The 243,793-nt window shown below is 40.0% G+C and overlaps 1 protein-coding gene across 1 annotated transcript; it reads right to left on the bottom strand.

Moving 5' to 3' along the window:
- Window positions 1–456: 456 nt before the first annotated feature.
- chrm2a (cholinergic receptor, muscarinic 2a) lies at window positions 457–139,315 on the bottom strand. Its single transcript, XM_041781252.1, has 3 exons — window positions 139,243–139,315; window positions 83,787–83,936; window positions 457–10,707 (listed from the first exon to the last, which is right to left on the bottom strand). The coding sequence occupies exon 3, from the start codon at window positions 10,663–10,665 to the stop codon at window positions 9,157–9,159; it is 1,509 nt and encodes a 502-aa protein (XP_041637186.1). The 5' UTR covers window positions 10,666–10,707; window positions 83,787–83,936; window positions 139,243–139,315; the 3' UTR covers window positions 457–9,156.
- Window positions 139,316–243,793: the final 104,478 nt, after the last annotated feature.

The raw sequence follows: 243,793 nt of genomic DNA, 5'->3' as shown, positions 1-243,793 counted from the left end.
TTGTAAATGAGATTGTTATTCTTAGTGAGGTTTTCCTGGTTGAAGAAAATTAAATAAAATGCCCCAAAGTGGTAAAAATGGGAAAATAGTGTTTTACAAAGTGACAAAAAATGGGTTCAAATTGGATTACAAAGTGGAAAAAATGGTCAAAAGCTTAAAAGATGGGTTCATAGTGGCAAAAAAGGTGAAAAACTGCAGGGATGGGCTATGAATGTCCAAAAAGTGGTAAAAATGGGTGAAAGTGGTCCCAAAAAAGTGACAAAAATGGGTAAACATTAGCAAAGATGTGTCAAAAATTTGTTTAAAGTTGCAAAAAAAAAAAAGAGGCAAAAATGGGTTAAAAGTGGAAAATGGAGAGGTAGAAATGGTGCAAAAGCTGCAAAAATGGGTAAAAATGAGCAAAGATGTGCGAAAAATGTGTTTGGAGTGGCAAAAATTGGGTGAAGTGAAGAAAAAGGGAAACAAAGGGTGAAAACATGAGTTAAAAGTGGCAATAAAGGAAGGAAAGTGGCCAAATGGGCGAAAAAAAGCAGAAAATTTCTACATCAGAACCCATCAATACTTTGATAAACCTTTCAGCTCCAAAATGACGTAACTGTTAGCCAGGATGTTAGCACCAATGCTACTGACCCTACACACATGCATTGACATAAATAAATCCCAGCTGAAGAGGGCCCACTCTCTGGGGTTTTCAGGGAACCTGCCAACTCTGTGGGCAGTCCTGATTTCCTGCACCAAAGTCAAACCCGGTTTGGATTAAAAATAAATGCCGACTATGTTGATGATTTGACCCGCGATGTTTTTGAGGGCTGTTGTGGATTTGTGTTTCCAGAGGCTTTAACAAAACATTTTTAAAGACAGAACAATGTGCATCACATTGATGCACCTTCAGTTCATCACAGTCACACTAACAGGGATTTAAGGATAAAAAGAAGAGCAATTTATTTATGTCACTCTGGATAAGGCACTTTGAAATTGCTCTGTACAATCTGGCGATATAGATTTCTTTCCTTAAAACCTCTCACAGCAAACGGCTGCAGCCTCAAGTGTGAAGCCAGAGAAACCCTCAAATATCAAAGTCATCTCTGATCAACGTCACGTGTTCTCCATAAAAGGAGCTTTAGCCCTTTGACATTAGCCGTATGAAAGAGGAGCCCAGCTAGCTCTGACGGCACATTATGATCTGTTCACTACAATGGAGACGATGTTTATGTTAGAGAATAGGTCCAACACGTGAGAATAGACGGCATACATCAGGGATAAAACACATGAAGGACGTTAGAGTTTGATTTTGTCAGGGATTCTCAAATTCCCGCAGTGAAACCTTTGGCTGACCTGCCAAGAACGTCTGCAACTTCTCCAAACATGGTCGACACGCAGCCAGATCCACAAGCTTTGGATTTTGTCACTGACAACCCCCCTCCTTACTTCCTTTCTCTTTCTCAATCCCCCTTCCCGGTAGCCATGACTACAAAGGCAAGCTTATCTGTTTCATATGTAGTGAGTGCACACCTCAGGGGCTATCAGGCGCCTTTCTCCCGTACATGCATGACAGCCGCTCTCTTTCAATGTCACCCGACGATGCTTTCCCGTTCTATCATAAGCCCACATGTTCACACATCATTCCCCGCTGTTTCTCTCTCCAACACAAAAGCTAACGCCTGATACAAGAGCCTTGTTTTGTTCTCATGTGTTCGACAACATGGCAACGGGAGACGGGGGGGCGCTTCACGGGAACTTTGCTCCTGATGTTTTAAGCGCACATTGTGAAGATAACAAGCAAGCACTTTTGTTTTTTTTCTAGATGCATCGCGCCCTCTTTTCCCCCGCTTCCAGGAGGTGATAAACTGCCATCACCTCCCATCAAATACCCAAACAGCTGCTCAAACCGGGACCCCTGGACCTCCGCTTGAGCTGTGAGCCACTTACTCTCCTGCTGGTATCAATCAACCCACAGCTTAGCAAAGATTAATCAGATATTCTGGAAGGCTCTTTACCCACTACTGAGATGTGTGACGGATGTTAGACAGACACGGCTCGACTTATCACCGTGACGGATGGATGGATGTGGAACTTGGATGGATGCCTCGGTTTTTGCCGAAGCAGGCCGGGTAGATAAACACGGGCCATTCATGCTTGTGCATCAGTGGTAGATGCTATGTTAACTCAAATATTTAACTGTAAATTCTATATTTAAATATAGTACTGGGAAAATTACACATGTATTGACAGTTTCAGTTGGAAGTAATTTACTTTTTTCACTCAATTTGACAGTTTTAATAACATCCAGGAAGGAAATTGAATCAATAAATTTGTCACCCTTTGGCATTTTGAATATTCTTTTGAATAACTGTTCTGTCAGTTTTCAAATTCGTTTTATACTTTAAGAATACTCTGCTAAGTGTAACCCTGCAGGGGTTTCAAGAGCAGATTAATAAAAGAGACTTTATAATTCTAATAAAGGAGACCAAAAAATACACTGGCACTAGAAATAAGCAGTCTGCTAAAATTACTTTAAAAATGCAGCAAAGTATCGCTGATAGCACTGAAACATATTCAGTTAAAGCTCTTCTAAAGCCCTGATAAGTTTTTTCGGTTCAAAATAATTCTAAGCAGTCTGGTCCAACTTGGACAGGATGCACAAAAAGTTAGACTTTATTTTCAAATTTGATGAGAAACTTTTCAATAACTGCAGTTGGGCATTTATGTTAAAAAATATAAGTAAGGTAGGGCTAGGGTGGGTAGAGGTCAGGTTTAGGGTTAGGGCTAGGGTGAGTTAGGGCTTGGGGTAGGGCTAAGGCAAGTTAAGGTTACATTTAGGTGTAGGGTAAGGTTGGGTTAGGTTTAGGGTGGGTATTGGTCAGGTTTAGGGTAGGCTTAGGCTGGGTTAAGTTTAGGACTATGGCTAGAACATGGGTGGGTTAGGTTTAGGGCTACGCTACATTAGGTTTAGGGTGGGTACTAGTCATGTTAAAGGGCAGGGCTAGGGTGGGTAAAGGTTAGATTTAGGGTTAGTAAAACTACAACTTGCAAGACTTTTGTGAACCAATTGTATTCAAGAACACTGAACTAATGTCTCTCAGTCAGCCTGGTCTGACTTGAACACAAAATTGTCTGCAAAATTCAGGATTTCATCAACAAAAGCTGATAATTTTTGAGAGTTTGAGTATTATCAGTGCATTTTTAACTGGTGTAAGTGGAAAGGGCTGGGTATGTAGAAATGTTTGGGCCAGTCAACACTGAATCAGACTCTTTCAGTCTGCAATATTCTTTAATCAACCTGGTTTGGATTCAACACAAACATTTCTGGCAAACTTAGAATTTCATGTAGTGCCTTTAAAACTGGTTCCAAATGCAAAATGCTGTGTTTTACAAAAAATGTGTTGACCAGTACATTAAGTAATATTTGAATAACATTTTGATGAATTTGCATTTAACTATGATCAGTCTGGTTGGATGTAAACACAAAAAAAGATTTTGTTTGAAATTAAGTAGTGCAATTATGACTGATTATGTGGTCATTAAAATCAGTTTTCATCCACGTTTTTTCCTGAACAACTTGGTGCAACATAAATCAAAATTTCAGGAAAGACTTTCAGAGAATTAGTGTTTTAGTGTTTGGAGCTAACTTTTCATAGGCATAACATACATAGACACCTCACTGACTGTGTTTGCCCGCTGCCGCTATACGTCAACATGTCCGCCATATGTAAGTTTTGCAGAAAAATGTGGACCAATCCGAATTAAGGAACTTTTGAATCATAGATGTTCAGTTCCGCTACTAACCATGACGAAGCTGGTCTTTCAAAAGAACAAATGTTCCACCAAATCTTTATCTTTTTTCAATTCTAGGAGGGATTTCTTGAAAATCTTTTTTTTTAATTAGCAATGTATAACTGGTTCCAACTGTGCAGGGCTACTTTCTAAAAAAAAAAAAAAAAAAGAAAAAGATCAATCTGATTTCAGCAATATTTGCATGAAATGATATTTAGTTTAAGGTGATTTACTTGTGTTGCAAAACAAATAACAATAAAGTTGGCAAGAATTGAATAAACACAGCTGTAAAAAAAGAGATTTCAGATAAATTGAGTGTTATTTTTGTCTTAAAAAGCCACAAATTTGAAATAAATGTTACAGTGTCACCTTAAATTTTAAATTTGATTCTCAAATGACTTGAGAAAGATTCTCCGGATGCAAACTGAATATTTGGAATAAAGTGTGTTGAAATTGGAGATGTACCCTAGATTTGTGAATGGGGTGAGAATACGTCCACCACTGATGTACAGCTACATCCTGAGCTTGTGAATTTCCAGTATTTAAATGTAGCATTTACCGTTTGGCTCTAGGTTGCCAGCTAAGAGAAAGTAAATGTCAGTGTGCTTCAGTGGCTTCATGAAGAATTATGCAAAGATGTAGCTCCAGCGCTGGCTGGGCACATATGTAACAGCTTTACAGTTTAATATAGCATAAAGGAGCAGGAGGAAAAAGAGAATTAATAATAACTCATGCTAATGAATTCACATGTGATATTTACATTACATTCATGACCTCATATATCTGAGGTAGAGACTATAACAGGATCAGGGCTGAGTGGAGCACTAAGTGGGGCATGGGCGTGGAGCAAGCAGGCACAAGCTGAGCGTGTAATGGGCAATCTTTAATCTCAAATGTAGGTGTTCCACATCGTCCCATAATCTGATCAGCCTCATGGTGAGTTTTCATTATAGGATCTGTCCCAGATCTCTCTTTAAAAACAGGAGACGAGCCTCGAGGAGCTGTTTGGTGCGGGCGTAATTCTACGCAAAGCCCCCCTACCAGCCGCTGCGGCAACCTCCTGATGGCAAACGCTCATGAATATTCATCGCTCCGACTGGTGAGCATACATTAATGTAAGTGAGAATTGTCTAATAGGCTGAAATGATGAATGACATGCATGAACACACAGAACATGTCTTAAAGTAAACTGAAATTTTCTAATTTCTTCCACATTAACATAAACACACCCATTTATTACTGTAATCTCATGATTTAGAGATGAAATAATTTCCAAATGAAACATGTAAAGACAAGGAAGTAGCCCTTATTTAAATCACAAGGTTTTATCCTGTGATCAGAAGTAAACTCCACTCTTGGAGCAAGCACACGTCAGCATTTATACGACCCACACAAGCCTCACACGGGGACAACCCCACACACGCATACATACAAATCCTTACAATCATCATCAGTACAGTAGAGTACAGGACACGCTGAGACATCAATCCGCTAATCAGCAGGATCAAATGAAGTCTCCCACTCAGCAAAACACACCAAAAAAACAACAAAAAGAACCACACAGCGCCTTCCCACATACAGTAATAAGCCTCAGCTCTGAGCTCCAGCCACCTGTTTCACCGCGAGTAGGAAGAATTGGTGAGTAACTCGGCAGCAAACACAAAAAAACATAAAATATACATCAAACAATCCTGTCAGCAGCTGTAAAAGCTGACGTGGTGTAATGTAACAAGCTGGCAAATCAAAGAGTGCGACTGAACAATCTCATGCCACATTTTTTTTCCTCTTTAGTCATAACTTGTTTGTTATCACTTTGTTGTTCTTACAGCTGTTGTGTTACCTCTACTGTGATACAAGGCAGGGTGTAGGGAGGGAGTTTTCTTTTTTAAAATTCACAAAATGACAAGCTGTGGTTTTAAGTCTGCTATGTAGTAGACTATTTCTTAGGTGGATGCAACGACTTTCTTATGCTTCAGGAAGCTTTTGGAAAGAAAAATAGTCCCACATTCTACCTTGCTGCCTTTATATGTCTTCATATTAGTTTTGCACACTCTATTTGAAGTAGTGGCTCAATGAAAGAAGCTGTGGGTACACACCAGCTTCATTTGTGCATATGTTTCCCTGTCTTTTTTTATTTAGTTTGACATTAGCTGTGTCCCAATTCAGAGGCTGCATCCTTTGGAGGGTGCATTTAAGGTTCAGTTGTGACGCAGTGGCATTCAAAGGAAGTCCCTTTATGAAACCCTCTTTAGACATAGCCTACGAATGCATCCTACTTCCCCTCAACCAATGAAGAATCCATTTAATGCATACATTGAGGCCAAGCATATACCAGAATTCATTGTGTGCCTTTTATATCAAGATCAGCTTGCTTAGTGGCTCAATGAAGAAGCTGTCGGTAAACTACTAGCTTTAATAAAAGATACGCTTCCCTAACCTATATTTTGATGTTTTAAGACATTGGCTGTGTCCGAATTCATGTTTTGCAATTTAAGGATCAGTTGTGTCACAACTGCATTTAAAAGAGGTCCCTATATGTAGTCTCCTTCAGATGCAGCCTACAAATGTCCCAGGAATTTTTGTGGACCAGTTAAAACAAGGTCAACTTGCTCAGTAAACAAAGATGTAGTTTTACTGCTAGCATAATTTGTGGATGCCCTCTCTTATCTTATTGTTTCTGATGTATTTAGACATTAGCTGTGTCCCAATCCATGAGCTGCATCCTTCAGAGGCTGCATTTAAGCTTCAGTTGTATCATAATGGTATTCAAGCTGTCTCTTTATGACAGCCCCTTTACATGAAGCCTAAAAATGCATGTTTCTTTCCTTAGCCAAGGAAAGAAGGCCACATATAATCCCAGAATTTCTTGCATACCTGTAAAAACAAGATCAGCTTGCTCACTGGCTCAATAAACAAGCTGTAGAACCATTTATAGCTTGTATGGATATGAACTCCTTTCCTATTGTTTATTATGTATTAATATGCAGGTTGGGTCCCAATTCAGGGGCTTCATCCTTCAGAGGCTGCATAAAGATCAGGTGTATTATAGTGGCACTTTAAAGGCTGTCTCTTTACAAAGGCTCCTCCAAATGTAGCCTCAATTTATGTACATTTTCCCCTTTCTTATTGTTTTTGATTTATTGAGAGACAAACTATGTCACAATTCAGGGGTGCATTTTTTGAGGGTGCATTTAAAGATCAATTGCATTACAGTGAACTTCAAAGGTTGTTCACAAGAATAAATCCCAAAATCTGCCGCTTGTCAGTTAAAACAAAATCAGCTTGTTCAATAAACATCGCTTAATTTATGTATATGTCCCCTTTCTTTTTGTTTGTGATTTATTTAAACATTATCTGTGTTCCAATTCAGGGGCTGCATTCTTCAAAGGCTAAATTTAAAGATCAACTGTATCATAACAGCCCTTTGAATGTGGCGTCTTATTAAAGGCTCCTTTGAATGCAGCCTGCAAATGCTCGAAACAAAGCTGTATGTACACCCTTAGCTGGGATAACCTAAATTCTTATTTTGATAGGGCACTGAAGTTAGACATCAGGTTTGTTAATGTATTTGTTCCCCCATCTTTTTGTATAATTATGATGTATTTAGACAATGACTGTGTCCCAATTCAGGGACTCTATTCTTTAGAGGCCCTTAGCTGGGTTGCCTTAGCTTCTCATTTTGATGGGGCATTGAAGTTAGACATCAGCTTTGTTAATGGATGTGTTCCCCTATCTTATTGTATATGATGTATTCAAAGATTCGCTGTGTCCCAAATCAGGGACTGCATTCTTTAGAGGCAGTTAAAGACCAATTGCATCATAGCAGCACTTTAAAGCTCGCCCTTTTTCAAAGGCTTCTTCAATGCATCCACTATTCCTCAGCATACCAGCAATCTATGTTACATCCTATATGATGCAATGGCACTTCAAAGGCTGCACTGTACAAAGGATCCTTCAAAGGCTACTTCAAATGCAGCTACAAATGCTCAGTGGCTCACAAAACAAAGCTGTACGTACACATGTAGCTGAATTTATAGAAACCCTAGCTTTTTATTTTGATAAGGGATTGCAATTCAAGGACTGCATTCTTTAGGCTGCATCTCAACAGCAGAGCCCTGCACATGCCCAGTGACATGAGTGGTACCTATATTGTCATATTTTGAAGGCTAGAGCCACAAACCAAGCTTCTTGTTTGACTAGTTTGGACTGAAATCTGATTGATTTGGTGCTGGATATGTTATCAGCTTCTTAAGAATATTTTGGTGGCACCAGAGGGATCTAACATGTGAAATTCATGGATGAGTACCTCACATAATGTCAACTTTAATTCCTTAATTACGAAGTAAATCAACACAAAAGACATTTCAAATAATAGGTTGACCATGTAACCAGGATATTGCTTTTTGAAAGACATGCTGCTGCCAAATTTTCCTATTTTGATTCTTAATGTGGTGAGCACCGCATTTATCTCCATTATCACTGGTGGAGGCCACTTTGGGGAAAATAAACTTGCATGTTGGAAGAAATTTAGAAACAGATGTCATGTAGTTTGGCTGAAGAGCTTCTGAGTAGCAAATCATTCCTCAGCACCGTGTCAGCCCTCCATAGTGCAACGTCAATAAATGCAGTGTTAATATATTCATACAGTTATCTATTATGTATTAATGGCAACTCATTCCCTCAGAGGCTCGATGGGAAAGCTTCCAGCCCTGATATGACCATATCAGAGACGATCTACACAAGCTGCCCCACTTTTTCCTACATGTTGCTGGTTGGAAGTGCCATGATGAAGATCACAGACAGATAGAAGGAAGGAAGGCAGGCAGCGGGGCACACGTGGGTGTTCACGGATACTCTGAACCAGCACACGCCCACATGTGCACCCTCATAAATATTGATTTTACACTGATATGTACAGTTATCTACAGGTTTCTTCTCTGAACTTCAAACTTGTGAGGTTTGTAAATTCAGTCAGCCCTATTTTCCCATTTTGAAGTGTGTTTTCGTACAGCGCAGATCTCCCTCTACATTTTTTATCAGCTCGCAGTCACTCCAAAGTGTTCCCTGCTTTACACACCCTCATTTTTTGAGCTAACAACTCTGACTACGAGTGAATATTTCACGACCTTCATTATCTACGCTGCTTCTGCACGACACATCTCAACACAACTGGCATCAGTTGAATTTGTGTAAAGTGCTACAACCGGTTGTTGAGAGAAACTTGAGGAAAAAAAGATCAAATGGTGAAACAAAAATTTAAAATGTGCACAAGCAGACTCAACATGCTCACCAGTATTTTGCAGTCACACCCAGAAATATACAGAGATGGCACACATACACAGTCAACTCATACTTCAACTCTTTCTCCCAGGTGGCCCATGTTTATCTGGCTGATCTAATATTTTTGTACTGGCAGAGGAGAAGATGTTTGAATGTCTTTTTGAATGTGACATTGCACAGAGCGTAGCAGGCCGGGTTGATGGTGCTGTTGATGTAGCACAGCCAGTAGCCAATAGTCCACACTGTGTTGGGGATGCAGCTGGAGCAGAAGGTGTTAATAAGCACCATCACATTATAAGGAGTCCAGGTGGCTACGAAAGCTACCAGGATGGCCATGATGGTCCGGGTCACTTTTTTCTCCCGAGACGGCGCCGCTTTCTTCTTCTTGTTCGGCGCTTGCTTTGTCATCTTTACGATCTTCCGTGCCACGTGGTTCTGCCGCTCCGTGGCTGGGACAATCTCAACGGTAGCGTTGGATGGTGTGTAGCAGTCACCCTTGGGGGATTTTGTCTTGATCTTGATGCAGGTAAGCTTTGAGCCCCCTGCCTTGGCTCGCTGACGTGGGGGCGGCTGGCTCGTCTCTGCGTTGGAGTTTGCAGTAGACGGCGCTACCTCATCATCCTTCGTATTGGATGCAGCCACGCTACCAGATGTTGAATCATTGGAGCTCTCTTTCTCCTCTCCGGGAGCGCACGTCTCTCTTGTGGCATCCTCACCTTCAGTTTCTCCATCAGCAGTCGTGGAGGAAGGTCCTTTGCCATTTTGCAGCTTTCCATCATTATGATTAGCTCCATCCTCGGCATGCTGGCTCGGGGAACGCCCCGCGTCCTCCCCCTGTACGTTGTTGTTGTTGGGTTTGGGTGTGTTATTCCTCCTTTGGCCAGGTGACACCGGCTCTGGATTGGCTCCTGAAGGCTTGCGGTTATCCTTCTTCACACGACTCTTGCTCGCTCTGGAGATCTGCCAGTAGAGCTGAATCATGATGATGACAGGCAGGTAAAAAGCGGCGATGGCAGTGCCAAAAGTGACTGCGGCATTAGAGAAGAACTGGATGTAGCACTCCTTCTCAGGCACTGTCCGCCCACCCACAATGAACTGCCAGAAGAGGATGGCTGGTGCCCAGAGGATAAAAGACAGAACCCAGGCCGCAGCAATCATCATCCCTGCCATCTTGGTGGTCCTTTTGACAGGGTAGCTGAGGGGCTTGGTGACACAGAAATATCTGTCAAAGCTGATGATGAGAAGATTCATGACAGACGCATTACTGACGACATAGTCCAAGGCTAACCACAAGTCACACACCACCGGCCCCAGGGGCCAGTACCCTATTACTATGTAGACTGTGTACAAGTTCATCGAGCACAGTCCGATAATCAGGTCAGCACATGCAAGGCTGAATAAAAAATAGTTGTTGACAGTCTGTAAGTTCCTGTTAACTTTGATGGAAAGCATGACCAGGATATTTCCAATGACCGTGACCAGGCTAAGGGAACCAGCCACCAACACGATGAACACCACCTCCACAGTCTTGTAGGCGCTCTCACTCTCTTCCACAACTTCTGTGTCATTGCCTTCAGAGGCATTCCAGTAGGTGAAATTGAATACATCCATGGCATTTGGTCTTTTTGTTGCCACCTCCTACTCAGATGGGACCTACAAAAGAGGACAGAGAGAAAAGAAAAGATTGTAAAGAGGTGGAAGGATTCAGCTTTCACACATATACAATGGAGTCATCTGCATAAAGCAGCTGTGCCGTTTTACTTATTCAGGAATATGTCAGTTTTTTTCAACTCTTAATGAGCTGTTACCCTTCTCAGTCTGAATAAGCATGGAAAATAGAATGATCTGAATAGAAATACCAAATGACTGTGGGTTATGAGCAGCACTTTGACATGCATTAGCTCCATCAACATTCAGTGCAAATTATTAAATCTGCTACAAAAGATCCTGAGTATATAATAGTGAGCCATGATATCAATTATGACCCAGAGGTACATTAAACATATAAATACAAGCATCTCTAAGCCACCCATGTGAGCAATGTGACCTTCTCTCCGTTACATCAGCTTTTAAGCTGGTCCAAAAGCAATTCATCAAATAACAGTGACAATTTTAGGCTGTATGCCAATTAGATTGGTAATTACAAGCACAGATATCTGGCACAGATATTTTTCATAATCACTGAGTAAATAACATCTCCCCCCATTAGACACCTGCTTCATTATGGAAGAATGAAAAGAGGGTGAATAATCCTAATGCTCATGAATGACTGATGAAAAAAGATACGTGTGTAAATTAGGCAACATGTCAAATGAGGATATGACAATGATAGTCTCGGCATGGGGGAACAAAGTGTGCACAACTTCAGTCGAATCATAAACAGGGTGTTATTTTGTCAATTGTTTAACATGTTTTGTGGAAAAAGTTGTTTATGATGCCTTACTGGGATTATCTTCATAAGCCTTTGTAAAAAAAAAATATATATATATATATATAAGAGCCCTTGTTCATCCTTTTAAGATGAGACACTCTTATTCATGTGCAAACCAAAGGCTGTATATAAACATGGACAGAGTCTCAGTGATGTCACCCATTGGTAATTGCAGGAGAGTTTTGAAGCCCTTCAGTTGTGGTTGCCATATTGGACATTCTGTTTCCACTTGGGTGGTAGCTGTGACACATGGGGTCATCAATCCTTCCTTTTGTATGTGTTTTGTTTGTTTCTGTTCTTTTGACTGTAATCAATGGCATTACTTTGCATAAGACACTCTAATAAGACACTCTAATTGCCTGGCTTTTAAAAGGTTTCACTCAATATTACATAATCATAGCAGGTGGGCTTCTTGTGTGAAGAGTTGGTCTTGATGAGGTATTGTCATCGTTGGAAACAAGCAGCTGCAGAATAATTGTTAAAATGATGGCGTAAGATGCTTAATATTTAACATGAAATTCTACTCCTCAAATCATGCATTTATGTGTAAATGGACACCTTTCTCAAGCATAAATATTGATTGTATAAGAGGGATCTGACTGCAGATCGCAGATCTTGAATGTTCCTTCTTACAAACCAATACTGTGAAATGTTGCCTCTGTCAGGACAAAGTGACATAAATAAATCTGACAGCTACTTTCTTGAAATAACCACACTGCAAACATTACAGACTAAGCAACATTTCATAAATGAAATACAAAAAGGTCTGATGTCTAGCCCAGGATTGAATTATGTATAGACCTGCTACACGAGCGGTGGCTTATTGGCTACGCAGTAGTAGTTAATGTTACAACTTAAGATAATATAGCTATGTTAGCTACGCTTAAGCTAACGGTGCTATAGCGAGCTACAATTCATAACTTCTTCTAAAATGGGTCTAGCTTTAATGTAGTATAATCTAACAGAGCAAGAAGAGCTTGCATTAGCTTTAGTTATGCAGCTATGTTAGCTACCTCATAGCTAATGTAGCTTCATTAGCTTTAGATTTGTCTGATCCAGGATTAAATCATGTATAGACCCATTTTAGAAGTAGAAGTAGTACATGAACAGTGGCTCACTTTTCCTTTGTTAGATTAAGCTAAAGCTATCAGAGCTACACTAGCTACATAGTTTCATTACTACATAAGACACTGTAAGTATGTTAGCTTTAGCTACTTGACCTTTAGCAAATGTATTTAAACCTAACAAAGCTTCATTAACATAGCTCTCTTAACGCTAGCAACATTAGCTACACTGCTACATTACTTACGTAGCTTTGTTAGCTTAAGCCTTAGCTGCTTAAGCTGTGTGGGTGTTTTCATACAAGTTAAGTTTTTTCCTGTGAGCTGACTGTTAAAAGTGGCTCATTTTAGCTTCTTAAGCTTTGGTAAAGCTAAGATAGCTTTGCTAGCTAAGTAGTTAACATTACTATTTAAGCCAATGCAAAGCTAAAATGAAACAGACTTTCAACAGCTACTTCTTAAACAGGTTTGCTTTGGCGAACGTATCATAATCTAATGAAGCTAACATAGCTTTATCTGCATTAGCTTTAGCTATGTAAATTATGTAGCTATATTACCTACATTACCATGTAACTTAGTGTGGCTTGGTTGGCTTTTTATTTTGCTACATTTAGCTACATATCAGAGAATTTTCATTCATAGAGGACAAAAAGTTTTCCTTTAAGCAGACTGTTTACTGAGCTTTATCAAACTTTAGTAATCAGGTTATACAGGTCAGCTTTTTAACTTTTTACTTTTGGTATCCAAACCCTTACCCTTACCCATACCCTAACCCTAAACAGAAGGTTAATCAGATTTCGAAAGTTTTCATGTGTGTTTCCATCCTGACCGAGGCGGTGTCTCACAGTCTGCAAGAGAGACAGTCTAAAGCCTGATTTTCTTGGATTATACATGAATTTTTAATAAAGGAATAGAAAACATACTAGAGTGGATGTAAATATACCTGGGTGGCCCACCCAAGTATAATCCACATCTTGTTGGTGCTTCAGTCTACTGAGTTTTGTCTAACCTGTATTTGTGAATGATGGGCCGTTTTAAAAATAAAGCTTTCTACTCCCATGAGAGTAATTTTCAAACTTTGAAATATAAGCACGTACATTTGAAAAAGAGTGGGAAAAGAGTAATTTTACCTTCTACACACAGCCCACTTTAACATGACTTCAATAAAAACTTTAAAAGGAATTATTGACCAAATTGGTGCTGACAGTTTATCTTCAAAGGTCCATTTCCAACTCACACTTAAGAATTCTCTTCATACAGCGCTATGAAATTCTTTTGATCCCCAGGTGACCCACTGCTTCTCGCTTTTAACCTTAAATATTCTCCCGTGTTGTAGACCTTGCTTTGATTTATACACTGCTCACTTCTACGTTTCTCAGGCCTTTGATAGTGTGAGTAATGTGACTTGTCTGCTCTGTGTCAGCCACAAAATATTGAAGCACTTTCAGGAGCTGTAGGTCAGATTTTATGGCACATTTGGTGGCTTTGCACTTATCAGTTTGACATAAATATCATCGGCTTTCAAGTGCCATGGCTTTTTTTTCCCTCTCATTTTGGTAAGAGGATAAATCCAACCTCATTCAGCCTGAGGAATTTGGTCTTTAAATCACAAGCTGTGTCACTTTGTAACTGAAAAGAAAGAGTAAACGGATTTCTGCTGTGCCAAGATTCTTGACATTGGAGCTCAGTGTTATTCCATTACCGCTATCAGCATAAAAAAGGCCACTGAACACTGCCCAAACTCTGTATTGTGTAAAAGTGAATGCATGTGTCCAAACATTTCTCAGTGAGGGCACCAAAGATAAAAACTGCCAACATCACAGTTTTCCATTGATGGCTGAAAAGGTAAACAACCACTCATTGTTAAGGATTTTGGGGTGGCTAAGACAAAGCAAAAGCAAACTGTATAAACTGCCGAACTTAAAAGAGTGTTAGTGCTTGACGATGATTAGCATGACATATTTTGTGAATTGGACCTTGTAGGTAGCTGAGCAATTAAGCATGATTTATGCTTCTATTCCTGTTACACTTAGGCTGTCATTCTTTGGGTTTATGGATGAAAAAAGCATGTCAATGAATTCTTGTCAAAATGTTTGTTTACAGAATCAGTCCAACATCCATCCGTCCATTTTTTTCTGCTTATCCAGGGTTGGGTTGTGGTGGCAGCAGTCTAAGCAACCCAGTCCAGACTCTCTCCCTGAGAGGCGACATTTTCCAACTCTTCCTGGGGGATTTCAAGGTGTTCTCTGGTCAAATGGGACAAATAACCCATCCTGGGAGTCCTTAGTCTACCCTGGCATCTCCTCCCAGTTGGATGTGCCCAGAAGATCCAAAGCTAATGACCATGGGTTAAGGGTTGGAACATAGATTGACCGATAAATTGAGAGCTTTGCCTTACGGCTCAGTTCCCTTTACACGGCCAAAGTAGATCTACTGTTTTCCGGCAGAGAACCACGTCCTAGGACTTTGAGGTGACCCCCTATCTTTTCACGCTCAGCTTCAAACCTCCCCAGCACATTTTAGAGGCCCCTGGTTAAAGAGGCCAACAGATCCACATCATCTGCAAAAAGCAGAGATTAAATTCTGAGGTCTGTGATGTGTTAAGCTTCTACTCCTGAAAACACCACATTTCCTGACATGGCAGTTTAAAAATAAAGGGCTATCAAGAACATAATCACAGGGTACTTTTATTTTGATAAACTTCTCAGAAAAAAAGTGTCTATTACTGAATTAAATGAGCTTTAGTCGAGCTACAATTAATGGTCATTTTCAATAACACAGGAGTTTCGATGTTTACCCTCTCCTTTGACCACTACCTGCAGCTACAGCATGCTTCTTTGAATCATCTCGGATGTCAGAAAGAAAGACATCAGTTAAAATACACCGTCTGTAGCTAAATGGATTGTTATGGAGGTATTAGTCCCTGAAATGTAGGGCCCAAGTCACACACACATTTGGTGGGTGGTTCATTTCAAAGATGGCTGTGGATACTGCCATGTTTTATCACCTTTTTTCTCCAATTAGATAAATTTGTTGTACAACCGCATGCACTGAACTATCACGGTTCAGATGCAATGGCTCAGGATGGAAATTTCAATTACAGGGCCACAAGCAAAACATACGCATTCATAATAAAAGCAATATCTTATGAATAGTCATGTAAAATAGTGTCAAATTTTAAACCCGATGTAGGGATGAATGCTACGTGCCGTGGCATATTGCAAAAAAATGTTGCAAAAGAATTCAACTTTATGCTCCCTCCTATAAAAAAAATGGTTGATTCTGCTAAGAATTAGGCCATATTTCTTCATATGACTCCATCGGAACTTAATGGTGTCAAAATATTCATCACCAACCATCTGACTCAACAGAACAATGTGAAGCTGATGCATCATTGTGTAGCCGAGGTTACTAAAAGTGTTATGGATGACACACCACAATGGCTCAAGAGCTGCCTTGTCTAAGACTTTGCCATTTCAGCTTAAAGTCTTTAACAGTTGAGTGCAGTTGCTGAGTAACTAGTGAACATTCACTTATCTGCCGTGCCAGAAATCCCTAATCATTGCATTAGCCATGGAGCTAAGCTGTGCTAATCCCCATAAAATGTTTAAGACCAGTGATTTATATTCAAAAAAAAAACAAAAAAAAAACAACAATACAAATGGGACACACTTGTGGCTTCGTTGAGACAAGTGGATTAGTGAAGGAAAGTGGATCAGTAGAGATGGTCATAGCACAGCAGGGGCAGTCAACTCCCAGAGCTGCTCTTTGTCCACCGCCAGCTGCCATAAGCCTCGTCTTCTACCTGAAATCTCTGGCATGACACTGGAGAGGCTCTGCCCCGGGAAGAGCCAACTAAACATGCTCAAATCCTTCTGTGTTCATTGCAGAAAGGTCTCAGAGGAGCTTGGACTTGGTTGTAAAGCTTTAAATTAGAGCTGTTAGCATTCAGTCAACTGTGATGCATCTAAGATTTCCCCTATGGATGCTCCATAGGTAAGCAGCTATATTATTCCCTATTTTTAGTTCAAAATAAAAACCACATTTTAATTAAACAGGAAGTAGAGTACCTTAGCCTATGCTAATGTGAACAAATTACAAAGTAAAAGCACTTAGATTCAACACTACATAGACTGTTTCTTAATATTTTCAATGGGATTTATCATTGGTCGGTGAGGTCCTTACAATTCTAGGAGCTGCCCTGAGCTGTCAGTATTTTTGCTTTAATTGAGATGTGATTAAGGTCAGAAATACACATTACATCTTTTAAATTACATTAATTGAGCACTCTTTTGTCCCTTTGGGAGCAGTGAAGCTGCAGTAGTGGGGCTGGAGCTGGAAGGGGCCATACAGTATTTCTCTTCCCACACTGATGGAAAATAACACCACCACTGCCCCTTTGATAGGCCCATTTCATTAAAAAACCTCACAGACAGCTCAGTGGAAAAAGTCAAAACTAATTACATAACACTGTGGTAACTTTAAATGTATCTGAGTGTCATTTTCTTTCAAAGAAGTAGTACTTTAACTAAACAGGAAGGCGCGTACCCTTAGTCCAAGACTGTAGGACATTTGAAGTAAAGTCGTAACAAGTGACAGTGCCCACTTATAAACTTTAACTGGGTTACTTAAACAGAACAAGCAACTAAACTGGAGCTCCTGAAAAGTGTAAACGCTGTCACATCAACCAGGAATCATTGGACTTCAGTGAGTCATTTTGTACATGCACTCCTGCATACTCTTTTTATGTATAGCAAAGTTGAACACTGTAGAATTAGAGCTTTGAAGCAGTGGCGGACCCAAGAAGTTTGAAATGCAAGGGCAAAAACACTTCCCCTTTTCCTCTATAAGCCATGTGCCAAAGAGAACACTGTCAAATTTGGTCCTATATCTGAGAACCAAAGGCGGTACTTTGTCAAGTTTTGTCCACTACTAGCAAACCAAAAAGGACAGTTCATCGAATTTTGTCCATGTAGAGGTGCCATAGAGGGCACTTTGTCAATTTTGTCTTTTTACAGTGCACTTAAAAGAGCACTTTGTCAAATTTTGTCCATTACCAGGAATCAAAAAGGGCACTTTGTTGAATTTTTCTTTTTAGAGGGCACCCAAAAGGGTACCTAATCATTTTTATAGACCTACAAGGCATCCAAAAGGGCACTTTCATTGCATTTGTAAACATTTGGGCATCAAGGGGGCCAATTACCTTCTTTGTCCCCCCCTTCTGAGCCCACCAGAACTCTGAAGCTGACTCCTACCTCTAAGTAAGGGATGTCCAAACTTTTTCGACTGAGGGCCACATACAAAAATATATAAGGATGGTGGGGCCCACCAATAAACCCAATCCAATGTAGGATAAGATATGCAAAGTTACTGAGTATGTCTAAATGGCTAATTAACAGCTGACAAGGAAAATAGACAATCATTTTCAGGATTTTGGGGAGGCAAATCAGATTTTGTTCAGCCCTGGCTACCAATGGCTCCGCCCCTAAAACATTACTGGTGCTGTTATTTGCTACTGGAAACCATCAGAAAGTTCTATTTTGATTGAGAATATGTTAAATATGCACAGGGTTGTCCCAATTTCGTACCAAAGAAAGCTAAAATAATTTTTGTCAAAATGTTTATTTACAGAATTAACATGGCAGCACCAGCTTGTGCTGAAACTACACAGTTCAATACAGTCAAGCACAATGTTCATGTTCAAATGTGGGCCATGTTTCAGTTTATATCAAGAATTTGCTGAGGGCCATTCAAAAGTGGACCGAGGGATGGATTTGGTCCCCGGGCCATAGTTTGGACACCCCTGCTCTAAGTCATATTTCAGACCACACTCATTTAAAACACACTTAGTGCAAACAATACTAAATAGTTACGAGCTGAGATGCCACTCAGCTCACCAATCTCAGCAGTTTACTTCTTGTCTTAATTGAGGCCTCGTTTGATAGAAACAGCCCTTCATACAATGTATTTACTAAACAGTGAAGTAACATTTGGGTTTAATTGAGGAATTCCACATAATGAGGGAGAAAAGCTGTTAAAAGTAGCCTTCCCAGTTTGCTCTGAGGCAATTGCAAACATTCATTGATCACTTGCAGTGTGAACCAGGCAAGGCACTTTTAACAGCTTTTCAAGAAGTAAACAACTGGAGTTTGTGCAGGATGCCTGGTCTATACTAAACCTTTAAATGCCAAAATAAATTAATGATTTGCCTTATTTTGCTGATCAATCTGCAGTTTAAGGATCCAGTAATAGATTTCCTTATCTCATCTCCCAAAGTCACAGCAAGTGTTTGTAGAGAAGTTGCTCTGAACTGAAGGAATACATCTTAGCAGCAGAGTTGACTGATAGGAGGCTGGCATCCCAGCCCGCTGAGCCGGAGTGCAGTTGCCATCGCCTGGGGAGAGCAGCGGTGCCACTCTTGACGTAGCTATCAATCATAGCAGACTCCCAGTACTACTGCAGTTAGCATCAAGGGCATCAGACAGAGCCCAATCACAGGATGAGTGGCACATCCTTATCCTAAGTGATTAATATTCAGATTTGTAAGATTGTCTTATCAGTCTTCTTAATGCATTAGCATACTTACACAACTTGATGTAAATTATCAGAGAGACAGCCTCCTTTACCATCCTGCGACTTCTGACTGGAGCTGAATCCAGACCCCTTTTGTTTTGTGCATTAGACAAAAACAATGACAAGTCAGCGGCTGCCATCGGGAGGATGTGAATAAATGAGCTCTGGTATTGTTCTGTGTTCAGACTTAGGTATTCCAGGAGCTGGATCACTAGAGCTGAAAATTGCTTATGCCCTTTGGGAAGCAGAAACCTCGCCCTTTCTCTGCAACTTGTGTCTACAGTGTCTGTGTCCGGACCTCAGGATGGACAGATCGCTGCTCTGAGTGAACCCCAAAAAGTTCTTGAACTGAGAGAAAGAATGCATTGTTTGTATAAATGATAATAGATGCTGTCATCTTTTTATTCAAGGGTAAATAAGCACTTACATGGGTCAGCAGTTCGGTCAGGGACAGATAACAGCTGCTGTCAGCTTTCTGCTTCCAGCAAAACAATCACAAATATTGTTTTCATATGTGGCAGCTGTAGTTGCACTTAGACCAATACATTTGGCTGCGTCCCTAGTGTCCAGATTCCCATTCCCTGCCTCTGAGCAATGATCCAAGGTAAAGCCCTGGGCACTTGCCCCCTGCTTTCCATGATTACATGCATTTTCATTGCTGGCTCTCTCCACGGGAGCATGCGGTGTTAGGCCTTCGTTTACTTGCTGTTTGCAAGGAGGCATGACTGGAATGCAAAACCTATCATTGCTGCAGCAGAACTGCTCCACAGGGGGTTCAGATCCATTCTGCACTCCTCCCACTGGTATAACAGTTAATGGATATAAGTAAGTTTAACAAACTCTGCTGCTCTTGCTCATCCAAAGCTTCCATTGCCAATAAAAAGAAACGTACAAGAAGCTTTTTAAGATGTTTTAAGGGTTATTTTTGACAGCTGACAAACAAAAAGGAAATATTTTTCTTCATTCTGCATCTTTTTGGACTGTCAGTTTGCCTTTCATATGCCAGAAAACTTTCAAAAAACTTTAAAAGACTTTTAAAGACACTCTCCCACATCAAAAGACAGTGTGCCAGCAATTTTTGACAATATTCTGCAAAGACTGGCGATCTTACAGGGTCATTCACAGCAAGACTAAAAAAGATTCAATGCATTCAAGGATGCCAATTTTCCTTCATGTCTTCCTGTCTCCTTGTTGTAAGGCTTCTGCTTGTTACCTTTGTTATTACCCTCATTGTTTTTGCTACTATCAGTGTCATTGCCATGTATGTCATTCATGCTCTGAGACAGTTAGTTCCTGTTTACATTGTGTAAGTGTAGTGGAAGAATGGGAACAATGTGTGGGTGGTCTGGTGCACTGCAACACTAACTTTTATGTATGCTGAATGCATTTGTGTCATATGTAGTAATTGTATGTCATACATGTATCTCATAAATGATTTGCGTCATTACAGCAGGCTACTCATTGATAAATTTTGTGATTTGTACCACAATAAAGGGGAGAAGGAGAAAAGCTGTCAGACTTTGCTGTAGCCATTGATATCCGCATAGACTGTGTCTTCACTAACTAGCAAGCCATTAAGCTAACTTTCATCCTACAGGAGCTTACATTACTGTATACTATCAGCCCACTTATTAGCTGTACATTTATGTAAAGATTACCATGCAATATGAATCCAAAAACATCCATGAATGAGCACAAAGGAAAGGCTTAAAAGATGCACTGCAGCTTCTCTAAGCACCTAGCCATGCAGTCTCCATTTGCAAACATTTATGCCAGAAAAAAAGGGTTGTTCTGAAGAATTCAGTGCGGTACTGTGTAGGATCAAACTTTTCAATAAGATGGTTTGTGAAATGACATCCTAACTCAGCCCCGAAGCGGAAGATCATGTAAAATCACACAGCAATGTCAACAACTGCCAACGCTCTGCTGACTCCATAGCTGAAGAGTTCTGAACTTCCACTGGCATTAATGTTAGCACAAAAACTGCGTGGTGGAAGCTTCACAAAATAGGTTTCCATGGCCAAGCAACTGCAAGCAATCCTCACATCACCAAGTCTAACGCCAGGAATCAGATGAAGTGGTGTAAAGCACTCCAACACTGGACTTTAGAGCAGTGGAAAACTGCTCTGTGGAGTGATGAATAATGCTTCTCTGTTTGGCAGTCAAATGGTCAAGTCTGAGTTCAGCAGGTGTTGGAGAACGTTTCCTGCCTGACAGTATTGTGCCAGCTATGAAGTTTGGTGGAGGAGGGACAATGGCATGGGGCTGTATTTCAGTGTTTAGGCCAGGCCCCTTATCTCCAGTGAAGGAGATCTTAATGCTTCAGCATACCAAGAAATTTTGGACAATGTTATGGTTCCAACTTTGTGGCAACAGTTTGGGGAAGGCCTTTTTCTATTCCAACATGACTGTGCTCCAGTGCACAAAGCAAGGACTAGAAAGACTGAGCCCTGACCTCAACCCCATCTAGCACCTTTGGGATGAACTGGAATGCAGATTGCGAGCCAGGCCTTCTTGTCCAGTATCAGTGTCTGACCTCATAAATTCTCTATAGAATGAATGGACACACATTCCCACGGTTACATTATTCAGCAACAGAACTGCATGAGACAAGACTAAAGACCTATGATAATATCAAACATTTGATTACATAAAAATATCAAGACTGCCTTTAAACAACTCTGATTGAGTTGTAAGACAACTAAGATTATAGTAGTATGCCTAACTCTAGCAAAACTCCTTAATGACATTTTTTCTGTGATTTTAATGGTTATATAAAAGGTCAGTATGGAGGTTACTATTGGCCCAGTTTATCTCAAGTCTGTAAGCCGGTCATTCACTGACAAATTGTAGACACATGTACACAAAAACTTGAAAAACTGTTTCACAGGAAATGAAAAAGGTGCCGATAACCATCAGACCAACACACCGTCTCAGAGCTCTGATAAAACATGGCAACAAAATGATCTGAATCTTCAGCTAGTGAAGAATAATTACAAATTTGCATTCATTTCCTCCAGGTCTCGTCACTGTCTCAGGGGTATCAGACTGGTAAGGAAAAAGCTTGACAGGTGCCTGTAGAGATTCAGTGTTAATATTTATACTGAGCTATTTCTACACAGCAACTTATTAGGAGACTATCGTTGTAGCAGTGGGTTAAACAAAGTAGGCCAGGGATCCTCTTCCGTATCCACAACCCTCAGCTCCACCTGGGTAATTCTTGGGGGGTTTTCTGTCCAGAAGAGTTATGCAATTCTCTCCGGCATAGTCTATAAAGGTACACCCCTGGATATCAAGCTGGGCAGTGACCCAAGGGGATACCACCATGGGGAATATCAACTGGGATGGGTTCAGGTGTGGAGAACTTGATCTTTTCAACCTAAAAGGGGGTAAAGTTCTACTGTAAGCTCCCCTTGGGGGCCTAAACCTTTCAAATTGTCCCTGGCTGAAAGCTATAAAAAAGCTCCTCTGTCTCAACTCTACTTTAAAGCCAGGACAACTGATCACCAAGTAAATTAAGAGCTGAACTCTTGACCACAACAGTCCATTAAAAGGTCTGTAATTGACCGTCAATAACATACCCTTGGTGACCCTAGGGCCCAGGCTTTGAAGAAGAGAACAGTAAGATATTGTCTCAAAACAGCCTTTTTTAGACAGTTTTAATTGGTGTTATTAGGATATACAAAACTGTGAAAGGAAAATTAAAAGCAAGAAAAAGTATTCCAGATAAAAGGAAGCCTACTTTGTCAAATTTTGATCAATGCATGGAACTATAACATACAAGTAGATGTGGTCAGATGTCTTGAAGGTATCCAGGGAGTTTATCTCTAACGTTGACCATCTGATTAGGCCTCCTCACCCGACATGATCCCAACATATTTGAAAAGCTTTCCACGAAACACAACTTCAAATAGACAGGCCAGTATTATCTTACTGAAAAGCTTGGTACACCAGCCCCTTACCTCCACAAATTCCCACTAGTCTCTTGAAAAGAGAAAAGTATCATCAGCATAGAGCAGAAGTAAAGGCTGGTTCACAGTTTACGTCCAACACGCATACGGAAATGCTTTTGCTGCCAGTGCTTTGCGAGCATTTTATCCATATTTGGGAACAGTACTGAGTAGATTAGCAAACAGTTCAAGCCACATCAGCGAAACCCAACTGAGCAGAACACTTCAGGAAACTGTGGAACTTTTTTAGGACATATTGTGTGTGTATGTAACCTTGCTCAGGCACTGGGATGGACAACTACAAAAGAATAGCTGGGCAGAGAGAGTGGAACTGAATATCAATTGGATGACAGTAAAGGGGAAGTAAAGGTCTGTGCAAGACCACACCTTCAATAGGTGCATTTTTAAAACCACCATTTTCAAGCTACCAATGCACATGTAGTGATGGTTGAATTGTAAGTATCTGTTCAACTACTTAAAGGATGCATGCCAAGCCTTAGAGCGTGTCCTCACAGTATGCAAGCAATTTGCCACATTGGTGCCTTGCAGTCAACACTGCATCAGTTAAACATTTACTTCTCTGCTCTGAAAATTTCATCCTCCCATTGTTACCAGCATGACAGCTAATGCTTTTATTTTGAAAGGGAAATGACAAAATTGTGCTTTTGTATCAGCGAGCCTTATAAGGTGGAGGGCTAAAGAGTTTTGCCTCCATGTTAGAGCACTGGATTTAAAACATGGATAAAGATACTGTTAATGCACTGCTATCTCCACTTTATAAGACACATTAACACACTCCGGTGAGTGGGAAAAGCGAAAAAAAATCAGGGAAATATTCCTAATTTATGGTCAGTATCGACACCAGTGACTGACAGAAAATAAGGAGTTTGGATGAAATTCTTTTGGCACACTACTTTGTACTAATTTGCATTAATTTAAAATATGTCATGCTACTTTGCTCAACATCCAACTACTTTGTGCTACTTTCAGCTACTTTGCAATATTTCCTGTTACTTTCTGTTGCTTCCTGCTGCTGTGCTCTTCTTTCTGATACTTTGTGCTACTTTGCACAACATTGGTGCTATTTCATGCTTATCTGTGCTACTTGGGAGTACTCTCTACTACTTTGTGCTACTTTGCAGTACTTCCTGCAACTTTGTGCTACTCCCTACCATTTGCTCCTCTTCTTTTCACTTTGTGTTTTTGTGCTATTTAGTGCTACATCTGGTGAATTTGCACTTCTTCCATCTACCTTTTGCTACTTTGCACTTTCCTTCTACCTTGTGCTACTTTGCATTACTACCTGTTACTTCCTGCTACTGTGCTCTATTTTCCTGACACCTTGTGCTACTTTGCCCTGCTGTGTGCTACTTTGTACCAATTTCTTGCTAGTTTGGATATCTGCTTTTTGCTACTTTGACTACTGCCTGCTACTTTGTGATACTTTGCAATACTTTCTGCTTCTTTGTGCTACTTTTTGCTAAGTTGTGCTACCTGGGAGTACTCTCTGCTACTTTGTGCTACTTTGCAATACTTCCTGCTACTTTGTGCTGCTTCCTACTACTTTGCTCTACTTCCTACCACTTTTTGCTTTTTTTTGCGCTACTTAGTGCTACATCTTGCTATTTTGCACTCTGTCCTTCTACCTTTTGCTGCTTTGCACTACTTCCTGCTACTTTGTACTACCTTCTTGCTACTCTGCACTCCTTCCTGCTACCTTGTGCTACTTCACACTACTTCCAGCACATTGCTCTTCTTCCTGCAAATCTGTGCTTCTTCTTGCTACTTTGTGCTACAATGCACTACCTCCAGCACATTGCTCTACTTCCTGCAAATTTGTGCTACTTCTTGCTTCTTTGTGCTACAATGCACTACTTCTTGCTACCTTGTGCTTCCTTGGACAAATTTTTGCTTCTTTGTAGTACTTCACACTCATTTTTGCCACTTTTTGCAAATTTATTTTACTGCACACTACTTACTTTTACTTGGTAATACTTGGAATTATTCACTTGGAGGCTGTTAGGAAACTAAAATAGCAAAAGTCACACTGGTTTGAAACATTACATGCTGTAAGGACACAAAGATTATTAAACTGGGCACTTAATACACTGGTACAGTGCTTTCAAATCTTACCCATGAAATCTATAAAAAATCAGCCAATTGCTCCAAAATCCCAAAGAATATGTTCATCTTTTAACAAAGTCATAATGGATAGACACAATTAAAATGAAACTCAAGACATGGTCCACAATCCATGCTTTGTGCCCCAAAATGGTGGACCTCTTCTATTCTGTTTTCAGCATTTCCACTCTTCTCTGGTGCCTCTCATCATTATAAAGTACAGCATTATTGAGGTATGGTTTCCAGATGGTGTGCTGTTCCTGTTTAGGCATCCAACTATACCCAGTCTGTGCCATGTGATCATTCAATGGAGCACCCACCCATGTTTCTCTTTTTTGCCATACCCTAACTCTTTCATTGAATCTGATTCAAGTGGCTTTGAAGCATCCCTAATCTTGCCCCTCATTTGGAGCTTATTTCCTTGTGGGACTTTTGCTTTTTGAACAGTGTGACGTTGGCACACAAACACTCCAACATGATAACTCTGCGATTACCATGTGGATTACAACCCCACTTTTGAAACCTGACAATGGCTTCTCATTAAAAGTTAGACAAAAGGCATTATGCACAAGAGGATATAATTACTGGAAAACCACTTCTTTGCAGGTGTGACAGAGCCTCTCATATCCCAGACCTCTCTGACAGTGCTTGTGTTAAGTGGACACGAAGCAAGAGACATTAATGGAGAATTAACGAGCAGGAAATGGCATTCAGGCGGGTGGAAAAACAAGCTGTGATAATCTGCAAACAGTGAACTACCCAGAGATTCCCCCGAGGAACTGTAGGTGGCCATGTGTCAGTGTGCGCCAAGTGAGGGGAATGAGATCAAAATGTACGCTGGAGAATTTGCCTGTCTTTGTGTGTGCACATATTTTGATTGAAACACAGCAAGGAAGGGTATAAATACAGACTCTATTCCATCTTGTAATTCAGTTCTAATGCACTCAGCCAAATCAAGAGCGACTGCTGCACTCCTTCACTTCAGCGGCTGTATTGTCTTCGGGGTTGTTTAGGCAATATATTATTGGGAATTAAAGGTCTGTTTTGGGCATTTGGATACCAAGTGACTGCACTTTAGTATGTGATCCATACTTAGCATTAAATATACGTCTCCTGTGATGCCCTGATATCACCTCTCCTCTTTAACAGCAGCCCATCACAGCCCAGCAGTTCTGTAGCTCTCTTACAGTGACTTTGTATCCTGCATTTTCTGTGCAGTGAAGAATGAATAAAGGCGCTCGCTAAGAGGCCAACAGTGCCTCTTAAACTGCTTTTCTGCCTTTATTTTGTCATAAATGGGCTTTAAAGCATTGGTTCCCAACTGGTCTAGCATCAGGACCACCACCAACTTAACAGCAAATCATGACCAAAATTTCTTACATTTTTCAATTAGAACCATACAATATTGATGAAAAATTGGGCAGTGTTGGTCTATGTTAATTTCAAGTTGGTCAGGGCTGGTCTATGTTAGTTTAAGGTTGGCCAGTGCTGGTCTATGTTAGTTTTAGGTATGTCAGAGCTGGTCTATGTTGGTTTTAGGTTGGTCAGTGCTGGTCTATGTTAGTTTTAGGTTGGTCAGTGCTTGTCTATGTTAGTTTTAGGATGGTCAGTGCTGGTCTTTGTTAATTTTAGGATGGTCAATGCTGGTCCATGTTAATTCTAGGTTGGTCAGTGCTGGTCTATGTTTGTTTTAGGATGGTAATTTCTGGTCTATGTTAGTTTGATGTTGATCAGTGCTGGTCTATGTTAGTTTGATGTTGGTCAGTGTTGGGCTATGTTAGTTTTATGTTGATCAGTGCTGGTATATGACGGTTTCAGGTCGGCCAGAACTGGTCTTTGATCATTTTTAGGATGGTAATTGCTGGTCTATGTTAGTTTTATGTTGGCCAGTGCTGGTTTATGTTACTTTTAGGTTGGTCAGTGCTAGTCCGTTGATTTTAGGTTGATCAGTGCTAGTCCATTTTATTTTTATCTTGGTCAGTGTTGGCCTATGTTAGTTTTAGGTTGGTCAGTGCTGGTCTTTGTTGGTTTTAGGTTGGTCAGAGCTGGTCTATGACAGTATTTAGGATGGTCATTGCTGGTCTATGTTGATTTCAGGTTGGTCAGTGCTGGTCTATGTTAGTTTTAGTTTGGTCAGTGCTGGTCTGTGTTGCTCAGTGCTGGTCTATGTTAGTTTTAGGTTGGCCAGTGCTGGTCTAAGTTGGTTTTAGGTTTGTCAGTACTGATCAATGTAAGTAATTGGTTGTTCAGTGCTGATCTATGTTAGTTTTAGGTTGGTTGGTGCTGGTCTTTGTTAGTTTTAGGTTGGTTGGTGCTAGTCTATGTCGGTTTTAGGTTGGTCAGTGCTGGTCTTTGTTAGTTTTAGGTTGGTTGGTGCTAGTCTATGTTGGTTTTGGGTTGGTCAGTGCTGGTCTATGTTAGTTTTAGTTTGGTCAGTGCTGGTCTATGTTAGTCTTAGGATGGTTGGTGCTGGTCTATGTTGGTTTTATGTTGGTCATTGCTGGTTTGACCAGCATGGTTATGATGCTAGTTTTGTGGCAGATTGTGTACTTATTAAAGGATAACACAGGCCTTATAGAGCAACTTGAGTTAATAAAAAATGATTTTTTTATTGAAATGATTAGATATATGAAGTAAATAAGTATAAAACAGGCTAAACATGTTGATGAAAACTTAGACCATAAGCTTCTCCATTGTATACAACAGCAGGTAGCCAATCTTGCCCACTAGGATGCAGTTCCAGGAGTGTGTGACCTCAGGTAAAAGCTATGAATACTGCAGATTTTGTAGGTTGAAAGGGTGGGTTTGCATTCGGGCCAGATTCCATCAACACAACCAATCCAATCTTGATGAAGGCATCCCAGGCCGACCTGTTTTCAGAACTCATCAAGGTGCGTTCACCTAAAGCATCAAGGATTACCCCTTGATATCTGAATGCCATGTACATGCATTGTCTAAACAGGGTCTTTGAGCCTTGACAGGTGTATTTCTTTTGCAGTGACCTTTAGATGCCCCTTCACTGAAATGATATTCATCCTGATTTACTGCAAATTATCTTCAACATTGCGGGAATGTCATTTTAAGATGCCCTCTATGATGCTACCCCCACTCCTAACCCCTTCGAAGAATCCTCAAACACCACCCTATTGATATTCAAGCTTCTTTGCTATGACAGCCTCCACACCATCTGTGAAAAATGGCAGTGTCACGTACGACCTCTGCCATTCTGCCAACCAGCCCAACTCTGATTCACCTAAATCTGCTAGATTCAACTGTAGAATCTGTCTTCTAACTATTTTGAAGATGAAATTACAAGAGGCAGATTTTAGCCTCCCACTGTGCGAGGACTGAAATGGATGCAAGAGCCAATTTGACATATTTTGAGCAGATGCAAGTCAATGGAAAGATCAGTTACAGTTCTAACTGTGGTCGACAGTTCAGAGGCTACACTGTCTAGAAATATCACAAGCCTTCTGGGATGCAAGAAAATACTGGAGCCGAGCCAGTAACAGATGAAAAAAAGTCCTCGAGTGAGCTGGGAAGGTAAGGAAGACGAGTCAATTTTCTTCTGTCATACCGAGAGACCCCGCAGCGACTACGACTTGACAAACACCGTCACGCTTCCTACTCGCTATCTCGCCTCTCACTTCACACTAAACGTTTCATTTCGAACAAATAATTTAGCCACGAATGAAAAAGACTGCTCTGTGTATCCTCTGTTGATTTGGCTTTAATTAGCAGATTTCCATTTTTCTAATCATAATTGCTTCTCAAGAGTGGAAACAGCGCAGAAAGCTGCTACCCTGACTTGTACATTTTCATTAGTGTGAGTCTCGACGGACAGTTTGTGTCTTGTTATGGTTTAACATTAACTCTAAGAGTGATTTCTGCACAAATATCTGCAACCTTGACTTCAAAGTAACATCTCCGTTAAGCATCATAACAATGCCTGGATGTGGAAACATGCTGCAGCGTGTAAGACATGCTCTCTTTTCATGTTCTCCTCATGGAAATCATCCCAGGTGAGTGCAGATACATGACAAATATTTTTCACCGTGCAGCAAGGACGTTTGCTGCAGCCGCTCTGAAACAAGCAAACAGACGGACATATTAAGCAACAGCTGGCAGGCCAGTCATTTCTCAGGTGGAATGCTGCAGGACGTTGCCAGCAACCGACAGCCTGCATATTTGTGCGAGGCTAAATGCTGCGTATGCAGCAACATAAACATGTGCACCGCTTCAGCACTGTGCATGCAGAGATCCTTTGAGCTTGTGTAAGTGTATTGACATTTCCATTTCTTCTTCCATAAAAATACACCCATTTTTGATTATCTAATCCGCGTCTCATGTGGGCAGAAATAGAACATCGATGATTGTTGTTACACTGAATGCCTCTCTCTCTGCAGCTCATCCTCAACCGACCTGCTACATTTCAAGCAGATAAATCCAAGGAAATGGAGCCACTGAAGCTTTGCTTGACCAAGGAAGGCTATCATGTCCCTCCTGACATGCAGCAATAATATGTTGTTTTACCCTATTGTTGCTATCAGTTAAGAGCATCTCCCATGTTGTCTACACTGCCATTAGAATGACAATATAGCCTGTTTCCTTCTCTATATCGCCTCTGGGACTCCCCCCGCTGTCCCTGCATCTTCATACTATGCATGGCAATGAGCTGGCCTGCGACTCTCTCCTGGCACTTGCCGCCTCATTACTGATTTCACATAGAGCATCGACATGCATGCACCCTCCGTCAAGCCTGTGCATTTATGTAGCGGCTCAGTAATCGCCTCACGCAGGTGAAGCAGAGCCCTGCTGGTGCTGCTCTGGGGCACCCTCTCCCAGGCTTTGTTCGTTTAAACCCTGCTCTCAGCTGCCACCGCAGAACAAGTGTGCAGCGTCACACTATGGAAATGTAGAGGAGGGATGAGTGCATACTTCACTTCTGATTCGCTGAAGAGTCGGGAGATGGCACCGCTAAGAGGAGGGGAAGTAAAATACGAGGCAAACAAACGGAAAGGTCACCTTCTATTAATGCGCTGCAGTTGAATAATGAGATTGTGTTATGCAAGTGAGCTCTCAGACTTTGTACAGTGAGTGTTCCTGATCGCGCCACTCAGTGTGGACTGACTTTACGACCAGACGTTTCAACTCTGGCCGGTGAGCAATTAGAAGTCACCCTTGGACTAGAGTGTGCTTAGTGTGAGGAACTTAAGCCTGTTAATGTCACTCTCGATGTGACGCTCCCAAAGGTTCAACTGCTTCTCAAAAAGGTGTCGAGCACATAGTTGGTATTCAGTGGATGAGGATCTGTCAAGAAAAGTCATGATATTACAGACACCCGGTCTGTAGTACTTGAGACTCATTAGAGTTGCTAGTCTGGTCTCAAGAGTGAATTTATGAATCATCCACTGCTGAGAGTTAACTTAAGTTTTTCCTTCCTGTCATAAAATGTTAAAATTAGAAGATTTTATTCACCGCTCAGACATTTCCTGAAGTATTACCGTTTGAATGCACTTTAACATTTACACATCAGCTATATCTGATGACACAAGATTTAAAATCAAGTCTGAACACCTCCTTATGAAAAATACACACTACATGGACAAAAGCACCTGTTAGTTATTGAATCCAGGTGTTTAAATCAGACCCGTTGCCACAAGTGTATAAAATCAAGCACCTAGCCATGCAAGAAAATGGAGAAAGAAAAAAAGCTGTCCAACTTTACTGTAGCCATTGATATCCCCACAGCTTGTGCCTTAGATAATTAGCTAGCAAATAATGAATGAACTGGGACAGAGATTGCGAGCCAGGTCTCCTCATCCAGCATCGGTGCCTGACCTCATAAATGCTCTACAGAAGAAATGGACAAAAATTCTCATAAAAATATCTTGTGGAAAGCCTTTCAAGAAGAGTGGAGGCTGTTAAAGCTGCAATAAGGGGCCAACTCCATATTAAAGTGTATTATACTACACTGTCATTGCAGTCCATGTTGGTGTAAGAGTCAGGTGGCCAAATATTTTTTTCCATACAGTTTAGTTATTCCTTAAGTGAAAGCAGGGGCGGAGCTAGATTTTTTAATGCCTTGCCAATCATGGGCAAGATGGATGGTCAAGCAACAAAACAAGTGCATGAATGACCTGACTGACGATGATATAAAAGAAATGTCTATTAATACGGTCATGGTTGTTTACATAACGGCAATTGATGTCTGCTGCTGATGTATCAGGGTCTTAAAGGGCCTGTTTTATAAAGGTTAATGTCACCACAACCCCATGGAATTTCCAAGTTCCAACGGGGAATGGGGGCCTCGAGAAAGAAGGGTAGGGGTCAAACTTAGAAAGCAGTGATCCTTAGACAGGAGAGCCCAAAGTGTGAAGTATTTATTAAATAATCACATTAAGGTATCAAACACACATATGGCTGTGTACATTTTTTTACAGAAGAAGAAACAAAACAGTGTGGCTTTTCTCTATGGACTCAAAAGGATGCTGTCCAAAATCTGGGTTCCTTTATTAAAATTACAATTAAGAATCAAAACTTGGAAAATGAAAAAGGATTTATAATATCATTTTTTTAATTAAACAAACAAACAAAAAATGTTCATTTTTCTGCTAGAATAACAAAAAGGGAAATGAAAAATGAGCCAAATTTATTTCAATATTTGATTTGTTGTTTTGTGTGACTTGATGCCAGTTTTATGCCAAGAAAAGTACATGTGCAAAATGCCAAGTGTTTGAGGGCAGGGGCACAAATAATAAAAATAGGACACCTGCTGTATGTGGTGGCACACTCGCACACAAAAGCTGTATTACAATTGATTGATATGGTACTTATTTTCTTTATTAGACATTTGTCACAGAGGGCAGTTCATCAGACTTTGTCTATTTAGAAGTCACCAGAAAGGCAATTTGTCAAATTTTGTACACTTTAAGGGCATTTAAAAAGGCCATTCGTCAAATTTTATTCATGTAGAGGGCACCCATGAGAGCAATTTCTAAAATTTTATTCATCTAGAGGTCACAAAAAGGTAGAAAACTTTGAAATGTATTATTTAGACGGCATCAAAGAGGGCAATTTGTCAAATTGTGTCCATTTAGAAGTCACCTAAGTGGCTAATTTGTCAAACTGTCCATTTAGAGGGCATCCAAAAAGGGCAATTCACAAACTTAAGAGGTCACCAAGAAGGGCAAATTGTCAAATTTGGAACACTTTAAAGAATATAAAAAAGGGCAAAATGTCAAATTTGATCCATGTAGAAGGCATCCATGGGGGTAATTTGTCAAATCTTATCCATTTAGATGGCACAAAAAGGGATCTGTGTGTTGAGACAGCATCAAAAGGGGCAAATTACCAAGAAGGGCAATTTGTCAAACATTTAGAGAGAATCCAAGAGAGCAATACGTTTAACTTTTTTTCCATTTAGAGGTTGCCAAGAGTGCATTTCTGTCTATTTAGAGAGCCCAAAATGGGATAAAACTTTGGATTTGTGCATTTAGACGGCATCAAAGAGGGAAAAATTGCCAAATTTGGTTTATTTAGAGGGTACCAAAGACTTAAATCGCCAAATGGATTCCTTTCAGAGGGCATCAAAGAAGTCAAATAATCAAATTTTGTCAATTTAGACAGCCCAAAACTGGAGAAAACTGTGGATTTTTGCATTTAGAGTGCTAAATGAAGGCAAATTGTTAAATTTGGTGCATTCAGAGGACAGCAAAGAAAGCACTTGTCCATTTTTTAACTTTTAAAAGGCAGCAAAAAGCCACCAAAAGGGGCAGTTTCTTGCATCTTTTCAAACATCACTTTATCTGGAGGGCTGATTGCCCCTCTTGCCCCCCTCTGAGTCCATAAGTGACATAGCATTCACTGAAGGATCCTTAAAAAGCTTGTAGCAGCAGGCTGCATTTAAAGGATCCTTTAGAAAGGGACAGCCTCTGACTCAGTTGTAATGGCCTTCAAATACACACTCCGAAGGATGCAGCCCTGGAAATGGGACACGTCCACAGACCCTACAATTGTGTGCATGTTTAACTGAATAAAGACAGTTAATAGTTAACAGAAATCTATTCAAAACCTTTTTATATGCATAATTTTAATGACTGGTTCATAGCAGCCCTTTTATCCCTAGGCTAGAGTAGGTATGAGGGTAGAAGCATAAACTGGCATCATTTTAATTGATATTTATTTTAATTTTCAGAGAATTAATATATAATTAAACCTTTATTTAACCAGGCGTAACACCCTTTCATCGAGGGAGCCCTGGCCATGACAGACAGCAGCATTAGTCTGCTTCAAAGCAAAACACAAAGACAAAATTAAAAAGAAACAATAAAACAACAAAAATAAATGGCATCTCTTGGAATCAGAAGTCTAAAAATGCCAACAAATGGGAAGGATGTAGCCAGGGACATAATTAGAAGTTCTGATTAAATTTGCCTCCAAACCCTTTATTACATTTTTAGATTGCCTTATCCCAGTCTGACTGCAAATGTGTCTGCATGGTTCCAGAAGAGCAAGAAAAGGTGACTGTGAAGCATAATTAGGACTTCAGAGTGAGCTCTACCTGGTGAAGTTCTTTACATTTTCATTTTAAGGACATGACAAATGCATCTGCCATTTCCCCGAGCATGATGGTGCTCTTTTGCTCACGCTCTGAATCAGCATGCCTGCCTAAGCACTCTTAATCGCTCTGCCAGCGTCGGCGTCACCCTGAGACTGTCCTGTCCTCGTTCCCCCTGCATGTGTCCTGCCTGTGATGTATCACACTGGCACCGTCCCTCGATAGAAAGCTGTGCTGCTCATTAAGATAGACAAAGATAGCAAAAATGGAAAAAAAGGCGAGGCAAGGCGAAGGGAATGAGATAAAGCGGGTGCCTGTTGGATTCGTTCCACTTCATTGTTTCTGTATTTCGCCGCCCATCCCCCCTCCTGCTGAACACTGCGTCTCCTGTGATTCAGAGTTTAGTGATAAAAAGCAGAGCCATGTTGCCCTTGGACAGGTTACTATATTTACAGTACCTGCTCTAGATTTCCTCATATATAACAGTAAGCCAGACAATCATTTCCATCACAATACACATTGATTTAGGGAGGTTATTGTGAGGCTTTGATTGGATTTAAATGCTGTCATCTCTCATCGAGGAATTTGTTTCTCTGAGGTGTTTTCAAAGAAATAATGAAAGACAAAGCCAGGACACTTGTCTTCCTCTCAGGTGGTGCCTGAAATACATACAAGTGAGTTTCTAGTGGGGAAAATTCACAGAGGATAAATGGAGTTGAGCTTTTGCAGACATATGAAGAATGTGACAGAAGTCATCAGCAGAAGTACTCTGGGTTTCAGTTGATTATTATGTTCTAGGTGTACTTATGTAGGGTACTTGTGTTTTGTTGCTTTCTGTCTTCTTTATGCCTCCCTATATGACCCAGAGGGATCTGTCTGTAGACCACAGCACTCAGAAAGGCTGTCCATAAGGAAGGAAAAAGGGGAGAGCTTTCTGAGGCCCAGCCAAATGGGGGGCCATGGAGATAAGGGAAATCACGGTCCACTGGTCCAAAAAAAACAGGTTATATCCTTTATCCAAATGTAAACCCCTTTTCTTAAAACACAATTAGCTTTATTTAAGAAATATTTACAATTTGAATAGACATATTGACTAAACCATTTAGAAAGTAATATCAGACTTCATTGCCAAGCCAAAATGTGCAAAACATCAGGATAGCACAGAATAAAGTAGAGGGAACTAAAATAAGGGAAACATAATTAAGTACTGTAAATTAGCCCATGGCTAGTTCCTGTTTACATTACATCAGCCCCACAGTAATTAAATGCATCAATGCCCATGTATTGTCCCTTACAATTACGCTTACAATTGAATAAATAATGGCACAAGAAACAAAGAAAGAGGTGAAAACCAGTAAAAATGGGTTAAAAGTGTCAAAAATTGGCAGAAAACAATGTTGGAAAGTGGGTCCAGAATCGCAAAAACGGTTTCAAAGAAGCAAGATTAGGATAAAAGTAGCAAAAATGGGTTAATAAAGGAAAAAAGGGTCAAACATCGGTTGGAAATGGTGAAAAGCGGTTAAAAAGTGGTAAAAATATGATTAGACTTGTCAAAAACTGACAAAAAGTTGTAAGAAAGTGGCAAAAAGGGCAGCTAAAGTAGTGAAAAGGAGTTCAAAAGTAGAATAAAACAGGTTGAAAGTAGCAAAAATGGGTGACAAATGGCAAATATTGGTTAAAGGAGGAAAAAACAGTCAAATAGGGAAAAAATGGGTGGAAACAGTACAGGGGTAAAAAGTTCATGTCCAAAATCATAAAGTTGTTGTCCAGGACGCTAACAGCAATGCTACCGGTACCATTACTCGCGTAAGCTATGTAGATAACGTAGCTACATAGCTAATGTAGCTAAAGCTAAAGCTCACAAAGCTCATGGATATTTATACTAATGAAGATATGGAGTTAACATTAGCTACATTGCTATGTTAGTTATGGAGCTATGTTAGCAAACATGGCTACATTAGCTTTAGCTTTGTTTGCTAAAGCTCATGTTGTTAAAACAAATTTAGCTAAATCAGATTACTTAGTAACATTGACTAAGTAGCTGTGGTAGCTATGTTGGCTTTAACGAAGCTAAAGCAAGCCACTGTTTATGCGTCTCCCTCTAAAACAGGTGTATACATAATACATCTCCATACAGACCTCTTATCTTTTTCTCTGTTTTATTCATGAAATTTTTCTTAGTCTGTAATGTTTGCGATGTAATTATTTCATGAATGTAACAATCTTTGTTTATGAATAAAGTCAAATCTGAAACTGGAAATGCCTTGTACCAGCAAATTATGGCAATCCATTGATGCGTATTAATTTGTTGATCAGAAATCCAAGTTGATTGAAAGACAACATGTCAGTCTACACCATCTTCTTTAAGCTGCGCCTTTATTTTGAAACTACTTCGACACATCTGTTTGACAAGCTGCACATCGTCTTGCACTTTCAAATAAGCCAGTGGTAAAAAGGAAATAGTAATCCTGCCGTCAACACCAATTCTGTACTGATAGGAATTACTGCTCTTTTGGAGCACTGAATTATTGGATCTGGACCTGAACTTTGAGTTATCATTTCAGTTTAACCATTACCACAGTTAGTGAGTAAGTGGGTTCTGATAATATGTTGTCAGACATGTTGTTAATGCATATGGACATGCTGAAGTGCTGTCACTTGGTGGAATGGAGTGTCAGTAAACTGTCTAAAAACACTCCTTTTGTAGATGAAAAAGTTTTGCCTATTGGTCGTTCAATGCTGTGTTCAACAACTGGCTTCACTAGAATATGCAAAATCAATATCCATGGGCATGAACCACCCTGGAGTACATTTGCTAGCTCTATTCACAGATGCTCTAGTCCTTGTCTGGGTTTGATGGCTTCTTTCTGGCTGGCCATTGCTCACTTCCTCCTCACCAATCCTGACTCTGGCCACTGTCCTGTTTCCCTAATAAAGGCATACAAAATCATAATTAACCATAATAATAGTAAAAGAAGAAAAAGAATCCTTTTTCCAGAGGCATTTATCAGCTTCCAGGCAGACATGAATGACGAACCAATAGTGGTTGTCCAGTAAGTATTATGTTTGTTTATTGAAGCTTGTGAATGCTGCAAAGTTGGTAAAACAACTTCCACACTCTTTAAAATGGACAGTTTTAGTAGCACATGAATGCAGCTTTTGCCAAAGTGTCTATTCCAGTGGAGCATTATGGGACTCGCGGTCTAAGAAGCACTCATGTACTCTGTGGTGGCTCACTCACAGAGCCACTTCTAAAGAGGCAACTTCAGCTAAGTCCGATAAGACTGAGAACACAATGTGCCACAGCCGGTCACGAGTGGCCATCAGGATCCTCGGCAGTAATCTGAAGCCAAGTGGTGTCGCTGTAAATAAAGCTGACAGATGCTAATGCATGAGAGTCAACCTTGATCCGAATACCAGATGTGCCATGACTGAAACTTAAAGCGTTCAAACCTGACGGGCCTGTCGAGCTTTGGTGTCAGTTTTGACAGGGCCTACTTATACGGCTTTCTGCGTTTGATTACCTTGTCATTGCTTTTGGTTTATCCGCTGATGAAGAGATTAGAAGTGTACCTTTTATTTCACCTCAGTGCCATTTTAAGCAGGGATTTACAATGCTTTTGACAGCTTTTGCATAACTTCTAATCCTGGGATTTTAAAGCGTGAATTTTAGCTGAAACCCTCGCAAGAGTCCCACTATAACAGGCTTCCAAACCCTTGAATCCATAAAATATTTCAAAGGCGTCATCAATTATACATGTTGTATATTAAATACTCAGGCACTGCCTTGAGAGGCTTCCCCGTCATCCGTAATGGTTACCACTTAGTTAAGGATGTTTGTGAAGTTATAGAAGATAAATAGTGATCACAGGGTGTCATTTCTGAGAGGCAGGACCACACAGGAGGAAGCGCCGCTGCCTCGCTGCTGGAGAATGCATTCTGAAAGACAAGAGATGTGCTCCTGCATTGAATTTGATTTATTTCAGCCATCTGTTTTCTTTGTAGGTCTTGACACATGGGGTTGATAGCTCGGACATGCACTGTTTCTTCAATGGGAATAACAAACTGCCAATATAGTGGTTTGCTCAATGCACAGTTCCTATCATTTCTGTCCATCTAATAAAAGCCAAAAATAACAGACAAAAACACACAGCAATGCACACCCAAACAAAGCCGTCTGTCAATGTGAAATCACCGTGGAGAGTTGGAAAAAAATGCTTTGCAAAAGGATGTTCGAAGGCAAAAGGTGTCAGCTATGTAATTAGCCTTTCTTCCTCTGTCCTCCCCTTGCTTTCACTATCTTATTCCCTTGTGCTCTGACTGACAGCTTTATATTACAGGGGGAGGCAAGCCACCGGACTCCTGTGCTCCAAAGCCACTCTCCAATCGTTGGCTAATTGGCGTTTCCCATTTTGCTGGAGCATCAGAAGTGCGCCTAACCCTTAACATCTCATCACAACACTTTGCCCACAGCCAATCATATCCTTCAAAGCACGCTTTCATTAGCAGGCCTGACACTGATGACGGATACTTTGTTGACATTAGAGCATGCAAAGGACAATCAGCCCGGGGAAACACGCTGTCATTTCTGATTCTGTTAACTGGTCATTTTTGACATGGCGCCTGTAGCCACAGTATATTGTAAAAGGCTGACACATTTTCCCCAGTAAGAATATATTTCGTTGACTGTTTTGTTTCCATCGTCTAATAACTTAAAAACTCTGGAATTCATGAGAAGATTGCATTTAAAGTGGACGAGCCATTTGACCAAACATCGCTGAAATAATGAGTACGACCATTGTCCATTCAAGCTTTGAAATTCCCAAGTATTTGATTGATGTTTTCTAAAATACCTTGAGGCATCCTTCCAGCAATGATTCTATTTACAATTCATGTTACTGATATGATTTCCTGCTTAATTTGCCTTTTATTTTGTATTTTAAATGTCTTTTACGTATAAATAATGTGCTCAGCTAATTAGGTAAACATTAACGTTTTAACTTGACTTGTCATATTCAATGAGTACCACTTCCATGTCTGTGATTTGATGAGTATTGTCCTTTAAAAATCATCAAACCTCTCCCGGACAGTGCAATATCTGATCAAATATGATACTAGTTCATCCCAAATAATCAAATATATCCAGGTAAGCACCTGACACAAAGAGCTGACTGATAACTGGCTAAAATGAACAAAAAACACACAATAACAGGAGCTGTTTGATGGAATTTGACCTGTTTTGAAGATATGTCATTGTTGCAGGTGCCACTTAGATCTGACAACAGACCGAGGAAAACACTTGTAAGGGGTACCTTAAGGCAGTGGTTCTCAGCGTTGGGGTCAGGACCCCTTGGGGGTCACGAGACACAGAGAGGGTCTGCAGAATATTTTATAAATAACACTGATGCTACTTTACAACAATTTTGCCAAATTTTGAACCCTTTTCATCACTTTTCCCAACGCTTTTGCCAATTTTAACACATTTGTGGCACTTAAAAGTCATTTTTAATCAATGTTAAACCCTTTCCACCACTTTTTTTTGCCACTTCCAAACCAATCCTTGCCACTTTCTGCCTTTTGTTGCCTCTGTAGATACATTATTGCCACTATTAACCATTTTTTTTTACCAATTGTTATGCCCATTTTTGCACATTTTAATCACGTTTCACAATTTGATATGCCCATTTTTGCCAGCTTAACCTATTTCTGCCAATTTCTGCCTGTTAAAAAACAAACAAACAAACAAAAAAAAGATTAAAAAACAGTTTTGTTCTAACCTTGCAAAGCAGATGGATATGCCCATTTCCTTGTTTCACACTGGCAAATCCACCTTGCAAAGCTCCCGTCTGAACCATTTGGGCCCAGTTAGAAAGTGACAGGACCAATCAGCGTCAAGGGGCAGTACTTTCTGGGACGGCGGAGTCGTGACGTAAGCAAGCAGCAACAAGAGGCCGGTGCCGTTACGGCGGAAAACATTAGCGTAGATGCTGCTTAAGCGCCAGTTTTATCAGAGCTTGACCTTTCTTTGTTTAAAGAAGAACAAAGGACAGCATTGAGTGGTTTTCTTTTCAAAAACGACAGAAGTCATGTACTGACATGTCCACAGTCACCATGGTTCGTGTTATGCAGTTCTATATGGAGTTTATTCCTCAGTAGCGGCGACGACATCATGTGTTTTGTTGCTTTGATGGCCGGTAAAGATGTGGCATACAGAATGTTCATCCAATCCCCCTCCAAGTTTTTTTTTTTTCAAAGGCTCTGCCCTTTCCCAAATGCTGTATACCAAATGTTTTCCAGATGGATGTGTGAAACAAATCCATCTGGCGTGTCAGGTTAGTTTTGTTCCATATCAAAGTTAAAACACTTGGCAATACAGGCTATAAAAACCTTTGGGTGTCACCTTTGTAAATGTATACATTACATTTGTGATACAAAATGAGTCGATCTGAAGAGCTCAGTGTCTTCAAGCGTGGTACTGTGATGGATGCCATCTTGCAGTAAGACAGTTCCTAAACCTTTCAGGGTTTGAGTTAGGCAATCTTTATGCTTCAGCATACCAAGACATTGTGGACAACGCTATGCTTCCAACTTTGTGGGAACAGTTCAGGGAAGGCTATTTTCTATTCCAACATGACTGTGTCCAATTGCACAAAGCAAGGACTTGAAAGATTTGACTGGCCCATACCGAACTCTAACCTCAACCCCATCGAGCACCTTCAGGAAGAACGGGGACGGAGATTGCAAACCAGGTCTTCTTGTCCAACATCAGTGCCAGGGAGAATTGGCACAAATTCCCACAAAAATACTCCAAAATCTTGCAGCTGTTTCCTCCAAATTCCATTCAGATCCAACAATATTCTATGTCTAATATGACTGTCTGCTTTTCCTCTTTAGTTGGATTAGTTCCAGTCCCTGGATTTAACTGCTGCCGACGAGAGTAAACTAGTGGACCAAATTAAGACATGACATGTTACAACAGTTGTGATCCACATTACTCATTTGGAGAATTATGCCCTTATTCACCCAAATTATGTTAATAGGCCAAGCTAATGTGTCACTGAGTATCTCAGTGCCTTTCAGCTCTCAGTAAATTAATTTTTTGGCAATAGTGCTCCCGACGAGATTACGGCACATTAGGAGACACGCTACAGCCAGCCCTGCATTCAAATGTCTCTGGTGTGCAGGGGTCGACTCAATCAGTGATTCCAGCTTGATGAGTTATTATGTGACATGAGAGCTTTATGCAAAAGTCCTGCCTTGCGCTCGTCACTCATCTTGATGTGCTGTCTACCTCCAACACATGCATTCACACATTATCCTGGCTGTGGCTGACATGACGTCATCCGCACCACAGGGGGTGAACAAGCACACTGGGAAATCAGCCCGTTTGGTATAAAAAAAAAAAAATGGGATGGTGATGTTCAGAGTCACTGCTGCCAGATTTGGATTTACTGCTCTGATTTCCATCATTGCTTTTACGCCCACATCCATCCATAACAGCCATAACAAATGGCATGCAACCCTCAATTTCTCCTTCATGCACATGGAGAATTGGGCATCTGAGAAGTCACACAAACTGATGATGATAGTTCATTTATTTTTAGTAATGAAATACACCACATTCCTTCTTTTCCTCCCAAACTTCACTGATGCCTAAGCCTCTCACAGTCATACAAACTTAATTGGTATATGACGAGTTTACACACTGATAAATGAATTGCAGAAACACAGGCTTTGTTTGCAGTGCTCCTCTGTTTTGTTTGTATTGTGTCTTTCCCTCAGCGTAATTCCCCCCTTATCTCGATTGGAAATGCTGAAGTTAATGAAGATAGTTTGGATTTATTGAAGGGATTATTTGCCTATAAGCCAGAGAAATAAACACTGCTGTAATCAACCAACAGGTAACAATCATTCAGGTAGACACAATGAGAGCAACAGCAAAAACACAATGACTGCACATACGCTGAGCTTTTCAATAAGACGCTCATTCTACAACGAGTAACAGCTGGCTCATGACACTTAAAGTATAAAGACTGCCTTAACTGCAGCTGTTATACGTAAATGTCCAAGGTCCTGTGTTTTTTTCACTTACGGCATGACTAAGAATGGAACTTAATTGGCCATTACAGTTAAATCATGTAGCATGATATAGTATGGTACGGTAATGTCTGGTATAGTATGGTATGGTATGGCAAGGTATGGCATGGCATGGCATGGAAGGGCATTGCATGGTATGGTATGGCATGACATGGCATGGTATGGTATGGTTTGACATGGTATGGCATGGTATGGTATTGTCTGGTATTGTATGGTATGGTATGGTATAGCATGGCATGGTATTGTATGGTATGGTATTGTCTGGTATGACATGGTATGGCATGGTATGGTATGATATTGTATGGTATGGCATGGTATAGCATGATATGGTATGGTATGGTATGGTTTGGTATGGTATGTATTGAAGGGTATGGTATTGTCAGGATATGGCATGGCATGGCATGGTATTGTATGGTATGGTATTGTCTGGTATGACATGGCATGGTATGGTATGGTATGGTATGGCATGGTATAGCATAGTATTGTATGGTATGGTTTGGTATGGTATGTATTGAAGGGTATGGTATTGTCTGGTATGACATGGCATGGTACGGCATGGCATGGCATGGCTTGATATTGCATGGCATGGCATGGCATGGTATGGTAGGGCATGGCATGATATGATATTGCACACCATGGTATGGTATGGCATGGCATGGACTGCCTTTACTGCAGCTGTTATAAGTTATCCTGTGTCTTTTTTAACTTATAACATGCCGATGAATGGAACTCAATTGGCCATTAAAGCTAAATCATATAGTATGGTATGGTATGGTATGGCATGACATGGAGTAGTACGGTAAGATATGGAATGGCATGGTGTGGTATGGTAGGATATGGTATCGCATCGCATGGTTTGGCATTGCACCCTAATGTATGATTGAGCACGGTATAGTATTGTGTCATATGGTATGGTATGGTATCCTGTATTACCCATTTATCCCCACCCTTTTTGATTTACTGCTAATGGATGCCAAATAAACACTAAATAGGATTTGTTTTATTAATCTATTAGGACATGTTACAGGGGGGCTCCTGAATGTATGTGCAGACAACTGTAGCTGTAAAGAAAAAACTTGTAGGCAAAGTATTTTAAAACAGGAGGGGTTACTCCATGGAAAATTGGGATCAGAAACCTCTGCATTAATAATATATGGTAAAAAAGGTTTTTGTTCTAAGTGATTCTTTTAACAAATGGGATAAAGCTTCTTCTTTCGGTTCTCAGCCTAATGGGCTAAATTTGACCTCAATAAATCCAAAGGGAGCCTCTTCAAACGTAGCTTCTTGCAAAGATTGAGCACAGCTTTTTGAGCGTTAAAGAGTGCCTACGCAAATGTGACAGCGACGATGACAGATTCAGATTAATTCCAATGAATTCATCCCACATTTCTGCTTCCAACTTTGTCTTGGTCTATAATTTACTGGGAGAAAGGCTGATTTTGATCCCCTTTGTTGTACTATGATTCAGATGACTACCGGTTACACAAAAAGGGATAATTGACCCGAGTGAAAAGGGGCGAGAACATCCTTGTCTCTGGGGAATAGATTCAAATCTGCCTCGGCTGCAATCACAGTGCCAGTCAAAGAGAAAAAAGGTGAAAGTAGACAGAGAGAGCAGACAGCCACAGTATAATGGTGAAAAAAGAGGGATGAGTGTGCAATGCACTGCACAGCTACCGAAAATCCTGTTTTATGCACTTGTTTACAAAAACGTGGCATTTCCTCCCTATTAATCAGAATGAAAATCTCCCATTTCAGAATGACTCGCCATTTTAATCTTGTTTCGTTTTCATTTACTGCATGTTCACACATACGTCCTGTCATTAAATGGCATCATCTGCATATAGACGACCAATAAGCAATAAGAAAGCGAGGGATTCAGACGGCACGTTGCAGTGTAATAATGTCAGCATGCCAGGCATTTTCATTCAGAGGCTATTAGCAATCATTTCTTTGTTTGGTTTAAAAGGAATAAAGTTGTTTTTGCAGAAAAGAAGTGATGAAACTGCTGGAAATGGGGGGTTGCATCACGCTGAGTTGGTCAGCCAATTATTGGCCCCATTGTATCTCTAAAAGGACTGGATTGTAATGATTTCTTCCAAAATTTTAATCCCTTCCATCACATGAAGTCATTAAATGGACTTGGATTAAATGAACTCTGTTTAATCAAACTAAATTATAAAGCTAAAAGGTGTCATACAGATGTTTTTATCTATTAAATGCCAACTGTTAGGGGGGTTCAGATTTGGTACCAACTAAGGGTCATGCCAGCTAAGTTCAAGCATAGTCCAGTTAGGGCCTGAGCACTGACCAAATCATTAGGGATCATTATTATGATTTGCTGTCACATGATGGACTTTTGAGGGTTTTAACATGTTCAAAATTTACAAAACTTTGCAGATTCATTCAGACTCGCAAAAAATTACATGTCCTCAATATGCCCAGTCCAGATTGCCTCAATAGTACCCCCTTGCAGTTTTCAGAGTTAATGCCCCCTACTTTGACTTTGTCATAGACTTCTGAAATTTGGTGGGCTGAGGCAGCATGGCAAGATCTACAAAAAAGCCTCTTGGGACTAGGATCAAGGATATCTTTATTATCCCCGAGGGGCAATTTGCTTCACAGTCAGCAGTACCATACAAGCAATTTCACTCACAATAGGAATAAAATAAAAGTTCATACACATAGGAAACATTCAAAGACACAGAAAACAGTGGCAACGGCATGAAAATAAATAAGTCATGGGCAAATTTCACCTTGAACTCTTTAAAAGGCTAATGGCAGTCGGGATAAAAGAATTCTTCAGTCTGTTTGTCTTGCATGATGGAAGGACATATCTGCGTCCAGAAGGGAGCAGTGTGAACTCCTTAAAGAGTGGATGGTCTGGTTCACCAAGGATGGACTGGGCTTTTTTAAGAGATCTGAGTTTGAATATTTCAGTCAGATCACTCAGAGTAGTGCCTGCAATTTTGCAGCAGGTTTTAACTATAATCTAACTCCAATAGGAAACCCATTTTCAATAAATTAGCATAACCTGGAGTATTTTGGGTCATTTTCAGGGGCCCAATACAGTCCTAAATTATAACTTAAATCCTACATCAACCTCCTTGTAGGTGTAAATTCTTTCGTAAATATGGTGGTCTTGGTGAGGGCGTAGAAAGGTGGGATAATCTGCTCTAGCCTTGTTTCTCTCTGCTGCTCCAGGGAGCAAGCCACTTTCTGCAACCTTCCTCCACCCCAGCTCCTCTTTTATTGTGCATCTAACTTATTCAGTGTCATTTTGTTGTTATTGATGCCTTCTCTGCTGTGTTTTTTGCTGCTTCTTCCTGCCTCGGGCTTTCAGGAAGCACAGGAAGCACTGCAGTGTCACGTCACGTCACGTCACAACTAAATTGCCAACCCTAGCACATGCCAGCAGTTCACCAATGGTCAAACACCCCTCAAGCAACTGTTAGGCCAGGTGCTTGATACTAGAGTCAAGAGCCTGGTTTGGGTAAGCCTCCCCACCTCACCAGGTAAGTGAAAAAACACAATATGAGCAAAATCCATGGCCCCCCACTTATGAATAGCAGATGGCGCTAACTTTCTTCTTCTGTCTTGTCAAACAGAGCTGCTAATCAGAACAATGTGCAAAACTGCTGTTCTCTCTGGAAAACACTTCAATTGTCATGTCGGGAATAGAACAGTGGCCTAAATTGCCTTGCTGAAGCAATCTGAAGCCCACTGCCAGCGTGGGTTTGGACATGGAAAAAAAATGGGTTCCATCGTCTGAACGTGTGTTGGATGGTGCCAGTGTGTTTCGGGATTAACATCAAAATTAATGACAGAACCAAGGCATAGCCTGTGGTACTATGAACATTGGGCCCGGATTTGAGAGTGCTTGACCCCAAAGCCTGGTTCATTTGATCAGTGTCAGCACTAGACTAGACTAGACTAGACTAGGGCACTGAAACCTTGTCTGATTCATGGGTTGAACTAATGTCACCCTGTTAATGACTCAAGTGTTTGCCATTGCTGCTTCTTCTTCTTTCTTCTTCTTGGTGGATTTTCACCCAAATTTCTGCATCCCACCACCTACTGTATCAAAATGTGTATATACCTAAGCATGCCCTGACAAGAAAGGATATTAGTAATGTAAAAGCACACCAGTAGAGGCATGGGGTGGGGTGGGGGGAGGCAATCCTTCTCAGGTACAGTACAAAACACTTCTGCCTTGTAGAAATGCCCTTAATGACCTTAGCATCTAGTTTCATAGTACCTATTGGTTTTATAGTTCGTATTATCTCCTTTAAACATCCTATTCTCAAGTTCTATTCGCCATACAGGAGCATTGAGGGCTCTTGCCTATTTTTAGACTGTAACCTTCACCATTTCTATAGCCGTCTTCTTTCCATTCAACTCAAATGTCAACCTGGAACATTGTATCTACAGTATTTGCAGTCAAAGAGATCTCGTGATTGAGCTCTAAAATGCACAAGAAAGGTAAACTACACGTTTTACAGCTTCTGTGGGATGCATATAATGCAAAACAGCAGAATCAAACAGCTGAAAAAAAGAGCTACCAAGCTAAAACAATGTCGTTGTGATTGGTTTCAGTCTCATTCACTGAACTAAACAACTGAAGAAGAAATGCTCCACAGTGCCCAAACAGTCCTACATTGTTCTAACACTATTATAAGCAAAGCCTAGAGGTTTCTTCAGTGTGCAGAGTATCAACTCTGACCCCACCCAGCACCGACACGCTCATTCATTAAATGAGCTCATTAGATTATACAAGCTACAGAGTTCAGAGGCATCAATCATCGAGTTATTCAAACAAAGACAAACAGTATATATACACTTACAGAACATAATTTAGATTGATTTAGACTCTTTAGCATGAGAAGTAAACCCAGTGAAAGGACACTTATATCTATCCCCAGATAACCTCCATGCAAGACACTCAATAAAATATTTACAAATGATCCCATTAAACAGATATAATGGATGTTTTCTTATATCTCATTCACTTTTGCAAGGGTTTAAGTTTTCCAGCATGACTCATTTAAACACTGAAAAGGTCAGATATTATTGCAAAGCTGGCTATTTCAGGTAAGAGAAACAGTTCTCTATGAGTTACTCTCCTGTCTGGAGCTCATTCGAGTAAAAACGAGCTTTTAGATATCTTTCTAGTGTAGCACAATATCACAGGCTCAATCACAAATTGAGTTAAAATGTATGATTATATATCAGGGAGAGTGTTTGAATAGTTTAAGTATTGATTACAAGCTACAAAAGCCTTTTAAGCCACAAGGCCTTGTAGCTGCTTATTTTTTATCATTTTAGACGTTTCATTTAACAGATCATCTTCGTAAGATTAATAACAGTTCTGAGTAGCAGCTAGCTTCGGACAAAGCAGTATTTTGTGAATAATTTTGTGGCTACTTATCTCAGCAGAAACTGTTTTCCACTATACCTATGTGGAAGTAACTCAACAAACACTATCTGTAAGAAAAAAGTGAGCTGTAGCTAACTTTAGCTTCTTTAGATTAAGCTAAAGCCAACATGTCTTCTCTAGATACATAGGTAATGATACTGAGTGAGCCAATGTAGCTATATTAACTTTAGCTAAAGCTAATAAAGCTTAAATGAGCCACCATTCACCTAACTATCTCTAAAACTGGTCTGGCTTTAGCAAACAGCATAATCTAACAAAGTTTCGTCTACTTAATGTAGCTATATTAGATGTGTAGCTACATTACCCACGTGCCTAATGTAGCTTTGCTAGCTTTAGATTTAGAAATGTAGCTACAAAATCTACATGACATAGGTAACCTACGTAGATATCATAGATAACAGCTTGGTTAGCTTCAGACTTAGTGAGTTAGCATTTTCATGGAGGACAGCCTTTTTTCCTGTATACAGAAAATTTACTAAGCTTTATAAAAAGTCATGTAATCAGGTGTTGCAGGTCAGGTTTTTGACTCTCTTTAGGTGGTCTAAACTTCACCTTAACCTTCACCTTAAACCTAACCAGAAGTTTAATCTGACATTATTTTGAAATGTTTATGTGGGTTTGCAGCCAGAATGTCTCGATTTAGTTAGCCAAGTAGCAACCAGCCTTTTTAGCCACTGGTCACATCATTTTATAGTTTCAGGCTTGACCGTTTGGTAACAGATTTCAAAACGTATCTAAAGATGAGGCCTGTTGCCTGACTCAGTTGCTAGCTTGAATGCTATCGAGTAAGCATAGAAAAAGACAAATGGAAAGTGTAAAGCTTTGAATCAAAGCTAACTATTCTTTTGAGATTGTCTTCTGTACAGTAAAAGGCACAAGCAAAATTCCCAAAGTAAATGGGAATGCTTTGCTAAAAGAAAGAAAAACTTTGCCTTTAGGAAGTACCAGTTTGAGGGGACAACTTCATTTCATTTGTTTTTAAATGGCATAAAACAAATGGCTCAGTAGATTTTTGGTAATCTTAGGATCTAATGGTTGGCAGACTTGATCAAATGCTGTCAGAAACCATGAACTACTTCATTGTTTTTGTGGTAAGCTAGGCTAAAAGTCTGCAAGGAACTATTTATCAAATTAGCATGAGACTAAGGCCCCGTCCACACGGAGATGAAAACAATATATTGCCGTTTCGTTTTGAAAAAGTTTTCTGTAAAGACGGAATCGTTTCAGGAAATATCCTCGTAAATACGGAACCACTGAAACGACTGAAAACGCTGTAGTGCATATGCCAAGCCTGTACATGGCGCTGCAACCCTGCCACAGAAATGCACCAAAGGAGAAGAAGAAGATGACAGAAAACTGACACAAACTTTCTTCTAGTTGCCCTTTTGGTTGTTCTCCGCATTGGATTGTAGAACATATGGTGTATGTGTTTCAGGGTGGTGGTAAAGGAGCATCAGATTTTGCTGTAAAAGCCATAATAGGCTCAGTAGCTTCTGTAGCACAAACACAACCCTGTACTCCGCCATTATTGTTTTGGCCGGAAGGGAGCTGTGTGACGTAATCGTTTCAAGAAAGATGCAGATAGCCGTCCACACGGACACGAAACAGTCATTTATAGATTTATGCACTCTGGGACCCGTTTTAAAAATGTATCGTTTACAGTCAACCGAAACGCCGTTTCCGTGTGGATGAAACGCCGATATGACAAAAAAAATTTGCGCATAAACCTGAATTCGTTTCCACATGGATGGAGCTTAAGATCAATCTATCTCCCTACAAACAGGCACATCACAAAATGTAAACTATTCCATCAAACCAAGTCTCCAAGCCAACTGTTCTTCTTAAAAAGGCAGGCCTTTATTTGTCTGCAGTTGAATTTATAAAATATGTTGTAGATAGATAGTTGTTTATTGTCATTCCATTGTATTTTTACGTTCTTTCTCTCAAAGCTGTCCTGGACTATGTTGTCAACTTAATTGTGAAATAACACTACAATTCAAAGGTATAACTCAAGAGTGCATCTTTCATCTGGTTGCCCGGCAACCAGTTGTGCATTTACAGTCAGTTAAACTGACATTTAATAGCCTTTAATGAATGAAATGTGCTGCTTATAGCATAGTAAATCCTGTAGGTCTGCACCTCCTCCGAGCTCTGTAGGTAGCTTTTATAATCTTATTGGATCATCTAAAGACTGAGTGCCTGCAGCTGTAAGATGGTGGGTGGGGTCATACAAATATAGACGGCACAGATGCATTTATACACTGAAGATGGTTTGAAGTGGGAACATTTGTGCTCTATTTACTCTTTTTGGGAATAAAAATGTCGGAGGTATTTGCATTGCAAACACAAAGGAGCTTCTATTTTCAGGGATTGACGACAACACTCTTTTCTCGATATAAAAACGAAAAGAAGAAGTGTGATGAGATAAGATTACGGTTAATATCCTCTTTATCTGGTTTAAGCCACCGCTATTGGCAGCCAGTTTGTTTATCCTTTTCTGCAACCTGTGCTTACCACGTTTGTACCTCCCCACAGAATGAAAGGAGTCTACCAAAGAAGACATTTAATTTGGGGTGGATAATGGAGGTTTTAACAGTCCTTAAAAAAAAGCCTCCTATGTTGTGTTTGCTTGGTTTAATGCTTTTGATTTGTTTGTTTATTCTATCCCTGTGTCTGCGTGTGATTTCCCCTGGCTCCCCTGTGGAGCAGTGCTAAATGAAGTGTAGTCTACACACACAGACACTCATACAAAGTGGCTCTCCTGTCTCACAGCGAGCTGGGGGGTGGTATCCATCACTGTAGGTTTCATCCCCGAAGAAATGATTGATTTTAGGTTGGCCTGGATCACATGATGAATATCCCTGCTGAGGTACATTATCCTGTCTCTCAGATTTTTAAAGAGCCAGAAAACACGACATCTTTTTGGATAGCGAAGCAATTCATAATCTGAATGAACCATGCTAGTCTTTCACTTAATATAACACTCTTGACTGTGGTCCAGAGTTTGTCTCAACTCAACTATAACTGGAACTACAGCCTTGTCAAACAGTCTAAAAAAAGAAGGGTCAAAAAGAAGGGCTGGGATGGTTTCTGTGGCAATATCATTTCTAGACGTGTTATCTCAAGCAAGGGATGAGCATAAGGCCCAATGATCCTGGCCATTGACCTCCATCTGGTTCATCCTTAAATGTGAGTGGACATCTGTGCAAGATATAAAGACAATACCTCAAAGAGTTCTTGAGATATTGCAGCTAGAAGCACAAGATGAACATGAGGGCCATAACCTGGAACCTTGACATATGACCTCTAAAATTTAATGTATCCATCCAAAAAACAGAGCTAGCATTAAGACAAAGTTCGATGAAAATACCCAAAAGTTTTTGACTTGCCCCGTCACAAGCAAGAAATGAAAATGAGGCCTATTGACCTTGACCTTTGGTCTAAAAAGAAGACTTTAGATGGATGAAAAGATAGAAGCACAGTTGGACGGGAAACCCAAGCTTAAATAATGCTCCTAGCCTGTGCTCTACTCAGCACAGAGCAGCGGTTTTCAACCTTTTTGTTGCCAAAAGCACACCTAAGATCAGGCCAAAATTTCAAGGCACACCTTATCCAGACATCCACACAAAGTAGCCCTTTTAAACCATGTTACAATAGCTTAAGTTTTTGTATAGTTTTACAGCTGCAAAACCTCCATAACATACCAAGACACACCCGTGTGCATTGCCACACCTCTTAAGAGACGCTGGCATAGAGGAATAAAAAGGGTCTTGTATCTGGTTAGCTCTGGACTCTAGTTTGTTAATGACCTAATGTAAATAAATGAGCACCAACTACCTCACAACATGAGCAGAAACCACAGGTGTTGACAAATTAAAACAATGCAGAAATGAACTAAAAAGAACAGGAAAAAAAAACAATAATAAAAAGAATCACTTTTTTTTTTAAATGTAAAAATGCAGTTCTTCAAGTGTCCACTTGGGGTTGGCTCCAAAAGCCCTTAGAGCTCCATTAACAACCATATTAAAACACCTGTTTTGACTGCAGAATTACACATGTTCTCCTCCTGTTAGAGAACACTTTTTTGTTTTAAATGCTCATGTCTTTATTGGTGCACACTACAGGAAAGATAAACTTTCTAGAACCAATCAATTTTGAAAATATTCAAGTACACAATTTGGGGTGTGGCTTATCTAACTGATAGGAGGTTATGATGTAGTTGTTTGACAGGAGGCTAAAACACCTGTTTGCCTATTTCTTGATGGATTAAAAGCTTGTGTGAGAAAGCAATTCCAATATGCTGACTGTCATTAATTGATTTCAAAACTCTGCAAAAACAAATGACACTGAGACAACATCCATATTTTCTACAGTCTATTATTGAACAGACAGAAAAGTAATTGTTAGCGTTCGTGTAGTTAATTCAGTATGGAAAAAGACAAAAAAGCTTGGCTTAACACTTCCCATAATGCAACGTAAGCTTCTGATCCAGGCTCTCTTTAAAGCCCCTTTTCTGAACTTTTTGTTTGTGCTGATTTTGGCGCCCCCTGTGGACAAAGTAGAAATTTGTATTTCTTTGATGACTTTGCAGAAGAGTTTTGTGTTTTTTCCCTACAATTTATACGTACAACTTCAAGCTTTTTTTTTTTTTTTTGCTAGGGAAAATGTAAACTATGTTTGTTTCTGAAACCTAGTCTGATGCCTACCCTACTGCAGCATTTTAAGGCATTAACAATAACAATATAGGAACAATTAGCTGTCTTCCTGAGGGTTTTATTTGCTTTCGTATGTCATATAGAGGCATCTGTGTTAATTCAGAAAATTCCATAACCACACAAAAAGTCCTTACTGGAGATTTAAAGATTGTACAAACCCAAATTTCAAAAAAGTTGGGACACAGAATGTGGAAAAAAAAACCCCAGAGAGGGGTTAAGGCATTCATGTTCACATAAAAAAGGTAATAAAAAAATACGCTCACATTCTCAATGTGATGCATGCAGCATGTTCCAAAAAAGTTGGGATGAGGAAAGTTGTTGTCCCAACTTTTTTGGAAGAGGGATTTGTGTTTTCTTATATGATCTTGCTGACATCACTAGAGATCCCCCACCACAAAGATGCCTCCTTTAAAGAAATTGTGTATTAGCATTGTGGGTGTTGTTTACCTTTAAATAACTGGATTGACCTCCAGAATTAAAGGTATCCTGCACAGTTTGTCCAGTATATTTTGAATGAGTCCTTGTTTTTTTTTGTGTTGTGCATGCAGAACACAACCCATGCAACCTGTGCTGCATGCATTTGACTGTGTGGGTCCAAGCAGTCACCCACAAAGATCAGTGATGTAACAGTTTAGAAGAAGCTGCAAGCATGCAAATAAGCATGTAAACAATGCATTTTATAAAATATGCAAATGTACTTCCTGGAAGGAAATGTTAGACCTCAAGGATGCATTTGATGCATATGATGAGGGAGTGAAGGTAAAACAAATCCGCGGGGCATCTCTTAAAGGTCTAAGCTAATTTGAGCTTCAAAAAAGAAGAAGTTGCTGTCACAGTGACCTAAATTTGGAAACATTTCAATCCACAAAGCCTCGAGGGATCTGGCTACAGCTAGTTCTCCTATCAGTTGCAAACAGTTCCTTGTCAGTCTCAGAAGTGCATTTTGAAGTGGCTTAATTTTCAAGAACACTTCACATGACAATAAACCTCTTACACATGACATTTTAGCATACATCAACATGAGCACACAGACAGTTCTTTGTGAGTTAGCCTCTCGACTCATGAACAATAGAGAGCCGTCTTTATTAATCTGCTCCCTCATGGTCTATTCTGTCCCTCTTGTGCTCAGCTGCGTCCATCTCATAATCAGATTAGGGCATTATATTTCAGGTTGTTGGTCTAATCAGTGTAATAAAGGGTTTCAGAGAGCATTGCTGCCCATTAGCGTCATTAGGCCATGGCTGAAAGAGAGAGGCTTTGTGGAGACTGCTTGATCACTGCTGCTTGGAGGAGGTGAGCATCCATCTCTCAGGTGGGCCTATTGATCTGTTTACTCCCATGTGAGCCGGCAGGACTCGTAGGAGTTAGCCACCACACAGGAGCTAAAAGAGCTGCTTGTATGTTGCGTAACGACTTCATTTCTTCTGCTGCCTCCTGATTTTAGGAAGTAATGTGCTGCTGAGAGATTGCACTTGTTTAAATGTAGTCTTTGTTACAAAGGACGCTATGCTGTTGCAGAAATATCTTAGAGGCTGTTTATATTTTGCATATACATCCGTTTCTTGGCATCAACAGTACATCTTCTTTGACCACTAACCATCAGAATTCCCATTTATCTGAATCTTTTGCCCCTAAGTAACCCTGCATGCTATGTGCAGAGAAGCTGCAGGCAATCCAAATGAATAAGGGTGTGTAAGCCATGAGTTAAAAGACTAATACTGCCTCTTTAACCGCTTTTCTCCCTCATTTGGCCTTTAACATGTTTTTCAGTGGAATTCTGACATACTATTTTGCAAAAACGTGTTGTGGGGTGATTGCTAGTTTAAAAATCAAAATTCAGGGCCACAAAGTTCAAAGTGGGTAATGACGTGTCGTTTGCAAACAACCTGGTTTAAAGAGCTTCCAGTTTTATATCAACTCTGTTGCAATCTAGTTTCCTTTGGGGATGTTTCTTGTTGTCTATAGACGCATTGAAAGCCAACACAGTACCAGTTGAGAGTCAAAAGTCTAGCTCTTACTGCTGGTCAGAAGTAAGTAAACTACACTTCCTGTTTACTGGCGAACTACCTCAGATAACATGAGTTCACAGGGTTGGTAAACTAACAGGGTGGCATGCGAATATGCATAGCATCTAGACTACCCAACCAATCAGGAATTAGGCAATTCAGACCACAAAATGCACGGAGGTGCATCCACACCTTGCATTTATGATTACCCTGTAGTATAACAGCCCAAAAAAGTTGTTTTATGGACACATAAAAGCAAAAATGGAACAAACTGGGAGCCAAAAGGCCAGCTCTAATGGCTGAGCTAAGCCAAATGATAAAGATTTTCCAAGAAGAGTTGATTTCCCATCGATATGAGTGATGCTGGACAGAAGTACACTCAACTTCTTGCTCACTGGCGTACTACCACAGATAACATTAGTTCACAGGGTGGTCTCTAGTTTGTAAATACATATAGCGTCTATACTACCAAACCAAACATGAATAAGGCATCCCAGACCCCAGTATGCATCGAAGTACATCCACACCGAGTGCTTTTCTAGTTTCTTTTGTGACCTCCTGGATGAGTCGTCGATTTGCTCTTGGAGTCATTTTTGTAGGCCAGCAACTCCTGGGAAGGTTCACCACTGTTATAAGTTTTCCCCATTTTTGGATAATGGTTCTCACTGAGGTCCTCTGAAGTCCCAAAGCTGTAGAAATGGTTTGCAGAGTAATTTGTAAGGCTTTGGGACGCCAGAGAACCATGGTGAGAGCCATTGTACACAAATGGGAAAACTTATCATATTAAAATGTGTTAATTTTAATGTTAATAAAAGAAAAAGGAAGGGGGCAAATACTTTTTCCATGTATATAAACCTATGGCATGGCTTCAATGCAGAAGCAAAAATCAAGCTTAAGTAGAAGGTTCTTGCTAGTGGGTCTCTGTTTGGATCATATTGTGATGTTTACCTGATGCCTGGTCTTTAGCATAAAGCTTTGATTTCTTTGCCTGCCTTCTTGTATAGAAGAGGGGATTTGTGCTTTTGATTGAATGCTTTTGTTTGAAATGTTCACCAAGAGGAGAACATGATGAATACTGCCTCATTTTTCTCTTTTCAGAAGTGTCTTACACTTTCCTCCTGCATTCAGAGAAGTTAATTACATTTTCCCTGTGCTATACATAGAAGTAAATGCATGCATAGCACTGTCTACACCACGCTTCTTTTGCCAGCGGATCATTGTTTAAACAGGGACTGCAGGATCAAACAGCCGGGACCAAACTCAGCAAATTTGGATGAGCCATCAGAGTTTGGGGAGCGAAAAATGAAAAAGAAACAAAAATTCCATCTGGCTATGACCCAGAGCTATGACTCTTGTCAAATCTATTGTTATAGAGTGTTGTGCCTTCTGTCTTGCGATGTGTGGTTTTAATCTACAGGCCTCACGCTGTCGTACTTTCATGGCACAGTAGATTTGATAAACCACTGCTAAGCGCCGTGCGCCTGCGAAGGCAGGAAGCGAGCAGCACTGCCAGGCAGCGGTCCAGCTGGACGGCCACGGCTCGACTCCGGGGGCTGGCATCAGTATGCTACACTCAGCTACGACCGCCTTTATGTGGCCCAGGCAGAGAGGGAGGGGCATTGCCAATTTGATTTATAGCTCCAGATTAGCAGCTGCATCGGAGGCTGATGTTGTCATCCTCTTGAGGGAGGAAACTTCCACGTTAGAATTTCAACTAACACCCAGAGCGTGTGTAAAAACAACCCAAATCCATTCAACGTGCGTGTTGAAATGTGCATAGAAATGAACAACCGCATGGTTCAGGGGCAGCTCACAGAAACAGTCATGAAAGGAGCATTATCAATGACCCCTGCAGTAATAAAAACCGCAGGTTTGTTCATGAGAGACTGGGGAGGCTGCAGCGAGCAGTCAGAGAGGCCAGACGTGAGTAATGGGTCACCGCACGCTCTTAGCTGAGAGCTGCTTGAAGCTTTTTCCTCCCTTGCCAGCTTCCGTCATTGGAGGACGGCTTTTTTTCCTCACTATAGATTTCACTGAAGTAATTGCCGGAAGTTCAGAAGTGCATTTTTGGAAGTTGCTGAGTATTGAGGCAAAATTGGTATTGCAGTTATGTGTGTTTGATGATTCTGCTGATGGTTGGAGATAAAGTTGGAGGAAATGAGTTTATTGAAGCCATTAAAATTCTTAGAGACAGCAGTATGATACTTTTAGAAAGCTGAACGGACATTAGATCAAACTGAGGCCATGTGTGCCGCAGTGATGAAGGTTAACTTTTCAACCTGGATTCACCAGTCAGACTGCATTATACACACACAACACCTATCTCAAATAAGCTGTCATGGCGGGCTATTGTTCACTTTATGCTTTTATTTTCTGAATCTCATTCCCGTTTATGCCTCCATGCTCATGATAGCCAAGCCCAGAGGCATTATATTGACGGGTTGTCCGTCCTTAAGGCTTGTGAGAACCATAACTCAAGAACGCTCAGACAAATTTCCATCAAACTTTTCACAAATGTTCACCCTGATCCAGGGATGACATGTATCAATTTTGAAGGTCATGAGTCAAAAGGCCAAGGTAACTGGGCCTCTTTTTCATCCCTTGCTTTCCAGGCCATTCTTGTGACTTGTGGGATTTTCTTCAAACTTTTAAAAAATGGCCAACAAGACTAAAAGATTAACTGATTTGATTTTAGTATTCAAAGGTCAAAGATGAAGGCCATTCGTCTCATGCTCATCCCTTGCCTTTGAAGGAAATATCTTTAGTCCACTTAAAGAGACTTTATACAAAGTTTGTACATGGGTTCACTCACTTAAGAATTAACTGGTAAGATTTTGGAATTTAAAGGTCAAAGGTAAAGGGCATTGCTAATAGCATTTGCACTACAGCCCTTCCTATCCCAACTTCCTGTTTTCTTGAATCAGTGCTATTGCTTGTCCTGTCTTTTGTTTTTGTAAATTTAGCAGTGTTTATGATCCCGCTTGCCAAAATTTACACTGATTTCCAACTTTCTTATGAGATTGAGAGTGTTCATATGTGTTTCCACTTTGTGGGCCCTCTGCTGGGCCCTCCAGCAAACTTCAGCATTACTTTTGTCAGTCTGCAATACGCTGTCTCAATGGCAAGTCGATTTACAACAAGCTTAGAAAAAATACTAACAGTGTTTTTTGTCTTGGTAAATTTACTCCATCCATAATTCCCCCCAAAATTTGGTTCGTGTTCTTAAATGTAAATAAAAAATAATGCAGTGACTGTAGAAAGCAGGGACCCCAGGTTTAGCAGAGTGCAGAGAACACACTAACATGACTTTTTATGGAATAAAACTAGACTAAAATGTCTTGAGTTTTTGTCAACTAAAACTAAAAGGGTAGAAATGACTAAAATGGGACTAAAACTAAAAGACATTTTGTCTAAAGACTAAGACTAAAATTAAAAATAGCTGCCAAAATTAACACTGGAAAAGAGGGGACAGGGAAAATTTTAGAGAGGTAGAGTCTGTAAGAGGTAAGGATGGACAGAGGCTCGCCAGTCAGCAAAAACTGTGTCTGAAATTGAGGAACAATTTCAGAAAAATATTCCTCAACATAAAATTATGAAGACTACATACAAAGAAGAAGCCATACCTGAACACGATCCAGAAATGTCACCGTCTCCTCTAAGATGAGGCTCATTTAAAATGATCTGGGGCAATATGTAAAACTGTTCTGTGGTCAGAAGAACCATCCAGATTGTTATCAGCACACAGTTCAAAAGCCTGCATTTCTGATAATACTTTGTAATTAAGTAATTTTGGCAAACTGCGTTGTTATGCTTTTCTAGCTTTGTCATGACTTCCATGCTGTAGCTTGTTAGCCAACTGTTAGCTAATTTATTTGTCACTTTGTTTAAGCACCTTCAGAGCCCTAACAACAAAAGTGGCTGTAAAAGATTTTATGCTTCTGTTGTCAGAATAAATGGCATACTGACTCTGGAAGAGTAGTTTAAGCCTGGTTCATTAGCAAGACTATACAACCGCTACATTATGTCCACTTCAAGCTTCTTATGGGGTTAAGGGTAGTTTCAATGCAAACAAAAAAAAAACAAAAAAAACCCTGTTAGGATCCCAAGGAGGAAAGAAGGAACTAGAGAATTATGGGAATGAGAAGGCTTGGATTCAGAGGATGTCAGAAGAGGCAGTGTTGAGGTGCTAAAACTTAACTTCATTTCTTTAAGAGACCAAAAAAAGCACATTTTATCCTTCACAATCTCAAAAATGTGGCCTAAATGATTAATTGCACATAATTTAATTTTATTCCATTTGGCACCACATTTTTGTAGACAGAAGGTAATTTCACGGTCCCATTTACAACTATAATTCACAATTATGTGGCAGTTATGATACTAAGAGTCTGTCTGTGGCTTCTGAATCTCATTTGACATCCAAAGAATGATTAAAGTCACCAATCAGCCTGCCAATGAATTATTCACAGCAGAGACTGCTACAGTACATAAAATGTTAAACATCTATATTAGAACATTATAGTCTGCTGACAGCAAACTATTCAGTGTCTCAGCATAAACTGATGCTTGGCCTGCTGTCAAGAGTACAACCAATCTATGAGTCTGAATTTATAGTGGGTGTTCTGGCTTGGAGGAAAGTTTAAAGAGTAAATAAAAGCAGCGCTCATTATTGAATACTTTCAAAATAAATGTCCCAATCTTTAATAAAATAAAAAAACAGAACAATTAATTCTGAGGTAAACATTAATTGCTATTCAAAGTAACAGTAAAGCGCAAAGGGTTGTGTGTCTGACTTGTATATTTGGCTGTACTTCATGACCTCCTCAGGATATTGATCAGGTACAGGATTTTCCTCTCGGTTGGCCCTCGTATTGGCCGAGATGAATGGGGCTGTGGGGTAATGGGTAGTGAAACCCAGCGATTTTCCATTATACTGGAGTCAAAGTGAAAGGAAGGGAGCCTTTGAGAAATGGCCAAAGAGGGCAATGTTGATTACAACTCATTAATTCAGGGTGCTTGGGGCTCCAGGCCTACCCAGGTTGTGTTGGACAAACCCCAAAATTCCTCTCAGCATACAATCATCCATGACTAAAAGACACTACAGAGAGCTCTTAACGCTACAGTGTTTTTGTGTGATCTAGAGGAGTGAGGAGAAACTTCTTAGGTGCAATTCAGCTCCAAGGGACGGTTCATTACCAAGTGGGGTTATATAAGGTACTTGAGGTCGATTGTTAAGTGTATTAGCCACAAGAGATGCTGGTCAGCCCAGCCCCTTTATTGAGACACCACTTGGAGTGCTGGCATGGGAGCTAGGCTAGACATCCCTAAAGACATGGCCTTTTGTACCATGTGATTCATCTAGTGCTGGTATAAGCCAATTAGATGCTGGTCAGTGTTGATATGGACCACAGGAGATGCTGGTCACTTTGACCCCTTTATTTAGTCACTGCTCAGTGTGCCGGCACAAAAGCTCGACTTCAATTTCCCACATACATGATTGTACTACATGATTTAGCAAGTTTGCATGGCCAGCATGGGAGCTAGGCTAACTTTGCTTAAGACATAGCTTTGTTTACAACATGATTTAGCTTGTATTAGTATTAGCCACAGAAGATGTTGTGAGCTTGTCCCATTTATTGAGACTGTACACAGAAGTAAGACTATGCTTTGCAACAGACAGCCTTTGGACCACAACATTTATTGGTGCAAGTCACAGGAGATTACAGTTAGCAGGGCAGGTCTAAACTGTACTCTCAGTTGTGACCTGTTATAATAATGACTACTGTTAATAACCATGAGCACAGTATACATATTTAGCGCCGTTAAAGTGCCAGCCAAAACCTTCCCTATTGCTGTTGCAGAGGGCTGACTCACAAAGCTTGGAGAGGGCTAGGAGGAAGGGCAGCATGAGAAAAGCAGGGAGAGGGACAAGAGAAATAACAAAACAAATGAAAGACATATTTATGCCAGTTGTGGCCACAAAGGTATCTCCCATTTTGTAGGAAGTTGCTATAACTTGATTGATGATAGTAGCAATATGCAAAAAAATACATTACATAAGCCCGAGCTAAAGCTAACGTAGATAAGGCAAACCACCGTTTGCATGAGTAATTCTAAAATGGGTGTAGCTTTCGTAAATGTTGCATAATCCAATCCAGCTACATTTGACTTAGCTATTTTAGCTACTACATAGCTTAAACAGCTAAAGTAGCTGATGTTTCATTAGCTTTAGATCTGGCTACATAGTTAAGTTACCTATATAGCTTACATAGCTAACAAACCTAACAGTTTCATTAGCTTTAGATTTTTCTATTTAACTACTTTACCCAGGTAGCTTACATAGTTAATGTAGCTACATTTGCTTTAGCTATGCTATTTATGTAGGTCTGGAACCTATGTAGCAAATGTAGCTATGTTAGCTACATTAGCTTAAGATTTTTTCTATGTAGCTATGTTTGCTACATAGTATAAATAGCTAACAAAGCTGATGTAGTTTCATTAGCTTTAGATCCGTTACATAGCTAAGATATCTACATGGCTTACATAGCTAACAAAGCTAACACAGTTTCATTAGCTATAGATTCACCTATGTAGCTACTTTACCTAGGTAGCTTACATAGTTAATGCAGCAACAGCTGCTCTAGCTATGCTAATTATGTAGCTACATTATCTATCTGCTGTAGCTTATGTTGCTACATTAGCTTCAGATTTTTCAATGTAGCTATGATTCCTACATAGCTTAAATAGCTAACATAGCTGATGTAGTTTAATTAGCTTTAGATTCTGCTACATAGCTAAGATACATGGCTAACGCAGCTAAAATGGTTTCATTAGCTTTAGATTTAGCTATGTAGTTACTTTACCTAGGTATCTTACATGGATTATGTAGCTAATGTAGCCTTGTTAGCCTTAGCCTCAACTATACTTGCTGCGTAAGAGTGTCCTAATTGTTTGTATTTTGGTGGCCTAACCCCTGCCTGTAGTTTAATCTTCTTTTATTCTGAAAGTTTTATGTATTTCGAAATAACAGAGGCAGCACCGGGATCTGCAGCCAGACTTTCTTGACTGAGACCGGCAGAAAGTAACACCAACAGACAAATGAGGTTTTTTCATGAACTGAAGCAGTGACAAAAGTGGATTTCTTTCTTTTGTAGCACCAACTGGGAATTGTGATTGAAGGCAGTGAAGAAATATGTTCAATAAACTTCCACTTGTTTTTGGTTAATGGTCAACTTAATCCATCTGTTTGCAACAATTAAGTTTAAAGCTTCATTAGTTCCCATGAGACTCATCAACCGTGACTGCATGGAGAGACCAGCTGGTGATTCAATTGCAGCTTCTGGTACAATGGAAGATAGTTAAGGTTATAAGGACTTCTGAGGACAAGTTCGGGTGTCAGCCACATCTGCAGTGTATTGGAAATACTGTTGACTGTATACAATATGGATGTAGAGTGCAGTCTGAAAGGACAGCCTGGCCTGTGATTTCCAACATGTCGCATAAGACTGAGGAATAAATTAGTCTATTTATTCTGTTCAAAATAAAAATTTCAAGTCTGAACTTGTACAACACTGCTGAAGTCTTTCTGTCATTTCCCACGTGTTCATGGATCCTCACACTTACACATTCCTGTCATAATATCATACCAATCATCTATAGCTGCTGCTAGAAGCCTGCCTGCCAGGCTTTTTATTGCCACCGCCCACTCTGCCTCCACAATCTTAAGATTGTTCCAGGAAATTCAACTGAGCGGTTCTGTTTTCCACCTATATTGGCTTTCCTCCACTGCCACCAGCATCTGGAGTCCTGGGGGGATCCTACCCCATCTCCCATCTTCATGAGTCTGCATATAATGACTACACCTCACATGCATGGAGCCTTTCTCTTTGCCTGTCTCAATATTGGTAATATCAAGGATTGATTGCTCAATTTTCAAAGGTAATGTGATGCATACATAACTGGACATACAGATGACTTTGGCAGTGAACTGTAGACAGCTATACAGTCAAAATCAACCCAGAAAAAACATGTAGAACAAGAGTCTGAAAAGGAGATAGTCAATAGTATCTTCACTATTCTCTTGCATAGCCTGAGCTCCTTAAACAGCTACAAGTGGTGATTTAAACTGACAGCACCTTCACACCAGATCAAGGTGAACGGACATTTACTAACAAGAAAGAGAGAAAATTAGAGCTCTGGAATAGAGTCATGTCAGGCACACTGCCAGCCAAAGCATTTAAAAAAAAAAAAAAAAAGTTCCTGAACAATGTGCTGTTGCTACCATTCAGTGGTGGGATTACTTAATATGATTTACCAAGGCGGCCAAATCAAGCGTGGAGAATGTAGCCCGTAATTACAGCGAGAAGATGAGGAAGGTGTATGACAGAGATTAGAAAAGGTGAACTCCAGCGAGCCGTACTAAATATACCCTTCCCCAGCTCAAAACACACTCGCTGGGTTTACAGGCACAGTGTTGCTTTAATTGGATAAATGAGTTTTCACAATGTCGACTGCTTCAGAAAGTTGAAGCAGGCCTTGCATGCTCTTAGTTTCTCTCCTTTTATTGACTCACAAACTGGCAAAAACCTCAGCAAACTCGCACTGTGTTTCAAGGTAAGGTAGATTAAACTAGTCCAGCTGATCCATGTATTACTCCTGTATTGACTTCTCTGAACTTACCCCCATTTTGAAATTTGTCGTCTAACTTTCAAAGGCAGTTTGTAAAAAGATAGCTTTCCTTTATAAACTGGAGCTACTCACATAGCAAACACAGATTGATTATCTAAGTCCTTATGTTTGAGTTACATTTACTAGTATATTTGTGATATGGATACATCTACCCTTCACTTGCTGATACAAATCGCTCACTGGATGGAGAGGATCTGAAGATTTTACATGATTAAGTGAAGTCTCAGAAGATCACATCAAACACGACTATACTCTTGCTTTAACCCTCTTGCTGACTCTCCTCCCATGTGGGATACCATTAATTTTCATCACATGTCACATGATGTTGACATTTCATTTACTCCACTCCAATGGGATCCACCTCAAATCAATTGCAGGCAACTGGAAGGTATGGTAAATCTTCCTAACAGGCGTGCCCTTAGGGTAAATGAAAGTGAATGTTGCGTCCTCTTGGGGTAAATTTACAGTGACTATAATATGTGGAGCGGGAACGTGAAAATGAGACCCTTAAGATGTCTTTCCTGCCAGTTATTCTAATGGTACGAAAAGAGTATTCTCTTAATGAAACTTCAAAATGTCCCCTAAGGCGATGCATGATTGCAAGGCCATTGAAAGAAGATGTGAAGAGTAATTTAGGGCACATCTGGTTCCTGTGAGCTTTATCTGCTTGAACCCAGCCAACGTGTAATTCATCACCAGTCGATTTGCTAAGGCTGTCCTAATCATCATCCATCTAAAGTATTGATTAGGTTCAATAAATACAATACAATTGACAGCTGTGATTAAGTTGACTCATACGTCAAAGATGACAGTCTTGGGAGAGCAGTTTTCAAGGGACTACTGAGAATCTTCTACACTTTTATTCTTTAAAACTTTTATATGATGGTTATGTTTCAGTAAGCATCTACATCATTGGGTTTTTGTGAAAGTTAATGCTCAAATTTGTGACTCTATTCTCATTTTTCTTGTACAACACAATTGTTTACCCTGACGACAAGCTAGGCAGAAGAAAAATTGATTTCGCTGTCTAAATGTTAAAGCAACCCATGTTTTATGTCACACAAACAAAGCCATTAATCATTAACGTGCCCATGTGGCACCTCCGAGGCCCCGCTCCACACTAGGTTGCCACTTACATGAGCTCACGTGTGTTTCAGCGCCTGGCATCTTATCAGAAATGTAATCTGTGTCCTGAAACCTGCACATGTCGATTCCTCAACCTGCCATTTCATGAAACACTGCACAAAGTCAAGGCCATCTTGTTACAATGGTCCAACAGGTAATAGGATCTCCCAATGTGATACACACAAGGTCTTTAATGTCAGAATAGAAATCTCTTCTTTCTGTATTATATCCCAAGGAGAAAAATGAGGCTTATCTCAGAGGAAGGTGGCCATCCATCAGCAATTTCTCTCAGTTTATCAGCCTGACCAAGTTGAAAATGCACAATGATGTAAGGCATTAATCAAATCCTGACACCTCCCATTCAGGATTGAGACATGTACCCTTTTCTTGCTGCCCAAATCTGGACATTGCACTGTTGAGGCTCTGGCTGCAGATTTGAACCTCTTAGGCACTGTGTGCCAATAACAGACAGGTGGAGCATTGTGCTGGAGCAATGTTGAAAGACAGGCTGTCCTCACTCTCCATTCAACTCCACCGCTGAAAAGTAGGGCACTATCATTTTCATATAACTCGTGTCATTTTGAGCCAGTTTGGAGATGTTACCAAAGGCACAGAGGCAGAGATGTAGTTAGAATCTGTTTGGAGTGTGGAACTGGAGGGTTGGACGGATCAAAGGAGGCATGACTAACCCAGGGGGGTTGTAAAGTCGACTATAATTTCAACCATGACGTGTTGCCTAAACCTAACCAAGCACTTTTTGCCTAACCATAATCTAGTGAGCCATTTTGAGGTAACCACTTCGTACAAAAGCTAAAGCTTTATGCTCAAAGGTGGCTTGAAAAGGGGTAAGTAACTTTGACTTGTGGTTCTAACAAGACGTATCTTAAAACAGCTGCCAAAGGATATCATGAAAGAAACACCAAAAAGCCAAGGGTACCTTAACATAATGGTCACTTTTAATAAAAGCCAAAGTGTTACTTGACAAAAAAACCCAAGGTCAACTGACAAAAAAGAAGCCAAAGGTTAGGTATCTGAGCATATGCTGGTTCGACACCTTACAATATAAGCTAAGGAAGGGTACCTTGAAAGAGGCACATAAGGGTACCTTAAACTGGAGGCAAAAAGATTGATCCTTTATGCTACCATATCAGAGGGAACATCTGAGGCAAAACAGAGGTTCCTTGATATATAAGGCAAGGGGACTTTAAGAAAGGCTAAGGGTACCTTGAAAAAAGTGCATAACGGGAACCTTAAAATGGGGACAAGTTCCAAGCCAAGGGTATCTTAAGCACTAGGAGGCCAAGGATACCTTGAAACAGATGAATAGGGGAACCCTTAACATGGAACCAAATAATAATAATAATACCTATATAGTAATACCTTCGTCAACTTTAATGGCTGCAAGATGAAGCTAAGTGGTTTTATTGACATATAAACCAGAGGGTACTTGATAGAAACTTTGACGGTAACCTTAAAATAGGCCAAAAAGGACAACTTAAAGTAAAAGAAAAAGTACTCCTTGCTACTGTATTTAATGGAACAACAGTAAGAGATAAAGCCAAAAGATTTCCTGCCATAAAAAAACATGGGTCATCAAAATTAAAGCTTTAAACATCCTCAAAAGACTGAAAAAGGGCACTTTAAAATGGAAGAATAAGACATGGTCACTTATGACACTATAAGATGGAGGGGTGCAAGAAAAAAACAGAGTCTTGACATAAAAACTCAAGGGTATTTGTTAGAGGATTCAAAGCAAGTTTAGGCAAAATGGTTGCCTTAAAATAGACGTGATAGAGATAACAACTTTTGTCCCTGCATTAGGTGAAACACTATATAAATACTTGATTTAAATACCAAGGGTACCTTGAAAGAGGAACAAAAGGGCACCTTAAAATACATGCAGAAGATATAGTGCCCATGTTACATAATTAAAGAGAACTTTGGGGGGAGACAAAGCCAAAGGCTTTGACATTAGAAGCCAAGGGGATTTCACAAAAAATGGGTTCATTGAAACCAGGAAAAAAAGAGAAGCTTAAAATGACGGAAAAAGAATGATGAGTTATTGTATTTGGTGGAACAGTTGGGGGAGACAAAGCAAAGGAATTTCATGTTGCAAAAACCCCATAATATTAGTTATTAAGTCTTAGGGTTCCTTAAAACAAACACAAATAGGCAATGCAAGCAAACGAAACAGCGCCTTTGCTGCTGTGTTAGTTGTAGAAATGAGGCAGGACAAAGCTTCAGTATTCTTGATAACCTGTGAGGTAAAATGCAATGGATTTTAGTGAACTGGAAAAGAAAATCTGAGCATAACTTTGGCATGATATCATACTAAGCATTGTACTTAGATGGAGCAAAAATGTGGAGAGTGCAGAGACTATACACAAAAATTCATAAAGCACCTTGTGAAAACTCTTGTACCTCTCGTCACTTCATTACAGTTTTATTCTCACAAATGGGTTGCTGAAGTACTCTTAGAGGCTGCCCTCTCGCAGAGAGAAAAGGCAAAGAGACTATTCCATTTACTGCGTGTCACTGTGCCGAGGACAATGCTGTCAGTGAAAATGTAGCAGGACAAGAGGAAAGAGCTCCTTGTGGCAGGCTCTTCTTTTACATCCCCCACTGACCGCTCACTTATTCTGTTTAGAAATTACTGAGTGCTATTGATGCGCTGAATCGAAAACCCTTACAGGAACCAGGGTTGTCATCAATCGAACACCTTGGACACAAGCTGGCTGATGCTCCTCATGGGGCTACATGCATGTTGGAGCATTAATCCGAGTAAAAGGTTGGCTATGTAGAGAAGTGAGAGTACTTTCACCTTTGTTGCTGAATCCGACACTGTTTCAGGGGACTTGAATTTTTTAGATGAATAATTATCTGGGCTCAAGATAGGGAACAAGATGTGACTCTGGAACACATCTTAATACTACCATGGTAGCAAACTTAGCTCAACAGTGAAGTTGTGGATGTAAAAACTCCATTCCTTTCCTCCATACTGCCATAATGTCATAGTGTGTTTCAATCAGACCCGTGGAGGTGTATAAAAGCACCTTGCCATGCAGTCTCCATTTGCAAACATTTGTAATAGAAAATGGACCGTTCTGGAGATCTAAGTGGCTTCAAGCAGATTCATGAAATTTCATCCCTGCTGGATATTCCACAGTCATCTGTAAGTGATATTAGAAAGTGCAAGCGTTTAGGAACAACAGCAACTTACCCTGAATTCAAAGACCACATAAGAGCAGAGAGCAGGGTCAACAGCTGCTCTGCTGATTCCATAGCTGAAGAGTTCTGAACTTCTGGCATTAATGAAAGCACAAAAATTGTACAGTGGCAGCTTCATGGAATGGGTTTCCATGGCCGAGTAGATGAACACAAGCCTCAGATCACTGAGTCCAATGCCAAGCATTGTAGGAGGGGTGTAGGGTTATGTGGACGCCGGGGGACCATTACCTGCCTGACTGCACTGTAACTGTGAAGATTGGTGGAAGAGGGATAATAGTATGGGGTTGTTTCTCAGGTTTTGGACTAAGTCCCTAATCTCCTGTGAAGGGCAATCTTAATGCTTCAAAATTTCAGTACATAGAGGACAATGCTTTGCTTCCAGCTGTGTGGCAACAGTTTGGGGAAGGCTCTTTTCTATTCCAACATGACTGTGCCCCAGTGCACAAAGCAAGGACTATAAAGACATGGCTTTTGAGTTCAGTGCGGAAGAACTTGACTGGCCCTGACTTCAACCCCATCGAGCACCTTTGGGATGAACTAGAATGGAGATTGCAAGCCAGGACTTCTCGTCCAACATCAGTGCCTAAACTCATAAATGAATGGGCACAAATTCACACAGGGACCCTCCAAGATCTTGAGGAAAACCTTCCAAGAAGAGTGGAGGCTGTCATAACTACAAGAGGGGGGCAAATCCATAGTTAAGTACATGTATTTGAATACAATATCACAAACTACTTAAACGAGAAATAATGTTGTATGCAGATGACACCAGTTTGAATGTTGTTAATGTCATTTTAAGAAAGTCATGGTACATTTGCAAAGGAAATAACCAAGATTACCCATAATTCCAGAATGTCAGAGTGGCATCTCTAATTCGTGGAGCCTGATGCAACCATGAGAATGTTTACCACATTAGCAAACATAAGCAATTTAAATACTAACTTTAATATTACAATGTCATTATTAACAATATTTAGAGTTAGAGTTAGTTTGTATAGTTCTGAGTATTCAGGTTGCTACTGTGCTATGTACTCGGATAAAAAATGTTGATTTAAAGAATCAGTGAATTAGGGAATTGAGCTCTAGGCCCCATGACCAAGACCTTAATACTTTGTACTCTCTAAATTTAAGGACCATGACTTCCTTAATTTGCACCTGGAGTAAACCAAGAGGTCTGGAATGGTGTGATATGGACAAAATCCTCTTCACACTGAGCTTGGATGATGAAATACCCTGGTAAGGGACCAAGACTGTGCCATTTTTATGACTATCCCATGTTTATTTTGCTGTCACATAACCAGATCTACGGCTACCCTCCTTCTTTCAGAAACTGCAGCTTTTGAAGGCCACATCTTTCCCCTTTTTTGTGATTACTGTGAGCACTTTAATATCAAGCACTCCAGGCTATGAGGGATGACCGGTACCAAAATTTTATGGTGAAGTAATTCTTTTACAGAAGCATGACCCTTTTCAATAAAAAAAAGAACTTTAAACCTTTTGCACCAGCATTCAGAATCATGAGAAATGTCAGCTGCATTGCAATTACAGGTGGCATGGACTCGCTCTTGCACAGCTGCCATCTCAAGGAGGGGGAAGTCACGCAGAAAATTGCATTTTTCATGTAACCTGCACACTGCCTGACTCTAACATGTATGCAAATTTTGCCACCTGCGAATCCTCCTGCTGATGACTTGGTGAGAATGCAATATGGCTTGTAATGGGAGACAATGTGCATTACATGATGTGTGTTCACTTGGAGATAATGTGGAGATTTTATGAGGATCTATTCTGATAATGGCAGCAGTGAATGGTAATGGTCTGAGGGACCAGGCGTAGCACTGCTAATGCTCTGACAACCAGCCACTCTTTGCGACGACCCTTAACCCCCCTGCAGCCAAACAGTGAACACAGATAATTCAATACCTTTTGTCATTACAGTACGCCGAGAGTGCTGTTTAGATTGACACCCTACTAATGTCCCTCTTTGGCTGCTTTAACATCACCCAACCCCCCGCAAAGACGATCAACTGACTTGGACTGTGGTGCCGTTAAATTAGCAGCTTTTAGATGAGGCTATAATAGAGTCCCTTTCTGTGAGTGCAGGAACATTCATGAGGCTCTGGGGTGCCATGTTGGCTTGGAAACGGCTAAGACCAATAAGAACATATACTTGAGCTGAGAGAATGGATTTAGGCAAAGATATTTGGGCATAAATGAAGTAAAAACAAGGATAATTACTTTGCTAGTCTGACTAAAACTGATAATCAAAAATAATTAAAAGGAAATGATAAAAATACAGAAGAATCACCAGAATTTTAAAAGCGACAAAAAAAGTCATAGGATTGGAAGTTGAAATTTGGTTTATTTATGTGGTAGAAAGGTGGCACACTTGAAATATTTCTGTAGCAAATTCCCACTATCTGGGGGTGGTTAGCTAAAAACACATACTGTAAATTTGAATTAATAGTCTAGGCTTTAATTACCACCAGTTCATGTCTGGGGGCAGCTCCAGTAGTACCCTGAGCTTGACGGTCAACAACTGCTATAGTTTATTAACTATGGAGCTTGTAGGTGGATAAAACTCATGGCGAAAAAAGTGTTGTAAAACAACAAAATTGCGTTAGATGGGGAAAAAAAAGGATAATAAACAGCAAAAATAGGTTCAAAGTGGCAATAAAGTTGCAAAACAGTTGCAAAAATGGGTTAAACTGGCAAAAAGAATTGACAAACATGGGCAAAAAAAATCGGGAAGAAAAAGAATGGGTTAAACTCCCATAACTTGACAAAAAAGCCGCAAAAACAGGTCTAAAATAGCAAAACAGTAGCAAGAATGACCAAAAAGAGACAGAATTTGGCAAAAAGTGGCAAAAAGAAATGAATAATGAGTGCAAGCACGCAAAACAGTGGCAAAAATGGGCATAATATCCTAAAGAAAGGCAGAAAGTGGCAACAATTGGTGAAAAGTAGCAAAATAGTGGCAAAAATAGTGTTCTAGCGGGCATAACCCAACAAATTTGATAAAATGTGGGAAAACTGACAACAATCCCCCAACTTAAAATAGGTTTAAAATGGCAATAAAGTTGCAAAACAGTGGAAAATGGGTTAAAAATGGCCTAAAAAAAAAGGTAAAACTGGCCAATAAGTTGCAAACAAAAAGAAGTGGCAAAAGGGGGGGGGGGGGCAGTTAAAACAAGTTTAAAATGGCGAAACAGTGGCAAAAGAGTGGCAAAAAAGTGGGTTAAAAGGGCATGACACAACAAAATTGGGTCAAATGGGGCAAAAACGTCAGAAAACAGAAAAAAATGGGTTAAAGTGGCAATAAAGTTGCAAAAAAGCTTCAAATTTGGTTAAAAAAGGCAAAAAGAAGTAGCTCAACTTGGCAGAACTGGGTTAAAAATGGGCTTAAAATTGCAAATGCTAGGACATAGTTAGTCTGACAGACCTTTCAGGTCCAAAAAGAGGTAGCCAGTATTCTAGCAACAGTGCTTCTGATTGGATCTAGATCACATGCATTGATGACATCAATAAATCACAAATGAGGAAGGCCTTTCCCTGAGTTTTCAGGGGCCCAGCCAATTCTGTAGGCAGCCCTTGCATAAGAAATATAGGAACAACAATCTAATGTCGACACCTCCACCAAGGACAGTCTCATACATCCCACGACTATCCAAAGATCAGTGCTTCTATGTGTGCTGCTGACCCGTATCATTAACCCACTGTCTCCCTCCATCACTCTGGGATTACAGTCAAATTGTGTTGAAGATTGGAATAACCTCAACAAATCAGCACTTTCTCAAGCCTTATCTCTCCCTAATGTGACACCAGCTTGCACGGTCATGTCTTTGCCACTTCTTCATAGGGAGGGCAAATCCATACGACATGCATAATTCACGCTGCTGGCACGGGCACCATGAAAAGATTTATCATCACACGCTAAATAAATGGCGGAGTGTGAATGTACGTTCAGTACAGAGGAGTCGTGATCAATCTCCATGTCTGAATGCAGCTGGGTTCGGCAACACGTGGGCGCTTTAACGCCATGTGAATAATACTGATTCAACAAGATTAATGGGTTTTATTGCGAGCCATAAGGTCACATGTTGCTATCAAGCGTATATTTGGAGATGTTCTCCCGCCTGGAGATTCCCCTAAGGGCCAGTCAGAGACAGAAGTGTAATCAATGACCTGGTTGCTGTAATTACTGTTTACTTTAGCTCATTATTCTCCAAGCTTTGATTTAGCAATAGCCCTCATGTGAAGGATATGCGGCCTTAATTGGTGGTTGCTACAGTGTGCATCTGCCCGTTGTGATGCATGTTGGGAGGAATAGAGGTCAGGAAGTGAGAGGTGCCTCGGGCAGCTATTCCTGGCTCTGCCTTTGAGTCATTCACATTCTGTAATTGTCCAACATGTCAACCTGTGACAAAAGATGAACAGCAGTCCCTCGTCCGGCAGAGCAAACGGCAAACAATGCTCACGTGCTGCGGAAAAGAACGGCCCACATGTTGGCATTTATAACCTAATTAAAACCAAGAAAGACGATGATCCGTGTTCAAGTCAGACGCTCATTACATGCAGGTGATTACAAACAAAGCGTACAAGCACAGGCGACTCAATCCCACACGCAGGTTAACTACTGTGCACACATTTAGCCGAGCAGCGCTAATCCCACCCGTCTGGAAAGACCTGCTCATTTGAATCACTGAAATCCTTAGATGATTAAAATATATTACCACAGCAGCGAAATTCATACTGCTCATATTAAAGATGTATGTATGCACATAAATTCCCCGTTGCCCTCCTGCGATTTGATTAGGAGCCTAGAGAAAATGTAGGTAACAAATAAAGTGAATCAAAGATGGAATTTTAAGTAGAACAAAGCTGTTATTAGAATACATTTGCACATGATTGCACTATTTGTTCACAAGTGAACGCACTCCAAGTTACTGACGTCTCACGCCTAACTTCATAAACGGCATTTCTCCAAGAGGGAATAAACCAGACTCTGGAAAACAAGTCCTGGGCCAGAACCATGATGGGATGCAGAGCAGAGCAATTTATTCTTTCACAATAAAAGCATTAACAATTAAGCAAAATTCTGATTTTAAAGCAGTAAAACAAAGCGCCTTTATTATGTGGCACGCATATATTTGACTTGTTGCTCGAGTATCACTGATGGACTCAGAGGGAGGCACAGGGGGCAATCACCCCTGCCCCTCGGTACCCTAATGTTTAATAAATAGGCTGTGAAGGTGACCTCTATGACAGTGGTCCCAACATTTTTCCACAGCCCCCCCCCCCCCACTAGTATCAAAGAAAAGCTAAGCCCCCCCCATGACCTACTTGAAAAAAAAAGAAAAAAAAGTCACATATATTAATTGTTTTCACTGAAAAAATCCCAATATAGTAGAGCCATACCTGTTCTTGACAGAACATTTATGCATAAACTATCCATTCATACTATGGTGTTTTTGACCACTCTAGAAAAGAAATTAACGGAGGAACGTCTAAATTTCAAGAAAAAAATGTCAAGTTTAAAAAGTCATAAATTTGCAAGAACAAAACTATATTTTTTTCAACTTGAAAGTTGTAAACATACTTGGACCAAACGTTAAATGTGAAATCACTGTCTTAAGTTTGGCTTCTTGTCTCTTTTTGACTTTACACTGTTGTAAATTTACAATTTTAAAAACTTTTAATTTCTGACTTTTAGTGTCAAAATGTTTGGCTTTGTTTACTCAGAAATTTCACATTTTTCCCACTAAGTTTCTAAGTTTTTAAACTCTGAAATTCTGACACCATTTTCTAGAAAATATATAACCCTATCATTAAAAAAATCCACCCTAAAATTTAGATTTTTCTTTTTGCTAAAAAATTAATGGATGCTCTATAAATTTTTAAACATATTTTTGTTTGCCCTAAGATGCTCTACACGATGTTTCTAATCATGATTTAAAAAATAGAAATATGTACATCTAATTCTGACAACGTCAGAGAAGGCAGGGTGCTGCACCCTCCCTGAGATCTTTGGGAGCCCCCTACGGGTACCCAGACACCAGGTTGGGAACCACTGCTCTAGGATGCCACTATGAAAGGTCAACATGGTTAAGTGCCCTCTAGGATGCCTTCAACATGGACAGGATTTGATAAAATGCCCTTTTACTGGGGAAAATTTCACAAATTGTCCTTTTGACCCTTCTTCTGGACAAAAATTTAAAAAGTGCCCTCTGTGCAGCCTTCCAACGGACCTTCTAGCCTATTTCAACCCCTATAAATGGGGGAAATTTGACAAAGTGCTCTCTTTGGGCCCCTCTTAGTGGGCAAAACTTTATCAAAGTGCTCTCTTGGAGCCTTCTTAGTAGGGGAAAATTCACAAAGTGCCCTCTTTGGATTCTTCTCAGTAGGCAAATTTTTTTTTTTTTTTTTTTTTTTTTACCAACGTGCCCTCTAAGTGGGGGGAATTTGACAATTTGCTCCCTTTGGACCTATCTAAGTGGGGTAATTTGACAAAGTGCCCTCTTTGGACCCCTCTTAGTGGGCAAAACTTTACCAAAGTGCTTTGGCATCTCAGTGCATGCACTTCATGCTTGTGCACAAGCATGAAGTCACACACCCTTTGGGTTTGTTGTTCTCAGCTCCGTGTTAACACTGACTTGACAAACCTTTATTAAAATTATTTATGTGTCACTTAGAGACTCAAATGTGTTTCCAGTTTTATTCACATGAACCCCTTCCTCTCTAACCATTAGCCCTGCCACCATGTGAGGGAAGAGAGAGAGATGATCCCGCCCATCAGGGATGCTATTTGTAGGAACCAAGAGCACCTCAAAAGAGGAGCCAGCGAACTTTCTGAACCAAAGAAACACACAGAGGATAATAAAATCAACTTTGACATGATCGTTGCCTGAACCAAATCCTAGTGACGGGATAGAAGGGAAAAGCGTACATGCAGGAGGGGAATGGAGACCTGAAGGATGAAGGAGGTGTGGCCAAAGCGAGCATTTGATTTGCTTTTTAAATAAGATAGGTAGTTAGTCCATTATCAGGGTCCAGCACATTCTGGATCAGGCCATTTTTCCCACTGGACATACAACTGGTTGCATCTCTTATATCTTGGGTAAAAACTTGTCAGGTTTTTTTTTTAATTTCAGCATCAAACAGCTTTCTTAATGAACAAATATACCAGATCATTAAAGTTTGGACGTGTTATTTAGGGCTCATAAAAACCTCAGTCGAGCTTTGCTGGAAAGAGTCTCTTACATTTTCGTGCAAATTAAGCATTAACACATCACTGCTTTGAGTTCATTTGACCCCTTTTCCTAGTGAAGCATCAAATTGACTTAAAATATTCTCTTTAAGGTCAGAAATGACTGTAATTAACTACACTGACAAAGACTTTTCAATAATTCAACATTTACATCACAAACATACCTCCCTTCCTCCTGCTCTGACGGCCAATCCAACCGAATCCCCCAAGCTCCATTCATTAGTACGTCCTCTGAGTCCTCCCCTGCGAAGAACAATACCATCTAGACCTCACAATTCAGTTAACAAACCCCCTCCACACCGAGAACCACACGCTCCAACACTTGCTGTGCTGATGCCACACTGTGCTTGTGCACAGCTTCCTTTTATAGCCCTCACTGTAAAATACGTACGAAAAAAATCCAATCGAAGTGTTCCTTGTTGTATTATTGCGCTCATTTTCTTCCACTTAAGACATTAGGAGTGGGCAGGATTTTTTGATTAAATGCTCCAATATAATACAGCCCTAATAGGGAAAAGCTACATTACCGTGTTGCACATTCGTCTTTGCATGTGCATGCTCCAGAGTGGAGAAGGTGCTAGTTTTTTGGCGTGTGTTAATCACTTGCAAGTGGCTTTTTTCTGCCTTATTCATGGGTAATTTCCTATTCAGCACATGGAACCAGAGACCTGCAGGCGACGGGGAACACTGGGACGGAAGGAGCCGAGATCACTGGAGCAAGAAAGCAGGAAAAATTCCTCCTTCGTTGCTTGTTTACTCATGAATTTGGCGCACCTTTCCCATCTCTTTCAGAATATTCTTCACATTTAAAAATACCCGTCTTGAGTCGTGCAGGTCCCTTTCCCATCTGTCTTCCCCTCTTCTTTAATTTTCCCTCCTCCTAGCCGGTCTGCGAGTGCTTCCACATCTCGATTAGACTTCTGCAAACGCCCGTGCAATTTCCTGGAAGATTATAGTGATGGATTTACACAATATCAATCAGTGCAAATGTGGGGCTCGAAATAGCCCTCCACTATTGGGTGAGAGGGTTTTTTTTTCTCTTTTTTAAAGGGTGATGTTTCCAATCTTGCTCCTTGTACGCAGGTTCGTGATGTTTCTTTTCACTGTGTTCAATTATAAGAAACATGCAGCTGGAGTGATTAAAAAAAACTGACATCGTAGAAGTGCAGGGCAACCTGACAGCAGCCACTTCAGATGGAGATGAGCATCTCTCTGGTGAGTCCTCGTCTTAGGGACTATTATTGCACCCTGAATGAGGTCACATTCACCTGACCTCAGGGCATTATTATCCTGTAATCATGTGTTGCTCTGCATGGCTACATTTGTTATTTCTTGTTGACAGCCTAATGTTAGAAGAAAGCAATTTTACCTGATGGATGGTCATAAGAGAGGGAGAGGCTATATCAGCTCCGTGCCTCGCCGGTGAATTATGCACGAACGAAATCCCGGCTCAACCACAACACCTGCCTTCACAAATATACTACCACTCCCTTTGCTTTACACGCCTGCTTATTATTGCTGGAGCTATGAGGACTTTCCAGCTTGTCACGACGTGCATGAAGTCAATTCATTACCATAGCGTTTTTACTCGTTCTCTTAAATCAACCAACCCGTCACTCCTTACATTACGGCGCCGCGATGAAAAATTGTTGACTTATTTTTCCAGCTCAGGATTCATAGGTCCAAGATGGTTCGTGATCATAGAAATCAATCGGCTCTGCTCCGCGGGACCTGCACTTTGTCTGTTGGCTGCAATAGGGATAACGTGTCAAAGTGGGCCTCCTCAATCTTGTCACTTTAAGTGCAATCAATACTGCTTCCCCACCACCCGAATGCCTCTGAATATCACCCCCCCCCTTCTTCTCCTCACACCACGCTGAGCATTTCAATCAATATCTGACTAGAGGCTAAAATCCACTCCACGAAACACCTCAAAAAGATGGAGGCAGAATTAAATGCATTGCAATGTGCTGAAGATGCTCTGCAGGAACAGTGATGCTACGGAAACACCTGAATAAATAAAGCAGGAATTCTGTAGCTCCAGTGAATTTCATTTTTTTCTACCGGATACCATGATCCTTTATGATGCAGAAAAACATCCCCCTTAATAACTAGAACCAGATATATTCATGTTATATTAACATTTGTATCTGTGATTTTTTCCAGGATTTCCCACCAGGTTTCCACTGGGAACAAAGAGGAGAGCTTTCTCTGGTCCAGCCAAATGAGGGGCCAATGGGAGTCAGCAAAATCACGGTCCATTGTAAAGATGAGCTGTGGTATGCACATTTTACATTTAACCTAAGTAATTGCCACTTAACAAAGCATCATTTTTATTCATTTATGCTGTAGTACAATATAAAATCTTTTTTTTTTAAAACATTAGCCTCTCCTTATAACAGAATTACCATGTCTTCAGTAATGTTAACAAAGGGGATTGGCCCATTGCTCTAAAGCGTTTGAGGAGTAAGTTGGACTTCATTACTAAGCTACATTTTGTGCAAAAATCAAAGTAACAGAAAATAAACGTTAAAAACGGAGAAAACTTGACAAGAATTATTAGATAATCACAAAAAGTAGTTGAATGCGGCAGAAATGGGCAGGAAAATGGGCCAACAAGTGGAGGGTTAAAAGTGGCATAGAAAAAATTAAGAGGGCAAAAAATGGTAAACAGAGGCAAAAATTACCGGGAAAAGGTGTTGAAAGGGGGCTAAAAATGGAACAAAAATGGGTGAAACTGGCAAAAAAGCATACAAGTTGTAAAACTGTGGTTTAAAATAGCAGGAATGTGACAAATGAGGCTGTAAGTGACAGAGAAACGTGTTTCAAAAGGTAAAAATGGGTGAAACTGGCAAAAAAAAGACAAGCTGCAAAAAATGAGCAGGGAAGAAAACCAGTGAAAAAGGAGTTAAAAAGACGAAAAATGGTTTGAAAGTGGCTACAAAAAGTTTTAGAAGGCAAACATGGGTGAATTTGTCAAAAAAAGGGCTAAAAGCTGCAAGAAATTATTGCGGAAAAAATTAGCAGGAAATTGTGGTAAAAGGGGGTTGAGGATGGCAAAATTGGGTGAAAAAAATAGGGCAGAAAAAAAGGGGTGAGAAGGGCCAACAAGCGGTGAAATTGGGTCAACAAGTAAAATGGGTTGAAAAGGACAAGAAAATGGGTAGTAGAAGGCAAAAATTGGCAAACTTGGCAAAAAAAGCATACAAAACAAAGTTAAAAATGGCAAAATGGGATAAATTTGGAGGTGGAAAAATTGGTTGAAATTGACAGAAAAGGGTACTGGAAGGCAAAAATATTGTGAAATTGTCAAAAACAAAACAAAAACAACAACAACAACAACAACAAAAAAAACTATACAAATTTTAAATATGGTTAAAAATGGCAGAAATTGGATAAAAGTGGAAAAACAGGACAGAAAAGAGGTAAAAGGGCCAAAGCATGAGAAAAATGGTTAAAAGTGGTGAAAATTAGTCACCAGGTAAAACTGGCTGAAAGTGGCAGCAAAATGGGGTTAAAATTGCAGAATGGCTGAAATTGGGGGAAAAAAAAAAAAAAGCAAAGAAGCTGCGAAAAAAAAGGTTAGTGGAGGCAAGCAGGGCAGGAAAAAAGTGGTGAAAGGGTGATAAAAATAAACAAAATGGGTTAAAAGTGGAAAAAAATGGCAGATTAAGGTGGTGAGAAGGGCCAAATGGTAAAAATGGGTTGAAAAAGGGCAACAAAAGGTTTGAATGGGTAAAAATGGATGAAAATGGCAAAAAAAGCATAAATGCTGCAAAAAATGTTTAAAAGAGGCAAAAATTGGCAGGAAAAGTGTTGTTAAAAAACAAACAAAAAGAAAATGACGAAAGGAGTTCTATAAAACTTAAAACGATGAGCGAAACTGTTCTGTTTTCCTTTTCAGTCTCTTGATTCTCATTTTGATGTCAAACAGCCTAAAAGGGCCACAGGGATGCCTTTTTTGTTTTCCACTTTTAAACAGTGATTTGGAAATAGTCTGTTCCTTAATTCTGGATTTCTAATTTAAGAATATAAACCAGTTTTCTGACATACACTGACCTTATACACCTCATTTTAGGGTTATTGTAGGTTAACGACTTGACCTCAATGGAGGGGGCTTGTTTGAAGCACTGCAACAGGCTTGGTTTTAAAAAATGACCAGAAAGCACTTTGGCATTTTTCCTCTTACATCTACTCCATTATTACTGCTGAAGTTTGAGAATGTTTTTATGCAAAGCTGCAAAGTTCGATCAAAACCAGCAATATCTTAAGAATGCTTGGATTTTCTTCAAACTTTGCCCAAACGTCCACTCTTACACAAGGATGGAGTAAGTAGATCTTCAAGGTCATAGGTCATAAGTCAGAGTCGTTGGCCTCAATGTTCATGCCTTACTTTTGAATGACTCAAGAAAACTTTGAGGGATTTTCTTGAAATGTTGCACAAGTGTCCGCTGTGATGTATGAAGTAATTGGATTTTGGAGGTCATACAGTCATAAGTTTTAAGCATATATTCATTCTGTAGCCAAGGTCAAGCTCAACAGCATATCTTTTATCCAAGCCTTTTCACCTCTGGTGATACACCTGGAATCCACTGGCAGTTTTAAGGCCCTTGGGAAGTTCACAGCATGGCCAGGGGTTCGTGACAACCCTACTACCCCACCAGACTGTACCCTAGGCTGTGCTTACTCGCCACTTCAGACTACCAGACAAAGGTCAGGGTCTTGGTGAAGCTATTTGTTTTTTGACGCTAGGTAAAAGCTGTAAATTCCACATATTCAATAAGAACTGAATGAAAAATACTTCAATTGTCTACTTCTCTCTGTCTTTGAGATATAATTGGTTAAAGTGGGCTGAAAAATAAAACAGTCTTAGTGTGTCGGCTGCAATTTCTCAGAATTTCTATGGACCAAGGTGTCAAAAAGTGAACATTTGCGTATGAATTCAGCAATTCAAAAAAGCCTTTCACTACTAGACATTTTACATTCAGCTAGCAAAACGGACCCTTTTTATCTGCAGCTTTTCCAGAGGTTTGCCACTGAATATGTTGTCCCCTCAGCCCCATACATCACCCTGAGCAATTCTCAATGTATGGCCTGCTGTCCTTTCCTAGACGGCCCCAATCCATAAAAGCAAGCCTCTGGCTAACCTACCTTTAAATTAGTCCACCTTAAAAAATTCAACAAGCCCAGGGGAGAGGTTTGGTATGTGCATCTGGGTGTTGGCCTTGAAAACGATTGTATTAATTGCCCCGAGGATTATGAGACACAGACCTCCACTCCCTCATGCATATTTGACACCTCGAGCAGCGCACTCAGGCCCCTGTTCCAGCTAATGGATGATGTTTGGTTGGGTGTTGCATATGTATAAGCTAGCAAGTTATGAGTGGGTATGCAGCGAGCGCTTCCCCTGTGTGCCTATCTGTCTGAGCATGTGTGTGGCTGCTCTGTTATCTCCAGCCAGCCAGTGTGAGCACAGGGCCGGGTGGTCGGGTTCCTAATTGGTGCGACTGCTCCCACTACACTTGCCCTCAAAGGCTGGCGCTGCCCTCTCCTGTTAATCTGTGCCAGTGATTTGGCCGGCTTGACACGGAGCTGACCTGACAGTCCTTTGGGTGTGTTTGAGCGTACAAACACACCAAGAAAAAAGCAGACAGATGAATATACTCAAAGAAACACACAAAGATGCACAAGCTCTAATGCAAATTACAGACTCAGATATGCAGTCCGTCGCACGTGCACGTTTTCAATCTCAGGGACATGAAAGCGCAGAGACTCCATTTGAGATATGGTTCTGGAAAGCACTGCGATGATGAAGAGGGAGGGCTCTTGACAGCGCTGTTGGTGGAACAGCATCAAACAGTGGTGTGAGTAAGTGCAGATGCCATGCCTGCTGATAATGTTCGCACTCACTCCCGCTGTGGGGAGGGAGGTTGTTGATATCAAGTGCTCACACATTGCTTTACATAAATTCCATTTTGGAGAACAGATATTGTCTGGCATGACAGAGTGACACCTGATCTGATGGGTTTTGAAGCCTCTGAACATGAACCCCAGCCTCGGGAGAAAAGACCTGTCCAATCAAATTTGTATAAATGTCCATACTGGTCAGGAATGCTGCATCACCCTATCAGCTAACAAAACACTGTCTTTCTGCATCGTCTCTTGCTCTTGGGACATAAAGTGACACTGCCAGTCCACAGAGGGAAACAGAAATCCAAACATATAACCACTGAGCTGCAAACGTTTGCATGCTAGTGCTCCAATGACAGATAAACGACTCATATCTGTTCATTACTGAATCCAGGTGTTTCAACCAGACCTGTTGCCACAGATGTGTAAAATCAAGCACTTAGCCATGAAGTCTACATTAGCAAACATTTGTTATACAAAATGGGTCTTCAAGCGTGCAAAAAGATGGTTTGTTATATTACTTTCCTGCTGAATATCCGCAAGTGATTATAAAGTGGAAGCGTTTAAGAACAACAGCAACTCAGCCATGAAGCAGAATCTCAGCATTGCATTGTACTTTACTGTATAGCATGGCTACATAGCAACATATCATAGTGATCTATCATTATAACATAAAGTATTTCATCATATTGTGTGATATGGTACCAAAGTGTAGTGTAGTATACCCAAGCCCACCTGTAAGGGTGGATAAAGAGGAAAGCTTTCTTGGGACCAGCCAAATGAGGGGCCCATGGAGGTAAAAATTGGCAGAAATAAATGACAGAAGTGGTAAAAAACAGGCAATTTAAAGGGGCAAAAAAGATAAAACAGCATATAGGTTAAGAAAGGAAAAAGGTTGTAAGAATGGGTGGAAGAAATGGTGAAGAGCAGTTAAAAAGTGGCAAAAATAGGTCGAAAGTTGGAAAAGTGTATAAAAAGGGGCAGAAATATGTGGTGAGAAGTGGTTAAAGAGTGGGAATTATTGGCTTACAGTGGCAAAACTAGGTTTAAAGCCACAAAAGAAAGGGATTAAGTGGCAAAAATGGGTAAGAAAGAAAAATGGTTGGTGAAAATGGTGAAAAATAGGTTGAAAGTGGCAAAATTTGGTTGAAAATTTGAAAAATGTATGAAAAGTAGCACAACTGGGTTAGAAGTAGCAACGATTGGCAGAAATATTTGGCGAAAAACAGTTAAATAGTGGGAAACATTGGTTTACAGTGGCAAAAATAGGTTAAAGTGGCACTAAAAAGGGATAAGGTGGCAAATATGGGTTAAGAAAGAAGAAAAATTGGCAATGAAAATGGTGAAAAGTAGTTAAAAGTGGCACAAATGTATTAAAAGTGCCAAAAATGGATGGTTAAAAAGGTGAAAAGCAGTTAAAAGGTTGCAAAAAGGGTTAAAGGGCTGGAACGGGGCAAATGGCCAGCAAAAGTAGTAGGGGTTAAAAGGGGCAAAAATGGGTTCAATAGTTCTTAGAACTATGCAAGTCTGTCAAATCTTCCTTTAGTTCTCAACACATGACAGCATGAAATACTACTTACCTGAAATATTCTCACTGCCTTGATACTATTTACCCTCTTTTCTGTTGCCTTGCTACTATAATATTTGTACTTTCAAGGCCTCTGAGTGGCTGTGGTGATTCATAAATCTACTCCTTTTCATAGTCTTCATAGAGTTCTTTTGTATCCACTGATGTAAGTCAAGCTGTTGAAAAGCCACTCACAAGGTTAAAAAAAAAATCACACACATGTCGTAATGACTCAAGGTGATGCATTAGCCACTGTAGGACTTGGATGCACAGAACTGTGAGCACTTCTACAAAGAATATCAGATAGACTTGGCAGTGTGGTGCATTGAGTTCATGACTTGTTACGTATGATTAATACATCCAGTCCACAACCTGCTGGGATCATAAAATAATAATGATATAAATAATTCTGCCTTGGTTGAGATATTTAGGTAAATATGTTATTGGAAGTTCATATGTTTCAGTTTTGAAGGATTTTTGGGATGGATTAAATCATTTTAACCTCCTAATTCCCTGTCCTCATATGAGGACATTACAATTTGGCTTTCCTACAACATATTAATAAATTCTGGTACTAGAATTGTTCAGATAACTGTACAGGAAAATCTATCAGAATTATAAAGGGAATTTGTTCGTGTTATTATGAAGAATTTGCTTGGAAATTCTCAAGTATATTCATGGAATTTTAGGGATATGTTTGTATATTTTTGCAGAGTTTCACTTAAACTTTTAGGGAAATTTGTTTTTTGTTTTTTGTTTTTTTGGTGGCATTTTCAAAGGAATTTGAGACATTTGTTTGGCTGTTTAGGGGGAATTTGGAAATTCTGTGGTTGTCCATGGCAGTTTGGGAAATGTATTCCTAATTTTTGGGAGTATACATGTCTTTTGTGGGAAACTTGCTTTGAAGTTTTTTAAGTACTTTTGTGTAAATTTGGGGAAAATATTTGTAAATTTTTGAGAATCGACCATGAATTGGTGGGAGTGGGGCCTGAAAGTTTCAAGAATTTGCTTGGAGAATTTCAGGATTCCCTTGGAAATTTGGGAAATGTTTTTGTATTTTTTTTCTTTTCTGTCTTTTTTGAGAGGAATTTGCTTCAGTTTTCTTGGGAACATACAAGATCTTTTTTTATCTTAAGAATTTCTATGACAATTTCGGGGAAAAATGTTTGGGGAATTTCCTAAAGAATTTTCAGGAATTTACATTTACTCTTTGGTTAAAATATTATTGGAATATTTAGGCTCTATGATAAAGTTTCACTAAAACTTTTGGGGAATATTTGAAGAAATCAACCTTTCATAGGATTATTTAAAAATATGTTTGAGAAATTTCGCAGAATTTTTCTGTAATTTCTTTAAATAATTTTAGTTAATTTGAGTGAACTTGTGTGGACTGGAAAGGAAAATCTCCACGAAATTCAGGACTTTTTGTGGACTTTTTGTGGAAATTTTGCTCATGCTTGGCCTTAAGTCCTTAAAGTGTGCCATCATAATGGCTCCACTGTACCTCTCTCAATGGCAAACACCATCTCTTACAGTCTGAAGAGCACCAACAACTGACCAGCAGCCAAAACATCTGCTCTAAAACCTATGCTGCATTTTCTGCAGAAGCAGGACCTTCAGGAAATTTTTGGATACCATTTTTGTCAAAACTAATTCCTGTTCAAAGACAAGGCTGAGCTTTTAAACTTATCAGGTCCTACTTATCCATAATAAAAGGGAGAAACTAAAAATCCATTCCAATCCAAAGCTTGCTCAGGTCTCAGGAGGTTAAAGCAGAGACCAGCAGCAGAATATATACACTGTTAGAACGATGACTTTTTTACTACAAAATGAAAGGAAAGTAAACATACACAGACCATGAGTGCGATATTTGAAGAGTGGACATGATTTGGAAACGACTCAGGCAGGAATCTGGATGGGTTTTTGTGTTTCCGGATTTGTCTCCGGGTGAGTTTTATGAGTGAACACTCTACAGTCGGAGTGTTTCAGTACTTACAGCGGGTGTTAAGCAGTCCGTTGGGCTTTCTCGCACTTGGATGGCATATTCGAAGAGCTTGTGTTCAATGTAGCACCAAAGAGGCTTTCTTTGACGGAAGGAAGCAATGGGCGTGTCTGGCTCCAGCTTCATGGTTTACAGCCATGGCCACTGTAAAAAAAAAAAGAGGGAAAGTAAATGAGAAAGGAGAACCCCTCAACACAACATTAATTTTATGGCCTTAAAATTCTCTGCATGAGAGAATTCAAATGATTTTCCAGCTATACTGTACAGCACATTACGGTTATGGTGGACGATTTAGGGTAAAATTAAATGAATTGTTGTTGGGAAACAGGCCTAAATGAGAAGATCAATACCACTCAAGTAAAAGACATCTGTTTAATATAAGACTATAGAGCTTTACATTAAGAGTGGAAACAAGGGAAAACAGCCAGTGCTGATATATCCATATCTAATCACATCCACCCACTAGCATCTCTAATACTCTCTCATCAACACTTTACATCTCTGACATTCCTCCATACAAAACCCAAGTGTGTAAGATGTATTAGTCATCCACCTTGTGTTGCTCTTAATGATGTTTTAATGATTTTGTTTGTTTTTTTTTCCAAATGTAGAAATTAATCATCATCTCAGTGTAACTGTTATTTCCACCCACACTTCCTCCACCAACCTTAAATAATTACAAGAGCAAGGGAGAGGATATTGCTCTACCTGCTAGCTTCAAACTAGCTTAAGAGAAAATGATTGGCAGGGTAAGCTAGGTCTTAAAAGACTCATCATCAAATCACTAAATTAATCCTCAGACTTCACAGCACATTTGTAGCAGCTATAAGTGTTCTTTCCGCCCACATTTCCTTCAACAAACATAATGTGAAGGAGAAGGGAGGAAATACTGGTCTGCTAGCTTACAAGCTTGCTATCAAGTGCATGTGATGGCAGGGTAAGCTAGTCGTCCCAGATTACTTTTGATTGAATGACTAAGTTAATCATTAGTCCTCACAGGTCTCAGTGTAGATATTATTCCCACCTACACCCCCCTCAACAAACCTCATATGATAATGAAAGGACAAGGGAGGTAATATTATCAGGCTAGCTGCTCACTAGCTAACAGTTTAGGCAGCAAGGTTCAAATTACTTGTGATTGGATGACCAAATTAATCACTATTCTCCACAGTGCAGTGTATTACTATTATTCCCACCCTCACCAGCCTTGTTAGACAAGACAAAGGGGGAAATATTAGTCACTTAATGAACTCACATTTCAATATATCCATTTAAAGTCCCTTTTCCTGTCTTCTTCTTCTCTTAATGTTGAAAAAGTTCTGCCTTTAACTCTTTAAAGCACTGTGATGAATGAATGCCTTGCTGGTGAGCAGCTGATAGCTAGCTAATAGTCAAATATATCACAGAAAGGCAAGCTAGGTGACTGTTGATTGGACAAATTAAATAATCACCATCCTCCACAGTGGACTGTGTGACTGTTATTTCCACTATGGCTGCCTTGTCTGAATACGAGGAAGATACTGGTCGGCTAGCGAGCATGCTGCTTGCTAGCTTATTGTCAAGTATGCATATGTTAAGGTTAAGTTAACCATCTAAAATTACCTCAGATTAAATTACTCTCCAATCCCATATTTCCACACAGCATATAACCACACACCAATCCCAATCTTTAGATAATGACAGGCACAAAGATAAAACTGTACTGTTCTGCTAGCTTATAGGCCCTGCTAGCTTAACAACAGTTAACTCTTAATATGATAACCATGTTTGGCTAGGAACCAGTAATGCACGTATGACTAGTTTACCCTCACCAAGTTTAACGTTAGTTTATATATGGAAAATAAAATGTTTGTCAAAACAAGTGGTAGACGTTTACATTTGTCTAAAAATACTTTTTTTTTTAGGTTAATTGATTTTTATTTTGCCAAATCAAGTGGCCTATTCAGTCACCAACCAACATAAATCTCCATATAACTGTTATTTCAGCCACACTTTCTTTAGCAGCCTTACTTGAAGTTGAGAAAGACAAGGGGGAAGATATTGGTCTGTTACTGGTTAGCATCTAGCGGTGAGCTAGCAAATGGTCAAGTAAAGATTGTGAGCATCATTAGCTAATAACTATTAGCACTATTCAGATTGGATATCCTTCTGAAGTTTTAGGCTGGCTTATTTTTTTTTTAATTAGGCTAGACAATGGACAAATCAGAAGAGTATTTGCGTGTTCATAATTTCCCGTGTATTTTTAATGATGTACCTGTGTTTTTCCCAAATCAAGCAATTAATAATTAGTTAAAAAATCATGGTATTTTTTTTCCACCAAAGCTTCCCTGTATAGTTTTGTTAGAAACTAAGAAGGACAAGAGGGAAGGCTAGGTAAGCTAGCTGCTAGCTCCTAGCTAGTAAATACTCAAGTGCAGACATAGAGGAGAAGGAAAGCCAGCCACCCCAAAAAACTGACGACAGTGTTGTTGCAGACCTCCTTTCTCATGTATCCACACTGCAGACCACTTCTATAAGACACTTTCACTGTCAGGATGGAAATACATGTAGAAATTTAAAATAAGGGTTAAATTTTCAGTTAGGGCACGGATACCAAAAGTTTAAAGTCAAAAACCTGACCTGTAAAACCTACAAGTGTAATACACATAGCCAACTAAACAGTTTGCTTAAAAAAAGCTTTTCATCCATAAAAACACTAATGCTGCCTACAAAGCTAAAGCTATGTTAGCTATGAAGGCTAACGCTGCTAAAGCTAATGTAGCTACATCAGCGAGAAAGTTAACATTACTATGTTAGCTACATCACCTTTGAAGCCAAAAGCAACATTAGCTTACAAAGTAACATTATCTAAAAGTAGCAAGTAGCAAGTGTAGCTACATTAGCGTCAGCAACTCTAAAGCAGGAAATGGGGAATACATTGTATTTTATCACTTCTGTCCTGATGTGATGGCAGGAGGTCTGTAAGAGGGGTGTCTGAGAGCTACGTTGTGTGGCTAGGCTCCACCAACACTTGCCTTTTCTTCTTTGTTAGCTCTTTGTTAGGTATGTGCATTCATGGTAAGTTTAGCATGCGACATGTATTTTAAAAGAAACATCAGAAAAAGTCACGTGTCCTAGCACAGTTAAGCTCCACACGTGTCAACACACGTGTGTCACTTGGCAGCCAAGGTCAAGCTCGAAGGCATCTCTTTTGTCCTGTCACCCCTGGTAATATGCCCAGAGGCTGCCAGCAGTTTTCTGGGCCCTTGGGACATCCAGAGCATGACCGAGGGTGTGTCAGTCCTCCTTTTGGGCCCATGGTGCCCTCAGATGGGCTTACTGTGCTCATCTATGCCTTGCTTCAGCTTCAATTTTTGGCCCAAACATGCCAAAAAGTTCTGCACAGTACTGTATAAAAATGTAAAATTACTAAATTGAAAATTACTTTCCAAATATAGACATCCACCGTCGCTCAACTTAGTGCATTGTGTAACTCTTTTATCCATCCCTAACAGCCTTGTTGGGTAATGAGAAGGCCAGGAGAGATAGGCTATCAGTCTGCCTGCTGCTGGCGGTCAGCTGCTACCTATCTGATGTTCAAGTGTATATATAATGAGAAAAGTCAGCTAGGCACTCCAGACACCTCTGATATGATTACTAAATAGGTCATGAGTCTTCACAGTGCATTGTGCAACTGTTATTTCCAGCCACTCTTCTATTATCAACAATGTTGGATGAGAAGAATCAATATTCTGCCAGCTAATCACGAACTAACTGGATGTATAGATGTGGATTATGAACTGTCCTCTTAGAGATTCACTGGTCATCTTTGATCAGAGGGTAGTGACACTGGTGAGATAGTTTAACAACTACTCAGAGCCGGCTTTGGATTTAGGTGTCAGCCCCCAGGGTGTAAATTATACAGCCCTCATCCCCCACGGACCTGTAACCGCCAATATACATAATGTAGACATCCTGCATGACAATCAAAGAAAATGATGGCGGCTCAGACCGCCTTGGATGTAAATGACTGTGGCCCCAGTTCACTATATGTGCACACCCTGTATGGAAGCCACAACCCTCTGAGACCATTATCCCCGAGTGCTGCAGCACCCGCACTTATACTTCCAGATGAAGCCACTAACAGGCACACTTCATGTTTAAATGCAAATTTCCACCAGAGCACCTTGCAGGAGCCACAGCAGTTAAGAAATCTCTTTACCCAAGCCTTGCATGCTTGTTAAGAAAACCTCTTAACAAGCCGCTGTTTATGTCTTTAGCATAAGGAGTGCAAGAACGAAACAATGTCACACCTGCTTTGAACTGCGAGCTGGCAGAGGAGTAACACGAGCTGGAGAAGTTGGGGGAAAGACGGCAGCAGCTGATAAAGGGATAAACCCCGAGGCAACAGTGTTTAGTACACTAAGTCAGTCTGTGTTTGCCGAGATGTAGTGTCGTGATAACAACTTAGCATTTAGCCGTTATTGTCTGCATCATACCACTCAGAGTTATGACTAATCACAGGAACAGCTGCCAAAAAATGAAGGTTATTTAGGCTGAATGCAAACAGCAGAGGGGAAAGCTGGAGGGTGAAACATGTTGAGGCCGTGTGAAGCATCGCTGTTGTCTCACATTATTAGCCAACACATTGTCCAAATGATTTCCCCATGGTGTAAATCTGCCTAATGATCTTTGTCTCTGGTGCTCTAATTCATTTATTATGCTAATAGGAAAAGCTGTCAGTCCGATCAGACACTGCATAAACATAAGTGTACTTCAATGTCCCATAATCATGTTGCAAGGCTCCAAGCAATTCTGCCGCCTTAGAAGATGAGGAGAATTATTCATAAAATTGTCAGATGATGATAAGGGTTTAAAACGTCTAATAGGCAGCCTTGGATTGCAATCTCCAACACAGACAGCCGGTTAATTCCCTCATGAGCTAGTCTGAGTAAATGTGCAGTAAAGCTATATGGGGGAGATTTACCACTCACTGATTGGCTGTAGGTCAGCATGACCTAAGTTTTGTGGACTTTTTGTGTATATGTCCATTATGAGGGCTATAAGAGCAGCGTTGTTTTCCCTGGAGGCCATTTTTATCCATCGCCATAATCTCCTGAGAATTACCTTGGCCTCTGGGCAGGAGGGGGCTCTCATTAAATAAAGTGACCAGCCTGTACAGCAGACTGTCATCACTTTTCTTACACCGGCTAGACCTCAATGTTTGTAAGCCTGGGAAGACAGAGGACTGAACTTTGGCCCCGTCGCTGGCTTATGGAGGATTGCCAGCCTGGAAGAGCTTCAACTAGAGTTTCCCTGCAAAAAACATCACAAACTTTCACATTTAAGCTTCTAAAATTAACTTATTTATCCCAATTATTGCTCAGACAATCAGATTTGTGTGCTTTCCTGGCTGTAATCAAGTCGCCTAAGGATGCATATTAACTTTAGAGTTGTCTGGCTTCCCAACTAAATCACATTTACATGTGATTACACTTTAAAACACAATTTATGAGCGTTTTAGCACACGCCAGAGTGGTCCAATCTGTGAACTTTTCTTACTGTTTTTCAGCCAAGTCAGTTTAATGTGTTTTTGATTGTTTGTGGTCGATTGGTAACCAGTGATTTTGTAAATTATTCTGGGCAGGGATCTTTAAATTGATTGTTCATCAGCATCGGCGAGTAAAAATGACTTAAAAATATGGACATACCATCTGTGGTGAGAAGCAATACGGCTCTGAAAGGACATTTTAAAGCTCTTCATATGCTCATTGTTTGTTGCTGGAGATGATGAATCTTACTGCTGCCAACAGTCGATCAATGGAAGAGTTTCAAACAAAAAAATCTGTCCGACTGTGCTGCCATTCCAAACATATCTCCAGTCTTTTAAGCCCATACAGTTCTCCACAGAGGCCCTTAGAAACTACCTACCTTTCCCATCACCTGGCTGCCCCACCCAACTCTAAACCATGGCTGCGTTCAAGTAAAAAAAAAAAAAAAAAATGGAATGATTTTTTTCAATTTGACAGAGTTAAGTTTGTGAAAGTATGACATTATCTGCAAGCTTAATTTCTGGTGATATTTAAAACCAGGATATCAGTCATATCTCTGTCTTAATATAGGCAAATTACAAATGTACCATAGGTTATAGGTGATTGCTTATGCCACCTTGGATAAGGCAGATTCCATGTCTGTCAAATCCCTCTTGCAAAGCTCTGAGATGTATGTACCAGGTCTGAGAAAACCATCAGCATCCTTTGAAGAGAACGAGGCTGTAGCTAAGGGCGGGGTGTAGCTGGGAGGGGTAGCAATTAAGCTTGGATGTAGCTTTGGCATAGCAACATTTTTTTTTTATCAGAAATGGGCCACATTTCTTTATCAAACAAAGCAAAGAACAGCACTGAAAAATTTCAAGGTTTTTGCTCTTCTCCTGACCTGCTATGACACGAGTTTCCAATAGTTACAGGTGGGGTTTAGGTTAGAGATGGGCCAGATCCAATCCCATATGGGTGTCGGGTCTGACGTTTAAGTTACGTCTATATTGGACATCGGACCTACAGTGCTGCTCCATGTCCCCGATCCAAATTCCAACGTCCGTGAATGAACCACGCGGAAGTAATGCCGTCGTTAGCTTAGTAGAGCACTATGTCTGAGTCCACTCATTGTCTTATTTCACTGTGACACCAAAGAGCAGTCAGATAACAACCTATACATCATCTGTCTGTGTCTGTGTGGTTAATGTGAAGCACAGAAATTAGGAAAATGTCAAGTTTGCTCCTCTCTAAGTTTAACACAAAAGAAACGACTCTTTCTATCTGTGGCTTTAATACGAGCCGCAGCAACTTGTATTACAACAGCTCAAACAAATGTTTAAAGGGGTTTTAACTCATCCCTCCATTCTTTTAAGTCCATGACGATTTTAAAAAAGTGGGCTGTGGTGTTTAGCCAAGTTGGAGAAGCAGCCTGTAAGGAGTGATAGTGAGGCTGACTGTAAACACAGTGATTGCTTCTAAAGCTAGGTTGAATCGATGCTAAACATGGTAGCCCTGACCAGTCCTTCACAATAAAAGTCTACAGTTGTTGTTTTCTTTACTGAAGGTGGGATTTTTCTTATTTAATGGTGCATTTTGTTTCCATGCAACATGTAGCATCATGATCCAGTAATTTTTTTTTTTTTTTTTTTTTTATATAAGCCCTTGTAGACGCATGCTCTTATACCCACTGCACTACTGATGCCATTAAAGCCCTTGAGGGTTTAGTTTTGGGGTGGAAACCAGGCTAAAGTCAAGTGTGAGTGAGGAGGGAGCAGTTTAAGAAGATCCCCTTGTTTATTGTTTGGTGCACGCACACATACTCATCATTTGGAAGAGTTAACACACTTATTAACTTTGATTGTGTTCATCTCTGACTCACCAACCATGCAAGGCATATTAAAGCTGCACTGTTGCACACTGATTTTGGTAAGCGTGCCATTGAACCCCTTCAACCTGAAGAAAACTATGAACAGAGTCTCAAACTAAATGTGCCTCACAATCCAAATGGAAAAAAAGAAATGTGCAACTTTTCTCTTGTTTTTTTTCAAGGCTGAACGCACCCTCGCCTCCCAAGTCACTGGGGCATGTTCAATCAGGAAACTGTTTGCATCGTTTTTCTCCAGAATTGAAAAGCATCTTTCCTTGCAACAGTGAGAGAGAGTGTGCTAAAGGCTGGGAGATAAATTTCTCTCCTTTGTGGGTGTTTTACAGGTTTTAAAGTGCATTTTCATAACACAACATTCACAAAAAGCTGTTCACTGCAGCTTTATTTTGACTTAATTGAACCTTATGCAACACAACATGGGTTGAATAGCAGTGGACTTTACCCACCCACTGCATATTTGCATCACTGGACAAACGCAGAAATACTTGCATATTAATTAAAAGCCTTATACAGTACATGGGACAATCTTTAAACCAGAAAAGCCTAAAAGCCTAGCTAGAATATCACTGGTAATTTTTGCATACCACTATATCTACACTAGTGGAGAATCCTTCCCTTACACCTCTGCCGGGATGTAGGTCTACAAAAGTGTCTAACAGTATCAATCGCTACTGTCTTGGTTTTCTGGTTTCCTAATGTGCAAGACAAGCCTGGTTTGATCTGATATAAGGTGCACTGCAGTGGAGTGAATGTGTTGAAATAAAAGCTTACAACAAAGACGTCAAATGATGAAACAAATTTGATCTTGGATAAAAGCCTTGGATGATAAAAACTGGATTTAATGAACTAGATTGGTTTTTGTGCCAAGGGCTTAACACAGGGAGTCAGGGGTCAAAGTTCATAGGAGGGGCATTGCAGATTCTACTGCACCTACATTGGATGACATTAGTTTTACTATTGTTAAAATTTAAGAAGCTTATGACCATTAAGGATTTAGAGTGCTAGGGACCCGGTACCAGATCTGAGTACACTTGAGCCCAAAGTCTGGTTCTTTTTTGTCAGTGTAAGTGCCAACAAATTGTGCTTGGGTACTCTGCCCAGGACCGCTTGGGGAGGTGACCCTGGCTCGAATAAGGTATAAATGCAATCGTGCCTGGATATGCTACAGATCAATGTTGCTAAAGTGAAAGCAAGCCCACAGGGGCAAGGGGAGAGGAAACATTGGTGCAGTTCGAAACATTTGTGCCTAATACGAAAGCACCCTTTAGGTCTTTGTGACGGTCTATCAGATGATTAATAGTGCTGCTATTTTTCTTTTTAAGGGAGGTGTAGTTGAGTATTATCTGCGTAAGATGGTATGATTTTTAGAATCAAGCCCAGAGGGAGGAGGTAGAGAAAAGAGTATAGATCCAAGGATAGAGCCCTGTGGGACTCCATAGAAAGGCGGGGAAAGAAGGAAGTAGTAAAGCAACACTTTCCAACTCCTCCTAGGGGATCCCAAGATGTTCCCAGACCAGGACAGGGCAGGACATAAAATCCCTTCAGTGCATTCTAGGAATTCCCCAGGATCTCCTTCTCAGGTGGACATGCCCAGAAGACCTTCAAAGAGAGGCATCCCATCCAGGAGGCATCCTAATCAGACGCTGGTACCACCCTAAATGGTTCCTTTTGATGCAAGGGAACAGCTGGTCTTTTCTTAGCTCCCTCGGATGTCTGTACACCTCACCCTATCTCTAAGAATGAGCCCAGTCAGCCTCCAGAGAAAACTAATTTTGGCTACTTGTTTGTGGTCTCATTCTTTCGGTCATTACCCAGAGTTCATGGCCATAGGTGAGGGTTGGAAGGCAAATCAAAAGCTTTGCCTTCAGACTCAGCCCCCTCTTCACTACAAAGGTCAGGCACAACGCCTGCCGTACTGCTGATGCAGTCAATCTCGCTCTCCCTTAGACCCTCACTCATGAAGATCCCAAGCTACCTGAACTCCCTTACCTGAGGAGGAGACTCACTCCTCATTTGAAAGGAGCAATCCACGGTTTTCCAGAAAAGAACCATGGCCTAGATCTAAGAGATCTATTTGGCACATCAGATCTGAAGCAGCTGTGTCATCAACTTGTCTGCAGGTCCAAATGAATCATGCCGAGATCACCTCTACAAGCAGATTTGAGCTTGGTGCCTGTGTGCACTTTATGGGTTAGGTGTCAAAATGTGAAACCTTCCTAGGATAGCGATCTTAAAAGGCGGTGCTTTGACCTTAAATAGCTTCCTTTAAATGTTTAGTATGGCTATGATTCACTGTGGGTGAATACTGAATAACAAAACAGTCAAATTTAATGAAGTAGGGAGAAGGGATATGTGGGTTGGAGGTTACGGAAAATGGGGAAAAGTGGTTGCTGAAACAAATTCAAAGCCTTTATCCAAGAAAGATCAAACCATTTATATCACTTCTTTCTCATCCCAACTTAACCTCAGAAACCCCCTCAATGACACTGCTGTTTTATGTCTCTTGACTTCCGCTCCTCCGTGAGATCCCCCCAATAGCGCCGTGTTAACCATCTCATCACAAAAACATGTTCGCACTGCTACGAGAGTGCTTTGAAGAGCGTCTCGTCGAAAGCATAAGCAATAAAACGAGCCTTCCAGTGTTTCCATTTTTAAATACTCCAAGGGGAACGTCTGTAATGCAATTTCCTAGTACTTGTCGTCCCCTGACTGCAACTGCCGGAGCCCTCCTTCAAGTGTGGGCTGCTGCTTTATTGCACCATCAGCATTATGATGGGGAGGGAGGGGGGTGTTGCTTCTCCAAGTCTAAACCTGGTCATAGATCTCAGCGGACATATACACTAGCTCTTCATTATCCGCTCTCAGCTAGTGTCCCAGCAGGGGGGCATGTGCCTGGATAAAAAGCCTTGATTATGTAACTGTCTGAAAGACTGGCTGTCGGCCTCTTTTACAGGCCAATGCATCAATCTTCCTCTGACTCTGCATCTCTATAGAAGATTGTGGACCATTGCTTTCAATATACATGATGGATTTGAACGCGTGGTCAGCTGGTAAATGTTTTCCATTTAACTGCCTGCTCCGATCGATCAAGAAACTCAAATAACACAACACAAAACATGCATGGACAAGTGCCAGCATTTATTAAATCTCCATCTTGACTATTACAACCATCAGTCTTATTTACAGAGGATGGATGGTTTCTGTAACTGCATATCTGGCCAAATGTTTAAGCTCGAGGTGCACAGGGACAGCTGAACTGCAAAAAACATGTCCATTTCTTTGAGTTCTGCAGAGATAAATGCAAAACTAAGACCAAACAGAGGGAGTGTTAAGTCGATCTTTTCAACCTCTGGGCAGCAGGATCCTGTTATTGGATCAGAGAGTTTACTTTGGTATTTGCACTGCCAGTTCTCCAATCCTGCCTCTCCGCAGTTTGTCCCATTACTGTCATTCAAAGCTAATGGTTGTAATAAAGGGAACCACAAAGGACTTTTTCCCCTTTCAGTGCAAAGATTCAGTTACTGCAACACTGCAGTAGCAATTTTAAAAGGGTAACTAAATTTTCAGATCACCTTTTTGACCCCGAAACCAATGTAAAGGGGTAAGCAGTAGTGTTGATCAGATGTTTCTGTTGTGTCTCTTTGTTCTCTAACATGTTGTATCATCTTTGATTCAAGCTACTCTATTCTTTAAATAAATCTGATTGGTTGAAAATGTCAAAGATTTCTCTTTAAGGAGGTTTCACTGGGTCCTGATGCCACACCAGTTAGGTGGAACTACATACCATCATTTCCCTTTTAAATCAACTTTAGTAAACTAAGGAAAAACAAAAGAAACTGTCAATTCAGAGTTGCCTATAAAAATATTCACCTTGCATGTTTTCGCCTTTCAATGAATCAACGTCAATATAATTCAGCTTTTCGACAAAAAAAGGCAAAAAAAACCTTCTTTAATGTCAAAGTAAAAATGGATACCTACAAAGTAATGTACTAATATTCACCCCCTTCAAGTCAGTTTTTAGTAGATCCGGCCATCACAGCACTGCCATCTGTCAGGTTGCACTGGGATCAGGTGTGAACAGCCTTTTTCAAGTCCAGCCACAAATGCTCTACCAGACTGAGGTCTGGGCTTTGACCGGGCCATCCAGAATGTTCACCTTGTTGTCTTTGAGTCATTTCTGAGTAGCTTTTGCTGCATGCTTTAGGTCATTGTCCTCCACTGATTCCATTTTTACCTCTTACCTTTACATGCCTTCCAGGGTTGGCTGCTGAGAAGCATCCCAGCAGCATGATGCTGCCACCACCATGCTTCACAGTGGGGATGGTGTGCTTGTGGTGATGTCTGGTGTTTGGCGTCTTTGTTGATGGTCAAAAAGCACCATTTTGGTCTGGTCAGATCAAAAACTTTCTTTCACTTGACGATGGAGTCTCCCATGTGTCTTCTGGAGAACTCTAGTCCAGATTTAATGAGGTTTCTTCAACATGCCACTCTCCCATAAAGCTTTGACTGATGAAGAGCACGAGCAACAATTGTTGTTTGCAGAGTCTCTCCCATCTCAGCTGCTGAAGCTTGTAACTCCTTCAGAGTAGTCATAGATGTCTTGTTGGCCTCTCTCTCTAGTCTCCGTCTTGCCTGGTCAGTTGGTTTGTGAGGACGGTCTGATGTAGGCAGATTTACACATGTGCCTTTAACTCTGGACGATGTTCAGGTTCTTGGAGAATTTTTTATACACCCCCTGACTTTTCTATAATTCTTTCTTTGAGTTGCTTGAAGTGTTCTTTTATTAACATGGTGTAATTGTAGCCAGGAATACTTAAATTAACCAGTGACTGGACGTTCCAGACACAGGTACCTTTATACTACAATCACTTGAGACACATTTATTGCACTCAGGTAATCCCCATTCCACTGATTGTGGGACTACTAGCACCAACTGGTTTGACCTCTGTTAAATTAGGTCAGTCACTTATGCAACCACTTATTTTACCTTGCATATATTCCATCTAATTAAAAGGACTTTGTAGAGATGTTTTCACTTTGACATCAAAGGGTTAACAAAAGCCAACTTATATTGACCATGATTGATTTATAAAATAATAAAAGGTCAAACATTCAAGTGGGTGAATAACGGCTACTCCTGCTACCTCCTTGATATGAAAATTCAAACGAAACAGTCTGATCCAAAAGCACACCGGGATTCTTTACTTGTTTTTGCAGTTAACCAGAGTCACCCAGAGACACAATGAAATGATCTTACAGATGACCACATCAGGCTTGTCCAATAACCTTAATTTCTGTCTTGGTACCAGATTTTAGAAGCAGGAAATTTGCTGATAACCAGCTCATAACTTTAGCCAGACAGGCCTTAGTTCTAGTTACTTAAGACCCACTTTGCAGAACTACCAACATGTACAACTGTAAATCATCTGCATAACAATAAAGCTATGAAGATCAGTGCCAAATTTGACCCGAAGGGATTGAAAAAAAAAAAAAAGGGCCCAGTACAGACCTCTGTGGCACCCCACGCCAAACAGCACAGGACTCAGAGAACACGTTGTTGTATTAGACATGTTGTAGTCTCTCTAGCTGCGTTTCCATTACAGTTTTTCACAAAGTAAAAGCAATATTTCTTAAATTTTGCCTAAGTACAATTGAGCTTTGAATGCATTTCCATTGAAGGGAATTTTGGGAATGAGCCTTGCAATTCTCTTAAAATCTCATCTCATGAGACTCCACTGCAAGGAAGCTGGATGCTCAAAACCTGTTGCGTGTTGGTACAGTTATGATTACATCTACAGCGGTTGCCTTAATAATTTTGAACAAAAGATGAAGGCAACTGATGATAGTTTGGAGGCAAAGTCCTATGTATGGCAAAAGCCACATTTAAGGGTAGAAGTATGATGTTAAGAAAAGTCTCCTCTTCTGTCCACACGTACCACGCCATGTTGTCTTGGAGTGAACTGGTAATGTGACACTGTACGTTATGTCCTGTGACTTATAAATGCAGAAAAAGTTTTTCCATTGCACTTTTGCGATGTATTTCTATAACGAATGAGAGTGTAAACCTTTTTTAGCGATATTCGAGAGATTTTTTTTAAAAGGTGTTTCCGTTACCTGTGGTTTATTGCGCTATGTAAATTTTGTGCATTCCTCAGGGTAATGGAAATGCAGCTTCTGCCAGGTAAGATCTTAACCCCGATATCCACAGTAGGACCATCTTCTGATATCTGAACAATAAAAAAAAAAATCTTGATGCATTCAGATGTGATGTTTTTCACCCTGCTTACAGCCAGACATTCTCCTTTCCAGGGCTTCTGAGAAGTCTGTTTGATGTTCCCGCCAACAGAACCACACAAGGTTTGATCTTTTTTTTGTTTACTTCAGTTTTTTCTTTTCATCTCAGGTTGAACAAATGTGCATCCTTTGAGTTAACCTGACAAATGTAGAGGTATCTTAAAAAACTGCAGTTTGTTGTTGTACCTTTTTGGGCTGTGAGCATTGTGGGATCAAAGTCAACAGATGGAGAGATGAATGTTTTATGTACACCTTCTCTGGCAAATACATTAAGTATGGAAGAAAAAACATCAAGGCGCCGAATCTAAGGTTTAAAACGGAGCAGAGAAACGCTTAAACTTTAGATGTGCATCGGCAGTGCATACAAGATAAGGAGTCCAATTTACTCTTTGCCCCTTTCTGACAAAACCACCACCTGCATATTTATAGAAATCCACTCTTGCCTTTTGAAACCTGTGCTATTGAAAACTGTGCTTTTACACTGTGCTTCGATGGCCGAGCTGAGTTTTTTTCCTACAATGGTAAGAAAGATTTGGGTTAAAAGTTCATGGTGACGCCTCAGCAAGAGGAGAAGATATGAATAAACACTTGGTGGGATCATGAAAGGCTGTCTTTGTGTGTTTTAGTCAATCAGACGCTGCTAAGAATCCCTCTCAAGTAGATTAGATGAATTTCCACAGGCGACTGAATAGATCTTTTTCACACAGTATTGCTGCTGTTTCTCAATCATACATGTCTGGGTCTGCCTTAAAAAGCTCAGGTCAAGGGTTGGAAATGATAAATCACAGCAGCTTTGTTTGGGTCTTCAGTGAAGTAGCATGATATTCTCTGCTTGGTTTCATTAAATTCAAAATGGAGGGCTTCTTTCTTTATTTATAACCTCCTTTGACAAAAGCCAAACAGCTGGGAATGTCTCAAAAAAGACACGAGGGTTAAGCAGACCTTAGTCGAATCTATTTGCACTTTCCGGAAATGATTGGTCCCATTTCCTTTGGTAAATTTGACCTCTTTCTTGCACAAACTGACATTAATTTGTGGGAAATTCTGACTGCTTCAGGACAGCTGAAAAGCACACTAATACTTCTCTTGATCACATAATCCTATTGGAGGATTAGGAGAATTATTTTTTGAGGAAGTATGAACTTGACGTGACTTCGCCAGCTTTTCATATCAAGCCCTCAAATCCCTTCTGAGATGTTACGTGTAAGCAGATATCGCCAGTCTACTTCTAAACTTCCTTTTTTTGTCATAATATCCAGGACAAATTTGATTTACTATAAGAAAAGTGGACAAGAAACTCAAGCTTAGTCCCATGTGTCAGTTAAACCCCTACCCTTTGATTCTGTGTGCCTCCTTGCCCCTCAAACGTAAACCTACGTACGAAAATGGACAGAAACGTTTCCATTTATGCTTGTTCCACATAGGTGGACCATAATGCATTAAAAAAACATATTTTCAGACATTAGGTGGGTAGCAATATTTTCAAATATTGTTATAAAAAATGACTTGACATTTGCATACTTCTTTTGGCACTTAAACAGCCATATTGCTACCAGATGGACTCCGTCCCACACGTTTTACCCCTAAGGCCGCCCATGAAGGGGGATAAGGTGGAGAGCTTTCTGGGGCCCTGCCAAATGATGGGCCATGGGGGTAAACAAAGTCATGGTCTATTGTAAAGCTAAGCTGTGATAACAGTCTTTATTTTGAAATCTGAATAATAATCACCCCTTTAAAGCAACAACAATGAATTTTACCTATTCATGCTGTAGTAAAATAGTCTTTTTCGTGGTGTAAAACCCTTTTCTTAAAACGGATTGAGCTTTTTACGGTAATAACGTGGACGGGCACATTGAACTAACACATACTACACCAAAATATTATTAGACATCAGGATGCAAGAAAATAAAGTAGAAGAAAGTGTGACTACTCTTGTGGAAAAAATAATTAGATAATTGCTAAATGAAAAAAAGCAACAAGTGGTAGAAATGGGTTAAAAAAATGGTAAAACTTGGTTTGAAGTGGCAAAAAAAGATGTGGAAATGGGTTAAAAGTGGCAGAAAAAGGTTCAATGTGGCAAAATATGGCTAAAGTGGCCAAAATGATTAGAACGTGGATGCAAAAATAGAAATACATTCACAATAAGCTGCAGAAATGGTGTTAAAATGGCAATAAGTGGTGAAAATGGGTAAAAGTCTCACAAGTGGCAAGAAAAACAAGGTAAAAATGGTGGTGGAAATTAGTTAAAGTTGCTAAAAGTGTGGCAGAAAGAGGTTCCATGGGGCAGAAAAGTAGCAAGAACAAACTAGAAAGTGACAAAAAATTTAATAAAAGTGGCAAAAAGTGACAAAATTAGATCAAAATCACAGTCATGAAGATGCATTAAAAGTGACAAAAAACTGGATGAAAATGGGTCAAAGTGGTGAAAATTGGTTAAAAGTCACAAAGACAGTTGCAAAAAGAGGTTCAATGTAGGAAATAAAAGTGGAATAAAAGTGTCAATTGTGTGCTAAAGGGGTTTGAAATTGCCAAAGGTGGAGAAAATGGGTTAAAAGTGGCAAAATTGGTGAAAATGGGTCACAAGTGGTGGGAATAGGTTTAAAGCTGCACAACAAAAGAGGGAAAAAGAGGCTCAATGCAGCAAAAATGGTAACAAGTGGCATTATGTTGCAAAACTGGATTAAAATGGCAATAAGTGGTGAAATGGGTTAAAAGTAGCAAAAACTTGTACCCCCCCCCCCCCAAAAAAAACAAAAAAAAAAAAACAAAAAAAAACAGGTGATCTCTAAAGGTTGAAAATTGGTTACAAATGGCAAAAACTGGTGGAAAAAGAAAGAAGAAAGAAGGTGAAAAGGGGTTAAAAAGTGGCAAAACCAAACCGTTTCAACATCACCAATAATTGCTTGGCATACCTTTCAGCCCCAAAATGAGGTAACTGCTAGCTAGAATGCTAGCTTTAATGCTACTGGTCCAACACAGATGCATTTAAATTGTATTTAAATCACAACTGTGGAGGGTCCCTTCACTGGGGTTTCAGATGCCCAGTCAATTCTGTGGGCAGGGATGACCCTTAAAATTCCTGTTACATCATCAGTAGATGCCGACAGCATTTACATAAAGAGAGAAATTTCTACTACCAGTCATTCTTTAAAATGCTTGTTTAGAATTAAACCCACTGAAAACATTTAATTATAAAAGGCTTTCTAGTAGATTTCCAAAAACACTCTCTTTGGAGTAGGACTCTGGACCCCAGCACTTTACACCATCCCTCCATTCCAACAAGAATCAGGACTCCTTACCCGTTGACGATGAATACACAAAATAAAAGAGGAGGGATAAGTAGTAGAGGCAAGCGCTGTATTGGGATTGAGCTGAATTTGGGTAAAATGAGGCTCAGAGAGCCTCAACAGACCCCATGCTGTCTAGTTTCCTGTCTTCAATTTACTGCTTCCTTCCTAGGGGCGAAACATTTGCATGGTGTTTACACGTCTTACAATAAAATTGGATTTTACTTAGATTTCCTCTTGAACAGACAGCTTGGAGACAGCAATAACTTTTGTCAAACTCACAATAGAGGCATGATACGAACCTTAAAAGGCAGCAAAAAAAAAAAAGAAAAAAAATCAAAGTTATTCGGCAGAATTAAAACTTCTATAAGGGCTTTTCTCTGGTTATGAAATACATTTATGACATAGAAAACAATCAGGATCTCAGCATCTTCTACATTTTCCATGGAAGAAAACCTGGTGCAAATAAAACATAATCTATGCATGTACAAGACAAGATGACACTTTGTCCACAGGTGGCACCAAAGTCAACACATAGAAAAATTCTAACAGGAACTTTAATGCTGGTTTATCTGTATTCATGGCTACCATTACACCATGAAGACAAAGGAACACTCTAAGCAACTCAGAGAAAAGGGTATTAAAATGTAAAAGTCCTGGGATGGATACAAAACAATTCCAAGGCATTTAACATCCCTCAGAATTCAGTTGAACCCATCATACTCCATGGCTACCATTGCATCATAAAGACAAAAGAACACTCCAAGCAACTCAGAGAAAGGTTATTAAAAAGTAAAAGTCAGGGGATTGATACAAAGAAATCCAAGGCATTGAACATCCCCAGAGTTCAGTTGAATCCATCATACCTCATGGCTACCATTACACCATGCAGCCAAAAGAACACTTCAAGCAACTCAGAGGAATTTTATTGAAAAGTAGAGGTCAGGGGATGGATATAATACATTCCAAAGCACTGAACTAGTGTTGGGTGATTAACTGAAAAATAATCAAAACCGATATTTAGAGCCAATAACCTTTTTTCAGATAAAGGTTAGTTTTTCTAAAAAAACAGCAGTCTGGGGTTGTTTTTGCTATATTATCCTTGTTGATGCTGTAACTCATGTCAATGACAGTTTTTAAGGAAAAGAGTTCAAATAATCGTGATTAGGATTTTTGCCATAATCGTCCAGCCCGACACTGAACATCCCCCAGAGTTCAGTTAAATCCATCATCAAGAAATGGAAGGCACATGTGTAAATCGGCCTAGATTACTCTATATGACTACTCTGAAGAAGTTACAAGCTTCAGCAGCTGAGATGAGAGGGGCTCTGCACACAAGTGTCGCTCTGATTCTTCACCAGTCAAAGCTTTATGGGAGAGTGGCATGTTGAAAAAACTCATTAAATCTCCACTAGAGTTGAAGGCAGCATCATGCTGTGGGTATGCCTCTCAGAAGCTGGCCCTGGAAGGAAGGCTTTTAAGGGTAGAGGTTAAAATGACTGCTGTGATGGCAGGTAAATACTGACCTGAAGGGGTGAATATTTATGCAGCCACATATTTTACCTTACATATTTTTTATTGAATTGACATTACTTTGTAGAAGTCTGTTTTTACTTTGACATTAAAGGTTTTTTTGTGATTTTTTTCGTCGACAAAGCCAAATGATCATGACCATGATTAATCATGTTTGTATTGAACAACAGAGTAAAAAATCTGACTTAGTTAAGATTCTTTCCCTTTTCTTACACAGTTTGCTCAGGTACTTTTGCTACATTGCAACTTTATTTCTTTTGACCTAATTAAAGTGAAATAAAAAATAAATGACTCAATGATTAAGGACACAAAAATGTGTCCTATCTTCACATTACCTCAGTTTATTTCACTTTCCATTTTGAATAGGATGCTAAAAGAAAATTGCGTCTTCTCAATGCAATTGCTCATCAGTTTTGATCTGACTTGCAAGAGAATAGGCTTTTTATTCATTGCATTTATTTTAGAAATAGAATATTGAATAAAAACATAATAAAATGTTCTACTTTTGGAAATATTGGTGTCTAACTTTCATACAGGGTGAAAATCATCCTCTAAACCCACCCTGAAAATCATCTTGCACTCCTCTGGGAGGTGGCACGCTGCGGTCTGCTCTAGATTAATACCGAGGCATTTCTTTGGAATTGATAATTTGACTTTTTTCTAGCGTTATGTTTTATCTCCGCCTGGCAGAATGGCTCGGCGCCGTCATAGAGGGCTTTGCCGGCGAATTGAAATCCTTCAGAGCAGGTGTGGGAAAGCGGCGTGGTGAAGAGGCTCCTTCACTTCTGCACACCACAGATAACTTTAACATTTGACCACGTATTGTGTTCAGCCAGCTGGTCTTATGAAAGCAAGCGGGCGATGCTTCTCCTCCAAGCAGATGTTTTTGTTCTCGCTCTACTTTGAGTTTTTCAAAAAGGAGAGGAAACTCTTGAGGAGCAAATGAGATGGTGCGCAGGGTTCAGCTGCTGCACCGGCCAGATTAATGAACATTTCTTATCAGGGATCTGCTTATTTTGCTGCTAAGTTGGTGGACGCTGCAGACAAATCGAGGCGCAGGCGCTAAGTGGGTGGTGAAGTGAATTCCCAAGGAGATGCTGTTTGTGTTTACCTTCACTGCGGTCAAGTTTGAAATGATTTTTCCAACTGTCAGCAGTTTGGTGTTCCTCATATTGAGGCTATAACAAAGGGGGAGTCCTGGCACGCAAATGGCTTTATAGTGAATTGGTCAAGCTTGGAAATGAAAATATCCGCTGTCAGATGGATGGAAGTCAGACTTGTGCTGGCTGCCGCTAGGAAAAGAAAAGATTAAGAGCCTGCATGCTGATTTTGTGACTAGGTTTTTGGTCATTTTTCTTTGCTATTTCCTCCTTTTTCTCCTCTTATCTGCCAAAAGTCTGTCAGCGCCTGCTGGATGTTTATGAAGTGCTTTCATATTTCCTGAAGAAACTTTTAAATTCTATTAATAAACTTGTTCCCTGCATAAAGACATGACATTTTCATTTATCTTCCTGCCTGACCTTGCTCTTCCTCTTACTGGTTACATACACAACCAATGAACCATTTCCATGCAACCCCCCCCCCACCCCCCCCCCCCCCCCACCCCTTCTCAAACCCCATCACCAATTCCCGTCTTCACACTGCAGCCATTTTCCGGAGCGATTTCAGCGGATAATAGCACTCACAAATCATCCGCTGGGCAGTGGAGCCCATGAAATTGATGTGCCTTCATTTCAAAACAATGGAGGTGCCTTATGAGGGGCCTCATGATGTCATAACTTTAGCAGCTGACAGGCAGCGCAGGTGTATTTTGGCCGCGGGACGGGCACGGGGCCAATGGAAAACCCAGTCGGGACAGCTTAATCAATCGCTGTATCGAGTGAGATGGCAAAGACTGTGGTGTAAGCAGCCACCAGACATGCTCAATCACATTCTCCGCACTGAGCAAACTGACAGCTTTTACTTGGAAAAACCAGGGCTGCTTATCTCCCTGGAGTTGAGTAATGTTTCACTGTCTATCTGCGGCTATCTCACCGCAATATCCAGCAACAACAGAACGGCCCGAACAATGAAAAAAGACAAACAACAAGAGACAAATAAAAAAACAAAATTGGCTGGGAAAAGCTGTAGAAAAAATTAAATATATAGCAGAATTTTGGTTTTATAACTCCTACTCTCCTCAAAATAAAAGTATGATACCATCACTGGCCAAGAGGATGCTCAAGTTGATATTGAGAAATAAATTATTTATGTGGACGGACAAGTTTCCTAAATTTCTGAGATGCAAAAAGGAAGGTTTGAAATATTTTGGACCTAGCTCTATTTCACCCCTATTTCATTTGATAGCAAGTAATTTCTGCCTTTTTCCTCACAATCTTAACATATTTACCTCTTTGTCTTAAGATAGAAACTGTTGTTTTCCCATCAGTGCAAGACCGGGCAGTAAAATGTGACAGATCTAAAATACCTATGTAAGCTCTATTATCCTAAGTGGATAGAACCCATTTTTAGTTTTCAGTACTTGGTCATTTCAGTATTTTTTGTCATTTTACTCAAATTATTCAGCAACTATTCTGAATATTTGTCGGAGAATGCCTTTGGGTACTAGCCACTTTTGCACCATGACTGAAGTTACCCTATCAGTTAGGGAAGTCCCGCCTATCAGGGGAACTAATGCCAACATATCTTTCAATCTTTGTTACTTGAAGTCATTATTTTTAAAATTGAAAAAAATAGGGCAGACATAAGGGAAAGTGCAGTGGAGGATTAACATGTAAATTCAATATTTTAACGTGATTCATAACCAAACAATTTATTTCTACTAGTTGAAGATATCCATGTAATCAATTCCAACAAATATTTTGAGAGGGGTCTGGCTGCTTCCATTCATTTCTGATGGTCAGCATCACAGAGAGGAAGTGCCGTAATTTGACGGCATAAGTTCAGCTTTATTCATAAACAAATCTGGCAGTTACATTAATGAAAAAAACAGTGCAAACATCATAGACCAATCAACATTTCATAGACAAAACAGAATAAAGGTCAGAGGTCTAATCCAGGATTAAATTATGCATTGATTCATTTGAGAAGTAGTTTCATAATTGTAGCTAACTTTAGCTTTGTTAGCTCTAGCTAAAGCTAGCATAGCTATACTAGCTGTGTAATTATCATTACTACATAAGGCAATGTAGTTATGTGAGCTTTAGAAATGTAAGCTTAGCGAAAATAGCTAAAGCTAATGTAGCTGCTAGATAACATATATATGTGTCTTACATAGCTGCTTTGTTTGTTAGCTTTAGCTCCGTTTTCTAAAGCTTAGTTAGCTTCAGCAGTGTATAAGGTAGATAGTAGCTCATGTAGCTGCTTTGTGAGCTAAGCTTTAGACTGTTAGCTATGTAGCTTACGCTGCTAATAGAGCCATGTAAGCTATAATGGCTGTGTTAGAATGCTTTCATGGAGGACAAGCTTTTCTCCTGTAAACGTAATGTTTACTTGGCTTTATAAAAGCTTTATAAAAGACATTTTATAATCAGGTTTTGCAGGTCAGGTTTTTTTATTTTTAGCATAGTTAGCATAGTTTTAGCATGTAGTTCTGCTCTAAGAAGCATCTCAGATGAAAAGTCGTGAGAAGAGCAGCCAGACTGTCTTGGATATTTTGAGTAATTTCAACTTGTTTGATTTTAAGATGACACTGTAATCCTGGGTAAGATAAAACGTAGGCTATAGATTTATAGGCTCTTAAGTCTTCTTTACACAGGAATTAGAGATGTTTATCTTTAAGCTAGGTGTCTTTTCACCTATCTTACTTTCATACTATGATAAGCTCCACTTGAAAACAAAAAATTTAAGTCTCTGGAAAGCTTAGCACCAGCTTATAAACACATAAAATGCACTGTAGATTCCAAAGTAAGCTACTGATAGCTTATTAAGAAAGTTAGCTTTGAAGATCTTTAAATGATTTCTGACCCCTTAAGCCTTGTGGAATATTATCTGAATCACAAAAATGTCAGTAGACTATTACAAAATAGTTTTCTTTTAAAACAATGGCTAGCTAGTTTTGACTAAGCTAGCCAAAACTAGCTAGCTTTAACCAAGGATAGCTCTTTTTCGCTATGTTTCCAGTACTCAAGGGCAGAAAAGAATAAGCCCAGTCCACAGAAGTTTTTGTAAAACGCTATGTAAGCTTTAAGCTGATAATTTACCTGATTTATGATAACAATAATTTATGTACCAGCCAATTAGTTCAATAAAATGTATGGATGCATACACTATAAGGGTCTTTTGATAGAAGGATGAAAATATTCGTATTTTCAAGTAAGGTATCTTTATAACCACCGTCTTTAGATACTGAAATACAAGTTTACCCTATATGGACAAAAGTAATTGGTCACACCTGTTAATCGCTGATTCAGGTGTTTCAATCAGACCCATTGCCACAGGTGGATAAACTCAAGCAGCAGTCTCCATTTGCAAACATTTGTGATAAAAAATGGGTTGTTCTGAAGACCTCAATGACTTCAAGTGTGCAACTGTGATGGATACCATATTTGGAATATTTGGAAATTTTAAAAAGCAGCAGCCTAGTCTGTAGCAAAGATGTAACGATTATGTTTTTGTATTTTATCATAAGTGGCTAATTATTACGGTTTTTTTTATGTTCCAAAAATTGTAAGAAAGATGTTTTATAAACCAACATTTATGTCTCTCTTACATTTTAAAAATAGTATCTGATCAAAGCTTCGGCTGAGGAGTTGCTTGACTTTTGTCAGAGAGATTGAGTCATAAATTATTCAGCTGGCAGAGTGAAAGGACCCCATAAATCTCGGTGAGTTTTTGAACTGTAAATGAGTGGGCCGGGCATCGCTGCTACTGCTGCTCTGATTTGTACGCAGTAATTAAATTAAAACAAATGAACTGTATTTTTCACTGGGAGAACTTCAACATTATCCATCTGACTGGTTGCCTTTTTAATTCATTCCTCCCGCACTCACTGACATTTTTCATTGAGGGTGCATGGGTTAAGCACACCTCCTGTATGAAAAGATTAAAAAGCCACTTACAAGCTAAAAAGAGTTATGGATGACTGAGGAGCATGGCTTAATTGGAAATTGATTGACTTGGCCGCGTTACACCTGGTCTCATAATATTTCACATCCCTCAAACAGATGGAGCCTGATGCATTTTAGAATAAGCAGAATCTTTTTTTAAAGCATGCTGTGTGGATAAAGCAAGGTTGCTTTGACATTTCTGAGCCATCACTTTAAGTGAAGGTGATCTTTGCATGACTGATGCCGCTATCTCAGCTGTAAGTGCTGGGGGAAGATCTGTCCCTCATTTCCAAGTTGCATGAACCATTGCCCTCAAACTACTATCAACAAAAATGTTCTGGTGTTGAGAAATCAGGTCTGTCTTTTTGAAGATGATGCATAGTGTTCAATTTGTGCAGCCTTTTGAATCAAGTGCCATGCACACTCTGGTACTTTTAAAACTTTTAAGGAATCAAGGCAGCAAATTTATCTAAATTTATCTAGAATGCATGCGTCATTGTCAACATGTTCTAAACTGCAGACTCAGCTTTACCAAGTTTGCCATCTGCAAAATACAATTTGGTGAGTCATGCAGGGGCAGGCAAGAAACCAGGACACCAAAATTGATAACACAATTCAAAAAGGACAGTTATTTGTGAAACATGATGTTGGCAATGTTTGCATTCTGCATGTAAGCAATGTCCTTGATTGTTTTTGTGGAACAGATGCCATATGTTCAATCCAATTTAACCAGCTGCTTTGCAGAATTGGCGCTCAATCAGAGATGCACTGAATTCAATTTTCATAATCAACTTACTTTGTGCAAATAAAGGCAACTTTCTAAGGTCATTGTGGCTGAAATAGCCTAACTCTTAAAAACTTAATTACTCAAAACTACAGAGCAACTTTAGCAGACATCTTTTAGTTGAAAAAGGCCCCAGCTCCAAGCATGAACCCCTATATGGATATGGATATGGAAGCAACTGCCACCAAATACACCAACTGTTTGGTCAAATGGAAAAGCCCAGATGGTGGGAACTGATCTGGGATGCATTTCATCGAATTTGCAACATGAGATAATTGCCACTTGTTCATTCTGACATTCATGCATATTTTCACAGAGGAAAACAAACACCATATTTTGGGCTCATGTTTGAGTGGTGGTGTGCCATGTTGGTCATGAGCAGACTGAAATAAACAGACATCAGTTAAACTGGTTAGTGCCATCATTCACAATCTGTATTTAGTTTGAGAAACCTCTTCTGGAAGTTTTTAGGGTTACTTGCCATGGACAGATTCAAGTCGTTTTCTATTGTGGCCAAGGGGAAGCATTGGAAATGCCCAGAAAATGAAATAAAAGCTCTCAGAAAGCTTTTTGGTGACTTTTATTGCTTGAAACTTGCCACAGTTTGTTGGCCAGTCCTTGATGACACTGTCCAAGTAGAAGAGGCTGCAGTGCATGAATGCTGGAGGGGCGGGGGCAGGCCTCCCTTTATGGGTTCAAAATGGCCGAAGGATTTTTCAATGTTTTGGTATATTTGTCTGAATCGGCCCAGCCTTTTTCTTCCAAGTGCACATTAGCTCTATGAAGGAGACGGCTACAGTCCCATGCATGAGTTTTAGGCGTGTAAGAGGATGTGGCACCGATATACCCCGACTCAAGCTGTGTGGGGACGGACTCAGGCGTGAGACATGTCATGTAAAGAAATATTGTTTCGTGTTGTACAGCATTCTAAGCCTGTTGTCCTCATATGCAGATATCTTTTTTCATCCCAAATAAGTGGTAAACACAAAAAAATGCATTCAAACCAAAGCCTGGATCTCAGGATTTTAAGGTACCATGGGCAATCAAGTCATTATTGAGACAAGTCCCATCCACCTTTCTAAAGCTAGGCCCTCACTTTAACTTCAGCTGTGTCCAAATCCCCAAAGTTTAACTATAACAATATAGTATACATACAAATTGCACAAAGCAAACAGTTAGCATGCCAATCCAACATACTTTGGATAACTTTTTGTTGCCCTCTCAAACTTCAACTAGAATGGCCGTCTGAGGCGGCAGACCCACGCCTAAGCAGCACCTCTGGGGAACTCACGCTCCCATTGATTACTATGGTGTTCAAAATATTCACCAAAATCTAATCGATTCTTCCCTGTCACTATCCCAATATTCCCTGAAAGTTTGGTGAAGATACGACTTTCCGTTCTTGTGTTATCTTGTACACATACAAACGAACAAACGAACGAACAAACAAAAGAGATAAAAGATACGGAACCCTTTACATAAGCCCAGGCAAATCTATTGGTGTGAGTAAAAATGAACAAAATGCTTTTCTTGATTCCCTCTAAACAGACAGAATTATTGAATTAACCCTCTTTGTTGACCTCTACATTGACAGAATTTGTTATTTTGCCCTCCCTTGTTCTCTCAAAATGTACAAATTGGACAAACTACTGTTTTGGTATCTCTAAATGGACATTATCCAATTTTTTCTCAACTCACCTTCTTTGTTGCCCACTAAATGGACAAAATTTGCCAACTTGCCCTCTTAGTTTTCCACTTAATGGACAATATTTGAAAGTTGCCCTCTTCGGTGCACTCTATATGGACAAATTGGCCAACTTGCCCTATTTGTTGCCCACTAAATGGACAAATCTGTTAATTTGCCCACTTTGGTGTCCTCTAAATGACAACTTTACCTCTCTGGTGCCCTCTAAATTGACAGAATTTGATGACTTGCCCTCTTTAATACCTGTTTAATGAAAAAATCTTAAGTTTTCTCCCTTTGGTGCCATCTAAATAAGTACCATAAGTTTCCTGGTATTAAGTTCTCATTAAGTTGACCTTATTACATTTTTTTTTTTTTTTTTACAACTTTCGTGCACTGGTGTACCGCCAAATACAACAGGTGCCCTTTTTAATCATTTTGGCCCCTGCTCCTCAAAAATTCTGAGTCCGCCACTGTGTCAAAACCCCAAAAAATGTACTAGAAATGTACCACAAACTATATCTGGATGTCCTTCTTCACATTGGATTCATCATTTCAAAGGGATAAATATTTTAACTCGGCAGACATCTTCATTTTATTTCTTTACACAAACGTCACAGTGGAGCTTTAGATTAGGCTTTGCCTCAGGAGAAAAACCTCCAAACAGACCTAATATAGTTGGCAGTAAATAGATTAGACATCTAGCTTTGAAAGCATGAGTGGGCATGGCTGAGAGAGTCCATCTCTGTGATGGAGGGAAGGCATGCATGGCTGCCCAGCAGGCTCCAGACGGAGGGAAACTGACAGGAGAAACGTGGGTAAAGGCAGAAGGAGGAAACTCCTTCGCGTCTGCCTATGTACGTCAGCCAGGGTCACTGGTGTGCCTATCCTAAGATGTAAATGCGGCTAAGCACAGTGGCAGACAGACGGATGCGCGCACACCTCTCCGCGAACAAAGCACACCGCTGGCTGTCAGATCGAAACCAAGGAGGTCAAGGCAGGTCAGGATGGGAGAGCAGGAGCAGGCAGACAGCTTGTCAATGCCGTTGACAACCAGATGGATGAACCAGTACTTTAGGGAGCTCCAGTTCTACTTTCCTGTTTGCTACAGATCACAATCTGAACTTGGATATCGCCCTAAATTCTTGAACTGGCAGGCAATCTTTGACAAGAACATGTGAACTTTCCCTCATAACTTATTTTCCAAAGTTCAGCCCCAAATACTCACACAATAAGATGTTTGCTATATATTTGACATAACTTCTCACATAATCAGGCACTCGACACCAGTCACCAGGTAAAATGCCATTAAAGAGGACCAGATGTAGCAGTGTAATGATTATACTTGCCATCACTGCCCTAATTTGCTCACATTTGCTGCTTTAATTATGTAAATACTTCCTCTCAGTTTCGATTTAGATTGTTCCTCAATGTAAGATGAGCGCCCTCTGCTGAGGCCCCTGTAAACTTGAGTGCTCCATTGTCACGCTGCATTATGCTGCCCCCACAGTAAGTTCATTTGAAATAAGCTCTGTAAACAAAAAAACAAAAAAAAGTGGTAAAAGTACTATTTATCCACGTAATGTATTCCCGAGTATTGGAAAACTCAACCTAAAACATTCCTGTGATGACACTGATTTGTTATCGAGTTATTTAGGCTAAGTGTGTTGATGCTTTGCTAGCTAAAATTGTAGCGCCACTACTTATCTCCCTGGTATGGCTTGTTAAATGTTCCCTGAATAATTTGTTTGTATATTATGAGCATGTTTGAAGCTTACTATAGGAGAGAAACCTTAAATGCTTCTAGTTTATCAGGTACTTCTACGATTTTCAAACCTCCACATAAATGCTGGAACCATTATCTTTTCCAGTTCCACTTGTGTAGAAATTCATCCATTTGCATCCATCTGGGTCATTACTGGAAATGCTATTTCTGGAGAATGTTGTCTGGAAGATCCAGACCCTGGTTAATTAGTATCCATGGCTGCCATTACACCATAAAGACAAAAGAACACTCCAAGCAAACTCAGAGAAAAGGTTAATAAAAAGTAAAAGTCAGGAGATGGATACAAAACATTTTCAAGGCACAAAACATCCCCTGGAGTTCAGTTAAATCCATCATACTTCATGGCTACCATTACACCATGAAGACAAAAGAACACTCCGAGCAACTAAGAGAAAGGTTACTCAGAAGCAGAAGTCAGGGCACAGATACGAAAAATTTGAAGGCACTCAACATACCCCAGAGTTCACCTAAATTCATCATAAAGAAATGGAAGGAATATGGCACATGTGTAAATCTGCCTATATCAGGCCGTCCTTACAAACTGGGTGACTGTGCAAGAAGACAACAAGTGAGGGAGGTCACCACCTAGGACTACTCTGAATGAGTTACAAGCTTCAGCAGCTGAGATGGGAGAGACTCTGCATACAACAAGTGGCACAGGTTCTTCACCAGTCAAAGCTCGACCACAGTTAGTCAAAAGGCATGCGGGAGACTCCATGGTCAAACAGAAGAAAGTTCTTTGGTATGATGAGACCAAAATGGTGCTTTTTGGACATCAGATAAGACGCTATGTTTAGTGGACACCAAACACTCCTCATCACCCCACTGTGAAGCACAGTGGTGGCAGCATCATGCTGTGGGGATGCTCCCTGGCAACCAGGCCTGGAAAGCTTGTAAAAGTAGAGGGTAAAATGAATACAGCAAAATATAGAGAAAACCAGGAGGAGAATTGTATGCAGTCTGCAAGGAACTACAGCAGATTAAAGGCAACAAGGTGAATGTTGTGGAGTGGCCAAGTCAAAGCCAAGGCCACAATCCATGGAGAACTTGTGGTTGGACTCGAAAAGGGCTGTTCACCCACATATCCTTTGCAACCTGACAGAGCTCGAGCAGTTTTGCAAAGAAGAATGGAGTAAAGTTGCATTGTCCAGATGTGTAAGCCTGATTAAGACCTATTCATACAGGTGCTACAACAACTGCATATCTTCCTGAGGCATACAACCATTAGGCAGTTAGCCATGTAATTTATGATTTTTACTTTTCAGTTTGCACAATGATTTTCCCATGTATTCTTGGAGCTTATGACTGCAAAAATGGCTATGCATCCATTGTCAGAATAAACAGAATGCTGGTGCCAAAAGTGAAAGTTAATACCTACTTTATCTCACAGTGGAGGATAGCTGCTACATGAACCCACTGGGTGATCGTCAACTGCCATGATCGAGAAAGTTGTTGAGAAAGAAACTTTAAGAATAAACATATTCATGGCTTGACTGGCTTCGTCCACAATTAGGCTTGGCCAAGAAAGTTTAGCAGGAAGTTGAACTGTAGAGCAGAACCCAGCTCATTGGTGGAGAACCATCTGCAACAGTCTGGGCAGAGTAACGTGGGCTAAAGAGAAGAAGAAAACTATCTGCAGAGCCTCCCAGCTCCCAGCCCTCAGTCAAAGCCATGGATCTATATGTACTGTGTTATTGGTCTTGGACGGCTCAAGCTGGCACATTCATTTGTCACTGCTGTATGTCTTGGAGCAGAATCTGATCCCAGAGTCAACATTAACATGGCTTTTCTAGGGCAGCAGCTTCATTATTGAGCCCGGGCATGGCGTACCCACGCCATTACCGCTCTGGAAACGAGAGGAGCGTGGAGGGGAGATGGAAAGATTGGAACGGCGGGGGATATAGGATAAGGAGAATGATGGAGCGAGGGGACAGGGAATGATGGAGTGTGAATGAAGGATGCTAGGAAGGAGAAAAAGAAGTGACCAAATAAATCAGCGGCATGCAGATAATTGAACGAGCAGCACTCGAGGGACGGTCGCAGCACCATGAAAAGTGACACTGTGATTTGCAATTAACTCCGAGAGGAGAAATGGGGATTTAGTTCCCTTTGGAATAATTTCAAGAATGTGATACCTGACAGGAAGGCCGCCGTAATGAATCTGTTGGGCTGCAGTAATCATTATCATCATTTAACTTGTATGATGGAGCCAATCTCTAAGGGGCAAATATCTCGATCTGAGACGCATCAAATTAGACCTGGAGGTAGACCTGGACATCTAACGATCCAAAGCAATCAACATGTATGGCCATGACAAGCCTCCTCTGCTCGGAATATAGAAGCATTATACTGGTCCTGCTGGCTGAATGCTCCCACTGCAGTTCTGTTTGCATTGTGGAGAAAGTTAAGAGACCACAAGGACACTCAGGCTGGACGTCTTCAGAACAGAGGTCATCTAACGAGGCCATAATTACCCCTGAACACCACAGTCACTTTCTTACAGAAGAGTAATTTAAAGATAGGATCACACCAATGCAATCCTTGATTTATCTACACAAAAGTGGTGCATTTCCTATTAAGTAGGTTTGACTGAAGATGTAGAACATTCTAGTTTCACTTAGTAGATATACAAAGAGAGCTGAGGGCCTTTAAAGTGTTAAAGAAGTGGAACAGAATGTCAAGGTCACATTATAGTCGCTTTTGTCTTTGATTTGTTGTATTTGCAACTGTGAATTTCAAAGCTGACATTAGGAGACGACAAAACAAAGAAAGAGAGGGGGAGGACTTGCTTCAAGCGTTTTCTTGAACTTCTAAAATGGGTTTAACTGAGAATAGACTTCACTTTAATTACTCTGATTAAGCACCTGAAGCAAACATGTTATTTTCAAACAATACACTTCAACTGCCTGTGTTTGTAGCAAAGTGGTTGACCTTTTTGGTACACCTGCTTCTAATTTGGAACTAATTACAATAAGTTTCCCATTAGGATCCAAGAAACTGCCAAGAAGTTGGTCTATAAATGAGGTACTCGACACAAATTGGCTCCAAACATTGAAAATAGAGATTCTTTCTAGGTGGATCCATCTTTGATAGTACAAGAAAGGAACATCCCAGGGAAGCCCTTAAAACATGTGGGTACCTTAACTGGACCTTCGTCTAGTCCTCCAAGAAAAAGAAAAGAAGAGAACAGCAAGCATCACAACATTATTATTCCCTACTTGTTTGGAGTTTTGGAAAAGGATCTTCCAAAAACATTCCAAACTTCAGGCCCACCACTGAGGCAGAGGCTGGTTCATCCTAAGGACAAAACTAACAGACACAAGCAAAGTACTGTGGTGCACGCCATAAAATGTACTGATGAATGCAAGTTTTCGACAATCCTTATACGAATGCATGGCCCGGCACAGGAGAGCCAACTCATCTGGCCAGGACACAGTACTTTCATATGCAGCTAGCAGCGTTTGCATACTGGCCAGAGTAGACCACTGGTTTGAGTGAGGTGTCAAGGAAGCCATCAATGTCAAACTGGAAAAACCATCTTTGAACAAAGGTGGTGGACTTAGACACTTCTCATTCCCTACATATGATGCAGCCTTGGGTTCCTGTCGACAACAACCCAAATGACACTTTCACATTGGATCACATGACCTGACTTCATGTGGCCCAGGAGGAACTGAGGGAGCCTTTTGGAGGAGAGGTGAAACATCTTCAAGAACGTCAGTCAAGTAAATTTGCCCCCTTGACAAAGATTTTCGTAGCTTGGGGCAATCACCACCTTTGGTGCCCTAATGTTCAGGAAAAAAATCAGGGCACCAGAGGGGGGCCACAAAGTGCATTCTTGGATGCTAAAACATGATGAACTGCCCTCAAGGGCCCCTTCTAGTTGGCAACACATGACAGAGTGCCCTCTGGGTTCCCATTCCAGTGGGCAATATGTGATGAAATACCCCCTGGGTTGCCGGTGGAAAAAACAAAACAAAACAAAACAAAAAATACCCTCGAGGGCATTGTTTCCCACACTTTCTTGTTTTGATGAGCCCAGACAGCTTGACTCAACAACTTTGTTTTCTGTACATTATTAATGTCGATAATGCCTGGTTGAGCTGATTGCATGAGCTAGCTTGGATAGCGTTAATTCCAGTCTCAGTCTTCATTGAATGCTTGGTGCCTTGGGCCTTCATTTGCCATCTGGTCCACAATAAATAGCCAAGCATCCATAACTATGACTTTAGCCGTTTTGCCATCCAGTGGCTGGTAGGCCCTTGTTTTGTGGGTCATTATAGTGGAGAAAGGGTAGAGCCCCCATGTAACTATGTGTTCTGTACACATAAATGTCTTAGTAAATACTGACGCAAAGAAATTCTGAAAACTTATCTGGTCAGGAAATGACTGGACCAATCATTTGAGGAGAAAGAAGCTGGTGCTACAGGTGTTGTTAAATTAAAGTGACTGCAAATAATGGCTGTCTGTGCAGAGATTAGCATGGATCCAGCTATAGTGGCGGTTTTATCAGAAATGGACATTTTCTTTATGTAAAGAAGAGCAAAAAACTTGCTGAAAAGTTTCCTTGTTGGAAAATATGTTGTTGCTCTTCTTTTGACTGGTTTTGGCAAGAGTTTGATTCATCAACTGGCTCCACTGATGGTGAAAAACCATGTATTGGTGTAACAATGACTGCCTGTTGTGCTTATGTTGTGTACTTTCCTTGTCACCCGCAATTTCCACATAGGACGACTGCCCCGCGCACCGAAGCACCGTGGGATTGGTCTGACCAAAGGCGAGCGTAGCCCTGATCAGCAAGAAGTGATCAGGGGAGAACTGTGAGTTCACACAGGAATAGTATGTCAGCAGTGGACTATTTTACCTTTGGGGCTGAATTTATCATCCTTTCCGTTATTAGTCCATAATATCATTGCTTCCACCATTGAGTGAGTACATTAGGAAGTTAAAAGGTTAATGTTTGCTAAAGGATCTGTGGTTATATGCAAAATTCTTTGGCTAAATATCCCTAAAAGTTAACTTGTCGTCATGAATGGTGCCATTGTAGCTTTGTGACCCACTGACCTCTTGGTGACCCTTTTGCTGTATCTGCAGGATGGGACGTAACGCTGATATAGTGATGATGTATGATCTGGATATTCTATGCTTGTGACTTCCTCTTCTGGAGCTTTCTGATCGACGGGTATTGATGCGGTATGGTAGCTGCAGGCGCTGAAAATAGACCTGCAGCGTATCTCGAATGAAGTGGAGAGAAGTGTCAGTCCAGGCACGTGCCGCTGCTGGTCTGGAGCGCTAGCTGTGGAAATTCTCTGATAGACCAGAGAGGGAGCGATTTGCTCTGCAGTACGATTTGCTGGCAGTTCGCGGCGCATTCGCTTTATGTGGAAATTGGAGGTCATGGTGGCACCTGCCTGCTGCATAATGTTTTGATGCTTAGACTGGCCTGTATTGAATGCAAAAAACAGGAAGTTTGTTGAAAAGGTTGAACGGTTCTGCCATTCCCAAGCACCGTCTATGGGGTGTTGCCCCAGTGGATGTGCCACTGAAATATCAAACAGTCTTTTTGGTGTGCCAGATTAAACATTTGCACAAAACAAAAATCTCAAGTTTGATCACTTTAAGACTCTTTTGGGATGCTCTTCATTCTTTCCACAGAACTTCCAAGGCTCCCAATTTGATCGGTCATCTAGAAATGGGGAGTTCATCTGTCTGAAACAGTCTGAAAGTCAAGCAAGTGATGGCTAAGATACAGAATTGGGTTCAAACCACTTTAGCTTAGAATTAAATTTCTATACAGGCAAATATGAGAAAAACTGATTGATTCTGCCTTAAATCTGCTAAATGCTATTGCATAAAGTGCTTTAGACACAGGAGGTTTAGTTTTATTGGCCTGGTGTCAAGTAATACCTCGCTACAACTCATTTAAGGGTGCATTGTTTTGATGTATGCATCTTGGCAAAGTGTTCTGGCAAAGGAGCCAGCCCTCACATTGCAAACCTTTAAAGCACTGAGGGCTGAAGTGTCAATTGTTCCCCTAGTTGAAATTCAGGTGTTTAAAAAAAGTGACAAACAAAAGTAAAGATCGTTGAACTGCTGTTTTAAAACACCCAATAATTGAGTTTTTAGCACACAGCTTATAAGCCTCAGTCTATTCCAGAAAAGGTAAAACACAGAGCTGATTGGTAGTCGTGTCCCGTCCTCCATGCTAAAAGCTTCCAATTATCAGGTGACTGGTGAATGAGACCTCACTGATTTAGCCATGCTGGGCAGTATTGATCGGGGGTGGGGAGGGGACTGTAAAATTGAGGAGAAGTGGGATGACCTTGTCTCTTGTACTCCTCGCCCGACTGACAGAGACATGAGGGGGAAATGTACCTGCATAGCAATGCTCTGTCTGAGCTCTCATGCTCTCCAGATTAAGTAAAAGTTGGTGTGTTTTTAGTCTTTTAAGGTGATAAGTTTGAAAGGAATGGCTGAGTTGGATTTGTTGGTAGAATGCTATTAAAACAGTAAAGTTGATTTAATGGCACAAAGGCTGACATGACTGAGCTAGTGCTAGGATCACATAAATGTTACACTGTCAGAGACACATCTGCGGCACCCTCACCTGAGGCATTTATCAAAGAAACTGGACCTCAAACTGGTTATTATGGTTAGTTTATTTAAGCTGCATGCTAAAACCAATTTGGCAACTTCCTAGTAGAAAAGGCACAAGCTTTTTTTTTGCTCTTTTATGCTAAATACGACAGCAATTTAAGCTAGGAAAAAAGAAACTATCTTCTACAAATGGAACTGGCTCATCCAGGGTCAACACATCATGACGCCCTTGTAACTTGTTTAAACTGAGTTTAATCTTAACCAGAACCCACAAGGTATATATGCCAAATAGACTACACTCTATGATTACATAAGGGAGAACAGCTGTTAAAGATGCACTGCTAATCCCCATTCATTCTAATTGCTGGCAGCTTCACCTCACTCAACATGTAGGGGCACCAAGCTACAGTAAGGAAGGCACCATGGCTGGAGATTCTCCTTCAAGATTCTCTGGAAGCAAGAACAATTCATGGTTCCATCAATCATGGCAAGTAGCAAAGTAGCCCAACACCATCACACTACCACCACCATGTTTGACTGCTGGAAAGTATTTTTAATAAAATTCTGTGGTAGTTTTCTGGCAGATGTAACAGGACACGACCTTCCAAAAAGTTCAACTTTGTCTCATAAGTCCTGGAATATTTTCCCATAAGTCTAAGTTTTATCAATGTATTTCAGCAAATCCGAAATGAGCCTTTGTGTTCTCTTCGGACAGTGGTTTTAGCCTTGGAACTCTCCCATGTATGCCACTTTTCCCAGTCTCTTTCTTATTGTTCAATCATGAGCACTGACTTTAACAAGTAAGTTAAGTACGGCCTGAAGGTCTTTCGATGTTCTGGGTTCTTTCGTGATCACCTGAATGAGTCGTAATGCACCCATGGAGTCATTTTGATAGGCTGGAAGGTTCATCACTGTTCAAAGTTTTCTCTATTTGTGAATAATAGCTCTCACCATGACCTGCAGGTCTTTAGATGTTATTCTGGGTTTTCTGTGACCACCTAATTAAGTTTTTAATGCAATCTTGGAGTCACTTTGATGGGTCAGCCACTCCTGGTAAGGTTCACCACCTGTCCAAATTTTCTCCATTTGTGGATAATGGCTCTCATTGTGTCCTTTAGGTCTTCAGACATTGTTCTGGGCTATTTTGTGACCTCCTGGATGAGTTGTCAATGTGGTTTTGGAGAATTTTGGTAGGCCAGCCACTCCTGGGAAGGTTTACCACTGTTCTAAATTTTCTTCATTTGTGGATAGCGGCTCTCAAGTGGTTCACTGCAGTCGTTGGAAATGGCTTTGTAACCCTTTCCAGACTGATAGCTCTCAATGACTTTGTTTCTCATCTGTTCTTAATTTTTTATTATTTTTTTAGACCATTATGTGTTGCTTTTTGGCATCCTTTAGCCTTATTCACTTTGTTAGACAGGCTCCATCTAAGTGGTATTTCTAAGTGGGAAAAACATGCAGAAAATAAGAAATCAAGCAGGGGGAAAATCCTTTTTCACAGCACAGTATGTCACAGTAAGTGCATTTACGAGTGTAGGACAGCAAAACTACCAGAGCTGTTGCTCATGAATATCTTAGGAGTTAAAATGTGAGGAACATGCTTCTCAAAAAGCTATTTGCTATATACTTAGAGATGTCTGAGGAAATAAGTCAACCCTATATAAGGATTTTGGGGCTTTGTATGTTCTTTCATATGATCAGATGTGTCTTTTCTCTGCTATGACTGCTTTGTTTGTGAGCAGGCTGTCAAAGGGCCATCAGAGAGTGTGAACATAGGGGAGAGGGGGCGTTCTCCTCACATAGTGAACCTATCCTGTAGTCTGTTTGTGCTCCACTGACACACAGTGTAGTCTCTGGACTCTGTCGGCAGTCCTGTTCCTGTCAAGTCAAATAACAGCATTTCAGATGGGCTCCCTGCTCTGACACGACTCAGGCCGACTCATGGGGAGGCCGCAGAGGTTGAAAAACATTGTCGGGAAAAATGTGCAGAACCCGAGCATGAGTCTGCAGCAGAATGCAAAGAAGAATCCAGAGAAGTTCCTCCTACAAGCTTGGATATTCTAGAAGTGCCTACTTTCCTTCTCGCTGGCATTTCTTTCAAATGTCAAATCATTCACCTGGAACGAGTTACACGGACCTTCAGGGATCTTCTTTGAGAATGTCAAACCGGACCAGGAATCTGTACAAAGACCATTGGCGTCTTATAGTGAGGCCTGAGGGGAGAAAGTGAGACGTTCTGATCTCAGACGATTCTTTCATGCCGCTAAAGTCAAGTAATCTCAGTTTATGTTTGTCTCCTGACTAACCAGGTCATGTTTATCCTCTAAACATGCCTCATGGTTCCCATTCCTTTGCAGCTTTGAATAATACACGGCTGAAACTCTCATCTTACCCAGTGCAATGTCGAATTGTCTCATTTCACTTAACACAGACCACATTCACCTTACCAGTCCAGCTAAATATTGTATTTTGATAAATTACAAGTAAAAATCTGGTCTAAATTTCCTGAAAGAAGTGAAATTATCCGTCAGGGCGGCAGGCACACTCTACCTGTCAAGTTTCTTGAAATAAGATATAATGTGCTGTTCCAAGAAACTAAGCAAGTACATTTTTCTTTCTGTCCTGGCAGCCAGTTTTAATCGTTAGAGGCAATTCAGGCTTTATTTTGTGCTTGTGATATCGCAAAATACATACCTGTCAGAGCCCGGCACAGCCAAGTCTCAAAGCTGAGCAACTGTATTATTTTTCTTGTAAAATTATTTTATGCCTTTATTAACAGAGATAAGATAGTGGATAGAGTCAGGAACAGAATGAGAGAGAGCAAGGAAAGGAGTAGAAAAGGAGCCACACGTTGGACTTGAACCTAGGTCCCCCACGTATAAGGGGTGTGATCTAACCACAAGGGTATCAGAAATGATCACACAGCCTGAATTTAGAGCCTCATTTGCATGATAAGTTCAGGGAGCAAAGGGCAAATGTTGAAAAGAGAATGATGAATAAGCCTTAACCTTGGCTCATCAAATTACTAGTGGGAACTTACTAACGTGGTGGATAATTTTACTCATGGTGCAAAAGTGTCCAACACATGAGCAAAGAAATCCCAGCTAAACGTAGAATAGACAGCATACAAACACATGTAACACAGCTAAACACTATTCCCAAGGGCATGATAGAAGACTCCACCCCCATAGTCCCCTAGATTTTAAATAGCAGTGGGCGGAGCTTGGATCAATTGACAATTCATTCAGAATGGAGGCAGATTCACAGCTAGGATCTCAAAATGAACTCCGACATGTTTAATACTGACATTTCAACTCTCCTAAAATAAAAGTTTCAAGCCTGGTTTATCACAAAAACACTAGGGAGAGTACAAAGCTGCTAAGATGGCTGCTATTTTAATGCTTATTAAGAAATTAAGGTCTTGCTTTTTTTACTTTAAATATTGTGATATAATACGTTCATGTCACTGGTGGACTCAGAGGGTGGGGAAAGGGGGCAATCGCCCTTCAAAATGCAGTAATTAAAAAAAAAAAAGTGACGAAAGTGCTCTGTTGCCCTCCGTTTGGCCCTCTTAATTGACATAATTCCATGAATTCACCTTTTCTCACTCTAAATGAACACACTTTTACATTTCGCCCTCTGGTGCCCTTTCAGTGTGCACAGTTTGACAAATTGCACTCTTTTATGCCCTCTAGATCACTGGTTCCCAACCTGGGGTCTGGGACTGTCTTGGGGGGGCACCAGAGATTTCAGGGGGGCGCGAGTCTCTGTCTGCTTTGAGGCTGTCAAAATTAGATTCACTGGTGCTAAAATCATTATAAAACACATGAATAGTTCATACAAAGGTCTGTAGATAAGAAAACCTTAGTGTAAGGGTATTTTACATAGATTTGATCAATGAAAACTTTTAAATTTGATGTTAATTTTTCCAAGTATCACCTTTTGTTTGTTTGTGTCCTGGGGGTCCTCAGCACCTGTTTGATACAAGTAAGGGGGGCTCATTGGACAAAAGGTTAGGAACCACTGCTCTAGATGGACATAATTCGACAACTTGCCCCTATGTGATACTCTCTAAATGAGCAAATTTGACAATTTTCCCACCTCGATGTCCTCTAAATGTGTCAAATTTGACAAATTGCCCTCTTTTTGGCCTCTAAATTGACATAATAAAGAGCTGTCCTCTTTTTACCCTCTAAATGAAGGGAATTTGGCATTTTGTCCACTTTGGTGCCCTCAAAATAGACAAAATTGCTTTCTTTCGTGCCCTCTAATTGACACAATTTGACAAATAGCTTTGATTTTGCCCTCTAAATGGAAAAAATTGACAAAATGCCCTCTTCATTATCATTTCTATGGATGCATCTGCTAAATTGCCCTCTTTGGCACGCTCTAAATCAGCGGATCTCAACTGGTCCACCCATAGGACCCACCACCACTTCTGTAATATGAACTGCAATTGAAATTTGTGTTTTTTTACTGATAGAATGGAAAATGTAGCAATTTAGACCTTAGACTGAAAAAAAAAACACATGACTGAACAAAGAGACAGGCCTAAACTTAGGGTGACGTGCATTCAGAGATTTCATTTTAGTCGGCTGTGTTTTTACGAATGAAAAGTTTGTACTTTTTAATTTAAATCCTTAAAAAAATCAATACATTATTATAGAAAAAACGACTTTCTTGAAGATATTTCTATCCAAGATAACAGGATATTTCAAGAGGATCTGGCTGCAGACCTCAAGCAGACCTCTACACTGGAGCGATTACATATAATAACCAAACTGCAAGACTTGGTAGATTTTCGATCTTTTTTGTTCATAAAACTGTGCTGTTGTGTAAAATAGCAATGGCTGTGTCTGAAACCACACACTCATTCTGTACTCCCTATCCACTGAGCAGCATATAGTGGACTAAAGTGCAAAACACAAAAATGATTTCCGAGGCTACTCCGGCCGTGGGAAATGATGTCATCGCCGTCTCACAATTAAAACAATTATTATAAACGGCTCGTAGATTTGATGTTTATTCAACCTCTCTAGTTATTTTTTGTTGCCTTGTCCATGTTTTGTTATCTAGCTGAATTGTTTCTGGTGTCTGTTTCTCCTCATCAAGATTATGTGTTTTTCAATAATTGCAATAAAGTTAAAAAAAAAAAAAAAAAAAAAAAAAAAGGATTGTAGATTTCCATGACAACAGCTGAGGATCGAAATTAACAGTAGAAATTCCCTGAAAACCGATACTGAACGCAACCCTTTTTTCATCAAAAAAAAAAAAAAAAAAAAAAAATACTAAAAGATATTTTCTGTGTGTGTCTTTAGTGGTAAAATAGTACACAATTTTGTTTGTATTATCACTTATTTTTGCATAAAGATGATGGTATCATGTCTTGTAATCCTCATAGGGGCAAAAAATGACTCCGTTTTGAATCATTAACGTTTTCTTACAGATTAAACACTTTGGTTAAAACCAACCAACCAACCAACCAACAAACAAACAAACAAAAACAATCAAAAAAGGTTTCAATAGTTTTTATACGAGTTCCTGTGCTCCTCTCGTTTGTCCGTCATATTTGAGAGCAGCAACCGTCATCGCCCCAGAGCAGAGGTCCGCTGCTAAACGCCCCACCATAGAGGTCTGCAGCCAGATGGCTTTTGGATATTTAAGTCATGATCTCAACAAATCAACCAAAATTAACTTCTTGTCCAGGGACATGCCAGCTTAAGACTTTTAGATCCTTTGACTAATTCCACTTCCAGGAACCAGTTCGCGACCCACTGAAAACAGTCCTGCGACCCACTTTTGGATCCAAACCCACCAGCTGAGAAACACTGCTCTAAATGTACAAAATTTGACAAATTCCCCTTCATGACATGTCTAATAGTGGAAAAAAATAATAAATTACCACAGATTTCCTGATAATTAATATCAAGTAAAATTTATTACAATTGTATTGTAACTTGGTGGTCCCACCACACACAGTAGGTGCCCTTTTCATTATTTTTGCCCCCCCACCGCCCCTCAAACATCCTGAGTGCTCCACTGGTTTATGTGGGCTTTTTGGATGAATGAACGAATATTAGGTGGAACTGTTGTTTGTTGAGAAGTGGGACAAATACACTTGCTAAAAATTGAGCTTTTGCAGTGTACAGTTGTGGTTTCTTGTAGAAACGACATCAACCACCACAATAGAGCAAAACATGCTTTTTACAACTCATCTGGTCTTTGTCTTAGGTTTACTTTTAAACAGACAGAGCAGGCAGAGTCCATAAATTCAGCCTTCTGACCACATAAAAAGAAGCTACAGTTTACAATCGCCCTGGTATTAAAGCAACACAGGATGAACCCAGTTACACCCGAGGCAATAAACAGGTCTTCACTAGCCAAAGACAGAATCCAATAACAATAACGGGTGATGATTGTCACAGGACATGATATTATCGGCTCAGGATGGGTGGCAGCAGGCACCGGCTCTTTGTGGGCTGTTCTAAAGGCCTCAGTCAGAGCTGCAGAGTCTCTCCCCGGGTGCACAGAGAATAATGTTTACCTTTGGATTTGATCCTCAGAATCCAGGGTCACAACCTGCGTTTATCTGTCAAGTGTGTACACAGGAGCGAGCTTTGTGTCAAGTTGTCTGTCTCAAACAAGCAGCTCTACTTCAGCTTTGCGCTGGGAATGTGAAGAGGAGGATAATTGTTTGACACAATTTTGGACAATTTGTAGACTACCTGTTCTTTTTTTTTTCTTATTGTCGAGAAATTCTGTGAGCCGTAGAAAAACCCCTCGAGCTATTTCAGCAAAGGCTTCCTTAATTTAGTGATTATTAAAATTCTGGTTGAGAGGAAAATGAAAGTTCTCGAGGTTTTTCCACAGCCTTCTTTTTAGTGCAGAGGAAAGGAATTGAATATCCTGTCTGTGCCCCTGTGGAGAGATATCTTTCATTGTGAAATGAACTGAGAGTGACTCCAGCGCTCCAATTTTACTGGCGGTTTCGGGTTAATGGACTCGTGTCCGTCGCAAGGGATCAAAGTTCTCAAATTCATAGGAAAGCTCAGGGACTCACACAACTAACCAAGAATAATGATAAAAGATTGTGAGAACAGGAAGAACTAAAGCACAGATTCATCAACTTTACCAGTATCTATAGCCTGATACAGCAATCTGATCCAGGGTAATTACAGTTTTTAGGAACTTTTGCAAAGTCTGAGTCGATGATAAAGCTCAGCCCTGAGGCTAAATGTGAACTTGAGGAAAATTTTGCTGTGCACAAAAAGAATATCACTGAGATTATTGTTTTATAGCAGAGATCATATAGGAACAATGTAATGGAAGTAAATGTTAAATCATCTGATTCCCTATTTTGTTCTAAAGTGATTCAGACTCCTTTTTGATCAAGAGAGTAGTGCTTCAAAGAATAAAAACTGGCAAAATGGGGCTGCAATCATAGCAACTTAGCCTGAGCTAGCTTCTTTAAGCTAAACGCTACAGCTAACTAGGGACATCCTAGGTGTCCATTTCCTCATTTGGCTAAACCCCAAGTTCATTTCTGTTTAACCGGCTAGTCTAAAGAGAATAAAATACTTAGAGAACAGTCAAATTTCTCACAGCGTCTCTGAGTTAGCAGAGAGCTTGATGTCCTGTGTGGAGCATAGCTAACATTAGCCGCTAGCTCTGCCAGCCTTTGTTCGTCTTTGCAGATTGATATTGAGCTTTGATATGTGGTGTTTTCACTTCAGTTGAGTAGTTACATGTAAGTCCAACCCTCTACAGCCTACACACCAATGTATTTCCATTTATCACTTTAAAACTGTCATACCGCACTGTTCCTACTAGCTAAGCTATCATTGAGCTTCTCATACATCCTGTGAAATGCTGGGGGAAAGCTCAGACAGGAAGGCAGCAGTCATTCGCTGAAGCTACAGCGGCCTCTAGTGGCGGGAAGTTCATTACAGTTTAAAAGAGCAGAGATTTCAAGCCTGTGTTTCTAAAAAAAATATTGATAATTAGTGTAACCGTCTTGTAAATCTCATGCTGGCTAATATGTTAAAAACGGTGACTCTGCTAGCTTTAGCTGAGTAGTGAAAGCTAACATAGCAACACTGGCTATGTAGTTAACATTGTAAGCCACAATAGCAACATTAGCATTTGCAATGTTAGCTTAAGAAAAATTGCTAGAGCTAATGTAGCAATGTCAGGGTAGCTATGTTAGCATTAGCAATGTTTTTTTAAGCTATCTTAATATTCATTTTAAGACACCATATTTTGTGGCTAGGCAGTCCATCCAAAATTTGGAGCAGTATGTAGGCTAACTGCCTTAGCTAACATTATAAAATGCTTGCGATTTCAATACTTAAATTATCAATTAGATAACGGCTCTTATCCACCATGTTCATGTCTTTGTGCCTGCTTAGGGCAACTTGGTTTTATGAGCTAGCATAGGCTACTGAAAGGCAACTAAAAAAACACTTGGTAATAAAGCCATTAGAAGTTGAGGTCCTTAGTCAGAAACTTAAGTTTTGTACCAAATAAACTGAATGTAACATGAACTAATCATAAATTCATCTAACCTTATCAAACTTTATATGCATCTTTCAGACGTATTCAGTTATAGTTTAAAGTGCTGTACAAGGTAGAAGGACAGCAATTGAAATGTTTAAAAGGATTTAGAGACTAAAGAACACCAATATGAATTCACTGAAATAATAATACAACAAAAAGATAGATAACAAAATTGACCTTCATGCATCTCCATGGATATTGCTTGAGGATTACATAAAAACCCAAACCAATCAAAACCAATTCAGGGTGTTTCTGTCTGAATCAAAGTGTCTGACTAGCAAACTGTCTCTAATGGCAGAACCCCATAAAGACTATGAGAATATGAGGGCAGTGATTCATTACTGACGTCAAGCACATGGTGCCTCCGTTTGGCCATCATTCCTGTTTATCAGCTCCCGGCAGGTCTGTAATTAGGACAGCAATACCTTCAGGAGTACAGTTTGACTTTTATTGCCCATTCAAACAGAAGTCAGCCTGCCAACAGCTCACTGACTTGCACTGAAAAGTGGCTGAATTATCACTTTACAGTATGAGCAATGAAATGAAGCAGCAGTGTCATCTGTGGAAGATCTGAATAGCTCTCAGTTAGAAATTAGAGTAACTAAACATCCAGACAGTGTTTTCAGATGGAAACCAACATATATGGGTATTTAGTTGTATCGTTGATCCACTGAGGACTAAATCTTAACATTTGAGTACAAAGCACTACTCAACTTTGTTTCAACATGCATAGCTAGTGCCCTCTACAGGTTGAAATCCAGCGACTGCAACTGAATTTTTCCATTGGCTGATCCAGAATCAGAGACGCATGTGGTGCAAGCTTTCATCACCAAGGATCTCAACAGTGACTACCCACATTTGTGTTTAGTAGATTATTTAATCTGTAAGGAACATGTATTTGTGGGATGAGCAGCAGAGCTGAGTACGTGAAAAATTTGCCAAATCTTCTCTGTCAATGCCAAACAACTGATTCTGCCATTGATTCTTTCATTCATTTAACAAACAGGAGCCTCAGTAGTGTGTGGAAGAACCATACCCAGCCTCAACAGCATGGCACCTCCTTCTCATGGTTTGGAGGGACACTAGCTTGAAGTCACCCTATCACACGGATCAGTCAAACGTAGCATGTCAGATTCTTGGAGCAGACACCTACTGATGACTGTAGCAGGGCGCATGCTCACCAGGAGCTCAAAACAAGGGTCAGTTGCAACAGCAAAATAAGCCGTTTGGCACTGGCAAATACAGTATTTCATGGGTGCAACACACATGCTTAGCTCTGCTGCTCATCCCACAAAAGAATGATCCTTACAAATGTGGCATCATTTAAAAAGGAAATAAACAGGCTTTCCAACAGTGTAGGGCCCCATCCACACGGAGACGAAAACGTTATATATTGCCGCTTCATTTTGAAAAAGTTTTCCATAAAGACGGAATCATTTCAGGAAATATCCGTGTAAACATGGAACCACAGAAATGACTGAAAACGCTGTAGTGCATATGCCAAGTCTGTACGTGGCGCTGTAATGCTGCCACAGAAATGCACCAAAGGAGAAGAAGAAGATAAAAGAGCATCAGATTTTGCTGTAAAAGACATAACAAGCTCAGTCGCTTCTGCAGCACCAACACAACCCTGTAATCAACCATTGCTGTTTTGGCCAGACCCACACAGGCGACTTACAAGAGCTACGCTGTGTGGTGTAATCGTTTCAAGAAAGATGCGGATAGCCGTCCACAAGGAGACAAAATGGTAGTCGTTTACGGATTTATGCACTCTGGGAACCGTTTTCAAAAAGTATCATTTACAGTCATCTGAAACGCAGTTTCTGTGTGGATGAAACGTCGATGAGAAAAAACTTTTGTGTATACACCTGACTTCGTTTCCTTGTGGATGGGGCCTAAGATTCATTGCCAAGCAGCACTATTACAACAAAGAATTATCTACTAAACACAATTTTTCTTACTTTTATGGCTACATTTTTTTTTCCCAGGCAATGGACAGCGAACCAGTCTATCTGGGATGTCAGACTATCACAAACTGATTCTAGGTTGGATATCTTCAAGTGGACTACCCACGAAAACAAAAAAGCAAACTGACAGGACACAACTATACCTAATCTCAGCCAGGATTTCACCCATATTCCTTTCCTTGCTTTTGTGTTCACTGCAATTGTAACACATCAGGACAGCTTGCTGAGGATTTAATTGGTCCTCCATGTTTGTTTTTCTTCAGAAGTCACGTTTGATCGTGCATTTCTGTGAGATTTTGTTGGGAATCTTTAGTGGAAAATCATTTATATAGAGGTCAGTGTATAGTTCCAGTGTTTAGAGAAGTATAAGGTGAAAAATGGGTTGAAACTATCCTTATGTCTGTAGTCTCCCATGTTTTTAAAGTTGATTTAGACATCTTGTGTTTGGATGTTTTCTGTTGTCTTTCTAAATCCTCAAATATTCTCTTGTTTGTCAGTCTAAATGACTCTAAGCTGCTTTCATACCAGCATTGGCTTAAATAAGCAAAACCTGTCAAAAACAAACAGAAAGAAGAGCAATCTTGGACTTTGTAAGCTTGGATTTTGTCCCCAGAAATACCAGGCGCTCCTTCTGTTGGCTAATTGCTTGTTAGTGCTCCTGGCCAATGAGAGGAAAAAGTCACACAGGGCTACTTCAAAAAACACCCACACAATCAGCATCTGCAACAAACACTGAGATGTAAAGGCGGCCTGTCATGCTGGCGCAGTTTACACGAAGTTGTGACACCAGCCTGAGCGGGTCCCCCTGCTGCTACAGATACAGTGCAAAAAAAAAAAAAAAAAAAAAAATCATAGATAGGAAAAGTAATTTCACTCCTACTTACTTGTCTTATCTTTTCATCACAAACTCTACTCCAACTGTGTGAAAAGTCGAGGTCAGAGGGAAAGTTTGAGCCTGCCATTTTTTGTCTTACAATCTCCCATCACAGAGGAATTAGGGCCTGCTGGCAATTACAATAACCCTCCTCTGCCAAGGTCCGAGGAGAGCAGTCGGGCACGCTGAATGTTTTATGGAGCCAGTGATAACGCCAGAGCCAAGGATTGAAGTAGTCGGCTGGAATTATCTGCCGCTGAGGCTTACAGTAATTAAGAACGGAGGGGGGAATGGCCGCCTGACATCACTGCTGGATGAGAGGCAAAGACCGAGGAACACCTGAGGCTTTTGGAAGCGGAGCGCAATGGAAGGAATCTCCAGAGATTTTTAGGGTAATTCCACAACTGCTGCCCCTGCTGCTGTTCACATTTACACAATCACTGAAATGTATGGTTGTAATGTAATGAAGGCAGCATGGAAAACACGTTCCAAATCAGCGTTAACGAGGACAATTTACATCCAGCTTGATTAAAGTCTTCTTTAAATAGCTGATGTTTTGTGCTGTTTTGAAAGTCAGGGTTGCATGTCAGCTTTCCTCTATTTAGTGCTTCTGAAAACATAAACAAATCTTAATTTTCTATTTCTGATTGCAATTCAGCATCCCCATGGTTACCATTTTTGGCAGAGGCCCACCTGAAGAGTTATTTCCTGATTTTTAATGATTTTTAATGACACAAATGCTGATGGGAGCTATTGCCAGGTCGGCAGCGTGATGTTTATTCAAATCAGGCTGTTTTTTTTAGACAGCCGATTATAACTTTCCAAAAAAGTGCTGCTTTAGATGCAAAATCTAACAGTGAACTGCTACCTGAAAATACCAGTATCCTCCATAAGCCATGCTTTTTGAGCAAATATACAAATATGACTCCAGACTTCACAAAGTTAGGATGTCAAAAAGCTAATTGACACACAATGCCAATAAAATAAATACTAATACTAATGCTAACTAATATGATATAGTACCCTACTTTGGCTCTGTTATTAGTTGTTAAGACTATGTTTTGAGAGAAGCCACTAATTGGTTTGCAGAGCTAACAAAAATAGCTGGTGAAGGCCAAACATGGAGCTACCAATGGAGTGACAAAACTGCTAATGAATAACATTAGTTGCTATTTGCCTCACAAAGCTAAAGACTTAACAGCAGAATGTCAAAATAGCCAGGTTGCTCTCTGTAAGTAGTGAAGACTAAAAAGGGAGTAATGGAGCCAAGATTTCACAGAATGCTAGCACTGAAACACCAAAATAGCCAACTAACTGAATTAGCCACTACTCAGGTTAGCATAACAAGCAAAAATAGCAATGTGTTGTCTCGGAAGGTGACAAAACAGTAGAAATTACACACTATGCTACCTGTGAATCACTAAAACATCCAATAAACAACATTAGCTGATAGATGGTTAGCATAGCTATGTAACAAACAGATAAAGTAGCCTGGTATTTCTCTCTGTAGATCGTGACAACCAAACATGAAGTGATATAACACTGAAGTTACTCAATGAGCCACTAGTGAAACACCAAAACAGTCAATGAACACAATAGCCACCAGCTGGTTAGCATAGCAGAGTATTTACCAGCAACTTAGACGAATACACTTAGCATATCGAAGTACTTAGCAGCAAAGATGGCCTGATAGTGATCTAAAATTGCGTTTCTGAGAAGCAGCCCTAATGAAGGCTGCCAGTCTGAAACAGTGGTTACTAAGACATCACACCGCCAAAACATGGCGGCCTCCTGGTAAGTTTATAAACTCAAATTACTCAAAATGCAGATATCTAGTGAGTTTTTTAGTTCAATATACATACTAGAGATACAAATATCTATACAACAAGATGAACTTGCCTGATCATGCAGGGTTCCTTTTAAACAACAGCCAACAAACAACTTTAGCTACTAGCTGGTATGTTTTAGAAATTAACAGCTAGAGAGCCATGAAGTGATAGAAACAACAAAATTTCTTAAGTATCACATCACTGAACCACCAGATCAGCTGGCATACAATGCAGTGATTAGCAGAGAAGCGCAGTTTAGCACTGTAGGGGTGGTGGAGACCAAAAAAGGAGCCAAAATTAAGAGTCAATATTAGACTTGAATTTAACAAGGAGTAAAACACAAATCAGAGTAGGCTGCTCATGCTTTACATAAGCCAACGACAGGCCCAACAACAGGTCATTTCAACTGCCCCCTAGTGGGAAAAGACGGTAATGCCACCATAGAAATATGTGCAGCTTTCACTGTAAAAACTCAAATCCGGGTGAGTTTTTTTCTCTACGTTTTGGTCAAAACATCTAATTATTTGATACCAAATTTGCAAGACATGCCCAAACACATTGCTTGTAAAAGGTAAAGATACTTATCACCAGTACTGCAAGTCTTTTTTAATGTTTTTGTCTTGAAATAAGATATTTACCTTGACTGGTAATGTGAATTTGGTGTAAAATAAGTATAATTGGACATTTTCATTGGAAATGAGTCAAATAAACTTGCTTGAAGTTGAAGTTTTGCAGTGTTGACTTTCATTCTTTCTCCAGCATGCTGTGTTATCAGAGTTTTATTCCACCGACTCAACCTGCTGACAATCAACACTCGTAGCTCGGCTGTTGTGGACACAAACACTGAAGCAACGCTTGACTTTCAAATGTCAAAGTCCACACTGACTACAGACGTCAGGGAACTGCTTTATTTCCCTCATTTAATTGACTTTATGAGCTATTACAGTCTGACTGGACCCATCTGGATGTTGATGAGCAACGCTGACACAATGCTGTAAGTAGTGCTTAGTCCATTGATTCCGAGTCTTTTGTTACAAATGCAATTACACTGGTTTGTTTCGTCCGACTCCCTCTGTCTGCTAGATAATGACCTTAAAGAGGAATCTCCCTCCTCCCATCTTTCCAATCAATGCCTCTTGGTGAAGTGGTTTAGTAGCACTTCATATTGTGGAGCTGTGCGATCACATCTGATAAGGAGAGCACCAACATGGGCCATTTGTCCAACTGGTGCTGCATTAGCATGAGGATGCAAATCCTTACATGGTCATTAAAGCTTATGAAACCATGTTTGCATGCAGAAATGAGTCAAAAACGCTCCATCTATTCAAAGGTGCAACCTTCGTTGACTCATTCATACATGCTGAACGTTACGTAAAACCTCTTGTAGCATCTCCTTTCATCTTTTCCACAAATTCTCCACACACAAGCAGAGCAAATCTTCGCTTTCTGCTCAATCAGATCCTGGACCAACTTCCCAGCTCATCGGCACGGTGCAAAATAACATTTTAATTGCGTAAAATAAAAATAAATAAGTGTGTAATGACAGAAAAAGAAAAGCGATTAGAGCAGCAGCTCTGTGCAAATAGAGGAGCCTTCTGTGGTTGAAAGCGTGATAATTAGACATTCCTTTCTGCGCGCGCCAGCTACACAGATCCACTAATGTGCACTGTGCAGCCGCTCTACAACAGAGGAGCTTATGTCCGTGGAATGAGGCATCCCACCGGCTAAATTTAACTTTTCACAAAAGCAAAAAACCTCGTGTCTAACGGTGTTTTCACCACTGCCAAAATGCAGATTTCGGGGTATGTTTACAATGTGCATTCATTAAATAGAAGCCTCCTCTTAAGCTCTCCTCCTCTCTCTGTCCTTCATATGACCAACAAAGAATCATATTGTGTCTCCTGCATGCATGGTGTTGGTTTAAATCCACATCATTTCAATATGAAAGAGATAACAGCAAACGCTCAGTCTTGGATAATGTCTTGTTTTCACCACAGGAGGCTCTCAGCGCCACTTTTAGCCAAAAAATTGTGTTTTTCCCCTCAAATCCTGTTGAATTTGACTGATCATGCTCCCTGTAGATGTCACTTCTTTTACATCAGCTTTAACCCCCATGCCGATAAGCAATATTCATGCACAACTGCCAGCCAAGCAAATCAATGAAAGCAATAATTTGCTATCACAGTAAAACTCACTGACACTTCCAGTAAAAAAATGCACAGTCTATAATATCTGCATCTTTGATGTAATATCAATAGATTTAGGGAACGATATAGGGGAAGAAAAGCCACATGTCTGACCTCAGTAAACCTCAGAGGGACAGGGGAGATTGAAAAACCCGTCCAACGCAGTCACAATGTATCTAAAGCCCATCCATCAACATGAGGATGTCACATATGATGAGGAAAAAGACGGCAGCATTTGTGCAAAACTAAGTTGCACAGAGCAGTGATGCAACATGTAGAAGGGTTCTGCTGATTTAAGAAGCAAAATTTTGCCTTTATTTAGAAAGGACAGCTGAAAACAGACAAGACACATGGGGAGAGAGAGAGAGTAGGGGACGGCATGCATGAAACAGCACCATGACTGTAACTTCTGTATAAAGCTAAGCCAGCGCTCAAGATGCAAAATTTTTAATTTAAACGTTAGACAGAGTTGGGGGAACCCATTACGAAGAAATGCATTTGAGTGCTGAGATTATATTTCCATCGAAATTTAGTAATCTGTTAAGTTTGTCACTTTCTCATAAAAGTAGTGGTGGAATTCCTTCAATTTCCCCTCACAAGACAAAGAAATAAAAGAGTCTGCACTGTTTCTGTTTCTCTCCTCCATGTCAGCACATGTGTACCTGCAGAAGGGAAACCTGCAGATGTGTAACGGGCATGCACTGGTCACTAATTCAGCTATTTAGAAGTCAATTTGTCATGTTGGGTTTTAGGACAAAAGGACAACATTATCATGAAGCACAAGTTCAAGAGCTTGTGCTGTGTTATTTCCATTCAAACAGCTGTTCCTAATTTAATATGCTTCTGCTCATTTTGTCGTCATGTTAACGAGCTGTAAAGGTTGCATTACCTGTGTAATTAGGCTGCAGAGTTATTATCTATGGGCTGTAAACACTGATGGACTCAGAGGAGGGGCAAGGGGGGCCATCGCCCCTCCAGATGCAGTGATGTTTGAAAAAAAATGTTATGAAAATGTCCTTTAGGATGACTTTTTTCTGCCCTCTAAATGGACAAGATGCTCCTCTTGGTGCCCTTTATATGGACAAATTAGACAAAGTGCCATTTTGATACCTTATATGGCTAAATCTGAAGCTTTCATCTTATATGTGCCCTCTAAATGGGCAAAACCCATCAGTTTCACACTCTGTGGCCTCCAATTGGACAACATTGGAGAAATTACCCTCTTTAGTGCCCTCACGATGGACAAATTTGATGATTTGCCTCTTTGATGCCCTCTAAGTATACAAAATTTGAAAAACTGCCCTCTTGGGTACCCTCTTAATGAACGTATTGGTCCCCTCTTTAAGGACAACATTTAAAGAAACTGGCCCCTTTGATGCCTTCTAAATGGACAATTTCAATGTTTCCCTCCCATTTTGTGCCCTGTATATGTACAAATTTGACAGTTTGCCCTCTTTGGTGCCCTTTAAGTGTACAGAATTTTACAAATCCCCCTCTTTGATGCCCACTAAATGGACACATCTTAAGTTTCCCCTTGTTGAGCCTTAATGAACAAAATTTGACAAATTGCCCTCTTTTTGCTCTCTAAAGGGACAAAATTGATGGCTTGCCCTCAACCTTAACCCTAACCCTTATTTTGCCCTCTTAATGGACAAAATTTGACAAAACAGCCCCTTTGCATGCCCTCTGAATTGACAAATTTGAAATGTCCCCCTATTTTGTGCCCACGAAATGGACATAATCTAATGAAATCCCCCTTTGGTCCCATGTAATTATACAAAATTTGACAAATTTAATTGCACAAAATTTGACAACATTGCCCCCTTATAGTCCTCTTGTTGGACAATTCAAAGTTACCCCAATTTTGTGCTCTCTAAATGGACAAAATTTGCCAAAGTGCCATCTTTGATGGCCAATAAATTGACAAATCTCAATTTCCCTCCATTTTTTACCCTCTAAATGGAAAAAGTTAGAAGAATTGCCCTCTACTGTGCCCTCTTAAAGGATAAAAATTGACAAAGTGGCTTTTTTGATGCCTTGTTAATATACAAATTAGTCAAAAATCACCCTCTATTGTGCCCTCTGATTGGACAAAATTAGATGTACTGCCCTCCCTGACATGTGTCTAATAGTGGAGAAAATCATGAAGTACCATAAGTTTCCTGCTATAAAGTCAATGTCAAGTTAACTTAATTACACACACACACACACACACACACACATACAGCAGGTGCCCTTTTGATCATCTTTGCCCCTGCCCCTCAAACATCCCAACTCTGCCCCTGGCTGTAAACTAAGACGAGTCAACACATGGAAATGTCGACACTCAGACAACTCTGAGCCGTCTTTACAACATCAGCGACGTGAGTAACAAGTTGCAAAAGGAGTCTAACACAGTGGTCTAACACAGTGGTTCTCTACTGGTCTAGCCTCCGGAGCCACCACCTCCGTGATGGAAAATCGTGATCCAAATTTCCAAAAAATGTCAACCACCTGTTAATAAAAAATGTTACAGTTTGGACTTTAGATGGAACAGAATAAGTACAAAACACATTACAGAAGCCCTCAGAGGACATGAATACATTATATTTCCTTCTTTCCCATGATATTGTGTTAATTTTGGTCATTTTCCACAGATTTGTCAAAATCATCATGGGAAAACTGACTTTATCAGCCCAAGATAGCAAGATGAATGAGCCTACATCTTTGGGAAAATGACCAAAATGTTATTGTTATCATGTGAAACAGGGTGAAATAGAATCTATATGGGTGCATTTTCCCTTAGAGCTTCTGTTCATTATGACTTCTTGCCACATTGTTTTCTAAGGCACACGCTGAAAACAGCGCCATGATCCAGGAGTTGAGAACTACTGCTCTTACTTCTCTCAGTGTTACATAACAAGATACTTTCTGATGGAAATAATGAACCCTGGCAAGAAAACAAGGAATACCATCCGATGTCGCCTACAGGTGAAAATGTAACATCATAAGTCGAGTTTGGCGAGGTGATTCCAATGTGGCAGTGCAAAAATTGCACATTTTCTCATTTTTGTGCAATAATCCAAGCATCTGCTTCAAATATGATGGCTTCAAGACGGTTTTTGGATTAAAATTTGAACAATCAGAGGGGTTTCTTGGGTCCTTTGTGCCTTAACCACAAAAGTAAACATTTCCCTCTGACTGCTCTTTAACCAGATCTTTCTATTTGGTGATTTATGAAACCAAAAGTGTATTTGTGGCCCTACAAACTGCCTCTCCAAAGGGAACCTAATAAGCTGTCAAAAGTCCTTATCTGCAGGTGAACAAATGGCTCTTGTGTAATGCTTTTTGGTTCAGGTGGTACAGCAGATGGCATCCTAGAAAAATGAGCATTTCCAGGAGAAAAAGTGCCAAACTTTTGTTTTTCCCAGCAACTGTAATCAGTCAGACTTGCGTCACCTTATATGGGTACGAACAATATACACTTTGTCTTAAAAGAAGTGCTCCAAGAGAAGCTTCTGGTTGGATTCCAGATACAAGCAAAATGCAAATGCTCCTCTTTTTTCTCCAAATCAAATCCCTAATTGAGGTTATGCTTGATTGTGTAAGAACAAAACCAAGCATCGACCTGCAAACCACAGACAATAACATGCACCGAAGGCCACATTAGTCCTTTTTTGTTTACCTGCCATCTCTTCAAACATAAAACCAATTACAGCGAGAGACTTAATCAAGGTCACTTACTCTTATGCTGCAAGACAAAATATCAAATCTCAGCACAGGCTGATGCACATGACGAGTCTCTGCAGGATTATTTGTTGTAAATATGAGCTTACTAAACCACACACCAAGCGAGGAATAATCACAGTGAAATGCACAGTAATAGAGGAAAATCCACAAATGCACAGGCTTGTTTGGAGCATTATTAGACTCCCTTTCAGTGCAGAAATAACCATTATTTTAATCTTTATTTAGCTGCAGCCACATAATATGTCTTATTTGAATTTTAAAGCTTCCATTTCACTAAAAGTCTCCCTTGGTTGTGCCATGGTGAAGTAAAAGCCCGGAAACAAGAACCCACTGTACCTCCATCCATCACAAGAAGAACTCTTTCCACTTCTCCATCCAGAAAACGATGGAATAAGTAAACACGTTCCTTTGGCTCCCTGTTTTATATACACAAGTGACTAAACTGCTGTTTTTGTCATCCAAATTCCAGCTGAAGTCTGAAAACTGAAGCCTAAATCGCAGCTTTACCTTCAGGATACCGCGTCCTCCTGTGGATTTATAGCCAGCAACCTCCCCTGCACGTCACTCACGGCGTGATTTGGGACATCCACTGCGCGTAAAACATCTCACCCATAAGACCAACAGTGGCACAGTCCGTCACAAGGCTGCCGTCTCAAGTCAGGACCGATTCCTTTGCGTTGCGCTTTTACGCACGTAGGCTGCGGTTGGGAGGCGAAACACCTCTCATTCTTAATTTTTGTGGCTCTGAACGCGTTCATTACACCATTTCATGGGCTGTAGTGGGTGTTTAATCACAAAGCACACAGGAATCATGCGTTGTATTAAGAAAATGCATTTTTCTCAGCCTTGTATGGTCGCTAAAAATCACGACTGGTTGATCGAATTGAGGCGACAAGAGAGGAAGTAGCTCCAGGGCAAACACAGCCTCGCACATGCATGCCTCAGTGCTGTGTGTGGATGAGGGCGAAGGGAAAAGAAAGAAATAAAAAGCTGTTAAATGAAGGCGGGAGAGGAAGGGCATGTAGGATGCTTTAATCCAGTGCGCATTAGCGTGCCATGAGCGCACAGATTACGGTAAATCATGCCTATATGAAAGCTTTTGGTCAAAATTCTTTGAAGAAAATAAAGCATTTTTCTGAGAAACATGAATTTCCTCGCGTTTGATTGGATTTCTGACGACTTGGCGCGCAATCTGCTGAAGGTGGTTGGCGATATTTGGCTGAGAAATGAACCTAATGATGACATTTAAGGCTCAAACAGTATGATCTAAGGTAAGGTCATCTAAAACGGAGTTTACTTGCAAGCAAAATAAGTTCTAATCTTCCTCCAAGTTGTGCCATATGGCACAGACATCTGTGGATCAAGCGTAAAACATTTCGTTGTCCTTGTGCGCATCATGCAACGCTTCCCCAAGAGGAGAAACTGGCTAGCCTGATTTCTATGCGTTATTTAAGCTGATGGCATCAGTTCCCCCTCCACAAACACCAAGTCTATCAAGTTAAATGTCCAAATATGAATCAAGTTGAGCACATGAGTTATTCTGGACTAATTCTGGACTCGTTATTGCGACCGAGTTTCCATTTCTCGCCTTTTTACGCGCTGATGGATCATGATTACAGGTGTCGACGATGATGAATGAGCCACGGGGCGATTTAAGCGAGGCATCCCCACATCTCCAAAGTCCCAGGTTCGATTCCTGACAAGAACTGTTCCCTCTCGTCGGACCCACCGCTCGCTCAGTCACTGTGGAGAAGACCTGAGGCTAGATCTCCTGGTCTGAGAGACCTGCTTCAGAAATATCGATCCCCTCTCTATGTGGTTTTTATCAGAGTAGAAACACGCTACAGTTCACACGTGAAGGGAGAGGAAAAAAAAAAAGGAGATGATTGGGGATTTACCTGCTGTCATGCTGGTGGCGTCTTTCGGTCCGCTTCATCGCACCGTGGCTGCATGTCTGAGGACATGCTTCTGGAGACAGGCTTTGGAGACGAGGTGCGCCTCGGCTGCAGGAGAGAAAGTCGGGAGGTGGGGGGAAAGGAAAGTCAGTGTGTGGATGTGAGAGAGAGAGAGAGAGAGAGAGAGAAGGGAGAGGAGAGAGAGAGAGCAGGGAGTTTCTGACGATAATGACAGCAGTTATTGCCTTTTAGAGACCTGGCTGATGGTTTAACACGACTGCAGCCAAACCTTATTTAGAAACAAAACTGACCACAGTTGCAGAAACCATTGGTCAACACTAGGGTTGGGCAATTTAGCATGTTTTTAAGATTTATAGATGTATTTAAAGAAATATATAAACGATTTTCTTTTCTTCTGCTCTCATCCGGCCATTAGAGAGTGTGATATTTAATGATTAAGAAAAATGTCAGGACTAATGCAGAATAAAAGGATCAGTTAAGGTACAGCAATATGCTTTATGGCAGTGATCATCAACTGGAGGCCCGGGGGCCAGATCAGGCCCCCTACAGCTTCACATCAGGCCCCAAATGTGAGAAAAAGTGTTATGGTATTTACAGTGTCTTTTCATTTTCCAAAATCCACAGAGAGATCCCTTAAATTTCAATGAAATTGCCTCAAAATTTCTGTGAAAATTCATAAACATATTCTAAAAGTATCCCACAAAAAGTATCCCGGAATTTCTTCAAATATTCCTCAAAATGTTTCAGTGAAATGTCATTATAAAGCCAAAACATTTCAATCAAAAGAATCCCCCAAAATTCCATTTAAATTCCTGAAAAGTTTCAAGCAAATTCCCTAAAAATATTTCTAGGCAAATTCCCAAAGATTAGCAAATGTATTCCCCAAAATTCCAGAAAAAAACAATGCAGAATTCCCTAAAAATCCAAGCAAAATACCTTGCATTTTCGTAAAAGTTTTTTTTTTTTTTTTTAATTTCAAGGAACCCCCAAATTCCCAACTGAATTCCCAAAAATACATTTCCAAATATCGGTGAAAATGCCCAAAATCTTCAAAACAAATTTCCTCAAACATCCAAAAAAATTCCCATGAAAATTACAACATAAATCCATTGCAAATTTCCCCAAAACTCTTCAAAACACACAAACATATTTCCTAGATTTCCATGAAAATACTTGAAAATTTCCAAGCAAATTCCCCCTAACATTAAAAAGCGAATTCCCAAGTATTTGCAACAACATTCCCTTAATTTCAGAAAAAGAATGGAAGGTTCCCCAAATATCCAAACCATTCCCTGAAATTTTTAAAGACATTTAAAGGACCCCCCCCCCCCAAAAAAATTCCAATTTTCCCCCAATTAGCAAAACATTTCCCAGGTTTCCATGAAAATGCCAGAAATCTTCCAAACATATTTCCCCAAACATGGAAACATATTTCCCAAATTCCCACAAAAAAAGCAAAAATAATTTAAAATCAAAATTCCCCAAACTCTCCAAAACATATCCCATAAATTTCCATGACAATACTTCCAAATTTCCAAGCAAATTCCCCAAAACATCCCTCCGGTGAGTTTTCAAACAGTTAAACCAAATTTTTCACTCTTTAATTTACATTCTGGACAATTATTTCAACAATTCAGACAGCAGAAATTATTATAATGTAGGAGATCAACATTTATATGCAGCATCTAAGGAGGTAAAGCAGGATCAGACTCATTCTGCCCATTTCAAATCCACATTGAGTTTATTTTGACCCAAGGTGCTGCCATTTTTTCATAATTTCACATTTAAATGAGACAGTGAAAGATTAACTGCCTGGCTTTATCCTGTTATGGAAGAATAATAACATCCCTGCAAGCAGATTAGGAAATATTCTGGATGAGAATTTAACTTCCATTCAGAAAAGCTGCCCGAATCATGCCCACGTTCAGCACCATGGACAGCGCACATTTTAGGAGGTGGAAAAGAGCAAAATTTTCTTCCAAAAATGTGCATTTGTTTGGATTTTAAAGGGACAACAACCTCTTAAATCAGCACTTTTTGCTTAATTTAAGTCTACTCATGTCATTTCCCCTTCTTAAAATCCCATTTCAAGCCAAACTTGGTGGCAAAATCCGCCTGTGGGAGGGAGACAAATCCGTGTCGGGATATCTTCAAGCAAGGCAGAATAAAGCATTAAACAGTTCCACTTAATTTGATACATTTCTTCAAACTAATTCATGTTGAGGACTATTAAAAGGACACAAAAGAAGAATTAAAGTTAATGTCTTCCATGCAGTGATTCTGTACTTTTCCCCCTCTCTCTGTAGGACATGAACTCGTCCCCACAGGGAGCCTGTTGATCGTCTGAGCTGCTCTTCGTCACGTTGTATACATTATGTGGCCTGGGCTGCTCTTTCTCTCCTCTCTCTCTCTCTGCAGACAGCTCCTCTCACAGAATGACTCGTTTCAGTATAACTGGCTGGCACTTCATTGCGAGTGACCCGCTCCTGTCTGATTTATTGCAGCATTAGATTTGAAAAAAAGGAGCTGCTGGTATTAAAGGCTTACTATGGTTTGACATTATTGAGTATTTGCTTAATAAACCTGCCAAAGAGGTAAGATTGTTAGAGGAAATAAACGCAGTGATGGGGATGTTTTACTGACATCTACTGGGGAATAATCTCAAAAGAGCAGCTCTCTTTCCCTCTCTTTCTGGAGCTGTGGGTCTGTGGTAGTGTGACTCTTAAAGGGAAAATTTCAGCCATTTTTAACAAAGACTCTTTTTATCAGTTAAAAGTTTGGGAATTTCTTTAGCTTGTAGCACTTGGGGCAAAGACAACCTCCCCAGCTGGAGGGAGCAACCCACCGTTTTCCAACAGAGAACCATGGCCTTGGACTTGGAGGTGCTGACTCTCATCTTTTCAGCCCACGACCCCAAAAATAAAGATGCCGGAGACCTGGGACCCCCAGTGTACCTGAGGGTGGTTAAACACAGCCATGCACATTCAAGAATAGTTATGTGCAGACAAGGCCACCCATAAACGGGGGATTAAGGGGCGACGTTTCTGGGACCGAGCCAAACTGGGGGCCAATGGAGGTCAGCAAAATCATGGTTCACTATAGAGTTAATCTGTGGTATCCATATTTTATATTTAACCTGAATAAAAACCACTCATCAAAGAAACAAATATCTTTTTTACTCATTTGTGTTGTAAATAACCTTCTTAAAAATGTATCTTTTGTTAAGAAACAGAATTAAACGGGTTAAAACTGCTAAAATGGGTTAATATTGGCAAAAAATGATGGAAAAGATGGTGAAATTTGATTTTAAACGTAGCATAAATGGGTTGTAAGTGACAAAAATTAGATTAAAGTGGTAAGAAAAAAAAGGAAAAAATGGGTTGAAGTAGCACAAACGGGCATAAATGATAGTAAAAGGAAATTAAAAAGTGGCTGAAATGGCTATAAAGCTGCAAAAATGGGTGGAAATTTGGTGAAATGGGATGAAAAAATGATATAAACTGGCAAAAATGTGTTAACTGGGACAGAAAAATGAGCAAAAATTGGAAGAAATGGGTTAAACTGGCAAAAATGGGCATAACAAAATGGAAAATGTGGTTTAAACGGGCAAAAATGGGCGTGAAAAGTGGTAAATAGGGGCCATAATCAGTCAACAGAGGCAATAGTAGGCGAAAAGTGGCAAGAAAAGGTTTAGAAGTGACAGAAACAGGCAGAAAAAAGTGGTGGAAAGGGTTTAAAATTGACAAAAATTGGTTTAAGTGGCAAAAGTGGTGAGGAAATACGTAATGAAAATGGATTTAAATTTGGCAAAATTGGTGTAAAGTGACAACAGTGTCATTTTAAAAACATTAGTAGTTTTTTAGGGCATCTGGAGACCCCCTCTCAGTGTCTCACGACCCCAAACGGAGTCCTGACCCTAACTTTAAGAACCACTACTCTACAGAGTTGAACTAACACTAAATGCATTAACACTGTCAACGAACTTTAACGCTGAAAATGACACTTAGGGGCTTAAAATCAACTGAAATATTAACCCGGAAAGATCAACACTCCAGGTTTTGCTGTGTGGACCCCAGGGGGTTGCAAGACTCTGAGAGACGGGTGTGAGATACCTTCCAAAATGCAAAGGTTTTGATTATTTAAAATGTATATCCTACCCATACTGTACAAGTATATGCACAAAATTATTTTGATTTAAAATAGTCACTAAGCGGGTGTGGCAGCCGCATCAGCTGCTGCCACCATGTGTTAATATTTCATTTTACTAATTTCTTTTCACTTTAGGGGTCCATGATCATGCTGGGCGTGAGTTCATCATCCGCTATCTACAGTATGTCACATGGCAGCATGAAAAAAGAGCTACATTTTGCATAGCAATCACTTAAAGTGGAAAGTGTGATTTTGAAGCTTTCTTTCAGTTTTTGTTTGATGTCGATAGGCCGAGTAAAACAGGAAAAATGATCATTTAAATTTGATATAAAATTTATTGTACACAGAGGGGACAGTGGACCGTACTGTGCAGGACTGGCACTGGTTGTTTTTTTTTTTCATAATTTGAGCTTTTTTGTAATTTCTTTTAAAAATGACGATATATTGTTTTAAATAACATTTTTTAAAATCAGTTTTTGTGTTTGATACCAAATATGAGCACTGTGAACATTCTCTGAACGGTTTATATTTCAAAAAGCACTGACAAAATGACAAAATATCCGTGGACCTCTATTATCTGATATCCCATTTACTTCTGTTAAAATCAACCTCCCTTTATTGCAGATGTTTTCTAATCTGGGTGCTAATAAACATTCTGTCACTTGCTTTAATTTGACACCACTGAGTTTCATTTCAGTAATACTTACTCTTTCTTTGTTCTCTTCATTGAGATCACCTGACAAAGGACCTGCTGGCTGCTCAGGATGGCCTTTTAAGCCCCGCCCACAGGAAGTGGAGGCTGCCAGCAGTGGAGACTTCAGGAGGGGAGACTCAGACTCATGATCTCCTAATTAGAGTCCTTTCTTTTGCTTTGGACGTTGTCTTATTTAGGAGTAATCATTCATTGTAAATAGTTTAATTTGAAAGGTTAATTTTAGCTGGTTTCTGTTTAAATGAGTGACTTTTTTAGTTTTTAGTTATATTAGTTCCCCCTTGTTAGTGTTGTGTGTATATAACCCCTCTTTTCAGTGATTGTCAGGTGTGTTTAGTTATGTCTTTAGATTAAAGCTTTAGTTCTTTTTGCTTAGTTGGCCTCTAGTTTTGCATTTTTCCACACTTTTTTCCTATTTCCTGTTAATCTGACTATTTTTAAAACTTAATTAGAAGCAATTTGCTATTTTTACACCTTTGTCCTTTGATTGTTTGGTCCCTGACAGTGGGATTTGTGTTGAAATTAAAGAAATGTTTAAAAGCCCTCTTCCTCCAGGTCCACGCTCGCCGTCATGGACGGTGAGCTCAAACTTTATTTTAATGAAGGCTCTCCTATAAGAGAAAATATAGACATAGTTTCCGCCTCCACCACCCCCACCTCCTCATTCTCACACTGCTATCACTCCACATTTCATCCCATCACTTTTCAGACTTTATTTGTTTGCAAATTTGGAAAAAGACACCATTAGGCACAGTTTGAATGGTGCCATCTTGAACTTCAGCTGCCAATTAAAGCATATCAAGTAGCAGTGTTTTGGGTAGACGCATACATACTGTACTTGAATTATTTAACAATGCGGCTCGTCTGGCTGAGAAGTATAAATTGGTATGCTGAAATGATGCGTGGAGGTTGCATATAAAGCAGGAAGGGTCTGTGAAGGAGATAAAATAAGATACAGAAGAGAGGCTGTTGTCATCTTAGTGACAGATGTCAGACACAGTTTTACATATTTTAACTTTGGGAAAACGGCGCGAGGAAATGCTCCACTGTTAGTCATGTGTTATTAGTAAAATTAATGAGGATGTGTCGGCTCTTAAATGTCTATTTTAATCTCATTATCTTAGTTATAAAACATGCTTGGTGACTAAACGTCCACACTGGAGATGTCCACATGAAACACAGGGTTCACTGTAAAGTCCCACATGCTTATCAGAGCATCAGAGACCCTGGAACATGGAACATATTTATCCTGTAGTTTATATTGTATCATAAGTGTTGTATTGCATGCATTGTATTGTACTGAACTGCATTAATATCACACTCTACAGCAATGATACTCAATGTGTGGCTCTTTTGTGATGATTTGTGGCTTTTTATGCTGTAATTTGAAACATTATTCATTAACATTAATGAGTTTGTTTCCCACACTTACACAGCAGGCTTTAATTGCCCAGCTTAATCGTCAACCTCTATTTTTGTCTGTATATTTCCATTTCCCTTATTTGCAATTTTTGGCTACTTTCATTCAATTTTACTGCTTTTAACCTGTTCTTTCCACTTCTTTTTGACACTTTTAGCCAATTTTTGACAATTTTATCCTGCTTTTTTCAATTAAATGCCTCTTTTGTTGCCAATTTTCTCAACTTTTTGCTGATTTGTGCCCATTTTAGTCACTTTCTACTCATTTTTTGTCACTTTTTGACCATTTTGCCATCTGTAACTCATTTTTTGCCACTTCTGACCCAGTTTTGTCTTTCTTTTGTGCCACTTTTCTCCCTATTTTTTCCCACTATTCTCAGTGTTAGCCACTTTAAGCCCATTTTTTGCCACTTCTTTATGTCACTTTTTTTTTTTTTTTTTTACCAATTTTTGACATCCTGCTTTTTACAGTTTTTCCCCTTTTTGCCAGTTTTTGCCACTTCTTGCCCATTTAAGCTGCCTTTTGCAATTAAATGCCACTTTTTGCCCATTTTCCCACACTTTTTTTCTGATTTTTGCCCATTTTAGTCACTTTATCACCTATTTTTTCCCACACTTTTGCTAATTTGGACCATTTTTGCCACCTTTAACTCATGTTTGGTCACTTCCCACCCATTTTTGCCACTTTTCTCCCAGTAATTGCCGCTTTTTGACCATTTTTGCCACATTTAACTTATTTTAATTACCACTTTTTACAACTTAGATTGTGGCTCTTGCAATTATTTTTTTCAACATTTTGGCTCTTTGGTTGGGCAGGGTTAAGGAACACTGCTCTACTGTATCTAATCATCATATATCATGTTTATCAACACAAATGACATCATATCACTGTATTACAGCATATCATACCAAATCATGTTGTACTACAATAAGACTGAATCTACTGCATCACAATAACTCATGTTGCATTTTTTACATCATAATACATAGTATCACACCAACAGGTTGCATTGAATGCATCTATCACATCATATCACATCACATCACATCACATCACATCATATCATATCATATCATATCATATGCTAATAACCCCATCAGATTGTACTGTTATTGTACAGCAGGGGTTCTCAAACTTTTCTGGGCTAGGGACCCCTTACAGGGTAGAACATTTTATTTTCCAAGGACCCCCACATAACCCTCACACTGAATAAACATTATGTTAAGTAAGGGTTAATGCTGGACGAGGTGTCCAATTATCAGGGATTAATGGATGACGTAGAGGTCTGAACCGTCTGACACGCAGCGGATAACTGGAAACCTTGAAGGGCATTAACCCACTTATACCATGGTCACTTGCCAACAAAAATAATCAATAAAACTACTAATTTATAATTTCATACATTTTGTGATTAAAATAGAAAGTTTTACTAAAACAACAATTTCTTTCCCCTAGCAACGCTTGAGGGCTTGACTAACAACTGGAATAGCCATTCCAATCCCATAACGGTCTTAGGGAATGTAAACATAGTTCAGTACTCCAGCAAATAGGACGGGCCATAGATACAAAGTCACAACAGAACAAAAAAACTAGTCCACTCAGCGCACTTTCTGAATGGATTGATCAATGAAAAGAAAGTCATTTAAAACACAGCACTGGTCTATCATTTGGCCTCTTTACTCCTCTGTAGTTTCACCCAAAAGACACAGAACTATTCTTTGACACTCTGTCTTATTTTCCATCAAAGACCAAAGAAAATGGAAATTTAACTGGCCATAATTTCATTTAACAGCTTTTCATTAAACATTTTTGGTGTGCAGTTTAAACTGTTGTGATTTTGTTTAAATCTTTCTACCTAAAAATGAATGATCTTTTAAACCTGATAACAAATCTTAACATCACTACAGACCATACATTTAGCATTCTCTTCAGCATTAGCAGACTCTAATATTAATATTATTCTAAACACATTTCTATATTCATTTCTATATTTAGTCCAATGGATTGAGCCAACACACGGAAACACCCACCACATACTGGAGATATTCACAGTCAAACACATGACTTGCAGCTGCTAAATGACTATCCGTGTCCATTTTTTCTCTCCACACAGCCTCCTAAACGGTCGTGTCTCACAACATCACGTGTTGCATGTTGCACCTGTGTAATGCTGATGAACAAGGAGAGCCTCAAAGGCCGGTTTGAGTGCACCGCAATTAGTTGAGGAAAATCCTAGTTTTCTAATGGACTCCCTGCTGCCAGAGTGAGAGAGATGCAGTGAACAAAGGGGCGTCTAATGCGCTGTCCTGTAAATGGCAGATACATCAAAGTGCATATATAAAACTGAGTGTTACTGTATTTTCCTTTCATGGCGGCACAGAGCTGTCAGGGCTGCCGTGTGGTCTCCTGTTTGAACCTGTCAGAGCTGGAAAGCTTTTCTGCGTTTGGTTCCCGTCCTCACGTCAGGGTGAAAACGCTCATCTCTCATGTTTGTTGTACGCGATGCACTCCTCCTTTATCTCTTTATGTATGATCCGGAGCTTTTTCTGCTTGTCAAAGTGTTTTCTTTGACTGTCTGATGGTGGGTTTTTGTACATGTCAGGCTCTCACACAACCATGACAAAGAAAGCCAAGAGGCAATTCACAAGGCTTTACATTAAGACTCTATGCTGCATTAAAACATGTCAGTTTATACAATGCTGCTGGATTCTTCAGTGTAGAAAATGAGGATCAATCTCTTGTATTCAGGATACCATGAGATTTTTTATTTTCTATTTTACAACCCCAATTCCAAAAAAATTGGGGCGCTTTATAAAAGTTAATAAAAGCAGAATACAATGGTGTGTAAATCTCATAAACCCATTTTTTAAATTCGCAATAGAACGTAAACATTATATCAGATGTTGAAACTGAGACATTTTACCAATTCATGAAAAAAAATATGAGCTTATTTTGAATTTGATGGCTGCAACACATCTCAAAAAAGTAGGGACGGGGCGGATCAGCTGAACTGGTAACCGGTCGGTAGCATGACTGGGTATAAAAGAAGCATTTTAGAGAGGCAGATCCTCTCAGAAGTAAAAGTGGGAAGAGGTTTAGCTATCTGCAAAAAAACTGCATCTAAAAACAGTGGAACAGTTTCAGAGAAATGAATATGAAGGAACTGAATATCCCACCATCTACAGTTCATAACGTCATCAAAAGATTCAGAGAATCTGGAGAAATCTCTGAGCGCAGTGGTCAAGGCTGAAGGTCAATATTGGATGCTTGTGATCTCCAAGCCCTCAGGAAGCACTGCTTTAAAAACAGTCATGATTCTGTACAGGAAATCACTGCATGGGCTCAGGAGACACCTCCATGCAAGCCAAAGCTGTATCATGCAAAGAAGGAGCTGAAGAAGAAGCTTCTCTGGACCACAGCTCATTTAAAATGAACTGAGGCAAAATGGAAAACTGTTCTGTGGTCACATGAATCTAAAATTTGAAATTCTTTTTTGAAACCTGAGGTGCCATGTCCTGTGGACTAAAGAGGAGGGACCATCCAGCTCGTTATCAGCTCACAGTTCTAAAGCCTGCATCTCTGATGGTCTGAGGTTGCATTATTGCCGATGGCAGCTCACACATCGGGAAAGGCGCTATCAGTGCTGAAAGTATTCAGAGGTTTGGCATTTCTGTAATTTTAAGGTGATATGAGTATGCATCTGTGCACTATAAGGGTCTAGAAGTTAGAGCTATATATTTAAGTTGTATTTTATAGCATTTATATTTTGGGTGCAGTTAAAGGGTGTAAATTAGGGTTCATTAGAATCAACATTTTAATAGTAATAAGAACGAGGCCCATAATTAACACAAGTTTTTTTTATCTGCACTAATCACATGCTATTCTGTCCTTTTAGGTACACTAGTTCAATAACAATAAAGTCGATAAAGTTTCAATTAAGTTAAAAAAAAAAAAACCTCTAACATCAGCTTTATGCTGTTCATCAGCTTATCTATGATATAAATGGAGGAGGCTCCACGGAAATTATGCTGGGAACCAGTGACCACTGCTCTAAGTCATGGTTTCAGACCATGCTGATGGTCCTTTAAGTAAAACATCTAAAAGTCATAATTAAAAAGTGTATTTATTTGCTTTCAGTTATTTCCCAAATCAAGAAACTGGTGAGAATTTCAGGTAACAAAGCCAGAAAACTCCAGAGCATAGCAAAAATATCCAAATACCCATCAGTGCTTCACTTCTAAATATTTTAACATGTCTCTAGGCCAGGTTTAACTCATAAGAACATATCTAAAATACACACTTTGATCATTGCAAGTACTTTTAGATGTATGCCTCATATCTGATGCACAATTATAACTACTCTACCTCGCGGCTCCTTGGAGCATGAGGCCCGAGGCGATTACCAACCTTTACCTAATGGTAACACTGCCTATGGCCAAACATGAAGGCTTGGGAATTATTGCTAAACAAACCACAACATTCAGGCCAAATTCAACTCAGAAGAGCAATCTGCACAACTCATGTGCACCAAAGAGCTATTAAAAACATCGTAGCAATGCATGAACACCTTTACTGAAAAAGCTTTTTACACTTGTACGAATGATTTTTGAATATCTTCAAGACTGCAGGATAGAAATTCAGAGCATCTAAAGAGCAGCGATGAGTAAATCATTTGAGCTTTTAGAGACAGTAAAGTCCAACAGGCTGCATTCTGCCTTAAGTGCATTCATTGATTCAGCTCATGTTACCGTCTAAGTGGTGTTCCTCTCTACTTTGTTGACCATCTTAATGTGATTACTTCACCAAGTTGTTACAGTTAGACTCCATCCACTTTGTTAACTACTTGAGGTGCTCTCTGTGTCAGCGGGACCTGCTTCAGTTTACAGAGTGCTTATTGATCACTGCGCTGTCAGTCAATGCCAACAGCTGTCCAGAGACTCGAACTAGCTGTTTGGAAACCTAAAGAGCCACTTTATTAGACGGAAGGGTAGAGTTACCCTCGGGGAATGTTAAAGCTGCTTTCTAAAAAATAGTTTGCTGGTGTGCTCCAAGTTGGAAGAAGAAATGGAGGATTATTATTTGACCAGCTGATAAAAAATTGGCTGGGCCCCTAAAAAACCCAGAGAATGGGCCCTCCCTGTCGTGTTTTATCAATAGTATGAATGTATGCATGTTGGATTAATGGCATTGATGCTATCATGTGCTAACAGTTAACTCATTCTGGAGCTGAACATTGGGTCAAGCTATTATGCAGTTCTGATGTTCAAATTAAATTTTTTTTAAACACTTTTTGCCCATTTTACAACTTTTTAACCACTTTTCACCTTTTATGCACTTTTTCTTAACTGTTATTGCCTTTTTGAATCCATTTTTATGCCACTTTTTTCCCATCGTTAACACTCTCTAACCTCTTTACATTGGACCCATCATTGCCTCTTTTTACAGATTTTTGTCACTTGTTGCCATTTCTGCCACTTTAAACTAATTTTTGCTTCTTCGCTCCTTTTTTACTACTTAAGTTAATAATTTTTGCCACATTTTTGCCTATTTGCCCATTTTTCACGCCTTTTGCCTTTTTTAAACTCACTTTGTGCCCCCCCTTTCCCAACTTTTGCTACTTTCAAACAAGTTTTTACAACTTTAGTAGCCCATTTTTGCCACTATTTGCCACTTTTTGCCCATTTGCCACTTTTTAAATGCTTTGCAATTTTTTTTTAGCCTTTTTTAACCAATTTTTGCCACGCTGTAACCTCTTTTCATTGAACCCATCATTGCCACTGTATTCTTTTTACCAGTTTGTCACTTGTTGCCCATTTTTGAGACTCTAAGCCAATATTTGATACTTGTTAACCCCTTTTCACTACATTAGTGCCCATTTTTGCCACCTTTTGCAGATTTTGCTACTTTTTAACTGCTTTTAACATTTGTTTTTGCTCATTTTTAACTCTTTTTGCCTGTTTTAACCCCCCACTTTTTTTTTTACCCATTTTTTCATACTTTTGAACCCCTTTATAATACTTTAGCTGCCTCCCCCCCCCTTTTTTTTAACCAGAATTTGCCACTTTTTATATGCTCTGCACATTCTTTTTTTTTTTTAATTTTTTTTTCATTTTCTAAATGCATTTTGTGCCACTTTTTTCTTTGATGAAAACCATTTTTCCACTCTGTAACCTCCATGTCTGACCCACCATTGCATCTTTTCTTTACAAATTGTTGTGACCTGTTTCCCATTTTTTCCCCTTTAAACCATTTCTTTCCAATTTTTTTTTTTTTTTGCTGTAAGTGCCCAATTTTTTACCCTTTTTGCTTTTTTTAAACCCATTTTGTGCCATTTTTTACCCATTTTTTCCATTCTGTAACCTCTTTTGCCACTTTTAACCCTGTTTTATTTCTGCCACTTTTTGCCCATTTGCCACTTGTTAACCGCTTTTCACCATTTTTTCCAATTTGTATGCCTCCTTCTTACCTTTGTTTTTTTTTTTTACCTATTGTGTGCCTCTTTTTTTTTTTTTTTTTTTTACCCATTTTGTATAGTCTGAAATCTCTGTTTGCCCACATAACAAAACTACAGACCAACATAAAAGTAGCATACAAGTAGCAGACACAAAATCTTGGCCGGGCTTGACATCAGATAAATGTGTTTGAGCTGGACAGATCTGTCTTAATCAGGTTTGGCGAGTCACTGAAAAGCTTTGTCCACAGTTCTCCGAGGACTGCCGCCAGAAAAAAAAGACTGAAGTGAAAGAAGGCAGCAGAGGAAATACAATATCCACAAATTGATAACGAGCACAGCGAAGGCCTGCTACCTGCAATCCAGAAGGAAAAAGCCAAATATCTGTCAGAAGAATTCCATATGTGGGATAATTAACTGCTCTCTCAGTACAGAACAGCGTCATACTCCTTTCTGTGCCATGAGTGTTAATTGCGAGACGTTACTTGGTCTGAGTTTCCACACCATAGACCGGTTTTCTTGTCCTCCTGCTTGGCACAGTAACGAGTGGAGGGACTGTTGTGTTTGTGTCAGCATTTTGAAGTATGTTTCACTACAGTCTGGTGACCTGCCTGCTGCTCCCCATGTAGTGCTGGGCTATTAGTCTTTGTGTTTGGCAGTGCCATTAGCAAGGTAAATCCACAGCTTCAGCATTATCCAGCACACTGATGGACACACCCTGGATGGAAACTCTAACATGTTCACCTCTGCATTAACCTGAGCTGTGTTTTCTCCATTCTCAGTGGAGGCATTTTACAATTTACTGAGCTGTTTTTTTCATGCCCAACCTCTTTATTGACAACGTTAGCACACCCCAAGTGTAATTTTATGTATTAATTATTGCAGGTACTGTAACAAATGTCACTTATATCCTCCCTGTTAATTCAATCCAGCTCCTGTTAGCTCCACAAACCTGTTTTAGCAAGTATAAGCTAAGTGTTCATCTATATATTTCTGTTTCACCCACAACACTCCACCAGCACCACGTACTCATGAACAAGCTGCTGCCATCCTAGTCAAGCTTTCCACTGCACACTCTTAAAGTGATCTCAGGCACATGTTGAGTTCGAGAGCTGGAGACAGTAGCTCTCAGACACCCTCCTTGCAGACATCTACTGTGAGACAAACCACTGCAGTCAGGGCAGAAGTGATGTAATTTGACAGCACAATTTGTTTCCTGTTTGAGAATAGCGCAAACATTGGCTCCATTAGCTTTTGCTATGTAATTTAGCTACACTAGCTACGTGGTTAACGTAACTATGTAAAGCAGCAGTACAACTTGAGCAAACATGAGCTACATAGCTAATATTAGCTATGTAGATAACATAGCCAAATAAAGATGAATAATGTGTAGTGTTGTTTTTGGTCAGCAGTGGATTTGGCCTTAGAAATCATGATCACTGACCTTACTTGATTCATGTGAGGCCTGCAGGTCTTTAGATGTTGTTCTGAGTTCTTTTGTGACCTACTGGATGACTTATTGTCGGGCTCTTGGAGTAGTTTATGGTCAGCTGGCAAATCCTGTGAAGGTTTACAACTTTTCCAAGTTTTCCCCATTTGTGGATAATGGAGCTCAAGTGGTTTGCTTGAGTCCCAAAGCCTTAGAAATGGCTTTGTAACCCTTTCCAGAAAGGTTCTATTTGAAGGGGACATATTTTAGCCCTTTAAGACAAGTTCAGATTGGCCTCAGAGGTCCCAAAAACATGTCTGTGAAGTCTGTTGCTGAAAAAACACTCTAGTAATGTATTTTTGCATGTCTAACAAACCCCTCTGTTTCAGCCTGCTCAGAATGAGCTGTTTCTGTCTGTGGCTTTAAATGTTAATGAGCTGTCTGACTCCGCCCCTGACCACTCCCCTATCAGGAAATGGATGTGGCTTAATGGATGTGGCTCTTTCTTCCAAGCAGGGACGGCCAACCAAACCTGGGGGCGGGGCTAACTCCCCTAACTAAGGGGAAAATCTGAGAATGGCGTGTTTCAGCACACGTTGTCTGAAAGGTGGAGAAAGAGAGGGGGGTGTGGGGGATTTTTCTGATTTTTGGGGTGGTTGTTGACAGGCCAGGGGCACATAAAACGTTTATTTTGAATAATATATGACCTTTAAGAAAAAAAGAAATTGAATTCAGCTCCAATCTTTAAAAATGACAATAACAGTGAGACATATAGAAAACACCTTGTGCTTAGACTGCTGGCGCTAAAACCTTCTCATACTAATGTTACAGATGGTATTGCTAACCTTGCTAGCAACAGTCCTAAAGATGCATCTGCTTCTTTTGACCCCAGTGCCCAGTGATTGCACAGCTCATTTCTGAAGAAATGCCAATTTTGAGGGTCGTCTTTAGGTTTTCTTCACAGTTATGCAACGTCTGTATTTTTTTTATAGTGAAATGGAAGAATTCTATGAGAGTTTGATTGTCAGTTTTAAAAGTTTAACTGTCATATCTTTTCCACTTGACTATGTAAAGTCTGAGTTAGAGGTGTATCACCTGCACTCATGGATTAAGCCAGGGGTTCTCAGCCTTTTCAGTCTGCGACCCCCCAAAATAAAGTGAGAGACCGGGGCCCCCACTGTACCTGAGGGTGGTTGAACACAGCCATGCATATTCAAGAATAGTCAAGTGCAGACAAGGCCGCCCGTTAAGGGGGAAAATGGGAGAGCTTTCTGAGGCCAGTCAAACTGGGGGCCAAGAAAATCATGGTTCACTGTAAAGTTAAGCTGTGGTATTTTATATTTAACCTGAATAATTACCACTCTCATCAAAGAAACACATTTTAATTCATTTGTGTAGAAAGAAGCCCTCTTAAAAGTGACCCTTTTGTCAAAAACAGAATTAAAATATGTTAAAAATAGCTCAAATGGGTTAATAATGGCAAAAAATGGTGAGAAAGGTGGTGAAATTAGATGTAAAAGTAGCAGTAATGGGTTAGAAATGCCAAAAAAATATACAAAAGTGGCAGAAAAATAACCAAAAAATGACAAAAAGGGGTTAAAGTGGCAAAAAGGGCATATTAGGTGGTAAAAAATGGATTCAAAAGTGGCTGAAATGGTGTTGAAGTGGCAAAAATTGGTGGAAATTTGGTAAAATGGGATTAAAATGGATATAAGCTGGCAAATAAGGGTTCGCTGAGGCAGAAATAGTCATAAACTGGCAAAAATGGGCGTATCAAATGGTGAAATGTGGCTTAAAAAGTGGTAAAAGGGGTTACTGGTGGCAATAATGTGCTAAAAGAGCCAACAATAGGCAGAGTTGCAAGAGTTTGGTCAGAAGTGGCCAAAAAAAAAAAAAGGCAGAAAAAATATGGGTGAAAGGGTTAAAATGGACAAAAAATGTTTTTAAGTTGCAAAAATGTGTTAAAATCGTTGGGAAGAATGATGAAAAAAGGTTAAAATTGGTGTCAGTAGCAACAGTGTAATTCAGAAATGTTCTTAGTGTTTTTCAAGGCATCTGGAGACCCCCTCTCAGTGTCTCGCGACCCCCAATGGGGCCCCAACATTGAGAACCCCTGGATTAAGAGATAGGCTGATTTTATTTAAAGGGTTTTTAGCTCTCATTGACATTTGACTTCAATCCCGTAGCTTTACACTCTCAAATCCACAAGATCTTGCATTTATATATTCAAATATTTATCTGCAAATATCGATTGAGCCGTTTCATAATTTCAGGTGGATTTTCCCTTTAAGCTCACATCTTCCCTGTGCATACAGAGCAGGGATAAGGCAGTGAAGAGGCTTATCTATCAAGCTTGGGGTTAATTGCCCTCAATCCAGGATCTCCTTTTGAATGTTTCCACGTCTCTAAATGAGTTCATTAGCAATTCTTTGCAATTCTTTTATAGTGTCTTAATTGAGGGTAATTAAGTGAAGTGATGGCATTAGTGGGACGGCGGACAAAGCATCAAAACCTCAGCGAGAGGTGTAGCATACATGAATATGTCATTAATGGTGACACTTAGGAATAAAACCCACAACCTCTTGTTGTGCTAAAGCTTTAGATGAGAAGTGTGTTCATTTGCCTGAAACGTGTTTTGTTATTTAGATAAGTGGGATAATTGGAGGGGAGATGAATGCGGCGCTAGAGTGCAGATGTGCGAGGGAGCTTTGTTGAAGTCGTGCAGACCAGGAGGGATTGGACTTCAGAGTCACGCCTCAGGGACTCCAAAACCTCTCCACAGACAGGTTTACTGGATGGGCACATCAAAACTTACATGTAATTGGGTAGGGATTAGAGATAAAATGCAAAAAATAATAAAAAAGAAAGAGTTCGCCTTCATGCAAAGTTTCATAAAAATCATCCAACTCCATTGAAGTCCTTTAGGATTCTTCTTGTCAGGAGCTGAAGTCTCAGTGAGGAAGCAGAGTCTGAAATATCCATATGTGTGCTGAACTGTTGCTAATGAGGTGAAAAAACTTTAAAATGAAATTTTGAGACTGATCCCATGGGGGAATTCTTTGGATTTGGTCAAAGTTTAGACATCTTTATCCTGATTTCTCTAAGAAGTTTTAATAAATTTTTGTTTAGATGGAAGTAGCTCCAGGGACAGAAAATTGCTTTTGGGAAAAGACGCATTTTTTAATTATAACTCATTTTATTGGACCTGAAAAGGTATTCAGACAGGTGTATCTTTAAGAGTACTGTACAGGTGCACTAGAACTGAGGACCCTGATATAAAGGTGCCAGAGACCAGGACCCCTACTGTACCTGAAGGTGGTTGAAGCAGAGTTGAACGCAGTCATGCAATTCAACAACAGTCATCTGCAGACTAACATTTCAAGGACTTTTAGACATTACTTTGACTTCAGCATTAATCTCACAAAATGACCACATTTTTATTTTACATTTAACAAATTTTATACACATATTTTTTTTTTACATAAAAATTGGTAAAATACACAATTTGAAATCATCCTAAAATAATTTTTGTTTTTTTGAAGGCATCTGGTGACCCCCTCGTCTTGTCTTGCTAATGCCTGTTAGACTTCTCCATATCTAAACTTGCAGTCTGATGAGATCAGAGACTGTATTAAACATGGGCGTAGTCTCAGTAATGTCACCTATAGACTGCAGACTGTTTCTACAAACATTTGTGAAAGAATGGGTCACTCTCAGGAGCTCAGTGAATTCCACCATGGTGCTGTGATAGTCGTGTGATAGTCAAGTCCAGTGGTGAAATTTCCGCGCTCCTAAATTTTCCACAGTCAAATGTCAGTGGTATTATAACAGAGTGGAAGTGATTGGGAACGACAGGAACTCAGGTAAGCCACGTAAAATGACGGAGCAGGGTCAGCGGATGCTGAGACACATAGTGTGCAGTGTAAAGCACGTCGCCACTGGACTCTAAAGCAGTGGAGACGTGTTCTCTGGAGTGACAATTTGTGCTTAATCGAAAGTGACTAAATGAATTGGTCAACAGACTAAATTTTGAAAAAAGAAAAAGAAATAAAATAAAATCCTTGGGGGGGCTTTTCCCTTAAAAATGTCCAAATAGTATGGTCCAGTAAATTTAGATTCACCATAGCAAAAATATTGCTCATAAATGGGGGGAATTATGGTTAAAAAAAAACACATAAAAATGCAGTTATTTGTAAAAATGATGCAACATTTGCTGGTTGAGGGGTGCCGGTGTAATATTCTAGCTAAGCCCCTGGTCCAGATGTCCACACAGACTCATCTACAGTATCTTCTAAATACTGACTTGAAGAGGGTGGATATTTATGCAGTCACTTATTTTACATTACATATTTATATTTAAATGGCATTACTTTGTAGAAATCACTTTTCCAGTTTTTTTTGTAATTCTTTTTGGTCAAAAAAGCTGAACTATGTTGACTCTGACTGATTTAGAAAATCAGTAAAAGGGTGAAACGTCTAAGAGGGTGAATACTTCTTAAATGCACCATACTCCTAACCTTGCAAAGCAGATGGATACGCCTGTTTCTGTGTTTCTCACTGGTGAATTCATCTTGCAAAGCTCCTGTCTGAACTGTTTGAGCCTGGTTAGAAAGTGACAGGACCAATCAGTGACAAGGGGCAGTACTTTTGGGTGCAGCGGAGTCGTGACATAAGCAAGCACCAACAAGAGACTGGTGCAATTATGGCAGAAGAAATTCGCGTGGATGCTGCTAAAGTGCCAGTTTTATTAGAACTTGATGACATTTCTTCATTAAAAGAAGAACAAAGAACAGCAGTGAGTTGTTTTCTTTTCAAAAACGACAATAGTCGTGTACTGACATGTCTACAGTTGCCATGGTTCGCATTATGTAGTTCTTTATGGAATTTACTCCTTTGGTAGGGATGCAGCTTGGTAGTGGCTACATCACGTGTTTTGCTGCTCTGATTGGCCCATAAAGATGTGACAGACAGAACGTTCATCCAATCACCCTCCGAGTTTTTTTCAAAGGCTCTGCCCTTCCCCAAATGCTGTCTGTGAGTTATTTTCCAGATGGATGTGTGAAACACATCCATCTGGCGTGTCAGGTTACCATACTCTGTGAATTTTAAGCCATTTCTGACTTGAATTTTAACACTAAACTTGCAGAAATGTGTGCTACCATACAAGCCTATGAAAAACACATAGACACCAGTTAAAAAGCAGGAATGTTTTTCTTCTGACAGACAAATCACCATCAAGTATGGGGATTAAATATCAAAGGGTTTAATTTGAACCTTTAAGTTCAGAACCTGCATCCTATGAGCGTCTGTGGTCAGTAATTCTTTACCTGGAGATTTTCCAGCCCTCATCCTGCTTTAATAATAAAGTAAAGACCTAAAAACCCCTTGTCTCTGCTGCACAGGCTGTTGCTTTGGCTCTCTGTCCTGTTGCAGATCCACTCCTCTTCTCCCACCTGTGACTTCATTGAAGACAACACGACCTGATGTCGTGTCTGTGCTGCTAAGTACCTCAACTGCTGCAAAAGCTCGGTGCTGCAGTGATTCACTGAGACAGTTGTTTTGATATAAAAATGCACCATAAGAGGCAATTTAGCCTTTTGCTCCTCTGAGCTCTGAGACAAATACTCAGATTATACGTTTAAAATCTGCCCAGCTCTGGCAGGCGCCGTGCCCGTAATGGAAAGTCGCCCTTTGCAAGCAGAAAAGGGGATATCTAAAAGTAAAATTCTGTGTTTTTGCTTTGACTTTGATTCCTCCCCTCTTTATTCCCTTTTGTCTTTAACTTTTAAATGATCTCCTGCTTAGATAATCTGTGCTTTTTCATATGAAGACGACCGAAAAATCACAACAGCTACCCCGGAGGAGTGTAATTCGCAGGGAAAACAAGGCCCTCGAGGAGCTGTGCGTGTGATGTGCAAAGAACATTGTCTAATTATCAGTTAGAGATGATTAGAGCAAAGGCAAATGCTCTGTGACAATGCTGTAAAGGCACCAGGATGGAAAATTACTTCAAAAGTTTTATGCACAGAGTTTGTGTCCATGTAAAATGTGTGCAAGCAGCGGCTGGAGAAAGTTTTCTTGCTGAATTATTAACTGAATAAAGATCACAGTGAAACTTTCCAGTTGCATAAACACTCGGTTTTGGCTCCTGGTGTGTCATTAAGTTACAGTGCCAAATTCTGAGTGACTTCATGGGAAATGACAGACAGATATAGTGTGAGTCATAAAAATGCTAATTCGGTTTATTATTTTTTTTTTTGCTTCCATACACAGCATATTGTGTGGACATCAACAAACTGGAAATTGGCGCCGTGCAGCATAGCAGCATTCCCGAAAGAAGATTTTCACTTTCTAATCCTTGCGATCAAATCTGACAAAAAGTGGAATGAAGAGGGAGACAGGTAGAAGGTGGTGCACTTCAGTGGTGCGAATTATGGAGGACTCAGGAGGAAAGTGGTGCTACATCAAAGGTTCTCTGCTAAGTGTGGCCTCCTTTGTTTTAAAGAAGATGGACTTAAATTGATTATGCAAAGTGGTGTGAGATAATGCAAAGAACATTGTAGAGAGTGGCTGGTAAATGCAGGAGACACTTGGTGAGAAATAAAGGGAAATACAGCGCCTATAAAAAGTGTTCACCACCTTGGATGTTTTACCCTTTTATTGATTTTATAAATCAATCATGGTCGATATAAACTAAACAAAAATACTTAAATTCAAGTCTCACAGTTATTAAAGTGGGGATCACCTGAGTGCTGTGAATGTGTCCCAAGTGATTATAGTATAGCAGTACCTGTGTCTAGAAGGTCCAGTCACTGGCCCATCAGTATTCCTGGCTACCATTACACCATGAAGACAAATGAACACCCCAAGCAACTCAGAGAAAAGCTTGTTGAAAAGTATAAGTCAAGGGATGGATACAAAAAATATTCCAAGGCACCAAACATCCCCTTTAAATTCTTCATCAAGAAATGGAAGGACTATGGCACATGTGTAAATCTGCCTAGATCAGGCTGGTCTCACAAACTGAATAACCGTGCAAGGGGACTAGTGAGAGAGGCCACCAAGACACCTATGACTGCTCAGAAGGAGTTACAAGCTTCAGCAAATGAGATGGGAGAGATTCTGCAGACAACTCTGCTTCTTCACCAGTCAAAGCTTCATGGGAGAGAGAAAGAGAAAGCTGCTGTTGAAGAAAATGGAAGGCTTGTAAAGGTTGTGGCGACCGGCACCCATACCTGGATGCTCCCCTACGTAACAAACACACCCCCACTGGAAACTTGAAGAAATATGGCGTCTCATTCCGTCGGAAAAAACTCTTGCAGATATTGACTGCCTTAAGTTGTAAATAGGGGATCTGAGATAGTGACTCTGGGTTGAACTGTGGATATTTCAGTGAAGTGTTGAATACACTGTGGGGATTGTTGGAACTGCTTTTGTGTTGTGTGGTTTTTGTGCTTGGTGGGGGGGTAATTCGGTTAACAGAAATAATAATTAGTACACTCTGGCTAACCCTGACAGCATCCGCTACAAGGTAGCGGGTCGAATGAATTTGGCAATGTTTAGGAAAAATCCTGGAGGATGATCTTATTCAGCCTGCAAGTGAACTACGGCTTGGGAGAAGACTTATTTTCCAGCGAGACAATGACCCAAAGCATACAACAAAAGCTATCAAGACCTCCATGACCACTTGACCAAAATGGTACTTTTTGGCCACAATGTTTGGCGGACACCAAACTTCACCACAAACACACCATCCCCACTGTGAAGCATGGTGGTGGCAGCATCATGCTGTGGGGATGCTTCTCAGCAGCCGGCCCTGGAAGGCTTGTAAAGGCAGAGGGTAAAATAAATGTGGCAAATGTAAGGAAAATCCTGGAGGACAATCTTATTCAGTCTGCAAGAGAAGTACGGCTTAGGAGAAGATTTAGAGACCATGACCCAAAGCATTCAACACAAGCTATCAGTCTTGGTCCACGGCAATGGTGCTATTTGCCGCAATGTTTGGCAAGCAACAAACTTCACCACAAACACACCATCCCCACTGTGAAACACAGTGGTGGCAGTGTCATGATGTAGGGATGCTTCTAAGCAGCCTGGCCTGGAAGACTTGTAAAGGTAGAGAGTAAAAGTTGGAAATTTACAGTATATTTTCAAAGCCACACAAAGTACTCATGTAATACCCATCCATTCTTAGCTTGAGTCAATTTCATTAGTTATATGGGAGCAAAAGCAGCTGTCATTAAAGGTCAAATAACAATAGAAGTTAGACGTTGATGGAAAATTTAAGGTCCAGAGGTTTTAGGCACAGAAGCTGGGCTATATAAATGAGTTTCTATGTTCCATGTAATGTTATCTTTAGAATAAAGCAGCATAGGGTAACAGTGCACTAGAAATCACAGCAGTTTCTCTTCTGTTGGCACACCACTTTGTTTTATCTTCAATTCAGAATATTATTTAACAGAAAAAAACTCCAGCCATGGTTCTCATCATGTTGAAATGGACTATCTCGGCACCACTTAGCAATCCTAATAACTTTTCAGGCGGTGGTCTTTATAAAAACCTTGCTGTTCATATTTTCATTCCTTGTCCCGTCATTGGTCGTTGCTTCCAGCAGAGACAGCTCCACCGGCGCTCTGGCCACAGGGAAGTCATGCAATACGGACACTGGCAGTGTAATTGTGAAACAGTAGATTTTAAGTGCTGCTTCCTGGACTTGTGTTTAAATCACTCACAGTAATGAAGGTAATAAGGAAAGGAAGAATGAGATGTGGCAGCAGCCTTTGATTTTACACTAATTACGCTGTAAATCTGAGTGGCAACATTAAGCATTGCTGACCAAATCTAGAGGGAAATTATGCAAAGCAATTAATTATGAATCAGCGAGATGGTCAGGCTCTGTACTTCATATTTATGGCTTGGTTTTAATTCTATTTGGACTGGATTTGATGGTTATTACTGCAGGGACGAGTTCTTACTGTAGTCAGGGAGGTACGCAGTTCTGTATAGCCAAGAGGATTTCTATTAGAGATGCACCACTAAAAAAAATTGTCAGACTGATAATAAATCATGCATAGCTGGGTTTTTTAAAGTCCGACATTTGCTGATTTCCACATTCATAAAAAGACTTTCTGCTTTTTATCATTTCATAATTGAAGATTTTTTAAATCTTGAACAGAAAAGGCTGGACAAAAAAATCCATTCCAGCCTCTCACTCTGGGTTACACCACTTTCCACATTATTATGTAAATGACATTTTTCTCTTATTTTCCTAAATATAAATGCAAATGACAGTCAGAATATTTTTCAAGTCATCAGCCATTAGAGCATAATTCAAATGTTTTTGAACAAACTTCATAATGAAAACCATTATTTTTTAAAATAAAAACCTCAAAATGCACTGTTCCACATTATTAAGCAGGCCACAGGTTTCAAGCAATATGGGAAAGAAAAAGGATCTCTCTGCTGCTGAAAAGTGTCAAATAGTGTAATGCCGTGATCATCGTACTGTAAAGAAATTTGTGGCTGATTCAGAGCGCAGATGGGTTCGTGCAGATGAAGGCATAATGAGGAAGGTTTCTGCCAGATAAATTCATCAGATTAAGAGAGCAGATGCTAAAATGTCATTACAAAGCAGCAAACAGGTATTTGAAGCTGCCGGTGCCTCTGGAGTCCCACCGACCTCAAGGTGTAGGATCCTCCAGAGTCTTGCAGTCTTGTTTAAACCTACTATTCAGCCACCCCTAACCAATACTCACAAGCAGAAATGGTTGTAGTGGGCCCAGAAATACATGAAGACTCATTTTCTAACTGTCTTGTTGACTGATGAGTGCTGTGCAACCCTGGATGGTCCAGATGGAGGAGTAGTGGATGGTTGGTGGATGGCCACCAAGGCTGTGACATCAGCGAAGAGGGGGTGGAGTCATGTTCTGGGCTGGATTCATGAGGATAGAGCTGGTAGACCCTTTTAGGGTCCCTGAAGGTATATAGAGTTTCTGACTGACCACTTTCTTCCATGGTACAAAAAGAAGAATCATGCCTTCTGTAGCAAAATGATCTTCATGCATGACAATGCACCATCTCATGCTGCAAAGAATCCCTCTGTGTCATTGTCACAAGTTCAATGGATGCAAGAATTGTGAAGGTGATATCAAAGACGGGCTCCTATGTTAACATGTAACTTTGCCTGTTAAGATGTTTTTGATTGAAATAGCTTTTGATTACAGTAAATATGACCTCCTAATGCTGCAAATTCAATGAATGACCATTTTCAGTTTTTACAACCTAAAAAAATGCTTTAACACTCTGTTTTGCATAATAATAGGGAACAGTGCATTTTGAGGTTTTTATTAAAAAAAAAAGGTTAGCATTATGATGTTTGTTCAAAAACATTTGACAACAGCTGATGACTTGACAAATATTCTGACTGTCATTTGCATTACTATTTAGGAAAATAGAAGAAAAATGTCATTTGCATAATAATGTGGAAAGTGGTGTTTAACAAACTATGATGAGGATATTTTACTCCTTTTTTTTGCAGTTCATGAACCAAAGAATACATTCATTAAAAACCTGAACTACTATTATTATTATTTAAATGTTAAGGGGAATTTAAGAACTTGAATTGCTATAATTATGTGTTCATTTTTAGAACCATTACTCTAAATGCACGTACTAAAATGATCATTCTACATAGTTATTCCTGCAAGTACACAAAGCACTTTAACTATTGTTGTAGATATCAGTGGTCTGCAGCTCATTTACAACTACTGTAGCCCAACACTAGCCCTGCATCTTTTATAATATTAGAAATGTTTGAGAGAATCCAAGAGCAGCCCAACTACAACTGAAAGTATCATCAGTCCTCTCAACATCATCGCTGCTTCATTAATAATGGTGATAGTAGAAGTTTGGTCCTTCTATCAAACATGTCTATTACTGCTGTATGTTGTTACCACCATCACTGACCTACCTTATGCTATTTTGTCTGCATCTCCCTCTTTGTCTCTCTTGCATCGTCCTCTGCTCTCCTTCTGTATCCATCTCTCTTTCTGCCTCTCCCTCTTCTCTCTGTCTGTATCTATTTCTCTTCTTTCTCTCTTTTTGCAGCTCTCTTTTCGGCATCTCCTTCCTCTCTCTTTTGCATATTCCTCTCCTCCTTTCCTGCATCTTTATCTCTCCCTCCTCTTCTTTTATGCACCTGCCTTCTCTCTTTCTGCATCTTCCTCTTCTGTTTATATGCATCTCTATAAAGTGTTGCTGAGATAATGGGCCCTATCACACGCCGGTTGCACATTAGAGTCGCTGATGTATGCTTCAAAGATACTACATCCACATCTGTATTGGTAATCAGCTGTTTTTTTTCACTTAAACTTCTGCTGGTAAAAGCCTGCAGAATCTAATTTAACTGAGCTTCTAACATCAAATCTTGTTACATGCCAATGACTTCAATGTATTTTCTCAAGTGAAGGGATTTATCAGGTTGTAAATTCTCCCTGCTGAGAGTTTTACTCGCATAAATGACTCCTGATTTCTCATTAGGCCACAGACAGTGGATCCTATTTGTTATGCCTGTGCATAACTTTGCCTGAACGTGTTAAAAAAAAAAAGGAAAGAAAAACGAAGAAGAAGTTGTGCCCATGATTACAATCTCCCTCAGACGTGGAAGGTGCACGGTTGGAGTCCATCGATGCTCTTTCACAGCTCATCAGAAGTCCCAGGGAAGAGAGAGAGAGAGAGAGAGAGGAGGAGGAGGAGAGGCAGAGAGGAAGTGTGGAGTGCTGCCTGGCAAACAGCCAAAACACAGACTGTGGCTCAGAAAAAACATGGAGTCATATTTTTGGCAGACAGGAGGGATGTAGCATTCAGATGACATTGGCAGAGCCTGTGTTTGGGAGTTCGTTTTTATTAAGCTTTTATGCTTTAGAAATGATTCTAATTTCATTGATGATTAATAAAAATTGGCCTCAGTTGGACGTCTGATCACAGTAAGAGGCTTCTTTTACTCTCTTAAGACAAAATGAAGACAGTTTTACTCATAAACTATCAAGAAAATACAAAAGTGGTTGAACTGAACACTTACTGTGTCGTGCAACTGCCTTTTGTAGCATCTTTCCTCTGAATGACATGAGATCAGTGGTAAGGAACTCAATGCAGTCCTGCAGGCCACATTAAAGTGTCCTGAGCAGAGCAGCCCATAAGGGTAGAAAAGGGGGAAGCTTTCTGGGCCCAACCTTGCAAACTGGATACAAGCCACGTAAAATATTCGACTCAAAAATCTCACTGAAACTTGCAAATCATTACTAAAAATTAAATGTAGCAAGCTTCATACTGTCAAAATGTAAGAACTGCCTTGTGGGCTTGCCATACAGCAGTGGCTCCCAACCTTTTTTCCTATGAGCTTCCCTCTCAGACCCCAGATTGGAAGCCAATACCATACAGGATCATTTAAGAGCCATGTGTAAAAATACGAGAGGGGCAGACCGCAGATCCAAGCATGTGTGCATCAGTAGCATTGGTGCTAGCATTTTGGCTAATGGCCACCTTATTTTGGAGCTGAAAAGTGTCAAGCTATTATTGATGTTCTGATGTTCAAATCATTTATTAATGGCACTTTTTAACTCCTTTTCATCACTGTTTCTGCATTTTTGCCAAATTTGGTTCCCCATTAATTTCACTTTTGCCTCTTTTAAGTAGTTTTTGCCCCTTGTCACCATGTTTGCTACTTCAACCCTTTTCACTACTTTAGTCACCCATTTCTGCCACTTTTGAACTGCTTTTCACTATTTCCCGCCCATTTTTGCCTTTTGTAATCCATTTTGCAACCAGTCTCTAGACCACATTTTGAATGTCTTGGTCTTATCTCGGTCTCGGACTGGCGGGACCTGGGATTTTCCATCAAGGCTGGTCATTACCACCACTGATCTGCTATACTTTGACTACATTAACGTAATAATAAGTAGACACCTTGTTTTAAATCTGTCAGATTTATTTGAAAGAAAACTAGAATTAAAGAGAGAATGCTCTTTAACTGTTCAGTCGTGTCATGGTTGTTTTTAAATTGATTTTTATGGTCTTGGTCTTGACTCCGTCTCGGTCTCGACCCCCAAAAGTCTTGATCTTGTCTTGGTCTGGTTGCACTCTTGTCTCAAGTCTTGGTCTCACATAGTGTGGTCTTGAGTACAACACTGCTACATAGTTAATGTTACTACGTAAAGCCTGATTTATGCTTCTGCGTCGTGTCGGCATAGCTACGTGAAGCTCTCTGCGTCGACACATACCCCTACACCGTAGCCTGACGCGCTCCTCCAAAAAATCCTAACTACGCGTCATGGCGACACGGACCGCAAGGGCTAAGATTAGTCTGCTAAAAACGTCATTTCTTTAACCAGGTCCCTCAGTGGGCGAACCAGTGTGGTAAATTCACTTGTTCACAGCCTTGACTCGTTTAGTGTTCCCACAGACCACCTCTGCAAATGTCTGCTCTGTCGCCTGTGCTTCAACATTTGCAACAAAAGAATTTGTTTGTCGATATCTACTCCAACTCCAAATGCACCCGCTCCACCTCAGTCGCCATGACCAGAAGATAAACAAGGATTCGGATGTGACCCCTCTGAAACCACACACACACACACACAACCACACACCCCTAGCGGCATGGCAGTGAATTGCAGAGCGATGCGTTCCCTTGATGCAGAACTTCGTATGGTCAATGACGCAATGCAGAAGCATAAATGAGGCTTAAGATGTAAGCCAATGTAGCTATGATAGCTTTAGCTAAAGCTAAAGAAGCTAACCCAAGCCATTATTGGTATCTACTTCTAAAACTTTAGCGTTAGCCAACATAACATAATCTAACAAAGCAAATCTAGTTTAGTTTGCTTTGTTTTATTTATGTAGCTTCATTAGCTTTATATTTAGCTACGTAGAGATGTTACTTACGCTGTTTTCCCTGTAAGCAGTCTGTTTACTCTGCTTTATTGAACTTTTTGTAATCAGGTCAAGTTTTTGACCTTTAACTTTTGGTGTTCTAAACCTCACCTCAACCCTAACCCTCACCAAAGGTTGAATCTGATTTTATTTTGAAAGTTTCAGTATGTATTTCTGTTCTGTTGCCATTACTGGGCTTCAAACTCTTCTTGGAAACCAATGGAAGATGTCAGTGATACTACATCCGTGTTTAAAACCATCTATGCTGAAATCACAAAAAGACTTGCAAGTGTAAGCAGAAAAAACTGTGCCATTGAGGAAATGTCAGAGTCCTTGAGTTATATTTAATTTGGACTAGCAGAACTAATCCTGCTCTTCAATAACAAACCTCCACTGTAATTTGTGACACTTGAAGTGTTGCTTTTGTCACACCAGTTGGAAGGCATTTGAAGTGACGGCTGTTTGAGAAGCAACAAAAAAAAGGAAGAATAAAAGTTTCTATTGTCTTACGACTGAACCGTGAGTGCCCCATGCGTCCCTGGGATGTCATTATCTGCAGCTTTTCTGATGATTATCACTGATCATCCTGTAACTGGGAAGGTGTGTAAGAATAGACAACAACAACAGACGAGCGTACAGAAGTTTGTGTGCAACAGCCCGGTGCACGGTGCTCAAGACCTAATCAGCTATCCACAGTGGATCTGGTTGACTAATCACACTTTGAAAATGAACGTCACTTAAATTAGACTCTGCAGATGGAAAACATACCTGCAGCCTTCGCAAAGCTCTAAAGGGAGTTAATCAGCTAAAAGGGAAAGACGTCACACAGGCAAGCTGTTCTGGATGAGACAGAAGGGAAAAAAGTTCTATTACCACTCATGTTTTGTCTTCTTTGTTTCTTTGAAAGCAAGGGCAACTTTCTCAGTGTTGTTTCTCAGTCATCGAGGTTTTAATTTAGCGATAAATTAGAAACAGTTAAAGGTGACTTACCTTCAGGAGAATCCCAAAGACAAAGTGGAAAAAGTCATTCAGATAAATGTGTCAAGCAACTCTACCAGCAATCTGTGTTATTCATTAATCATACAGTAATGGAACCAGTAAGATTAAGATAAATGAATGTTTACACAGGAAGTAGTCCAAAAATGTTCTTAGACAGGACTGAGCTCACTGATTGTGTTTGCAATACAAAAACTGGGAACTTCTTTTGTCGTCCCAGCCTTGTTCTTTTACAGTGCCAGGTTTCGATCGACTTTGATAAAGTACATGTCAAACTCTTGTTACAGATGCTAATCTTGTTTGCATTACTAGCTTTCTTGCCACTTTGCAACCTCGAGAGTTCTATCAAACATAAAAGCAAACAAAACAATGTACATTTACCTCAAAATAACATGAAGTTCAAGGGCCCTTCTTTAGATTTAGGTACTCATAAGAGCAATCTATGTTGGTGCTTTGCCCAAACGATTCCAGCCCTGCACCTTTTTGGGTGAAAACAATCCACCAAGACAAGGCAGTGAGCAATTTAAAGGCCTAAAATATGTAAACTGTGCAGTTTAACAGGTATTAGAAGCTTTGAGTGTCGGGCAAGACTCTGTCCTTGAAATTGGACAAATACCCATCTTGTGACTGGGGATGTCATAAACTGGGATTACATACCTTATGTGCCTATTTCAATCAATTTGAATAAGTTGATCGGAATGAGGGACCAGCACTTCAAAGTTTGAGGCCATGGTTCTCTCCCGGAAAATGGTGGATTGCTCCCTCCAGGTGAGTGAGTCTTTGCCCCAAGTGGGGGACTTCAAGTATCTCGGGTCTTGTTCATGAGTGAGGGTAGAATGGACCGTGAGATCGACAGCCAGATTGGTGCAGCATCAGCGGTAATTCAGATGTTGTACCAGACCAAGGCAAAGCTTTAGATTTACTGGTCAAGCTATGTTCCAGCCCTCACCTATAGTCATAAACTCTGGGTAATCTCTGACTCTGACAGAAGGAATCCTTTGCCTTGAAAGGAGTCGGTTGAAGTGGTTCGGGCATTTGATCAGGATACCTCCTGAGCACCTCCCTGTGGAGGTCTTCGAGGTGTTTACAACTGGGAGTAGACCTGGGTAGACCCACAAATCGCTGGAGGTATTACATATCTCATCTGGCCTGGCAATGCCGTGGAATCCACCAGGAAGAGCTGGAAAATGTCGCTGGGGAGAGGGATGTCTGGTCTGACTTGCTCTCCTGCTGCCACTGCGACCCGGCCCTGGATAAGCATAAGGAATGGATGGATGGATGGGGAAGGGTGAATGTGTCTGATATTAAGTTTTGAAATGTTGTTAATAGTTTAGTAAATGTGTGAAGAACCTGTAAACAGGCAGACAGACTACAGCTCCAGATGTCACAGAGCAATCACTGGCTGAAAGTTACTAGGAACACAGCAGTCCCAAATGTGACCACTTTACTCCTCAGCACAAAACCACAGAGCTCCTTTTCAACACTCCTTCCTTTGGTTGTCAGGGCTTGTTTTCACCCAAATGGAGGCATCGTCCATCAATGTTTGGCTATTGACCTGAGCTGCATTCAAAAATGTATGTTGAAACGATAATCCCCATTACTTTCTATGTATAAACCCACACTCTCGGTGATCAGATGGAGTGATGTGCCATGGTAAATTTACTCCACTGCTGTATTACCAATGCATTTTTCCTAAGAGAACAGCTGTTTTGGGGAAGAAGAAATTTTGGGTCATTTTCCGTTCGTGGTGTTGACTGAGTGGGACGCCTAGGCTGCCAATTAGATACCAATACTTTTAGCACTTTCCTGGTGAGGTGGGAGGCAAGCCCTAAGTGGCTTCTTGACACCTCGACTTGCGGTTATATTTTTTCATCCTTTATTTGCTGTTATTTATATTTGGCCATGTGGCTGTTCTGGGATCCCCTGACATTCTACAAGCCTTTGTGTAGAGCATCAAGCAGGAAAAGCACTTTGGAGGGAGAAGAGCAGCAAAAATCCAGAGCAGAGAAGGCATCAGTGACAACAGAATGACATTGATTAAGCTAGATGTAGCATAAAGGAAGAGCTGGGGTGGAGGAGGGTTGCAAAAAGTAGCTTGCTGAGGGAGCAGCCAAGCATAGCCAGGCTAGAGAAGTTTAAATATGGCAGCATGAGTGCAGTTAGCAAATAGCATGCTTAGAGCAAATCAGCTGGCTGGGCTTGCGAGGGATCAGCTGATCTCAACCATATGGCAGGGCTTGACGCTGTGGCCCCTCCTGAACTAATGCTATATGCAAAGCCTTTGCAATGGAAAATGCATGCTCCCAAAAATGAAGCACCTAAACTGAGACACAGCTGTAGAAAAACCTTGTTTTTGTATCATCCCTGATAACTACACCTGCATGCAAATTCACTGCCAAGAAAACAGCCTTTCTTACTCTGCTCCCGTCTAAGGCCAACTTGTAATTGTACAGTTGTGAAAAGTCAGAAACACGGGTAATTACTTTTTCATCCATCTCTCAGTTCAATCAGTGGTCAGCAGGGATTGGCTGCGCCCACAAAGGTCAGCGGAGCTCAAACTAAAGTTCAACTAATTTGAACTTTCGACACCAGCATGCCTCCGCTTCACTCCCTCTGCAATTATAGGAATACGCCTTTACTCTGAAATGCTCATGAAGCTGTCTAGTTTCCATATTCTGAAGAAGTCTGCTTTTTATAACGGAGTTAAACAGCTCCCTTGCAAGCCCTAAGCCGCTCTCATCTGGGTGGATTACCGTTTTAAGATCACTAACAGCCAACTTTTTTTTTGGAAACGAGCCAGGTGCTGAGGTATCCAGTTAAAAGACGCCGGAAGCTTAAAAAGCGGCTGCTCATCTGACCAGCCGTTTTAAAGAATGTTAGTGTTGATTGTGAGGTCCTCATGCATATTTCAAGCAATTATAATGAGAGGCTTACTTTTGTGAGGCTCTTAATGGTCTCTAAGTTATAGATGAGCGGTCAAAAGGTTGAAGCCGATGTGAGAGCTCAAGAGAAACTCGTAAGTCTCGTAGCAAGTTAATTGGTAGCGCCTGTTGTCTCTTGGTACATTTCCAGTGCTAATGCTTCCTCATTTCCCTTTTCCCTCTCTGGCAGTAGTGTCTTCTTCCCCTTGTTTTCTCCCCTCCTTCTTCTCCTCTCCAGTTTTCTGATCCTCTCCTCTTCCTCTTCACCTACAATCAAGGCTGTTTTTATTGAACCGTATAGTGCAGAACCACCCCGGAAACAGTAACAACCTCTGTTGTCATAAAAACAGGAACATTGGCTCTTAATGAGCTTGTGTAGTGACTCAACACAGGAAAGGAAGGTCCCCATGAATCAATGTTTAAAACGGTTGTAAACTTACGCAGGAGTTTTGTTTGCTCTTGGACCAGGGAGAGAGATAACGAGACAAACTGATTTTCTGCTAAGTCTGCAATATGCTTGCAGGAAGAAAAGTCAAGTCAGTCAATACCTGAGACACATGGAACAGCTTAAGATCGATCAAGTTCACACGTCTACTGCCACCAGGACAGAGTGGACACTCCTTAGAGCTTGCTGCTTGTTTCAAGCAAGTCGATATTACCTCTGGATCGCACTTTTTCTGCTGGGTCACACATCAAACATCATTCATTGATGGAAAGCAGATAGCCAAGGTGCAAGTGTCAGAAATAAAGTCTTACAGGGTCCCCTTTGCAGCTATTACAGCCTCCACTCTTCTTGTAACACTCTCCACAAGATTTTTGAGTGTTTTTGAGAGAAACTGTGTCCATTCATCCTGTAGAGCATTTATGAGGTCAAGCAATCATGTTGGCTGGCAATTGTCGTTCCAGTTCATCTCAAACGTGCTCAATCAAACCATGTCTTTATAGTCCTTGCTTTGTGCACGAGGGCACAGTCATGGTGGAATAGAAAAAGGCCATCCCCAAACTGTTGCCACAAAGTTGGAAGCATAGCATTGTCCAAAATGTCTCAGTATGCCGGAGCATTAAGATGACCCTTCAATGGAGATGAGGGGCCTGGCAAAAACCGGGAAAACAGCCCCATACCTTTATCCCTCCTCCACCAAACTTCCCAGCTGGCACAATACTTCAGGCAGATAATGGCTATGTTTACATGAGAGCTTTAATTCCCCTTTAATTCAGAATAAAAAATAAATCCTCTTTAAAAAGATTAAAAATGACCTTGTAAACACCTAATTCCGAATGAAAATGACCATTCCGAATTAAACTTAAATCCAAAGTAAGTGGCTGGTTTATTCTGATTTTAAATCCAAATTGAATAATTCCTTGATCATGTATACATTCATTCCGCTTTAAATTAATTCCGGTCGTTCTGCCCCCTGTCCAATCAGAACCCTTCCCAACCCCCAGACCTTCAGCAGAATTGAATAAAGGTGATTAAACGTGTTTTCCATGTAAACCTCAATTTTGAATTACTATTTTTATGTTAACCCGAAGGAGAATACTTTAATTCCGAATTATTTAATTCTGAATAATTAATTCCGAATTAAAAAACATCATGTAACTGTGGCCACTATCTGATCTGCATCAATCAAACTGGGACTTGACCATCTGACCTCCAACCAGTGATTCGTAATTCAACAGAACATGTTTCCACTGCTCCACAGTCCAGTGTCAGTGGCCTGGCATTGGACTTTACATGTAGCTGATAGGCTATGGAAACCTATTCCATGATGCTCCCGTTGCAGCTTATGTGTTTACATTTAGAACTCTTCAGCTATGGAATCAGCAGAGCAATGCGCCCTCGCAGTCATTGACCCTGTTCTGGGATTTAGGTGGTCTTCCGCTCTGTGGCTGAGTTGCTGTTGTTCCTAAATGCTTCTGCATCCTAATAATATCACTTACAGTTGACTTAAAATTTCCCAAATTGTTGTGTCGCAATGGTGGCATCCATAACACTACTGCATTCAGAATGACACATTTTGTATCACAAACGTTTGCACATAGAGACTACATATGTGTTCGACTTTATACACCTATGACGATGGTTTTGATTGAAACACCTGAATTCAACTGTGTATATAGTTTATATTGAGGAGTGTGGACTTTATAAAACAGTTAAGTCAAACTCCCTCTGGGTTTGTTGTTCTCAGCTCTGAATTCACAATATTGGGTGGATGCTTCCTTTAGTGGTGCTGTGGCTTAGTTGGTTACAGCACCTGTCTAGGACACAGGAGATCTTGGGTTCAAATCCCAGAAGTGCCCTCTTTTGAATTTCCCCCTGGATTAAAAGAGTATCTATTGATCTATCTTAAAAATGTCTATGTTTCAATCAGAAGCTCAAACCAAATCTGAACCATAATCCTGCCACCACCTGGGGAAGAGAGGGATGCCCATACCCAGTCAGTGACATTGTTTGTTGTGGCTTATTAACTACAGATAGGCCAATCCAATCTTGGTAGATATCAGTCTGATCTACACACAAACACTTAGATCTGATATTGTAACTATGTGCCAGTACTTGAGGTGGATTTATACAGCTCAATACTATGACATGTTGTGTCTACAGCTAGCACATGCTATATAACTGCCCTCAGTTCTCTAGTTCTAGTCCTGTAGGACTTTGCATATCTATAAGAAATAGACTGTTGGTCATTTGTTGATGTCAGAATCACAGATCTGGACTTTGCTGATGATGCTGTGATCCTTGCAGAGTCTGTAGATGTTCTTGTGGGGGCTTTTAACTTGCTGAGTGAGGAGGCTGAAACATTTGGCGTGCGCATCTTTCGGGCCAAAACAAAGATCTAGGTATTTTGAGATGTGTTGGATGCTGCCATCGAATCTGTGTCTTTGAATAGTGAGAGTGTGAAAGTTATACCGCAGACTTGGACTCACTCATGGGGCAATGGGTCTGCTGAGCAAGTTGACGGATGGTCAGAGGTTCGAGACGGAACTCCAAAAATCCAAACCTTAATGTCAGACTGGTCATGTGTGCAAAGTTTGAGGAAAATCCCTCAAAACTTTCTAGAAATGTAATGGACAGACATGCACAAGTACTGACGGACAACCCCAAACCCTTTTTCCTCCAACCCTGGCTATAAAAACATCCATTAGTTCAGCTTAACCTAATAAAACTACCAAAAAGGTAGATTAAATTTAGATATTTTTCACTCTGGCTCAGAGAGCCTAAATGCAAAGTATATTTATTCCTAATTTATGTAATTTAGTAAGAGCAGATACACTATATCCCCCCTCCCCGTGCAGCTAATTATGTTATACTTTGCAATTTCAAAGGATAATTGTGACATTTAAGAGGTCCCATTTGGGGATTCATATTTGTTGAACATCTGCAGTGGATGCTGCATCAAAGCACATGATCTAGTTAGAGAAACAGATCTATTATCATGACTTTAGTCAATTTATAAAACAGGAGAGGACTACATGGAAGAAATGCAGTTCATTTTTCTGTATTGTCTGCTTGAGAGAGTAAAACTTCGAGAAGCTCTGCAGTTAATTTAGAAAAGAAAGTAAAATAAGCCCCATGATGAATGGAATTACATAATTATCATCAATATGCTTTTTAATTTTTGCCCGTCTCTTAAGTTGCTTCCTGTTGCTTTTTTCAACCAACCATGTCGAAAGAGGGTAACGGGGTCGTTGTCGTGTCTGTTTGCATGCTGGGTCTGTTTGCATGCTGTGCCGCTCTAGGTGAGCGTATGTGTGGCGTGTGGCCATGTTTGTAGACTGTTCATCATTAAATTTCAAATGAGCCACTCAGCCTTCTCCACACTTTGTAAAATGCCAGTAATATGTTATTAATAGAAGAGCTTCTTCTTTCTGGTAAGGAAATTAAAAGTGAAATATTCAGCTCCAGCTTGGTTCCAAGCAATTGTTACCCATAAACATTGGTTTGAAACGCTTCATGTCAATGCAGAAACTCTTATTTCCTCCTTCAGTATATGCCTGGTTTGTCATTGTCTCGTTCGTACACTATTTTGACAGAAGTACAAGAGGAGAAGGCCTGGCTTACAATCTCCATTCCAGTTCATCTCAAAGGGGCTTGATGGGGTTGAGGTAAGGACTCTGTGTGAGACGACCCAGTTCTTCCACACCAAACTCATCAAACCATGTCTTTATAGTCTTTGCTTTGTGAACTGGGAATGGAAATACTGATAAAATATTCTAAATCAGATCAGATTAAACTACCGCTTGGGGTTAGGGTAAGGGCTAGGATACCAAAAGTTAAAAGTCTAAAACCTGACTTGCAAAACCTGGTTACAAAACAGTCAATAAAGCTGAGTAAACAGTCTGCTTACAGGAAAAAAAAGCTTTCCCTCCATGAACACATTCCAACACTGCCGGCGTAACTTATATAGCTCCATTAGCAGCGTAAGCTAGGTAACTGCTATGACAACTGCGCTATGTGGCTACCAAAGCTAATGGAACTACATAGCTAACATTTAGCTCATGTAGCAGCTATGTAAGCTATTTAGGTACATTCTCTATGTAGCTATGTTAGCGTTAGCTGAAGTTGCTTAAGCTAATGTAGCTAAAGCTAACGAAGCTTAAGAGATGTTTCTTAACCTGGAATGTTTGCAAAATCTGATTACAGAACAATCAATAAAGCTGAGTAAACAGTCTGCTAACAGGAAAAAAAGCTTTCTCTCCATGAACACATTCCAACAAAGCCATTGTGGCTAACATAGCTCCTTTAGCAGCGTAAACTATGTAGATAACTGTGCTAATTGGCTAATGAAGCTTATAGAGCTTGTTGCTTACACTACGTTCACAAAGCAGCTTTGTAAGCTATGTAGGTACATTATCCATGTAGCTTTGTTTGCTTTAGCTGCATTTCTAAAGCTAATAAAGCTTAAGCTAACTTAGTTATTTTGGCTTTTGTAGTAACTTAAATTACATAGCTGGCAGAGCTATGTTAGCTTTGCCTAAGGCTAATGAAGCTAATGTAAGCCATTGCTCATGTAACTACCTCTTAGGCAGGTCTTGACAATTTAATCCTGGATAAAACCTCTGAACTGTCTCTCAGTTTTGCAATGAAATGTTTCTTAGCCTCGAATATTTGCAAAATCTGATGACAAAACAGTCAGTAAAGCTAAGTAAACAGTCTGTTAACAGGAAAATAAGCTAATGGAGCTACATAGCTAACACTAAGCTCACAAAGGAGCTATGTAAGCTACCTTGGTATGTTCTCTATGTAGCTATGTTAGCTTTGGTGGTATTTGCTAAAGCTAATGTAGCTAAAGTAAACTTAGCTTTATAAGCTATGTAGTAAATTTAATTACATAGCTAGCATAGCTTTGAGTACAAATAATGTTCAGCACTAAGGTTAGCTTTCAAAGTTAGCATCATGAAAAGCTAATGGGCTCCATGTCCCATCATGTACGCTTCCGGCCAATAACAATTTGACACATCATCGCAGACAATCATTATGTGCAACTTCATTAGCAGGCCCAGGCCCCGGACAGATCTGTCAGCCCAGGGAAATCTGGTATTGAGTCATCGAGCTCTTCAGAACAACCTATTTTTTATCACTAATGTTTGCAAATAGAAACTGCATGATTGGGCATGTGACTTTATACACCTGTGACAGCATGCCTCATTGAAACACCTGAATTCAGTAATTAACAAGTGTGGCTAAATAGTTTTCTCCATATAGTGTATACTAAGCTTATTGTATGAGCTGTGAATGCGTGAAAACATATCATGCCTCATGTTTGTTCCAAAAATACATATCTCCAGTGCAAAGCATCCAAACACCATTCTCCCCTACTTCTCACATCTTCCATTTGTGTTTTGTTTCTTTACTCGTTCCTCCTGCCAAGCCACGAAGCCAAAGAATAGCAGTTATTTTGTTGACTTAAATGTTAAGTCCCTCTTAACAAAAGGAGTCAACAATGAGTCTTATCTAATTTCAAAGTGTGGATCTCTCACTTTCTGCTGCCCACCCACTCATCATACCTCTCAGGTCTCATTTAACAAGTTAGAAAGGAAAATTGTTGTGATCCATGGAGACTATTAGCTTCTTAACAGAGCCTTTGGCAATGCTGTGGTCCCATCTGCAATCATGCTTCTCTATACTTAGACATGCTGTGTTTCTAGAGCAGGATTCATAGCAATTAAAATACACTGTAATCTCAATTAAAGACATCAATCAAAGGGAAACACTGTTACAAACAATTACGGTTTACTTTAGGGATTTTTTACATTAAAGACTATGTTTAATTTAATTATTTTCAGCCAAAGTCTGCCTCAAAACCAATAAATTTCATATTTCAGGGACTAAAGAATGCTTTTATTTGTTGTCTTTTGATACAAGACCATCCAGCACTTTCCATTAGTCAAATTTTTAATCAAAGAGCTCAACATTTTAACTCCAAAAGCAATGAGTTTAGCTGACAAGGTCAGGGTTAGGAACAGGAAAGGTAGAAAGACTAAAATGACAGTGTTACTAAATACCCATGACATCAAATTCCCAAAACCAAATTCCAATTGGCAAATACTTCAAAGAGAAGTTTGATGCTTCAGGGCTCAGCTGCAAACTTTGAAACTGGCTTTGTAACGTGAATGCCTTTAATATTTTTTCAAAATAGAAAAAAAAGAGAGAAAGAGGAAGGGTTCGTCAGAACATTGAGGGAAAGAGTGGAGGGAAGTTCATATTCTTTTTTTTTTTTTCATTTGCGACACAAACATTTACTCTTAAAGCAAACACAAACAACCTCAAAAATAGAAGCAGCACATAGCCAAGCATGGTTATGTTTAACATGGTATTTTCTGTTATAAATTCTCACAAAATGAGAAGAAAATTTTCTTCTGGCAGCAAAAATCCCCATCAGGCCTTTGGTTCCCTCTTTATCTTGTCCACATCCTTATGAATAAAGGCTTCAACAAAAACCAGATGTTGCTTGAGAATATTAAACATAACAGACTGATCCCCAAAATGAATCTTAGCTGCTATAATCACTAATTTCTACCTTGAACAGAGACAAAGCAACAGAAACACGGTACTTGCTAGCTTTCAATTATACAGCAACAAAGACATTTAGTATAAAACCAAACCACTGTTAGCTAACTTGTTTACCACGGATATTAGCATAAATAAAAGCTCATAACTGACACACAATGACTAGACCACAACAACAAAAGAAGTAGCATAGATATATAAAGAAAACGCTGTTAGCCATTTTAAACGCTACTTAGCTTACTTGCAAATAAACAGTCAGAACAGAATTTAGAAGCACCTGTTCCTCACCAAACAGTGTTGGCAAACAATCGCGGTACTTGCAAGCTAGCATACAATAACACAGCAACAAAGTCATGTAGCACAAATCAAATCACAGTTAGCTAGTTTATTTACCTAAAGATGTTAGCATAAATAAACATTCATAACTAGCTTGCAGAGAGAAGAGAACTAGCATAGATAAATCCACATAACCATGTTAGCTAGCAAACAAACTACTTAGCTTACTTGCAAACAAACACAGGTGCAGCAAAATTTAAACGCATCTGTTCGTCACCAAACATTTTTTGCAAACAATTGAGGTACTTGCTAGTTACCATACAATAACACAGCAACAAAGACAAATTGCTCAAAACCAACCCAGTGTTAGTTAATGTATTTACCAAAGGATGTTAGCATAATTAAAACTTCATAACTAGCTTGCAGAGAGACGAGAACTAGCATAGATAAATCAACAAAATATTGTTAGCACACAAACAAGCTCCTATAACTTACTTGCCAACAAACACAGGTGCAGCAGAATTCAAAAGTACCTGTTTGTCACCAACCATTGTTAGTAATAGCAAACAAACAGGGTACTTGCTAGCTAGCATACAGTAACAGAGTAACAAAGACATATAGCACAAAACCAAACGACTGTTAGCTATTTTTTTTATCTAAGAATATTGGCAGAAATAAAAGCAGCTGTTTGTCACTAAACACTGTTAGCAAACAACTGCTTGCTACTATTACTTGCTAGCTAGAATACAATCCGCTAAACCTGCGGACAAAAAAAATCTACCCACGGCAGTACATAAAAAGTAGCCTGGTCAAAAAGGTGTTCTTGAGATATCACATCACAAGCAGAGGATTAACATGAAGCCAAGTTGTCTTGACCTTTTACCTTCACAATCAAATCAGTTCATCCTTGCTTAGATAGGATTTTTGTGCAAACTTTAAAGGAAATCCCTTAAAGCTTTCTTGAGAAGTTTGCGTGTTACACCTAATGCTAACGCTAAACCTAATGACACATAGTAGTGAAAGAGCGGCGAACGTCACTTGTGATTTGTGTGCTTTTAAAAACAATCTGCCGATTAAAAGTGAGGCATTCTAATTGCACAGATTCTGAGTGACAGCTGAAACTACAGCCACTGACTGAGGAGATTAACTCTGGCAGTTAAAACAGACTTCTCTCTGCCTTGATCTTTTCCCTCTGGGGATAAGAATGAAGTAACTACAAACAGTATTTTCAGTTTTATAGCAGTACATTTGATGGTTGTGTAGAAGCATGCTTTTTGTATGATTAAAACTCCTTTGGTCCTCTCTTTCAGGGCTTCTAATGCATCAGCTTCTTTCTTTCGCTGTAGCAGAAAAGCAGGGCAACAATCCAAGGCAATTCCAATGAAATTTGTCATTCTTGAGGTTAATGGCATGCACGCAAGTAGGAAAATTAAAAATTCAGTTTAATTATCTGTAATAGGCAAAGAGGGAAAGTGTTTACAGCAGCTAGTTGGCACTTCAATTGTGTTTGAACATTACCCCATGAGTAACAGTTTTGTTTATCTGATCCAGGGAAATTTCACACTCATATTGAGAAAAATGAAACAAATTAACACATTTAAGCCAATCTCAACATACAGAGCAGTCACAATGAGAAGTACCGTTATGAACGGTACAGGCAGGTGAGGTTTAAATCTTCTGTTTCTTTCTAGGGGGAGAAAAAGCACACATTTCAGTCTGACTGTAGTCATATTGGGGGTAAAATAATGAAAACCTGACACGGCTCCAGGGTTGACTCACACAGCTGGATTCACACTCTTTTTTTTTTTTTTTTTTTGCCCAGAGCAACTGAAATTTTTAGTATTTTTCATTTCTCAGTTGTGTTGGACCAGAGCAAAATCAAAAGTTGGAAGTATCCTTAAGGATTTTTGCCAGATTGTTATCTTCCTGTTTGGTTTGTTTTTCTTGAAAAATATATAAGTTAAACAGAGGAGAAAAGTGAAGTACCAACCCTCAACAGGACAAAAACCAATCAGTAGGTTTCCGTTGTGAACAGAAAAGCTAAAAGTTGCTCATCAGAAAATATACTGTAAGCATCAGGGACTCTCATGTACAGATGAGAATGTTGCGTACGTGTAAGGAAGTTTGTCTTAGAGTTTCCTGTATCCATGGAAAATTTTCTTGCATCTATGCCTAACAGTTTCAGAGGAAAGAAAACTTACTTGTGGGCACATCTTATCGAGTCAAGATAATCAGCACAGGGGGCCAGCTTCTTTCCTGACAGACAATGTGAATGACAGACTTGCTGCTGCCAGCCACATGGAGGCGATTGAGATAATTTGACTACATGTCTTGGCTTTAATTTCTGCGTTTGATGCAAACACGGATCAAACAGGTCTTTTGTTCTTATTTGCCAGTAGGGAAAACTGTGCTCTCAAAATGCCTTAAGTTCTTGTTAGTTACCATTTTCATGAAAGTAACCTGTTAATAAAATAATGTTTATATTTTCCTGCCTTTTTTGTGTCTCAAAAAAAAGAAAGAAACAACAATGTCCTCGAAGCAGCTGCACTGTTTCTGTTTCTCTCCTACTCGTTGCCATTAGCTGCATGCCACTGGCAGGTAAACACATCTGTGTAACTGTGTGTGTGTTGCTAGCTTATTGATCTAGTAAGATGACAGCGAGGACAGCGCCGAGCTCCAGCCATTCTCTTGCCTATTTTTGATTTGAGGAGTCTTTTCTAACATTACTCTGTACAGTGTAGGTACTATAGAATAAACCATTGTTTCTTTATTGTGGATGAATTTCACATATTGAAGGAGAAAATACATTTAAAGTGTCAATGCCTTTTGGCCTTGTGCTGATCTGGGCTCCCAAAATGCTTTGCGTGTAGCTCGCATCTGATGGTGGCACAAGTCATAAGACATTTGCACTTTTAAAACAGCTTTTTCCCTGAATTTGTGAATTCACCCATGATAAAACAATGTTTTTTGGAGATACTTAGAGGAGATACTAAGAGTTCACTTTTTAATGAAAAAACAGCTCCATTCAAAAAAAAGACAGGAAGCAACGGAGTTGGTCGCCACTTGGACGTATTCGATGGGGCCGTACACTTAAGACAGTGGAATCCCCTTGAATTTTTGAATGAAAGCGACAATAAAATCATAATAAAACAAAGAGAAGTTTAAAACCTTAAGTTCTATTTTTTTCATTGACATAGCCGTTTCATACAATGTTACACACAGCCTTTGCGTAATACTGTATGACCCTACTCAGTTTGTTTAGTCAGAATGTGAGCATATTAAAGAGCACAAAATGTACTTACATTCGCCAGTGTTGTTAAAAGGCTACAAAGTTATAGAGTATAGGCCATAGTCTAAGCTTTAGAATGATTGTAAACACATTCTGAGCCTCTGAACCAAATTTGAAATTAACAACTTTTTGATGTTTATATTTTTTGTGTGCTCTGTTAGCTAATGCTAACTCTGAGCTAGCCAAAATAGCAACAGAAAACAGTTAGCTGCCAAAGAGCTAGCTTTTTTTTTTGTTTCTGATTTATTACCCATCATGGTGGTTCAACTGAGAAGACACAAAAACTTTGCTGGCCATCCCTGCTGTGAACTATCTTCTGAGCAGATAATGTTCTTTTGAGACTGGGATTTTTTTTTTTTTTTTTTTTTTTTCGTGAGCACATTAGACTATCCTGCAGAGTAGAGGGTCAGGGCAGATTCCACGTCTGTCATCAAAGCAAAGCTTCAATCTAAAATGTTTGTTCCTGGTCAAAGAATGGCTCAACCAATCAGCATTTGAGGAGAAAGAGATGGTAGCTATGGGTGTGGTTTAGTTGAAGGAAACGGCAAGCCATTAAACAATGGCTGTCAGAGAAGAGATTAGCATGGAAGCAACTGTGGTGGTAGTTCTTTTATATATTTGGATGACATTTCTCTATTAGAAGAAGAGCACATAAACACACTGAAAGCTTTTCTTGGTGGCAAAAATGTTTTTGCTGCTCGCCCAGTCAACTTTCGCAAGAGGTTGATTTACTAACTGGCTCCACTGATAGTGAAGAACAATAATGGCTGCATGTCGGACACACATTATATGATTTTCAAGAGGGGCCATACACTGACCTCATGATATGTTAAGTTGCACTGATTGACCTATTATGAATATAACATTTGTCCAACCAGACTGTGAGCGCACAAAACCCTCTAAAGGGCAGAAGAAAGCCCCCCAAAAATTTCGTACACACCAAAAGCGTTCTTGTAAGCCTAAGAAATGTATTGCAAGCATGGGTTAGTATGTGGTGTAAGTTAGAAACTACTTATGTCCTTTGAGACCCCGTCTACACAGAAACGAATTCAGGTGAATACGCAAAAGTTTATTGTCTTATCTGCATTTCATCCACACGGAAATGGCGTTTTGCGTGACTGTAAACGATACGTTTTGAAAATGGGTCCCAGAGTGCACAAGTCCGTAAACGACTACTGTTTCGTCTCCGTGTGGACGGCTAGCCACATCTTTATTGAAACAATTACATCACACATAGCGTAACACACTTAACACGCCTGTGCTGGTCCAGCCAAAACAATAACAGTGGAATACAGGGTTGTGTTCGTGCTACAGAAGCTGCTGAGCTTGTTATGGCTTTTACAGCAAAATCCGATGCTCTTTTACCACCACTGCGAAATGCACACATCATATGTTCTTAAATCCAATGCAGAGAACAACCAGAAGGACAACTAGAAGAACGTTTGTGTCAGTTTTCTGTCATCTTCTTCTCTCTATTGGTGCATTTTCATGGCAGCAATATAGTGCCACGTACAGGCTTGGCATTTGCACTACAGCATTTTCAGTGGTTCTGTGCTTACACAGATATTTCCTGAAACTATCCCATCTTTATGGAAAACTTGAAAAACGAAACAATACATCGTTTTCGTCTCCTTGTGGACGGGGCTCCATGATGAGTTTAATCTGCATTTTTTTTTTTTTTTTTTTTTTTTTACAAAAGGTTAATTTGTATTCCCTGGGCATGTACATCCATATTCCCACTTCTGACATTTAATCATGAACAGTTAGCCACTCTTCTCTGGTCTTGGACCTTTCTATTCCCAGAAACTCTCTCCTCCTCCAGCAAAAGCATCCCATAGGTCAGCAGCCAGCTCACAGCCAAAGCTCTCAATGCATTAACATTGTTCCAAACCATTAAACGAATTTTCACACAGCACATACAAAGGCAGAGTACACAATGTAAGACATGATTCAATTACCCTGAGACATCCCGCGCTGGCTAATATTTTCATATCAGGCCTACGTTTCCCCGCGGGTCACTGTCTGTCATACGGGTGGATAATGTCACATTAATGCATTTCAACATTTACCATGATGGCCTCATTGTGCTGCAGCCACTACAGCGTGAAGGACAATAAAGAAAAAATCCAGGAAACACACGTGTGCATATTAAACAGCTATGATCGTATCTCCACTCATGGAAAACTGGAAAAAAGCAGGAGACAATTTAAATGTTTTAACTCGCATTTATTCTCACAGAGCTCAGGGGAAAACACGGATCCCTGTCAATGTTTATAATTCATATTTCCACCTGCTAAGGTTCCTCTCAGAGGCTCACAGTGAAACAACGCCTCTGCACTTCAAAATGAATTCCATAAAAGACTAAATGAGTATTGAATTAAATCTGATATGAGCTGTTCCCTTTCATGTCTGACAGGAGTTGGGCTAAATTTTAACATCCTTTTATTGTGTTTTTTTTCTTCTCTTACCTCAGGCGTGGAGCTGTGGTGGTCCCGGCAGTACAACCTTAGGGTGATTTATATTATAGGTATTATTGTTTCTTACCGTGCCTGGGGTTAATCCCGCCCCCCTCCCTTCTCTTCCACTGGTCCAAGCCTGAGCACACTTGTGTTTCTGTTCTGTCCCATACAGTGTGTGGCAAATACGCCAAGAAGAACCCTGGCAACCACTCATGTCAACATTTGTATATCCCTCATGTGGACAGTGGAGTCCAACAATGACACTTTTTCTACGTTCACATCAGTGTTGCAGCTTGGAATATGAAATTGGTCCATGCTAAGTAGCTGAAGTTTTGGGAGAGGAATGTTGTCCCATTCTTCTCTGATATAGGATTGTTGCTTCTCAACAGTCGGATATTTCCATTAATGACCCTCTTAATGTTTTCTGTTGCTAAAAGGTCTGCAGGCAGGCCAGTTCGGCACCCAGACTCTTCTACCGCAAAGCTATGCTACTGTGATGGATGCTGTATGTGGTTTAGCATCGTCTTGCTGAAGTATGCAAGGACTTCCCTGAAAGGGACATTGTCTGGATGTTGCTCTAAAACCGCTATCTCCTTTCAACATTGATAGCGCCTTTCCAGATGTGTAAGTTGTCCAGGCCACAAGCTGAATGGTCCAATGTCGTCCGTGGTTTCCAAAATCTTTCCAGATTTTGATTTATCTGACCACAGAACAGTTTTCCATTTTGCCTCAGTCCATTTGAGAGGGGTCTGGCAACTCTCACAGACTGTTCATCTGAGATGTCATATCTCAGAAAGGAAGTAGTCTAATTTGCTGATAAGAGGTGACAAATAACTAAACGTACTTTTGATCAATTTCAGTCATGTATTTTTAGCTAGTCTGTTGGTGAGATATGTAATTAACATTACTACACAAGCCAATGTAGCTATGTTAGCGTCAGCAACGTGAGCTTTTGCGAACAAAGCCTAAGCTAATGCTATGTAAATATGTGGCTTACATAGCTGCTTGTAAGCTTAGCTTTAGCTACCTTAGCCATTTGAGATACGTAGCTCCATTATCTGAAGCCAAGTTAGCTTTGGCAACGTTACCTTTTGCAAATGTAGCTAAAGCAAACTTTGCTGATAACATAGATACATACTTTATGCAGCCTCTTTGTGAGCTTAGCTTAAGCTACATTAGCTACTTAGCTCTATTATCTGTCGCCAAGTTACTTTTGGTAACATGAGCTTTTGCAAATGTAGCTAAGGCAAACTAAGCTATGCAGATAACATAGACACATATTTTATGTAGCTGCTTTGTGAGATAAGCTTTAGCTACATCAGCGACCCAGCTCCATTGTTAATAGTTAAGTTAGCTTTGGCAATGTGAGCTTTTGGAAATAAAGTTAAAACTAACTAAGCTACTGTATGCAGATTATATAGAGGCATACTTTACGTAGCTTCTTGGTGAGCTTAGCTTTAGCTATGATAGCCACCTTGCTCCATTATCTACAGCTAAGTTAGCTTTGGCAAATTGAGCTTTTGCAAATGTAGCTACAGCTAAATAAGCTGCACATGTAGCTGCTTTGTGTACTTAGCTTTGCCACATTAGCCATGTATCTCTTTTATCTATGTAGCTCATGCAGCCAATGAACCTCTGTAAACTATGCTGGCTGTGATAATGTGTTTTCATGGAGAATGGTCTTTTTTTTTTTCCTGTAAGCAGACTTTTAATCGGCTTTATTAAACATTTTCGTAATCCAGTTTTGCAGGAAACGTTTTTGACTTTAAACTTTTGCAGTCCAACTTTACCCTAACCCTGCATGGAAGTTAAATCTGAGTGCATTTAGAAATTTTTAGCGTATATTTCCGGTCTGAGATAAATGGCGTCTTAGATGAACGGTCTGCAGCAAAACTGTTATGGTCCATTTTAAATGAGCTTTGGTCCTGAAGATGGTGGCATGTCTGAGAGATTTCTGCAGATCCTCTGAATCTTTTGATGATATTATGTACTTTAGATGGTGGGATACTCAAATGCTTCACAATTTTAAGCTGAGGAACATTTCCAGAAACTGTTCCATAGTTTTTGACAGACTCTGCCTGCCTACAACACTCCTATATACACAGTCATGTTACTGACCTGTTGCCAAATAATTAAACCCTACTTTCTGAGATGTGTTTCTACCATCAAATTCAAAAGCCTGGATATTGTGGATATTGCGATTAAAATATGGGTTAATGAGTTAGCAAACTGTTCTTATTTACATTTTACACAGTGCCCCAAATTTTTTTTGAATTGGGGTTGTAATTAAAGTAAATCTTTGAAGAAAACACTACATTGGGCTCCTTCTTGTTGAAGTGTGACACTTGTTTGTCTGTTTGGGTTGCATTAAAATGACTTTTTTACAGAGGGAATAAGAAAAGATGTTGACGCCTGAAGCTGTGAGTTTTGCTGACTTTACATGAGCTATGCTGGCATGTGGGTTAATACTCTCTGTAGTCTTAATTAATATGAATGTATTAAATATCATTAATGGCTGTTACTGTGTGCCTTCACTGTTGATTTTGAGTGGTTATTGTGAGTTCACTTCAGTAAATAAATATGAATAAATATTACTGTTTGTGATGACAATTATGAGAATAATGGAGGCAAAGAAGAAGTAGTAAGAAGATGATGCTGTTTAGTCAGATCACAATGTAGACAATGGAGAAGGACAATTATGCAAAGTTTACCATTTTTATCAGAATGAATTATCATATCAGGCCTTTGCATACTGAGGCTTTTTTTTTTTTTGCCATGGATGCCATTTTTGCCCGGTCTCTTTCTTATTGTTGAATCATAAACACAGACCTGACTGAGTCAAGTGAGGTCTGTGGGTCTTTAGATGTTCTGGGTTCTTTTGTGACCTCCTGGATGAGCCGTCGATGCACCCTTGAAGTCATTTTGGTAGGCCGACCACTCCCGGGAAGGTTCACCACTGTTCAAAGTTTTCTCCATTTGTGGATAATGGCTCCCACTTTAGTTTGATGGAGTCCCAAAGCCAAACCCTTCCCAGACTGATAGATGTCAGTGGCGTTGTTTTTCATCTGGTCTTGTACTTCTTTAGATCATAGCTTGATGTGTTGGATTTTGAGATCTTTTAGCCTACCTCACTTTGTCAGACAGGTTCTATTTAAGGGATTTCTTGATTCATCAGGTCTGGCAGTAATCAGGTCTGGGTGTTTCTAGTTAATGGGGAATTTGTACTCTAATTTGGCACAGCACCATAACACACAAGCTTATGCAGACAACCAAAATATATGAAGAGCTCTGTCAAGATGGATGGAGGTTTGTTTCCTTTCATTTTTGCTGCATTTTCTTATTTTGCCTCATACTAAAATGAGTTTCCTCTGCAGGGTGTCTGGGCTCTCCCCTAGAGATAGGGTGAGAGAGCTCGTCCATCCAGGAGAGATTCAGAGTAGAGCCGCTGCTCCTCCGCATTGAGAGAAGCCAGATGAGGTGGCTCAGGCATCTGGTCTGGATGCCTCCTGTACGCCTCCCTGTTGTGGTGTTCTGGGCAGGTCCCACCAGAAGGAGGCCCAGGGGAAGACCCAAGACGCGCTGGAGAGACTATGTCTCTTGGCTGGCCTAGGAACGCCTTGGGATCCACCAGGAAGAGCTGGACAAAGTGGCCAGGGAGAGGGAAGTCTGGGCTTCCCTGCTTAGGCTGCTGCTCCTGTGACCAGACCTTGGATAAGCAGAAGAAGATGGATGGATGGATGGATGGATGCTTCATACTGCAAATGTTTGCATGAACAGAGCAATAAATGTAAGGGAACATATTCTGTGTGCATGCTTTTAGTACATGACTTCTTTTTGAAAATCAAATTACAGATAGAACTAGAAAAGCACTCGGAGAGCGCAGACCTCCGCCATTAGCCCTCTCTCCCAACAGTAAAGAATCTTTTAAAAAAATTCCTGGATCCAGACAGTGATCCGGATCACTCCCAAGATCTAATCAGTTCTTCCTTATACTATTTCTGACATTTCCTGAAAATTTCATCAAAATCCATTAATAACTTTTAGAGTTATGTTGCTAACAAACAAACTAACAAACAAACAAACTCTGCCGATCACATGACCTCCTTGGCAGAGGTAATAAATGGACAATTACTGGCTAAGGACCTTAAAGATGGCCTTAGGGGCAGAGTGGCCTGCATCTTTCAAGTGAAAAAATGCTGCAGCTTACTAATGAATGAAACACCTCAGAGGCATGGCTATAGTGAACATAGAGGTCATAGAGGTCAGGACCTCAGGGTTTTTTCCTAGGTGCATTCCTGAAAAATAACTTTACTTTTCTACGGCAATTGCAAAGATATGACAATGTCAAAAGAACAACGTGGTTCTGTTAACAGTCATTGATTTTGTTTGTGTGGGTTGGTGATGATGATGTAAATGCTCTTGTCATCAATAGGCAATCTTTGGTAGATGTAGTGCTTTTTGGGGGACTCTGTGGGTTTTGCAGTGTGTAGAGAATGATGGGAAATCCATCAGACAAAACTGATGCAAGGTGATACTGATGATTTGACATGTGAACTGTTTGTTATTCCATGTTGTTTGTCCATGAACAGATCTCATTTGCAACCAACCAGAATGGCGTGTCATTTGTGATTACTATAGCCTGCAAGTCAGGAGCACTGGATCACCAAACCTGCTTCCTCTCAGGCTGCCAGATTTCTTCTGATTTTAATTTGTGACTAAGATGCCTGGGAGAAATGTAATAGGATAAAAGTACAAATTATACTGTGAAATGTGGTGAAAAAGTGAAAGTTTACAGAAACACAAACACCCTAGTACTTAAGATACTCCCAGGAAATATTAGGGTACTGTAAAAAGTATTATTTCTTCATTCTGCTGTTCAATATTACACACTTAAATGACTTAATAGACATGATCTTTCTCCACACTGCTTTACCACAGGTACACCACTTGTGCTTGATGGTTTAACATTATTGACTAATACCAGGAGGGGAAAGAACAGAATGTTCATGAAGTTGAGGGCCTTGGCCCATTTTTGTTAAACAGTAGGCCATAGTTGGCAACTTTTTCGAACAGTGGTTCAAACTGGTGAGTAACTTCTATTTTTTTTACTCAAAATTTTACCCTATCTACTGTTCTTGTAACAAAAAGCTGTTTTTTCAAAGAAAACGAGATAATTCCGCAAGAAATTGCCAAAGTTCAATTCAATCTTGGGAAAATTAGTTAAAAATAAAGAGTATGCATGCTCCTCTGTAACTAAATACTTTTCAGACACTTTTTTTTTGCCCTTTTTTCTTTATTTAATCATATTCTTTTCCATCTAAGGTTCACACTGCAACATTTGCCAATAGATACAGAAAATTTGGGTCATAATTTCTCATAAGGAGGTGGTGATGGGTCCTGATGCCAAAACAGTTGAGAACCACAGCTTTATACCACTCCATCTGACGCTTAGCATCGGACTTGTGGTTGTGAGGCTAACACGCAGCTGCTTGGCCATAGAAACCCATCCCATGAAGCTCCAAAACAAAACTTTGTGCTTACATTTAAGCCAGTGAAAGTTCAAACCTTTACAGTTATGGTATTGGCAGAGTGTTGGTGACTTTTACGCACCGTGCACCTTAGCAGTCGTTGACCCTGCTTTGTATTTTTCGTGGTCTTTTGCTTCTGGCTTCATTGTTGTTCCTAAACACTTCCACTTTAAATGAGCTCTACAGAACGACCCATTTTGTATCACAAATATTTGCAAATGGAGACTGCATGGCTAGGTAGCTGTGGCCATGGGTCTGTTGAAACACCCAGATTCATGATAAACAGGTGTGGCCAAATACTTCTGTCCATATAGTGGCTTAACATTGCTAAATTTGGCTCGTCTGATGAAGCCAAAATGGTACCAAATGACGGTAGTTGAAAGAGCTAAATCTTCTTGCTCAGTTGAGCCAAATGATGCAGGTTAGAAAAAAGAGCCTGAATTCCCGTCACTGCTTCACTGCAGCTAAGTCACAGTCAGCAATAATTTAACATGCAGAAACTTTCACGCCAAAAGCCATGTGACTTGCAAAATTTGCACATCAACCTGAACAAGGTCTTGTCCGTAGCTTTGGCGACAATGGTTGGTGTCTTAGGAGTGTTGTACTGTATGAAGCAGCAGTTACCTCCTTAGTCCATTCAGGCATCTCTATTATTCAGCATGGTATGAGAGGAACGTGTATGTATGCGTTAGCATGCTAACATCTAGTTAGCAACGTTCACACCAGCACAACTTTGTTGTCTGCTACATCGCACACCAGTGACAGAGGAGAACGGGCACATGGTATGATGTCAAGTTTTCCAAATGCTGCAGTTCCAGTGATTTAGAAGGTTTGTGTGTGTGTACAAAAGAGCTAAATGTGTAGAAAACCCTGTTTTCCAGAAATACTACCCTAAAAAATAAGTATGCACCATTTTCCTGTGTATATCTTAAAGTACACCACTACTCAGAGTCTGAACAGCCCTGAGGGTTGTCTAAACTTCTGTGATTTCTGCATTTTAAGTTGGGGGTTCCTCTCCAGCAGTGTGGTCACTCAGATGAAGCCAGTCGGGCATATTGTCCTGCAGCGACAGTGGATATCAAAGATGCAGGCGAACAGCAGAAGCAGTGATTAATGCCCAAGGTTTAGGCTGATGATTAATGGAGTGTACTTTTGTTCTGTGCATGAAAAGAACATATTTTTTTATTATTCAGAAATAATGAATAATGAAAAAAGACACTGAAACTATTGAGTTGTTGAGTCCAGCGAACAGAGATACATGCAGCTCATTAGCTGTTAGGTATGTTTTATTGATTACACTTGACTGGCTGCTTTGCTAAGCAGAAAAGAAGAGCCACCATGCTTAGGACTGCAGAGATATTAATGGTACATGTTATTAATCAAATTCAATCTCTCTGCAACATTCTTCACAATGACATGTTCAAATACTATCAGTGCAAAAAGGCGTAAACATATTCTGCATTTGAACGTATCGCAATTACATGTGAGTAATCCATCATAGTTGGTTTACTATATAGACAATCCTAGACAACACAAACTTGCTTCACATCTAGTTGTTCATGTTTATTCATCTAAAAGACACAAAACAAGCAAAAATATGGTACGCAGGGCCTTATTGCTAATAGTCATGGGTAGGGTTTTGGGCAGTTCTACCACACAGTTACAATATGACCACAAAGTGATCTTAAAGATGAACAACCTGACCAGGAAATGTGAATGAGAAATAAACCTACAAATACACATGCAACCAGACCAAAAGATAACCACAATCATGTGTAGAACCTTTATGAAGACATAACAAAAATCCTGGGAGTCAAAAATACAGTTAAAAGGTAAAATAATGGCCATAAAGTCAGGTATAGTTGTCATAAATAATGTTCAGACGTGCAAAATGATTAGACGTGTGTCATAAATATTCACAATCTTAGAGAAAGCCATTATTTCCAACACAATATACACTGCTTTAAAAAGTATTCACCCCCTTTGTTGCTTTGCCCTTTTATTGATTTTATAAATCAATCATGGTCAATGTAATGCATTTTTCTTTGCAAAACAGCTCTTCCCAAGTCCAGCCACAAATTCTCTATTGGATCAAGGTCTGGGCTTTGACTCGGCCACTTCAGAATATTCACCTTGTTATCTTTGAACCACTGCTGTGCAGCTTTCGCTGTATGCTTCACGTCATTGTCTTGCTGGAAAAGAAATCCCCCCACAAGCTGTAGTTCTCTTGTAGACTGAATAAGATAGTCCTGCAGGATTTCCCTACATATTGCCGAATTCATCTTACCCTCTACTTTTACAAGTCTTCCAGGACAGATGCATGAGAAGCATCCCCACACCATGATGCTTCCCAGTGGTGAAGCGTGGTGCTTGTGTTGATGTGCGGTGTTTGGTGTCTGCAGAATATAGCATTTTGTCTGTTAACTAAAAAGCACCATTTTGGTCTCATCAGACCAAAAAACCTGCGTTCATTTGACCATGGAGTCTTTCACATGCCTTTTGTCAAACTTTAATCGAGATTTAATCTGTTTTCTTTATCCGTGGTTTTCTCTTTGCCACTCTCCCATAAAGGTTTGACTGAAACCTGGCCTACACTTGTTGTATCTAAAGTCACTCTACTCTCAGCTGCTAAAACTTGTAACTCTTTAAGAGTAGTCATAGGTAAGGTGTACATTTTAGGACATCTTCAGGTCTCAGACTGAGGTGTCAGGTGTCATAAGAAAAGGCATCAGGTCTCAGACTGAGGTGTCAGGTGTCATAAGAAAAGGCATCAGGTCTCAGGAAAAAAGGCGTCAGGTACAAACGCATCAGAAAAAAAAAGACTTCAGGTAAAAAGGTGTCAGGAAAACAGGCATCAGTTCTCAGGACAAAAGGCATCAGGTGTCAGAAATAAGGTGTGATGAAAAAATGAGTCAGGAAGAAAGCCATCAGGTCTGAAGAAAAAAAAGGCTTCAGGAGAAAAGGCGTCAGGAAAAACGGCATCAGGTCTCAGAAAACGAGATGTTAGGAAAAATGGCATCAGGTCTTAGGAGAAAGGCATCAGGTATCAGGAAAAAAGGTGTCAGGTCTCAGGAAAAAAGGCATCAGGTAAAAAAGGCATCGGGTATCAGGAGAAAAAGGCATCAGGAAAAAAGGCTTCAGGTCTCAGGAAACAAGGCGTTAGGAAAAAAGGTGTTAGGTCTTAGGAGAAAGGCATCAGGTCTCAGGAAAAAAGGCGTCAGGTCTCAGGAAAAAAGGCATCAGGTAAAAAGGCATCAGGTATCAGGAAACAAGGGGTTAGGAAAAAAAGGAGTCAGGTCTTAGGAAAAAGGCACCAGGTCTCAGGAAAAAAAGGCATCAGGTCTTAGGAATAAAGGTGTCAGGTAAAAAAGGCGTCATGTCTCAGGATGCCTCTTTTCATGATGCCTTTTTGCTGATGCCTTTATTCCTGACACCTTTTTCCCTTATGCTTTTTTCCCTGACACCTTTTCTTCTGATGCCTTCTGCTTCTTCTTGCACGGTCATTCAGTTTGTGAGGATGGCCTGATCTAGGCAGATTTACACATGCTCCATATTCCTTCAATTTCTTGATGATGGAGTTAATTGAACTCCTTAGATGTTCAGTGCCTTGAAAATGTTTTTATCACCAAATACTACTTTTCAGTAACCTTTTGTCTTAGATTCTTGGAGTGTTCTTTTGTCTTCTTGGTGTAATGGTAGCCAGGGATACTGATTAACCAGTGATTGAACCTTCCAGACACAAGCACTGTACAAAACAATCATGGAGGGAAAAAGCTGACTGAAGTGGCCTATTTGCAGTGCTCCTTTAACAGCTTTTCCCCCTCATTTTGTAAAATTCATCCACAAAACCTATGCGACCAATCCTTGTAAAAATGCACTTTCAGTTTTGACATCCTTTTTTCATAAGAAGAGTAAGTGGTCCTTTTACATGTCTGTGCAGACAGACTGAATATTTCATTTCTTTTATCTTGCTTTTTTTTTTATTTCCTTTTTCCCCAAACCATTTCGACTTAGCTGATTTATATATCCCTTCAACAAAAATAAAAACAGCATTTGTAGAAGCCCCTTTTATTTCAGTGCATGAATGTACTTTTTTTCCAACGTGGTCAATAGCTGCAGAGCTGGAAATTGAGACATTTCAGTTAACTTATCTTTTTAAAGTCTGAAGTCGTGAAGACATATCTTGTAAGCACTGAATAAAAGGCTTTGGTTAAAAAGCTTTATCCAGTGTATTTCCTCACAATGTGCCATTAATGTACTGTGCTGGACTTTAACCATGTGACTGCTATAATAAGCCTTGTTAAATAGAAAGGGCAATCTATATTTCTATGCATGCTACTTTTATATTCTTTGGTCATCAATGCATATTATAGGATCTATACTGAGGTCCATTAAAGAGCTTATGCTGCCATGAAGAGTACATGCAGAACTCTCACGTACGCCATGTCCACACCAGACTGACCTGTGCTGAGAATCGATAATGAATTTCACCCAGCTGGACGTAAAAACATGATAATGTTTTGGATCACTTCTCTTGATCACTTGGCTGTTAAATTATGAAGCCACAAGAATCGGAAGCAGCTTACATTGATCTGTGAAGTCTTGCCTCAGGGTTACTTGTAACCTTCCCACCAGGAGCAGCGAGGTGCGCTCCATAGAGCTCGAAGGCTAAGCAATCAAATTACACCATCAGGAACGGGACAGAAGCATGGTGAAGGTGTGTGACACATGGGGTAGGTACTTTGGATTGGTTTAAAGGGTATCATCCCAACCCAAAATAAAAATGTCATGGTATCTCTATCACATCTATGCTTACAAAAGTGATGGGATAAATCTGAAGACTTTCCATGGGGATATGCTGTCCTTGTGTGCTAATAAAATGTTTGTTTGAGCTTTAAATCAAAATGACCTTCATGTTATTATAGTACTAACAGTTATGAACCATAAAATGTCCATATCCTATAAAATCCTGGAGTCTGTGACTGCAGACACCATCCTTTGCTCACTAAGGCCAGTGATGGGAAAATACCTGCACTGTATTAAAGCAGCAGTAGCACTGGATGCCATCCAGTCCAGAAATCAGGAGAGGAAAGTCGTCTTAAACACATTCAACATAATTAGATATTGAATTCATCCTGCCTAGTAGTCTGTCATTTCCAGCAGGTTCCCCACTGGTTTGTGGGTAGCCAAACTAGAGCCCAGTTCAAGCCAAAGATTTGCAGGAGCGTTTTAGAACATTGTACAGGAGAGCTGCAGCCGTGTGAACTGAGTCGATGCAGCTCAAATCAGGATGAGCGGCGGTGTTGTCTGCAATGCAGTGTCAAGTCGGCAACAGTGAAAGACATGGCTTGTGTTTCAACTTTCAGTCAGTACCTGTTAGGCCTTTTGAAAATAAGTAACTCAAACACAAAGAGACCTTGAAGAAGAACTGGATTTTCCACGCCACCTTCTGCCTTCTCCCCACCCGGCTGTAGGTGTTGTGCTGCCTCCACGTCCTCCTCCTTTCAGTCTCTGTGCGCCCAATTCTCCGGATAACTACCAGTGGGAAAGATGCAAACTTCGCAGACACGCGCCGCCATGCTACCTCAGTAGGTAGCATTCAGTAGTCTCCTCTCAATCAGGCAGTGTTCTGTGGCAGTTACTGGCAGTTGTTAGCTTTTTAAGCTAGCCAAGAGTTGTACTTGAGACCAAGGTTGTCTTCTCTCAAAGGTGTCCAGGACTATCCATCTTCTTTGTTGTCATAGGTTTAACATATGTTGTCAACTTAATTGTGAAATAACACTACAATTCCAAGATATAACTCAGGAGTGCATGCCAACTGCTCCGGTTGCCCGGCAACTATCGATGTAGTGGCCTTGAGCTCAGTCTTTTTCCTCTGCAACAGAGACTTTAATCACCGACAGCTCCATAATGAAAAGACTTTACTAATATTAGATACGGAGGCTGTGTAGCTACGTTATCTACATAGCATACATAGCTATATTAGCTGTTGCTAGGTCTGCTGAGGCTCACATTGCTAAAGCTTACTTAGCTACATCGGCTTACATCTAGGGTGACCAGACAGTCCCGTGTTCAAGAGACCCGCCCCGGAAATGTCCCTGACTTTGACAGTGAGTTTATTAAAGTTAAGTAGAAGCAGTTGCACATCAGCTTACAGCTTCCTCTTTCACTACAAATTAATTAAAACATCTTCCTGATATATTACCAACTGATCCACTGCAAAAAAAAAAAAAAGAAAGAAACTCAGAAAATGGTCACTGTTCACTTGATGTATTTTGATGGATGGTTAAGCGCTAATGCTAAACTTAGGCATTTCCTGTAAGTAGTCTAATGTTTCTTTCAAAATAAAGGGAACTTGATTTATTTGTGCAAGATAAGTATTACTTGATGAACTGATAATTTGTAATAATTACAGAGGATGCCGTTTTAATCCCTTTTATCAACCATGTCTACAATTTGTCAGTTAAAAATACATAAATATTTCAGCACACACAGGTCCACATGTACTGATCCCTTGCAGATCAGCATTCTGGTATTTTTAGTAGGTTTTGTTTTTAGGTTTTGTCTATGTTGTTGTTTCGGCATTTTTTTTTCTCGGTTGAAAAAATAAAGGGACATGCCTTATATTGCTTATATTTTGGAGCATTCACTCTACTGCTGAGAAGCATCCCCGCAGCATGATGCTGCCACCACCGTGCTTCACAGTGGGGATGGTGTGTTTGCAACCATGTGCAGTGTTTGGTGTTTACCAAACACAGCATCTTATCTGATGGTCAAAAAGCTACAGGTAAGGTGCCCATATGCCTTTTGGCAAACTTTTTAATAACCTTTTCTCTGAGTTCCTTGGAGTGTTCTTATATCTTCAAGGTGTAATGGTAGCCAGGAATACACTTTTACTTTGAAGGGGGTTAATAGTTATGCAATCAATTATTTAACTTTTAATATTTGTGTTTAATTGACATTACTGTTTAAATCACAAATTACAAAGTGTTTGAGGCTCTTCAGTGCCTTTGGAAGATTCCAGCTATCTCCCCCTGACTTATGTTGTAGATTGGATATTCCTGGCGACATGCTAAAACTGACTGCTTAACCTTGCTGATTTTTAAAGGTGTCAACTTCAATCTGAGCATTTCCAGCTGTGTTTTTGGCGTTAAATTCAGAGATGTTTTAATTCCAAAGCCAATCTCAAAACCCATCAGCTAATCACGCATGATTAGTCTCCAGAGGGCAATGGGCAATGAAACAGGACTGTGGTGCAATGATTAAGACTAATCATTTTTTACACCCACACATAAAGCAAGTAAAAAAAAATCTAAAGCCGAATGACACATGGAGTATATCTACTGCAGGTGCCCCTGTGGGTTTATCTGGCAGTGATTGGAAAATCTGAATGCCAGAACATAAAAGCAACATTAGGAACTGAAGTCTTCCATACTGTAGACAGACATTCTAATGCCATAGTCCATAAAGTCTGTTCGCTGTGTTTTATGGTTATTAAGGTCGTTACACCACTGAGGAAGGGAGGAGACATGGACTAAAAGAATTGTTCAAAGAGAGGCTTATTGGATACATAATTTAAAAAGTAAATATCCTAAGGCTTTGAATAAGGAGTAAGCGCTATCTCCCTTTATTTGTAATGTGTTTGTGCAGAGGAGCTTCTCAAACATTGAGTTTGTAAGATTGTCCTTGTGTAAATAAATGGATTCATTTATTTTTTTTCTTATATTTATTCTAGCAGACAGGCTGTTTACATGGACCACTGAGATACTTATAGAATATTACAGATGACCTGAAGGGACCTGAGCATAGAGAACGCAGAGAATGTATTTAAGAATCCTCAAATAAACCCAAATTCCAAAAAAATTGGGACACTGTGTAACATGTAAATTAAAACATAATGTAATGATTCACAAATCTCATAAACACAAGATGTTAAAACTGAGACTTTTTACCATTTCCTGAAAAATGTTAGCTCATTTTGAGTTTGATGGCAGCAAAATGTCTAAAAATAAGTGGCACCAAAAGGCTGGAAATGTAAGTAAGGTTAATTGAATATAAGCCAGTAACATGACTTGGTATAAAAGAAGTATTTTTGAGAGGTAGAGTCTCTCAAAAGTAGAGATAGGCAGAGGTTTTCCGATCTGTGAAAAACTATGTCTAAAAATTGTGAAACAATTTCAGAAAATTGCCTCCAATGTAAAACTGGGAAGACTTTGAATACACCACCATTTACAGTATAAAATATCACCAAAAGATTCAGAGAATCTGGAGAAATCTCTGTGAGCAACGGACAAGACCGAAGGTAAGATGCTTGTGATTTCAGGCTCATTTGAAAAGATGCAAAATGGAAAACTGTTCTGTGGTCACGTGAATCAAAGTTTGAATTTCTTTGGGGATACTTCAGGCACTGTGTCCTCCTAACTATCAATGCTGGAAATATATAGAGGTTTTAGAGCAACATATGCTCCCATCCAGACAAGCTCTTTTTCAGGGAAGGCCTTGCATTCACTGTAGAAGAGGTGGTTGCTGAACTGGCCTGCCTGAAGTCCTAACCTTCCACCAATAGAAGTCATTTGCTGCATTTTAAAAAGAAGTATCCAGCAAAGAAGACCCAGGGCTGTTGAGCAACTAGAATCCTACATCAGCCAAGAATGGGGCAACATTCCTCTCCCAAAACTCAAACAACTGGTCTCCTTGCTTCCCAGTCCACCGCGAAGCCATATGAAGGACTGAGGTAAAAACAATGTAACCTCTTTAGTTGGTGTTCCTCTGCCTTCTACATCACTGACTGAAACTAGAACGTTGCATTCATAGACTCTATAAAACATGGGCGTACTCTCAGTTACATCACCTATTGGATACAAAGCGGCATTATGAAGTTCAGTGATGGAAGTTGCCATATTGGAAATGCAGTCAGAACTTTTCTTTGGGTCAGTCTAGGAAGGAGTTGGTCGTCTCTTAGCCGAAAGGTTGGGGGTTCAATCTCCAGCTCCTGCAGTCACCTGTCAGTGTTTCCAAGGACAAGATACTTGATGCCAAATTGCTCCTAATGCTTCATCACTAACGTGAATGTGGAAAGATGCAAATGAATGGAATTTGTTAATTCGGACCACTTTGCATAGCAGCTTTTGCCTTCAGCTTGTGAAAATGGAGTGAATGGATACTTGGAAAAACTTTTACCCAGAAAAGCACAAGACAAACTTGCACCTCTTTACCATTCACAGAGAAAGTTGTAGAGTCTGGATTGACCTTAAGCCTCTCCAGACAGGTTGATTTGAAATGCCCATGTCAATCTATTCATTCCAACCCCTAATCATGCAGATTTATGCATTGCTCTTAGGCCAAATAAATCATCATAATTTTGAGTAATGAATGAATGATGACATTGAAAAAAGCATCCCTGTAAAGCGTGTTTGACAAAGAAATGTTCTATTGATTAAAATTTGGTTTTTGAGCCAGGCTGTAAACAAGTTTAATTATGCTGCAAAAATGGGCATTTTAATTTGAGACTTAATGGGACGTCTTGGCTTTTTGCAGCCATACAAAGAACTGCAGTTACCTGCACTTAGCCATTGTTCACAACACAACACAACAGGTTGTCATTTGATTGCTTTCCACAGTTTTTTTTACAGCGTCTTTTTAAAAATTTCTCTAGAAACTTTTAGTTATACCATGCCAATGTTGTACTCTTTGTTGTTTCCCTCATGATGACCTTCTGTGAGTCGATGGAAACAACCGTATTTTGGTCATTGTCTGCTGTGAAGGGCATTAGCTATTGAAGCTCCTGAAAATAAAAAAAAAGCTTTGCATGGGCAAAGAAAGTGCAAAAAGGGCAAAGATCATCTAAAGAAAGAGAGATATACAGCTGGTATTATATGTGCTACTGTAAGGCAGGGGTCATCAAGTACTGTTCCACAAGGGCCAGATTTAGTCTCAACTGAAACTCTGGGGGCCGGACTTTCAAATACACAAAAATTAAATTAAAGAAATATTCTGGTCTGGTTTAAATATTATTGTAGTAATATTTGTATTTTCTTTCAAACTGCAGGACACTTTTCATCATTAGCAGTGAGATCTATGTCTATTATCTATAATGCAGCAGACCTGACAACAGAGTTGGCTGGGCCCTGAGATTCCCAGAGAACGGGGCCTTCACAATTGTGATTTAGCACCAATATTAACTCTTTTTTGGACTTTTAACTCTTTTTTGATACTGTTTGCCCCTTAATGCCTCTTTGACCCAATTTTTCCATGATTTTAACCCATTTGAACCACTTTTCCTGCATGTTTTATCTCCTTTGTGCCACTCTTTTATCCATTTTTGCCACTTCTTTGCCACTTCCTCTTTTCATTTTTTTTTGCATTATTTTTGTCATATGTATCCAGTGTTTGATCATTTTTGTCCCATTTTTTCCTCTTTCACCAATTTTTGCCACATTTTAACCTCTTTTCACAACTTTCTTTTGCCAATTTTTGCCCCTCTGTGCCACTCCACAACCCATTTTTCCACTTATTACCCATTTTTGCTGCTCTCTAACCCTTTTCATTACTTGATCTGGTCATTTTTGCAACACTTCTGCCAACCTTAACCCTTTTTTAAATATCTGCTAATTGTGACAGTAAATTTCTATAAAAACAGATCAAATGTTAAGTCATTCTAAAACTATTTTAATGTTAATTGCTGTGGGATGGATTTAAAGCTGCAGACATTTAAAGCCAAAGGATTCTCCTAAAACCACATCTTCTTTTCCTCCTTTTCTGGCCTGATATGGCCCACGGGCCGCCAGTTGATGATCAGTGCTGTGAGGGCATGCTGCAGAGCAATTTCGCGTTTGACCTGATGCTCATGTTTGAATAGCAAATGAACTTACACTACTCTTTGTGCCAAAGGTATCTTAAAAGGAGTGGTGGTCAGGTGTAAAGCTGGTAACCTTTTATCTTAAGAGTGCAGAAAACAGCTGCACCTTTAACCACCTTAAACTTAGTTTGAATGATGACACTTCAAACCACTTATTCTAACCTCTCTGTGCGCTGCACTTTGCTTGCACCTGAATTGTGTTCCTTTAAGACAGCCAAATGTCTGTCAGCACAGTTTGCTGTGCCATCCACAAATGCAATTAAACATGATCCATGGTCCAAAGTTGATTGGGATTGGGGGTAATTGGAAAACTGTTCTGTGGTCACATGGATCAAAATTTGAAATTCTTTTTGGAATAGTGTCCGAAATTATTTTTGTGTTTTGCAGTTGAGTCCACTGTATAGTCTACTAAATGCTGCTCACTATATAGTGGATAGGAAGTAGGGAATGAGTGTGTGGTTTTGGACACGGCCACTATCGCTCTCAGGAAATGCCTTGCGTGTTTCAGAGAGACAATGCTAAACCACACTGTACATCCATCACAACAGCATAGCTTGGCAGTAGAAGAGTCCGGTTGCTGAGCTGGCCTGCCTGCAGCCCAGACCTTTTACCAATAGAAAACATTCAGCCAAGACGACACAGGACAGTTGGGCAGATATAATGCTACATCAGACAAGAACGGGACAACATTGCTCTCCTAAAACTCCAGCAACTGGTCACCTCACTTCCAAGACGTTTACCGACTATCGTTAAAAGAAGAGACGATGCCACACAATGGTAAACATGTCCATGTCCCTACTTTTTTGAGATGTATTGCTGCCATCAAGTTGAAAAAGAGCTCATATTTTCAAGAAATGGTGAAAAATCTCAGTGTCAACATCTGATATGGTGTCCATGTTTGACTGTGAATAAAACATGAGTTTATGAGATTTGCATATCATTGCATTCTATTTTTATTATTATTTTACATAGTGTCCCAACTTTTTTTGAATTTGAGGTCATAGATGGGCAAGCCTTAAATCGCTGTGAACCACATGCTTTATGCAGTAAAATAGCTCTATAATCAAATGATGGACAAAGTTGTAGCTCATAACAGCAGAACTGAACCCTGTGGAACCTCAAATTGAATTTCAAATCTTTTAACGTGAAGTTCTGGTTCAGGACATTGGTAGCTTTTACATGTTGAGATAAATGTGAATATATAGAACACTTGGGGGCATAATTTCCAATGTTATAAGAGTAGTTTCCATTGTTATAACTACCGGTATTTCTTGAACTATTCGCGAATCACGAGCTCTTACCCAAAGTTCGCCAAAAAACCTTGTTGTCTTCAAGTTTTTAGGGTCCACAAAGTCCTTTATGTTCACCCTTGTTGAGACCATGCCACCAGCTAACCAGTTTAAGCCCATTTTATTCTGAAAATTCCCCCTCTCTAGCTTGTAGTCTATGAGAATGTGTGCTATAATGTTCAGCCACAAGCAATGCTCCAAATTAATTGAACAGATTTATTAAACCAGACAAACACAAATTGCAGGGGACCCTCTTGAGCGTTAAACACCGTAGCTTTTTTCTTGCAACCAGCTGTTTCGAATTATTTGGATCTCTCTGGTGTTCATTAATGGAAAACAGCGATAAAATATTCATGAAAGGTGATATAGCTAGCTCATAATGAGGCTTAATTAAATTTTCTAGCTTGCTGTAGCTGCATGGTTGAAAAACCTATTCATGATTTACAATGTTTGAATTATACCGAAGAGTTCAGTTTGGAATGGAATTGGAACTTAAAAATGTCTTTTAAAGCACAATACCATAAGATAATGGAGGTGGTTTTGCTAGTGCAGTCCCTTGGGTGTTGAATGGGATGGTATTAGCACAAATGTTTGCCTTAATTTTATGAAAACTGCTCTGAAAATTAGAGATACAGCTGAATATTGACGGCATAGTGATATTTGCGGGAAAAAGGTTTGGCCAGTTGCTGACAGAGACAACTAATGATATTTTTTTGTTCTCTAAGTTTTGCCAAGAGCTTCATTTGTCCAAAATGCAACAGCTTTGTTATAAAACCGTAGCTGTAAGCAGCACCATTTGTTTACCCTTCACAAATATATGACAAAGGATTTATTAAGAAAGCTGTCTGGAGTAGATAAAGATGACAAACAACATCATCTAAAATGACTACGACAATGGGATCGAAAGCAGAGCTCTGAAAGATGTTACCACTTGCATTTGACAAATGTATGCTTTGCAAGAGAAATGTCAGAAATAATGACAAACAAAAGCAAGAGAAGTGCCACGCGCTTAGGGAAATTATGACAAAGGCAAAGGGAGAGAAAACAGTCCTGGTGTAATGGAATTGTCAGGGGTCCACATCATTTATTTAATGCATGCGGTTTCATTCACCTCATTCAGTGGTAATAGACAATGAATAAAAGGCTCAGTCTTGACTAAATATCGAGAGGGCACGGAGGTGACAGGAATGAAAATGTGCTGGCCCGCTGAATGGAGACGAAAGGGTATCATCCACCTCTGTGTGGATAATACTGGTTATCAGTCATAGCAATCTTTCATTGAGTTTACTCCTGATTTATCTGCTGTTTTTATCCCGCAGAGTCGTCATGTTTCTACATCCATCCGTCTGTATGTCCCAACACAATATCCCAAGAATGCTTCAAGGGATCTAGTGTGAACTTTGCACAAATGTCCGATCTGACTCAAGGATGAAATGATAAAATCTGGAGGTCGAAGACTAAAGGTTGAGGTCATGATGCGTCATCTTAACTGGGTGCTTGTGAACGCAATTTCTCAAGAAGGCTTTGAGGGATTTTATTCAAACTTTGCAAGAACATCTGTCAAAGCACAAGGATTAAAAGGTTGGATTTTGCAGGTCTAAGGTTAAGATCACTGGATCCGACAATCATCCATTGCTTGTTTGTGATATCTCAAGAGTATTTTGAGAGATTTACAGTGCTTAACAAATTTGTTAGACCACCCGTCATATTTGACTCAAAGACCATCCAGCATCATGAAGTGCCTTAATGCGGACTCTTTCATTTTCAGTGAGCTCTCCACGTTTTACCATTTTGAACAGGAATGAGGAATTTCAAACTGAAATCAAACTGAAAGCACTGTATGTCAAACTTAATTCTAATTTCCACTCTGAATTAAGGATTAACTACTTACATTTTTAGGCTATAGGTTAAGTATTGAGATCACTGGGTTTTATATTCATCCCTTGCTTGTAAATGCTAGACCTGAAGAACACTTTAAGGCAGGGGTTCTCAAGGTTGGGGTCGGGACCCCAGTGGGGGTCGAGAGACACTGAGAGGGGGACTACAGATGCCTTAAAAAATGTAAGAACATTTTTTAAATTACACTGTTGCCACTTACACCAATGTTTGCCCAATTTTAACCTTTTTTTCATAATTTTATCCCACCAATTTGATCAATTTTAACACATTTTTGCAACTTAAACCCATTTTTTTGTCCATTTTGAACCATTTCCACCACTTTTTTCTGCCTGTTTTTGCCACTTCTAAACCAAATCTTGCAACTCTCTGCCTATTTTTGGCTCTGTTGACACATTATTGCCACTATTATCCCCTTTTTTCACTTTTTATGCCACATTTCACAATTTGATATTCCCATTATTACCTGTTCTGACTTTTTCTGCCTCAACTAACCCTTTTTTGCCAGTTTATATAAATTTTCCTCCCATTTCATCAAATTCCACCTTTTTTTTCGCCACTCAAAAGCCATTTCAGTCACTTTTGAACCCCTTTTTACCACTTAATATGTCCATTTTTGACACTTTAACCCATTTTAACTCTTTTTTGGGGGTGGCGGGTCATTTTGCCATTTGTATCTAATTTTTGGCATTTCTAACCAATTTCTGCTATTTTTAAAATCCAATTTAACCACCTTTCCCACCGTTGTTTTGCCTATTAACCTATTTGAACTATTTGTTATATAATTTAATTGTTTTCAACAAAAGGATTTATATTTTTAAAAGAGGGCTTCTTACTACACAAACGAATTAAATTTTTTTCTTTGATAAGGGTGGTTATTATTCAGGTTAAATATAAAATACCACAGCTCAACTTTACAAAGGACCATGATTTTGCTGGCCTCTAGTTTGGATCATGGTCATCTCTTGCTTTTAGCACAATAACCTAACAGTGCTTTGAGGGATTTTCTTCAAGCCTTGCAGATAAAATACCACTATGGCTCAAGTATAACTATTTAGATTTTAGACATCATAGGTTAAGGTGGGTTGACTTCATGTTCGTGTCTTGCATGCGACTGTGATATCTCCACAACATTTTGGAGAATTTTGTTGAAACAAATGTGCACTCTCACTATCAGATCAAACAGAATTGGAGGTCACAGTGCAAAGGTCAGAGCCATTGGGCCTCATGTTCATCCCTTGCTTGTGTACACGAAATCTCAAGAACACTTCGAGGGATTTTCTTTCAACTTTGCATCAATGCCTACTCTTTGATGAACTAAGATTTTGGAGGTCTAAGGTCATGATGATTAAGTCATGTGTTCATTCCTTGATTATTTGGTTTTCTACAAACCACGTCACCTCAGAAACCACCCAAGCTCTTTCTCTTTTTGTACTTTCACTGACTGGTGACTGCATACCTTGCAAAGGCCTAAAACGACCAGGCAATACCTCTTGTTATGGCTTTTATTTCAGAGTGGTATTCAGAAATTATTTGGCAATTCACTAGATTTGGTTTTATTTTGAAGCCCATCTGCTCTCACTTAAAGTAAGATTATTTTTTTTATCTGATGTGCAATACTTGATATCTTCCATAATAATTATCCCCATTTCTACTTTTCTGCATGCACCATACATGAAAGAATTCTATAAAGCTGCTCTCACTGGAGCTTTGAATCTTTTTTATTCTGTAAAGGCTGTTAAAACAACAGCAGCCTGGAGGGAGCAGGCACAGAGGACCATTTATAAGGTGAACAGACCATAAAACTGATTTTACACATTCATTGCCTCAGTCCTCCTGGTGTTAACTCTTGATTTCTGCACATTGTAATAAAACAGACAATATCTGCAGACTTGATTAAGTTAAGGTCTCAAATAAGGACACTTCCCTATAAATCTCAGCTTTTCCCTTTGCTATGACATATTGTCTTCTGTAACTATACAATTATGTAGTGTGTAATTTGAACTCAGTACAACCAAACTACACTTCATCATATTGACATGGTCGCCTTTTTTATGTGACTCCACGCTCAGAGAAGCTGAAATGCTGCTGTAAGATGAAGACTAATTATCGTAATGGAAAAACAAGTTATTTATTACATGTATGCTTGGTTTAATAATGTGGATGTTGGGTTATATTTCAAGTAAAACCAGATCAAAATTGCAATTTCAGCTGAAATTGTGTGGGGATGCTGAGAGCTGAATTGTTAAAGAACTGCTTAAAATAGCCAAAAGCACAAGAATAGCTTAAAATATCATAAAAATAGCATACAATGGCATTAAAGTAGCTGAAAATGACATTCAATAGCTCAAAAAGGATAAAAATAGCTGAAAGTAGCCTAAAAATAGCTAAAAATAGCCTAAAAATGCTGAAAATAGCCTTAAAACAGCTGAAAGTAGCCTTAAGATACCACAAAAATAGCTGATTTTGGCCTGAAAGTAGCTGAAAATTGCATTCAATAGCTGAAAAAGCATAGGAATATCTGAAAATAGCATAAAAATAGCTATATCTTAAAAATAGCTATATATCAGCTGAGAGCTGAACTGTGGAAGAACTGCTTAAAATAGCCAAAAGCATAAAATTAGCTGAAAATAGCTGAAAATAGCATAAAATGGCATAAAAGTAGCTGAAAATTGCATTCAATAGCTCAAAAAAGGATAAAAATAGCTGAAAGTAGCCTATAAAATGCTGAAATAGCCTAAACATAGCTGAAAGTAGCCTTAAAATAGCTGAAAATAGCATAGAAATAGCCCTGACTGCTCCAATCTGGCAATCATTTTCTGCTTCCTCTACAAGCTGCTTTTTTCAACCCTCCTCCACCCCAGCTCCTCATTTTTTCTGCTTCTGACTTTAATCAATGTCATTCTGTTGTCATTGATGCCTGCTCTGCTCTAGGGTTTTCTGCTTTTTCTCTCCCTGCCACAGGCTTTCCTTGTATGAACAGGAAAGGTTGGAATGTGTGCTGTTCCTGTTTGATGCTTTCCATACAGGCTCGTGGAAGGGTAGGGGGATCCCAGAACAACCACACCACCAAATATGCATAGTGCCAATAAGTGCAAATTTCAATAATTTCATCAGTATATTTTAAATCAATTAAAGTATTGATAGTGTTTGACAGAAATGCCAATTTTATGATATGACTGATAAAATTAGTTCAAAGAAAATAAATGCCTTGACTTGACTTGAATTTTTGGTTAAAGGTTAAAAAATGACTTTTTTGTGACTAAAACTGAAGTATATTTTTGTCTAAGGATACACTTAAAATGAACACTTTTTACAAGAAGTTATTTAGTTAAGATTTTATTGGGAAACCCATGAAAACAGAGTGGACCACCCGGCCTGTTACAGGCTTTGTGGGCCTGGAGCTGGGAGAGGCCTGAGTAAAGCGGCCCTCTCCTGGTCCTGCTGCTGACGCCTCTTCTCATGTTTGTAGTCACGGCGCCATGACGGAGTGAGGGCCTTCTTTAGTTTCCTCCATGAAGAAACATTTCCCTCTGCCTCTCTCTGGAGGTCGTCTACCTCCTTCAGCAGAACCATGCAGGTGCTCTTCTTCTCCTCCAACTGCTGACGGTTGAATGAGACCTCCTCGCTCAGGTCCCTCACCTTCTGCTCCATTGAACTTTCTCTGTCTGCTGCCTCCAAGAGTTGACTTTTGACTCTCTGCAGCTCTTTTTCAAGAGAGTCAGCCCTCGATGTTTTATTCCGCAGGTGGTCGTTCTGGCATGCAATCATCTCTGTTCCATTTTGGACCTCCTTTCTCAGAGCTTGACTCCTCTCCTTCTCCACCTGAAGTTTAGACTCCAGTTCTTTGATGCTGCTGTTCTTGATCTGCAGCTGGTAGGTCAATTCCTCTACTTGCAGGTGGATTGAAGAACTTCTGGAGGCTTTTATCTGCAGGTCCCATATCTGCTGCCGTTGGGAGTCGATCACTGCAGTCAGCGTCTGCCGGACTTCCTGAATTTCTTCTTGGAGGGTGTAAGACCTCTTCATTTCCACCTGCAGACGGTTGTTTTGGGTGGAAACAAGATCCAAGAGCTCTCTCAGCTGTTCACCATTATTCAGCTCTTCTTGGACCTCCTTAGGAGTCTCTTTTGGAGTCTCCATAGGAGTCTCTTTTGGAGTCTCCTTAGGAGTCTCTTTTGGAGTCTCATTAGGAGTCTCTTTTGGAGTCTTCTTAGGGGTCTCTTCAGGAGCTTTTTCTGGTTTAACAGCTAAGATTGCCAGGCTGGGATTCTGTGTATGAATCTCCAGCTGTTTTCGCAGTGCCTGCATCTCCTTTTTCATTACCTGACTGGCCTCCTCCTTAGCCATCAGTCTGGCTGTCTGTTGCTGCAGGTCAGTCCTCAGTGCTTTCAATTGTGAGGTACTGATCCTTTCTTGGGTGGTCAAGTTCTGCTCACTGAGGGACAGCTTTTCCTTTAGCACATTGATGTCCCTCTCTCCCTTCAGTCTTTTTTCCTGCTCTGCTTTCAACATCTGCTGGAGCTCATGGATCTTCTTCTCATAGAGATCATTATTGCTCTCTGCCTTTACTCTCAAAGCTTTTTCCTCCCTTAGCTGAGATGATACGTCCTCCAGCTGGAGGGAAACTTCTTTGAGATGGACCGTTCGGTCTCTCAGCTTGCTCTTTAGATCTGCCTGCTCCTGAAACCAGGATGGGAGATCTAAGTTCTGGCTCTGGGGTCGAGCATCAGATTGTAGCTGGGTGAAAATCTCTTCAGGCTGAGTCTGGTCGTCGTTTTCGGCCTCTGGCATTGTGTTTGCCAACTCCTCGTCCTCCATATCCATGATGTCACCCCAGCTCATGTGACTGGTTTCTGTGTTTTCCATCATTCTTCTTGGTTGAAGTTTGGTTGCAATGTTGAGTTGAAAAACAAGTCGTTGAAGTGTCTCAGTCTCAGTGACGATCAGCTGCTCTGACTGCTCTGCTCTGTGAACTGTGAGTGTCTGAGGAACATTCAGCCTATTTATAGTCTCTGTGCATTCTAGAACCTTTGAGTTCTAGAATGTTGGTGGTCCTTTGTTCTTTGGCATTCTATATGATGTCATAGACCATCCTGTGTTCTTAAATTCCATGTAAACAAAAAGTCCCACCCTGGCGTCAACACAATACAACACTAATCCATCAATCAATCAATTGATCTTTGTTAGTATAGCCCCAGTTCATAACCAAAGTTACCTTAAGAAACTTTACAAAGAGGGCAGGTCTAGACTGTTCTCTCTGTTGTGGCCTATCAGAAGAAAGACCAGCATTAATCAATAATATTATAATGACGATAACATTATGTTTAAACCCTGTTATAATAAAGACCACCGCTAATCACCATGAGTGCAGCACTAGCAGTAGTTAGCCCCATTAAAGTGGCAACAAAAACCTTCCCTAATTAAGGGCAGGAATGCCAAGCAGACCAGATTCATGCTGACAGTCAGCAAAAAGTACAGCAAAAGCTGTACTTGGATTGGAAAGGGCTAGTACGGGGCCCAGGAGGTGACATGAACATGTTTATTTTTTAAATACACACGTGCGTTTTAGTATCTCGCGAGTGCGGTTTATATGTATCTCATGCGCGCTATACTTGCAAGATACTAAAACGTACGCGCGATTTAGTATCTTGCATGTGCGTTTTAGTATCTCGCACGTGCGTTTTAGTATCTCCACTTGCGATATACTGAGAAATCGCGTGCACAAGATATGAATAAAACGCACATGCGAGATACTAAATCGCATGTGCGTATTAAAAAATAAACATGTTCATGTCTACTCCCGGGCTAGTATTTCTTATAAGCTAAGAATCACTAACATCCAAAAACACCCAATAAACAATAATGCTAGCTTGTAATAGGCAATGTCTGGCAGAAATTGGCTGAGTCTCATGTCGTTGAAGCATGTGTGTTTGGGAGCTAACAAGTTGGGAAATAGTTTAGTTATAGTGTAAGTTTTTTTTTGTATGATGGCTATGATTAGCTATTTCGACAATAGCTATTTGCCCTCAAAAGCACTTATAGGCTAGCACTTAGTTTGTTTGAGCCACATAGATTAACCAAAAACACCTGGTAAACAATGTTAGCTTGTAGCAGGGAATGTTAGCTAGACACTGAGGGAATGCCAATGTTAGCTGAGGCAACTTAGCTATTGGAAGCTAACAAGCTATGAAATAGTTTAGTTAAGTTGTAAGTTTTTGTAAAGTTTTGTAAAGTATAGTGATCATTGTTAGCTAGATTTGGACAAGAAGTGCTCAGTAACACTTCTAAGCTAACACTGAGTTTGTAAGAGTCATATGAAACAACCAGAAACACCAAGTGAACAACAATGTTTATTTGTAGTAATGTTGGCTAAAGTTCGACTGAATGCTAATGTTTGCTGATGGGATAGTTGTTAAAGCTAATAAGCTGTTTAGTAAAGAACTTACTGACTGCAATTGGATAGCAGCTAACATTAGCCTTTAGAAATGCTTCTAATAAGAGCTTGCTCATTTCCTATGACTCAATAAGTAAAATATACAAGCAAAATACTCTTTTATAGCACTGTTAGTGATGTTAGCTTGAAATGGATTGGTTAAATTATACTATTCACTGTAGCAACTTAACTCCATGTTGTTGACCTTGTACTTTTTTCTAGTTTTGACCTTCTGTTGTCATTTTAGCTGCCAATTAGAGGGATAACTTTTACGTTGTAAGTAATTTCCAGACTTTCCTGTATTTATTAGAGTGGATCCCTGAAATACAGTGCTGTAGCATCACGTGGTCTCTGAGTGAACACGCTGAAGGGAAGCAGCCCCATTTCTTCTTCTCCAACCCTTCAATTTCCAGATGCTGGTACTTCAGCCAGAGCACTACCACGAGTCCTAGAGATCAATGGTTTATCGAGTGAGTGATGACAAACTCAATAGCTATGGTTTTTCCTCCTGCTTGCCATTCTCATCATCCACTCCCTGCCAATGCAGAAGTATTTCCCTGCAATGCCCTGGGCTCTGGTTTGTTTTCTTTCAAAAACTGTATGAGCAAGCAGCGGGGTTCAAAAGGGCTTCTGAGGACGCAATGCAAATCCCAAAGCACATATCCCCAGTTCCATGTCTGCTCCTGTTTTCAGCAAATAAAGAAAAGAGGTTTAGTCTGAATTTATGCTCTATTTCTCAGTTTTGTGTTGCACAAGGAAAGAGGGTAAGGTCACCATCTCTTGCTGCTGACATACTATTATTTTTGTAGACTTATTTATATCAGCATTTCTTGGACTAAAATACTCTTACTGATCAGAGGACTTCCTTTTTATGTCTTTAGAAATAGCCCATTCTTCATTCTGAAGTGTTTTTGGTCCATCCAGCTATCTGTTGGAGAATAACTTTGCTTTTACCCATGCCAAGTTGGCAGCAGTACATTTTTGGACTTTCTTGGATTACTATCGCTTTGGAGATGATCTTTTGAAGCAGAACCAAAAATCAAGTGCCTTGAACTAAACATCTGTTATGTTTAGATGAAAAAAGATCCCCAGTGAGCAAAGTCATCTTGATTGGAAGAAATAGGAGATGAGGAGATTATGTGATTGAAAGATGAATCCAAAGAGGAAGTTGGACTTAATGACTTTATCCCAGGAGAATGCTTTTATTGTCGTGTTTCTGACCAAAAATTGGTAATTTTCTAAAGTAGCAATATGTGGGAATTCAGTTAAGTGTCAAGGAAAGAGACAACTTTCTTGGCATAAGATTAAATGATTGCTTTGTCTACAAACCTGAGAAGTAACTGCAGTTAGATGACTTTCCACACGCGGTAAAGCTGCTTACCATGAGACATCAGAACCAATAACAGCCTAGCATTACTGATAGGAAAGTTCCCTGTATACAGAGGGTTGTTTTTTCTTACTAAACCCTGTACGCCTTGAAAGTAACTCACCCCATGATTCAATCAAAAGAGAGTGAAGCAAAGATCATTTGATATAGGTTGTGAAAATTGGAAGTTGACTTCTGCAGATGCTTCCTACTGCTGCAACCCAATATAATCAGCAAGATGTGCAGCTAAGAAACAGAGGTTAGCATGCTGACAAGTGGCGCCCCCTCCTTAAATGATGAACTGCATATAGTAAAACATTCCCCACCAGCATACAGGAGTTTCAGTTTTGAGTATATCAAGAGAAAATGTCTCTGCTGCTACATCTGCAGTGTTTTTGAGTATGAAAAAAAGCTGGTTGGCCTGATTGAGATGCCAATTTTAATTTTAAAGGCCCCATGCTGTTCAGCCATGCTCTGAATTTGATGTGCCTTGGCAGGATGATGCATCTTAGCTCTGGGTAAAATCAAAGTGGTGCAAAAATGCTTGAATCCTTTGGAAAACAGTGTTTATTTGATAATTAGGACCTGAGTAGAAAAAATGTTATGAGGACCCACACAAATTTCTCTCATTAGTACTTTTCTTCTGACACTTTGAATGCATTTTTTTGCACCTGTAACATATAAAAGGACCAGAAACACATATTTTGTGTCTGCATCAGACCTGCTAAAAATGCAGCATATCATAGTGCATAAGACCTCTGCTATATAGCGTCCCCTAGGATTACTTTCAGCTGCATGTATGAAATTAGCTTAGCTATTAGCTTGGCTGTTGCTAGTCTTCAAATTTGCATGATACGCCATGAAACAGGCAGTAGTTTTTATTTCAGCTATACATGCTCCAACCTTACCCAAACCTAATGGGATTCTGATATTAAAGCAATCAGATGGTATTGTTTCATGACAACCATTGGCAGCCCATTTTAGGGCTGTGCAATTACAGCAACATGCAACAAAGCTGCAGAGGACTGTTCAGTGGTTCCATGTCGTATTTTTGCACTGCCTTTGTCTTTCTGTACTTTGAATTTCCACCTCTCTCTCTGGATCCTTAAAGACACTGATTTTCTTGTTAACCCTGCAACATACTCAAACTAGAAAAGTACTCAGAGAGCGCAGACCTCCGCCATTAGCCCTATCTCCCAATAGTGAAGAACCCTTCAAGGAATTCCTGGATCCGTCCCCATGTGCCCCCCACCATGGCATTCAACTATTACGCCCACCCCAGTGGGGTGGAAACACTGTGAGGCAAAGATTTGTCTTCGCTACGGGGGCCAACAGATGCACCCAAGGTCCCACCGGACGACTGAAAGTCATGGCAGATGGTGAATATTCCTCTATTCCTCCCAGCATTGTGAGTATTCTCACTACAATCCACTGTCTTTCTCTCTGTTACGACTCGACTTGTCTCCTCGACCAGGCGACCAGGCTGCTGGGATTGAAGTTACTCATGTCCGCCATCTCCTGGTGTAAAGTGGTAACAGTGCAGACCTCTGCCATTAGCCCTATCTCCCAATAGTAAAGAATCCTTTAAAAAATTCCTGGATCCAGACGGTGATTCAAATCAGACCCAAAATCTAATCAGTTCTTCCTCATGCCATTTCTGACATTTCCTGAAAATTTCATGAAAATCTATCCACAACTTTTTGAGTTATGTTGCTAAAAAACAAACGAACAAACGAACAAACCCACCTGATCACATAACCTCCTTGGCGGAGGTAAAAAGTGCCAATCTTGGTGTCTGAATCAGATCCACCAAAGAATTGTGATATTATGGTTATTTCACATCACACTGTGAATGGCCTGAGCACCCTTAGGATTTCCAAAAAGGGGTCCCTGTAGAGATTACTTTTGGCTACATGTGGGACATTTGGTAGGCTTATGTGGCTTTGAGAGATCTACAAAGCCCCTCTTTGACTTATACTCTAACTCAACAGGGAATACACCATTTTGAATACATTAGCAACAAAATGACCCCTTTTCCAGGGGTCCTTCTGGGCTAAACTCCTTCTAAGGGCTTCATCCAATTTAACTCAAGTTTGTTTGACAGCTAAAAGAAGCCTTTATCTCAAAAAGCATTTTAGCCTCATGTACGAAACTCAAAGATTGTGGCTTTGGTTAGTCTTTAAATTTTGCATGATAGGGCATGAAACAGGAAGTAGTTTCTATCTCAGCTATTCATGCTTCAATCTGACCCAAACTTGACATAACTTTGATCCTTAAGAAATCAGATGGCTGTCAACCATTGAGGACAATTTAAATGCATTTTTGCACCTGTAACATACTCAAACTCACCAAATTTGGTGTCTGCATGAGATCCAATAAAATTTGTGATGTCATTGTAATTTCACTTCACACTTCTGTGCACGGCTCCATAGTACACATATAAGAAATTCAAGAAAGTCCCATAGAAATTACTTTCAGGTGCATGGATGAACTTTTGTAGGCTCATGTGACTTGATAAGATCTATCAAAAAGCCTCTTGGACCCATACCCTAGGTTATCTTCCATTTTGAATACATTAACAATAAATGTTAGTTTTTTTTTTAATTATTTTTTTGACAGCAAGAAGTAAATATTAGCCTTCTGTTCAAAACTCAAAATGCGTGGCCTTGGTAAGGCTTATAAGTTGCATGGTACGCCATGAAACAGGAAGTAGTTTTTAATTCAGCGACACATGCACCAAACTGACCCAAGATTTATGGTTCTGATGTTCAAGAGATGCGATGGTTGTGTTTCATGACAACCACTGACAGCCCAAACCCTAACTGCATCAGGAAATCCACCATTTGAATACTTTAGCAAAAAAAAAAAAAAAGAGTTTGTTTTGTCAATTTCAAGGGGTCCTTGTGGGATGAACTCCAAGGGAGTTCATCCAGTCTAAGTGAAATTTGTTTGACAGCTAGCGGAGACCTTGATGATAAAAATGTATTTACTTTGTGCAAAAACTCAAAGGACGTGGCCATGGTGAGTGCTAAAATCTGCATGATTTACCCTGAAATAAGAAGTCGTTTTTTATCTACATGCTCCAATCTGACCCTAACGTCGTATGATTAACCAGGTTGACAGCCCATTAGAAATCCATTTATGGATGTGCAACTGCAGAAAAATGCACAAAATGTCCCTTTAATGTGTGCAAAAGCCCAATCTTGCTTCTTGCTGTTTTTATTTTTTTTTGCAGTACCTTTGTTTTTGACGTCTCTAGTATTTACTTCTTTTGCCGTCTTGCTTCTTCTTAAAGAGGATCACCATGCAAATCTAACTTTTTTACCAGCTTTTCTCCTATATTGGGAAATATAAAGTGAATAGCAAGAAAGAGTGGATGCTCTCCTGAGTGCTTCAGCCTAGTTATTTCTCCCAGTTAAGTCTGCTCCCACTGATATGCACCCATTGCCTTATCTTAGTCTCTCTCTCCAAATACGGCGTCTATCATTGCTCTCTTTCTCCTGGCTCTCCCACTCTCTTACTCACCTACATCTTTTGCTGTGCTTTTTATCTTCACTGCCAGCCTCGGCATCCATCATTTCACTTTCACTACCGCTGAGTGGCTCTCCCACTGCATACAGACACCGCCGCCGTCTTCAGTGGACCAATTACAAATGCATCTATATGTTCATCTCCAAGCACAGTATGTACTTCTCTTTGTAAATACTGATAAAGGGCTTCCCGTCCTCCCTCTTATCACCTGCTGTACTGTTATGTCAGATGTGAGGGATGAGAAAGCTGCTTGGTTTACCAAGAAGGCCGTCTCTCAAATCCCACAGTGCACTTTATCTGAAAGAGAAGTTAAGTAGATAGATGATGCATTCATGCTGATCTTATAGAGTGTCTTACAGGTCTGAAAGGCTGTATTTGTTATCTTGTATCTGCAGTAGAAAATAACTTTTGCGGAAGAGAGAAAGTATTTGAGGTATATTCTCATTTACCAGCCTTACCTGTTATTCCCTCTTAAATTATACTCTTTCATTTAAATCCCTCTGATTGGCTATGATATTAATTGAGATGGCAGATTTGACATAAACTGAAAATTGTCTGGTTACTCATGAAAGTCTGTGACCAAGTAAAAATTAAAACTCCAGGACAGGATATTAATAAGGGACATTGAAAAGCGTAAGCTTTGCTGAAACTATCACAATTTCTTATCTGCTTTATTACTTTATTTGACACAAAAAGATAAGAGGTTCTAATGAAATTACAAAGATAGGGCTTTAAGATGTTGCCAGGGAAAGGGACTCACCAGAAAAGTTTATTTTGACGACATTATCTCAGTCATAGATCAGTTGGGCCCATCTAAAGATACACATCATCAAACAAGCTATAAAATTAGCAGCTTTGCTAATTGATGTCTGAATTAAATCACAAACTTTGATATTAAACTATAATCCAGAAAACTTGAGCGACTTCTAGTAAATCAAATGAGTTGCTTGATTGGGAACATGATTGGCTGACTGATATAAGGGGTGATGGGGTGATAATGCGTACGCCAGACAAGACGTTAGCATCACGCAGGCTCCGTCTACTAAAGGCCTTTGGGGTTTTCCAATTGGTTTTGTCACAAACAAGCTCTGCAGTGAAGAAAGGTCTATGAAACCTTCATGTTTTGTTTATCGAAATAACCTAAAGAGTCACTTACACTTAAGTCAGACAACATCATAAAGGTCTTACAACTTAACTTGGAATTTAACACCAATAACTCGTGATGTCACATGGACTTGAGTCTTGTGTAGTATGAATGTTCTTTTAAAAGTGCCACCACTCAGTTCAGACCAATCAATCAATTTGTTGACATTTGAAGTTGCCCAAAGAATGGTAACGGCTAATAGTAGTTGCAAAGCAATAATGTTAGCTTAACAGCCAGCTTAAGGGACCTTACATGCCAACTGGCTAAATTCATAGCCTGACAGGCAAGATAGATTGTTTCACATTTCCATTGCATGGGATTTAAATTCTCATTCAATCTGGGCTGGAACAAACTGTCAGTGCTTGAGAAGGGCAGGACTTTACGAAAAGTTCTCAGAAGGTGATTAGACAACATTCTGTCTTTTACATTCATTATGGTCCGATCAGGTGGACAAGACTAAATTAGGCATTAGCAGCTCTGGTATTAACCTGGGTTTGGCAGAAGGACGCTGTTGTAGTTTACGAACAATGGAGCTTATTGGTGGATAAAACTCATGCCGAGGCCGGTCGGGAGAAGTGCAAAAACATCTACACAAGCTTACAGTGTGGCTCTTTGCTCTTGTTTTAATAAGGAAGAGTGGTCCAGTTCTGATAAAACTGCCTCTATATGATAGCTACATCTGAGCTAAACGCTACACTGGTGGCAGCCAATGTTAGCATTTTCCAGTACAACAACCGTATTCTCCTGGAATGCTGGCCAGGTCCATTTTCAGACCTGGCACAATCATTTCAGACTGGAGCTTTGTTAGATGAATCTGCCTGATGACAGACATGGAATCCAGCCAACCCATCTGCTTTGCAAAGTTAGTTAAAACACTGAAGTTGGCCGCCGATGTTGCTGAAGTTAAGTTAGTTGAAGTTAAGGGGGGCAAAACATAACCCAACACATTACAGAATTTAGAGATGAGTGCTAGTGAGTTGTTTTAGGGTTTGAAATGTAAATTTTAGGAATTTGGACTTGACTCAGATTTGCCTGTCTTAAAGTGGGACTTAACTCGGGACTTGAGACCAAAGAGTTGAGACTGACTTGTGCAAAACAAGACCTTTTCCCATATCCAGTTACAATATACAAGAGAAAGAAAAAAACATTGGACTATGCTGAAGGCTAATAACCCATTACAGAGGGTTATGTGTGCTACCATTGCTTTGTTCACAATAGTACTCAACAAAGATACATAGACAAACTTTTTTTTGAAAGCTGAGGTCAATTTCATTCGTCACACTCAGTCCTGATTACTGTTAGACCCGTTGAATCAAGAAACCACTTAAACAGAACCAGTCTGACGAAGTGAAGTAGGCTAAAGATCTCAAAAAACCAAAACATCATGTAGTGGCCTAAAGGAATTCAAGGACAGATAAGAAACAGTCATTGACATCTGTTAGTCTGTAAAGGGTTACAAAGACATTTCTAAGGCTTCGGGATTCTAGCAAACAATGGTAAAAGCCATTATCCACAAATGGGGAAAACTTGGAACAGAGTGGCCGCCCTACCAAAATGATACCAAGAAAGGTGGATGAGTTCAAAACTTTTTGGTATGATGATGTTTAATGTCATCTGCCAGACTTTGTGGTCCTAGCTAGCTACTTCTCAGGGCCAGGCTTTTGTAAAATGTAAAAAGTTTCAAAATTCACAAGTGGAGCACTTCTAAATGTACGTTATGTCATCTAAAAATATGAGGAGTTGTAGGGCAGACCTGATTTTGGGCATCAAACGAAAATTAAACTTGAGTGGATGGAAACAGACCTGCTAAAATGCTAATTAATAACTGGGTTAAGATACTCATTATTGCAGCACTCTACTGTCTTCCAAAGACAACAAGAGAAACCCCTGGGAAATTAAGGGATTTATCTGGTTGGATACGTGACAGGCTGGCTGATACTTTCCAAATACAGGAGGGTACAGTGAGGTCCTCAGTTAGCTTTTGTAGCTGCTGCTCGCCATCAGCTATCTGTTCACTGGTCCCAACTTTGCAGTACAGAGAAAGAGCAGAAAGTGAGTTCTTCTTCAGTCACTTTCAGTCTTGTTTTTCAGCCTTTCAGCTAGACACAAATGGCCATGGCATACATTTTTAATGAACAAAGTATCAAAGGTGACAAGTATTGTTAGCTGCAAGCCATAAGCACCATGATCCCAGTGTTCATTCATAATTTTGATGCAGTCTCTCCTCTTTTATTTGTTTTTCTTCTTCACAATCCTCGGAGGAAGATTCCTAATTTGGAATTCTTGAACAAACCTTGTGCCCAATGACAAGATATCTTAAAAACCCTGGAAAATCCCTGTGAAACATCAATTGGTGATTGAAAAGTGAAGCCAGTGCTGAAGAGCAAAAGCTGCAGTACCTGGAGTGTCGCCTCGAGGATGTCTGTAAAATCCAAGAAATCCCTATTGGGTCCCATATCAAAATGCCCATTTTTACAGTAGAAATAAACGTGTTTACAGCCTGGTCTAGTTCAGTTTAGCTCATTTCTTTACTTTTAAAAACTTCAAGACTACCATTGAGGGTAAGAGTTTATGTAAATTTTCATATTCAAGGATGCTGACTGTGTCTTGTTTGATATAAAGTCGGACAGCAATTCCATTTTTAAGATGATGACCATTGTTGACCTTTAGGTAAACACAGGGTCCTTGAGGTACCCAATAAGTATTCATCTGATAGAAATCTGTGCTTAACAGGAAAAAAATCTCGAGGAGATATTGAAATTCAAAACACCAATGTGTGGTCAAAATTTTTTCTATGTATATAGTTTTTGTATGACACTTTTTATGAAGGCCTTTTTAATCTTAATCAGTAAGGGTATCAAAATCTTACGGTATGCATTGATTTAAAATTTGCATTCTCAGTGCAAAAAAGTGCCATAGTTGTGCATTAGACTTAAATGTGTAAACTTCTACTTTAGCTCCAGTGCTTACCTTCTAAAACCTTCATCCCATTTTTACAGCAACCATATCTTGTCTGTTGAGACCCAAAGTTTGGATTTCGCTTTACAGGGACTTTAAATAACCTCCACACACAGGGTCCAGGTGTGTGACATTACTCTAATTAGGGAGCTGCACTCACAGCCACACGTGGAAACACTCAGCTGACAACACTAAACAGGATGTCATGGACATCACACTTTCATGCTCCACTGTATGTAAGCAGGCCCAGTAAGCACCCACAGAGTTGGCTGAACCCCTGATAAACCCAGAATCAGAGTCAGTCCTCCATGATGTGATTGACTGATGATGTGAAAGCATGTGTGTTGGATCAGTGTCGTTGGTGCTTGCATCCTGGCTAGTAGTTGCCTCATTTTGAAACTGAAATGTGACAGGCTATGAATGGGTTCTGATTGACCTGGATCACCACTTTCTCCATCCACTAATGCCACTTCTTTTTGCCACTTTTTACACAATCTTGCTGCCCTTTGCCTACTTTTGGCCCCTCTCGCCCATTTTCGCAGCTAATTTTTGCAACCCTTTGCCAATTTGTTACTTTTTTTTTCAGTACCACTTTTATCCGGTCATTTCACATTTTCACCCATTTTTGCCACCTTTTTTCCCCACCTTTTGCCCTCTTTTTGCCAAAATTTGCAACCTGTCCCCCCTATAGCCCATTTACCCCACTATTTCTCTGCTTTTTGCTCATTTTTTTGCAAACTCTTGCCCAATTATGCACCTTTATTGCCGCTTTTTGCCAATTTGTTTCCAACTTTTGCACTTTTGTGCTAGTTTTTTGTTGCTTTCTACATATTTTTCATCTCTTTTTGCTTTTTTTGCTCATTTCTGACACTTTCCATTCAGTTTTGCCACCCCCCCCCCCTTTTTGTTGCCACTTTCTTACATTATTTGCCACTTTTGTCTTGCCTTTGCACTTTTTTACCGTTTGTTGCCGCTTTTTGCCTCTTTTTGCGCCCATTTGCAATTTTTCAGCCCTTTTTATCCCATATGCTGCTTTTTGCCCATTTTGGCAGCTAATTTTTGCAAACTTTTTGCCAATTTGATGCCCCATTTTTATCTTTATACCACTTTTATCCTGTCTATGCACTTTTTCACCCATGTTTGCCACCTTTTGCCCTCTTTAGCCAATATTTAAGACTTTTCCCCCCCCATAGCCCATTAACACCACTATTTTGCTGCTTTTTGCTCAATTTTTGCTGCTTTTTGCCACCTTTTGCCCATTTGTGCTAGATTTTTTGTTGCTCCCACGTATTTTTCATCTCTTATTGCACCACTGAAAACAACTGTAGGTCTTTAGCGATGCAATCACTTTGCAGTCTCTTGAGTTGTGGGGAAGTTGGATAGTGAATGCCTTCTTGAGAGACAATTTTGCAGAGTTTGAAGAATACCTTTCAGAACATTCCCAGGATATATTGTTTTACCAGAGTGGCCCATGTGGACATTTGCACTTTCGTAGTGATGGACAGACAACCTGAAAAAACCTGTGCCTCCAGCCCTGGATATCACCTACACAGAGGCATAGTAATGATCATCATCATCATGCTGGAGGAAGGAGAAAATTCAATACGCAAAGTCAGCGCTTCCATTATAGAAATGGCCTTCGTTCGACTTCAAAATGCTTCATTTGGAACCAATGGATGACACCGCTGAGACTGAATCCATGTTTTATGCAGGTGATGAAGAAAACTCAGCACTTTAGTTGAAAATATCAAAAATTATCAAAGTATATTGACACTCTGAAGAACACTTAATAAAATCACCCTCAAGCCAAAACGTTGCATAAAAGAGAGACATCATTCTCATGGCGAATCTGTTGATTTTACGGATCTTAAGGTCATTTCTCTAGTGCTGCCCTCACGGCAAAGCAGTAGCATTTTTATAAGGTCTTATTAAAGTGTTTGCACCTCTCTGTGATTTCCCTTGGTTAAAGGTCAGGTCTTGTTTGCTCCCTCATCGTCTCCATTAGATCTCTGAGTGCATAACATTAAAATGACTAATGCGGGTTACAGGTATGCAGTCTGTTTTGTTGACCTCAGTCGGTGCATCTTCATGCAAATTCCTGGAGGGACACGAACATGAATGAACATAAATCTGCTTCTGACGCACGGACAATGATGAACACAGGAAGTCTCTGTTGGTGTTGACCTTGACAAGCTGTCAGCGTGGAGATAACTGGATCTGAAAGGTTTCTTTTACATAAATCTGAATAATAAGGCGCCTTTGTTAGGAGACTGAAAGTGTGGTTCATCAGTCATGATCCGTGATTTCTTTCCAACATACATGCTTTCTTTTGAATTGTTCCAAAGCGTATCCTGTTAAATTCTCCTGCAGTGGAAGGTGTTTTCAGAGTGATCCTGTCTGCTCAGAGGATCTTGGGGTCCGAGGAATCCTAAGGACACCTGAGTTCACACTGTGTGGATTGCCATGAAGAATGAGACAATTGGAGCAGGAAGCACAACAACTGCAGAAAATCAATCTACTGTCACCTCATTCCAACAGTGCTTTTTGTCAGCGTAAAGTTTTTTATTATTTTTTAACGGTTATTTGAAAAATAATTAACTTCTGTCCAATTCAGTTTCTTAACCATCACCTCCTAAAGCAAGAGCATAGAGAGAGATCATCAATGACCATGAATGACCAATGAAATGCTCCTCCACCTCTCTTCACCTCACCTTAAAAGTTAAGTTCTGCTGGAGCTCCAGTAAAGTGCATGGATGGAGATGGTTGTGATGTGGTTAGATTAAGTCTTTAACTTGATTTGGATCATGTGTGCTCTTTGTGTTGGAATATTACAATCAGACGAGTACGGTAGATCTTAAAATAGTGAGGTAAATGACTTTACAAACCCTACAGATGCATAGATTGATGCTTCTGTTCTGGCTGGCAGGGTTCATTTGGCAGCTATTTTTAAACCGGTCTTACCCCTAAATTCCACCAGATACACAGTTGGTCTGTTAAAGCTCCTGCTGCCTCAAGAGGGAGAGGTAAAGTTATGTTATTATCAACCATAGAAAATAATCGATACTGTACCAACGCCACATAAGAGAGACTGACTTCATCTGGTGATCCAGTTTTCAAGGTGTGAAAGGGCCACAGAAAATAACAATTTTTTTTATTCTTCACTTCGCATCTAATACAAATAAACTGCATAGGACTGTTATGTGCAAGGTTCAAGTGTGCAACTTTTTTCTTTTTAGCAGATTATGGACTGTTGAATGCATCTGAAAATAAAGGACTCAGTGTGCCAGGAGACCTTTAGTCTCTTTCCATGTGGGGAAAAAAGTGTCTGACAAACATTTTTAGTCAAAGTTTTTGTAGATAAAATTTACAATCTAAACTAAAAATTCAGTCACAAATGGATCTCAATCATATCTAGTGTGCTGAGACACAAAGTTTGGATTTTGCTTTACGGGGACTTTAAATAACCTCCACACACAGGGTCCAGGTGTGTGACATTACTCTAATTAGGGAGCTGCACTCACAGCCACACGTGGAAACACTCAGCTGACAACACTAAACAGGATGTCATGGACATCACACTTTCATGCTCCACTGTGTGTAAGCAGGCCCAGTAAGCACCCACAGAGTTGGCTGAGCCCCTGATAAACCCAGAGAATGAGCCCTCCATCATGTGATTGACTGATGATGTGAAAGCATGTGTGTTGGATCAGTGGCGTTGGTGCTAGCGTCCCGGCTAACAGATACCTCATTTTGGAGCTGAAGTGTGAAAGGCTATGAATGGGTTCTGATGTTGGAATTATTTATTTATGCCACTTTTTGACCTTGATCACCACTCCACTAATATCACTTCTTTTTGCCACTTTTCACCCATTTTGACAGCTAATTTTTACAACCCACTGACACTTTTTTATTTTATTACCACTTTTATCCAATTTTTTTCATTATTCCCCAATTATGCCACTTTTTATGCCCTCCTTTCCCAAGGTTTGCTACCCCCCCCATAATCCACTTATGCCACTATTTTGCTTTAAGCCATTTTTTGTGATTTTTTTGCCCAATAATGCCACTTTTTTTGCTGCCTTTTGCCCATTTGTGCTAGCTTTTTTTGTTGCGTTCTACCTCTTTTTCATCTCTTTTGTTGCCTATTTTTGCACCTTTCTGGCCATTTTTTGCTGCTTGCTGCCCATTTTTGCCACTTTCCTTTCAGTTTTGCCACTTTTTGCCCTTTTTTTTGCCTCTTTTTTACATTTTTTTTTTCCTTTTTTGCCCCGCCTCTGCATTTTTTTAACCACTTTTTGCCCATGTTTGCCAGTTGTTGCCCTTTGCCCACTCACACTGCTCTTTGCCTATCTTTTTTACCACCTTTTGTCCATTTATGCAACTTTTTCTACTTTTTGCCCATGTTTTGCCACTTTTGCCAATTTATGCCAATAGTTTTTGCCACTTCTTGCCCATTTTTCATCATGTTTTGCCTGTTTAGCCACTTTTTTATAGCTTTTTTTGCCCATATTTGTATTTTTTTGCCCTTTTTGCACACTCATGCTGCTTCTTGCCCATTTCTTTTACCATCTTTTGTCAATTTATGCCATGTTTTCTGCTGTTTTCCCATTATTTGCCACTTTCCAATTTATGCTAGTGGTTTTTGCTGTGTCTTGCCCAATTACATCACGTTTCACCCCATTATTGTCACTTTTGCTCATTTTTGCCACTTTTGGTCCAGTTTTGGCCACTTTTGCCCATTATTTGCCACCTTTAACCAATTAAGACACTTTTGTTTGTCTTTCCCACGCTTTGCCCTTTTTTTAAAAACTTTTTCTCACTCATGCCACTTTTTTGCTGCTTTTTGCTCATTATTTTCCACTTTTGCCGATTTTTGCTAATGGTTTTGCTGCTTCTTTCTCATTTTTTATCACGTTTCACCCCTTCTTTTGCCTTTTTTTGCCACCTCTGGTTCAGTTTTGCCACTTTTTGCCCATTATTTTCCACCTTCAACCTATTTATGACAATTCTGTTTCTCGTTGCCACTTTCTGCCACTTTTTATGCCACTGTTTTCCCCATTTTGCATAGTACTTTGCCAAATTTTGCACCTCTTTTTGTTATCTTACCCCACCTTTGCCACTTTCACCCATTTTAGCATTCTTTATTGCCACTTTTTGCCAATTATTGCCATTTTTTGTTTGTTACTCATCATCACACTTTGCTCATTTCTGCCACTTTTAATCCATTTATACACATTCTGCCTATTTAACCTATTTTTTTGCTACTTTTAACCCTTTTTTTTGGGGGGGGGTCTTTTCATAATATTCTATTCTTCCCCTCTATTCTTTCCCTAAAAAAGTTTTCTTAGATTCTTCTGTTATTTTCTGGCATCCTGACGTTTGTGCACATTATGGTCTAGCTCTGAAGTCTGACATTACTCCCTTAATAATTAAGTTCAGTGTGCCTATCCATATTGTTAACATCACTAATAAAAAGGCTATTCTGTTTGAAAAAAGGGCTTTACATTTTGAAGAAGGCTAAATTTTTATCACAGCATAAATAAATAAAATTCATTGTTGTTGCTTTGATAAGGGTGGTTATTATTCAGGTTAGGAAATAAATATGATTATCACCGATTAACTTACAATAGACGATGATTTTGCTGACCTCTATGGGCTCCTCATTTGGCTGGGCCCAAGAAAGCCCCCCTTAGGTGTGGCCTTGAGTTTTTCACTACCTGTGGTTTCTCATCTCTCTGCCACTCTGCAAATTTTTCCGCACATAGTCCTGCAACTTTTGCATGTTTCACTGCATGACATCCTGCAACTTTGGCAAATGCTGGGATGTGATTTGCTGATTCTATCATGTGCTGAGCTGCTGTCCTGACTCCTACATTCCATGTCAAGCTTATGTTTTTTACCTCCCTGCTGACAAACTAATGGACGAGCTGTTGCTTCTTTCTGCCTGAGCTGATGGGCTGTCTTGAAAGGAGCTGCATGGTGGACTAAGCCAGCAGGTTGGTGAAATAAAGATAATGGTCATTATCTCCTCACCGCTTGCTGTAATTGCCAGATGTCCAATGACCCCCCCTGACAGGTGTACTCTGCCTCCTCTCCCCTACTGAGGAAGAGGATAAGCTGTGCATTACACAGACTCCAAGTGAATGGCGTCAATCAGCGAGTTGTTTTTTTGGTGCTTCATTTAATTCAAAGAGCCCAAAACAGAGTGTTTAAAATGAGGAAGCTCCTTTTTATATGCAGACTGTGTGACAAAGCTAGCAGGGCTATCAACAACAGTAAGAAGAATCCATTGCCCCGCTGTGAGAGTGCGGAGGATGTGCCTCCTCAAAATGGAAAATTAATCATTCAAATAGGAGGGGCTTATTTTAAGTGTTTCAAAGCTAATTCTTCTTTTGTTCTTAAAGGGGATGCAGTTGAAACGGTATCAAATGCTGTTGCTAAGAGACACCAGTCATGGTCCGCAGATAGGGAGCAGGCGATGAAAGTGACGAGTGCCAGGACTGACTTCAGACCGACGTGAAGGAGCAACAGAACGACCTGATTGATGCGCGGAAAGTATGTGGAACGAGGCTGTGGAAAGTATGCAGAAAGATCAGAAATAATGAGGAGAAAGAGCAGATTCAGATACCTCAGTGGCTGTTTAATGTGTCTTTGTGCTTCACGTAAATAGTCCTCTACCTTTTGGAATTTGAACTTCAGCGACCCAGACAAGCATCTTCTCCCTTGATGCACCACCTCCCAATAAATCCTTCATACACGACAATCAAAGAAGCATGAATTATTCAGCGTTGTAAAACAACTCACACATAATCATTTAATGAGTTTCTCCCCTATCTTTTTGCTCTGATATACTCGGGTGAGAATAACTTCTTGTCTGCTAGTGGAACTTGGATGGTTCATCTTTGAACATAGCTGCATCACTTATCTGAATCATGACGCCTTGATTGCTCCTTGTTACACTGATGGCTTTTCCTGGCTTTTTTAATGAAATACAAACAGAGATTAATGGAATTAAGAGATTAGTAGGATCTTAAACTGTAAACATGTGAGACAGTTAGTCTGTTAGAAAGCCTGTCCAAACATCAGCAGACCGGCGAGCGTGTTCTCTGCCAGAGCATGTCTCATTTGTCACGCGCTGACTGGTCCCGATTCTGGGAGAAAACAGGAGGAACACACTTATCTTTGGCGCTCTATATATCATAACCAAACAAAAACATGACAAGATTTTCTGCAGGAGTGATTTAGCTGTTGGTGTGGGACAGAAATTGGAAGAGAAACAAACAAAGCTAGACAGACAGACCTTTAAGCTTCAGAAGACGTTGTGGAGGCAGACTTTTATTTTATGAATGCACTGAATTGATGTCAGAGATATAGACATACTTTTGCTAAGAAATAGGGACATTTGGTTCAGAAAATAAAAAGAACGGATGTACTTCAGTTCAAGGAGACAGCTTCTCAGAGTAGAAGTATTATGCTGGAACAAATTTGACCTTAAACCTAACTAAACCAGGAGAGCACAGATCTCCGCCATTAGCCCTATCTCCCAATAGTGAAGAATCCTTTTAAAAAATTCCTGGATCCAGACGGTGATCCTAATCACTCCTGAAATCTAATGTGCTCACCTTGGAAACACGGTGAGGCAAAGCATTAGCTTCACTACGTGTGGACTGTCATAGAGGAAGCATTGCCTGCTGGTGCCAACAGATGCTCTGACAGTCTCACCCATGGTCTCACCGGACAACTGAAAGTCATGGCAGAGGGTGAATATTCCTCTATTCCTCCCAGCATTGTGAGTATTCTCACTACAATTTACTGTCTTTCTCTTTGTTGCGCTCCGACTCGTCTCCTTGACCGGGTGTGCATCTTTCAAACTCTATAAACTCCAAACTTTGAATAGAAGCACACCCAAAACTGCTGCTGGGATTGAAGTTACTCATGTCCGCCATCTCCTGGTGTAAAGTGGTAGCAGCACAGACCTCCGCCATTAGCCCTATCTCCCAATAGTACAGAATCTTTTAAAAAAATCCTGGATCCAGACAGTGATCCGGATCACTCCCAAAGTCTAATCAGTTCTTCCTTATGCCATTTCTGACATTTCCTGAAAATTTCACCAAAATCTATCCATAACTTTTTGAGTTATGTTGCTAACAAACAAACCCACCTGATCACATAACCTCCTTGACAGAGGTAAAAACATCAGTGCCTAAACAAAAACCAACTCAGGTGCAAAGCAGGCGTGGAGTGCAAATAAGTTTGATCAAGTCACTATCGTACATGGGTTTGCATAAATCAAGTATTTTGGGTTTCAGGTCTCATTCCCTTTAAGAGCTAGTCTTAAAAAGCCTGTCAACCCTGTGTTGCTCAGACAACTGTTAAATACCCTTTTTTAAAGACAACCTGGACTTTAAAGGGGACATATTTGACCCTTTTAAGACAAGTTTATATTTGTCTCAGAGGTCTCCAAAACATACCTGTGAAGTCTGTTGCTGAAAAAAACACTCCAGTATTGGATTTTGTCATGTCTGTGGCTTTAAATATTAATAAGCTGTCTGACTCCGCCCATGACCACGCCCCTCCCAGGAAATGGATGTGGCTCTCCTGGAGAGGAGGGCAGGACTTTCTTCCAAGCAGGGAGGGCCAACCAAACCTGGGGGTGGGGCTAACTCCCCAGATGACATCACGAGAAGAAAATCTGAGAACAGCTTTTTTTAGCACACAATTTCTGAAAGGTGGAGAAAGAGGGTGGGGGGCACATATTTTTGTTAGAAAAGTCTGAAAAAGTTATTTTTGCGTAATATGTCCCCTTTAAGAGTGTGTGCTGCAGTAATGTCACTGGAATTTTAAAAGAGTTATAGGACTATAAAGACATGAGAAAAGTCTGAATATAAAGTAAAAGTATTTTTGACACATTTTCATGAAAAAAGACGTTTTTTTGTTTTTTTTTTGCTCAAGTTTCTTCCGTCTCTTGGGCACCAAAACGTGGAAAAAATCTTTCTGTGACAATAAGTCTTTAAAATATTTACAAAAAAGTCCTTGCGCTTCTTTGTGTTAGCTTTATTTGTGCCATTATTCAAAGCAGTTCCAGTCTGCTGTGACACAGAGGGCCACATCACAGGGCAGACTGGCAAAGAATGATCTATCAATGGAACAGCCTACTATTGGTTGTCACAGCCCATGTGCCAAAACAATTTGGTGGCTAATGCTAAGCTAGGGGTGAAAACAACCAAAAATGGATTAAAATTTGATTTAAAAATATGTTTAATATCAGGGTAAATGGTGTGGATTTATTCTTTAAGTCACCCAAGTTCCAGGCTTGCTAGGAAACCCTCCATAAGAGCCACAGAAGCATGGAGAGCGTCATTAGAACGGCACAACAGCAGCTTGCAAGAGGGAAAAAAATGGCTACGATTTATATTTCCAAGTTATTCAACTTTTTGTAACCTGTGTTTCTTCTTGTCAAATTGACAACATGAGTCTCAAAGGGTTGAACTACCTTTCACTGAGCAACTAAATACACACAATATCTACAGGACACTGGATACTGGACACTTGTCAACTGCGAGTCCATTAATTCATATGGGAATCTCCATGACCTCTGACGTGCCTCTGTGTCATATTATTTTTGTCCAGAATGTACGGGAAGTACAGAACTTTTGCTGTGGGTTTTAGAGAGATCATAATGCAGTGTGCTAGCTTAGCAGCTAATTAGCTAACAGGTTAAAGCTACAATGAGTCAGGTTAAAGACTGCTCAGAATTTGGATTAAGTTGCTTGGTTACACAGCACATGGAAGGATTTTAGGAGTAGCAGAGTACGGCAGACGATACAGATTGCCATATCACTTTATCTTTAAGAGCCAGGGGAGCCTGCAGGCATGTGCGTTAGTATTTACACTGCAAAATATATATATATATTTTTTCTAAATAGGCATAACTCCAGCTTCTATTCTCTAATGCATATGTAATGGCCTTTCTGTGGGCAATCATGGGCATGTATTAGATTTTTTATAAGCTCAGCTTTGTTGCATGAGAGCGTGACTGTGTGTGATTTTGCTAAACTGGAGCAAGCTTGTCCGTGATTTAGAGCTTATCAACACAAACACAAGCATTCCAGCTTCAAGCCTTGCTCCAAATAAAAACTTCATTTCAAATTAGCCACTAATAAGGTATCAGGAACATACTATACCGCAGATTCTAGACTTTGGACCAGGTTTTAGGTGAGTGTGCGGTTGTTTTTTATGTCTTCAAGCTAGCTTTGCACCCATCCACTCCTTATTTTAATACAAGAACACCCATGGGTGCTAACAGGAGTGCAAGTTTATTTGCTTTTTAATCGGAAAGACACATGCCAACAAGATAATGCAAGCTTGGCTCACTACAGGGCTTATAATCTGTCCAAAAAGAACAAGCAGCATACACCCAGTTTCACTCTGTCTGACTTAAATTCTTGTGCAGTTCTTAGGACGTTGGAAGTGCAGAGCAACTTAAGACATGAAAAGTGCATATTAATTAAAGTGCCAGTGTCATTAAACTGCCTTTAACATCATAACTCTGACATGCTTTAGTATCCTTAGATATGGTTTAATTAAGGGCTGGCTAAACTACTTCACTGTGCCCATATTCTTTTGGGTTTAGTAATAAAATGTCCAAGAGGAAACCCTCCACACAAACAGCAAAGGGAGAAAAGTTGCACACATCTGAGCAACAGCACATTTTACAATCTAACATGATAAGTAAAGGAAAGACAAAGTAACACAAACACAACAGGAGCGTGTTGGATAAACGATTAACAGGCATAGCAGGTAAGAACAGGAAGTTTTGACAACTGCAGCAGGTATCTTAGCAGCTGGAGAAGATGGCGGCTAATTAAGTAAAAGTGTCAGGGATGCCACCGTTCACTCTCCACTACCTGCCAAACGCTGTTCTGTCTCACAGCCTTCCTGTCCTCCACCTGGAAAAACAGAAACACAGCCACTCCGACACACACCGCTGCCAAACGGAGGAGAAGAGGGGAGGATAATATGTTGTGTAACACTGTGTGACAGAGCAGGTTCGCTATCAGAATAAACAAATTGTAAACATTACATGATAAGCATAAATAGTGTTGTAGCACCTACAGAATAAACAGCGAGCGCACATGAGCCTAAAGACAACGTGCTCTCCAGGGTTCTCAGGGATAAACATGATAAGATATCTGCCTAGTAACAAAGTGCCCCCTACGGAGCTTTTCCAGTGGACAAAACAGAAAAAGATGCCATCAAGGGACAAATGGACAAATCCTTGTTAAGTGTCTTTTAGGGTAATGATTCCCAAATGATTGTCCTTGGGACCCCAACTTGGATCCAAGAAAAGCTAAGCCCCCCACTGACACACTTAGAAAAATACACAAAAAAAAATGTTAATTTTTCATTGACAAAATCCCAACACATATGCCTGATAAAAGATCTCTGCATAAACTATCCACTATGATGACAGCGTTTCAGGTCCACTTGTGGAAAAATGAAAAATAAATACATTTAAAAAATTCAAGTATAACATGAAACTCTCAAGTTTAATAATTCATTACGTAACAAAAAAAGTTGACTTTAGAAGTCATGAATTAAATGAACTTACACTTAAATTTTTAGAGGGAATAAAGTTGAAAAGTTAAATATCAAACCACCAATTTTAGTTTGATTTCCCATAAATTTTTGACTTTATACCATTGTAAATTTATGATTTTAAAAACTTGAATTTTTTTTCTTTCAAATTTTGAAAAATTAAGAATTTGCAAACCCTGAGTTTTTCTTGTAAATATCCAACATTTTTAACTCTGAAATTTTGAGCTTGTTTTCTTATAAACATGTGACTTTTTATTCTAAAATAAAAACAAAACTTTCAAAAGTTTTTGATTTTTTTTGCTCAAAAATTGGTGGATTATCTTTATTTATAATGACACATTCAGGCCAACCTAAAATATCTAATAATATAAATAATGTTTTTTAACCATTTTTTTCGAAAAATGTATGTACATCTCATTTTGACAACATCAAAGACACCCAGGACGGGAACCACTACACTTGGGTGCTCTTTTGGTGGACAGACATAATAATGTACCCTCCAGGGTGCCCTTCAAGTGGACAAAACCTTATAACGTGCCCTTCCAGCGATGTTAATTTTGACAGCTATTCTTAATTTTAGTCTCAGTCTTAGTCTTTAGATTAAATGCCTTTTAGTATTAGTCACATTTTAGTCATTTCTACCCTTTATAGTTTTAGTCGATAAAACTCCAAAACATTTTATTCTAGTTTTAGACCATAAAGAGTTCTCACATTTTAGTTTTCACTTTTAGTCCAAGCATTTATTCTCTTAGCTGAATCTGGTAGCAAATCATGGTAGTATGTTCTATCCCAGTGTTACTAAACCCTGCTCAGCCAAATTGTTGAAAAATACCTTTGCAAGAGCCATTATCTAAGCAGTGAAGCAAAAACAGCTTGAAGTACAATAACAATAAGTTAAAGGTGGTAAAAATGGTCACAATGCAACAACAGGGGTGAAAAGGGGCAAAAATGGGGAGGAAAAGTGGAAAAGGGGTCCGAAAGTAGCAAAAAATGGGTGAGAAGTGACAAAAAAAAGACTTAAAGATGACATAAGATGGTCCTAATGTGGCAAAATATGAGTGAAAAGTGACTTGAATGAGCAAAAAGCAGTGAAAAGTGGCAAAAATTGGCACAAAATAGGAAACAAGTGGTATTTAGTACCAAAAGGGTAGCTGAAATGGGTGAAAAGTGGTGAAAAATGGCAAAAATTGAATATAGCAGCAAAAAGAAGTGGCAAAAATGGGCAACAAACGAAGAAGCAAGTTGTATTTAATGGCAAAAGGTAGCTTAAGTAGGTGAAAAATGGCAACAAAATGGTGAAAAAGGGCAAAAATGGGATAAAAGTGGCAACAAGAAGTGGCTAAAATGGGCCAAAACTAGGAAGAAAGTGGTATTTAATGACAAAAGGTAGCTCAAATGGGTGAACATTGGGAGAAAAAATGGGATGTAAGTGGCAAAAAATGGTAAAAAGTTGCAAGAAACTGTCTAAATGGGTAAAAAAAAAAAAAAAAAAAAGTAGGAGAAGGTGGTTTTAAATGGCAAAAGGGAGCTTAAATGGGTGAAAAGTGGCAAAAAGTGGTGAAAAAAGGGCAAAAATGTTTCCCTTTTTTACGTTTTTTTCGGGGAATAATATTTAAAATTAAGACATAAAAGAGCCACAAATAATCACAAAAGAGCCACATGTTGAGTATCTATGCACATTTATGCACACTATCAAACCTGGGGTTCCTGCTTTCTACAGCTGACAGGCAGAATACTATAGATGTATTACGACAGATTTTAGAAAACTTAATTACATTTGAAGGTAGTTTTAGTCTTCTTGGCGAAAACTATTTTTGGCTCGTCTTGGTTTAGTCTTTCTCGACGAAAAATGGCCGTCAATGATCATTTTTAGTCATAGTTTTAGTCGAGAAATAAGAAAGAATAAGAAAGAAATAAACACTGCCTTCCAGTGGGAAATATGTGACAAAGTGACTTCCAGGTTGCCTTTACAGTGGATAAAACATAAAGTGCTCTCCAGCGTGTTCCCTCCAAGTTCTCTCTGGTTTGCCCTTCTATTGGACATATATTGTGAAGCGGCCTCACAGGGGCTCTTTCACTGGACAAACATGACAATATGCCCTCCAGGGTGCCGCTCAAGTGAGCAGTATATTTGAAAGAAGGCCCTATGAGTGCCCTCTATTGGACAAAAAGTAGGGGTTATCACTTTTTGTCAAATAGAGGGCACCCTATTGGAATAAACATGTTTATTTTTCTGTGCTACAGTTCATTTCAGTTGTTTTCTTGAGATCTTGATGAATTAACTCATTATAATTAAAATAAAAACTGCATGTTAAATTGTGATGATAATGGATAATAAAAAGGTTCAGACCTTCAGAGAACAGGAAAATACTCACTGCCATGGTAAAATGGAAAAAATAAAATGTATAGATATAAATCTGATTCTGCTGAAAAGCCAGAAGCTTCTGCTCAATTGAAATATAATGGAGGTAAAACAGCATATTTCCCTGCAAGAATTTAACCGCAAAAGTATTTTATTGAATGCTGTAAAAAAGCCTGATTCAGTGTGTTTAAGTGCTTCGAATCCAAAAAGAAATAAAATTCAACATTATGAGTAAAACAAGGGAGCAGCCAAGGTCCTTTATGCCTTTTTAATGCTTATTTTATCTGTAACTATGCCATAAAACCTTGATATCGTACCTCACATATACCAAAGTAAACTTGAGAGCAGTAAAGAAAGCTGAATGGATATTTAACTGTGGATACAATCATACAAACTTGCAGTATGTTGGTGTTATAGAGGCTGATGGGAGCAGTGGAGGAGAGGGATGCTGCAGAGCCTTGACTGTGCAGACAGTACAATGAGCTTACAGAGGAAATTATTTATTTATGCCTTCTAATATGATAACTAGTGTTGCATTTTACGGTAGTAACTAACAGTACAGCCAGGGCCGTTAAACTGCACTCAAGTGGAAGTATTACAAATACAGATGGTGGTGTTGCATAATAAATAGTAATGAATAGATTGCATAATAGAGTAGACAACAGTGAAAGAACAGTATTGAAGGACAAGTGGCTGTGGTGGTATTCATTATGATCCGGGGGAAATGGCAGATGCTTGCGGGTATTATTTCAGGTACTTTTATATATTTGTGTATGTATTGAACTTTAGAATTAGGACAGTGCATGTTTATCCTCATATGGGCATTGTACAGCAATATGAGTCTGCAGGAAGTTTTACCATAGCTTAACTCATCCAAAGTCAGATACTTCCACTACTAAAAAACATTTTGGCCTTATTTTAGCAGCAGTACCATACAATTAGAATTAAGAGACATTTCCATTATAGGGTAACTAAACCCAAAGACCACTTTGTCAGTGTAAATCCCATTTATGGAGGAATTTCACAGTCTAAAAGCCCAGTTTTAAATTCCAAAATAGACCATAAAGACAAAAGCACTTAGCCCACCTGTTAACTACTGAATTCAGGTGTTTCAATCAAATCTGTCGCCACAGGTGTATCAAATCAAGCACCTAGCCATGCATTCTCCATTTGCAAATATTTGTGATACAAAATGGGTCGTTCTGAAGAGCTCAGTGACTTCAAGCGTGGTACTGTGATGGATGCCACCTTTGCAATAAGAAGGTTTGTGAAATTTCATCCCTGCTGGCTATTCTACAGTCAACTGTAAGTGATATTATTGGAAAGTGGAAACGTTCAGGAACAACGGCAACTCAGCCACAAAGTGGAAGACCACGCAAAATCACAGCGTGGAGTCAACGACAGACATCAGTGCCTGACCTCATAGAAGCTCTATGGAGAGAAGGGACAGAAATTCCCACAGAAATGCTCCAAAATTTTGTTGAAAGCCTTCCAAGAAGAGTGGAAGATGTTATAGCTACATAAGGGGAAGCAACTCGATATAAAAATACAGATGTGTACACTTAAATGCTGGAAAATGGCGAAGAGTTGCGGGGTATGCAGTGAAATGCAAAAAGTAGAACAACATGGAGTAGTGTGCATGAGAGTTATGCATGATAATGGGTGTTGCTAATCTGTTTGCAAGGAAGTTTAAGGCCTTCCTCAGCTCTGATTTGTCTGTTTCTAGGTTGACCAAGTTGCAAGACAACTTGCAGTAAGAAAGTTATTTCCATGCAATTGAATAACAATTGATTTCTTAAGAAGATGTACCATTCTGCCAAAAAGACCTTTCAGATCTTTCATGTCATTTAGATGTATTAAAGCTGCCACTGCAAAGAGCTGATTTAGAGAAACAAATAGGACCCCATTTTAAATAATTCATTGTTGACAACAAACACCAGCTGTACTTTGCTAGCATTTAAAATTTTAAACTGGGAGACTAAAATGTAAAAATGTGGGATTACACAGCCAAAGTTAGGGGTTGAAATGGTCAAAATATGAGGAAAAAATTAAATAAAAAGGTCAAAATATGACTAAACATTTAAAAATGTGACTTTGAAAGGTCAAAATATGATTAAAAAAAGTTAAATCAGGATTTGAAAATGTTAAAGTATGGAAATAAAAGTCAAAATCGTAAGTTTGAGTTATAATTTTCAGAAACATGAAATTAAAGCACAGTTTTTCTTCTCCAAAATTCCTGTATTTGATCTCTTGATTTTCACTCTTGACTTTTTCAGATTTTGATGACTTTAACAAAGATATTTTAAATTATCAAGGTCAAGATTACATTTTCATACTGGTGAAAATCTGCAGGGCCAGTTTTAATGGAAATATGCTATGGTTTTTTTTTCGGCCGGATAATACTGTACCACGGGCCAGATTTGGTTCCCGGGCCTTGAGTTTGACACCCCTGGTCTGACATATGTACCTCTGCTTGTTCTGAGGGTCTCCTTCAGTTTCCAGAAGTTTTATAGCAGGAGTCTAATTATCTGCAAAGTTTCCTCCTCGAAAACCCTGGATTAAGAAATAGTGAAAACACAAAGAAAAGCCACATCAAAAGTTTGTATTTCTTTGCATCATAGGGCCCAGAGGGGCTCAGAGCCATGCTTGAAATTAACTCTGCATTTCCCACCTGCTTCTGCTGGTCATAAGGTAAGAAGTCCTGTGGTTTCAGTTTTTCCAGAGTTTTTAATGGGAGCCTAATTATCCACAGTGGTGTACTCTTCCCCAAAACAAACCATCCCGGTCATTAAAAAACTGGAAAACCACCAGGTGAAACAGCTTTCTCTTACAATTACATTCACTCCAGCACTTTAAGAGGACAAACCAGAAATATAGGTGGAATATTCTACAGGGAATGTCATTTATTTCTAGATTCACACGTTTATTCTACCTTTTAGTTTGACTTACATAGAGTGACCATACTGTCAAGTGTCAGGAACATTAGGAAATGTGTGTTTATAGTGCCGTCACTTAAGATTTTGAGATGGTTATAGAAAAACATTTTAAAAATTGTGTGTTAAGTTATTTGGAGAATGTCATCCTAGAACATTCCGGGAACTTGGAGAAAAATCTAACCTGGCGCGCAAGAAGATTCACATTCATGTGGGACACCTGCCATATAAACAGATTTGGAAGGGCAGGACTCTTCAAAAAATTCATAGAAGATGATTGTCTGTCGAATTCATTATAGGCCTATCAGAACAACAGCAGATTAGAAAGCATGCAAACTAAGAGACAACTGCTGCAGACCTCTATGGTGGGGCATTTAGGGTTCATCTGTTGCAGATCTCTGTAATGAGGAGACCTTGACTGTGGGCAGCAAGTGACGTACGTAACCCTTGTTGGGTTTTTTCTTAGTTTGTGGTGTGTCACTTTTTAATTGTATCCTGCTCCCCCTTACCCTAACCCTAGCCTTTAGGGTTTGGGTGCCTAACCCTAACCCTCTTTGGGTTTTCCTTAGTTTGTGGTGTGTTGAATTTTAGAGGGTTAGGGTTAGGCATCCAAAGGTTAGGGTTATTGTAAAGTGGAGGAGGGTAAAATTAAAGATTACATACCACAAACTAAGGGAAAACCCAACATGGGTTGATAAATCACTTCCTGCCCCATAGTCAAGGTTGCCCCATTGTAGAGGTCTACAACAGATGAGCCCAAAACACCCCACCATAGAGGTCTGCAGCCAGATGCCTCTGAAAATACCAGAACCAAATATCAGTGGAAAATTTCAAATCTGTCTTTTTTCACTTTATTTACTCCTTAATCTCCTGCCTTTTCTTGTTTTGGGTCAAATGTATGTTTTATCATTTTGATAGAATTAATGGGTGTCAGTTGGGAATCATAGTCCTCTGCCACCTTTAAGAAATCTAAGACCCTTTTTGTCTTGGCTTCGTGCTTGGACTCCTTGGGGGTTGGGGGCTGGGGGCTGTAATACCACACACAACCAAGTCAGGTCAGGTCAGATATGGGAGTATGTTTCGGTTCAGCATTTTGCATGTCAACCTTGGCCCTGTACTGCTCTGGCTTCTTGATGGCCTGCACCAAGTCCCATCTCTCGAGTTATCCTCCCTTTTGCCCCCTCCATGAGGCATGTGGTCACCCTTTGTGTCTGGACCAGCCCACCAGGTCCTCGGCACCCAGTATGCAGTGAGCTGGATCAGGCCTTGGAAAGTGCACCAGGTGCCTGTAAAAGAACGGCTGCTCCCATCTCTGCTCTCCTTAGCATGTCAGCATTAGACACACGGTCTTGCCAGTAATAACCAAAGATGCACGAAAGAGAAGTTGTGGACATCAGCCAACGTCCAGGCCTCACAGGAGTACAGTAAAACCAGAAGGCCCAAGGACCGGAAGACTTTGATCCCTAGCTCAACAAACCCATCGACTCATGCGCGACTCTTAGTCTCTGGTTGATCTTGGCCCTGCAGTCAGCAGATCAATGGATATCACTGCCAGGGTTGGTGAACTCCTCTTCAGCTTCCACACTCTCACTTTTCACAGACACAGATTCAATGGCAGCATCCAAGGCCTCCCCAAATGCCTGGATTATCAATGATTTCTTCAGAGTTGACGTCCCCCCTCCTTCTCAGTAACTTTGAGATGCATTCACTGGCAGCAGCCAGGGTACTGGACTTAAAATCCGCTCAGAGAGACTCAGGATCTCGAGAGGCATCTGGTGTTAACAAGAGTGGTCACAAGCCTTATAAGCCTGTGCAACATCTGGCCCCCCAAGGTGACCAACATCCAGAAACAGTTGAAATCCAGTTGACAACACTTCTTCACCACCAGCAACGTTCAACCTACCCGCAACCAAGCAGCTTTTGATTAACTTCCTTTAAAGACCATCAAGAGGAAGGTCCAGCTGAGATGAGGCCTATCCCCATCTCCCAATGTGGGAGCTGATATGCTTCTATAAATAAATCCAGTAAGTCCACTTTACAACGCATGCGCACTCACTAATTGAAAGCCTCAGTTCTACTCAAAAGCCTTAGGCCAACAATTTTCTTTTACTATACTAGAGGATAAATCCTCAGGCAGACTTTTAAGGGGATGGTTTCGCCATCTTCCCAATTCAAGCAGTGAAGCTATACCTGCCTGCTGTTACACAAAAGTCACATCAGACACCATCTGCGCTTGCTTTCTTCCAGTCAGCTGTGGGCAATTTCAAAATGAGGCTGTCACAAAAAAGGAAAATATGGCCGATTCATCTCCCTGAGGCTCATGCTTTGACTCGTATTTGCTTAGTTTTGTAAGCTGCATATGGCAACTGCTGAAGTGCAGTGACAGCTGAAAACTGGCATATGTGCCCAAAAGATCTCAAAACTGTTTATATTAGGGAAGTAAGTTATGGGGGAATCTCTTTCAGAATGTCTGGCGAACTCCTTTAAAAAGAGACTTTTCTTTCACACGTAGACACCTGGAAAAATAAAGCTCCTCTAAACCTTTAACACTGCCTTTTTCTCCTCTTATCTGCAAAGCTTTATGCCGCTTATCTTTTTATCCAGCCCTAAACTCTTTGATTCTTTGATGCAAGCTGAGGCTCACCTTTTCAGCGGCTTCTTGCATGTGCAGTTTGAGCTGTGTCAGCAAGTGTCCACGAAAAATGAGGGACAGTACAAAACCCTTGCAGCAGGAACACACTTTCCCTTAACCCCAGTGGGAGAAAGGCCACAAAACAACCCATAGGAGCATCTACAAAAAAGCTCTCATGGTCCTTGGAAGTTTTTATCCTCTCCACTATAGTTTTAGAGTTTTTCTGAGGCATTATATCTTTTGGAGGATTTGGCACCATTTCTGGGTAAACACATTTTTACTTGCATGCATTATATTACGTAAATTGAACAGGTAAATAAACTGTAATGCACACCTATGAAAATGCTGGTGAAATCTGATTTGAATGCTCTGACATTAGCAGAATGTTGACAGTGGCAGAGTTTTAAACAGCGGGCATCCTTTTATGCCTCTTTCATAAGAGAACTGTAATACCTTTGTCGCATGAGCATGGACGTCATTTTTCTTTCAATAAGGCCATTTGAAGTTGTCATGGAGATTCTTTTCATGTCATTTTAGTCTACAAAGATGAGATGACATTCATTTTTCTCCTCTCTTTATGGAAAACAAAAGAGAATAGGGAGCTCAGTAAACTCTAATAATCAATATGATCCAGCATTTTCAGCCTGTGTGTGCTTACAGTAAGAATATTATGCAAAACAGCTTTAAGAATATGTAAAATTGCAGATCAAATAATGATTACAGCCAAAAAATCTCTTGCCCTCTTATTTCAATCACCAACCCTTTTAAGAATATTTTTTGAATGTCCAAAAAAAATCACCATTAAGGAGAAACCAAGCAATAACTTAAAGTGTCCAAGGAGGAAGCCAGGGCTGAAGTGCAAACAGACACAGTTCCTTAAGTCAGTGCTTCTCAAGCTTTTCAGCCGGGGACCCCCAAAATAAAGGCACCAGAGACCAGGGACCTCCACTGTACCTGGAGGTGGTTGAACACAGCCATGAACATTAAAGAATAGTGCAGACAAGGCTGTCCATAAGGGGGGAAAAAGGGGGAGGTCTCTGGGACCCCACCACACTGGGGGCCCATGGTGGTCAGAATAAACCACGGTCTTTTGTTAAGTTAAACTGTGAAAACCATATTTTATATTTGACCTGAATAATAACCACTCTTATCAAAGAAACAAATATCTTTATTTATTAATTTGTGTAGTGAATAGCTGTCTTTAAATGAAAATAACTTGTTAAAAACATAATTAAAATCGGTTAAAAATTGCTAAAATTGGTTAATAATGTCAAAAATGGTGGAAAATGTGGTAAAATTAGATTTCTAAAGAATATATTTGGGTTAAAGTGATATAAACAGGCACAAAAAGTGGTAAGATGGGATTGAAAAGTGGCTGAAATGGCTTTTAAGTGCAAAAAAGAGGTGTAAAAAGTGATTGATAGAGTCAATAATGGGTCAACAGAGGCAACATAAAACAGAAAGTGGCAAGAATTGGTTCAGAGGAGGCAAAAACAGGCAGAAAAAAGTGATTGAAAAGGTTTCAAATGAACAAAAATGGATTTCAAGTGGTGAAAATGTTCTAAAATTGGCAAAAATTGTGTTAAAAGGTAATGAAAAAGGGTTGACATTTGATAAAATTGGTGTAAAGTGGCAAAAATGTCATTTAAAAGAATACTCTTTTGTTTTTGAAGGCATCTGGTCACCCCCTCAGAGTGTCTCGTGACCCCCAATGGGGTCCCGTCCCCAAGGTTGAGAACCACTGCCTTAAGTGTCCACTTGAGGCTGGTTGGAAAGAACTGGCAGTCCAATTACACCAATGTTATAAAGCCCGTTTTGGCAGCAAATCTAAGCATGTTCACAGCCTGGTTAAAAAACGGTATTGATATGTACAGCTCATGTCTTTGTTGGTACACACTGCACAGGGGTTGAATAAGGCTAATAGTTATACATAATTATAGGTGTGGCTTATTTCACTGAAAGGGGACATCGTAGTTGTTCGATAAACCTGCATCAGAAACTGTTCTTAGTCTTTTGTGAAGTTGACCGAAACATAGTTTGAGACATCAATTCCAATATGGTGACCATCATCATTGGGCCTAGTACTATAAGGCACGCCCCATGAACGTGAACGGCCCATGTTCAAGTCCAGCCTGTGGCACCATTTCCCAACGTCTCCCCCCACTCTCTTATCCCTGTTTCCAATTCTGTCCAGTCCCGCTCTATCAATAAAGGCTTAAAAAAATCCCCATAAATGATCATCAAGTGCCAAACCAGCTTATAGTCCCATGGTCAACCCCAGCATCTAGAGCACCCCACAGGGTCCTCAGAACCCAGTATGTTGTGAGCTGGATCAAGCCCAGGAGACCCTTCCTATCATTACTCTCCTGAGCATGTCAGTGTTAGATGTAGTCTTGCCATTAATACCCAAAAATGCACCAAAGAGAAGTCATCTCAAGGAGCCCAGCCAGCAACTCAATCCATCGAGCACGTCACAAGAGTATGATCAAACAAGGACGACTGAGGACCAAAAGATAACCTGAGTGCCACACTGTCTTGCCCAGCAAGGCCATACCTGAGTCCAAGTCTGCTGTTGATCTCAGCCCTGCAGTCAGCAGATTGATGGATCTCGCTGCCAAGGTAGATGAACTGCTCCCCAACAATACAGATTCAATGGCAGCACCCATGGCATCACTGAATGACTGGACCTTTGTTCTGGCCCAGGAGACGTGCGTTCCTAATGCTTTAGCCTCCTCACTTAACCAGTTAAAATCCCCCTAAAGAACATGGCATCATCAGCATCAAAGTCCAGATCAGTGATCTGAACATTGACCAATGATATGCCATAGTTCGCTGCCCCTGTTACCCACCCCATTATCCAGTCCATACTAGGATGCACCCTTTCCTCACCCCAGAATCAACTGGAAAGATATCAGGGACGGAGCAGAACAAGCAGTTATGGGATCCCCCAGAGCTCCAGAATCCTGAAGAGGGCATCCAGTATGAATAGTACAGTGGTTCTTAACCTTTTCAGCCCACGACCCCCAAAATAAAGGTGCCAGAGACTGGGGACCCCCACTGTACCTGAACACGGCCATTCAAGAACAGTCATGTGCAGACAAGGCCGCCTATAAGGGGGGGGAATAAATGGTAGAGCTTTCTGGGGCCCAGCCAAACTGGGGGCCAGCAAAATCATGATCCATTATAGAGTTAAGCAGTGATATCCATATTCTGTTTCTAACCTGATAATATAACACTCTTATCAAAGAAACAAATATCTTTTTGAATCATTTGTGTAGTAAATAGCCTTCTTAAAAATGTAAATCCCTTTTGTGGAAAAAGAAAAGAATTCAAATGGGTTAAAATTTGCTAAAATGGGTTAATAATGGCCAAAAAAAAAAAGGGTGGAAAATGTTTTGAAATTGAGTTTTCAAAAGTAGCAGAAATGGGTTAGAAGTGGCAACAATTACATAAAAATGGCAAAAAAATCAGAATGATTGAAGTGAAAAAAAATGGGCATAAACAGTGGTAAAAGGGAGTTCAAAAGTGGCTGAAATGGCTTTAAACTGGCAAAAATGTGTGGAAATTTGGCGAAAACAAATGAATTGAGTTGAAAAAATGATATCAACTGTCAAAAAGTGTTACCTGAGAAAGAGAAAATAGGCAGACATTGGCAGAAATTGGCGAAACTAGCAAAAATGGTCATATCAGATAGTGAGATGTGGGGAAAATGGGAAAATTGGGTGTAAAAAGTGGTAAAAAGGTGTTAATAGTGGCAATAATAGGTCAATAGAGGCAACATTAGTCTTACATGGCAAGAATTGGTTTAGAAGTGGCAAAAATAGGTTAAAAAAATTTAGTGGAAAGGGTTAAAAATGGACAAAAATAAGGTGTTAAGTGGCAAAAATGTGTTAAAATTGGTGGGAAAATTGTTGAAAATTGGTGTGAAGTGGCAACAGTGCAATTTTAAAGTATTCTCTTCTTTTTTATAGAATCTGGGGACCCCCCTCTCCCAAGGTTGAGAACCACTGGAATAGTACCTTTACAGCTGTGCAAGTTACCCATGTCGTGGGCACTAATGCAACCTCACACCACCATAGATGCTGCCCTTAAACTTTGAGTTATTAACAATTCAGGTGGTCCTTTTCCTCTTTATCCACTCACTTTATAGTCAATTTAGTTTATAGTCAATTCCAAGAACAATTTGAAATCTGGACTTGTGAGACCAGAGCACACTTTCCCACTTTAGGTCAGCTCATTTTAGATGAGCTCAGGCCTAGAGAAGTCGGCGACGCTTCTGGTTATTGTTGATAAATGGCTTTTGCTTTGCATGGTAGAGTTTTAACCTACATTTAAATGATAAGTAAAATGGAATGTCTAAGAACTGCTATACTTTCCATGAAAACTATTCAGCGTTAAGAACATACTGCCGTTTATATGTGATGAAAACTCCCTTTGCATCTTATTTTAAGTCATATAATCGGTCATGAATGTTTGAGTTGTTTGTATTCAGGGCTTGAGTGAAAAGGACCTTGTACAGACTGTGCTCAATATTGTGGCAAAAATCCAGGCAGCAGAAGTCCTGCATATTAACACAGTTCACCGGTGTGACAGAGAGCTTTTATCACTGTTGTCTTGTGTCCAGCAGAGATACTCAGTGCTCTTTATCAGCCTGGGCAAGCAGCAGAAAAATCAGTGTTTACATAAAATAGTCTTCCAGCCTAAAGGCTCACATGAGGCAGAGTCAAACAGTCAGTGTGGTGATTTTCTGTCGAGATCTTTCCGCACCTCTGTTTCCATTCATACCATCTTTTGAATATTCAGACAGGCGGGCTAATATACTGAGAATTGACAGATTAATCTCCATGCCTGAGCGCTGCAGGGGTTTACATTATCTGGAATAAGCAACGTCTCTAATAACTCAGAGATACAAACACAACAGAGCCCATTCAAAATGATAAAGGGAAAGTGTTGCACAAG

The sequence above is a fragment of the Cheilinus undulatus genome, linkage group 23 (genome assembly GCF_018320785.1).
Source record: "Cheilinus undulatus linkage group 23, ASM1832078v1, whole genome shotgun sequence".
NCBI lineage: Eukaryota > Metazoa > Chordata > Actinopteri > Labriformes > Labridae > Cheilinus > Cheilinus undulatus.
Note: the sequence above shows the minus strand (reverse complement) of the source record. Positions and strands in the feature narration are given on the sequence as shown.

What these genes read in the sequence shown, in the direction of transcription:
- chrm2a (XM_041781252.1), bottom strand. Translation starts at nt 10,665, where the DNA reads ATGGATGTATTCAATTTCACCTACTGGAATGCCTCTGAAGGCAATGAC.